At 37.6% G+C, this 267596-nt stretch overlaps 6 protein-coding genes, 1 long non-coding RNA gene and 1 other non-coding gene across 10 annotated transcripts; 7 read left to right on the top strand and 1 right to left on the bottom strand.

Annotated features, from left to right (window-relative positions):
* Positions 1-359: 359 nt before the first annotated feature.
* LOC139137325 (intermembrane lipid transfer protein VPS13D-like) lies at positions 360-127124 on the bottom strand. Its single transcript, XM_070705359.1, is given in 72 exon segments — positions 360-4387; positions 4674-4789; positions 11761-11933; positions 12584-12834; positions 15500-15706; positions 16627-16794; positions 18290-18536; positions 19647-19774; positions 24160-24312; positions 31260-31406; positions 32441-32581; positions 33956-34125; positions 36631-36700; positions 45076-45300; positions 46201-46303; positions 46758-46914; positions 47470-47542; positions 48110-48233; positions 48782-48957; positions 50644-50788; positions 56692-56820; positions 63153-63319; positions 64359-64541; positions 65775-65997; positions 67841-68054; positions 71587-71743; positions 72340-72477; positions 73531-73651; positions 74485-74686; positions 79170-79240; positions 80655-80854; positions 81226-81434; positions 82690-82846; positions 86086-86313; positions 86831-86929; positions 87499-87782; positions 88269-88484; positions 89731-89956; positions 90997-91157; positions 92318-92396; positions 93127-93677; positions 94590-94779; positions 95307-95493; positions 96217-96487; positions 96874-97057; positions 97563-99532; positions 100002-100152; positions 100967-101100; positions 101942-102118; positions 102683-102861; positions 103429-103594; positions 104904-105022; positions 106237-106376; positions 106929-107151; positions 109922-110102; positions 110577-110688; positions 110915-111004; positions 111467-111683; positions 112028-112197; positions 112785-112935; positions 112937-113150; positions 113640-113826; positions 114437-114538; positions 115293-115461; positions 116073-116314; positions 118100-118150; positions 118970-119095; positions 119698-119814; positions 122374-122460; positions 123796-123986; positions 124801-124878; positions 126742-127124. Coding segments are annotated over 72 exon segments (13761 nt in total). The 5' UTR covers positions 126839-127124; the 3' UTR covers positions 360-4288.
* A 237-nt stretch (positions 127125-127361) lies between these two features.
* On the top strand, positions 127362-134392 carry LOC139137324 (succinate dehydrogenase [ubiquinone] iron-sulfur subunit, mitochondrial-like). The gene is made up of 8 exons (XM_070705358.1): positions 127362-127479; positions 128330-128404; positions 129927-129985; positions 130719-130862; positions 131206-131278; positions 131715-131831; positions 132403-132627; positions 133439-134392. The coding sequence occupies exons 1-8, from the start codon at positions 127399-127401 to the stop codon at positions 133523-133525; spliced, it is 861 nt and encodes a 286-aa protein (XP_070561459.1). The 5' UTR covers positions 127362-127398; the 3' UTR covers positions 133526-134392.
* Positions 134393-164959: 30567 nt separating this feature from the next.
* On the top strand, positions 164960-181328 carry LOC139137326 (cationic amino acid transporter 4-like). The gene is made up of 4 exons (XM_070705360.1): positions 164960-165328; positions 176845-178755; positions 179678-179786; positions 180902-181328. Exons 2-4 carry the CDS (start codon positions 177139-177141, stop codon positions 181132-181134), a joined length of 1959 nt encoding a protein of 652 aa, XP_070561461.1. The 5' UTR covers positions 164960-165328; positions 176845-177138; the 3' UTR covers positions 181135-181328.
* A 9226-nt stretch (positions 181329-190554) lies between these two features.
* Positions 190555-196549, top strand: LOC139137327 (uncharacterized). 2 transcript variants are annotated; one of them, XR_011553368.1, is made up of 4 exons: positions 190555-190855; positions 191107-191647; positions 192314-192406; positions 195165-196549. It is a non-coding gene; the product is annotated as an uncharacterized lncRNA (long non-coding RNA). The 2 variants fall into 2 exon arrangements; XR_011553367.1 differs by having other exon boundaries at positions 190570-190855; positions 191505-191647.
* Positions 196550-197196: 647 nt separating this feature from the next.
* LOC139137328 (cationic amino acid transporter 4-like) lies at positions 197197-208919 on the top strand. 2 transcript variants are annotated; one of them, XM_070705361.1, is made up of 4 exons: positions 197197-197333; positions 198233-199896; positions 207480-207588; positions 208494-208919. In XM_070705361.1, the coding sequence occupies exons 2-4, from the start codon at positions 198343-198345 to the stop codon at positions 208739-208741; spliced, it is 1911 nt and encodes a 636-aa protein (XP_070561462.1). In that variant the 5' UTR covers positions 197197-197333; positions 198233-198342; the 3' UTR covers positions 208742-208919. The 2 variants fall into 2 exon arrangements, with proteins under 2 accessions (XP_070561462.1, XP_070561463.1); XM_070705362.1 differs by lacking the exons at positions 197197-197333; positions 198233-199896 and adding an exon at positions 203625-206092.
* A 16439-nt stretch (positions 208920-225358) lies between these two features.
* On the top strand, positions 225359-242120 carry LOC139137330 (high affinity cationic amino acid transporter 1-like). The gene is made up of 4 exons (XM_070705363.1): positions 225359-225875; positions 231003-231448; positions 239181-240471; positions 241723-242120. Exons 1-4 carry the CDS (start codon positions 225614-225616, stop codon positions 241950-241952), a joined length of 2229 nt encoding a protein of 742 aa, XP_070561464.1. The 5' UTR covers positions 225359-225613; the 3' UTR covers positions 241953-242120.
* On the top strand, positions 235105-235191 carry Trnar-ucu (transfer RNA arginine (anticodon UCU)). Its single transcript is given in 2 exon segments — positions 235105-235141; positions 235156-235191. It is a non-coding gene; the product is annotated as a tRNA-Arg (tRNA).
* Positions 242121-254824: 12704 nt separating the features above from the next.
* Positions 254825-264161, top strand: LOC139136209 (beta-galactoside alpha-2,6-sialyltransferase 2-like). The gene is made up of 4 exons (XM_070703949.1): positions 254825-255387; positions 259939-260153; positions 260695-260866; positions 263740-264161. The coding sequence occupies exons 1-4, from the start codon at positions 255090-255092 to the stop codon at positions 263982-263984; spliced, it is 930 nt and encodes a 309-aa protein (XP_070560050.1). The 5' UTR covers positions 254825-255089; the 3' UTR covers positions 263985-264161.
* The last annotated feature ends 3435 nt before the right edge of the window (positions 264162-267596 follow it).

Genomic DNA, 267596 nt, shown 5'->3' on the forward strand with positions numbered 1-267596 from the left:
TACAAAGGATGAGGTAAAAAATAATTCTACCTCATCAATCTTCTAGATCCCCCAAAATATCAAATGTTCCACCCCTTGGTATTGACCATGTTTACATAAAGCGCTACAATGGCCAGATGGCAGTATATGTTAAAATATGTGAACTATGTACAACCTTGGGGATTTTATAATCAATGCTATCAGTGCTATCATTTGAGTGTAAACAGCACTTAAATTAGTTACAGATAGTGAAATGCCTTCCACAGTAGGGGTGATTATGACATCTGGAATTATCCTGGATCAAAATTTCTTATCAATTCTTTTGTGTCTTACATGGAAAAGTTGCAAAAATTGGTCCACAACAAAACAATTACCCCAGCTTTGTTTTGTTGAACAAATTTCATTACTAATTGATACCAAATATGACAAAATATGTTCACAGCTTTCAACATTGTCTCACAACATATCCTGGGTTGGAATAGGTCATTTAAGGTCACAGACTGAGAAAATTATCTAAAATATACAAATTTGGGGGTTTCCCAACACTTTGAGTTGAGCAGAAGATTTATCTAAGAACATCCCTCAGGACTTTTACACCAAATTACAAAGCTATCAGACAAGTAGTTTTGAGAACATGTTTTCTTACTTGCCATGTGTGTGAATGAAATTCGCTTATGTGTAAGATGTTGTAAGAGTAATAGATTTTTATCAAATAATAGCAATAGACATAAGGTAGATCTTTTTTAAAGCCCCATCAGATGATTTAAAATCATAAGCTACTTCAGGAAAAATTAACAATGCAACATGCAAAGCTTATAGCCAGATTAGCCATATATTTTTGCATTTTACTAACCAAACATGTACCGTCAAATCTTCCAAGAGATGTTTAGGATTCCCATCACTGTGGCCGAATATAGCTGGGAAGTTGAAGATTATTAATTTATATTCGGCTACAGTAAATACAGGTGTAACACCTGAACTGAATTGACCAAATCAGTTGCCAAGGATGGAAATAGTGACAATACAAAGACAATGTGACTTAATGAAAATCCTAAACATCTCTTGGAAGATTTGACGGCATTTGTTTGGTTAGTAAAATGAAAATTATATACGGCTAATGGGGCTTTAAGCTTGCATGTTGCATTGTTCAATGCAATATAATCATTAAATTATTTACATATTCTGCTTTCCTACATAAGCCTGTTTTGAGAAAGTCATTTGCAGGGCAAGTAGATCAAGTTGTAATGACAATTCTCTTTTTTTCACTGTACATTCACAAAGAACTATTAAAACGTGGCTGCAACTATTAAAAGAGAACCTAATTATACGTAAGGTGTATGATGTTGTGTACTTCACTTCTGACTTGAGGAAAAGATGGATAAATTCAGTCTTCTAATCTGTGTTCAGAAATATGTCTTTATGGTCTAACCCATAAATGAATATTTCTTGATGTAACCTTTTTCGTATCATTCTTTTTTCCAATCCTGTAACCATTTATATATATGGACATGCTCATTGTCCGAAATAAAGAATTAATAATAATAATAATAATAAAAGATCGCTGTAAAACTTGTCCCAAATGCTACTTATTTGTACATATAAAGTAAAATGTGATATTCCTGGATATTTTAAAGAATAAAGATTGAATTGGAAAATATTTCAACGTATGTTGAGTTTGATTACACTATATCTTATCACAGCTCTACTGTACAAATACGTCAGCGTTATCAGAAGAAAATGTTCACATAATCGAACCCATATGTTAATGAAGGTCTGTGCTTGTGGATTTAAAATTTCACAGAACTGTGCCTTTGTCATCTTAAAAAATCTTACAAGGGTTTGACTTGTCTAACCAAACGGAACACAAAGTCTGAGGTAATACTATGAAAATTATCATGTCAAGTAAATTTCATGGTCTCTCAGACGTGGTACAGAAGGTCTCTAATGTGAATCAAAGAAATATCGCTTGGCAGTTTAGGTTCATGCATTGCTAGTCTAAACGTGACAAGAGTACCGGTATCATTTATCGGCTTTCAGATAACAACATTTTCCTTCAGAAAGTTCATCATGACATTACCTCGATTTTAATGCTGAATCATTTGTAAAAAAAATAACTGATCCAGAACAGTCTTTGAAATACCAGATCCTACCCCTTCAGAACTTTTGTTGTAACATTGTCAGCTTCTAGATACTTTTCTCACTCAGCTTTTAAGGATTGTTAAAAACAGAATTTTTTTCTAAAGTTTAATAAACGTTTGTCTGTTAGAAGGAAATTGACACAGGTATTTTGATCAATGCTGGTCAATAGATATCAAACGCTGTATGACATCATCTGCTCTGATATCAAGTACCTCATGATGTCATCAGCTCATAATATATTGATAAATCAACATGATAGTAATCTGTTAGAATTATTATAATGATTTACTGCAAGTCAATATGTGGCACATCAGTGGTACCAGAAGTCATCTGAAAAGCCAACACACAACAAGGACAATATGAGGTGTTACAGAATCATAACATTTGTAAACTGTTATTATAATTTGTATATCCGAAACTTTTTGATGACCTATCATCTCACCGATTCTATGTAGGCCATTTTCTATTTCCTGTATGTTAATTAAATCATAAAAGGCCATATGGTCAACAACTTTCTTAAAAATAACAAATAAAATAAACTTTTAGGGCAACAGTACATTCCTAATTCCTGGATGTATGGAAGTGTAACAATATATTTTTTTGTTTCATCTGGAACAATACTCCAAAATCAGCATGGAGCCATTGCCACATCTAGATCAGGATCAAAGATTTTTATGTTTTTTGAATTGTGAGACAAACATGCGGCAGACAGTAGAAGTTATATGATTCTGCCGAGTCACATGCAACAGATGTGTCTATTGTGCCTTCTTGCTTGACCAAAGCGGTAAGAATTGTGAAACATCTAGATCCTAAACTTTGAGTATTGTCTGGATGACGAATCTCTTCATGCAACAATCCATGCATGAGTGATACATACATTTGTTAACGCTAATGTTTAAATCTATCTCATGTACTCCAACAGGTGCAAACTCGATTCCTGGTCTATCAGCTTGTGGAGGGGACCTGGTGTACAGTTGATAAAAGGTCTGTAATACCACTTGCCAAAGGCTCTGGATCAGGTTAATATACAACTCTGTATCAAATAAATTACCATGATGCTGAAATATTCTCTTTGTAAATAAGATCCATGAGTTTGAAAACTTTTAAAACTATACATATTGACCTCCATGATTGTATCATGTACAATTTTCCTTTATTACCGCAACAAGAATTCTCTGTTTTGCATTCAGAAGGTAAAGTTACCACGTAACTCACAACTTTTGACTTGTGTTAAAGAGTAAATTTTCCACAATTTTTTTTGGTCTTTTAAGAAAAACGTTTGAATAGCCGATAGCAATTATTGCAATATTTACTAAAATTAACCAATGGAAGTGACAATTGTACAAAAAACGTTGTGCGAACTTCTACTTGAAAACCCTCACCTGCAGCCAGCTTTCATGTACATGCAAATGCTGTGAAGTGAATCTACTCGCATGCAGGGCATTATTACACTATAAACATTGATCATGTGATCACTGCAGAGCCAATCATGATATTGTCCGACTTCTGGACAGTCAATACTGCTCTCTGATGGCATGACTTTTTGGAAGTAATATTGTTTATTGTCTTTTTGGCTTGTTCATGTTAAGAGATGTTACCCATTAAACCATTGTGAATCACTATTTTGTATGTTTTGTTGACTTGACATCCCTCACAGTATTACACTCTATGAACACTTGATTCTTGGGTAGGAGGGCATTGTTCTTGTTCCTACGGCCAATGAATCATTTTTCTGATGTTCAAACTAAAGTGATATGATTATACTGTGAAGAATTGTATTAGACCCATCTCTTATGTGTTACTGTGGATTACATACATGTACATACACACATACATACACACACACACACACATACATACATACATACATACATACATACATACATGTACATACATACATACATACACACACACATACTGACATACATACATACATACATACACACACACACATACATACATACATACATACATACATACATACATACATACATACATACATCCATCCATCCATCCATCCATCCATCCATCCAAGCATGCAGGTATATCATGCATGCATACCTGCATGCATACATACATACAAACAGTCTGATATGCGTACAAACATACATAATGTCAGTCACTTATCCATTGCTTACAAATGTATTTAAATTGAATCTTAGTATTCTGCTTAGAGTTGAAGTTTCAGGTAGGTATCATCTTCAACATCAGTCAGAGCCTGGTTCAGTTCATCGTACTGGTTCTTTGCATAATTGATTAGCTGGGTCACCTGGGAGAAAATATAAACACAAACACAATTTTCTCACTTGTATATGTGTGTATGAGTTCATGTAAGGCAGACATTAGATCTTTAGATGGTTTGGTTTATTGTGAATAACAAATAAAACTGATGTTGCATCAACGTAGCCATTGGTTGTTGGTAAGAAGCTAGGAGTCTTCGACGGCTATTTGAAAAATATCAGCGACAGTAATCATTTTGGGAAACTTTCGAAGTTTGGTATTTTTAGAAGATTTTTTGAAGGACATCACTGAAGGATTAAAATGACATGACTGACCTTTTGAGCGATGGGCACTGAATCACAAACAACTTGAGGTCTTTTCACAGGATTTTCAGGCTGCAGTCCCATCTCTGTGTCCGCCCTCACTCTTAATTCAATATAATTTTTGTCATCTGAAATAAAAGAAAAATTAAATTGCTTATTACGCGTACTTCGTTCTCTAAAGCAGAAAGTTGTCTACAACAATTTACATTTTTATCAGTGGAATGAAGACCACACAAAGGTCTTTCTGATAACCACTTTTATCCATTGCTAACCAAAGTGTTGAAGTCACCATGACAACATCTCTATGTATTAGTAAAAATTCCTGAAAACACATGAAGGCCAGCAAGGTCCTATTTACATGGTTGCAAAAATAAAATCTTTAATGAAAGACATACTATTATAGAACCTGTCAATTATCAGAATTCCAGAGAAGGTGATAATTTTTACAATGCCAGAAGATTCCTGACTTGAGGCCCTTCAATGACAGATCATGAAATGACTACTGGTGTCTTATGGCATAAAGCATGTGTGATGAAAAATTACTGTTTGCCATTTTGTCATATTTTTATCAAGAAGACAACTGTTTCCATCTCATTGACAATTATCCATCAGACATAAAGTAGTGTCTAGTTATGCCTTAAATACATGAATGTTGATAAAGAAGTCAAGTAATTTTCAATGTTACAATCAAATGTGTGATTTTAGTTTTACATTTTTGAAAGGAAAGATTAAAATAGGTTTCATATTTTGGCTTCCCAAACATTCTTAACAGATAATGAACGGGTATGGTCTGGTCACCCAACATGATGTTCTGACTTGAAAATTGGTGCAATTTTCATTTTCGTTATGTTACTGTCAAAATCAAGATGTGAAGTCATAAATTTTGACACTCATCCTGCTGTAGGAAACTGTGTCCACGCCGTTTACCTTCACAAAGGAAGCATTAAATACACTGCTGAGGAAAATGGCATTATTGTCAATAAAAGCAGAGTTTGGAAAGATTTGTGAAAAAATGGGTGAGCCTTCATGGGACCTAGCATATTATAACTTTAGTGACATCAATTCCATATTATTATACTATTTTATGTATTCATCGCTTTGATAAAAGTTTGTGAGCAATATGTGATAGCAAGTGTGTATGTGCAGGTGCTTCGTGAACTCCACAGCGTGTGGAGGTATTGCAGTCAGAAAAATCGTAACCACTTTAGCTCTGTTACTGAGCCACTCTTTTTAAGGGTGGGGATTTAGTCGAGTGATTATACTGTGGTTTCAACAGGGTTAAAACTCACAACGTACGGTACCCAGTCACCTAGCGGAGCTGCCACAAACAAAACTGCTTGGCCAAATTCCCAATCACAAAAAGATTGGTTCAATAACCGAGCTAAGTTGTTACAATTTTTCTGGCTGTGACCCCTCCACACGCTGTAGAGTTCGTGAAGCACTCACCCCTACGCTCACTATCATACATCGCACACATACTTTATCGAAGTGAAGCAATGAATACATCGCTTAAACTGGGCGAAAGACAGCCTCGGGGACAATACCAGCTTGAGCGGACGTATAGAAATTTGCATAATTCAATAGGCTGCAGAGCCTCGTTCTGAATGTAAACAAGCAATATGTCGGAATACACGTCGTTCGAGCGACTTGGTCGTGAAAATGGGCTCGAAAGCTCACAAATATGATTATTTAATGCGAAATTGAACATGCTATGAGGTAATGTACACTTTTGAGAGTAATTTCATCGTATCTATGCATGATAGAAATAAATACTAATGATAATTGACAACTGAATTCGTACGTTGCAATGATGGTTTATACCTCTCAGCTGTGTGCTATTTTTAGACTGTGACCCGAAACACACTGATACAGGTCTTGAACAAAAATAATACTTTTGTGTCAAACCACTTGCTATTGAACAATGCTTGTGACAAGTTTCGTGAATTTCTGACAGTGCGCCTATATTTGCGGCATGATTTCATGATGCCATGTATGTATGCGCTGTTAGTGTTACCGTACAAGGCCGATCGTACAGCCCAGTGAACGCGTGTACAGCGTACAACGCTATGGCACTGAAACTCGCCTTTATGCTATCGGACTTCAGTCAACATTGACGAGTTGAAACATGGTAACTGAACAGTGATATACTACCCGTTACCAGTGAAAAGGAAAACTGTGACAAATATCGGTCACTCAAATCCACTCTTACAACGATATTATTATCTTGAAAGGCTGAGGGGTCAGTAAAATCAGGCGTGGGAATGTCCGACCACCACATCCTGCATCGACTCCAAACAGACAGACACTGACAGTTGACAATGACCGAATACAAGAGAAGTCGGCCAGTACAGTATGCACCCTATTAGAATATATGCTCCATATTAGTGTTTCTTTTTTTGAAGTCTCACTTAAGTTATATACGAAAGCGATCTAAATGTCATTCATAAGATGAGCGTAATGTTTGCAAACTTCACAGATCACAGTTCAACGCACGTATGATATACACACATTGGGTAAAGTTAAAGATGGCGGTGTATCGCGATCGTGGTAGCGAGTTTTGCAGTCTTCGTCATAGTTACACTTGAAGTTCGTTAAAAAGTCATAGGAGATGGCGAAGCAACTTAGTTAAGAGTCATCAAGCCATTAAAGGAATAGTCCACCCAAATAATAACCTGCCTTTAAAAGTTGAAGAAGATTATTTTTGTAACATTTATGATGAAAAGATGAAAAATGTGCTGTTTATTATCCTAGAAATTAATGTTTTATTAACTGATGTGTATGACGCCATTTTCGCGATATGGAAGCGCCACCTATCGGAATTCCTCAGAGAGGCTTAACTTTTGATGACGTAAAGTTTTCGTGTTTGGTTGAGGAAGTTAGGGGGTATCGCTAGGGGGTCTGGTCTACCGTACGTTTCTATTGAGCTACTGCCCCATAGATACACTTTGCCTTCAACCTATAACTTTGAACCGGAATTCAGCGACTCCGAACTCCAGGATTTCGAACTTGGTGTTTCCGACGAAAAGACGGACACATCGATAAATTCAGAAGTAAAAGAAGAGCACGTTGCTCCACCAGTTACCGAAGGAAGCTGTACAAGCATGGCTCTTTTGGTAGCTCACCATTACGTGGCCATGTTTGGAGCTGAACCACGGTCCCTCCACCGTGGCTGAACACATCTTCGATATCGCCTGGTGACGAAACGAACTCTAACTTACCCACAATGGTTGTACTTTTGGGTAGAACATTTTGATCAGCATTGCAAGCTAGCTGTTATCACTTGAAAAATACGATGTTGGATTTCAAACTCCCAAAGAGAACTGTATGACGACATTGCTCCGCATGTTTAGCCATTGCAACGCTGGTTTTAAAATACGATTAACTCTTTTTATAACAAAGAATGATTTGCGAAAATTGCCAATTCAAAGTGCTAGTTTTTCAGTTACATATAGAAAAAGAATGAACGAATGAGGAAAAAAATTCCAAGCACCGTTCCCCATGGGGAGGGAGGAGAGACAAAGCGGACGACCGGAAACGGCTCAGCCGTCTGACTCTAAATGGTGCGTCCCTCATCTAACAAGCAACATTTATACATACACACTTTCATATTCTCCGGGGCACTAAATTAAACTTCAAACACACTTTCATGTTCTAGGAGTACTAAATGAAATTTCAATTTATCCTTTCAACGTACAGTCATAAAACACACTAAAATTTTCCTGTTCTCACAACTCACATTGAACTTAAAACGTAAAATACCGGTAATTAGAAACCGCCATGGAAAGAGATCGCGAATCCGAGTAGCCGTTGCTGCTGTCAACTTGGTGCAGTCTTGGAAAAAAATAATTGAGGATGGTCAAAAGCTGAAAGCTACGACTTCACGACCAGTCATTGGGAAAACTTTTGGGAAAAATTCAATACTTTCCAGCAACGTCCGGGCGACAGGTCGTGGAGAGAAACGACCGAAAAAATAAACCTGAAAGCCACGACCTCGCGGCCGGTCTCGGAGAAAAATGTCGGAAAAATTCAACACTAAAGTTACAGCCACGACCTCGCAACTGGTCGTAGAGAAAAATTACAGAAAAAAGGAATGAAATAAACTACCTTTCCACAGATCGGGAGCGGGAAGATGGCAAAATTAAAAAGTCATGTACTATTATATAGCAATATGGAAAGAAACAGCTCTAAGAAAAAAATCTGAATCATGGTTACTCTACGCTACAAGAATAATGGTGTCTTAATAGCCTGACTGAGAAACGTAAAATATATTCGATCACACATATTGAGTATCTGATTCCGTTTTTTTCACTTTGGAACTTAAAGTTTTCAGGCTTTAGCTCAATGATGTTATTCTATGTGCTTGCTGAGGTTGAGTGGCGTGTTTGAATTACGATACGATGCACTCAAATCTTTGCGTAGTTACATGGAAATTTCTAGAAACCCCACAACAGAGAGCCTCGTTTTCACTACAATCCAACATGGTCGTACGGCCGGTCGTGCAGCGTGCTTATATGAAACGTTGGTTCATTTTGGACCATTTATTGAAATCCATGTGATAATATATTTGGGGAAAATCCCTTGTAATTCCGCTCTGGCAATGCAGTAACAAACTTCACTTACTGCTTCTTGTTTTTATTTACAATTTAGTCGCAAAATTGCTCATTATTTTTTTCGACGCCACAAAAATATGACTCGCCGTGGTATCGTAGAAACATTGAACTTACAGCATGGATGCCCGATAATAGAGTTTACTTTGACGTGCCTATTTTTTTCTAAAAGGAAGGAAAGACTTATGTCTGAAATTTTTCCGACATCAGTGAAAGTTGTCATATACGCATCTACTTCTTTCTCGAACTCTTTTGAACCTATTCTTGGCTCCAGATAACTCATTTCAACATATGGATCGTTTCCGTTGACTTGATGCGTGGATGCTGTAGTTGCGTTGATGTGGTTAAACATGCCCGAGCAAAAATACAACTTTCTAATTTCAACTGATCACGCAAACTTTATTATGTTTTAAATACCAATGCGATGTCATCAAAATAATAAGAATAATAAGTAAACTTGTTGTAAGAAAGATGATCTCAACAAACTCTCCAGCGGTTCAGAAAAATCATAAATATTTAAACCATGAACCTCTTTTCTTTTATATGAGAGTCTCTCCCACAATATATCACCCTTGGATATCCTCTTTTCACCAATGCATTTGCTTTCCAGTGTAAGTTTGTGGTACAGCATCATCTTGAAGTCTTTTCCTAATCCAAATTTGATTGTGGATCGTCAAACTGCCGACGAAGTCCTTCTCTTGGAAACGGCCTTTGCATACGTAAAAAACAGCACTGCACTTATAATTTTCAAAACTTATGTCAGTGGCAATCTTTACCGGCAATAATTTTTAGAGGCGGTGTTTTCACTTCGGGTTTCGAATCATTCAGAATGCCTTATCGAAATCTCGCCCACGATTATTGGTACATCCCTAATACTTACAGGCAGGCATAAGCTATTTATGAGACTCCCTAGATCAGACCCCCTAGCCAATGCACCAAAACACGAAAACTTTACGTCATCATCCGGGCATTTCTCCCGACATGCTTTGCGAGGGAGTAGACAATATGGCTGCGCACAGTCGGCTAAAAAGGTCTCCATATTGCCTGATTTTGATATTTATTTTCATAGATAACTTCAACAAATCACTGTTTCTGTGCAAAAAGTAATGATAAATGCTTTTATGACATACATAGAAATCTCTATGAGGCAGATTACATTTTGGGTGGACTATTCCTTGAATTTTACTGAAGAAATGGCATAATGTTTGCCTGAACTTTAATACGGTACGCGCGCGATCTGCAGAAACACGGAGGCAGACCGTACATGTTTTGCAGGGTGGACGTGGGAGCTCTTCGACTTTGAGTTGTTTTCTGAATGTTCGTAGTACCCGGTAGTATTAAACCGACAAAATAACAAAAACTATGGTAGTAAAAAGTTAAATTGTTTGGCATATTCAACTGTGAAGAGAATGCGTATGCAATCATATTGCTTTGTTGCGAGTGGCAGACTTCTCCTGGCCGAGTCCACTGCACTGGCCGAGTTGGTCGGCACCATCGGCGCTGGCGATGGCCGAGTTCGCAACTGCCCGACTTCGGTTACCCAATGGAATATTGGTAGCCAATGCCTACGAGGACTACCGCGAAATTGTAACCCAAGCATCAAATATAAATATAACATAAGTTGGATTGACAACAATAAAATATGTGATACTGTTGCAATCTCTGGGCCTAAACAATTTGTAAACGTGAGCAAGGCGTCAGCGGAGTGCAACACGTTCCTCACTCTAAGCGGCCATCTTGTCTTCTCTGATGGCGGGACGGTGTACAACCTACGAGGCCAAAGCAGTGATTTGCAGGGCATGAACAAGAATAAAACTAAGTTAGGGGGCTTAAATAATGATTAGACTGTCTAACTATGTAAAATTATTCACAAGAATCAGCTGTGCATGTAGTTGCGGCAGCCCAAAAGTAGGCCTATGTTTAGCGAGCCATAGATCGACAATACACACATAGCACCAAAAGTAGCCGTAGAAGTTGATAAAAATTCATAGGCACAAACTTAACTGCTTTATATGACCGTAGAAACGTCTCTGACGTCGTTTGTTGGAAAAAATGGGCTGAAATTGCCCCCCCCAAAAACAGGAAAAATCACACTAACGGTCAAGTAGAACAGCGCCCTCATCACTTCCATTTGAACGAAATTCTAATATAAATATGCAAATAGGGGTATCTCCGCTCAAGCTGATACTGTCCACCAGCAGAGCTATCAACCCACGGTAGAAAATATAGTGGTTTCAACAGGGTTGGAACTCACAGCATGCAGTACGCAGTCACCCAGAGGAGAAGCCACAGACAAAACCGCTCGGCCAAATCCCCAATCTTAAAAAGATTGGTTCAATAACTGAGCTAAGTTGGTACAATTTAATGCCTAAGCTGTGATGCGTTTGCTGGGTGACTTGCTGCCGTATGTTGTGAGTTTGAATCACGTCAAGAATTTACAGTATCAGTAAACTTTTGTACAAGCTACATGTATACATTGACAAGTCACATACCTTTGTTGATGTGCTGGGCTACATCACAGAATTCTGAATACTGTGTTTGTAACACCACAGTTCTGGCTTCATCGCCACCAAGAAAATAAACTCCTTTAGAGCTCACCAATGCAAAAAGTGTCCCACCTTTCTTGTTTGGTCCACCACTTCTTAGTTTTTCAAATGAGAAAAACCTAATTATGAGACAAAAACAAAGAAAGAGATAAGAAAGTTTGTGCAAAAGCATAAATCTTTCATTTTTGAGCTGGGTTACTACTTTAAAGGGATATAGTCGTCGAAACTGCACCTGTGCAAGTTTCTTGTTTACAAATAATGTATTTCATGCACGATGTCAAGATGCACCTCATCATCATAGCTGCAACATTTAAATTATACGATGATAAATTATGACAGACATGTTTTAACTGTCATCAATCACCATTGTGCCTTAAATACATTGTTGCCATGGGTCGTATGGGTCCCATACGACCTTTGAGCGCAGTTCTAACGACTATATCCCTTTAACCCTTTTCCTGCCAGACAGTAATAACTGTATCACTTCCCCATCAGCCAAGTCAGTAAAAAGTGGTATTGAGCCAAAACATGACGTATTTTCACCCACTTGGCTTGGTATGTTATAGCATCTTTTGTCCAAAAAAAATCAACTTTACAGTATTATGTTTTCAACAGCCTTCAAATGTACAGTATTATGTTAAAATACATCATATGGAATACGTTGTGTTTCATTAATTTTAACCATCTTGACCTGGTGGTGTAATATGGACTTGGCAGGAAAAGGGTTAAGTATAAAAATCTTATTTATGGGAACCTGCTGCTATGTTACCTCTCTGTTGGATCACCATCATTGAGTTGCAGTAACTTCTCTTGTCCGTCAGCAGATTGGGATGTGTATCGAATGAGCGTTCCCTCGGGACCAACACAGCAACGTGGCTTGCGTACTCGTCTCGGCTGATGTTGACTGGATTTGCTGGAATCCCGGACAGCGGCGGCAGTTCCCGAGGCAAAGTCCAACACCCCTGCTGCTGGTTTAGTAACTGTGCCAAGTACTCCCTTGCCAAGGCCTTTTATTAAACCCTGAAATCACAGCATTTTGAAAAAAAATAAGATAAGCTGCAATAGAGATTATAGCTTTATTGAAGCTTAAAATAAATCATTGTAAAAGACATAGTCCCCACTTCATTAATAGTTGCGCCAGTGGCTTACTGACTATGCATGTGCAGATTCATAATATACTATGCGAGTAACCGGAAGTGTAAAATAGCCCTTTCTTTAGACTTGGTTCAAGTCGGTGAATTTTTAAAAAAATAAAATCATTTATAATAGTTTCTCTTGTGTCTCTCCTATTTCGTACAAACCTATCCGGAATTTGGCAGCTCACGCCAGGTTTTCCCAGCGATTGAATGAACACGTTTGAGTCTGCGCAGTAGTGAGTTAGTTTCTGCCGGATTCACCGACTTGGACTTCTTGCAGAGTACAGGCGGTGAGACGGACTGTGTACACAGTGACGTAGAGCAAATACAAAATGATTGACAGCCCCCGCCGTTATTCTGGCCAATAAGAAGAGCGCATGCTAATAAACCTCTGCATGCATTAAAAAGTTTGTTGTCATCTCCGTGCAAAGCTAGACATCGAGTACGTTTTTAATATATCTGGGCGAATAATGGCATCAAGTTCGAACATCAACCGCGTTTTACAACTGATCGGTCGACCATCGCTAATCATGCGAGATTACCAAAGAAAGCTTGTTGAGAGTTACATTGAGGGAAAAGATGTGTTCGTCTGCGCACCAACCGGCAGCGGAAAATCACTGACATATGAAGTCGCCCCACATTGTTTTGATTTCCATCGCTTTGGGCACGTAAGAGAACAGGCTACAACTGTAAGGACGGTGTCTTTTTCCATCCTTGAATAACCGGCGACGATTTTCGCATTTTGCAACATGGGCCCCACAAACAACACAGATATTTTCACGCGTTTTCGGTGATACAACAGAGGTCGTGCTGACTTTTGTGGAAGTGATCGCACTCGACATTTTGTGAACAACGCCATGTGAGTTTTATGCACGTCTCGTTAGGGTCAATATTGGTACATGGTAACTCCTCCCAATGTGTAAAATTTAGTGATGTCATCTTATGAATAATATATGAGTAAAGAAAACGTCATCTCATGAATAATTTATAGCAACGCAGATCGTGCAAGAAAGCCAAGTCTGTGATTCCGGGTGAAACTCCGCTGTATAGCGTTCACTCCACTCATCGCGTTCACCGTACTCATTGCGTCCACTCACGCGCGCGTTTCACATGAAAGCAGAATACAAATCATTGCGTTCACTCCACTCAAACATTCACAAATCACAGACTTGAACCAAGTCTATACTTTCATGGGCACCGCCATGTTATTTTTGAGTACTCATAAATAAACAAATACGAAACGTGCAACTTATCATTTTATAACATGCCATTTATAAATTATATCTTTTATAATCGAGTTTGTGTTAATATCCACCTTGCCGCTGATACAAAATATCGTTAATATCCCGCATAAAAAATTGAAAATGGGAGAAAACGAAGGCATACGCAAAGAATGCTGGGATTGAATTTTAGAAAAGCGCCCCCTGTGTCAATAACTAGATTCAAAAATTGCCAGTTTTTAGACGGAATGCTCTAGTTTTCAGCTTGCAGTGGAAGGTGGGAAGTAAGGTTACCATTGCAATAATAATGATAGCACAATACGTCCCTTGTTTAACACAATAGGCTGTTATCATGGTAAGAATTGCCAATTTTTGTCCAACATTTTTACACATTACAGAAAATCTATACCTGCACTGCTGCAGGGTTTGACGTCGTGTACGTACGTGAACTGTTTTCATCAGAGGGAAAGTGGGCATAGATACACGTATATGAAGTAACAATTAATTGTATTTTATGATGAATCAATACAAATAACATTGCCAATCTTAACCCTGGCGCGACACCAAGGGCTGAGCCCTATATAATATTAAATTTTGAAACTATTGATGGCAATCATAGTGAAGTGGAATTGGTCAAAGGGTATCCAGAAAATGTCTAAGAAAGTACTGACCCGGTATTGATGTGCATGTGCACTGTTGATGTACTAAGTACGAATGGAGTAGGTACGGAAAAAGTCAGAAAAACTGGCCACTTGGCCGCCAGATTAGATTGTATCACAAAGAAATTTGACATGCATAAGTTATCCTTGTGCCTAGTTTGAATGAAATTGATCCAGACATGTGTGAGTAATGGCCTTGGACATGGCAAAATCAGGAAAAAATGGCTGCCTGGCAGCCATGTTGGATCATATTGCTGAAAATATTCAACTTTCGTATATATATGTCATGGTGTGCTGTCCTTGTGGCAAATTTGCAAAAAAACAGTAATTACATGTCTGTGTCAGGACTTGATCAAGATTTTATGTCTTGTTCCCACATTGTTGACGGTTCAACGCAAACCATTGTAATGTTCACTTCTCATTTATATTGATGACATATGACCCACTTTTGTTGACGCCTAAGTCCAGAACTTAATACTGTGGATACGTGTGAAAAAATGTCATTTGTTACAGTAACTTTGTAAAGAAATCGTTCGGGGACATTTTAATGTTTTTAACAGACATGGTTATCTCTGAGGTGGCCCTAAACTGTGATAGCTGGACATTTTAACCTTTACAGCATACAGACAGTCATCCACTCCAATTTGCTGCAGATAAAAATGAAACCTACCTCTACCCCATCTTGTGATGCTCCTTCATATGTCTGAGTAAAAACACTGGTCAGACCTCCCACAATACCAAATCCAAGGCCCTTCAGGCCTGCATAAAAGTGATCACGACTTCTTCCCCTGTGAGATGACCGGATGACCTCGCGTATCTCTTGATGTTTGCTGTCAAAAGCTATTGTTCCTATGCCATCGGACAGTGAGCCTGTTACCTTCGGAGTCAAAAGATGCAAAGTTTTAAAATTCAATTCTTGCAGAGTGAGAGAATAGTAAACTTCCGTTGCAAAATGGGTATCTTTGTTGCTTCGTTTGTAATTTTGGTTTAAAAAAAAATAACATGTGCATGTTAAAGGTATACTGTCACCTGTTCCAATTTTGCCACAGTTACCATGGAAAGAGAAAATCTAACCAATCACAGATTTTAAGTGGTTGGCGGCTTTTTAAAAACAGCGCCCTCACATGGGCGTTTTGAATACCAAGGAAAGGAATGCCCCTTTGACCATATATGGGCATATTTAGATTACAGGTGACTGTATACCTTCAAGTTGGACTGAAAATTCTGTTGCTTTAGGGCGCTCTCTACACTCGCCCTCTTGCGTAGAGTGCCCTCAAGTAACCGATCTTTCACTCTAATGTTAAGTATATAAGAACTATTTGCCAGAGATTGGCACTGGATAGAAAGTTTGGACATGACATATGATACACAGCTGACAATCTCTAAAATGTCCACTGCCATGAAAATGTGCACAGCATAGTCAACATAATGTCTATATGCATTTGAGTCCTTGTAGAAAGAATATGTTGTACTCCAATGGAACATTAGCACTGAATGTCTTCAAGTAACAAGTTTTACTCTCTGATTTATTCGTAATATGATGAGGTTTTGAAATTAGAAGGAAATTTAAAATGAAGTGAGAATTCTGAACTTTACTCACCCATTCTGTTACGATTGAATTTGCTATTATGTCTTATCATTGGTACTCTAAGTTGCTTGATGAAATACATGGGCAGGGAAAATTGCATGCAGTTTTTTTCTTTCATATGCTTTTCTGTTTAGACATGCAATAGCTAGAATAACTTTGGCTTGATTAATACTGGTAAGTAAGATTACACATTGGGAATCACTATGTACCTTCGCAGCAGAGTTTGATACACCATGGGTCACGTTCCCAACTAGCCCGACCACATCACCATGTTTGACGAGATCTGACACGCCACCAGCGACATCACTTAGTAATCCGACTGGGTTCCCCAGGAAGTCTACAGATCCTAAAATCTTTGCTGCCTGGCTTTTCAGTTCCTATGAAGAAATTATACATACAATGGACAACGAAATTCACAGTGCCATGAAATGTCTCATTCATCCCCTTCCTTATAAAAGGGACAAAGTTTTGTTGTACAGTAAGTTTCGGTATCAGAGGACGCGGAGTCCAATAACTTCAACGTAGAGTACAATAACTTCAGGTGTTATTGGATGCTATTTGACCTTTTAGTTGATAACACCTTTAGGTCGATACAGTGAAAAACAACAGTAGGGGTTTTACACTAGTGACAAAAAAAACGTCTAAAAATTCAGAACTTCACGAAGTCAATAATGGTAAGTCCAAAACCTGTGACTTTGAGTCAATTATGCTGCTGAAACACAATTTCTACCATGTGCATTGCGCTGTATGGGTTGAATTTTTGTTCAATGAGATTAGCAGAAACGCTGAAACATGTTCCTAGTCTGCTTGAAATCGTGTGATACAGTCTGCGATGGGCATCTTAAAAACGCTTCAGTTTCAACTCAAGACATAGAACTGCATGTACCTTTCAACACCAAACCCCATGTAATGCTGAACACTTTAACAATCATTATATTTTCTCAAAATGATCAATTTCAGGGCTCAAAATTAACTTTTTTCCCTGGTAGTCCACTTGGGCTACTATTTTCTGAAGTTGGTAGCCCAGTGACAATGGCTGGTAGCCCATGCATTTTGTAGTTTAGGGACATTTTTTCCCTTATAACCAGGCAAGAAAAGACCTATTTTTCAAGATTCTGCACAGTAAGTGAATTTTCTAGCCATCTGATGTCAATACTTGCACACGTTTAATACCCAAAGGAAACCGGTAAATATATGATATGGACAACAATGACACTTAAAAGTTTGGTGACCTATTGACAACCAGTTTCATACTCTGAGTTGTATGCAAATTTTAATGGTTGTCATGACAACAACTTTCTCTCAGCAGTGAGAGACACTGTAGCACAGCAGGGCTAAAATAGAGCATGGGCTTTCTGTGCAGGGGAGGAGACAATAATTTCAGTGTAACTGTGATTGATACATTATGATCAAAATGTAGTGAAAATGCATTTTCACTGGCCATCATTTCCTGTGCCTGTCATCCAAGCACATCTGTTCAGACATCGAAAACTTTTTCGCAAAATTCCACTGCACTGTCGCCTTTGTAATTTGCATAACAAAGTCACAGTCTGACCTTTCTGTGTCCAACTGGGTTTGACTGCATTCAACGTGTCCCACTGCAAAGTGAAGGATATCGCATGCCAAATGCTGACTAAATTTCAGGTCTCAGGCTTTGGTAGTCTGTGTGGGCTTCCTTTAATGGATTTTGGTAGCCCCAGGGAAAAGTTGGTAGTCTGTGGACGCGGGACTACCGCTAATTTTGAGCCCTGAATTTCCATAATTTCCCCACTAGGTTTTTCATAGGTCTCCTGGGTAACACATGCAATTTTCTGATAAAACAGAAAAAATTGTTTTCACTTATTATGTTGGCAAAACTCGGATTTTCCTTACCTCTGTATAATGTTTGATGATTTCACTGATCAGAAAGCTTCGCCTGTTGAATGGACGTATTCTGATGAAGTGGTCCACATCAACATAGGCATCTTCAAAGCCAACCAATGGAATGCCAAGCTTCGTTTTCAAAGTTTGTAATTCAGAGGGTAGCTTCCCTCTGAGCATGCTCAGTTTGATCTGTGTCTCGTGAAGTGTCAGATTTTCAAAATAGTATCTCTTTGCTTGTTTTTCAGCAGCGAGGGTCCTTTTAGAAAAAATCAAAGAGGCGGATTAAAACGAGACTTTAATATCAATTGATTCATGACTCGAAGAAAATTATACAACACTTTGAAAATTTTGAAATATTTGTTCAAGACCTGATTCTTGTGCAATGAACAGGGTTCATACACCAAAAATTGTTTAAAGGCACTGTTCACGATCCCTGGGATCGCCTTTGTTGTAGTCTGTAAGACTAAGAGGATTATGGAGGTGTGATAGCCTTTTGTTTTCCATTGAAATTTGAATCTGGTGGGTAAATTTTCTGATAAGACAAATCTGGTGCCAACACAGGTCTTTAACATTAACAGACTTTTTCAGCAGTGTTTCAAAGACTTTCTGAGGTCACATTTTCATTGGTGTGGTTATTCAGATACCTAATTTATCACCATTCAAAACTGTCTTTCACATTTTGCAAATGTGGCAAGCAACAGCACAAACCATGATTTTTGCACTGACAGCCAATCATCGGCTATCCAAGCATGAGGTCACTATGAGAAATATAGCCCCTTTAGGCTACACTTTTTTTTTTCCTTTTTCCTTTTCCTTTTTTTTCCTTTCACACAATGCGTTGTAGGTAGCAAGGAGTGTTAGTGTTGTTTCCCTTAGAGACAGACCCCCTAATTCTTAATAAAGAAAGAAAGGGACAAAGAACCACAGCAAAATCAAGAAACTTCCCTGTGCCTGGGAAAGCTAAAAAAGACACCAACTCAAATTGAAGAACAGGGTCAACACACCCAAAGTCACTTAAAATTCAAGGAAGTTCAAGGAAATTTTTAAGCAATTTTCAAAGACCCTATCAGGTAAAAAATACCATTTTCCAGATATCACTTCTACAATATAAAATTTTCACTTTAATATCATTTTTGATATCATGACTGATCATCTTGATATTTTTGAAAATTAGTTGTTTATCAATTTTCCCAGACTCTCCAAAACTCAATTTCATTTTCAATGACTTTGCCAGCACTTTCCTGGAGATTTTAAATTTATTGTCGTACAAGGACTTTTCTAAGACCTTCCAGGAGGTTTTGAAATTCAAAGCCTTTGAAGGACTTTCCAGGAGCGTACAGACCCAGGAGAAGAATATCAAGCATACTTTTGTTGACTTTCATCCATCTTTTCCATTTCAGCATCACTCTGCCCGTAACCAGCAAACTCCAGTAACTTGAAAAGTAGGAGTTCTTCAATGATCAGGGTCATTTTCTTGACAGTCAACATGCATTGCTGGAATAAAAAAATCATGATTATGCATGAGTTATGGGTGATGTTTTACGCATTGTGTGATGTGTTGTAGGTGAAATTAATCAGACAACTAACACATCAGTACACAGACCAGGAAGTTGTGGGTGGAATACATGAAAATAACCTTGAGAGAGATTTCTCATTTCTGAAGTGGTACTTATGTGTGACGTTTCCTGCAGAACTCAAGGAAGTAATTGATTTTGACACCTCTCTATTGAGATGTGATGTATGACGACAAATGGTGTGAAGGATTTGACCGCCACACCTGTTCATGTTCAAGAGCAGAGGAAGGTCACTGATGAGTCAAAAATGAGCAATAAATGCATATCTCAGTCGACAAGGGGGTCTCTGTTTAGCTGGTTGAAATATCATGTTTTCTCACCTCATGATATTTCATTCAAAAGGATTGACAGGTTGACAGTGTAATCCCACAGGGAACAGATGAAAGGACCCTGGGGTGGGGAGGAGGTTTTTTTTGTGCAACGGTTTACCTTATTTGATTTTATTAATTTTGACTGTGATATTTCAAATAAAGGTTTCAACTCCACACCGTCTGACTGCTTTATATATTACCGACAAGTCCTTATCTCCTCTCCAACTTGTGTATACACCACTGTAATTGCTCCGAAAAACATTGCCAACTTGCTAATCCGCTGTCCGTATCAGCGGATTAAGTGATTGAGTCAACACCACAGCCGTCACACACGTAGTAAAATAAGGAAAGGGTTGAAGATCTCAGACACATTGTTACAAAAAAACGCAAATGTGAGCAGATATAGAAGTCAATCGAAATTTAACGACTATCAAAAGCATCGCTATACCGATGAACTGTTACATGCCAAAGTACGCCGTCTAAAATGGTCACCTTGAGCCAGAAAACCAACCTACATTTTTGAGTCGGTCATGGTCCGATGTCGTCCGTAAGAGCGGAAGTCGGAAGTAGAACCTTTTGACCTCAAACCTGTTTATTTCCAATCCAGAAGTAAACATATTTCCCATGATGCGTTTGATGTTACATAATGTCAAAGTTAGTACATCATGCTCAAAATGAGCAAAAGTTTTATAAGATCACGCTACACGACTGGTTTTGATCAATCCTACAAAATCAAAACAAGGATTCAATTCCTTTTTGTCACAAAATGTTGCTAACGATGATTTGGAGAATATAACCAAAACTTCTGTAAATCCTGCACGGAAAGAGCTGAAGGGCGAGGTATCACGTTTCCTGCCTCTGCATCTACACAAACCTCCTTGGTCAATCGAGGTGGTAGCTTCAACAGCCACAGACAAGGAGAATTTTTCTCCTTGTAGCGAGGCTCAGACAGCATCAACCGAACCGAACACCGCTGCAGGCAGCTCAATATAGATTGATGTCATCGTGTATGCCAGTATTATACACTTTCCATTCAGATATTATTCGATGCCACCATCATCACCGTACATCTATAGCGTCTATCGTAAACGTAGCACACCGTCATCGACTGTGACTGACTCGTTTGCCCGGCCTCCCCGCTAATACATCAGCGACAATCCGTACCAATGAAGTTCTCACCTACAGGTACTCCAAAATAACCTCCACAATGTGCACATCGTATCAACAAAACATCTTGAATGGCAAGGAACACGATTAGACTTCCTAATATTAACCCCAGTTATTACCAGGGTTACGAATTTACTGACATTTTCTTGCCCGGCTTGTTTTAAAATGTTAGTGTGTTTTCACTTCCGCGTCCATGTGTAGCGTAAGTTATAGTATTTTCCCCAAAGACGGACAGCCCTCGCTTCACTTTCCGAGAACAAGATGGATAAAATTATCAACTTTTTATTCAGTTTTTTGTTTGTGTGCTGGTACTGCAAGCACGCCTTTTCAATGAAAACGATTTCATGGTATTTGATACATTGTCTGTGTATTCTGTCTGTAAAAACGTCAGCGGCTGCGTTTAGGTTGTTGCGCGGCACAACAGAGGGTCCACGCTGACTTTTATATATTTTCGCTGTATTGTTATGCACTTTCCACCAGTATCATTCCTCAAACACGCAACTCAACGACGACAGCACATAATCTGAATGAACTGAAAGGATGGACTTAGCTTTTTAAGTTCTAGGGTAGGAAAATGTAGTCAGGAACTTAATCTATGTCATTAATGTTGCTGTTCATCTTCAGGCCGTCCAGATCATGTATTTTAATTTTTTCTGAGCTGTCTCTCCACATGGCTGTTGTTAGTGACTTTTTAACTTTTCTACATTTTCTCTCCTGATCGGTCGGACAGTAGCCTAGTGGATTTCATCACAGACAAGCAGCTTCAATTTCCCTCCACGAGAATAGTTTAAGCGTCCACGGTCGTAGATTTCAGGCTTCCGATTTTTTCCCAATATTTTCTCTCCACAACCGATCGCACAAGGTCGTGGCTGTAAAGTGTTGAATTTTCACGACATTTTCTCAACGACCGTCACGGGACTTTCAGGTATTCGACTTCATTTTCTGTCCAGGTTGTGGCTGTAAAGTGTTGGATTTTTCCCGACTTTTTCTCAACGCTGGGTCGTGAGGTCGTGGTTTTTAGGTTTTGACCTTTTTCCCCGGTAATTTTTTTCAACGACCGGTCGTGGCTATAAAAGTGTTGAATTTTATAAGCCCGAAATTTCCCAATGATCGGTCATGAGGTTATGGCTTTCAGGTTTTTACTTTTTTTCCCGGTAATTTTTCTCCATGACCGATCGTGAGGTCGTGGCTGTAAGTGTAAAGTGTGGAATTTTTGCCAACATTTGTCTACACGACCGGTCGCGAGGTTGTTGCTTTCAGTAATTTCTCTCAATGGCCGGTCACTAGGGAGCTCCTTTACCGTTTATTTATGAATAATAAGTTGTGTACCTTCCTATTTATTTACGAATTCATGAATATTTTAAGCGTCCACTAGTTTTACGGACGACATCGTGACACTGTGTCTGTGATTTTCAACCCTTTCCTTATTTTAATGCGAGTGGGACGGCTGTGGTGTTGACTCAATCACTTAATCCGCTGATATGGACAGCGGATTAGCAAGTTGGCAATGTTTTCGGAGCAATTACAGTGGTGTATACACAAGTTGGAGAGGAGATAAGGACTTGTCGGTAATATATAAAGCTGTCAGACGGTGTGGAGTTGAACTCTTTATTTGAAATATCACAGTCAAAATTAATAAAATTACTTGTAGCAATAAAGAAAACAGTCAGACGGTGTGGAGTTGAACTCTTTATTTGAATATCACAGTCAAAATTAATAAAATCAAATAAGGTAAAGCGTTGAACAAAAAACCCTCCCTCCCCACCCCAGGGGACTGATTTCTTTCCCCTATGGTAATCCCAAACAATTTTTCAATCGCCATCGAGCGCAACTGTTTTTTTTTTAATGATAGGCAACATTTCTGTGCATTGACACATTGTATTTTGGACACTTCATTTTTTGAAAGAAATATTGGTAAAAAGTAACTCCACAAATGCTCAAAGTATGTGATTTTTTAAAGCTGTGTATTACCTGTGTTCAAAAACAATATTGTTCTGGTTGAAACAAAAATACGTCAAGCCCCACATGTGGTCATTAAACCTTCTCTGGGCGATGATTTGGGTTGCATGTAATAATTCAGAAAGCCTTAGGGTTTTGAAATTTACCTGTTAGTAAATTGTTAGTAATTTGTCAGAGGGCAAGTGCTAATAGGAGGATTGGTTTTCAAAACCAAGGGTTACATTGCATAATGGCCCGTAGCGACCACACAAGAGTATCTCGGTGTCTCATTTCTAGTTTTGGCGCTGTAAAATATTGAAAGAGTTCAACTATTTTTCCTTCATTTCATGTGATGTAGATCACGCTTCATCTGTGAAAAGCACGATACTGTGTACCAAACTGCTTGTGGAAGAGAATAAAACAACAAGCAAATATTTCTTACATGAACCTTTGTGCCTGCACTTTCAGCAGTATACTACTACGTGATGCAATTTGAATGTCATGGTTATAACAGCAAAAGCCTCTTTTTCGACATTGAATGAAAATTTTACTTTGAATAACAAATTTACTGAAAATCTTGTTTTGAATAATGAATGGGTCATCTGTAGCGGTCTCATAATTTGGTTGTCAGGTAGAAAGCACACTTAGTCTAATACAATACAATACTTATGTCTAAACTGTGATATGTAAGACTGTGATGTGGTTAGTTACATCCTCATATCGTATGCATGAGCTGAAAAAAGCTACACAACTCTTTATTCATGTCTTCTAGAAACTTTACTGTGCTACTTCACTTAGAAATAAAAATGTATCATAGTGTAAACAGTGTGTGGTGTAGACAACAGAATGAAAATAAATGCAGGACTCTTTGCGAAAACTGATGTCCTACCTGGTAGATTTCATATGTCGGTACTTTGCTGTGCAATTTGGAACCCCTGATATGCAAAGCTGGCTGTCGAAGCACACTCGTTTCTTCATCCGCTTTGTCAGATGTAACAAACAGTGTCGGTGAACGATGTGTGTACGTCAGCTGATTATCAACCTGTATTTAGATCACAAAATTTGGTTGGTTATTTATTCCACCAATAGCAGGGTCTTGTTTGTGTAACATGGCTAGTGTCAAAAACATCGTTTTAAGATCAAAATTGATACGAAAAGGAGATACATTGACTCTTTTTCTCTTTTTGATTAAAAGGCCCTTAAGGTGGTTGGAAAGGCTAGACCATCAGTTATAAATTTCAACAAAACTATTAAAATATAAAAGTAGTCAACATTCTCTGTGAAATAAACAAGTCATCGTTGATGACACAGTCCCCACTTGTTAATGGGTGCTTTGATTACAGGTCCTCAGAGAGGATAGAGTCCTCTTCATTAGGTCTGTGATAAAAATACTTTTGAATAAATTCGCTTGATACATGTCTGAGTTGTAGTTCAGGAGATGAAAAAATCGTAATAAAATGGCCACATGGTGGCCATATTGGATCGAATCACAAAACAAATCAATGTGCATATGTATGACATAGGTCAATGTCCTTGTACCAAGTTTGAATAAAATTGGTTGAGATATGCCTGAGTTATGGCTCTGTACATGAAAAAATCGTAACAAAATGGCCGCATGGCGGCCATATTGGATCGTATCACAAAACAAATTGATGTGTATAGCTATGACATTGGTCAATGTCCTTGTACCAACTTTGAATAAAATCTGTAGAAACATACCTGAGTTATGACTCTGTACATGAAAAATCGTAATAAAATGGCCGCCTGCTGGCGGCCATATTGGATCGTATCACAAAACAAATCAATGTGCATATGTATGACATAGGTCAATGTCCTTGTACCAATTTTGAATGAAATTGGTTGAGATATGCCTGAGTTATGGCTCTGTACATGAAACAATCGTAACAAAATGGCCGCACGGCGGCCATATTGGATCGTATCACAAAACAAATTGATGTGCATAGCTATGACATTGGTCAATATCCTTGTACCAACTTTGAATAAAATCTGTAGAAACATGCCTGAGTTATGGCTCTGTACATGAAAAAATCGTAATAAAATGGCCGCCTGGCAGCCATATTGGATCGTATCACAAAACAAATTGATGTGCATATGTATGACATAGGTCAATGTCCTTGTACCAATTTTGAATGAAATTGGTTGAGATATGCCTGAGTTATGGCTCTGTACATGAAAAATCGTAACAAAATGGCCGCACGGCGGCCATATTGGATCTTATCACAAAAGAATTGACGTGCATATCTATGACACTGGTCAATGTCCTTGTACCAACTTTGAATAAAATCAGTTGAACATGCCTGAATTATGGCTCTGTACATGAAAAAATCGTAATAAAATGGCCGCCTGGCAGCCATATTGGATCGTATCACAAAACAAATCGACGGTGCATCTGTATGACATATGAAGTAATCCTTGTACCAAGTTTGAATGAAATCGCTTCAGGCATCTCTGAGATATCTGCGTGAACGGACGGACGGACGGACGGACGGACGGACGGACGGACGGACGCACGCACGCACGGACATGACCAAACCTATAAGTCCCCCCGGACGGTGTCCGTGGGGACTAAAAAAACTAGACATTTGGGCACAAAGGCATTGCAGAGTTATAGCCTGTTAAAACTTCTGAAAAACTGACCAAATAAGAAGAAATTGGGGAGTCCTTAGTGTGTTAACTATGGTAGAGGTCCCCTAGCTTTTAATAAAATGTTTGAAAAGGGAAAGTCATTATTTGCTGTTTTTCAGGAAAGTTTGACAAGGCGGTGCGCTGGCATTCAGAGTGAGTGACTGCTATTGTAAATGCATTTTTAGATTCTTTGAGTGTCAAAGAGGTGTCAAAAGTGATTTTAACCAAAAAAACTGCTCTATGACTTCAAAAGAGGGGTGCAAATATGGCTTGTTTTCAACATTTTTGACAGAACAACAGTTTTCCTACATAATTGTATACCAATTTAATCCAACTTTGAAATGAGATGTGGACATGGAATTTTTACAGCCTATTTACAAGGTTACAGATAAGATTTGTACGGCACAATTTTCATGTATTTGAAGAACTTTTGAAAAATCACATTTTGAAATTTGAAAGAATTTTCAATAAGTTTTTGATATATAAACCAATGTAAAATCATAAAAACAAATTTTATTTACAAATCCTGCCGTATAAATCTAACAATAAATAGTGTCAACATATTTATATCTAATTTGGTAATATTAATACTATCCAATTATTATTAAATTCAAATATGTAAAAAAATATGAAAATTAAATTTTAATATTTACTGGTGTCATATTTCAAAATCATGGCTGCAAATATACAATTTTTATATTCTTTGGAGAAAATATTAACTAAGGGAGTTATCCTGAAAATTTGAACTAAATATCTTGATTCTAACACTTGAAATTTGACATTAACTCTGAGAAAAGAATTGGTGCAAAAATAGCCTTTCCAACCACCTTAAAATACTGGATGATAATGTAACAAGACCCTAAGACGATGCACACATTTACCACTGTAACTTTCTTATACAAAATATCTCGGCAGCCGACAAACCTCATGTTACTATGACACCTGAAAGTTTCACAGGATCTTTTATAGCGCCCTCAACAGTTGGAAACAGAAAGGATTCACACCCCTCAGAATCTACCTTAGAGTTTCAGAACAATAAAACGACGTATATTTTCTTTATCACCTTGAAACTGTATATGTTATTTGAAGGTAGAAGGCGCATCAAGGACAAATATTCAGATTCTCAAACTTTGACAATACTATTTTGGTCTACCACTTGAGGGGGCTCATTTTGAATAAAATTTTAACCTGCATCTTTTTTGAAAATTGAAAATTTAATTCTCCCCATTGAGTTAACATGGGTACAACGCCATTTTGAATTTCAAATATTGGGTGATTTGTTTCTCCAATACCAGATTTTGCACTGTGACCCCTGGTTTTGATTCTTGATTACTGAAGGGAATGGGTAAAAGTTTCCTTACGGAAAATTTGAGCAAGTTGAAGTCTTCCCATTTCGAGGCGCAAACTACATGTAGCTTAAGGTAATACATGCCTTCAAAGTGAAAGATTTCAACTTTTGCTGAAACTTTCTTAAAAAAACTTTCAGCCATTTTCTTACCACATCAAGAATAAAAATCAGGGGTCACTGAACAAAGTTTGGTACAAGAGAAACAAATTTTACCGATTTTTGAAATTCAAAATGGCTGCCATCCCTGTGTGAACTCAATGGGGAAAAATAAAATTTCTCATTTCTGAAAAATTTAAACCAAGTATACTTTTCTTACTCCATAATTTTTCAAATGAGCTCCAACAAATGGTAGGTCAAAGAAGAATTGTACAAATTTGAGAATCTGAGTATCTGTCTCCGAGGAGCATTATACCTTCAAACTGTCTGTATCAAGAATACTTGATCTTATGCAGAGTTACGAAGAGTAATAGAACATGAAAACAGTCTCGTTTTGATTTTTTAGTACTTTGTGCCCTGTGGGCACAAGGTACTAATGTGATGGCGCGGCCCAATACGGCCAACATAGTGGGCCGTATGCTGTGGACGCAGGTATCTCAGAAACGCTTCAGTAACTTTTTCTTAAATTTGGTCTGGTGGTCACTTGGGCATGTATCTCAAACGGTCTTTTTTCTTTTTTTGATTGAATCATTTTAAAGTCACTTTTTTAGCTTTTTTCTGAAAACCACTATTTTCACTTTTTCCTCAAAACCACTGATTTGATTATTGTGATGTTTGGCATGGGTGTTCGTATAGTTGAAATACCGTCAGAAATGTTCAAAATTGGTGATACATGCCTTACATTATTTTTAAACAATATTTTTATCCATTTTATTTATATTTACTTGATTTTGCCTCACTTTCGCTAAAGCTACCGTCTGCGCATGCGCACAACTGTAGGACAAAATCTGAGTTGAAGAATCGAAACGGACGCCATCTTGTTTCTCGGTATGGGCACATTTTTTACATTGTGAACGTTTCACTGTGTATTTCAACATGTTCTATAGTTATGAAGTTGACAGTGATGCACTTTTGCAGCTGTCGTGTATTTTTTGGTACGAAAGGCGCCTTTGATCGACTGAAGAATGATGGCCTCCGTAGACGATAACACCGGTACTGGCAGGCATATCAGTTCTACTGAGGAAGTAATCCACTGGCCCGTATAGGTCAGGGCTCACTTAGGGGAGAACCACTTGATTTCTGGGGGGGGGGTATGGAGGATTTCGAGGAAAAAATAAAAATTGTCACCAGGTGAAATAAAAGGAAAAAATTAAGCCTGTAATGGCTTGAGAAAAAAATATTCTCATAACAGACAGAAATAAAAAAGGAATTGTCACAATGCTGTTGAAATGAGCAAAATTTTGGAAACTTCATTCTCATGTATTCTTTGCTGGCATGCTGCCAAAGGCACGCAAATGTTTTTACCACAAGTAATTCTTATGTGTTTTTTTTCCAGCACTTATGATATAAGCATTCACTACTGTACACCTCGGTGCACTTGATGTTTTCCTTCCCTTTTCTGACCCAAGAAATCATGTTTCAGGATTTCTGTTGCAATATCTCAATGGTATAGGCAATATCTAGACGGACTATTTGACTTCTCTAAATCGTGAAAATTTAAAACACAAGATAGGAGTCAATAAACTAGTGTTAAAACCAATACATTATTCTCTCATATAAATATGTTAGAAAGATTACAAGTTGACAATGAAAATTGAGGAACAACAAATATAATGAAATACAATGTGTGAGCCTTGTTTCTCTGACCACAAAAGATAACATCTCCCCTGAGAACTTAAAAGGAATTGACTGTTTTAAAGAAAAGCAGGTATAGTACTGATCACAGATGATTTGCCAAAAAAGTGTTCTATAATTTAAAGTTGTATATATAATAGACTTTCCATTTTGTTTGTCATTTGTTGGAATGTAAAATGAATAAATAAAACATCCTGTGATATGTGAAACACTTGCTTAAATTTCAAAAATTGCACTGCTACTACTCCATTTGAAAAAAAAAATTGATGCAGGTCTGACTGTAGAAATAAAAAAATGCTGTCTCTCTAACAAAAAAAGTTCCCATACCCGCTTCCTGCATACCTCCCCCCCCGAAATCAAATGGGTCTCCCCTTAATATGCGCATGCACACATAACAAGCTAGCGTTGTTTTTCAAGGACTGCCATCATGTTTGTCGGTCAGTTGCGGATTTTGACGTTTTAAAGGTTTTAGCGTATATTTGATTGCTGTCATGTATTTTTTGGCACGAACCTCTCCTTCGATAGACTGAAGAATGATGGCCTCCGTACTCCCCAGTACCGGCGAATCCATTGCTTTTAATAGCGAGGCAATCCCACGGCGGCCCGTACTAATAGCTGGGTGAGAGCGAGGGAATGCTCTGTCCTTCTACCTCTGGCCTCCATGTCATAACAAACTAGCGTCTTTTTATGTTGATATACTGTCCTTTCGACACAGCGATAACTTTTAGTTTTCTGTTGCTTATTTTGGGTAATTTCGACAGTTGTGCATTGATTTTGACATCATCTTTTACTTAATAACCGTCGATGTCGGCAACTCTCTCGCTAGCCCTGCGTACGATGCTGTGTGTTAGGAACGCACACAGGGAATGCACTGCGTACACTGCGTACATACGCAGGGCTAGCGAGAGAGTTGCCGACATCGACGGTTATTTACGAAAAGTGAATAAAAGACTGGCATTTTTGGAAGCGATCGAGTAGCTGAGGTGGGCAGGGATACGACTTGGGCCCAAGAACGCTGAATTTCGGCAGTAATTTGGCTTTTTACGTCAAGTCCCAAAGTGGATTTGAAGTCACCGACCCTACGTACGGGTCTTTGCAGGGCTGTGGTGAGCAGGGGCGAATAGCTGTAGCGGAACACACAGCATCGTACGCAGGACTAAATCCGACATGGTAATTTGGCATGATCATCAGATCATACATGATCCGAGATTGCACTTTAGCAAGGTCACGATAACTAATGTTGTTTGTTTCACTGTCGTTTAATACCTATATTTCCACTAAAAGACCATTAGAATTTCCTCCTGGCTACTTTGAAATCGTGCACTGGCATGCATGTAGTTGTCAACATCACTATGCTTTAATGTACAGTAGACTCTCATACTATGAATATATCGACTGTCACTGCATGTGTGCAAATCACTCCATATCATATCAAAAATGTAGTATTGCGACGTTTGAGCTGCCAGAAGCCAGAATTTACAGTTTACGAGAAAGTTATCTTACATGTAAAACTCAGTTCTACTATGAACAAAATGCAAGCTATGTTGTATAACTATCGTGAATCGCATATATTTTGTACCTATCACCGTGTCAGAAAATCAGAAGGAAACAACCAGTCAGACAAACTGTGGTCAGGATGATACTGTCCAATTTTAAAATTTGTCTCTCGGCACACACCAGATACTCATGACTGTAAAACAACATTTCCATATAATTGTATATTCAGTTTTTATATTTAGTTTGCTTTTCACCATATTGTATGTCCTTCCCTGCACTACATATTCAAAATTAAATATTGTTTTTGGCCTAAAAATACTTGAGGGGTAAGCTTATTTAGTCTCATACATTAAAGATGCACTGTTGACCTACAGAGTCCAAACTTTTTATCATTGTATTGTAGATAGGTGTACACTCCAAATACTAAGTACAAGTGTGGTGAGTGTAACAAGCAAATGTTTTTTAGTCAATGGTTCATATCAAGGTTGTTGATACTTAGAATCCACACTTGAACTTATGCTGGACCGGTAACCAACCAGTTCAAATAACTTTCATTTATGTCAAAACAATTTGACTTTTTGCCAAATTTCACATTTATGGCAATTAATAAACAGTAAGGAGGTACAAAGGACGTCGGTGCCCCCGGGCCCCATGTTTTTTGTCTTGCCCTCTTGCTGGACAATTTCAGATATGTGATTGTCAAATACCTGGATGTCAAATATGCTGGCTACCAGACTGGTTTTGTCAAGAGTTCTTGTGAAATCCACATCGATATCTCGAAACGATGTGTACATCAATTCTTCTGGTGCTTTGTTGACGATGGAGATACCAAAGCCAGGCAGTTTGATGATTACCTGGTGAAATTGATTTAAACATGGAAAGAAAATGATCATAATTTATTACATTATGTTTGTGATCTGAACACACAAAGCTAAATATTGGCAACAAGGCTGGGGAGCGATACAGAAATATATTGCACCAAAGCGAGGGCGCTTTTTCCCATAGCTTTTTATTGGAATGTATATTGAGGTATATTATAAATACTAAGTAATGGAATTTTGGGCACGATAAAAAATTATGTACAGAGAGTCCATTCTGTTATGTTGACTGTTTCCAGGAGCCCTAAGCACACTGGCCTTTTATGGGTGCTTCTGCGTATTCTCTGTTGGACAGTTTCAAGAGACCCACTGGACGATTACCAGGATAGGTCTCGCAATTGGTACATAGTTGCGCAGGATGTCAGAAGCTTGTCCTTGACACGATCCATATGGGTGGAGGAAATCGGAAGAAAAATTGTCGAGATATAGCATGAAAATGATCTCTACCCGGCCCATTTCACATCAACGTCACAAATGTAAGAGATATAATAGTAACGTTATTATCAAAGTATGCCAGAATATGTGTTCAGACATTACAGCCACGCACTGCCCACCACTTTGTGTCAAAATATGCAAAATTATTGCATATATAACGAGCTCATTTTGACTTGAAGAGTATCAATGTATGACAGACTTAATGAATTGTTGAAGTCTTTCAGGGCCCAGAAGCCACAACTTTTGATAATTTTTTTCACTTTTTGTTTTGTATGTCAATTACAAGATCTTGTTCTCATCCATAAAGCATGTTAAAACACCTACTGTTTATATTCAGCCTGTCAATATAGTGTCCATAAAAGTCAAATGCGTTGATATTGCTTACATTTGAATTCTAGTCAACAATAACAATGACAGTGCAAATTACATATATACAGGCAGAGTTGAAAAGCTGAAAACAATGTACTTCAATGTACTAAGGAACTGTAGTACTCATTGAAAACAAAATAATTAGAAAACATTATCATAAATTACAGCTGCTTGCTCTTTTATTGAGCTTCAAGTTAGAACATTACCTGCAATTCTTTGTCAGTATTTTCTGATTCACCGTCATGGTAGCTGCTTGTTGATAATTGTCGTTGGCGGCGCTGTTCTCTTTCATTTGCTGTCATGAACTCCTCTACACCTTTCTCTTTCAGTTGCCTTTGCTGATATCGCTGTGGGCAGGAAAGATATACAGACGCTCTAAACCATGGTTTTAAAGATCATCATGGCAGAAGGCTACAGGTGTCAAAGCCCAAATAGGTGCCACTTTTTCAATATCTTCAGGATTTTTATTTCAAAGTACTGATTTTTCATGTTGTTCATCATAGTAAGAGAAATGAATGCTGAGTATAAAACATGAACACGTATTAAGGTTGTTTGCAAATGACATGTTTTCTCATTAATATGCAAAAGTAAATATTTGCCTGCACTTTTAGATTGAATTTTTGGAAATTACGCATGCAAGAATGACAGAAATTAGTCTGGTTCCCTGACCCATTTCCCCGGTAGAGGGCGTGGGGAAATATAGGGTCAGGTACCGGCTAATGTAAACATGGACGCTATTGGGTTAAAATAAAACAAGCTGTGATTGGATGAAAGTAACACTTGTAACTTTTCCTCATCTTTCTTGGGTTTCGCACTTTCAGGCTCACTTGACACCAACTTCTTGTTTGTACCACAAAGCCGTGGAGGTAGAAAGAAGACTTTCTACCTCCATGATTTAGCCACTGTGATTTAGCACACCTCTTAATACTTTTAGAACGTCGACATGATGCCTGGCATTTTTCACGAAATTCGGACACTATTCTATCCATCGAAATCAATCGTCGTTCACAGTTCCAACAAAGTTTGCTTTCAATTAGCTGTGATATCGCAGCATTACTTGTGGCGTGTATCGAACGTGCTCGGGTCATTGGGGTCACGCCACAGTCGGCGATGACCTCAATGACCCTAGCGCGTTCGATACACGCAACAAGTACTGCTGTGATATCACAGCCAGCCTTCAATCACCTCTATTTCCCCGTACTTCTGGATTAATCCTTTCAGTTTATGTTTCCCATCTCGTGTGCCAATGTTTTTGGTTCGGATACCAGTGTTCGAACATAATTCTGATCCAGTTGAATTTTGACCGGCGTTTTCATGGTAGCAGCCATATTTGTTGTAGCATGTTCTGTCAGGTGACTAACCTCCGCCATCTTGAACAAAATTCTGTTCAAGATGGCTACCCGGTACCTGACCCTATATTTCCCCACGCCCTCTACCGGGGAAATGGGTCAGGGAACCAGACTATGACAAAAATGCGACCCAGTAGACGATGGCTATAGTAGTCAGACGATGAAAAAGACATATTAATTGAAATCAAAATGGCCGCCATCCCTGTGTTATCTCTATGGGAAAAATACAATTCCTGAATTTAAAAAATAAAGCCAGTGAAAATCTGCACAGAGTTTTGCGACACAGCGTAATATGAAAATCAAACCAATACTGATTTCACTGCTGTTCAAATTACTGCTTTGAGCCATTGTGATGAAAACTGTTGTACAAACCTTTGATAAGTTTATATCTTCAATGGTCAGCACCCTAGTTGGTCCATCAGTTTCAACGTTAACAACCAGCACCCCAGATCCTGGGCGTAGTTTCTGTCTGTCGACATTCTGTTTTGGTGGAGGGTGGTCTCCGATCACTTGGTCCCCGGGCCCTAACACAGCGATGTTTCCTGAAATCACCGGATGAGAAGTTTTGAAGACAAATTTAAACCGCAGTTAGATTTCTTTGAATATGTTACCAGCAACTGATTTCAACATTAATACATGGTTGCATCAAACAATTTTCAGGAACAAAACCACCACTTTGTGTTGTAAATACAATCCAGTCAAAAATCAGTTTACTCTTATGTTTGCATTTTATTTTTTATCTTTTTTCAAACACAAACATATCAGTACATGTACATAATGTGAAAGAAAACAGTTTCTTTCATATAAATAAACAATTTTATATGAATAAATGACTCCATCAATCACTGATATCTGTTTTCTAGTCCAAAATATTAAAGGGCTGGTGAAGAGTAAAAATAAAATCGCTGAAAAGGTTGTTTTCACTCGTTAAATAATGCTTGGAAAGGCAAAAGCAAAAAATTTCCAGTAGGAAAATGGTTTAAGAGCGTATTTTAGTGGAAAAAAGTGCATTTTCCGAAGCTAAGTCACATTTTGGCGCGAAAAATCAAACCCGGATGTGTGACGTCAATAGGGGGGACAGCGTATCTGCATGATCTGTGGTTGCGTGTAACATGTGTAATACGATGGCGACTAGAGTAGTCGATTACCACGACCAGTGTCTATTCGTCCTCTCAGGACGAACAAATGTTAGCTAGATTTTGGACTGTACGCGGTAGCTGTAAGTCTCTAGCAAATTGTGTCAGTCGTACTGACAATATGCTCGCTTGTAGTCGTACTGTCCGTATTACGCTCTATGTTACTGTTTATGGTAGTCCTTCCTGGCTTCAGAGAGAACGCTCGCTCGCACTGCCCGTATTATCGTACTGTCGTCTCATGTCAGTCCTGACAAGACGATATAGACTATAGGCTACGCTGATAAAGGTTGAAACGGCTAGGCTGTCAGGGCCAAATAAATCGGGGTTGTGAAAATTTCCGGCCGAAACCTACTACGTGCCGAAACATCGAGAAACCGGTGGAAATGTGTATGATCTGTTGCTAGTGTTGTAGTGTGGTGTTTTCCGAATCCAATCATGTATACAGCCGAAAACTTTAAACCATTGACATAGCTTTGACATGAGATTTCAAAACCCTCAAATTTATGCCCGTATAAAACTTGGAAAATTGTTCTCCATAATCCTGTCTCAGTATTTCACTGTACATTTATATTCCCAGCAATCTGTAAATGTAGATTGACCGACTGTACTGTGTCCAAGGTCACGCCCTGCCACGCACAGTCAAACATTCTACCGCTCACGTTTTTAAATATGAATTTCTGATATTTTTCACAGATGAATTTCTTCTATAATTTGAGCTTAGTGTGTTGTAGTTGTAACTTGTACACTGAATTCGTCATCGAGTGTGAATGGCATGATCCCGGGCGTATGAGATCGTTTGCTGTGCAGTAAATATACGATGTTGCACAACACATGGTTTGGCCACATAGAAATGCTTGGAAAGCAAGCACAGAAGTCGTCGTTGTCTTTGGTTACCGAGAACTCGTGAGCACCAAAATAACCTCGCCAATCACTAGTTTTCTTAATAATCTTATAAATTAGGGCTTGCCTTCTGGAAAATCCGTGATTGTATTCCGTGTGATTGGCAAAACAATCGGCAAGTGTTTGTAATAAAGTACACTCGAGGCTACAGGGGTAAAATTAATCCGCTTTGCTTCCACAAACTTGGTCCATTTTCTGGCCAGATTTTCATCCTTCGGCCATTGAAACAATTTTGATTCTGAATGAGAACGATGCATAGAGACACAACGCTTAGCAGTTCTCTGTCCCTAGCCCGCCTTACAACTTTTCACGATGGATTTGGAGAATGCGTGCAAATTAAAGCACTGGCGTGAATAGCTAGCGTCAGCTATCGATGTCCTCGGATGACGTCATACCCGACATTTGCCGAAGATTACCGAAGATTTGTATCTTCGTATCCAAGGGCGTCGCTAGGGCCTTTATTTGGATTGGGAGGGCAGTTTTGAAAAATTCCAATGCTGATGTTTTTTTGACCATTAAGTCGTCAAAATGAACAAGCGATAAAATTTTCAGTTTTACTCTTCACCAGCCCTTTAAGGACAAATGGTGTACTACAGACTCAATACACCGTCAAGGTCATGTGATGGCAATACAAACAAATAAACATGTACAAACACATATGGAAATACAAGTATTTCTTTGGGCATTTGGTGCATGTGTGTGTGTGTTTTTACCATGGTCTAATTCAATTCAAGATTTAACGTAATCTATTGCAAAGCACTCATTGCGGCATACAGTTTGACTTATGACATAAGTTTACACAAATTATTACACGTTTTTAAACACAGCCAATGTCTTTTTAACTCAGAAATAATCTAAGTATACACTCATGCACCTGCTGAGATATGTTGTACCCTATTCACACTTTCTGTTTTATCAAATAACCATCCTATTCCTGGTAATTGAAATCATCTTCTATGGGCTACAGAAGCGTTGAACTGCTTTACTGGAAATTGAAGAGAACAAACTCACCTTCTTGCAAAATTCCATTGTGGGCTTGTACAAAAAGTTTCACAGACCCTGGTCCACAGTGTAAGCCTTCCTGTAAATGAATAAATCAAAAATACTGTCAAGGACAGTGTGCACATATTTGGTTTGAATTGGTCCATCAAGAAATATTTAAACCAGAAAAATAAGAATGAAACATGGGGCCCGGGGGCACCACGTCCTTTGTACCTCCTTACTGTTTATTATTTGCCATAAATGTGAAATTTGGCAAAAAGTCAAATTGTTTGGACATAATGAAAGTTATTTGAACTGGTTGGTTACTGCTCCAGCATAAGTTCAAGTGTGGATTCTAAGTACCGGTATCAACAACCTCGATATGTGTGAAAGTGAATTAAGAATAAGAGATGGGACTCAATAGGATCAACAATATCTAAAACAGGAAACGGTGAACTTATATAATACAGAAGGGGAGAAAATTTAGCCACAAACTATTGTAATATAATGGACAATGGTTAATCTAAACCAAATTACTTAAACTGGATTGTTGGCATTGATTACACATGTATTTATTGTCCATCAAATAGAAAATAAATTTGGGCCATTGACTAAAAAACATTTGCTTGTTACACTCACCACACTTGTATATAGTATTTGGAGTGTACACCTATCTACAATACAATGATAAAAAGTTTGGACTCTGTAGGTCAACAGACAGTGCATCTTTAATGTATGAGACTAAATAAGCTTACCCCTCAACTATGTATATGCCAAAAACAATATTTAATTTTGAATTGTGTAGTGCAGGGAAGGAAATCAATACGGTGAAAGCAAACTAAATATAAAAACTGAATATACAATTATATGGAAATGTTGTTTTACAGTCATGAGTATCTGGTGTGTGCCGAGAGACAAATATTAAAATAGGACAGTATCATCCTGACCACAGTTTGTCTGACTGGTTGTTTCCTTCTGGTTTTCTGACACGGTGATAGGTACAAAATATTATGCTATTCACGATAGTTTACATACAACATAGCTTGCATTTTGTTCACAGTAGAACTGAGTTTTACATGTAAGATAACTTTCTCGTAAACTGTAAATCTGGCTTCTGGCAGCTCAAACGTCCCAATACTACATTTTTTGATATGATATGGAGTGACTTGCACACATATGCAATATGCAGTAGACAGTCGATATATTCATTAAAGAGTCTACTACTTCAAGCATAGTGATGTTGACAACTACATGCATGCCAGTGCACGATTTCAAAGTAGCCAGGAGGAAATTCTAATGGTCTTTTAGTGGAAATATAGGTATTAATGACAGTGAAACAAACAACATTAGTTATCGTGACCTTGCTTAAGTGCAATCTGGGATCATGTATGATCTGATGATCATGTCAAATTACCATGTCGGATTATGCCGTGATTCTGAAGTGCGCGTACTTCCTTAGTAAATCGGTCAACATAAGCACACACTGTCTTTAGCGATCGAAGTCAACAATGATGTCAAAATCAATGCACAACTGTCGAAATTACCCAAAATAAGCAACAGAAACTAAAAGTTATCTCTGTGTCGAAAGGACAGTACATCAACAGAAAACGACGCTAGTTTGTTATGACATAGAGGTAGAAGGACAGGGTGTTCCCTCGCTCTCACCCAGCTATTAGTACGGGCCGCCAGTGGGATTGCCTCGCTAAAGCAATGGATTTGCCGGTACTGGGGAGTACCGAGGCCATCATTCTTCAGTCTATCGAAGGAGCGTTTCGTGCCAAAAAATACATGACAGCAACAAAAGTACCATCACTGTGAACTTCATATTTACAAAACTCATCAAATAAACTCTGAAAACTTTAAAACGTCAAAATTCGCACAAGACCGAGAAACAAGATGGCGTCGGTTTGATTTTTCAAAGTCCTTGCAAAACAACGCTAACTTGTTATATGCGCATGCGCATATTAAGGGGAGACCCATTTGATTTCGGGGAGGGGTATGCAGGAAGTGGGTATGGGAACTTTTTTTTTGTTCAGAGAGACAGCATTTTTTAATTTCTGCTGTCAGACCTGCATCAATTTTTTTTATCAAATGGAGTAGAAGTGCAATTTTTCAAATTTAAGCCAGTGTTTCACATATCACAGGATGGTTTTATATATTCATTTTACATTGAACAAACGAAAACAAAATGGAAAGTCTAGTATATGTACAACTTTAAATTATAGAACACGTTTTTGGCAAATCAACTGTGATCAGTACTATACCTGCTTTTCTTTAAAACAGTCAATTCCTTTTAAGTTCTCAGGGGAGATGTTATCTTTTGTGATCAGAGAAACAGGCTCATACATTGTATTTCATTATATTTGTTGTTCCTCAATTTTTCATTGTCAACTTGTAATCTTTCTAACATATTTATATTGAGAGAATAATGTATTGGTTTTAACACTAGTTTCTTGACTCCTGTCTTGTGTTCTAAATTTTCACAATTTACAGAAGTCAAATAGTCTCATCTAGATATTGCCTATACCATTGAGAATTGCAACAGAAATCCTGAAATATGATTTCTTGGGTCAGAAAAGGGAAGGAAAACATCGAGTGCACTGAGGTGTAAAGTAGTGAGTGAATGCTTATATCATAAGTGCTGGGAAAAAAACACATAAGAATTGCTTGTGGTAAAAACATTTGCACTGCCTATGGCAGCATGCCAGCAAAGAATACATGAGAATGAAGTTTCCAAAATTTTGCTTATTTCAACTGCATTGTGACAGTTCCTTTTTTATTTCTGTGTGTTATGAAAATTTTTTTTTCTCAAGCCATTACAGGCTTAATTTTTTTCTTTTATTTCACCTGGTGACAATTTTTTTTTCTCAAAATCCTCCATACCCCCCCCCCCCCCGAAATCAAATGGTTCTCCCCTAAGTGAGCCTCTGACCTATACGGGCCAGTGGATTTAATACTTCCTCAGTAGAACTGATATGCCTGCCGGTACCGGTGTTTATCGCCTACGGAGGCCATCATTCTTCAGTCGATCAAAGGCGCCTTTCGTACCAAAAAATACACGACAGCCGCAAAAGTGCATCACTGTCAACTTCATAACTATAGCACATATTGAAATACACAGTAAAAAGTTTACAACGTAAAAAATGTGCCAAGACCGAGAAACAAGATGGCGTCCGATTCAATTCTTCAACTCAGATTTTGTCCTACAGTTGTGCGCATGCGCAGACGGTAGCTTTAGCGAAAGTGAGTCAAATCAAGTAAATATAAAATAAAAATAGATAAAAATATTGTTTAAAAATAATACAAGGCATGTATCACCAAATTTTGAACATTTCTGACGGCATTTCAATTATACGAACACCCATGCCAAACATCACAATAATCAAATCAGTGGTTTTGAGGAAAAATTGAAAATAGTGGTTTTCACAAAAAAGCTAAAACAGTGACTTTAAAATGATTCAATCAAAAAAAGAAAAAAAATCGTTTGAGATACATGCCCAAGTGACCACCAGACCAAATTTCAGAAAAAGTTACTGAAGCGTTTCTGAGATACCTGCGTCCACAGCATACGGCCCACTATGTTGGCCATATTGGGCCGCGCAATCACATTAGTACCTTGTGCCCACAGGGCACAAAGTACTAACATGGGGCCCGGGGGCACCGACGTCCTTTGTACCTCCTTACTGTTTATTATTTGCCATAAATGTGAAATTTGGCAAAAAGTCAAATTGTTTGGACATAAATGAAAGTTATTTGAACTGGTTGGTTACTGCTCCAGCATAAGTTCAAGTGTGGATTCTAAGTATCAACAACCTTGATATGTATGAAAGTGAATTAAGAATAAGAGATGGGACTCAATAGGATCAACAATGTCTAAAACAGGAAACGGTGAACTTATATAATACAGAAGGGGAGAAAATTTAGCCACAAACTATTGTAATATAATGGACAATGGCTAATCTAAACCAAATTACTTAAACTGGATTGTTGGCATTGATTACACATGTATTTATTGTCCATCAAATAGAAAATAAATTTGGGCCATTGACTAAAAAACATTTGCTTGTTACACTCACCACACTTGTACTTAGTATTTGGAGTGTAGTACACCTATCTACAATACAATGATAAAAAGTTTGGACTCTGTAGGTCAACACTGCATCTCTAATGTATGAGACTAAATAAGCTTACCCCTCAACTATGTATATGCCAAAAACAATATTTAATTTTGAATTATGTGGTGCAGGGAAGGACATACAATATGGTGAAAAGCAAACTAAATATAAAAACTGAATATACAATTATATGGAAATGTTGTTTTACAGTCATGAGTATCTGGTGTGTGCCGAGAGACAAATATTAAAATTGGACAGTATCATCCTGACCACAGTTTGTCTGACTGGTTGGTTCCTTCTGATTTTCTGACACGGTGATAGGTACAAAAAATACCGCAATTATACGGTGTCGCTCAAATTTGATCGAAATGGTACATACCAGTATGGGTACCAAAGATCAACAATACATGTTGTTTCTATCTGTTCAGTGCAGGAAAATTCTCTACGTTGATGTTATGACAATGATTTCTGCACAGTACAACCAGAAAAACAACAAGAAATATTTAAACCAGAAAAACAAGCATGACAAAAGTAATTAAGGTCTGAAACTTTAGCAACATGCATAGCAGAAAGGCAGCTAGCCCCCCTTAGTTTGACCACAGACGGTCTTCCTCCCCTCTACTGACGGTCTTCCTCCCCTCTACTGCATATGGTTTGAGCAGGTCTGTTAATATGTAACAGTTCAATGACAATGACAGGAAATGACTCAAGTCAGTGGAGTAAGCCTGTTTCAAGCCTGTTTCAGAATTTCGCTTTTTCTTACCTCATTTGCACATTTTTGACACTTATGTGTTCATTTGACCAAATACTGAGACGGTAGCTTTGGCGGTATGGGAGCCTTTGTGTGTGACGGACATACATCTGCACATACCCACAAATATACAGACATAGACGCCACTTAGACTCATCATATAACCTCTTTTTGGTATTTATATATAAAACAAATATGAGCTAAAAATATTATGTTATTCACGATAGTTATACAACATAGCTTGCATTTGTTCACAGTAGAACTGAGTTTTACATGTAAGACTTTCTCATAAACTGTAAATTCTGGCTTCTGGCAGCTCAAACGTTGCAATACTATATTTTTTGATATGATATGGAGTGACTTGCACACATATGCAATATGCAGTGACAGTCGATATATTCATAGTAAGAGTCTACTACATTCAAGCACAGTGATGTTGACAACTACATGCATGCCAATGCATGATTTCAAAGTAGCCAGGAGGAAATTCTAATGGTCTTTTAGTGGAAATATAGGTATTAAACGACAGTGAAACAAACAACATTAGTTATCGTGACCTTGCTTAAGTGCAATCTGGGATCATGTATGATCTGATGATCATGTCAAATTACCATGTCGGATTATGCCGTGATTCTGAAGTGCGCGTAAATCGGTCAACATAAGCACACACTGTCTCTAGCGATCGAAGTCAACAATGATGTCAAAATCAATGCACAACTGTCGAAATTACCCAAAATAAGCAACAGAAAACTAAAAGTTATCGCTGTGTCGAAAGGACAGTACATCAACATAAAACGACGCTAGTTTGTTATGACATGGAGGTAGAAGGACAGAGCGTTCCCTCGCTCTCACCCAGCTATTAGTAGGGGCCGCCAGTGGGATTGCCTCGCTAAAGCAATGGATTTGCCGGTACTGGGGAGTACCGAGGCCATCATTCTTCAGTCTATCGAAGTAGCGTTTCGTGCCAAAAATACATGACAGCAACAAAAGTACCATCACTGTGAACTTCATATTTACAAAACATCATCAAAATAACTCTGAAAACTTTAAAACGTCTAAATTCGCACAAGACCAAGAAACAAGATTGTGTCAGTTTGATTTTTCAAAGTCCTTGCAAAACAACGCTAACTTGTTATATGCGCATGCGCATATTAAGGGGAGACCCATTTGATTTCCGGGAGGGGTACGCAGGAAGTGGGTATGGGAACTTTTTTTTTGTCAGAGAGACAGCATTTTTTTATTTCAACTGTCAGACCTGCATCAATTTTTTTTATCAAATGGAGTAGCAGTGCAATTTTTCAAATTTAAGCCAGTGTTTCACATATAACAGGATGGTTTTATATATTCATTTTACATTGAACAAATGAAAACAAAATGGAAAGTCTAGTATATGTACAACTTTAAATTATAGAACACGTTTTTGGCAAATCAACTGTGATCAGTACTATACCTGCTTTTCTTTAAAACAGTCAATTCCTTTTAAGTTCTCAGGGAGATGTTATCTTTTGTGGTCAGAGAAACAAGGCTCACACATTGTATTTCATTATATTTGTTGTTCCTCAATTTTTCATTGTCAACTTGTAATCTTTCTAACATATTCATATTGAGAGAATAATGTATTGGTTTTAACACTAGTTTATTGACTCCTGTCTTGTGTTTTAAATTTTCACAATTTACAGAAGTCAAATAGTCCCATCTAGATATTGCCTGTACCATTAGATATTGCCTGTACCATTGAGATATTGCAACAGAAACCTGAAATATGATTTCTTGGGTCAGAAAGGGAAGGAAAACATATAGTGCACTGAGGTGTAAAGTAGTGAGTGAATGCTTATATCATAAGTGCTGGAAAAAAAAACACATAAGAATTGCTTGTGGTGAAAACATTTGCGCTGCCTATGGCAGCATGCTAGCAAACAATACATGAGAATGAAGTTTCCAAAATTTTGCTTATTTCAACTGCATTGTGACAGTTCCTTTTTTATTTCTGTCTGTTATGAGAATTTTTTTTTCTCAAGCCATTACAGGCTTAATTTTTTTTCTTTTATTTCACCTGGTGACATTTTTTTTCCTCAAAATCCTCCATACCTCCCCCCCCAAAAAAAATCAAGTGGTTCTCCCCTAAGCGAGTGGATTACTTCCTCAGTAGAACTGATATGCCTGCCGGTACCGGTGTTTATCGCCTACGGAGGCCATCATTCTTCAGTCGATCAAAGGCGGCTTTCGTACCAAAAATACACGACAGCCGAAAAAGTGCATCACTGTCAACTTCATAACAATAGAACATATTGAAATACACAGTGAAACGTTCACAACGTAAAAAATGTGCCCACACCGAGAAACAAGATGGCGTCCGATTCGATTAGACTCAGATTTTGTCCTAAAGTTGTGCGCATGCGCAGACGATAGCTTTAACGAAAGCGAGTCAAAATAAGTAAATATAAAATAAAAATGGATAAAAATATTGTTTAAAAATAATACAAGACATGTATCACCAAATTTTGAACATTTCTGACGGCATTTCAACTATACGAACACCCATGCCAAACATCACAATAATCAAATCAGTGGTTTTGAGGAAAAATTGAAAATAGTGGTTTTCACAAAAAAGCTAAAAAAGTGACTTTAAAATGATTCAATCAAAAAAGAAAAAAGACCGTTTGAGATACATGCCCAAGTGACCACAAGACCAAATTTCAGAAAAAGTTACTGAAGCGTTTCTGAGATACCTGCGTCCACAGCATACGGCCCACTATGTTGGGCATATTGGGCCGCGCCATCACATTAGTACCTTGTGCCCACAGGGCACAAAGTACTAAAAAAGTAAATAAGGTCTGAAATTTTAGGTACTGGAGGTCAACTTTGGGAACAGGCTTAGCAGAGGAATGTTTCAACACAGTCGTTCATGGTTTCAGCAGGTCTGCCAATATGTATCAGTTCATGAACAATGACAGGAAATGACTCAAGGTCAGTGGAGTAGCCTGTTACAGTCACTGCCACCACTCCTACACATAATAAGTACACTGCATACAAATAGGTTAAAGGTCATAGAAGCTCTGCCTCAGATGTGTAGGCTGTTCCAGTTAATACCACCACTCCTGCACATTGCAGGATTTCCCCCTTTTCTTACCTCATTTGCATATTTTTGACACTGACATGTTCATTTGAACAATGTCACATCTCAACCCCTGGGTCTACCTGTAAACCAAATACTAAGATGGTAGGTGCAGTGGTTTGGGAGCTTTTGCATGACAAGTCTCGCCCAATGTTTTCAGTCTTTCATGCTACATCTGGATACCTAAAAATACGGCAGATCGTCCATGTAGCCGACAAACACGAAGTGTCTGTTACCGGCTACCAAAAACTATGAAAAATAGAAAAGAATGAGCTACAAAATCACTATCAGTTTTAAGTTGAAGGTAGAATAAGTCTGTGCCTTTGTAGAAAATACTATAAAAATAGTAGAAAGTGAGCAACCAGCTGAAAGTTAGTTGAGGAGACCTCTACCGCATATCATTTGCATCTCATTGTCGGCTACATGGACTGTGTGCAAAAAATACTCGTAGAGTACAAGGTTTGAAAATGAATAGAAAGTCCTGTTTTCCTTACTTCAGTAAAGAACCAAGTTTGATGTCTGCCCCGTCGTTCATCCGGCTTACTCAACGTAAGAGGGATGTATGAGCTGGCTGAAAATGAGATGTGATCACTGTCCAACACCAGACCATCTATGGAAGTACTGCTGGTTTTCCTTGGATCTCTCGGTGGGGAGGACCCTTCATGTCGTAGCAACCCGTTGCTTGTCATTCTCCACAGCTGTGATCGCTTACCTGGTGTCTGTTATCAAATGCACAATAGTTTTGTCATGGTGTGTATATAGTATTGTATCAATGTAAGGAGACTATACCTGCAGATTTCTATATTTAGCAGGTGTTGAAGAAAAAAAATCCTACACTCTTATGAAACCAGTACACAAGACCCAAGCCAGCTAAGAAAACACTAATACTGTGAAACTTGTTTGTCATCTTGAGTGAACATATTAAAGTGCCAATAGCTGTAACTTTTGAGAACTTTTTCAGTGTTCATTTTTAATGTCAACTACAGTTTCTTATTCAGCTAAAGCTGGTTGAACCACCCACTATTTAGCTTGTCAAAACAGTGTCTGTATACATGTAAAATGCACTGTCATTGTTAAGATTTGAATTCTGGTCCAAACCAGAATTGAGTTGTCAATAATAACAATGCAGTTTACATTGTCAGGCTGAATACTGTGTATCTCAACATGCTTTGGGGAGTAGAACAAGCAACTGTAGTAGACATTAAAACCAAAAAGTACTGAAAAAAATCGTTAACAGTTACAGCTGAGTGGAATACTCTCTCTCTCTGTTCCTTTCTCCACTGTTCAATAGCAGATTGCATGCAATTTCTATGTACATATCATGCCTAAAGTTTCATTTAACGCTTTGAGTGCCAAAGTCAACTTTTGTTGCCTTGATGGAATATATCTCCAACAACTTTTTTCAGAAGTCGACAATTTTTTTCAGATTTTTCCCAAAATTTTGGTCAAAAATTGTAGCAAATGAAAAGTGGCCATTTGGTCAAAACTACAAAAATAAAATACAGCAAATTCATGTAAATTGGTAAAAAGTTACTGTGAAATTTTGTTGGGAAAATTACAGCACTCAAAGCGTTAGTATGTTTCATTTTTCTAGTCACAAGCTGACTTTTGATTCTTACTTTTTTCTTCAGCACAACTTTGCCTTCACATACATCAAGTACCAGCTGTCTACACTCTGTTTCTGGGATGACGTCATGGTGATGTATACCTGCTTCCGGTGTCCTAGTAAAAATAATGTGGGTTGGCAAGTAAGTATATATAATTTTTTGTCTACTTTGTGGATCAATAAAAAGTGCCATATGAACATAACTTCATAACATTTGAATTATTATGGAAAAATTTGAGGTCAAATGTTGAAAGAGAATCCATATGTTGATATTATCATGATTAACTCATAGGAGCTTTATAAAAACTTCAAGTTCTACGTTTGATAATTTGTAGTAAATTTTCATACTTATGTACTTTGAAAACTTATTTTAAGCAAATCCGATTTTCTTTTTTTTCCACAGTTTGAAATTAATCAACTAATGTTGTAGCATGGATTTAACATGTTGATTTTAGAGATCTGACACTTGACGGTGCCCTTACACTCTTAAGAGGAGGGGTACTGGGAGCAGCCTCTGGTGACAGACTTTCGATTTTTTTGAGATGTATGAATAAACTAAACGCTACATACTTTGTAAATGTGTGCAGGAAGGCGATATAGATGAAGTTTTCATAGAAGAGTTTTTCTCCTTCTTCCGATTTGTTGATATGGTAGGAGCCTTGCGAGCCGCCTTGTACGGCAAGTGTTATGATGGGAGGTAGGATACTTTCATCCAAGGCATATGGCACTGAAACAGAGAAGCGATATGAACATGTGGGTTAGACGTAAAGAGGATTAACCCTTTGAGCGCCAAAGTCAATTTTTGTCGCCTATATTTAAATATACATTAGTCAACTTTTTTCTAAATTTTGCTAAAATTTTGATAAAAATCTGAAGCCAATAAAATGGGATGTTCATTTGGTCCAAAATTGTCAAAAAAATGACAGAAAAATTCACAAAATTGGTAAAATGTTGCACTCTATAATTTTGGTGGAAGGTGCCTTGCTTATAGGTAGAATGCACCTCGGGGGCAGATATTGGGAACCTCAAATTTTTCAACACTTTTCTGATTCTACCACTTGTGGGAGCTCATTTTGAAGCTCATGGAGTAAATAAAGTTTTCAACTCTTCTTTTTGTGAAATTGAAAATTAAATTTTTTCCTGTTGACTTAACACAGGGATTGCGGCCATTTTGATTTTCAAATATCAGTAAATTTAAAGCAATTTGCTCCTATTGTTCTTTTCGAGGACTTTCAAGGAGCGTATGGACCCTGCATATTAGCAAAAATAGTAATTACTTTACCTGATGTTTTTGGTTTTATGATAGTCCTTAGAGACATATCTGCAACAGCACTTTGATAGTACAGAATTGAAACCTGTGAAAATAATAATGATTTCATGTTCATATTTCATCAAAGCTGTAGCTGGTATTTGATGAAATCAGACTCACTTTTTTCAACTAATCTGTGGTATTGATTTGACCCTCATATCATGTCTGTCATTGATATGATTTCCGTGATAGAATTGATCTGACCTCATTCAATGATTTCACTGATGCGTAACAATAATTTGATCTTGACTGTGACACTGACTCCATCTGAGCAGTATGGGAGATTCACTGATTTCACTGAAGCAGAGCTGTGATTGACCTCAACAAAAGTCTGTGATTTGCATTTGAATCCATGATTTGATCTCTGTTATATTCATCATAGATTTCTTGCCTCCTTATATGGCTGTGTATGTTTAATTTATGAAAGACATGTCATGCTGTGTCTTGCTGTGTCTCTCTTCATCAAAGGCAATCATCAGTAACAGATATTACTTGCAGACTACACCCATTGAACACAGTCTACTCATGAGTGCACCCAAGAATACGGGACAACAGACTTTGTTTTTGGGACATTGTTGCAAGGAAGCGTCCTGGCAGCAACACTGCTTCTCACCTCTGATTTATTGACAATCCTGTATGGAGGTGGAAATTGGTCGGCGTCGGTGAATACAACAAAGTAAGTAGCTGACTTCATGGTAATCTCAACATTCAGTAGAATACAGGCTCCATTGCTTCCTCTGATGAAAATAAAAGACAAAAAGGAAACGTTCAGACTTCCCTTTTCACATCTTATCTAAGACAAACCATTGAAAATGAAAAGTTCACTACCTTTTTGTTTGTTTGTTTATATATCACACATTATCAGTACATTCACCCCAACAGAAAAGATGTTTCTGACTCAGTATATTTCCAATACTTTGTCCACAGTAAACATATTTTATGAGTGATTGTGCACCAGGAGAGGCATAACAAATTCAAAGTTGCAAAAACAAAAGCCGAAAAAATATCAATGATGGTGCTGGTGGATCGAGTTAGTTGACTCAAATTTCATGGGTTCTTTGAGCTTTGGTTATGGCATCTTCTGGCAATTGCCCAATGGGTCCCTTGAAGTGTACAAAAGCAGACGCTCAGAGGCACACACAGAATACGCTTAGGGTGCCTGGAAAGAGTCGATGTACCAGAACACCTGTTCTATATAGCTTTTTAGCGCATGCAAAAATCTATGTTCCAGATGGCAGATGTATCACATTAAATCACGACCATCATACAGTGGCAATTTATTTACCTCATATTAATGTGGAGTGACACTGTCTTGTCCGTTCTGAATCCCCCTGACCATTTACAGTCGGGAATATCCATGATTCTAACACACAACAACCTGTCCAAGTCATCTCTTGGCCAGTGGAAATAAACTGATGATCCTGGCAGGGCTGAGAGATACATCTTTTCATTGTCCGTTCCCTGGATGTGATTAAAAATAGCGTCAATGACACTTTGCTCACATTTAGTTAGATGTTGAAGGCCTACATGAGTGTACATATGATATTAAAGCCGCAATTTTCAATCCCAGGTTCTTGCATTAGTGGAGTTCTCCTCCCAGTCAAACACTTGGCCGGTACGATGTTTGATTTCTATAACATTAATTACACAAACTGATCTCAACCTTTTGTCACCTTCTGCTAATCCTGCAAACAGAGTTTATACAAGCATTTGATTGACAGTTCAAATCGCTATCGGTCATTGATTCCCCACCACCGACGCTAGAATTTCCTAAAAAATCGTCTTCCAGTCACGTTAGAATTTCAATATAACCACAGAGTTTGATCGGCAGCAGCTTTGCGCTGACCGCTTGGCAGTCTGTCTGGGTTTTTGCGGCTGGTAAAAACTAAAAAGTGGCATTTTCTACAGTGTGTGTCCGCGTGTTGCCTGTTTGGTGTCCCCTTACACAATGAACGCCGCCGCAATAGGTTCGCACCCTTTTAATGTCACATGCATTTGAACACATTTTGATGTACCGTCCATCAAATACCAAGGGGAAGTATGTAATGGTTGGCAACTTTTTGCAATGGACACATAGATAGACAACACCATGCAACCTGGTACATCAAAACTAGTGATACAATCTACCATACCCAAATACAGATGTCTTCTTGTAGTATTGTATTGCATGGAATTTATGTAAACAATATTTGGTAATTCATCAAGCAGTAATATTTAAGAAAACAAGTTATTATTGGCTTGGATGTCTTTGGTTGTGTTTCTTTACAAATCACAATCAACATGTACAAATTCTGACTGGCAGTTATTTAGATTTTCACCAAGTTTACACTTTGCTGCTCATTAGCATACTTAAACAGCGTGTTTCCAAAGATAGAATATAAAAGATTTTGTGTACCATTCAATAACTTGCTTTTAGAGGGCCAGTAGTTGTTACAATAACTTTTGATGATATTTTTAGTACTTTGTTTTGCATCTCAACACCAAGTTCTTGTTCTACTCCCAAAAGCATGTCGAAACACATACGTACTATTAGCTTGCCGACTCAGAGTCTATATATTAGGCCAAAAAAATAATTGTGCTCTTCCGAGAACATGGTTTTCAAAAATAGGGTTGGTAGGTTGGCCGGAATTTTTTTTTCCAAAATATTTTTATTTTTAAAATATGCATTTTTCTGGGGTTCAGGGCAGTCAAACACTGGCCACAACATTTCCAGAAAAATGTATCATACATATAAAAGGATAAAGAAACATAAAAGATATCCTCGTTCAAGCAAATATCAAATACCAAGTAATGAATGTGTGATTTTACTTTTTTTTCTTTTTTACTTCCGTGTTTACGTAGCTCTAAAAAGTTAAGGTCGGCAGATAAAAAATAGGGTAGGTCGTGTTATCGGAACAGCACAATTTTGTTTATTCTGCCTTATGTAAAATCATCTACATTTGAATTGTGCTCCGAACCAGAATTCACTTGTCAACAATAACAATGCACTTAACACTTGTACGGGCTGAGTTGACAATTTTAGCTATGCACTATCTACCTCAACATGCAGAATAGAACAAGAAACTGTAGTTGACACACATGACAAAATCTGTGAAAAAATTACCAAAAAATTACAGCTACTGGCCATTTCTAACGGTGTCTACTCACTTTTCTCTCTGCAAAGTATTTCTGGGAATACGCCAACTTGTGCCGCGTTCTGTTATCGAGCTGGTATCTGGGTACAAATGTAACCATCTGGGTATCAAAGTAACGTCCTAGGCCTTTCCTGATGTGAAATCCGATGTTATAAACCCTGCAAGAAAATTTACCAATACAAATGTCATATAGATCAGAATGTAGGATTTCTCACGACTGCACAATATCAACATACCAAGTGGAACAGTTTTGTTGGTTCTGAGAACACTGCAGGTAATATCTGCTTGGATTCCTGTGTTGATTTGGTTATTTTTCAAAATGTACATAGTTCGCCTTGGGGACAAATATGTAACCTCTCAAAATTTTACAATTCTTCTCTGGTCTACTGCTTGAGGGGGCTTGTTCTGCAGCTCTTTGACTTAGTAAATTTACGAAAATACAAAATTTAATTTCTTGCCATAGAGTTAACACAGGGATGGCGGCCATTTTGAATTTCAAATATCAGTAAATGTTAGGTAATTTGTTTCTCCAGTGCTAAAATTTGCATGGTGACCCAAAATCTTTATTCTTGCTTTATTTAAGAAATGGATAAAAGTTTCGTAGAGGAAAGTTTGAGTAAAAATTAAGTCTTTCAATTTCAAGGCACATACTATCCTAATATGAACAGAAACTGTAAAAATGTTCAATTTTATAAGTTTTGGAAAAATTAGTAGCATGCTAAAATATTTTATGTATAGATCAATGGCACGTTTATTACACTTCCCACTTGCAACTTTTCAAGCAGTTACCAAATAAATGAAAATTAAATGAATCTTTGCAAAAAAAAAATAGTGTCAATGACACTGTCCTCCCATTTTGCAGCGATACTAACTACTAGTACACATGACATTGCATTCTTACAGGTTGACTAAGAAAATTCCATTGCAAGTCCAAATTAATCTTATACCCCAGCAATATGAAATGCTCCATCTCATAATGACTTTTACACGTCTGACAGAAAACAACCCTAGGATCAAGACTATCATGTTTTACAGCAATCCAACTAATACTTTGGGAGAAAATGATTTTTTGACAAAAAATGGGAAAAATTGCCCCCAAAATACAAATATGAAAATTTCACCACAATTTGAACAAATCTGACAAAGGCCAACCCTAGGATCATACATACAAGTTTTCAAGGCAATGGGATGAGTGCTTTCAGAAAAGATTTTTTGACAAAAAAACGGGAAAATCGCCCAAAAAATACAACTTTCAAAATTTCACCACAATTTGAAGAAATGTAACTTAAGTCACTATAAAGAGCCTGCATACCAAGTTTCAACCAAATCTGGCCAGTGATTACAAAGTTTTAGCATTTTGCAGGATTTTCCTTTTTTTCCCCTTCCCCTTCGTTTCTTTCAACAAATTCACATCTCCACCCCTCGATGCACCTGTCCATCAAATACTAAGATGGTAGGTGCTGCGATTTAGGAGTTTTTAATGTCGACAGACATACATCCGCACATAATAACTAACATACATACATACATACATACAGACAGACCATAGACCCTCCAAAAAACGCAGGTCTATGAACAAACAGACAGACAGACAGACAAACAGATAGACATGCATACATGAATACATTTATTTTTACAGCTTTTAACCTCCAACAGCCGACCAACTTGTCAATATTAGCTTGATCAACTTGATACTACTGCTTATAATAATATAAATGAGAGTTAATTACATTCTAATTAAAGTAAACAAGATTTGCTTATCAACATTTACGTCATAAAAAACAGCATATCTGTCAGGTTATAAAGAATCTTCAGCTGGTTATCTTTATCAGTATTTCATCCTATTAACCAAGCACATTTTAACTTTCAAATTAACATTGCAAGTAAGTTCTGTTGAATAAGTTGAGCCTGTAGGTACTCAGAGAAAGCACACAGAAGAGACAAATGTTTGCAACTTAAGAAGTTCAAGGTCATCAAAAGCATTATAAGGAATCATGTAACACTTTCATTGCACTGTTTACACAGATTGCATAATTGTTATAAATAGCACATGAGGAATCTTACAGCCCAGCTTTACCATAAAAACCCTATCACTTTGACCACTCTTTAATTGATCACTCTATATTTTTTTCCTCAAAAAGTAATTTTATTTTATCCTTACCAAGTCAACCATAAATGGAAATTGGAACTTTCTCTATCTCTATTTATGTGACCAACCTATCATGACAAACTATTATGAGCAATTTCTTTTAGATAACATACAGAGCACAAAATATGATGGTTCAGAATATGTCAAAGTTGGGATTCAGGAAAGCTGCCTTTACATGTTTTAATCCTCCAAGATGGTAAGCATTTCACCATGAACTGTCAAAAAAGTTGAACTTTCTAATAATTCTACACTAAAATTATTTTGGCTTTGTTGATATCCTCATTAATTCAATTATTTAAAATCATATTAATTATTTTTTCTGGGTGAATTGATAGGGTTTATACAGTACAAGAGTTACATACAATGTAAGTCAAATTCAGTAAAATATCAATTACCGTCTAACATTGCATCATTCCTATAAATAGCACCTCAGCCTGGAACAGCACAATCATAATCTGCTCATTCACACAGGCAGTACTTGACTTTGAATGAATGACCTACTACATTTCACCTATGTACCAAATTTGAAAGCATGACAAAAAGTACCACAAAATTTGCAAATTTCAGCTTGAGTTCACAGAGTCATCTTCAGGTCACTCCTAGGAACCTGCACACCCAATTAGAAAGTAATGGCATACACAGTTTCAAAGAAGATTTTTTTAAACAAAAATGGCAAAAATTGCCCAAAAATACAAATTTGCAAATTGTGCCATAATTTTGATGAATTCTATTTTGAGTTTTCACAAGGTACCTGCATGCCAAATTTTAAAGCAATCCAACCATTGGTTTAAGAGGAAAAGATTTTTTACTAAAATGGCAAAAAAAGAAAAAAAATTCATCAAAAATAGAAAGCATCAAATATTGACATCAAATCTATATGTTTAAATGAGTTGGACCCAAGGTACGTAAAACCCAAATATGACAATGATCAGATGAGTAGTTCCTGAGTTATTGATTTTGACCATTTTCGCTTTTTTTTCTACCTCATTAGCATATCTATGGGACTAAAAAGTTCATTTTAACAACGGCACATCTACATCATATATGGCATCACTACACCAAAAATCAGCTCAATACGTGCAGCGGTTTTTGAGTTTTTGCGTTGGACGGACAGACATCCATACATACATACATACATACATACATACAGACAGACATCTCACATACAGACTTTTTTCAACCATATAACCTCCCAATTGCCATATATGTATGGCAAATGGGAGGTAAAAAGGGATTTTGAGGAAAATATGTAGTGTTATATGTGCAACGCCACCTTAAACTGAGCTCATGAAAATGGCCTTCATTCCCTGACTGTAAAAAGTTTGTATCTGACAATTTGATTTAATTTACTCTGAATATAAAGAGGCTTGCTACAGTAATTGTAAAATACATCATGAGGAGTCTGAAAAAAAATTTTTGCTTAGGAGGACAGTCAGCATTTCTGAATGGAGGCGTTTGTGGGGGAAGGAAGTTTCGGATGAGTTTTCTCAAACATGGTGGCACTCCCCTTTTGTCACTTGACTGGGTTTGGTTCTTTTTCAGCTTAACTTTGTGCAGAACTTTAACGAATCAGAAAAGGGTGGAAAAGTTTCCAAGCGATGGTTCTACCCCTGGCATGAACAGGAAGTGCCATGTTATACAGATTCAGTACACGAAAGAGATATGGAGATGGTGGTCCAGAAATACATATATTTCTATGCATGTTTGAGCTTGTAGTTTTGTTTGTCTTGTGGTCCATTTGAATTCTGGATTAAAGACAAAAGTAATACTGTGTAGCTGCTTGAGAAGCCAAACATAAAACACGTTTCGTTTCTGATTGTGAAGACCAAAAATTGAATTATGTCCTCCAGAAATAGATAATTGGGAGGCATAGCTTGAATGGCTCACAAACCATGAGATGAAAAGTTTTCTGAAACCCTATATCACAGACACAGAATGATAAGGCCAAAGTAATTAAATTCTTTGTTTTGCATCCCCACCCGCTTAGGTTTTTAAGGTTTTCATGAAAAACACACACAGTGTATTTAAATAGGAAATTTTAGGACATGACCGCTTAGCTTTTCTGAACTAAAATTTTGTTACAATTTTTTATTTGCTGCAATCAAATTACATTGTGTTAATTTTCTTGTGTATGTTTTTCAGCCGCTTAGACGCATACCTTTTCCCATTTAGAGTGGACGCAAAACAAAGAATTTAATTACTTTGGCCTAATTAGATTAGCGGAGAGTTTCCTCTCATTTATGTAGTGCAAGCCCTGAAAGTAAAAGACTAAAACTTTTGTTCAAACTTTCCTCAATGAAGCTTTCAACCATTTTCTTGACAAATCAGAGAATAAAATCACAGGTCACCCCAAAGTTTTGGTACAAGAGCAACAAATTACCTAATGTTTAACAATAATTGAAATTCAAAAAGTCCACTATCCCTGTGTTAACTCTACAGGGAAAAATTATTTTCTATTTAAAAAAACAAGGCAGTGATAATTTCACTTAATCGATGAGCTTCAAAATGAGCGCCCACTAGTGGCAGCCCCCCCCCCCCAAAACAAGTCATCGTTGATGACACAGTCCCCACTTATTAATGGGTATTTGATTACAGGTCCTCAAGAGAGGATAGAGTCCTCTTCATTAGGTCTGTGATAAAAATACTTTTGAATGAATTCGCTTGATACATGTCTGAGTTATGGTTCAGGACATGAAAAAATCGTAACAAAATGGCCGCACAGTGGCCATATTGGATCGCATCACAAAACAAATTGCTGTGCATAGCTATGACATTGGTCGATGTCCTTGTACCAACTTTGAATAAAATCGTTAAAACATGCGGATATGCCTGAGAAATGGCTCTGTACATGAAAAATCGTAATAAAATGGCTGCCTGGCGGCCATATTGGATCGTAGCACAAAACAAATTGACGTGCATATGTATGACATAGGTCAATGTCCTTGTACCAACTTTGAATAAAATCTGTTGAGATATGCCTGAGTTATGGCTCTGTACATGAAAAATCGTAATAAAATGGCCGCACAGCGGCCATTTTGGATCGTATCACAAAACAAATTGCCGTGCACAGCTATGACATTTGTCAATACATTGGTCAATGTCCTTGTAACAACTTTGAATAAAATCGGTTGAAACATGCCTCAGTAATGGCTCTGTACATGAAAAAATTGTAATAAAATGGCCGCCTGGCAGCCATATTGGATCGTATCACAAAACAAATTGACGTGCATATCTATGACATTGGTCAATGTCCTTGTACCAACTTTGAATAAAATCGGTTGGAACATGCCTGAGTTATGGCTCTGTACATGAAAAAATTGTAATAAAATGGCCGCCTGGCAGCCATATTGGATCGTATCACAAAACAAATCGACGTGCATATCTATGACATTGGTCAATGTCCTTGTACCAACTTTGAATAAAATCGGTTGGAAACATGCCTCAGTAATGGCTCTGTACATGAAAAAATTGTAATAAAATGGCCGCCTGGCAGCCATATTGGATCGTATCACAAAACAAATTGACGTGCATATCTATGACATTGGTCAATGTCCTTGTACCAACTTTGAATAAAATCGGTTGGAACATGCCTGAGTTATGGCTCTGTACATGAAAAAATTGTAATAAAATGGCCGCCTGGCAGCCATATTGGATCGTATCACAAAACAAATCGACGTGCATCTGTATGACATATGAAGTAATCCTTGTACCAAGTTTGAATGAAATCGTTCCAGGCATCTCTGAGATATCTGCGTGAACGGACGGACGCACGGACGGACGCACACACGGACGGACATGACCAAACCTATAAGTCCCCCCGGACGGTGTCCGTGGGGACTAAAAAATCGAGAGTCTGACTTTCTTTCGCTGAAGTACATTCTACCTAAAATCTTTAAAAATTTTGAGCTTTACCAGTCTGGTCTGCCTCCTCCCTGAAGAACGTGCAAAGATCTCACTCCAGTTCCACCTTCTAGTGAGAACTTGCTACAACCATTGGGTGTACCGTTTTGGTGAAGTTCTTTGCCAAGACGCATGGTGCATCTGTGGAAAAAAGTATAAAAAGCCTGTTATACAGACATGAAGAGGTCAACATAACATGGGGCCGGGGGCACCGACGTCCTTTGTACCTCTTACTGTTTATTAATTGCCATAAATGTGAAATTTGGCAAAAATCAAATTGTTTTGACATAAATGAAAGTTATTTGAACTGGTTGGTTACCGCTCCAGCATAAGTTCAAGTGTGGATTCTAAGTATCAACAACCTTGATATGAACCATTGACTAAAAAACATTTGCTTGTTACACTCACCACACTTGTACTTAGTATTTGGAGTGTACACCTATCTACAATACAATGATAAAAAGTTTGGACTCTGTAGGTCAACAGTGCATCTTTATGTATGAGACTAAATAAGCTTACCCCTCAAGTACCGGTATGTATAGGCCAAAAACAATATTTAATTTTGAATTATGTAGTGCAGGGAAGGACATACAATATGGTGAAAAGCAAACTAAATATAAAAACTGAATATACAATTATATGGAAATGTTGTTTTACAGTCATGAGTATCTGGTGTGTGCCGAGAGACAAATATTGAAATTGGACAGTATCGTCCTGACCACAGTTTGTCTGACTGGTTGTTTCCTTCTGATTTTCTGACACGGTGATAGGTACAAAATATTATGCTATTCACGATAGTTATACAACATAGCTTGCATTTGTTCACAGTAGAACTGAGTTTTACATGTAAGATAACTTTCTCGTAAACTGTAAATTCTGGCTTCTGGCAGCTCAAACGTCGCAATACTACATTTTTTGATATGATATGGAGTGATTTGCACACATGCAGTGACAGTCGATATATTCATAGTATGAGAGTCTTCTGTACATTAAAGCATAGTGATGTTGACAACTACATGCATGCCAGTGCACGATTTCAAAGTAGCCAGGAGGAAATTCTAATTGTCTTTTAGTGGAAATATAGGTATTAAACGACAGTGATACAAACAACATTAGTTATCGTGACCTTGCTAAAGTGCAATCTCGGATCATGTATGATCTGATGATCATGCCAAACTACCATGTCGGATTTAGCCCTGCGTACGATGCTGTGTGTTCCGCTACAGCTATTCGCCCCGCTCACCACAGCCCTGCAAAGACCCGTACGTAGGGTCGGTGACTTCAAATCCATTTTGGGACTTGACGTAAACATAGGGCCAAAGTCCCTGAAGCTACTATAGACATGGATACAAAATTAAGTATTTCCTGACTGTATGAAATTATCTCACTAAGGTCATCCTAGGGACTTGTAAACCAAATATTAAAGCTGTCTGACCAGCGGTTTTGAAAAAACAAGCGACCCAACAGTTGACAGAGCTCTGCTGTGTTATGTAGAGAATAACCTTTTGTGACACATGTATTGATGAAGAAGGTGGATATCTTTGATAGCTCATTTCAGGATGGCCCGACCAAAAATGGAAAAAAAATTCCTTAAAAATACAGATTTGCATATTTAATCACAATAAGTTCTGTTGAATAAGTTGAGCATGTAGGTAATCAGAGAAAGCACAAAGAAGAGACAAATGTTTGAAACTTAAGAAGTTCAAGGTCATCAAAAGCATTATAAGGAATCATGTAACACTTTCATTGCATTGTTTACACAGATTGCATAATTGCTATAAATAGCACATGAGGAATCTGACAGCCCAGCTTTACCATAAAAACCCTATCACTTTGACCACTCTTTTAATTGACCACTCTATTTTTTTCCTCAAAAAGTAATTTTATTTTATCCTTACCAAGTCAACCATAAATGCAGATTAGAACTTTCTCTTTCTCTATCTCTATAGACTATTTTGAGCAATTTCTTTTAGATAACATACAGGGCACAATAAATGACGGTTCAGAATATGTCAAAGTTGGGATTCAGGAAAGTTGCCTTTACATGTTTTAATCCTCCAAAATGGTAAGCATTTCACTATGAACTGTCAAAAAAAGTTGAACTTTCTGATAATTCTACACTAAAATTATTTTGGCTTTGATGATTTCCTAATTAATTCAATTATTTAAAATCATATTAATTATTTTCTTCTGGGTGAATTGATAGGGTTTATACAGTACGAGAATTACATACAATGTTAGTCAAATTTTGACCAAAAATGACAAAAAAATTCCTTAAAAATACACATTTGCATATTTCATCACAATTTGAACAAATCTAAGTTGGGTTACCCCTAGGGACCTGTATACCAAATAACAAAGGTGTCTGACCAGCGGTTATGAAGAAGAAGAATTTTTACCAAAAACACCTTTTTTGGCATTAATTTGCCTATTTTCAACAATATCAAAAAATAAAAAAAATAGTTTCTCAAAATCATATTTTTCATCTACACAACAAATATCAAATCAGTAAGTACTGCGGTTCTCAAGATATTTGAGTGGACGGACGCCTCACAAACATACATACATACATACATACATACATACATACAGACTGACGACGGACGCCGGACGGATACCCATCCCAATAGCTTCTATAGACTATAGTCTATAGTAGCTAAAAAACCAAATTACTGCCGAAATTCAGCGTTCTTGGGCCCAAGTCGTATCCCTGCCCACCTCAGCTACTCGATCGCTTCCAAAAATGCCAGTCTTTTATTCACTTTTCGTAAATAACCGTCGATGTCGGCAACTCTCTCGCTAGCCCTGCGTACGTACGCAGTGCATTCCCTGTGTGCGTTCCTAACACACAGCATCGTACGCGGGCTAGCGAGAGAGTTGCCGACATCGACGGTTATTAAGTCAAAAATGATGTCAAAATCAATGCACAACTGTCGAAATTACCCAAAATAAGCAACAGAAAACTAAAAGTTATCGCTGTGTCGAAAGGACAGTACATCAACATAAAGACGCAGGGCTAGCGAGAGAGTTGCCGACATCGACGGTTATTAAGTCAAAAATGATGTCAAAATCAATGCACAACTGTCGAAATTACCCAAAATAAGCAACAGAAAACTAAAAGATATCGCTGTGTCGAAAGGACAGTACATCAACATAAAAAGACGCTAGTTTGTTATGACATGGAGGCCGGAGGTAGAAGGACAGAGCATTCCCTCGCTCTCACCCAGCCGCGCCGGTGGGATTGGCCTCGCTATTAAAAGCAATGGATTCGCCGGTACTGGGGAGTACCGAGTACGGAGGCCATCATTCTTCAGTCTATCGAAGGAGCGTTTCGTGCCAAAAATACATGACAGCAATCAAATATACGCTAAAACCTCTAAAACGTCAAAATTCGCAACTGACCGAGAAACATGATGGTGTCGGTTTGATTTTTCAAAGTAAAAACAACGCTGACTTGTTTATGTGCGCATGCGCATATTAAGGGGAGATCCATTTGATTTCGGGGGGGGGGGTATGCAGGAAGTGGGTATGGGAACTTTTTTTTGTTAGAGAGACAGCATTTTTTTATTTCTACAGTCAGACCTGCATCATTTTTTTTTTCAAATGGAGTAGCAGTGCAATTTTTAAATTTAAGCCAGTGTTTCACATATCACAGGATGTTTTTATTTATTCATTTTACATTCCAACAAATGACAAACAAAATGGAAAGTCTATTATATATACAACTTTAAATTATAGAACACTTTTTTGGCAAATCAACTGTGATCAGTACAATACCTGCTTTTCTTTAAAACAGTCAATTCCTTTTAAGTTCTCAGGGGAGATGTTATCTTTTGTGGTCAGAGAAACAAGGCTCACACATTGTATTTCATTATATTTGTTGTTCCTCAATTTTTCATTGTCAACTTGTAATCTTTCTAACATATTTATATTGAGAGAATAATATATTGGTTTTAAAAGTAGTTTATTGACTCCTGTTCTGTGGTTTAAATTTTCACAATTTACAGAAGTCAAATAATCCCGTCTAGATATTGCCTATACCATTGAGATATTGAAATAGAAATCCTGAAACATGATTTCTTGGGCCAGAAAAGGGAAGGAAAACATCGAATGCACCGAGGTGTACAGTAGTGAATGCTTGTATCATAAGTGCTGGAAAAAAACACATAAGAATTACTTGTGGTAAAAACATTAGCGTGCCTTTGGCAATATGCCAGCAAAGAATACATGGGAATGAAGTTTCCAAAATTTTGCTCATTTCAACAGCATTGTGACAATTCCTTTTTTATTTCTGTCTGTTATGAGAATATTTTTTTCTCAAGCCATTACAGGCTTAATTTTTTCTTTTATTTCACCTGGTGACATTTTTTTTTCCTCGAAATCCTCCATACCCCCCCCCCGAAATCAAGTGGTTCTCCCCTAAGTGAGCCCCTGACCTATACGGGCCAGTGGATTACTTCCTCAGTAGAACTGATATGCCTGCCAGTATACCGGTGTTTATCGCCTACGGAGGCCATCATTCTTCAGTCGATCAAAGGCGCCTTTCATTCCAAAAATACACAACAGCTGCAAAAGTGCATCACTGTCGACTTCATAACTATAGAACAAATTGAAATACACAGTGAAACGTTCCAAACGAAAAAATGTGCCCACACCGAGAAACAAGATGGCGTCCGTTTCGATTCTTCAACTCAGATTTTGTCCTACAGTTGTGCGCATGCGCAGACGGTAGCTTTAGCGAAAGTGAGGCAAAATCAAGTAAATATAAAATAAAAATGGATAAAAATATTGTTTAAAAATAATTTAAGGCATGTATCAGCAAATTTTGAACATTTCTGACGGTATTTCAACTATACGAACACCCATGCCAAACATCACAATAATCAAATCAGTGGTTTTGAGGAAAAAGTGAAAATAGTGGTTTTCAGAAAAAAGCTAAAAAAGTGACTTAAAATGATTCAATCAAAAAAAGAAAAAAGACCGTTTGAGACACATGCCCAAGTGACCACCAGACCAAATTTCAGAAAAAGTTACTGAAGCGTTTCTGAGATATCTGCGTCCACAGCATACGGCCCACTATGTTGGCCGTATTGGGCCGCGCCATCACATTAGTACCTTGTGCCCACAGGGCACAAAGTACTAAAAAGGGCGTGAATCATTTTGTGTAACACTAAGTTTGCATTTTTACCTCTTTTAGAAATCCACTTTCTTATCCATGAACAGAAATACACTCTCTGCAAACTTTCTTTCAAGACTACCTACTGTCCAGCTATTCTGTTAAAGCTTTGATGCACATCTATTGGTTGGCAGTTTTTGTATCCAAACTTCCAACCAATCATGAGCCAGCTACTTTTCTATTAAAACATCTCTGACTGACTATTGGCCAGCTATTTTTCCATAAATACTTCCCCACTTTCCTATTGGCCGGCGATTTTTCCATAAAACTTTCTTCATCATTGATGAAAGATACACTGTCTGTGAAATAATTCCCTTCTCTGACCATCTGGGACCGAGAATTTGCCGTCTTTTTGAAAACAAATCTAAAGAGCAGCAGTGTTTATCGGAGAGTACCTGTTTGCCCAAATCCCTTATTTAAATAAAATCCCCCTTAAAATAAACACAAATGTGTGCCATGTATCCCCTCTACAATGAGATATTGAGATATTGATATTCACAGAGGGATACATAGAGGTATTCCATGATGACTGCTGCCTCTAATATAATATCATATTGTTGATTTATCTGCCTAGCCACAGTACAGTGACAGAACTAGTTTCAAGAAAGACATGTTACAGATTAAAGGCTTTTAACTTGAGTTTGCTTCCATATTAAACACTGTATTTGAACTTATATAAGCAAAGGGTGAATAATTTGAGTGGACTTTTTATGTAGAGCTTCTAAATTGATGAGATCAAACAACAGAAGACTGTTTTTTCATTAGAAATTTTGTCTGCACTTTAATCTTAATTTGCTTAAACCTTTGATCCTTTTAGCGCCAAAGTCTATTTTTGTCACCTTTAAAAAATATAGCACAATCAATTTTTTCTGATTTTTGCCAAAATTTTGATAAAAAACTGTACCTGATGAAATGTGATGTCCATCTGGTCCAAAATTATGAAAAGCCTTACAGAAAAGTTCACAAAAATTGGTAAAATATTGCATTAAAATTTTGGTCGGAAAAAATTACAGTAGTCAAAAGGGTTAAAACCTTAATTTCTATGTCAACTTCAAGTCACAATTTATCATTGCCACTTTATCAGAATCAGATCTCTCAAATTTTAAAGCAGATGGGGACATTCCCCTCTTGTGAGAGAAACCTGAAGAAAATGCTGCAGCAGGTAGGTAGAGGCAGGATGACATGTCCTCTGTATGAAGGTCAGTGACCATTGACAAAATAGAGATTAGTGATAGCTGCATGTGAAGAATGTCATCTAGAAAACTGGTTGAGACACCCGGAAAAATAATCAACTTACAAATATGATCGATCTTTCTCGAGGTAGCAAAACAAAAACGGGGCTAAACTCCTGGCCATTTCATATTCTTCTGACTGTCCGGCAGCTTCTGTACTGCCACCATCTTGACGGAAGATCAATGGAAGTCCAGACTTGTTAATCAGCCAGTATGGAGCTGACACTGATATCTGGTGGGAAAAGAAGTTGTGAGAAATCAAAGTCTGCACGTTGCAACCTCTAGGAAAATGTTGTTTCCAAGTAAGTAGGCAAGAATGTTCTTTGAGTACAAATTTTCAGCTACAATCTTAAGAGTCCTTTCTTTTCATTTTAAAAGTTTTAAAGAAAATCACGCTTTGATCTTCTTGATTTGTGAAAATCAAAAGATCAAAGTTCCAAAATACATTTAACACGGTAAATGGCAGCCATTTTGAATTTCAAATATTTCTACAGTAGGTTCTGAAATACAAAAATTTGCACTGTTACATTATCTTATTCTTGACTATAACACAGAACTGTAGATAACTTCCTTCAACAAAGTACAGCAAAAATTTGAAACTCATATGTTTACCAAGTATTCTGCTTAAACAGGAACTTTCCCTATAAAAGCAGGATTATCGTAAATCTATGCAAATGTAAAATAGCCATGCTACTGATCGAACGTGTCATGTTTGGTCCTAGAATCCCATAATTTTGCCATGTTTCAGGCGCCCATTGTCGTTGAATCTTGCATATGTCTGTCTGATTTTGTCACTATTCATGTTTTCAATGTGCACTACAGTTTCTTGTTCTACAACCTAAAGCATGTTTAGATACGCAGTATTCAGCTTGTCAACTCAGCCTGTACGAGTGTAGACTGCATTATTATTGTTTCATGTTGACAAGTGAATTCTAGTGTGGATCTAGAATTCAAATGTAAACCATAACAGTTCATTTTACATGTAAAGACTGCATTGACAAGCTAAATGGTCGGTGTTTCAACATGTTTCAGGGAACAGCACAAGAATTTACAACTAACATACAAAACAAATATAGTGACATAATGATCAAAAAGTCACAGATACTGGCCCTTTAATAGCCCTTTCACCAACATGGTTTGTCCCAGATCCATTGTTTTCAATGGTAAAGTTGGACCTGTATACAGGGAACTGGGGGTGAAAGGGTTAATAGACATGTGGGTACATACATGTAACGCCAAATTGACAGACAAATGAGGTCTTTGTCGTTTACCTTGAGTGATTTGCCAGCCCTTGGTTCAATTCTAAAATTGAGATACAGCTTCCTTCCTCGGCTGTCTTTTAATAAGAACGGCAGTTTGTATTCCCGGTAGAAGTTCTCAGGAATCATGACTTCGTCGCACTTGGGGTAGTTGTCCAGCTGAAAGCCAAACTCGGTGGCCTGACTTAGGTCAGCCTACAAAAGAAAAGGAAACAAAATGTTCCTGAACTATCATCTCAAATAAAATGTGGAAACATCTAAAATTATGGAAAGTGATGCTCATGGGAAACAAAAGATTAAGATTATTCAACACAAAGGTGGAGATATTCAGCTTATCTTAGGAGTGCAATGTCAAATTGTTCAGAAATAATTTCACCTCTGAAAGAGGTAAAATAGTAAAAGTACCAAAGTGTATGGATATAAAATTTGCAGTTTTGACAAGTCATCGCTGATGACACAGTTCCCACTCGCACCATTAATTGACATGAACATGCCCTCTACAATACAATGTCTGTGTGCCAAGTTTGAATGAAATCTGTTCAAGGAAAGTTGAGTCATGGTTCATAAACTTGAAAATATCGCATCAAAATGGTGGCCATATTGGATCGTATCGTGAAATAAAATGAGATGCATATACATGCTATAGTACTCTATCTATCTGTGTAACAACAATGAATGAAATTAGTTCAGGGATAGTTGAGTTATAGTTCAAAAACATGAAAAAATTTTCAACAAAATGGCCGCCCGGTGGCTATATTGGATCGTATCGCAAAATAAATTGATGTGCATATGTATGGCACAGTACTTTATCCTTGCACCCAGTTTGAAGAAAATCGACTTAGGGGTGACAGAGAAACGGCTGCTGACAGACGGATGGACAGGACCCAATCTGTAAGTTCCTGCCGGACTGCGTCCGCGGGGACTAAAAACCAGCTTGAAATAAGTATGTCCATAAGAAGACTGTTAAATACTGAATAACCAAGAGAAAGATATCACCACAGGCCAGTAGACCAGTTATATAATGAAAGTTTTATGGTCCATCTGTGATGATTGACAAAGTTGTGACTTTTAAGCACCTCCCACTGCCTTATGCTGATAGGCTATCTATGATGACTGACAGGGTTGTGACTATAGTAATTACAATGGCCAGAATTCAATATTTGTTACAATTCTTGCAAATCTATGATTAAATCAGTTTATTGTGATACGACTTTGACAGTGTTAAAGGTATACTGTCACCTATTCCAATTTTGCCACAGCTACCATGGAAAGAGAAAATCTAACCAATCACAGATTTTAAGTGGGTGGCCGCTTTTTCAAAACAGCACCCTCACATGGGCATTTTGAATACCAAGGAACACCCCTTTGACCATATACGGGCATATTTAGATTACAGGTGACTGTATACCTTTAATGTAGATTTAATACCTGATAGACTGGCTTATCCTTTCCTGGTTTGATCAATCCCCGTATATCTGTCCCTTTGATGTAGTAGCGTAAATCGTACGGCAGTAGATTGGTTATGACGACCGGTGGCAGTAGAATGATGGTGTGTCCTGCTAGCTGAGCTGAATCAACGCGGGGGCTATCTGAGCCCCGACGTCCAGGAATGTCGGCTGGGAATCCGTCTCGCCTGATGTTGGCACACAGTCTGTTTTGAGAGAAATGAACCAACAAACTTTGGGTTTACAGTTATTTTTCTTTTTTTTTTATATTTTATAATTTTTATTTCGTGAGAAATAAGTTTAAACAGCGATCAAAAAAAGGACGCTGATACATTTTCAGAGCAATAAGTACAGTTTCAGAGACAAAAAACTAAACCATGGCATTACAGTTGAGAAGAGACTTTCCCAAGTTACAGATGCTTTACATTATGTTTCAAAATTTTCCCACTTCAGTAAAGCTTCTCAATACAGTTATTCTTGGAAATATACATTTCAACTCTCTTCATGATTCGCACATTTGTTTTCACAATATTAAAGGATGGGATCCTATTCTTTACCTTGCAGTCGAAATAGTCTTCTTAGTGACAAGAATTAGGTGATTCAAAAGTGAGTTAAAAGATGCATCTCCTAAGAGAATTTGTTTGGTCGATCGATAGAGTAGGAGGTGCATCAAGTGCAGAGCCCCATAGGAACAGTTTATTTTTCTCATTCATGTTTCCTTCCACTTCCCTCTCCTCTGTGTCTTTCTAGATCATTCTCCCTCCCCTATAAACTTGCCTCACTCTCCCCATTCTTTCCCCTCGCAGCTCTGATGTGTTTCATTGTCTCTTTTCATGAAGGAGAAGGACCAACAAGTGTATGATCAAACTTGTATGGACTGAAATCTGGCGACACTGATGAGACCATTCAGGTTATCACATGTTTCCTGTTGAACTTTTGTGCATGAATGGATCGATTTCTGGTTTATCAAGGGTTTGGTTTGTAAAGGTTTTGTATTTGTGGGCAACGATGCAGTTGAACTTCGGTCCAAAGCACAATGCTAGTGATAAGTTGGGAGTCAAACACATTGAATCGCTAACATTTTGTCTTTATCAATCGAGGCACCATCATAAAAATACTGGAAACGAACCGTAGAATACTGCTCCGTGACAGACATTCAGGCCCTAAAATTTGTACAATACTCTTCTGGTTTGTGGCTTGTTGAGGTTAATTTTGAAGCTCATGAAGTAAATTATTTAAAATAAAGTTTTCATCCTCTTATTGTTTTGAAAATTTTCAAAAATTTATGTTTTTCAACATGTTGGTGGCAACCACTTTGAAATTCAAATATTGATAAATGTAATAGAACGTTTGTTTCTCTTGTACCAAATTTGTACTGTGGTACTTGACTCTTATTCATAATTTTGAAAGGGTACAATTGAAAGTTTCTTTGAGGAGAAGTTTGAATAAAAGTTGGAAGTTTTTCAATTTTGATGTGCCCACTACATGTGCCCCACACCATTTGTTATGTATTCCCTTCTATATTTTCTCTGTGTTTTTCATTTGTTTCCATTTTGATGTACAACAATGTGTCCTTGAACAGAAACAATAGTTCCAATTAGTTGGAAAATTATTTTTGTTGATGAAGACTGATGAAGACTGTGTGTGCACTGTCACAGGATTGGAAAGATGGCTTTCCTCAAATAATCTTGATTGATGCTATTCTACTGCTTTGATGAAGACTTGTCTGTACACAGTACACTGGCAAGAATGTTATTACTTCAAGTTAAATAGTTGGAAGCAGAGATTTGTTGAGCCTGAAAAAAATTACCCTTTTAATTCCGTTGTTGTGATGAAGACTGCTGGTGCACCGTCAAAACATTCACATAAAACTTTGTTAAGTTTGAAGTGTACTGAAGATGATTGAGTCAATATTACAAATGACTTGCCCAAATCATAATTACCCTTGCACCACCATACTATGGTTTATCCCAATTGTTATACATTGGTTGGTAGGAACTACACACAGGGAAATGGGGGTGACAGGGTAAACCATCCCATGAGTCTCACCTGAAGGTTCCATCTCTTTCACTGGAAGGTCTGAGACACTCCACTATGGAGCTGGATGAATCACCTGGTTTCGCTACTTTCCTCCAATGAATGGGAGTTTCGCAGTAGTCAACACCCCAGTTTTCACCTGGTCTGACGTACATATTCCAATGGGTGTTGTCCATCGGAATAGCTATACTCTCATTGAGTTTCAAGACTGGTAGATCCAGCGAGTCTGGAAAAAGAATAATTACCAATAGGTCGCATGCATAAACTGTTGTATTTCATTGGGTCATTATAAAAATATTACAACACCCAGCAATATTAGTGGGAATACAAAGACAAGCGACCTAGCGGCCAATATAGCTCCGCTGTGTTTATGTACAGAATAACTATTTTTGACACATGTTGATGAAGAAGGTGGAAATCTTTGATAACTCAATGCAGTGGCCAGAAAAAAGTGGCTAAAATTTTTTGACCAAAATGAGAAAAATTGCCCTAAAATTCAAAATTGCAGATGTCATCATTATTTCAATAAATATCATTTAGTTCATCTATGGAAACCTGTATACCAAATTTCAAAGCTATCAGATAAGTAGTTTTGGAAATACACATTTTTTGTCCAAAAATGGCAAAAATTGCCCAAAAATACAAAATTACAGATTTCATCAGAAATTCAAAATATATTACTTGCTTATCTGTAGAAACCTGTGTACCAAATTTCAAAGCTGTTAGACCAGTACTTTTTGAGAAACACATTTTTTGACCAAAAATGGCAAAAATTGCCCCAAAATTACAAAATTGCAGATTTCATATCATTATTTCCATACATATCATTTAGTTCATCTGTAGGAACCTGTATACTAAATTTCAAAGCTATCAGATGAGTAGTTTTGGAAATACACATTTTTTGACCAAAATGGCAAAAATTGCCCCAAAATACAAAATTACAGATTTCATCAGAAATTCAATATATATTACTTAGTTCGTCTATAGAAACCTGTATACCAAATTTCAAAACTATCAGACCAGTACTTTTTGAGAAATACATTTTTGACCAAAAATGGCAAAAATTGCCTTAAAAATGCAAATTTGCATATTTTCTGCACAATTTGAACAAATCTGAAATAGATCATCCCTAGGGACATATGTACCAAATATAAAAGCTATCTGACCAGTAGTTTTGAAGGAGAAGATTTTTAAAGATTTTTTTACCAAAAATGACAAAATTGCCTTACAAATACAAATATGCAAATTTCACCACCATTTTTACAAATCTGGTTTCAGTCACCCTAAGCAAACTGCATATCAAATTTCAAAGCAATCGGACAAGCGGTTTCAGAGAAGAAGATTTTTTTACCAAAAACACCAAAAAATGCCCCAAAAATACAAATATGCAAATTTCACCATGATTTGAACAAACTGAAGTGAGGTCACCCCAAGTGAACTGCATATAAAATTTCAAAGCAATTGGACTTGTGGTTTCAGAGGAGAAGGCAATTGTTGACGGACGACGACGGACGCCGGACGCCGGACGACGCCGGACGACGGACGCCGGACGACGACGGATAATCAACCTATTTGATAAGCTCCGCGTCGCTGACAGCGGAGCTAAAAAAGATCTTCATTGAACTGTGTGAGGGTTTACCAAAGTTTTAGGTATCAGGTGTTTTTTCTGTGGATGGTGAGATGTTCATAGTTATACACCAAGCCAAGAACACCAACTGTTAATCAGACTCATAGATCTGGTAGAGTAAACATGATCTCTCCAATTACAGTAACACTGTACGCCAATGGCGACCAATCCAAAGCTGGACAGGTGAGTTTGCTGCTGCAAGCATTGAACAGAGCCGTACACAAATGTTCCCTCATTAATATGCAAAAATAAATATTTGTCCACATTTTTGGATCCCACTTTTAGAAAGTATTCATTCAAGAATGATGAATATACAACTTATTAGGCCACTGCTAGTGTAACAATGAATATTAAAAGACATTTTCCTGCACTCAGATAATAATCTGTGACAACAGCAATGTATTCAACGCTGACAAAATTTGTCAGCATTTCTAACAACATTGTCCAATGTTGGATCACAGTCCCTCTATCCACCGGTCTGGAAACGCCTATTGTAAAAGGTGTCAATCACCAAGACCGCACAGCCGAACCGCGATACGAGGGCCAGTCACGTGATAATGCGTAGCTTGGGTTTGTCCTGCATGCCACAGTCCCCGATTGTGTGTACGCTTTTCTCGAATTTTCGCTGTTTTTGGCTCTATTAAGTGTTCTCTGCGTCTATCTACGACACGAAGACAGAAATTATCATATCCTGAAACCGGTGTGTGTTTTTCGTGATCCTTATCCCATCGTAAATGATGATAGTGTGCGATAATTTCTGGGGTTGACCGCTGCGAGTGTGTTGACGTACGTAGCACAAGCAACGGCTGGAATCACACCGGAAAATTTGTCGTCCATTTCTCTTGCAATGCTAGTAGTCAGTGTCTCCAAATATGATCTAAATATGTTTTCTGTGTAATATTCTGTGAAATCATGTCTGTTAACTGAACAGAATAGGAAAGACAACTGCAGAAATGCATGTAGATTTTAGTTGTGTGGTCGCACATTTTCCCATGCAGCGTCAATATGGCGAACTCTCGATACGTACGCTCGCTCAGGCACGGCTGGAAACACACCGGAAAATTTGTCGCCCATTCTCTCTTGCAATGCTAGTAGTCAGTGCCTCCAAATATGATCTAAATATGTTTTCTGTGTAATATTCTGTGAAATTATGTCTGTTAACTGAGCAGAATAGGAACGACAACTGCAGAAATGCACGTAGATTTTTTTCGCATATATATTTTCCCATGTGGCGTCAATGCATGGCCACAGTCCCTGTATCCACTAGAGGGACTGTGATATGGCGAACTCTCGATACGTACGCTCGCGCTCAGGCACAGTAAATACCTTTTACAAAATGCTATCATGTCAACACAATAACAAGTTTGGTAATGAACTACTCAGCTGTCGATGTTAATATTCAGCTGATTTTGCCTGTCTTCTTGATTTCGGGCAATAGTCCATGACACTTGCGAACAGTGCATGGCCATTTTGTTTTTCGATCGTGATCATAATGCAACCATAATGTGTGGTCCCTTTCAAGCTTTATCTAGAGGGGCAACGTTACCCATTTAATGAAAAAATAAATTGTTTAGTGTTTCTAAAGTGAACAAGTTGTAATGTTTTGTGATATTCTGAAAATAACAACCCACAAACGTCATGTTTTGAACGATCACATTGCGGCTGTCATAGGATCGTGGGTAGCGACATCGATATAGCGGCCAGTTGAACATTGTCAGTGTCCTTTGTTTAAGGTGTGAATCGTGTGTTGGTTCATATCACGGAGTGTCACAAAGAAACCAGCCACGTTTCCAGACCGGTGGATAGAGGGACTGTGGTTTGGACACGTGTAGGCTATACTTAGTAGCACCAATATAACTGTGAACAGCACTATTCCACACTGACCCATTCTACCATGAATCACCATCCAGTTGTTATCTGTTTATTGTTTCAAAACTATCATTGAGGAAGATCTTCTTTGAAGGTTTGAAATGATGAAAGTTTTTAAAGATAAAACTTGGTGTTAAACTTGATGCTTGCTTCTGTTTTGAAGTTCAAGCACATTCATTGGCTGAAAATTTTTATCTTGTAGGGGTGCATTTGAACTCTGATGAAATCTGGCCGTTGTGCTCTTTCCTCGTTCATTACTGACCTGAAGCCGTGTTGTTTGACGGATGTGTCAATCTGAGCTCCATGGGAACATGGACACGACTGACCACCATCAGAGATGATCGGACAGTCACTACTTTCCGGGCGCTGCCTTCCAGAGTGATATCAAACACGACCCTTGCTGGTAGCTTGTCTGAGTACTGCACAGAAAAAAAATGAAATCACACATTAAAGACAGCCCTTACTGGTGGCTTTGAGAACTGTGTATGATAATATGAAATAGAAAATATGAAATAAAGATGATATAAGATATTTGTCATAAAATTCGTCAAAAGACAAATCACAAGTTTTCAACAATATTATTCCTTTATTCTGTAACTTATTATTTCTGAAAGTTTGTTTCTTTAAGTGAAAATTGTTATCTTACACATTGTCTTTGCTATGTCCATTGTGATTACGATTATTCCTTTTAACACGATGTACACACATGAGCATAAATTTGTCCTAAGTAGCATACAATCTACTACCACAACTGTTGCTGCTACTGTCCCCAGAACTTCTTTTTAGATTTAAATCAGTGACATTGATTGGTATCTCTGACAAGCACGTGAAAACTTATTTGATGATGTCAGTTATATCATTGGGATGAACAAGATAAACCTCCCTTCGCAAAACACAAAGACTGGGAGATACACAGAAAGACAGACAGACAGACAGATAAAGACAGGTAAATCCTACAAGCCCTCACAGCAGAAACTTTCCCAGCAGTGGAGTCTCATGAGGGTGCTATACTCACCACACTGGACTTTTTCTTTGGTTTGGACGGTTCAAGAGATCTGAATACCATGCCTACTTTATCAACAGACACCGGGGATGTTTCTTTCCAGCCGTCTGGTCTCACCACAATCTGATGAACTATGATGTCGTGGGAGGTCTGAGGAGCAGAGATGAGTACAATAAAATGTATGAAAACTGCAACATTATTATCTGCATCAGTTGGATTTCGATTGGTTAAACTAAGCCAAATCACGAGTGAACAAAGAACTGTACCAAGCTGAGGTTCAGAATACAATATTGTTCATTATCCATCATCAAGGCAGCATACACCTCGAGGACAGATATGCAGATGCTTGGATTTTTACAATAATTTTCTGGTCTACCATTCATGTCAGATCGTTTTGAAACTCTTGGGGTAAATAAAAGTTTCAGCAGCCCATTGGGCTAACACAGGGATGGTGGCCATTTTTGAATTAAAATTGTTGGTATTAAAAGTTTGGTAATTTCTCTAGCACCAAAATTTCCTTGGTGTCCCAAAATATTTATTCTTGATTTTGAAAGAGAATGGTTGAAAGTTTTCAAGAACAAAGTTTGATTAAAAGTTTAAGTCTTTCAGTTTCAAAGTGCATACTATAATAAATGAAGCCAAATCACAAGTAAAAAATCAGCTGTGCCAAGCTGAGGCTCAAACATTGTTTTATTATCCAGCTTTTAAGTCAGATGATTTAACATATCATGATTTTTTACTGTTTTCTTTGCTGTGAATCAATATATTTTCTCAACCTGTAACCTGTAAGCAGTTTAAACTGCCCATGACCTATTTTTGCTGTTTATTGTGTTCGGGTAGTTCAATCACGGCTCAATTATTTGATTGTTGCTTTTTATTTGGGGGGGTGGAATTTGAGGTTGACCACAGTGAGTTTTGTTTTTCATGTGCATGTTTTGTCTCCAGTCCCTCAAAACGTGAGTGGCCAATGTCATTGTTCTTTTCAGTGTTTTGAAGCGTTGATATATGCATTTGAAACTTGAAACTGTTGTATTTACTTTGCTATTATACCTAAAATAATTGTGGAAATCTTCAAGATATCAGTAACTTGAATAAGACATAAGTGCCTGGTGTTGGATGTGGGATAGATTAACCGTCGCTAGAGGGCGCACTGCCATGTTCAACAGAATGCTGGAATCCTACACTGGGGAAAACTTGGCTCACCTTGTGTCTGATTTTCCCATGGCTTTCAAAGACAAATGGCATCTCTCCTCCAGGCGGGACTTCCATCCATTCACTTATCTTGTCTTGGCTTGTATTGGATGGCTGCAAATGTGAGATGGACCTGCATTTGTAGAAAATTTAAACATTTAAAACCTTTTGTATTTCATGCAGTACCATACATTATCTTCAAACACGATTTCGGTAACAAACGTTTCCACATTTATTCCACTTTCCTCCCTCCTCTATCCCCATGTTATCCATTCAATGGACGAGATTTAACAGAAAACACACCGAGCCCTTTTTTTGATGTTTCATAGAGACTTGGTATCCCATATACAAACTAGTTCATGTATACTATTTTCAATTTTTGTGAGTTGTAATACTCAACTGAATGCCATTCTTCAACATGGTTTAGCCTAACTTGTTTATTTACTCTGGTGAGTGTGGATGACTTTATTGGAAAACAGGGGTAACAGGATTGACCATATCACCCCTATTATCTGCAGTTGAGATGCAACATCACCGTAGAAAACAATTTATGAGTTTATACATGTATGTGTAAAAACTAAGGGATGAATGGATTGCCACCTTAGAGATAAACCTGCTATAGTTAACTCTACATCTAACATTAATTCTATATTTTGTGCCTTGCGAAACAAGCTGACTCAAAATGTCAATCTGGTTTTATTCTCACTTTTATTTCATTTTTATTTCACACCTTGTATAAAATCAAGAGTCCAAGCATAGAGATCAGGTTTCAGCCTATGCTTACAACCATGCACTCACCAGCGTATCTTGAACATGTTTTAAACACTTATCACTTAGTAAGCATACCGTAGAAAAATAGCGCTTGTACCACTGTAGCTCCTACACTTCTGCCCTTCAAATATGTAAAAATAGTGCTTATTACCCTGTAGCTCCCATTTTCTTTGGCTTCATGGGCTAACACTTTACCTTGTTGACAAACTGGTATCGGTAGCAAACTCCAGCTTACATCCAGTGTGGTTTCTGAGCGCGTAGGGTACGAACGGCTGCCTACGTTTCTGTTCTGAAGACAGACTTGTCATGTTGTAGTAATCTTCTGTCCACTGCTTCTTGGTGTTGCTATAGAGCTCCATCAGAGAACTGGTCAGGTTGAAATCTAAGCATTCCTGTGCTGTAATTGACATAAATGGAAAAAAACCACTAGATTACAGCAGCAGTAAAGTCATTGCACGGAAACTGTCTGGACAAAAGAAGTTTCATTTTCATGATCGATAACTGTACATAAACTATGCATAACACTCTACAAATTAATGAACTTTTCACCTTTTTGTAAGATCTGATGATGAAAATAAGGACAGGTTTGCCGGTGTTCTGCCCACGAATTTCTGATAGTGTAGCAATCTGCATAATTGTTATATTAATGAATTTCTGTTTTTTACCAAAATTATAGAGTAGTGGCCACTACGCTTCAATGGAGAACATTGTTTACTATCGATAAAAAGACGAATGACATATAGTTAGAGTACACTACATATGATCAACCAACTGTACGGTAACTGTCATTTGGATGTAACGGGTACTCAGTGTATACTCAGTGTATACAATCGAGGTAGACACCATGCTAAAATTCATCCATAAATCAAAGTGAGACTTGAGTGGACACCGTGGGTCATCAGTATGTATTAGGGAGATGGTGCAGTGGCAAAGAATGTGAAATTTTCAGAAGAGTTACTTTCAGAATGTGCTTAGGAATACAATTCAGAATAACATTCAGACACTCACTATGTGAGATAATATTCTGTATATTCCAGAAGAGTCCTTTCAGAATGTGTTTTAGAATACAATTCAGAATAATATTCAGACACTCACTATGAGAGATAATATTCTGTATATTCTAGAAGTAACAAGTCATTGACAATGACATAGTCCCCACTTGTAATAGGAGTATTAGTCTTGATGGGGCAGGGAAATGAGGTCATTAAGAAGTATCACTGGAGTGTATATGTTCAGATCTATGGACACATAGGTCTATGTCATTGTTCCCATTTTGAAACAAGAGGCATGTCTAAGTTATGGTTCTAAATCGGGAAAAAAGATCAGACCTCTAGCTGTATTGGCCTGCCAAGAAATACATATGTGCATAATAAATGAGGTACAAGATGTGACATCTTAAGGTCTACTATCCTATCAAAATTGAAGCGTAAAGAACTTGTGGTTACTGAGTTATGCATATATATGCATATTCAAGGTCAAAGGTCATCAAGGTCACGTGACATTTTGAAAAAAAAAACCATTGTATTGCTAATTAATCCATATGCCAAAATTCAGACCTCTAGCTCTATTGGCTTGCCCACAATTATGTATGGGCATAATTAACGAGGTAAAGCATGTGTTGTCATAAGGTCTCCCATCCTACTAAATATAAAGGACATAGCACTTGTGGTCACTTATTTATTGACATAATCGTGTATTTTAGGTAAAAGGTTATCGAGGTAACATGACATTTAGTCAAAAAATTTCTATCCTATAGTCTGTCCCTATATACTAAAAATCATACATTTACCTCTATTGGCTTGCTCAAAATTAGATATGCACATAATTAATGAGGTACAATATGTGGCGTCATAAGGTGTCCCATCATACCAAATATGAAGGGTGTAGCACTTGTGGTTCCTGAGTTATGGACAAATATGTATATTTGAGGTCAAAGGTAATTGAGGTCACGTGACATTTTGTCAAAAAAATAGCATTGCTAAGTTATCCGTACATACCAAAAATCAGACCTCTGGCTCTATTGGCTCGCTCAAAATTAGATATGCACATAATTAATGAGGAACAATATGTGGCGTCATAAGGTGTCCCATCATACCAAATATGAAGGGTGTAGCATTAGTGATTACTGAGTTATGGACAAATATGTATATTTGAGGTCAAAGGTCACCAACGTCACATGACATTTTGTCAAAAAAATTGTATTGCTAAGTTATCCATATATACCAAAAATCAGACCTCTAGCTCTATTGGCTTGCTCAAAATTAGATATGCACATAATTAATGAGGTACAATATGTGGCATCATAGGGTGTCCCATCATACCATATATGAAAGGTTTAGCACTTGTGGTTACCGAGTTATGGACAAATATGTATATTTGAGGTCAAAGGTCACGTGACATTTTGTCAAAGCGTCTGAGATATCTGCGTGAACGGATGGACTCACATGGATGGACTAACGGACTGACATGACCCAATCTATGAGCCCCCTGGACTTTATCTGTGGGGACTAAAAACTGTGTCACTGCATCCTTTTTGCAATATGAATACGATGAGAAACTAAATTTTTATTTTTCTTGGCCTTATACATGGGAGTCTATGGACTGCCTTATACATGGGAGTCTATGGACTGCCTTATACATGGGAGTCTATGGACTGCCTTATACATGGGAGTCTATGGACTGCCTTATACATGGGAGTCTATGGACTTCCTTATACATGGGAGTCTATGGACTGCCTTATACATGGGAGTCTATGGACTGCCTTAAAGCCCGGCTCGAAATGGACGGGATCAGGATTAGTGCCAAGTTTGGTGGGCGTTTTGGGGCATGGCTCTGCATAATGAGTCTGTTGGCAACGGTTGCGATCGTTCGCATTATCTGCGTAATCTGTTTGCTCTCAAATCACACTCAGGCTTGGGTACGTACAGCCTTCGTTTCCCGGTTCGTTTCAGTTATGCCATGGCAATACTCGAAAGAAAAAAGAAAGAAAGAAAAACTAGGAAGGAAAAGGAACACGTCAGGAAATTGTAGGAAATAGGTAAATGGCGACGTCATGACCGATCGCAAAAAATAAAGGAAATTCACGGAAGGGTCGAGACTTCCTTGAATCTCGTGTATCACGATATCTGTAATAGCGATCGCGGTCAGTTGCTCGATTGCTTGGCGGCGGGGTGATATCGAAAAATTATCACGAGTTATGTTTATTTTCGGAGCAATTGCAAGTTTTGCTCGAAACGTTTGTTAACCTTCGACTGGAATCAATGACAGACTGGGTTCCTCTCCGTCTTTCTTTCTACCTCCATGGTTATTAAAAGGAATTACATGTAAAGTCCAGCTTTTGACGAAATATTATAACGATGTAGCGCGGAATCAATGAGCTGTCCTCAGACACGCGTATCCTAAAGCGTTTACAAGATTGGTTGATGGCGCTTACTTGCTCATCTTGAACTGAAAGATTGAATGTTTCAACTGTTCAAATATCTTACAATTTTTGTTAAATTCTCATCACAGAAGTCCAAATGTAACTGGGATAATCGGTATGTCAAAACCTTACTTGTACCAGCCCTCCGAACACGACATGTCATTTCCACGTGTAAAAACACGTGTACATACGGCCGTTTTCGGGGCCAGCATATATATCCAAAACAACTGTTCAGTACCGTCACGTTCGGCCGTAGATTTGGAAGGGGGAAGTTGTTAAAACGGGGCTCTCTTCGACTGACAATAATTAAATTGATCATGGAGGCTACCGCCATGTTTTGATGGTTATTTTCGATGCCATTCTCAGTGCAAACTACGGACTCTGCTTACGCGCTTTTCGCTAGAAAACATCGTACTACGGGTAAGCTTACTGACTAGTCCTCTTGCTAAGTCACGTCTGAAAATGGTTCACTTTCGTGATGTCATTGCACCATAAACGCTAGCAAAAAAGTTTATGGCAACACAAAGTTTTCATCCTTCGCCCGCTGATATAACTCTAAGTTTACATATAGTTTGTTTACATCGTAATTGTTCTCGTATGCACAGCAAATGTTTGACCAGTTTACACCTCTGCGCGTCACCGAATGATTGACAATTGTTTGAATCACGGAACGACTGTCTCCTGAGGGCCATTCCCTTTGTTCAGAAAGCGATTTTTCCCCTAATCGTCGTAGTTTTAAAAAACTTTGTGAAACTTTGCAGATACCTGTATGGCCTAGGTGTTTATGAAACAGTCTATGTTCATGGTATGCCAATAATATATGTTTGAGAATCGTTTAGGCCGATTTTCACGGAGCGGTCTACCTAGCTATTGCCAGTTGTCACTCAAGCGCCATTATGAATTTTCAATAAGTTGGGGCCTTTTATACCCCGCACACCGTTTTAAACATGGGAGTCTATGGACTGCCTTATATATGGGAGTCTATGGAGGTGAAAACTAAAAAGTCCTCTAACACGGCCAAATTTGATCGCATTGTGAAACAAATCAACGTGCATCTGTATGAGGTAGAGTACTATCCTTTTACCAAGTTTGAACGAAATCGCTTCAGGCGTCTCTGAGATATCTGCGTGAACGAAAAAGTAATAAAATATGCAAATGAGCAATTAATTAATAAGCCACACCCACCAAAATCTAATCAGATCTAAGTCTCATCATGATAATACCAAATACCAAATTGCATGACATTGGACCTAAGGGTTCTTAAGTTATGAGTGGAACAAAATCTGTCTACGGACGGACGGACAGACGGACGGACAGACGGACGGACGGACGGATGGACAGACGGACACACACACAGACATTGTGGCGACATAGGACACCTTTGGTGCTTCGCACCACGGTGTCCAAAAACGGCTCAGTTTGAAAGATTTGACCTGGAGAATTATAGTAAAGTACTGACCATCAATATGAACAACTAGTCGCCGCGGGCTGTTTTCAACTGACGGTTGCTCTTTCCATTTGAGATTACATCTAGTAAGAGATGAGGTATGAGAGATGACACCATGAGTGAGACAATCAATCAATCAATCAATTAATCAATCAATCTACTAATCAACAAGAAATATATTTATGATTCCAATATTGGCAATTCAATTAGCATTGCAGTCGTGACATACATAATACAACAATCACAAAAAATAGCACTTTAAGAACACATGATATCAGAAAAAGGTAGTCAATTATAGAAAGGTATTGACAAATTTACTATGTAACATGTCCACGAATCAGTATCATTCAAGGTATAATCCGTCAATTTTGTAATTTTTAATCAGAAAAGAATTTCTCTCATCAAGTAGGAATAAATTTTGATCTCTGATTGTTTCTATTGAAATAACATCTCTCTGCTATTTGAAAAAGTAAACCTTCCGACACCTTTTAACTTAAGATAGATCACGCCTCGGGGACAGATATTTGGACTCTCAAACTTTCCAATTCTTTTCTGATCTACCACTTGTGGGGGTTCATTTTAAAGCTTTTGGTGTAAGAAAACTTTTCACTGGCTTAGTTTATTTCGAAATTCGAAAATTTTATTTTTCTCCATAGAGTTAACACAGGGATGGCGGCCATTTTGAATTTCAAATATCGGTAAATCTTGGGTTTAATAGTTGTTTCTCTAGTTACTGAAATTTGCACGGCGACCCTCGATTTTTATTCTTAATTTTGAAAGAGAATGATTGAAAGATTTCATGAGGAAAGTTTGAGCAAAAGTTTAAGTCTTTCACTTTTGAGGTGCAAACTACCTCCTTAAGTGCCACTCAAATCCTGAGATTCAAAATTGTTTAACCAGTTCACCCCAATAGTTCTTTTAACCGGTTCCATGATGCAGTGCGCGCCAGGGTATGCAAAGCGTACGTTACGCCCCCGTTACGCAGAGAACTTTTTAGTCGCAGGGTACGTTAATCATAGAACTCTAAGGCAGGGTACATCCTGACCTATATTTTTGTCGCTGATGGTTAGATTATACACTGGGCATTATTTGGCATTGAAAATTTGTGTCATTCTTCTATAACAATCCATTGTACAACACAAATCAGCATGTTTTCGCTGTTCAGAGCTTATATACGATGTTTGATAAAGTCACTGCAATGCATTGTGGGATAACCAGGAAAAGGTCTGTTCCCTGTACACAGGTCCATAATCACCTTTGATAACTATGGCTTTGGGCTACACCATAGTGATGAAAGGGGTAATCAAATTTCATTACACTATCATGAACGAAAGTGCTATTGACTTTGACAAGCACCAATTTGTATCATTGAGAGGAAGTGGCCTAGAGTTCTGTAAGTGTGCAGGCAATTTTGTCTCAACTTTTTATCTTTCTCTCAGACTAGTACATATTCAAGTATTGGATCTTTCTTGTCTCATAAAACCAAAAATCACTTACCTCCATGGCTCTAGGAATGGCTCCCAACCTGAAAAGTTCCTATTGTAGTATTCTCCGGACAGGCTGAAGTGGGCATGACCCTCTCTGTCATCGTGGAGTCTCTGCAGGAAATACGGATTGTTCAAGGACAGCTCTGCCAATGGAACATCGCAGTCTTTGCAGTCGTCAATTAAACAGATACAAACGCTGCTTGCACGCACCTGAAAGAGAATTTAGAATAAAATTTGATTTAAATTTTTGTCTTGTGATATTCCTAGCCATCAGCTCAAATGTGGAAATGGTGCCGGAATTCAAATGATCAAAATCCTATTGGTACACTTTCAAATGGTGGTAATCTTGCCTCTCATCAAAAAAGATCTACTCAACCCTTGACTACTTGGGGTGACAGAAATTTTCAGTGCCATAATTCTGGTGAGATCCTACACATGTTCATGGTATGTTTTGTACAGCAGCTTTACTTCATCATGGTGGTCAAGGGGTAAAACATTTGCAGCACTAATCATTTGCTTTCCAGTACAACAAATTAACAAGATGACAAAACTTTACCCGTTTGATTTTGCGATGACATTACCTCAATCCCAGAAAGAGAAAATCCGCTTTTTCCCTTCCCTTCTTCCGCATCATCTTGTTTCTTCGACAACTTTATCGTCCTGACCAGAGGAACAGCATTTTCAAGTAGCCAGGTCGCTGCCACGTCTAAACGATCATTGCATGTTTCTAAAGCTCTGATACAATCATTCTTAGCAAAACCAAGGTCTTCTAATATGGTAATGAATGACTCTGCAACATACAAGTTTTTTGCTACTGTTAAGGTAGAATGCGCCTCGGGGACAGATATTCAGACTCTCAAACTTTTACAATTCTTTTCTGATCTACTGCTTGTGGGAGTTCATTTTAAAGCTCTTGGTGTAAGAAAATTTCATCGTCTTAGCTTTTGAAAATCAAATTATTTATTTTTCTCCATAGAGTCTACACAGGGACAGCGGCCATTCTGAATTTCAAATATTGGTAAATCTTGGGTAATTTGTCTCTCTAGTACCAAAATTTGCACTGTTATCCCTGATTTTTATTCTTGACTTTGAAAGAGAATAGTTAAAATCTTGCTTGAGGAAAATTTGAGCAAAAGTTTAAGTCTTTCACTTTCGAGGTGCATACTACCTAAAGGACATACATGTAGCAGCATGCTTTGGGAACCCTGGTACCATTTCTAATGTCCCCTAATATGATCCCACTGACACCAAAGGAAACCCTAGACAGTAGCAGGAAAGTCCAGGTAATTTTACCAGGATACTGCCTGGATCAAAAGCTTCAAATATCTGTACATAATGAGAGATATCAAAGCTGTCTGTCCAGTGATTTGAAATATTTTCAGCAGGATTAGCTTATCTGAATGTTAATAAACTTTGAGATTCACTTGAAAACTTCCACAGTCCTGACTGAGGGAATAAAGACTGAAGGAACAACATTTTCCAATGAACTTTCAACTGCAACATCCAAACAATTGCTGCTTGTTCCATCAATCCACTACAACTTAAGGTAGTATGCCCCTCAAACTGAAAGACTATAACAACTTTTTGTCAAACTTTCCTTCATGAAAATATGCAACCATACTCTAACCAAATCAAGAATAAAATAAGGCGTCAGAGGGCAAATTTTGGTTCCAGCAAACCAAACATTACCTAACATTGACCAATATTTGAAAATGGCTGCCAAATATCTATGTGTTAACTCTATTGGACAAGATTAAATTTTAGATTTTCACAAAACGAAAGTTCCAACCTTAACCTTATGACTGCAATGAAATAAGTCAGTAGATGCCAATAGACAGAAGATAAGACTTATCTTTGAAGTTTGAGCAAGTTTAGTGAGTATTCAGGATATAAATTGTAACACAGGGATCGAAGCCCACAAAAAATGCTAAATTTCTATTTTAAATTTCAATTTGAGCATACTACCAGGCACTGCCCAATCACTTGCGGCTACACAGAATGTCAGGGTGTGTTTTTCAGTGACATCTCAACTGAATAAAACCTACCATCTTTTCCAGTATACGGCAGAGGTGACGCTGGCCGATGGAGTGAATCCTGCGATACAGCCTGAGTTGCTTGCTTGGGCAGTGAATTCATTATCGCCATGAACAACTTGATGTCATGGTACGACAGACGAATATTAAGTGTCTGCATCAGCTGTACCTGTATCAGATAGATAAGATTTAAGCAGCATAAAGTACCATTGAATTTGAAGTAAGATTAATTTATTTGCCTTTACAGTGAAGTTGTAGATAATGAAATGTTACAACTGTAGATTTGTTCTTTACAGTTTCATGGGAATAGCTTTAAGAGAACACCCCATATCCTCCCTACATAACCAAATGCTTGATTTATCTTACTGTAACACCATTGTGAATTCAAATTACAATGAAGTTAATCTTAAATCTAGTTACGCATCAAATAAGAACTTTTACTTTGCAACCATAAGAGTTTCAGCAATGAATATATCTCTTTGATAATATCATGCATCGCATCTGAAAGGCTATGTTGGCAATGAACCCTGTAATGTACTTGCATGCCTGTGTGAGCGACTCAGTAAATGTAGGAAGTTTAGTGATGAGACGTAAAGCAGCTGTTATGCAACGTGCATGGAAATTACATCTCTGCAGAGTATGCAAACTGCTGTCCAGACACTGTTATTTGATTTTAGTGATGTTCTGCAAACTTTACCTCTTTGACAGTGATATCAGTCTTTACTTGTCATTCGTCAAGTTTTGTCAAAAAAATTTGAATACACACCATAGTAAGAATTTAAAAGGTTTTCTTATGTGTGTATCTTCCATATTTTCAAAAATGTCCAAAGAAGGAGCATTTACTTTGTAAATACTGACATTAGGTAGATGAAGTGTGACCAAATTATGCAAATGACAAGGTAATTATACAGTGTATCTACTTGATTATACAATGTATCTAGATGGTTTTACAATGTTTCCAGATGCTGACAGTGTATCCAGATGCTGATACAATGTATCTACATTTCAAACCACACAAACTACTTAATATATATGGTATACCCATGTTATTATTGATGGACCCATCATTGGTGTACCTCTATTATGCAATATTAAACCAAGGACCTATAAGCACCAATTGTTTCTAAAACTGCAGACTATGGGTAGGTCACCTGAAGCTATTTTGTCATAAAATTATTCTGGTTCAAATCCGGCCAGTACAGGCTGTGCTACTGCATGAATAGGGACATGTTCAGCTAGGGAAGGGTGCCAGAGATTTTTCAAGAGAATACAGTCAGCTTGAAGAGACATGCAACTGAATCACCAAAAAGTCCTGAGTTTAATGCCATTAACCCTTTGAGTGCCGCAGTCGATTTTTGTTGCCTTTATACAATATAACACCAACAATTTCTTTCAGATCTACACAATTTTTTTCTAACTTATGCCAAAATTTTGGTCAAAAAGTGTAGGCCATGAAAATTTATGTCCATTTGGTCCAAAATCATGGACAAAATTATAGAAAAATTCATAAAAATTAGTAAAATGTTGCCCTGTTATTTTTTAAAGAAAAATTACAGTGCTCAAAGGGTTAAAGACTATGGTTGATATTGAGTTGTTGCATTGAAAGATATGATATATGGATATACAAAAGAAAATGCACAATTATCAATCATCGATCAAATGTAGTTAATATGAAAAAGTTTGAGATGACAAAAATTGGGAAAACGTTTAAAGAATTAGTTTCAGGGAAGGAGAGATTTCTCACCTTGAAAAATACAGAACCAGGATTCTGATTGGTGGGAAAATTAAAACCAACGAGAAGATAGGTGAGAAACAATCATGAGAGTGCCTCTCATGGGAAAATAAAAGTAAGAGAAACACAAAAATAGGTAAAGGATAGTACATGCCACAAAAGACATTGACACACAACTTGAATACAAGTGTATGTCAGTGATGCAGAAATTTCCCAGAATGCATAGCATATCAGGTTACTTCCTGTCCTGTAAAAAAGCCTGCAATTTATTTCAATTTTTGAGTTAGCACATTTTCTCAGTATTTGACTCAATATGGCTTGTTCTTTGTGAGAATATCAATAATCTGTGTAACTGCGTTTTGTGTGAAGATGCTTGACTGTTACATAGCTGAAGCTTCAACCTTGTAAAAAGGAAATCTTCACACATACAAGTATTCAGTATAAGGCCATGTTCTGGCTATGGAAGGGTGCTAATGATCTGCTACTTCTAGCTGTAAATTCATCTTGAAAAGACATCACTTTAACCCTTTTCCTGCCAGACAGTATCACTTCCCCATTAGTCAAGTCAGTAAAAAGCGGTATTCATCCAAAACATGACGTATTTTCACCCACTTGGCTTGGTATGTTATAGCATCTTTAGTCCAAAACAATCAAGTTTACAGTATTTATGTTTTCAACAGCCTTCAAATGTACAGTATTATGTTAAAATACACCATATGGAATATGTTGTGTTTCATTAATTTTAACCATCTTGACCTGATGGTGAAATATGGACTTGGCAGGAAAAGGGTTAAGGTAGAATGCGCCTTGGGACAGAATATTAGGACTCTAAATCTTTTACAATATTCTGTTGATCCACCACTTGTTGGGGCACATTTTGAAGCTCACTTTTATTTTCCCCTAACAGATAACACAGGGATTGCTGCCATTTTGAATGTCAAATATCTGTAAATATTGGGTAACTTCTTTCTCTTGTACCAAACTTTACATGGTTACACCTGATTTTTCTTGATTTTTAATGAAAATGCTTTATAGTTTGCTTGAGGAAAAGTTAGCAAAGTTTAATCGGTTCATTTCAGAGCTGCAAACTACCTTAACTAATCTGCTGTACAGTAGAAATGTTTGATGTTTCAAAGATAAAGAAGCACGAGAGTGATAACAGCTTGCCTTGAATGTACATCCGTATGAACACATGCTGCAAATGGCTATTTGGTGTTTGCATTTGACTAAGGTTGACATACCCTTACTAACGAAAATGCCAGTATCATACTATCATTTCAACAGTACATCACAATTCTCTATAAACCTGAAAAACTTACAGCAAACATTGCACAGTTGTGTATATCTATATCTGCCAAAGATGGCCGTATTTTCTATGATCATTTTCAATTAGTGAGCTAAAGTCAATGAGCCTTTAACTACCTTGCATATAATGGTTTCCGCAACTTTCATGCAATAACTAGTTTTCAGATGAAATTTTAATGCAGAGAACAAGCCAACTGCTTTTAGATTACTTTGGTATAGTTATGCATCTCTATAATGCTTTTATCCTCATTTGCCTACTTCCCATGCAGCGGTCGGAGCATTGCATTGAAAACAGGATCACTGTATCATGGTTTATCAAGACTTCCACAAAAACAGCAAATGGCGTCCAGAACCAGACAGGTTTGGCTTACCTCTAGGCTTGGTTCAGCATCAGCTACCGGAGTAGCGTCCAGCAGACCAGTAGATTTCTTGAAAGTGGGTGAGCTATTCAGCTCCATGCTGACAGTCACAGGGTCTATAATAGATAGTGCAGTCTCCTCTTCACTTGACAGGTTACATGAAAACACTTCCAGACTCTGGAGGCTGCAGGACATGGGTTTGTCAGTTCCTGATGGTCTGTATGTCATGACGGCTGTTGACTGTAAACACACATATAGACATGTTCTTTTAGTGTATGGCATAATAAAAGGGAGTTATAGCTATCGTGATATAATCAAAACATACTTTTGATACCCATTGCCATCACAGTTGTCTTCAGTTGTCTTGCTTTTAAATGTATTCGTCTCCAAGGACTGCTCCAGGTCTTGTGAATGAAATTGTATACACATGGAGGTACAAATATGCAAATCATGCAACTGTGTGTAGGAAAAATTCCCCTAGAAAGAATTTCAATTTCTGCAAGCAAAATGCTTCCCTGAATACGTAATAGCTTATTCTCAAAGCCATGGTTGAATAAACGGAGAATATTCTGTCTTGTGGAATCTACATGTACATTGTATCTATAGGACGTAACACTTTGTAACTCTGATGAGCACTTCCCCCAAACCCAACCTATATGCTACATTTATACACAAATATGCAATTCTGCAAGTACATGTGTTCTATTTGTTGCAACATTTGTTGATACATTGTTGCAAATTGCTACGTCATACTAACCTTCAGGATGACAGCATTTGTATCCCAGCATGCCATATTCTCAACGACCACAAACTCTGTTTCCGTGATGTTTAGCTTCATCTCGAATGGTTTATCCGGCTATAAGGAAAGAATGAAAACTTCCTATTCACTTAGTTCTGAGTTCATAATAATTCAGATATGGAAATTTCTATGAAAGACATGATATTGGCAGAATTTCACAAGCAGATGTTTCTGAGCATTTTGGAAGGGCAATTTCCATAGGTGTCTGCATATGACTGCAGAAGACGAATTAAAAAGCTTGATTCCTGATAACAATAAAACATCTATGAAATTGAATTGATAAAGTTCATGGGGCCAGAAAAACCCACTTAACCCTTTGCGCGCTGCAATTTTTCCCACCAAAATTATAGTGCGCAGCATTTTACCAATTTTGTGAATTTTTCTGTAATTGTTTTTGACAATTTTGGATCAAATGAACACAACATTTTATTGGCTTCAGATTTTTATCAAAATTTTAGCAAAAATTAGAAAAATTTGACTGCTGTATATTTTGATATACAGCAGTTTGGCAACAAAAACTGACTTTGGCGCTCAAAGGGTTAATATACTGTTTGCTAGTAGTGGCTACATTCTGCAATATATTCTAAATGTTGGTATTGTCTGAAACTTTTCACATATGCACATACCTCTTCTGGAACTGGGGCTCGCTTTGTGACAATGCCAGAGCTGACATTGACTGGTGAACTACAGCGACTTCCGGATGCTGATCCGGTACTGCTTCCACTCGGACTGACTTCCCTTCTGACGCCGGAAAGCTCCTTGGGACTCAGATCCACGGCAGCTTTGTCTTGTACCAAGTTTGGGAACATGTCCTTCTGATGCTGAGTTGGTTTGGAAGACTTTGGAGTTGTCTTGGTGCTGTCTTTGGGAACATTCAGCGTTACTGGTTGAAAATCATCTTCATCTTCACCTATGTTTGCAACATCAACACACCATTAGATATCTGAACTTATGCGAACTCTGTGAAACTTGTTTTATACTTAATAAATATTTTTGCATCAAATGCCATTAGACTTATGTGAACTCTGTGAAACTTGTTTCATATTAGATATCTGAACTTATGCGAACTCTGTGAAACTTGTTTTATACTTAATAAATATTTTTGCCTGATTTTGAAAATAAAGACGCTTATTAAACGTACAGATGCTAACAAGATGACATTAAACTGGTCCAATAATCATTTCCATTCAAGGTAATACATTACCAGGTCCATGGGACATTTGTGATTTACAAATTTAAGTTGGACCATCCTGAACCACTGATAGTTAGTGGTGGTACCAGGTGTCCAGATTGGGTAAGCGTACTTTCGTATTTTGCTAGTTCAGGATTTAAATCTAAGTTCTCTTATGCTTTCTTCAAATTTAAAACTCTACTTGAATGTTGCTATACATCATACCTTCTTTATCTTCCTTGTTTCCAAGGAAATCTTTGAGTGCCAACAGCCAATCAAAGATACCCATTACTCTCATGTTGTTCAGCAGAACGGTAAATCTTGAGAAGTCTGACGTTGATCTGTAGTGCAATTCCATCTGCAGGGACTGTGGATTGCTCTTGTGTTTGGTTGGACAAAGGATTTCAAGGAAGACATTGGGTTTGGAGTCTTCAGTCATATCTGGAAAATACAAGGGAATATATTGTGTCTCAAGTGACGGATCTTTCAGCCAAGCATGAGAGTGAACTTGTCACTGCAATAAACCTCTCAAAGAAGTATGTTTGAATCTGAATTATGAATAGTGACAAAAACGTAATTAACTGATCGTAACTTTAATACTTTCATGATTGCATGCCATGTAGATATTTTCAGTCGCATGCCATATTAAAAACCTTTCAAGTTGAGGGCAGTATTCTTACACTCAGAACTCTACAAAGCTTTATGTATGGATGGATGAAATGCTTTCCACTGAATATTTTCATATTTATTTGATAACTGAAAATTTAGGATAATAGCTAGCAACTTAATAACATGACGAAATATTTGTGAATATTGGAAACTTCTTATTAATGTATTCATTTTGTCAATAAAGCATTACGGTAGATGCAATCATCTGTTTTTGTTGCTCAGTTAATGAAGAGTTAAGTAGTCTGAGTCAGCTTGGTAATCTAAAAGTCAAGTTCAAATAATTAACCCTTTGAGCACCAACGTCAATTTTTGTCACCTTTGTAAAATGAAACTCAAATAATTTCTTTCACAATTTCTCAGAAATTATGATAAAAAACAAGCCAATATGATATCATGTCAATTTAGTCCAAATCGATTACAAAAATTACAGAAAATTATATAAAAATTTATAAAATGTTGCACTAAAATTTTGGAGGGAAAACTATGGCACTCAAAGGGTTAAAGGTACTCTAGTATGCACCTCAGAGACAAATATTCAGACTCTAAAACTTTACAAGATTTTTTTTGATCTGTCACTTGTGGGGGTTCATTTTGAAGTCATGTAAATAAAGTTTTCATTGGCTTAATTTTTTTTGAAACTAAAAAATTTAATTTTTCCTCATACAGAACAGGGATGGCGGCCATTTTGAATATCAAGTTCCAGTAAACGTTATGTTATTTGTTTCTTTAGTACCAAATCTTGCACAGTGACTCTTGATCTTCATTCTTGATTTTGAAAGGGCATGATTTAAAGTTCTCTTGAAGAAAGTTTGAGTCTTTTAATTCTGAGGTATGTACCACCTTAAAGAAGGAATATCAAGAAGGTCTGAAGACAGGCATATTTGTGTATGTAAATCTTATTATCGTGAGTACCAATATTATCTTTTCATAGCTTTGTAAACTTAACAACGGTCAGTGTTACAGTTAATTACAGGGAAAGACACTTAGGAAACTTGTAACTCTGATAAAAGCTACCCACCTCGGAAACGGGTGTCATGGGCCACGATAGCATGCGACACCAAGTCCACTGTCTTGGAGGAATCGGAGAAGTTCTCGAATGAAAACTTGGATTTGATGAAGTCTATCTTCGCTAGGGATGCTTCCGGAATGTTGGGTTGTTCATGGGATATCAGGAACTCCAGACTCACATTGTCCAACTCTATCGTCATGGAAATATTGGGCCACACTGTGCCACTTAAAATTGTCTGAAATTAAAAAAAATGAGTCTTTTAATCCTCTTCTCCCAAGTTGTATTCATTTCTGAATCTATGGTTTGTTTATGGAGCCTGGTAGAAAGACGATTAAACTGAACTGAGAATATGTATAATACGTTAAAACTTGAAATTTCATTTAAAGCTGTTCACAACAATTAAAAATTTCTTTAATAATTTCACCCTGATTGCCTGTTAGCAGACCCATAATCAACACTGATAACAGTGGGTTTGGGTGGGGAATGGGTTAAAGCTATTAAAGATGATTGACATTTTCCATCTACAACAGTCAGGTATCTGTCACAATAAGTTGTTCAATTATGGCCACTGATTGTGGTGCATTCACACAACAAAGATGGACATGTCCTTTCATTATGTAGACACATCCAATTAAGTACAAAGTCGAACTACATAAAAATTTGACATAATTCTCTTTGAAATACTCCCGAGAAATATTGCTCCTACACTTGAACTTTGACTTTCTTTCTGCAGTACGAACTGACTTTATTTCTTTTTAGTCGCTCACAAATTTAAAAGTATTAGTTTTTTAATAGCTGTGGGTGATTTTCCTACAGCCTGAAAGATCTATTCATAAATCACTTTCTATTTATGGTGAGTCTACTTTTCTTTATGATTAAAGCAATACCGAAATGTACCCCTCCTGGCCCAAAAGCAAAGCAAACTTTGTACAACATAATGTTTGAGGCAAAGCCAAGAACACTGTGGAGTGCAAAAAGCTTGCTTCAGTCTATTATGGGCTGTCAGGGGGTACATTATTGGTGTATTTTAGTTTTGGCAATGCCAGTGAATTGGTAGATGTAGATGTAAAAACAACTGGAATCATAATTCTTCAATTCTGGATAATCGGATACAGTATGAGTAATAATCTGGGGGATGACGTCACAAAATTCACTGATATTGACAAAGCTGTAATATAAAAAATAGTTCATACTATCAAGAGTTTGAACAGCATTGAGTTGATTATTATACCATCTGAATTGTGTATTGATGCATCAGTGCATTAAAGGGTCTACCTGTCCAACTGGCTCCTGACTGTAAGACGTTACTGGTTTCTCAAACTCTTCCAGTGGTTCTCCGAGATTCTTGTCCAGAAATCCACGGATCAGATTATACTGCATGATATCCATGGAACAGTGAACGGATGACAGCATTCCATTGATGCTAAAATTTGGCACTGCAAAACATGGACACATGGGAATTACAGCTCTACTTATTAACTTGCTGAAAATTCAATATCAATTCTTCTCATTTCTTATGATTAGCACGCATACTGTACACATAATGCCTCTTGGCTAATTACATTTAGTTTGAAACTCACTTCATATTCATGTCACTCATGTGATGCACACAAATCCTGGCCAATACTAAAAGTACCATAGAGAACTGACTAACAATTATTTCCCATATTTTGCATCACATTTAGTTTCCTCTCATGGCTACAGCTTGTGGTTTTCTTAATTTAAGGTAGAACGCACCTCGGGGACAGACATTCGGACTCTCAAACTTTTACAGTTATCTTCTGATATACCACATGTGGGGGTTCATTTTAAAGCTCTTGGTGAAAGAAAACTTTTCACCGGCTTAGTTTTTTGAAATTCGAAATTTTTTATTTTTCGCCATAGAGTTAACACAGGGATGGCGGCCATTTTGAATTTCTAATATCAGTAAATCTTGGGTTATTTGTTTCTCTAGTACCAAAATATGCACGGTGACCCCCTATTTTTATTCTTGATTTTGAAAGAGAATGATTGAAAGATTCCTTGAGGAAAGTTAGAGCAAAAGTTTAAGTCTTTCACTTTCGAGGTGCATTTTACCTTAAGGCAATATGCACCTTGAAAGTGAAAGACTTTAACTTTTGCTCAAACTTTCCTCAATGAAACTTTCGACAATTCTCTTACCAAGTCAAGAATAAAAATCAGGGGTCACCGTGCAAACATTGATACTAGAGAGACAAATTACTTGAAATTTCCCAATATTTGAAATTCAAAATGGCCACCATTCCTGTGTTAACTCTATGGGGGAAAAATAAATTTTCACTTTTTGAAAAACTAAGACGGTGAAAACTTTTCTTTCATCACGGGCTTCAAAATGAGCCCCCACAAGTGGTAGGTCAAAAGAGAATTGATTAAATTTGAAAGCCCGAATTTCTGTCCCCGAGGCGCATTCTACTTTAAATGAGCAGGTTGGCAATCACATACAGCTTTGCTTTATTGTATTCCAATCATTCAGCACAACTTCAATATATTTATGACAATGAAAACGATGACAGCAAAGTTAAATAGTGACTAGATTCTGTTACTACACAAATCTCTTATAATTTTAAAAGTGACTTACCGATGCGACTATAGTCAGCATTTAAGTTTCTTTCAACTTGTAGTTTGAGAATGCATTTCTCTTTCAGCAGTTTTCCACCCTGAAATACAGAAGGTCACTTTTAAAACAAATTGCTTGTATAATTACTTAATTTTCACCGGTTTTCTCACTTGATAGGTACACAGTCGAAGGCAAAGTTCAAATCCTTGACAAATTAAACAAAACGTATTTCTAATGACATAATATTCTTCATTACTTGGCAAGACTTTCAGAAATTTTGCTTCTATGACTAGCAAAGTTGGTACCTCATCAGTATCAATTTTAAGACCCAAAGAAAGAAAATTGCATATCCCGAGATCAAACCAAAAGCTGCAGGGGTAAACACAAGTATAAGCAACAAAGCTTGTCCCTTGTTTTGCAGGCAGCAATCAATGTCGCACACCGTATGCACAAAACTTACAATCGCCATTCGCTCTCCTGACAAAAAAAAATGTCAAATGAGGGTCACTTTGTAACTTTAACCCTTTTCCTGCCAGACAGTAATAACTGTATCACTTCCCCATCAGCTAAGTCAGTAAAAAGCGGTATTGAGCCAAAACATGACGTATTTTCACCCACTTGGCTTGGTATGTTGTAGCATCTTTTGTCCAAAAAAAATCAACTTTACAGTATTGTTTTCAACAGCCTTCAAATGTACAGTATTATGTTAAAATACATCACATGGAATATGTTGTGTTTCATAATTTTAACCATCTTGACCTGGTGGTGAAATATGGACTTGGCAGGAAAAGGGTTAAATGATGTGAAAGACAGCTGCCATGGAAACTCACCTTTCTCTGAACAATGCATGATGGGAAAACCATGACCGACTGCTGGACTTCCTTTGTTCTCTCCTTGGCTTCTGTCCTCTCCGCGGAATACAGATCCATATCTTCCAAATCAATGTGCATCACATCCAGAAGGCATCGGTGAGCCAGCGGACTCGGCGTGCCTTCTGAAGCACTGGAACTCACGTGCCACATACGGAAAGACGAATCCGTGGCTGAGGATGACGGGTCGGTTGTTGACAGGGAATGATATGGTATTTGGCTGCTTGACGACTGAGAACTGGATGAAGTCTGGACAGGCACTCCTGGTGAGGATAATGGTTCCTGAGTGTTTGAATCAGATCGTGTTTGGCTAGCTGTCTTAACTGCAGTCATATCTGTTACTGTAATATCCTGGCTTAGTCCACTCTCTGACTGTACGGATGTCGGTGACGGTTTGGGCTCTCCCAGTGTACCAAACGGACCTTCTTTCATTGTGTACACCACTCCCTCTGCAGACGACTCTCTTTTCTGATCAAAGCATTGCGCGCTGGAAGGAATTTCTGTAGGTACATCTGTGAAATAACCAAGGAAGAGTTTCAATTTTATCACACCAGAAAATATGATAATTGTTTTAGTTGTCCTCTGTGACACTGGATTTCTTTGTAGTCTTATGTGAATTTTCACTTAACTCAGAAAAAAGTCTTTCCAAGCACACTGTATAATCTGCACAGCATTAGTAAAATATCAGTTTTCATGTGAAAGATATTCCCTTCCTTGTTATTCTGACTAGTAACTCTTGACTGGGCAGTCAGCTCAACAGCACTATACAGAATGTTTCATAGATTTATTTTCCACCTCTTCTGAACGACAACATTTTCATATGAAACACCTCAACGGAGTGTCCTTCAACCTGTTCACCCCCAATTCCCAGTAAACAGGTCCACAGTCACCATCAATAACAATGGGTTTGGGCTAAACCATGATTGTGAAAGGGTTGACCGATAAGATTTCCCAATTCAATCTGGTGATTTCTTGAAATTTTCTTGAGTCAACTCTATACTAATACTTGTACAGTGGAACATTATATATTATAGCCAAAACAAGGACAGTATGTGCCCAAGGTTGGGTGTCCATTTGCTCGACGTTAGGAGACTATGTTTTTACCACATGCTGTTCTTGAATAGTTTTCACTTCAAGAACGATTTATATATTTAAATTACTGTTATGAGGTTTATCGATTTTTTATGCATAATCTTGTAAAAACTATTTCCTATTTGAAGTAAGAAACTTGATTATTTCAGTCCTTGAAGTGACAAATGATAACTATATGACCTGCTATGTCATCAACAAGTTAACATTGAATCCTATGGAACACGGGACATTCGATATATGAGGCATGTCATAATTTCTTTAGTCAGTGAGTAACTCTAGCGTCAATGTAACATCCAATTGGTTTAGAGAGCAAAAAAAATCAGTGTACACACCAATATCTTTAAGAATGACTGATTTAGTTCCCGGTTGTCCAGCATAGAGAAATTCATTTTTGACTGTCAGGTTACCAAGGTTGACAACTAACACTTCTGATGAGGATGAATTCTTTGGGAACAAGATGACAGGTGATGCGGCCTCTATGTCCAGAATTATTCTTGAAGCCGTCTTCCGAGAGTCTTTCATCTAAAGGAAAAAAATTGAAATCAAAGTTTTTGAATAAAAGAGGTGGTAATGGAGCATGTTACACATTAATGGGGTAGTAAAACTTTGTTTGTCAATTGTCAGTACATTTTGTAACTGACGGTGTCTATTTTGGAATCACCATTACAACCTTTAACTTTTAAGCCTAACTTGATCTGGATATAGACTCCTCAACACTGGAATCAAGACTTCGAGTGGACTTCTGTACCAATAAAACCACATGTAAAAATGTACATAGTACTACATGTGTATCTGGTATCCTGTGGACATGTTTATCAGCATGTATTTGTTTCAACACGACTTCTTCAGTATCGGTTTTCCACAGAACACTGCAGTAGTTAGACTCCTGTAAGACTCTTTAAAAACAACCAATACTTGCCACTGTTCCACACCACTGAGTGTTTTGTCCAGCGATGACACATTTACTGATTTAATAAAGCCTATGATATCCTGTCAGTGATCATAACACATTCCAGTGATATTCATGAGTTACATGAAAGCAAACTTACCTCTACATCTTTGCCTTTACTGATGGCCATCGTACTGCCCATGTGGTTATGCAGGTTGTTGAAATGTTCAAAGAAGGCAACGATTTCGCTCTGAAATCTGTGAGTGTGCACGTAACGCACTGACGACATTCTCAGCTTCACCTTCACGTCACATTCTCTGGCCAAGTAAATATCATCTTGCCCATACCTGTGTATTTAAAACATGGGGAAGTCAATTCCAAATTTGCTTTTTATCCAAATTCGTATAAACTATATTTATCATTTTAAGATGGACCGAGGAGCAACAAAGGCTGTTCTGAAAGCAGTCTCTTGCATATTCATGACTGGTTGGTTTTAAAATCAGCATATCTGGTCAGGGGAACTATTCATTACACAATTTTGTACAACCTTATCATTCCATGGCAAAGTTTGACTTCTATACCGGTACAGTGAGGAGGGGGGAGGGGGTGTTATGTGTGGATACAGAGTTACTTCAAAATCAGAATCAAAATATCTTGTGGAAGGTTGTATGCACCTTGCAATTGAAAGACTTTTCCTGTAACTTTCCTTGAGGAAATTTACACCATTTCCCTGTCCAAATCAAGAATCCTGGGTCACTATGCGTAATTTGGTACTCAGGAAACACATTATCCAATATTTCCTTACACTAGAAATTCAAAATGATGGCTGCCACCCTTGTGTTAACTCTATACAGAAAATAAGCCCGTGAAAACTTTATTTATTCCATGAGCTTCAAAATGAACTCCCACAAGAGGCAGACCAAAAACATGTTGTAAAAGTTTGAGAGTCTGAACATCTGGCCCTGTGAACATCTGCCCCTGAAGTGCAGTCTACTATGATTTGGAGGTCACAATACACAAATCAGACAGATAAAATTATATCACTAAAACAACATGAAGAACAGACTCACTTGAAGATATCAAATCCTAAAGCTTCCTCCCCAGTGGTTATAAATCTCTCCCTGTACAGCTTTCCATGTGGAGTCAAATCAGTCAGTGAGACGTGTCCCAGACTCCCTGCGATACTGGTGTTACCATCCACTAATTCCAGATGTGCCGACAGCTTGCCGACGCTGGCTCTGGCTAGTTCATAGTTTGCTTTGTTGAGCAACAGAGTCAGAGACTGTACTTTGATGTCAAATTCTGAATTCTTTTCCTCTTCCTCAGGTGCAGGACCAAGAACTATTGTATGGTTTGACAAATATGAAAATAATTCAATTCACCTTGTTCTCGAAATTTTCGTGGTACCGGTATGACAAATTAGTCATGCATACCGAACAATTGTAAGTCTGACCTACAAGCAACTCGTGATATTTTGATTAATCAAATTTGAATAGCAGATTTTCATTTCATTCAAATAAATGGACATACTTTTCTGCTGTTAAATTGTATTTTAAAACTAAAGAGTAGTCTAACCTAAAGCAAAATGCAGCTTGGTTCTACACAAATGCTAAAATGGAAAAAACAATAAACCTGTTCACTTTCAAAGAAGTAAATCCAACCGAATAATTTTTGTCAGAAAAACTTTTCAACTGGATGGTGTGAAGTCAACATTCACTACAACTTACATGGCTTGATGATTTCAACACTGCTGTCGCTAGAGGGCGCTCTTGCTGAAGACACACTGTCAACCGGTGTCGTGGTTTTGCCTTTTGGAGTGCCAATGTTGAGGAAAGTCAACAATACCACCCATGTCTGTAAGTTGACGGTGGTCTCCAGAGAATTGAAATCCACATCCACAAGTCGGTTGATCTTAAAGTTTGTAGAAAAAGAAGAAAGCTGTTACCCTGCTCAGAAAGGGCGTTGTCCACTTACAGACAGTTCATCATATCGCCTTCTATCTGCATGTCGTGGATTCACACATGTTCTTCCATTCCATAACACTAGATTTACGTCATTCTGGTGTTACAAGCGATATCATGTTGGTTCTTGATTGAAATTTAAATAATTTTTTATTTTTTTATTTATTTAAACTGTATTTAAAGAGGGTAAACATCCTTAACAGGAAATAATTGTTTCCACATGTCCCTGAAGTACATTAAAGTTAATAATTCCATGGAATCTATGAAAAGGAAGATCTAACAGTAAGACCTTTCATCCCTGTGCAATTTAGTATTTGAAGTCGAATTATTACTGTGGTGGAAAGTTATGAATATCAAATGGTTACTGCTTAAAAGAGTGTCAACTATGAGACAGCATAAAAGCCTCACAATAAAACATGTGTTTTCTAATTCCTTAGTTCACACTTCATACTTACCCCTCTGTAAGTTGTGTGGAATTCTGGGCTTTTCCGATCCACCAGCAGAACGTTGATGTGTACCAATGCATTGTGGGAAGACTCCTCAGTCAGGTCTTCCCTTGATTCCCTCACTGACGGGGGTGGTGTGGCTGGGTATGCGTCAGAGTCTCGGTTACTGTAAGTGGCCGACCTTGACCTTGGTGGTCCGTGCAGCGATGTCACTTTTCTGGTCTTGTGGTCGGGTTTTGACAGCAGGCTTGTTGGGAGGGACGACGCCGTGACGGGCAACCGTGTTGATGATACCTTTATCGGGCATGATGTCGAGAGATATGTATGGGATTCAAGAGGGGAAGGTTGGGATTGCTGGGCTGTGGAGACCATCAAAAATCGATGTTTTGAATCTTCGTGCTGAAGAAGATCTTCCATGATCAGGGATCCAAGGGCCACCTGGATGGAAGTAGTGTGAGGAGTGGCTTTCTCCATGTTGACTTGGAAATCTTTGAAGGCAAGCTCTACAAAACCCTGGTTGCCATCGCCGAAGTCATCGTGCAGGGTGACGTCAAGCACGGGTAGTGAGAAATCAGCTTGTATTTTCACCCGTGCATCTTGGGAAGGGCTCGGAAGGCCGTCGCTGCTTGGGGTGATGTCTTCCTCCTCAAACCTGACAGTTTTGCGGTCAGGGTCAAGGTCTTCAGATTGGAGAGACGACAAGCTTGGTGTCGCGGAAACAGGATTGATTGAAGCATCATCCCTGGCCAGGACAGTTCCTTCAACTGTGCCATCAAACGTCAAATTATCAAGCGTCTGGAGCACTTGCTCATACACACGTTTTGCCAGGACAACTTTGAGTGGGGTCACCACCTTGCCCGTGACCTTCAGGACATTTTGTGGCGGTTCATGCTCTTGCTCTTCGAAGTGTATATTTGTGGCTTCATCGTGGCTCAAGTTTTGCATGTCGGCCGGGATCTGATCAATTGTCAACTCAATGGTGGTGTTGTGCAGAATTGAATCCCCACACCTTGTAGTCATCATGTGCCACAGGAAATCCGAAGTGTGTTTCAGACCTACTGAATGCATCCATCGGTTGATGTAATCGTCGTTGATGGAGAAGACGTTGATGTTTCTGATCTCAACGTACATCCTCTCAATCTGTTCATTCAGAAACGCATCGCTTTCCGTACCCGTCCTCTGACCTGTATTATGGAGGTAGATTTTTCCGAGATGACCGACGAGGAGCTCAGAGCTGGTTGAAGTCCTGGGAAACGCGACCACTGGCGTCTGCATGACAATGTCAAGTTTCAGTTTGTTTTGAGTTGCATAATCGTCAACCGCGATCTCCCCGCCTTCCAAGCTCTCACTTAAAGACAGGGTGCTTTTCCGTATCGGAGAGTCAAGCACCGTAGCAAAGCCTGCAGGTCCAAGAGACGTCGTGAGGTAATCCTTCTTGGTGACAATCCCCTTGGCAACCTCAGTTGCCGCTTGCTTGATTGATGTTGCCAGTGACGATGTGTACATTTTGAAATCATTCGCGCAGGTCGACAACTCGGCGATAAACCTAGGAGAGTGGATATAGCACAGAGATGCCATGCGTAGTTTCAATTCTGTACCAGATGTCTCAGTAGATCGCGGGGACATCGAGGGAGTCCTCATGTCAGAGTCCATAAAGAACCCGGACTTGAATGTTGATTCCAACGGAGAGTTCGGCAGACTGGATGTCCTTGGTTTGTGAAATGACACGTAGAAGGCCTTGTTGGCCGAGTTGATGTCCACTTCTGTGGTACCGAACATTTCAGGCTCGAATGCAGTCCTGTACATTTCCTCAGGAACGTAATCCTGTTCTATGGTGCTCAGAAATGCATTGGGCTGATCAGGTTGCTGTAACTCGGGGTCGTGACCCACGCTGAACACTTTACTGTGACGACTGCCCTCTGGAGTAAGGTCAACAACTTGCAAACCACCAAGATGGCCCTCTACGCTGATCTCAGCTCCTGATGTTTGAAAGAAAAGACTCTATGACAGTGACATGACTTCATTAACTTTTATTTGTCACTGAATGTAAAATTGGCAATAGCAAGAGTCCACAAGTTGACCCTTTGAGTGCCAAAGTTGATTTTTATTGCATTTATACAATACAACACCAACAATTTCTTTCAGATCTAGACAATTTTTTTCAGATTTTTCCCAAAATTTTGGTCAAAAAGTGCAGCCTATAACAATTTATGTCTATTTGGTCCAAAATCATGGAAAAAATTACAGAAAAATTCATAAAATGTTGCCCTGATATTTTTTGGGGAAAAATTACAGTGCTCAAAGGATTAAAGTTACCATACGAGTAATTACAACCTTTCTCATGGATTAGTCAGATGAAAATGTAAAAACATGAAGCACCACATACTGGTGATTGGTGTTGCTACTTCAATTGTCACAGTTTTTGATACAATAGATTTTTATTCTCACCTAGGGATGCCTGGATATGGGCACCAGTCATCGTTGCCGTGCCGACTTTCCTGGCCTCCACTTTGCCATTCTTGCGAACTCCTCTCAGAAGCAGAACATTGAGCCGATGAAAGTCAGCTGTGACTTCAGTCCTCACTGTCTCTGATGCAATCTGCAATTGTGTAATAAATTGACTTTGGAAAGTTTGTATAATTTAAGTATAGTCCTGCCTTCTGTTCTATTTGATCTTGCTTAGGGGGTCAGTTTAGCGCCCTCTATGGACACCTCTCCACCTCAGCGTCTCTGTTTCTTCCGGCATTTTTGAGTCTGTTAGTTCACTTCCCACCTCTCCCTTCTACTTAGTTTACCATTTTTTACATGTATTAGGTGTTTTTTTATGCTATTTTCTTCTGGCTTTTACCATTTTATTGTTCTTTGCATGGTGTAGTGCTGTGATCCTTGTTAACAGTTTGTGGTTATAATAAAGCACTGCCTTTACGGCCAAACTTTTTTGTTTTTGCTATTATACTGTAAATAGATTTGATGAATTGATATCATATGAGACATTTTTTAATGCTCAGATTGTCACTGTGTACATTGTATACAGCGTTAGTTTTATAGAGTGGAAGGGAACTGTACACTGAATAGCTCTGACTCTGTTTTTGATGGATGTGTGACATAATACATGTTCTTGTTTGAGAACATTAGCACTAATTCGAAATGTAAAAAAAAATGTTCTCCTAAAAGTCTATACACAATATTTGGTCTTTAACATACAAAGTGATGAAGCAATATCAATTTTACACTTGGGATACACATTATCCGGAAATTATTTCAAAAAGATAAATTTAGTACACATTTAAAATTTAGTGAAATGGTACTGAGACACGGTCCGTGACTGACAATATCAAAAGATGTAATATATTTTCAAAATGGAATTACAAACATTCTATAGCCAAGATTTGCACATCAAATATCTTACAAACCTTGTTGATCTGGTCTGTTGATATGCTAAGATTGGTTTCTCTGTGTCTTGTTGCCATGGTTTTCTTCTTACTCTTGTTACTAGGTGACACTCTTTGAATGAATCCCAGCAACTCGACAATTGTCTCTTGATTTGCTGTACATAAAACAAAATTGACATGCATAAATACACATATAACTATTGCAAGATGGCAAAGATAAGTAAATTTGCCTATCCCTAGGTCATAGACTTGTATGGATAAACATGTTGATAGGTAGCAGTCTTGCACTTATATATATGTTGTTAAGTGGTAGATTTGCATAGATATATATATGTTGCTAAGTAGCAGACTTGCATGGCCATACATGCTGTTAAATGGTAGACTTTCATAGACATAGATTTTGCTAAGTAGCAGACTTGCTATATATATATATATATATATATATATATATATATATATATATATATATATATATATATATATATATATATATGTGTGTGTGTGTGTGTGTGTGTGTGTGTGTGTGGTGTGTGTGTGTGTGTATTGTTAAGTGGCCAACTTGCATTTATATATATGTTGCGAAGCAGCAGACATGCATGGATATAAATGTTGTTAAGTTGCTGACTTGCTTTTAATAATAGACTTTTGTTCAGTACTGGACTTGCACAGATATGAACATCATTAGGCAGTAGTATAACACAAACATACATTTTTGCTAAATTGCAAAATTGCACTGATACAAGGGTTGTTGAGTGTCAGACTTGTACAAATGTAAATCATTGAATATAAATACAGTATGAATATACATATTTCTGAGTAACATCTATGTTGCTTAGAAGTAGACTTGCATGGAAAGCACGGGTATATGTATGTATGTTTCTAGATTGTAGACTTGTATGATGTACATGTATGTGTTGTTAACGGCATTCTCCCATCAAAATAGATATTGTTTTACACAGCCAACAGGATGTTTGAAATGGCAAAATCCATCCTCACCTGTAATATCAAGGTTATTGAACTGCAACGATGCAATCTGCAGAGTTTCATTTTCTGCTCTTCCCATGGTAGGACAGTTTGGACTGATGGTCTCAAATTCAATACTTATCAACGCTTCAGAGTCCACGGACTCTACACTGAACTGTCTTGGAGGTCCCTTGGGTCCAGTACCAGAATCTGCAATCATAGATGTAGTATATGACATTTGATATTCAGTGAACAAAGAATAAGTGATAAGGGTGAAGATGTTAAACAAGTTGAAACTGTGTTTGTTTACTTGTTGACTACACCCCTTTCAGTTTATGTTGTCACACTAAAAACATCTTCTTTTCATTTTTGGGTATACAGTCAATTTCTCAATGACATATAATGTTCCTCAATCTTTCTATTATCCACATTTTACAAAGTGACAGCTCATTTTGTCAAGACAATCAGATGACTGTGATTTTAAACAGAAAGTAAGCTTCCTTTTTGGAACAAAATTTTTTTTTCAGACAGTTCCCACACAGCAGTTAGCAAAAGAAAGATAAAAGCTTTTCATTTTCTGAGGCTGTGTGTGTTGTCAAAAATGATTGAGTTAATGGTGAACACAGAGAAGACAAAATTCTGTGAAATCACAGTCCTTTTAAGCTGTGCTGCCAGTCTGGCACAAATGACCGAAACATCCTTCAACGGCCTGTCCATGGGTGATACAAACAACAACTACCCTACACGAGAAAATAAAAACAACAAGCACCCTACCTGATAATCCACTCTTTTTCAGCGACGTGAAGGCAGATTCAAAGGAAGACGGCATGTTGGTTGTACTGGAAGCAGTGTGTTCTGTTGGCGATCCTTGGGACTGAGGACTTGATGGTGAATGAGGTGACGTGGGTGAGGAGGGATCACTGTCAAGTATCTTACCACTCGGAACATCCATACTTTGGAAAGAAACATGAAACGGTGACGCATGAGTACATACCGGTACAGAGTGATATGATAAAATCTAGTTATGAGCTATGTGAAAGAATAAACAAAATACAAGAAAATATAAGACTGTGTGAATGACAGTTGCAATGGAGGTAACAATGGCATCTGTGTTGGAAGCTTGTCTATTAACTGAACTATGTAAGCAACTATGTTTTCTGTAACAGCTAAGCCACAACTGGATCTTGACAACATATATGAATATTTGGCAAAATTTTGCATGACAATTGAAATTCTACCTTTGCAGCTGAAATTTTGTTCTTTCATACACTGCAATAGTTTAATTTCACCCACAGCTATTGAGAAAGGATGCAATACAAGGCAAAACCCAACGGTTCTGTATTCTACTTTGAAAATGAATTTTATTTTCTTGTGATTCGGTCCTTATGCAACATCCTCAGGACTGTATACTTACCAGCTGAGTAATTATAATAATTTGTAAGCAACACAGTGACGGTCCTTAAGGTATTTGTCTGATGTAAGTTGTCTGATCCATTGTAAGTTCTTGTTTGGTGGCTTACCTAAGGTTTTTGTGTGATGCCAGCAAGAGTTCATAGCCATCACCAAACATTTGCAGCGCATCGACTAACAGCAAGCCATGCACAGTCAATGCCACTGACATATCATAGGGTCTCTTTGTGAGATTGGCCCTCACACCAGACACTTGTAACTCAGCTATGCTACGACCTGCAATGATATCAAATTATCACAATGTGAAAAATATCAACAATTATGAATCATTTTTATATAAACTTACTTACAGGCCCAGTATAGCTGTAACTATTGATGATTTTTTCCCCACTATTTTTGTTTTGTATGTCAATTGCAAGTTCTTGTTCTACACCCAAAAGCATGCTGAAACACCACCTATCTAGCTTGCCAACATAGTGTCTCCATATGTACAATACATTGTTATTGTTTACATTTGAATTCTAGTCCGGACAAGGATTCACTTCAACAATAACAGAGTAGTCAACATATCAACATGTTAAAATCATGACTGTTTAAAATGAATTTGATCAAAAAATGGAGTTTTAGTGTCAAGTGCTCATATTTACCTGGGAGATCACTTTATATTGATTGAAGATAAGCTTTATACTGATAACAGGCTAACAAGAAAGATTCTGTAAAAAGCTGATACTAGTAGAAACCCTTAAGGTAATATGCACCTCGAAAGTGAAAGACTTAAACTTTCGCTCTAACTTTCCTCAAGGAATCTTTCAATCATTCTCTTTCGAAATCAAGAATAAAAATAGGGGGTCACCGTGCAAATTTTGGTACTAGAGAAAGAAATAACCCAAGATTTACCGATATTAGACATTCAAAATGGCCGCCATCCCTGTGTTAACTCTATGGAGAAAAATAAAAATTTTCGAATTTCAAAAAAGTAAGCCGGTGAAAAGTTTTCTTTCACCAAGAGCTTTAAAATGAACCCCCACATGTGGTATATCAGAAGAGAACTGTAAAAGTTTGAGAGTCCGAATGTCGGTCCCCGAGGTGCGTTCTACCTTAAAGAGACATGTATTGTTTTGGAAACACATGTGCTCTGTACACTGTATGTTAGCAATTACGGCTAGTTTTCAATCGGGTTCGAACCCACAACATACGGCATCAGTCGCCTAGCGGAGAGGCAATAGAGAGAACCGCTCGGCTAAATCCCCACTCTCAAAAAGAGTGGTTCAATAGCCGGCTAAGTTGTTACATTTTTCTGACTGAGACCGCTCCACACGTTGTAGAGTTCGTGAAGCACTCACGCACGTACGCTCACTATCACACATCGCACACACAAACTTTATCGAAGCGAAGCAATGAATACATCGCTTTAACTGGGCGAACGATAAGCCTCGGGGACAATTCTGTCCACCAGCAGAGCTATCAACCCAGGGTAGAAAATACGGCTAGTTTTCAATCGGGTTCGAACCCACAACATATGGCATCAGTCGCCTAGCGGAAAGTATGTTAGCAAGGCTAGAGACCTTCTCAGGCAATCACTTACCCCGGCTCTGGAGTTCTAAGGACATTTGGTCCACTGAAAATTGCATTAGAAGTTGTCTACTTTCCATCATGACTTCCTTTCCTGTCTGATGCGTATCGGCAGATTCCAATTCCAGTAAGCTACAACAGAAAGCAAATGACATGATGAAAATAAGGCAGGGAATTGTTCCAAGTATGACAGAAATTCTACCATATTGCTACTAAATGAGCAACACTGCAATAGTAATCTTTATGGCCCTGATACAGGTTTTGCAGACCGAGGTTGTACGGCGGAAGGGCCCGAGCATGCGAGGGCCTGTACGCCGTACGACCGAGGTCCGCAAAACCCGTATCTGGGCCGTAAAGGTTTTATCATATACCTTATTGAACGGTTGTGATATGTTTCAGTATTTATCAATAAAATTTTGTTAAAGTTATGGGCGTAAATTAAAAATAATCATGAGCCACGCAACTTTGCGGATTAATATGTACGATGTTGTCATTTGTTCTGTTGTGGAACGCGTCGCGAGCTTGTTCTATGCGAACGCCAATGTCACTACAGAATGAGCACAGATGAGTAGTTGATCCTGCTCGTTAAAATACACTTTCTCAGCAAAACATTGAGAGGAGACTATCAAGCACTTGTTTTAAACCAATTTTGATCGGAATAAGATTCGAACTGTCTACAATTTGCTTCAAAACTACGAGCGAAGCGCATAGAAATGGGTTCGAATCTCGCGCTGACGTGCTTTCGAATGGAATGTACGTGGATAGCAACGCGCGTAGCAACGACAACGAAAAGTTCGAAAATGTGCGCACACTACCTTATTTGGGCAAAGTGTGCCTGGGCGTGATACGGCAACTTATTACACACCTGTAAGAGCGCCTACACCTGTAAGAGCGCCTTTTCCCATAGGTTACATGGGTATAATTGGCAAGGAAATATAGTGGACCTAAGATGACCAGATCACTTGTGTCCGGGCACTAGAAGGTAAATCTTGTTGTATGGTGGCGTGCGAGAAAACTACATGTATATGAAGGACAAAAAAACTTGAAGTGGAAAATCTGCATGGATTTGCTCACCCTTAGTGATTTATTAAACACGTCAAGCAAGGGTCATTTATCACAACTGTAGATTTTCAGGGACTTTTATTACAAATGCTAATGGGGGTATATGACAAAACTGTACACAGGACTGCAGAACTTCAGTTCAGGACTCCAAAATCTACATCGCTACTGAATTTTAGACAACGAAAAAGTGAGATTTGCTAACATTGTGTAGTGTATTACACACCTTGAGACAAAGTCACTTGTAATGGCTACAAGAAACTGTGAAAGACCACTTTGTCACTGACCTCTCATCACGCTCCTTGAAATACCGTTCTAAGTTGTCATCACTCAATTGTGATGTCATGTAGTCTTTCTTCGAGGAGGACAGTAAACCTTCATGCTTTGGATCTGAAAACATCTTGACACACTTCCTTAGAGCATAAATCTAAAATAAAAATATTAGAATGTGAGATATGAAATTTGTGCCTTACAATAATGCAAACTACATTAAAAACCCTGATGCATGATGGGATTCACTCTTGCTCAGTCATCTTTACTCAAATCACAAAAAATCAAAAGTCTAAAAAGATTGGTTGTGGGAAACCAATATGAGAAGCTAGCTTTTCTTGTTGATAAACTTGACTTTGTAGTGAAGGTTTAAATTTTTTCTTTATACCATTAATTCTTTGAATGCAAGAAGATGTCATCTTTGTGCATTAGCTTGGCTGTGTATATTCGCATGAGAAATGATGTATTTAATTCAGTAACCATTAACACATTAGCTTTTTGTGATTTCTGTACTGGTACCGTGATGACACAAATTTCTGGTATACACAATAAATTTTGGTCTTTAAGCAATTATGTATTCTTTCCATCCTCAGTACCCAAGGAGACATCAGAACAAATTACAACTGTCCATAATCAGATGAATAATATAACTTTCGTTTAATTTGAAAAAAAAAGTTTTATTAAAAAAAAAGAGAATTTTACTACATACCTTGTTTTCATTGACATGAAGTACAAGTTTTGGCAGTGTTCCAGACAAGGTGACACTGGGCCACTGAGGGTCTGTGGTGGGCACGATTCTCCGCTCTAACTGTACAGATATTGTAAACCTATCTACAACATGCATTGCACTAGTTCCCTTCACGTGAGCACTTTTCCAGTTATCCTTGGCTTTACCAACCAGAACTTGGAGATCAGACATATCCAAGGTGTACCTGAAATTGATAGTTAGAATGAGTAAAACCCGAAATTCAGAGACGGGTGGTACAAACAAAACCGTGTACACTAAGAAATATGCGTATCCTCATACATGTTCATACACATGCATCGCAATCACATTACCTTTTTGGCCTACTGTCTACACTGAGCTCTGCACATGCTTTTATTCTAGAGTAGCCCCATTGTTATTTGTTAATGTTTCATTCCAAGTCCTGCTGACGATAAATTACTCAACTCATAATTAAAAGTGAGAAGTATACTATGCTACAGCAATGTTGACTTGTAATGTAAGATCAGCTGAAACAAAGAATGGCTGAATAAACACAGGTCAGTCAGTAGACCTGCAACTGGACAATTTTTCCCATTTTCCCCATTAGACTTTTTGCACTGTGACAACTTCAAGTTGTATAAAAGTCAATACTAGACACTGAATATTAGCCCTTTGACCCCCATGGTTTGGTAAAACCCATTGTTATTGATGGTAAGTGTGGACAAGTTTACTTGAAATCAGGGGTGAACAGGTAGGGCATGATTTTTGTCAAGTCAGAAAGTCAAATTTCAGCAAGTTTTAAATAACAATAATTTATATATATTTTTTTGTAAAGTACTTGAAGTATATGTCCCGCATAAATTCTAAGTTAATTTTGCTTAAAATGAGCCATGCTATATGATTTTGCCACCCTACTTTATCAAATAAATGCATCACCCCAATGAAACGATGCGGTTAAATATTATAAAAATGCAATATGTTGTGCGACTTTGAAGTTAGCTGCCATTCGGGTCGTTTCGGAATTCGCGGGCATTGCCACCGGAAATGACGTAACTAATAGAACGTACGAGTGAGTGTGTTCACCTCGGCCATAACGAATGCTTACCGCTGTGGCTTCAACATGGTGAGAAGTTACGCCTTTGGTGGCTGAAGTAACTGCAGCCATTGTCAGTTTATTGCATTGTAGGATGCCGTATTAGCCGCATTTGCCAAAATTACAAGAAAGGGTCGGAAAAGAGGCATTCAGATAAGCGTTTTCTGCCATGCACATTTTCGAGTGCCGTGACTTCGCGTCGAATAAACACGGTTCGGAAGCCAGATGTACGGTAAGATAGACTGGAGTTACTACATCGATTATGTAATCGCAATGCCGTACCAGTACGGCCATTGTCACCAGAAAGCGTTCGCGTGTATCATCATCAACTGTGGACAAGAGCGAGAACAGCAACAAGACTGCGACAGGTTGCCCAAAACATGTCAAGGATGCGGGGGCCACGGAGAAGTATGGCCGTGTTTACATCCCCTAAGACTGATCGCCGATTCAGCTGCTTTACGAAAGTGATTGTAAATAAATAAATGAATACAAGTACTAGATCTCATGCACGGTGACTCTATAATTAGTAACGTTAGAAGATATCTAATTTTATATTCCTAAAAAGTTTACGTATTGATTGACTGACTCTTTGCGAGACTGAACGATAGGTTGTGTATAATACAGCACGGCGCTGCCAGTAACAGTGACACAACGTGTAGCAAAGAAGTTTATACTGTTGACGAAGCAGTCGCGTTGTCGTCATCTGTTCCCTTCTGCTCGACTAAGTCTCCCCTAAAATATTTTAGCTTCTTTGAGAATTTCGCAGTCATGAAACAATGAACACTGTGCTTTATATCGCTGACACTTAATCAAGAAAAAAACCTGCGGAAGCGTAGCTGATCACTCCGTCATAGAAATGGCCGGCTGAGCCGCCCGGCCTCGGGTGCCAGTGTGCCCGACATTTTAACTTCCCGAGAATTTGGCTGGACATGTCTTTACGGTCACATATTTTTAAAAGTGCCAATGTTCATGTGAGGTTTTATAACGCCAAACTGAAGATTTTGCGGCGAGAATACTACCTTTGGTGTTTATGCTAACATGACCCTCAGCCTGTTCCACTTCCAGCTGTTGATAGGAAAGATGTGTGTTATGAACGGTGGACAATTTTCAACTTGATCTCTACTACATTTATCTACAAGCGTCATGGCGTAATTCAAATTTTTATATACAGATTTTGAACGAGGCAATTTGTGTTGAGAAGTAATAATAAGGTGGGATGGCAACTCCAGACTTATATATATTTATATTTTGGTAGCTTGCGGTTGTGTGTACGGTAGTGCACTGGTGTGTTTGACTGTGGTCACGGTGGGCTTGTCACTGACGCGACGGTCAACAAGAGTTCCGCTCTTGTTCTCATTTAGGTTAAGGTTCCGACTGTTAAAATTTGCAGCCCTGTAAATTCTGAACAGCTTTGTCATATCTTCTGTGACGATAACATTCTCAGTTGCACTGCTTTCACTCATGAAATTATCACTATCTCCATAGTCAATGCACAAAGTCACCATCATCCGTTCTATTAGTGACATCACAGCTACTTGCGCCAAAACGGGGCGAGCTCGGCAATTTCCGGAAAATGTTGCCATGATTGAAATCGAAAAGTGCAACTTTTCCTGTGTTTTCGTCGAAATAACATAATACAACCGTCTAAAAACCGCTCAAATAAGCTTCAGTTTGTGTGTAAATGTTTGTTTTATTAATACCAATTCATTGACAACCAGAACTAGAGTATACGCCCAAGTCAAACGAAAAAGTCTCAAAATGTGGCAGGACTCACACTTTAAAGTATATTTGCATACTTTAGTTACTTCATTCATGCGGCAAAGACAGCACCTTCAATTCATGACTTTTGGGGTTGTTTTTAGAAGTGCCTTTATTGGCAGTGTGGATAGAAAGGAGGACTCACTTGTCGTAAAATTTCTCTCTCAGAGCTGATTCAGAGATGACATCACCAGACGAATCTAACTCTGTGATCTTTTCACTGGCAACGCCCGAAGTATCGGCCGATTTGTCAGTCTCTTTCAAGTTCAACTCTGCAAAGTCCATTTCAGTCGGTGGCGTAGATAACGGAGTTGCAAAGTCATCATCTGAAATGAAGAGCAGCTGTTGCTATGGTGATATGAACCTTGAAGATAAACATACTTTGAAAACATGTCTATGGCACATGAGAAAAATTCTTATGAACAGTGTGTGCCTTGAAAATAAAGGTTTTTTCAATTTTGCTTTCACACTCCCTATGTAAACTTTGAACTACAATAAAGAAATAAAACTTTGAGTCACGATGAAGTTCTTTGCATTGAACAAGGCTAACATTGACCTTAATTTCATATTGCAAGTTGCATCCACTATTCAAGAAACAATCGTTGATTTTTATGAAAATAAATGATACCCGCTTTTTCTCTTCAGTTTTCGGACTGTCCACAGAATCAGTGGTTTAGCACAGGTGGCATTTATGAAACATTCAATTTTTCTTATAAAATGTTTCTGCAAAGTGTAAGATGTGTAAGAAGTTACAGCAGCTGGCTGTTTAAGCAAGACTTGAAGTCTTTCTGACATCTTACCATCATCCAATGGATCCTCCTCTTCTTCATTATCTTCCTTCGTCATTTTCTTCTTCATCATTCCTTTGGCATTGGCATTGGCAAACTCAAGATGACCAAAGTCAAGTACAACCTACAAGGCACAGCAATAAAGAAACCACACAACTCAATGTATACACAGACATATGTATAACCCTGGGGTGTTCCAGGGGTTCCAAGTGGTGACCGAGAAATTGGTTTATTGGTTTATGTTATACAAGCTGCTGTGATGATGGTATGATCAGGTGTTGTATAAAAAAACATATTTTATTCACACAGACTGAGTACTGTACGGAGTATTATTTTTCTAAATAACTCACCAAAGTGGCGTCCTCTGCATGGAAATTATCCGGAACAATAATCTGAGGAGCTGATATGTCCATGTGGATATCCCATCTCTTGGTGAGACGCTGAAAATGATTGGAAAGCAGATGATAAGGTCTTTGTAATCGAATTGATAAATATTATTGTTTACAGGCAAAATGCAAATACTTACTTAGTATTTACAAGTATGATTTTCATGAGGTATAATCACTTTTATAGAGAAATATTGAATATTTTATGTTGTCCATGAAGACTATATATCAATGAGTAACATGGTCGAAAGCTTTCCTCGAAATAACTGCAAATGTTGTACAAGTCTAAGATAAGAGAATTCACAGCTTAATATTAGAGACTTTTCTGGACATCAACCTCGCATTTCCCTACGCAACATGTGGCCTTCACAAAGGATACTTGGAACAAGTTCTACAGAATTGTACAGGGAATATAATTCTGCAGCTGCAAATATTGTTATGACAGGCAAAACAAATTTTTCTGCAGCATCAATTGGGATTTTCATACATATTATTGCTAAAGCTGATATAACTTACAATTGTTTCCCCTTCCAACATTTGATCCCAGGCCTGGAGCAGTTCCGCCCTGGTCTGATTCTTCAACTCCTCGTATCTTATCCTGGCAGCCTTGGTAAGGTGCAGCTCTGATGGCCTGGAAGTCATGCCGGTCTGCTTGGAACTGAAGAACTCTGACACTCTCCTGATTGGCTTAGGGTTGTAGATCATGTACAGAGGCCGTGTCGTGATCTCTAACCTACAGAGGTCAAAGGTCAAAAAATGTTACCAACTAATCACTATTCAGTGTACTTGGTTTTATTGGAGTATCACAAAAGCAATAGTTTTGGACACAGTCAAAATGTCACCACAGTTCCAAAATTGGCTAATTATGTTCTTCAACCTGCATGGCTAGACACACTGACCCGTACATGTACATTGACAAACAACATTTTTACTGAATTGTTAACTTAATGGTGGATTTGGATTGAGAACTGAGGAGCCCTAGTCCTTGAAGAAGACACGCTTTTTTGAACTTCCTTGTGAGTTCAGAGACAGGCGAGTACAGAACTGCACACAAAGCTGAGCTTTTCTTCTACACACCTGTAATCTGCATGGCTGTGTGGTGGTCTCTTTTCATAGGTCATCACAAACAACGCTTTGTCTGACTTTGAATTTGACAGCATCTGACTGGCTCTCATGTACGATGTTCTTTCTGAAGTCTTGGCCAACATCCCTAGATACGGAGATCTCATCTGGGAGCTTGATTCATCCTGGAGAATGGTATCAGATAATATTGATTTCACTCTGATAAGTTTTGCACATTTTGCTTCTGTTTTTTATGGTGAAGGAAATCTTAACATATTTCGCTGTGCTTGAGTACATTTTCTGAAAGCCTGGATATCAGTGAATGCTGTGATGTGTATTTTGTAATCATTGTTCACATTAAGGTCACATGACAGCAAAATTTAAATAGCCCCTCAAAGGTTGTTGTTTTCCTTCCCCTGCACAAATGCTGCAGAATTTCTGGTTGAACTTTGCATGATCAAAAGCGGTTGTATAAATCTTGCAAAAAGTGTCTGCAATTTTTGTTTGATGTTCTGGATCTTTTTCTATAATGCAACAACTTTTCTGGCAAGGCTCTAAAACCTTTAAGAGTCTGTAAAAAAATTTAGCTACATAAAAGACATCTGAGACAAGTTTTTCAAGTTGATTATGTAATCAATCTTTGGTGTTAACTTGGACCGGGAAAATTTTCCAAAATTTGAACTTACATGACAAATTTATGGCTAGATGTTTCCGAACATTTCAATTTTCGAGACAAAATTACAGCTAAACTGTGACTGAAATTTGAACTTACCCCACCCTGTTGAGGTGCTGCTAACACACGGTATATTGACCCAACAGTTAGCAAATCTCTGAGGTAGAGGGCACCTAAACTGACATTGAACAACATTGACCTTGATCTTGGTCGTGACTCAAAGCTCATACTGACATCAGCAAATTCCAACTCCAAGATGCCAGACTTGGTCTGCTGTTGAGATTCCTGTGTGGGCGATCCACTTTCGTTTCGTTGAGTGGCTTGGCTTTCTCCGTTCAGTCTGAAACGTACCACTTTTCAATGAAAAGGTCAGCAGTGCAAAGACGCTGTCTCGCTTCATGAAGGTGTCATCATCCGAACTGTCACCCAGTGCATCAAGAAGTTCCTCCTCAAGCTCTCCTTTATCTAAAGATCATAAAATCCGTTGATAAATGTATAGTTGAGTGTAGTGAACAGTTCAGGTCTTTGGAATTTCATGTCATAACAGTGTGGAGTTAAAATAACTGATGAAACATTATTATATTTATTCTTTATTTGGTTAGAGTAGAGTTGGCAGTTTCCTTGATGAACTCTGAACAGAAAGTTTTTGAATCTTTTAGTTATGGAGCATGTACTAACTTAAATAAGAACCAATCATTGTCAAATGTAATATTTTTTCATGTCTGCATCATACATAGTGTTGAGATCAGATGTGAAATATCTGTACCAGAATGTGCACGAAACAAACTCACTGGGGTAACTACCTCAGATTAAAATTGCTTCAGTTGGCCTCAGTACAGCGGCAAACGTAATCAATTTTTTTTTCAAAATGAGTTGACAGACGGTAAAATTTATTTGTATTGCAAAATTTTGATCCTACCGGGAAGAAGGGGGGGGGGGGGGGGGGTTACTCACTGATTGCCGGCATGGAGTCAGAGGCTGTTACATTATCTCTTGCACCCCCACTGGTATCTGTTTCTGTGGTGGCTGTTGAATAAGAGTACCATCCTCCCCAGCCTGGAAACCATCGTTGTACAATTCCACCTTGGTATTGACCTTGTTGTTCCTGTGTCTGGTCACTTTCAACCTTCTCCTTCGCTGCCTGATTGGTGAAAATTACGAACAGAAAAGAAAATATTTCAGCACACATCTGAACAGTTCTCTCAATGCAAACTGCTGCACAAAGCAACACGGAAATATTTCATTTATTATTGATAATTACTGAATCTACTGATATTCTTGATTCAGCTTCCCATGTTCAATCAAGTTGAAAACAACTACGAAAGATGCAGATGTTTCTGGACTCTATAGCTGACGTCCATTTGTAGTGAGGATAACGCGAATCTTCTAGGAGTTCTAAAGCCAATTACAGGAACATTGACAACACTTGTTGACAACAAACAACTCATAGTACACATGCGTTTTTAAATTGGCATCGAAAACTATGCTATTTACTATGGAAAAAGTTCAAGTTCAGCAATTGAAGTAGAGCTTAGCAGTCAGTTTTCAAAAATTTCCACAAAACAAAGCATTTCAATTCATTTACACACAAGCATTTCAATTCATTCCCTCTTTCTTCCTAGAATATCAGAGATATTTCACTGTGGAATCATTTTCATAAACCAGTGTTTTGGGGAATACGGGTACGTAATTCAGTGATCATTGTCAAATATTTGTTCTTCCACATTTTCAATGAATGAGTTGATTCCTACCTCTGCCAATGCTTCCTGTTTTCTGACTCTCTCCATGGCAACCTCTCTCAGAATTCTGATTTCCTCAAAAGATAGTTCCTCTTCCATTTTCTCTTTGTGTTCCTGTGAAGACAATCAGAGATGAAAATACAATATTACCCTTGAAACATCAACACTCAGGACACTCTGTTCCCATTGAAGTCCCATTTGCTGTATCTTTTGCATTTTTTGATGAGATGGTTTGAAATCAAAAGCAAGTGATGAAAAGATGCTTACAAAAGAGTGCCACAGAACATTTTTCAAACATTGGCATGAGTGCACTACTTCGATTTCAATAATATAATAATAATAATTTTTGAGTTGTGACTTAAATATGGCCGCCACAAATATATGCACAAAAGCTTGAATTTAATCAACCAAATCAATCTCCAAGAATTGAAATAGAGACATTCTCGAAGACAATATGGCTTAATAATGGGAATCAAAAACATTTCTCCAAAGATTTGGTGGTATTTTTGAGTTTTGTAGTAAAATGCAAAAAGATAGAGCTAATGGAGCTTTAAATAGTGAACAAATGTTGAAATAAGGCAAGGAGGTGAAAAAAGTAACATTCTATGGATTACCTTGGTAAGACACTAGAAGTGGTCTACAATTTTATTTTTTTACGTAAGCAATAAGTTCTCTGATATTCATTTGAATGAAATGCCTGATTGGTTTGAATCTATCTAACTATAGCATGCACAGAATATATCATGGTTCAGATCAGACAGATTTTGCATTACTCTATTTTGAAATGATAAGGCTCCATATGACTACAATGAAATTGCTGACTTCAAAAACAAATACAATGTGAGACGTTACGATTAGAATTGCATACCATGGGTTGTCCTACAAGTGCTGGGTTTGTCAAATACTGTGAATATGCATCAACATACAGCACGTTGTCCTTGGCTCTCCTCAACACGTAAGACCAGCATTGCTTTCTGTTTCTTTCTTCTATGCCACTCAATATTGAACTGTACGCATATCGCCACCACTCCTGTTTGCTGTATCAACAAACACAAATGAAAAGTAGACATGAATCAAGCAGGCAACAATAAATGAGAGCTCTATCATGTGTTTAAATGAATAGAGATCAAGCATTAAAATGATATCAGTGTTTTCTCCAGGGTCCGCCATTGCGCAAATCCTCACCCATTAAAACAAAGTCCCCAAAAGACGCGCAGTATATGCCCCTACTATTAGATCTTGACATACACATGGCATTTGACAGTGGTATTCCACACCAGGTGAATGTTGTCTATGATGTAAGATCCTATAGTTCATTTACTATTTGTAGCCACAGTATAGCAGTACTTGCTAGGTTCCAATCTGCAGAAATATTACATAAGCTGAAGTAGAGTTTGACTTATATGAAATAAGCGTGAATGATTTGTGTAGGCTTCTAATATTTTCAATGCTTACTAGAAGGAAAAGAGCAATAAACTGGAGACTGTTTAATTAGATATTTAATCCATGCTACAACCTTATATAGCCTGAAAAAATCTTGATTACAAAACTTAAATCTCAGTGACTAATTAATGCCTTCACAGTATTCTAACACAGATGCAAAAGACTAGTGCCATCAATGAAAGTTCTTCCGCTGAAAAAGCAGTACCTTTCCCGAGGTTTACTCATCGGTCTCCATTTCCGGTACTTCCTTGCTCTGTCGTATCTCTCTGATTCCTTAATCATGGCCAGGATACCTCTGTACTGGCTCTCGGAGAGTGCCAATGGAATTTTCTTCAAGGCCAGGTCACAGGCAAGTCGTGGAGAGTTCCGAGAACGCAACGGCAGGGCTGATAAGTTTCTTTTAATCTTGGCTTGTGCACTGACTGGTTCTAAGATGTACTCGTGATCCTGAAACAAAAAATTTAGATTGTAGAAAAAGTCAGCAATTTGTTGACATTTTGTACTGGTAAATGTTCCTAAAAATTTTGAAAAATAGCCAAAAATGACGCATAATTACTGTATTTATAAATGTACCATGGTTTGTTTATTTCAAACATCTACCATAAAAAACCATATTAATTCAACCACTCTATAATATGCAGGGCTCGAAATTAACTTTTTTACCTGGTAGTCCACTTGGGCTACCATTTTCTGAAGTTGGTAGCCCGGTGACAATGGCTGGTAGTCCATGCATATTTTAGTTCAGGGATATCTTTTTTCGTTAACAGACAAGAAAAGGCTATTTTTCATGATTCTGCCCATGAAGTGAATTTTCTTGACATTTGATGTGAATACTTGCACACCTTTAAGGCGATACAGAAGGATTCAACTCGCGCGCGATTGTTAAGGCTGGCAGTGTTCCTAATGCGCACTATTGATTGCACGTGAAAATCATTAGTATAGTTTTCTACGCACTATCGCCTTCTGCTCTCGTACAAATGTTTAAAAGCTTTCAAGTCGGCCAACTTTCGATCTGTTGAAATGAATTTCGGCAGAATTGTAGACATCGCCCAGATAAATAAGGCTAAGCATGTGTTTAAGAAAATTCTCAATTTTTTGTGATGTGGTGAGAATAGGCTAGCAAATAGTACGAAATTACGGAGTAGACATTTGCTGTTTCAAAACATAGTGTTTGTTTCACAACTAACCTAATCCATGACCAGGACTGTGAAGGAGTCTGTTAAGTATCACTACGTAAAATTTCAGGGGATTTTGAGCAAATTTGGAGTAGCTGAATCTTTTCAAAAACATACTGTGCTAATCTACATGTGTCTGAGCTCACGCATTTCATGACCGACAACCATGCGTCTGTTCGAATTTGGTGTCGTTGTTTTGCATCTTCGGTCAATAAATGCACAAAAAGTCATATTTTCGTGGATTTAACAAATTTTCCTTAGCAACCGTTGCCTGCCTAGATACATGAATCCTTCGGTATCGCCTTAATTCCCAAGGAATAATCATGGATGTACAAAGTAGTGTACCAAAATATGTATACATCCATGGTTTGACTGCATTTAGCTTGTTCCAAAGTGACGGACCAGACATGGCATTCCGACTGAATTTTAGGTCCAAGGCTTTGGTAGTCCGTGTGGGCTACCATTTTATGGATTTTGGTAGTCCCAGAGAAAAGTTGGTAGTCTGTGGACGCGGGACTACCGCTAATTTCGAGCCCTGATATGACCACCCTATTTTTCTCTCAAAACGTAATTTTATTTTACCCTTATTAATTCGACCTCTACGGAAATTGGGACTTTCTCAATCTCTCATAATTCGACCAACAAATCAGGACAAGCTACTTTGAACATTTTATTTTTGATAAAATACATAGAACAATACAATGTACAGCACAGAATGTCTGAGTCAGGACTTCAGGAAAGTCACTTTTATATGTTTCAAGATTGTTATCACATCACTTATGAACTATCAAAAAAGTTGAAATCCCTAATAATTTAACCATCAAAATTATTTTGGCTTTGTTAATTTTCTAAAAGTTCAACTATTTAAAATCGTAATTATTTTTTTCTGGTCGAATTGATAGGCTTTTTACAGTAGCCTTTTAGCTGACACCATCATAGTTTATTAAAATGAAGAAACACCAATACTGGAGCAATGAATAACAACTGAACTTATCATTATCCAATGAAATTATTTTTTCATTGGTTTCAAGTCTTTGAAACTGTGTTTCAAACTTACCTGGAAGACATCTTTGCCCCTGGCTTTGAACATATTCCTTTGCAATGCATCCTGGTAGAAGAGGAAACAATATCTTATAGTTATATATTCTTGACACATAGTCATTGTAGTAATAATTGATTTCACAAATTTACAGAGTACAAAATGTAACTAAGTTTATTGTTTACTGAATCTGTTATGCCACAGTAGAGCTAAGTTACACCGCATTTGTCTGCAAGACATCTTAACATTGAAAACTTGATTTTTAAAGTTATACTATCACCTGTTCCAAGTTTGCCACAGTTACCATGGAAAGAGAAAATCTATCCAATCACAGATTTTAAGCGGGTGGCCACTTTTTAAAAACAGTGCCCTCACATGGGCATTTTGAATACCAACAAATGCCCCTTTGACCATATATGGGCATATTTGAGATTACAGGTGACTGTATACCTTTAAGGCAAAGTCCTAAGATCATTACACTCTAAATATGACAAAAATATCAAACTTTTTTAAGCTATCCTATTTGATTAAAAATTCTTTCGTCTTTAATATGTTACATAACAACTACAACAGACTGGAAATATTATCCCTCTCAATAACAGATTAGTTTAAAGTGGATCTTATAATCTTTTTTTATTAATTTTAAAATATAAGAAATATGATAGAATTATAAAGGATAGGATGCAGGGTTCTCCATGGGGGGTGAGCCACCCCTGTGTTTTTGGAGCACCCTATTCATATGTTAATAACAGTACAAAAGAATATATTTTGCATAACAAAATCATATGTAAATTAAACATTGTTATGTAAACAGGCCATCCCTTTATTTTTCTTAGCTGTGGAGAACACTGGGATATTTTATCAAAATTGAAGACATATGATACTCACAGCAAGCTGGGTCATTGGCAGGTCACCCACAAATTCACAGTTGACATCCCAGTACATGGCAAAGGCTTTCAGCTCAACTAGTTTCAACATCATATCAGCACTGTCACGACTCACAAACCTTGGCACCTGAAATAAATAACCGTTATCGGTGAAAATTCTTCTATACAATGCAAGATCCGAGGTACATGAACATTCCACATTGATTAAGGGTCATTAGCATAGAATTTTAATACCGAAACAATGCTCATTAATGTAATCTGCATATTTGAATATCATTATATCTCGCATCTTGCACTATAGAAATTCTTCCATACTGTGCCATGTATAACATATACATCCATATTTGGATTGAGTATGATGAAAAACAGATTAATGTCTTGAGAGTAGCTTACAATGAAACTTAACTTACGTAATGTAATCAAACACAGCATTAAGTGAAGGATGAAAATCACTTCATTTTGCTCTAAATGACTTCCTTTAGATAATTAATCAGAGTTCTCCACGAGGCGATTTTTAAGGGTGGGCCACCCCTCTGTTTTTTGAGCAATCTATTTATACATGTATGTTAATAACCATCCAAAAGAACACATTTTCACAACAATAGAATATGCAGATTATACATTGCTATGTAAATTGGCCGCCCTCTGTCTTTTCCAAGCTGTGGAGACTGCTGTTAATGTAGCAATATGGTTAATTAACTATTCCAGCGATTCAATGTCTATACTTACCCAGTCACTGTCAGTGCTTTGAGCTGATAATTCAGTTATCGTTATACCAAACACAAATGGCTGGTTAGGAATTGTTGTGGAGTCTTCATAACGAATGTGGACGTCTCTGATATTTAACTGGTGATAAAAAGGGGAAAAAAATACTTATAATTGGCTACAATCTGGCAATTTTTTACACCAGATGTACCAAAATGGCTACAAGTTTTCATGAAAATATAAATTTAAAGATATGATTTAGCAAACATGAACCTATCATAAACATTGCTGTTTGAATGTCTGATCAAAGCAGTACAACTGGATTCTAGGTTTATCTGGATTTAAGTGAAAGCATAAAACACCTGACATCATATGTGTTGTGCACATATGAAACTTGACAACTCCATCTTAAGTTACAGTACATTACTTGTAAAATATCAAGATAGGGCAATCTCATATACTTTAATAGACAATACAGGAACAATACATGCTTAAAAAAAATTTTCAAACTTTGAAATTTGCAATTTTAACAGACTTGAGTTGCTGACTTAGATTTCTTTTATTTTTGAACTCTCACTCCTATTGTACATGTATATTTCAATATGGCATCATCACTCTAACCCTTTCTTCCCCGTTTTCCAGTGTAGGGGTCCATTTTGCAATGCAGGACAACAGGTATGAACCAAATAGTTCTGTTGAATGGGTGTCATCTGAGCTTCCCATTCAATCAAATAATGTAATGTACACTGAATTATAATATTAATAGCAAGTTTCTGTAGATAGCGACAGACTAATTATGTATTTGCATTGAATTGAAGTGGCTGAAGCACATTTACATTAATATGACAATATCAGAAAAAGGAAACGACACTGTTTAACAGTATCATAAAGAATGATTTAAATTTACCCTAAATTTAACACGTACTGACGGGAGATTATTTTTTGTATTTATTCATTTATTTAATATTTCATAGCAAAGTGGTGCTTCAGCAAGAGAAAAGGATAATTTTTAATGAAAATTGTCGTTAATTGTCGCCCACTCTTTCACAATAATTAATTATCAGAGTCATAAGCACCATCTCATTAAATATAGGCTGATTTGAAATCTGATTGTTATCAATGCGATGGAAAATTCAAAATATCAGTGTTATACCATATATATACTCAATATTTGATTTTCAACATTCCTTAACATCCCTCCTGGAGGCTTTCAAGCATTCTGATATTATTGACAATTTCTATTGTATGTTGGATTTGTTACAATTTTGAATAATACTGTGAGCAATCATTGATATGGGTAAGAACCAATCCAATTTCCACATCAGTACCAATCATTGTAAATATACACTATTGAGGTATTATCTTGAAATAATGTAAATCCAGACTTGCTCAAAAGATATTTCTATTTTTTTTAAAGTATCATTTTTATTTATGGTTCCTGATTATGTGCGACATCTATGATTTGACAATGGAATAAAAGAGACGGAAGTAGGTTGGCACCAGTTGTTGCTTTCTGATTGTATGCGGTTGTAGACATGTTTCAGATCAAGAATTACGCCTGTGCAACAGCTGCTGTTGGCAATTCAAAGCCTACACCAACATTGGTGTGAATATTCAACGTATGCTGTAATATTTAATATACAGATTGGATTTAAAGGCTCTGATATTTTCCAATCACCAAAAAACTAATAAAATCAACCTTTGATGAGTGTAATCACATAAAAATTACAGTTTTCTGTTCTGAAAAGGACTTTGCAGACAAAGCGGACTATTTTTCTGTTATGTGATTTCTGCTTTACTAAATGCTAATTTCTGGGATGCACAACTTCTGTTTATATTGTGCTATTTTATAGGACAAATGTGTATTTACATTTTACTGACCAGGTAGATGAAACACGAGAGCTGAATGATGGGGGGGTGTGGGTGAAACTGGCTGAATAAACATAAAAAAGAGGCCATTGTATTGCACTCCTTCTTTTCATACTATAGAAACACTATTGGAAAGTCAATATAATTTATTGAAAAATGCAAAAGTTAGTGTATAACTGATATATCAGCCCTCAGTATGCTAGTTAAAAAAGAACTTTTTTCATCACAGAACCATGCTAAGTTGAGTATGAGATAATGACCCTACATAAATGCATGATAAGGCAAAAAAAAATAAATTGTGCTGTTCCTATAACACACCTTTCAAAAATAGGGTAGGTAGGTCGGTAGGAATTTTTTTTTCAAAAATATTTTTATTTTTGAATATGCATTTTTCTGGGGTTCAGGGCGGTCAAACACTGGCCACAACATTTCCAGAAATATGTATCAAACATATAAAAGGAAAAAAACATAAAAGACATCCTCATTCAAGCAAAAATCAAATGCTAAGTAACGAACGCGTGATTTTAAGGGTTTTTCTTTCTTTTTTGACTTCTGTGTTTAATAGCTCTAAAAAATTTAGGGTCTGCAGGTAAAAAGAAGGGTAGGTAAGATTATTGGAACAGCACAATTTTTTTTTGTTCCGCCTAAATGTCCAATTAATTTCAAGTTGCAAGTACCTTACCTGTACAGTTAGACTGCAGATATTTGACAAGATCAATGTGGCCTTAATGTTGGACCCAGAAACATCAAGAAAACGTTCAATACTAACATTTAACACTATTGTTCAGCTGAGAAAGGTGTCAATCTGCAGAGATGTAAAATTTCACTGACCTGAAGATTTTCTATGATATTTGTGACTAATGATGCGGAGTATGAATACCATGATGATGACGATCCTGTCTGGTCTTGCTTCTCAGTCTGAAAATTCAAAATATTCGACGACTTCAGAAAGTCAAATTAATCAGATGGTACTACATCACACGTAGTTCTTTGCTAATTCACATAGTTAAAACATATTTGCATCTGAAATGAAAAGTGCATGTTATTATGTGAGAAGCAAAAATTATATCAAATATATGTATTTTCCTCTTTTTATATTCATAAAGTAATGTCATAAAGTACAAATATTACACCAAGTACAATGCCAAGTTATACGAAGCCAGCCATGTTCACTATAGCGTTCAAATGCAGTAGCGTTTTCCTGTTTTCCAAACTATGGTTGCTGTTGCCGGCTCGCTGTTGCTAGGTTTCATCTGTTTCCCTTTGGAATGCAAATTCCACATATCACCGGTCTGTGGAATGCAAATTCCACATATCACCAGTCCGTGGATGATCTCCATTCAAGGAAACCAAATTTAAGAGATTTAAGGTTGTTGTGATTTTCTGAGCTGTTGGTAATTTCATGTTTACATTCATATATTACCATGGCGGCAAATGTTCTCAGTGTCAAAGGAACGATGCTTCATGCACTGTTGTTTCCTCATTCTAAAGTTACAAAGTTGTTTTCATGCTTTTGAGACTGCTCATTAAACTTTTTTCTCAAACTCCAGGGAAGATAAATTCAATTACTCCTTTTGCTGGTGCCATTATGTTGTTCTCTTCTCTTTTGAATTATTCTGTTATTTTAATAAAACTCCGGGACAACTTTAGTAATTAGTTCTTCCTTTCAAAGCCGAAAGTTTGAAACCTTTGAACAAACATATTTTAAAAGACACTTGAAATCATAATCAAGTATAAAAAAATCAAGGTTGACTCCCCAATACTTGGTTTCTGTGAACAAATTACTCAAAAATTTAATGGCTATAAATGGCCCATATACCCTTTGTAGCCTCTTTCAGGAATATTTTCAATTTTTTTAACAAGAATGAGAATGTTGGAAAATTCATCTACAGGTACAGTGTTACAAGGAATCCACAACAGCATTAGATCAGAATAGTATTACAAAACCATCAGGGTTCTCCACAAGGGGATTTTTAGGGGTGGGCATGTCCTACATTGTATGTTTTGAACTATTGATATGTTAACGGCCAAACAAAGTAATATATTTTGACAACAGAAATTTGCAAATTCTATACTGTTATATAAATTGCTAGCCCTCTGCTTTCAAAGCGCTTGAAGAACACTGACTGTGATAATCTAACTATGTGTCCCTGAGACACATATGACATTTACATCAAAATCATCTTTGCTGTTGTATTGGATATCACATGGTTGCTTGGCACATTTGTTGCCATGGTGACAACCCAAACTCACCCTCCATTTGGCCTCCAGGGCATCCAGTTGTTTTTTCTTCTTCTGTTGCTGCCTTTCCTTCTCTTTCTCCTCATTGTATTCTCCCTTGACGACGGGACCGGCTATCAGATACAGCTTATCGATCGATATTACCCATGGCTCACTGCGCAGTCTCCGCATAGGAATCTGCAGAGTTATCTTGCCCACAAAACCTGTAATGTTCAAGGACACATTTCAAGGATTTTATAATTTAACATTCTTTTACACAATTATGCTATTCATCACAGTTTCAGTTGCAAAGGAAGCCTTAGAAGGCATGAAAAGAATTTGTCCAGACATAACATCAGAAAAAAACTAACATAGTAAAACACTCATAATATTATCATATTGAATCTTGTGTTTTGAGCTCTGTGTTGATTAACAGTAACTTATGATATATTTTCTGTCATTTGAAATACATTCTCTAATTTCACTCCTAACATCATGTCAGAATGGCTTGTGCTCAGTTTGTCCATACATCCTTTATCAGTGTAAAATCTGATATAACTGTCGACAAATGAATTTTACTATGGACTATAATTTACTTGTAAACCATGACTTGTATATTGTATAAAAATGCTATATTTACAAAGCTAATACTTTATATTTCACCCAGTATGGGGAGAAGAAAAGAACAATTTCCTTGTTGTACAAAGAAACTGTATTAAAGCTTTTACAACAAGTTGCAGCTATTGGTCTTTCAGTTTAAAACATATGTATATTATTAGTCTATATCATAATTGAAATCCTAAGTGATGACAGCTGTGGTACTTTGTGACCATTATCCAACATCATAGATTTTATCTTTCTCACCATAATTTAATGCTACATTGGTGCATTTTTTAAGCAATACACAGTCCCTAATCACTTGTTATCCTGAAATGCCTTGTTTCAACTCTCTGACACAAGAAAGTAAAAATGCCATCCATCAAAAATTGACAATTGAACTCAAACACACTTGGAGGAGGAGGATGACTTGTTCAATACCTGCTTTGACTTCAACAGGTAAATCTAATCCTCTAAGAGCATCTTTCTTCAAGGGTAAATTCTCAAGTTCAACAGCACCTATGAGATATACAGAGGCACACATTAATAAGTCTTACATTTACAATAAAATGTAAAAAATATGGGCTACCAAGACAAAATCAAATAAAAAGACAAAAGTATGGAGCACTTAAATGACACTTTTTCTGCCATGCTGAATTGATGTTTTTTATTGGTCTGCCATTTATAATATGATATGATTAGTTTTAATGCTTTTATTATGAGGATACATATTATTTCTTCCTTTTTGTTAAATAAAGGTTGAATCATTTACATGTACTTACCACTACGCATATAAATGTTTTCAGTGATTTAAATCACTTGAAGCTAGCTAACGCCAAAACACTGTTTGCTATGGAAATCCTTCAGGAAAGGTTGGCAGGCAGAATTATGGTCAACCCTCTGAGTGCTGTAATGTTTCCCACCAAAATTTTAGTGGAACATTTTACTAATTTTCATGAAGTTTTCTGTAATATTTTTGATAATTTTGGATCAAATGGACATCACATTTCATTGGCTACAGTTTGTTATTAAAATTTTGGCATAAATTTAAAAAAAAATTAACTGGGGTTTATTTTATGAAGGTGACAAAAATTGACTTTGGCGGTCAAAGGGTTAAAGTTTGCATCCTTCTGATGCCTCTTCTTAACAGTAATTGCTGACATTTGCCACATATTACCAAGTTCAAATACACAGCAACTCTGCATTGGTTGACTTAATCAAAATGAAACCTGTATTTTCAACCTTTTTCTGAACCTCAAGCAATTTGCTTGTTAGTTTATTTCAAGCCATCAGATTTTCAACAAAAGTACATGTACGTCAGATATCAGAAACATGCTTTTATTTTTAGGTAACAGCCTATTTATATCTATAGCAAAAGTTACACTGTTGTTTTCATGTAATATGTTTGATAAAATTGCTTATAAAGGAAGTATACATTTGTATGTGTGTATGAATTATGTGTGTATAATATATCTCATCTATTAATCTACATGTATCTACCTTTCTTACATTTGTGTGTATATATATAATATATCTGTGTATGAATTGTGTGTATATCTCATTTATTTATCTACCTATCTTCCATATATCCATATATTAATGTGCGTGTGTGTGTGTATATATATATATATATATATATATAATACTATATATATATAGTATTATATAGATGAGTTATATACATTAATATATGAAAGATAGGTAGATAGATAAATAGATGAGATATATCTCATCTATATTACACTTTACAGAAATATGTGCACAGATACATACATGGATGCATACACACTTATTATATACAGAGATAGATGTATATAGATGTATAAATAGACAGATGGGTATACACATGCCCTCATACATCCAGTAATCCTTATGCGATATCACAGAAATAACATGTTAAATATTATATGTGCACATGTATCAGCCTTTGGCCAATCGATATTACTGATATCTTACCAGAGTTTTATCACAATATATTAAAATATTACCAAAAGTAATCTTCTTCAGTTCAATGTATATTGTGTGCACATCAACTTAAATTTGCATACGCAGGGTGCGTCATGTGGCAAAGTGACCCATTACACATTCCCGTACGTTCATTGTATTACAGAGAATTTGACGTAATCACTTCCAATTTTTGACCTTATATACTGATTTTATATAGATTCAAGAACAGTTGAAGGAATTGTTCATATTTTCCGCATATAAGTTACAAATAGTACACTGTGCACCGTGAGTGTCTGCTGCAAAACTAATTGCAGGCACAAAATCAAAGCAAGGTGGTGATAGCACTGGCACGGCCTTACTTGCTAGCTGCCAATGCTAGAGGAGGAACGAATGACGTGACGGGATTTTTATTTTTCAGGCAAGAAGCGAACTTACCTTGTAATAAACCGATGGAGAGCTGGTCTGTATTTAGATTTTCTAAATATTCCCCGACGTACGTGTTCAAAACCCAAGCAGCCAATCCCTCTAACATGATGAAATGTAATGACTAAATTTCGGTACACTGGCGGAATCCTGATGATATGATAGCGTGTACTGTGAGAAGCGGCAAGTTGTATTACTCTTCGTAGCACGGTTAAAATGTTTCCTTTGCGTAGTCTTTCGATTTAGAATTGTAGTCTACATATTGACAATTCTACAGAAATTCGCCTTGTCGATGAAATGACGTAGGTGGTTGAGCGACGGGTCAACGGCGAGAGTTGTTTGACCTTAATCCGCCATGTTGGTGATGCCTTGGGTCACTTCCCGGTCAATGTCCGATTTTGCCGATTTGCTCATTTCTAGGGAAACCATATGTGGCCGCCTTTTGAAACTTGTAGTTACAGTATCGCATGTTCCAATATGAATCATTATCAGAGTTTAAGGGATAGAAAAATAAGAAATTATTAATATATACCCTTGATGATATTTCTCATAAATACACAAAAGGATTGGACTACGAAATACGGTTTGATTAGGTAATTATTGGTCTTATTACGGCTGCTTAGGGGATCATAAATACTGTATTTAAGAGCATGCGCACACCGGTAAATCATGTTATACAAGAAAATGGCTGCTGCTCTTAGACAAACGGTTGCGCTGTCTTCGCGCTATCAAGCGCTAACAACTATACAGGTGAGTGACGGAAAAAACTTGACAACGAACATGTGTATGACAGATAAAAACACCTTCAAAGTACGCAATGTTTTGGAGCACAGTCAGCGTGAATCGTCTGTATTTATCGGTTAAATGCTCTCACCCAGTAAAGCCTAGCTAGGTCACCGTGTGGGTCGATCGTCGTCACGTACACTCTACATCTTATAAGTCACTCGGAGGTCACAGCGTACGAAGTGAAATTTATCATACAGAGGCTGAAATCATAAAATAAGGAAGTGTATAAAATGGTTTTGATGTACAGTGGTAAAGGTAACTGGTAGAAACTTCGAGAAAGTTTACCTGGTTGTGTGATATAACCAGCGCATCGGAGACCGTTAAAAATACGTTTGCTTTTACGCTGGCGTTTCGTAAGAAAGACTGCGACATACTGAATTACTTTGTGTGTCTCGCTTTGAATCAAATCCGTCGTAAACTATCCCTAGGCTGAAGTTCTTTTTGAGGCTTGTGATTCGATGTATCATCATATTCTTGCATCTTTGGAGAGGGAATTCACATTTCTCGTCAAAAGCTGTCACAAGCATTGCCAGTTCAGAGATTGTTTCAGTCAATGTCAACCGTTATACACTGGCAATGGTATTACCTGTATCTTCGTGTTTGTTTATCATGTGTAACTGTATGCGAATGACACTTAAAGACATATGTGTCAAAGTCTTGACAAGAGAAATTTGCACTATGGAAATTATCGCTAGCATTTCAATTGAAACCGAGGAATTTCCTTACATAATGGAAGTTGCGTACGCGTTGTATCTTGCGTAACTCAAAAGGTTAGACATTTGCATAACATTAATTATACATAACTGCTTTGTAGGTTGTGCGGACCGCACAGACTGCTGCCGCTGCTGCAACTGCTCCTAGAATTAAGAAGTTCAAAATATATAGATGGGTGAGTTTGTTAGTTTGTACATTTTCACCTGTATACACAAAATGTTTAATGGTTGGTGATAGACATACAGTTGTGTATTAACAAAAGTAATTAGACCTTTATTTTATCCTTGGTGCAGAAATGAAACACCTGAGAATGATCCAGAATGTGGTTTACTGCTGTTTCCATTCATACACCAGGGCTCGAAATTAGCGGTAGTCCCGCGTCCACTGACTACCAACTTTTCCCTTGGGCTACCAAAACCCATGAAATGGTAGCCCACACGGACTACCAAAGCCTGGGACATGAAATTACCTAGTGAGCGACATGATGTTGGTCGCTGTGAGATGACCTACGCTCATACATTCAACCCAGTTATGAAAATTAAAAGGCGACATGCAGTCGAATTTGTTAAGACAAACTTTCAATAAAATGTCATTATGTTAACTGATGTACTTGGATGACAGGCTCGGGAAACGATGGCCAAAGAAAATTTATTTTTATAGTTATTTAATCACAATGTATCAATCACAATTAAATACAAAATTATTCAAACTGCAAAGAAAAAGCTGTCAGGCCATCCACAAATTACGCTTTCCGAAGTGTACGAGATCATCCCATGATAGTGTACTATGGTGGAGAAATATAGTCAAAATTGCCACGAAAGTATTGGGAACATGACTCTACCAAGTTGTCATCCTGAAATTCATAGCAAGTCTATTATAGCCATGTTATATTTACATGTTTTGAGTGAAAAGCTGTTGCCATGCGAACATCAAAATTTGCTAATAAGCTCTGCGTATGTGTGAATAGGTCGTCAAACTTTGAGGCGTCACCCGGCGTTGTCCACTACACATGCTATGAACCGTTCTCCTAAGGCTATGATCTGCGGGTATTGATGTCAAATGACTAGAAAATTCACTTCCTGGATAGATTCATGAAAAATAAATCTTTCATTGTCTAGATATAAATAAAAAATCCTTTACAAAAAAATTCTTCATTCATGCATGGGCTACCAGACATTGTCACCGGGCTACCACTTCAGAAATGGTAGCCCAATGGGACTACCAGGGAAAAAAGTTAATTTCGAGCCCTGTACACGTGTATTGTGCAATTTTGATTGACATGTAATATCTTGATAGTGACATAACTAAATTCATAAACTCAGTGTTTATTGCAAAAAACTCATAGATAGTAGTAATTACAGACTGCTGTGTATGAGAATTTCTGCTGAAAAATCTTATTAATAGACTGTTAAGTTCATTACCATGTGTGCAGTCATTCTCAGAATATAAACTTTGCTTCAGTTTGTTAACCTTGCTTCTTTTATTGTGCATACACTTATACATGCCCGCTTTGGCACAGAGGGACGCCCAGGGTGACATTGCAGTCCAGTCCTTGGTACACAAAGTGAAATTTCTGTTTGTTTCAAATCATATTTTTGAAATTTACAATTTGATCACTCAAAGGAAATAATCTCTGTTTCACGAAAATGAGAACTTTGTGTATGAATAATTGTCATCTTCATCTTTCTTACACACAGGACCCTGACAGGCCAGGCGATAAGCCAAGAATGCAAGTTTATGAAGTTGATCTTAACAAGTATGTAACATTGTATTGAAGACCTTGGGTTGAATGTAACCCTTTTCCTGCCAAGTCCATATTTCACTACCAGGTCAAGATGGTTAAAATAAACGAAACACAACATATTCCATATGGTGTATTTTAACATAATACTGTACATTTGAAGGCTGTTGAAAACATAATACTGGAAAGTTGATTTTTTTTGGACAAAAGATACTATAACATACCAAGCCAAGTGGGTGAAAATACGTCATGTTTTGGCTCAATACTGCTTTTTACTGACTTGGCTGATGGGGAAGTGATACACTTATTACTGTCTGGCAGGAAAAGGGTTAAAGTTCACTGTCTGTACTGTAACAGTTAATAAGCCTTAGCAAACAAGATTGGGGTGAACCATGATGGTGAACCGGTTATTGCAAAGTGTACATTATTCGAAAAATCATAGACCCTGGAGCAAATCGTCTACCCTGGAGTGAGATTGAAAAATCAAGCAAAGTTAAAGCATCAAGCTTCTATTGAAAACATTTCTGAGTGAAAAGTATTGTATCTGTCTGTCTCAAGTATTTTTCAAATGTATCAACAACCTTGCGAGTGAGGCACACCAGAAACTTGAGTGAACAAGACTAGATGCAGAATGCAGTATAACTGTACACCTTGATACTACCCTACCCATAAGTTGCACACAAACAATTCTCAGACGTTTGTTTGATGGTCGATTTAAGTTTAAAATGTGATGAATATCTCATAACAGATGTGGTCCCATGGTGCTGGACGCGTTGATCAAGATCAAGAATGAAATAGACCCAACCTTGACCTTCAGAAGGTCCTGTCGTGAGGGAATCTGTGGCTCATGCGCCATGAACATTGGGGGTGTGAACACCCTGGCTTGTATCAGGTAATTTGCATCACTTTTTTTTCTTTCAACGATCTCATTAAAATGCGACTTGCTCATCCCAGGTGTATTCCTGTTTACCTTTGAATGATCATAGAAGAATACCTGTGTCTCTGGATAATATTTCTTTTAAAAAGTATGTACGCATCCCTTATGATTTGTAATCTGTGTTGAACACTATTGCTGCTGAACATTTTTACTGTTTTCTGTGTCTGCCTTCTCTTCTTTCTCAAAAAAAAATATCTTTCATAATTTCAATATTGCCGAATAACAAAATAATTTGTAAATTTTAGAAAGCTTATTCCAACAGCATCTGAAATATATTGTCTGTAATTTTATCTTTCAGCAAAATAGAACCAAGGAAGACAACTAAGATTTACCCTCTACCACACATGTACATTATCAAAGATCTCGTACCTGTAAGTACCTAGATTTCCATCAGTTAATTTGTTTTCCTGCAAAGGTTTTACGATGTAACTCAAATGACCGTTCAGAAACAGAGTGGCTGTTGATTGTGAAAGTAAAGGCCTGTATGAGGTCAATGAGTGTGTTCATTTTAAGCCAAATTCTGATCAAATGATCCAATGATGTTGTTCAGCTCATCAAAATTATCTCATCCTTGACTTTACAAATCTCAACGGTTACTCAAGCATAATTTGCCATTTGTCCTAATTTTTTTTGTAACGGCCTGTGTATAAATTTTTAATTTCGTCCATCTTATCACCGCAATTTAGCGTTTGTGTCCCGTACAGTAGCAACTTTCAAACAATGACGGGCAATAATATGACTACTCATTTTCGTAAAATGTACACACATATTGTTTGATACAACTTTTTGCCTTTTTTCCACACGTAGGATATGAGTAACTTCTATGCGCAATACAAGAACATTGAACCATACTTGAAGAAGAAAGAGACTGTAAACTATGGAGAGAAACAATACTTCCAGTCTGTAGAAGACAGAGCAAAACTTGTAAGTGAAATGCTATAGTCCTTTTCTGTGCAACAGCTTATATGTGTTTGTTCTTTTGATGTGTGAAAAAATTGTGAGATTTGCTACTTATGTGATACTTATGCAAGGGGAACTTTTCATTTTGGTAAATTTCTCATAATCTATAACATGAGACAGCCTGATTCATAAAACTGAATCTAAAACTGCAACGTACATGAATTTTCGCTGTTTTGATTGTTGTTTTAGGTAACTGATGCTGCCCACAGTGGTGCTAATCACAGTGATTAGCGCCACCATTGTACAGTCTTTTGTGATCTTTTGTTTTTGAACGAAAGCAAATTAATACAGTAAATTTCAAACATCACCTTCTGTTCATCTACGTGTTATTCTCTTTTACCCAATTAATTACCATCAACTTAAAACATCTGTAGAGTCATTAATAGTGGTTCGTTAAGGTAATATACCGTGAGTGGCAGTACCTTCCATGGATTTAAGATGTTGGGTGAATCAATGCATCAATGGTCGCGGATTGTATACAATGTCGGTATTTGGTCATAACACCCATTTTATTTATATGTATTTTTTTTGAAAGGATGGATTGTATGAGTGCATCTTGTGCGCATGCTGCAGTACATCATGTCCAAGCTACTGGTGGAATGGTGACAAATACCTGGGACCAGCCGTGCTGATGCAGGCGTACAGATGGATGATTGACAGCAGGGATGATTACCAGGTTGAACGTCTGGCCAAACTGCAAGATCCATTCTCCATCTACAGGTGTCACACCATCATGAACTGTACAAAGACTTGTCCAAAGGTAGGTCTAAGCATGCCTACATCTATGTATTTGTGCCTCCAATTATCTATACTGTGATGTAAAACTTACTGCTGAAGGCTCTCCTTTCAATTTTTACAAAATTGCATTTTTTCCAGTCACCTACATTGTAAAGTGAAACTTGGTATTTTAAGCACTACTTTTAATGGCATAAGCGTTTGTTTGCCTGGCCCATTTGTGAATGAGCGTTTTTGGTGTCCGTGTTCATCCCAAAAATTATTTCAAAGCCAAAAAATTATAAAGTGAATCTTGCACCTTTTCCAATTTTGACGAGAAAGTCTGTTTTGCAGAAGTTGGAGTGGAGCTGCTGTTTGTGAGCATAATCTTTGTAGCTTTTGTGTTATTTTAAAAGTCGTGTACATGAGTGTAGGGTAGAACTTTGAGACATGCTTACAGATTGGGTTGGCAAAACTACCCTGCAACGCTGCTCAGATGAAATAAAATTGGTACAAACTACAGCATCTGTCAGCATGCACGCATTCCCAGTGTTTTTGCTAACATTAGGCAAAGTTGGTAAATGACTTGAAATCCAGGTAACATTTCTGCTTTCGTCTAATCTGATTTTATTGATATATATTTTGTAAAAAGAAGATGGTTTTCTTTGTTAAATTATTCCTTTTATGCGGCATGTGAAAACAAAAAGCTGTTGTGTAGGCGTGTGTGTGTGAAATTGTGAAAAACTTCAGTGTTCACGGCAACTGGTTTCTTTAACAGTACACAAAAGTGCTACCTATGACTGTTGTGATGAAATACGATTTTGTAAATAGCCACTGCCTCTTTTTTTTGTCCACAGGGTTTGAATCCCGGCCGGGCCATCGCTGAAATCAAGAAGATGATGTCAGCGTACAAAAGTAAAAAAGCAGCAGCTGTTAGCGCGTGAATGTGAAAAAAACAGAATCAGTTGCAACTTCAGCATGCTAGACCGAAAAAAAAAACGTTTGAACATTTGAAAATGTTGGCACATGGTCGAAGCTACCCTGTACAGTCGTATTTTATTCTGCCTTTGTTTAGTGTACAATGTGTTTTAGAATTTATACTCCGTTAAGATCCAAGTGAAGCGATTCTCCAATGATGAGGAAATATTTGGCAAGGAAATTCATGTGAATTATTGAAGGACTTTTCAGTTTTGAAATGGATGCGTCAGAATGATCGTAACTCATGAATACTACCCAAGACATCAGTCGTCTACTTCAAGCATAGCATAAGGACAGGGTCTTTTTTTTCGTATGAAAGTATTAAGAATCTAATTTACATATTACAGACACGGATATAATCAAATCAAGCTATTCTATGATTTATTTAAGACTGTCCTGCACTCAGAAAAGAAAGATGAAAACATTCACTTAAAAATACAATGCAACAATTATTCACACTGAAAGTTAAGTACATGATTAAACAAGAAAAGCTGTTTTCCATTGCACAAAAAAAATCTTAAGTAATTAAGGAAGTGTAAGGGACTGATAAAAAAGCATTTAATGAAGCTCTGTTATGTATAGATCATAGGTAGGCTGTGGGCTGATTTCATATATGGCTAGAACCAGTTATCCATCAATTGTGAAAATATTGTGGACAAATTTACTGTATGTAGTCTTTTGAGCATCAAGGTTTAGGTGGCATTGCACAGTATTGACCATAGCTCATCCACACTCTGTTGGTAATGAATCATTTAATACTTGTGTGATCTTTTCTCCATTCAAAGCTCAATACATTTTGCAGAAATAAAAGCTTCTGTGTTGTTTCCTCGGTACTTGATGTGTGTGTGTGTTATATATGAAATAATGATTTATTCGGCACTGAACTAAATATCTGCCTATTACTCACATCTATGGAAGCCTAATTATTGTGGTATTCCTGTACATATATTTGCAACAATATTAATATTGATTGAAACAACAGCAACAACAGGTAAATGTTTTTCAATTTTACCAGCCAATAACAGCAATGAGATACAATGACAAGATTTCTAAGGTTCCTGTGAAAAAAAACTTCTACCCATTGAACGTGATTAGGTGGAATTGCCCAGCCTAGCTGCAATAATTGCAGCCCGTTGGGCCAGTGCAGTAACAGCGCCATTGCAACACAAAAAAGGGTTAAGGTATGGCCATTGCAGCTTTGCCCACCCTATGCAAACAGAGATTGAGCCACAGACTAATACTTGCTTGTTGAAGAGGACACACCTTGGAATAAATTAATCGGCTTAGAAGTCCGAAAATCAACCAAGTGATGAAATCCTGACAAATTCTCATCTGTTGGTTATCAACCCACTCACGTGGATATCCCCAGAACTCTCCGTTACGCGGCTTTAGGAATATTCACGAGCGGAGCGCCACCAAGTGGTAAAACCCTGGCCAAATTTCCATTCGTTTACAATCAATCCACTTGCATGGAAAAACGTGTAAACGTTCTCGTATATCAGTGATTTAACGTACCATAGAACTGATAATGATAATAAGTTAATGATGATAATTGTAAAAAATTTTACTCCTTCTCAGTGTTACACTCAACATCTCGTCGGTATATCTCCCTGATAGTGTCTCGGTTAGCTCGGTTTCAGCTTGATGAAATACCATGTTTTAGGTTTGTCATCACAGACTGGTTGGATGAGAGTGTGTTGTTGGCAGGACTGGTACTCTCACTTTGATGCAAGTAAATATGCATGACACAGTCTCTCTGTACTGTATATAACATGCCCTGCTCGTAGCTGTTGGTCCATAGCTGTGGTGTTTTCAGACGGGATTCCTGCCTTTTACGGGCTGGTTTTGACTTTTCGATTTTAACCCCGCCACCACAATCGTTAAAATCGTAAAAGTCAAAACCGGCCCGTAAAAGGCATGAATCCCGTCTCAAAACACCACAGCTATGGACCCACAGCTAGCCCTGGTCGTATCTATGAGGGGATATTCTTGATATTGAGGAGTAAAATGCTGCGCCACTGTGATTTTCGTATTGCTCAAATAAGGACGTTTGAGTGCAAGGCAAGAACCTTAATCCATGCACCACACCACCGTGTCTTATTTTGCTCAGCATTATATCCAAAGTTTAGTGTTATTACATATTGGGTTAGTATTACATATAGGGTTAAGTGTTATTACATATTGGGTTAGTATTACATATTGGGTTAAGTGTCATTACATATTGGGTGAGTATGCTCTTACCGTTAACATTTTGCGCTGCAGCTATACTGACATTTCTAAAACAGTCAACCTATTAGTGGTCGACCATGCCTAAGTGTTTTACGATACCTGGGGGAGTAAATATGTTTTTATTCATACCAATATATTGATGGCGCAAAAGCAGCTATCTGATTGGTCGAGATTTGAAAATACTCGTGCTATAGTGGCGATATAGCACGAGTGGAAAACGCGAGCTGACAACTGGAGAAATATTCGAATTCCTATTTTGATAGTTCACACCGGAATTTCAATATACTGATATGATACAAATGTCAGGTTATTTATTTCTCTAAGGCCGAACAAAAAAATGTGCCGTTCCGATAACCTGACCTACCCAATTTTAACCTGTCGACCCTAAACTTTTTAAAGCTACGTAAACACGGAAGTAAAAAAGAAGAAAGAAAAAATCCGTAAAATCACGCGTTCGTTACTTGGCATTTGATTTTTGCTTGAACGAGGATGTCTTTTATATTCATTTTTCCTTTTATATGTATGATACATTTTACTAGAAATGTGGTAAGTGTTTGACCGCCGTGAACCCCTAAAAATGTATATTTAAAAATAAAAATATTTTGGAAAAAAAATTCCTGCCGACCTACCTACCCTATCGGAACAGCACAGTTTTTTGGTCTGACCAAAACTTGCACGGTGACCCCTGGTTTTATTCTGGTTTTGAAAGAGAATGGTTGAAAGATACCTTGAGGAAAGTTGAGCAAAAGTTTAAGACTTTCACTTTCGAGGCGAATATTACCGCAAGTTGGGTCCCGGAAATGCCTTTGGTGATTCCATTACGGTATGTACTAACGTAATGGCGTACCGATTAGTAATATATGAGTCGGGCTAATTCTGTTGATTTAGTTTTAGTTTAGTTTCGACATTAGATTTTATTGACGAAATACACACTTAATTTCTTTTTATGCTTCATAGTTTGCCGCTTCGTTGTCTGTGCTTTGTGTCAAGATGATCATGAATGTAGTCACGGACAAAAATCTTTCATTGAATTTATTATGAGGGAGTTCAAACTTCAGGCAAAAGAAAGAGACAAAATTCTAAGCCCTTCTGTGCGCTCCAACATGTTAAGGCCTCTCTACTAACTTGTAGACTCAAGAAATATTTTGGAGGAGATTCTAACCAGTTACCAGTTGCGACTTCTTAACCCTTTCACCACCATGGTTTGTCCCAAATCCATTGTTTTCTATGGTAAAGTTGGACCTGTACACAGGGAACTGGGGTGAAAGGGTTAAACAAGGGACGAGTAAAACCGAACTCGTAAAAAAAACGAATGAAAAATATAGCTGCAAGCAGCAATGACCGGGTTTTCGACACAAATGGCAGCATTAGAGCAAAAGAAAAATAAGACCTGCACCTACCTAATGAATAATTGGCATATTTGTTAAAATGGTACTCAAAGTCATCCTTTCAACCTGGTAGTTTTGAATAAAACTTCTATCAAATACTTATGCCAGTGTACCAAAGATCAGACCTCTAGCTCTATTGGCTGGCTCAGAATTAGATATGCGCATAATTAATGAGGTACAGGATGTGGTGTCATAAGGTCTCCCATCATACCAAATATGAGTGTGTAGCACTTGTGGTTACTGAGTTATAGACATATACGTATATTCAAGGTCAAAGGTCATCGAGGTCACATGACATTTTGTCAAAAAAATTGTAATGCTAAGTTATCCCTATATACCAAAAATCAGACCCTAGCTCCATCGGCTGGCTCAGAATAAGATATGCGCATAATTAATGAGGTACAGGATGTGGTGTCATAAGGTCTCCCATCATACCAAATATGAAGGGTGTAGCACTTGGGTTACTTAGTTATGGCCATATACGTATATTTGAGGTCAAAGGTCATCGAGGTCACATGACATTTTGTCAAAAAATTGTATTGCTAAGTTATCCCTATATACCAAAAATCAGACCTCTAGCTCTATTGGCTGGCTCAGAATTAGATATGCGCATAATTAATGAGGTACAGGATGTGGTGTCATAAGGTCTCCCATCATACCAAATATGAAGGGTGTAGCACTTGTGGTTACTTAGTTATGGCCATATATGTATATTTGAGGTCAAAGGTCATCGGGGTCACATGACATTTTGTCAAAAAATTGTAATGCTAAGTTATTCCTATATACCAAAAATCAGACCTCTAGCTGTATTGGCTGGCTCAGAATTAGATATGCGCATAATTAATGAGGTCTGGTCACGTGACATATTTGCAATAGATTTCTATCCCATAGTAGTCCCTGTGTACCAAAATTGGGATCTCTAGCCCTATTGGTTAGCCTAGAATTAGATATGCGCATAATTAATGAGGTCTGGTCACGTGACATATTTGCAATAGATTTCTATCCCATAGTAGTCCCTGTGTACCAAAATTCGGATCTCTAGCCCTATTGGTTAGCCTAGAATTAGATATGCGCATAATTAATGAGGTTTGGTCATGTGACATATTTGCAATAGATTTCTATCCCATAGTAGTCCCTGTGTACCAAAATTCGGATCTCTAGCCCTATTGGTTAGCCTAGAATTAGATATGCGCATAATTAATGAGGTCTGGTCACGTGACATATTTGCAATAGATTTCTAACCCATAGTAGTCCCTGTGTACCAAAATTCGGATCTCTAGCCCTATTGGTTAGCCTAGAATTAGATATGCGCATAATTAATGAGGTCAAGGTCACGTGACCTGACCCAAAATATTTTGTTGAACATTAACAGCCAATGATCGTCTATGTCGAAAAAGAACCAGACTCCTAGCTCTATTGGCTAGCCTATAATGGGCATTTGTAAATCTATAGGGGAGGTCAAAGGTCACTGAAAAATATGAAAAATAATACTTTAAAAATCTTCTTCTCAAATCGGCAAGACCTGTTACCTTGATATTTGGCATGAAGGAGCAAGGCTATAAGGTCTAAAAGTGACTGGAGCAGAATTTTGATTTACCACCTTTTATGCAAATGAAGTCAATTTTAAAGTTTATTTCCAAAATGGCCACCAGGTCATGTGACCTATTGTCATGGTCATGTGACCAAAAAATTACTTTTGCTTAGTTGTACCTGTGTACCAAATATGAAGTCTCTAGGTGCAACGGTGTTCGCGTGGTAGTTGCAGAAGCGCGACAGAAGAAGAAGAAGAAGAAGAAGAAGAATAATAATAATAAATATAGCTGCAAGCAGCGATGACCGGGTTTCGACACAAGTAGCAGCATAAGGAGCAAAAGAAAAATTAGATTGTGCGCATAATTAATGAAGTACAGGATGCAGTGTCATTAGGTCTCCCATCATACCACATATGAAGTCTGTAGCACTTGTGGTTATCAAGTTGTGGACATATAGGTATATTTAAGGTCAAAGGTCATCGAGGTCACATGACATTTTGTCAAAAAAATTGTATTGCTAAGTTATCCCTATATACCAAAAATCAGACCTCTAGCTCTATTGGCTGGCTCAGAATTAGATATGCGCATAATTAATTAGGTACAGGATGTGGTGTCATAAGGTCTCCCATCATACCAAATATGAAAGGTGTAGCCCTTCTGGTTACTTAGTTATGGACATTTACTTATATTTAAGGTCAAAGGTCATCGAGGTCACATGATATTTTGTCAAAAAAATTGTATTGCTTAGTTATCCTTATATACCAAAAATCAGACCTCTAGCTCTATTGGCTGGCTCAGAATTAGATATGTGCATAATTAATGAGGTACAGGATGTGGTGTCATAAGGTCTCCCATCATACCAAATATGAAGGGTGTAGCACTTGGGGTTACTGAGTTATGGCCATATATGTATATTTGAGGTCAAAGGTCATCGGGGTCACATGACATTTTGTCGAAAAAATTGTATTGCTAAGTTAACCCTATATACCAAAAATCAGACCTCTAGCTCTATTGGCTGGCTCAGAATTAGATATGCGCATAATTAATGAGGTACAGGATGTGATGTCATTAGGTCTCCCATCATACCTAATATGAAGGGTGTAGCACTTGTGGTTACTTAGTTGTTGCCATATATGTATATTTGAGGTCAAAGGTCATCGAGGTCACATGACATTTTGTCCAAAAAAGTGTATTGCTAAGTTATCCCTATATACCAAAAATCAGACCTCTAGCTCTATTGGCTGGCTCAGAATTAGATATGTGCATAATTAATGAGGTACAGGATGTGGTGTCATAAGGTCTCCCATCATACCAAATATGAAGGGTGTAGCCCTTTGGGTTACTTAGTTATGGCCATATATGTATATTTGAGGTCAAAGGTCATCAAGGTCACATGACATTTTGTCAAAAAATTGTATTGCTAAGTTATCCCTATATACCAAAAATCAGACCTCTAGCTCTATTAGCTGACTCAGATTAGATATGCACATAATAAATGAGTTGCAGGAAGATGCCAAGGTCAAAGGTCAAGTGGAATCCCCAAAATTGTGGAGTGCAATTTGGTCCCCTACTGGCTATTGTCCAATAGACGCTGCCTGTCTTGGACTTTAACATAGGCAGAATAAGCCATTGCCATAGCTTAGCTGCATAGGTATAGGTGAGGTCAAAGGTCACTGAAAAATCAGAAAAATAATATTTTAAAAATCTTCTTCTCAAAATTGGCAAGACCTGTGACCTTGAAATTTGGCATGAAGGAGCAAGGCTATATGGTCTAAAAAGTGACTGAAGCAGAATTTTGATTTATCACTTGTTATGCAAATGAGCTCAATTTTAAAGTTTATTATCAAAATGGCCGAAAGGTCATGTGACCTTTTGTTATGGTCATGTGACCAAAAATTTACTTTCGCTTAGTTGTACCTGTGTACCAAATATGAAGTTTCTAGGTGCAACGGTGTTCGCGTGGTAGTTGCAAAAGCGCGACAGAAGAAGAAGAAGAAGAAGAAGAATAATAAATATAGCTGCAAGCAGCGATGACCGGGTTTCGACACAAGTAGCAGCATTAAGAGCAAAAGAAAAATTAGATTGTGCGCATAATTAATGAAGTACAGGATGCAGTGTCATTAGGTCTCCCATCATACCACATATGAAGTCTGTAGCACTTGTGGTTATCAAGTTGTGGACATATAGGTATATTTAAGGTCAAAGGTCATCGAGGTCACATGACATTTTGTCAAAAATTTTTTATTGCTAAGTTATCCCTATATACCAAAAATCAGACCTCTAGCTCTATTGGCTGGCTCAGAATTAGATATGCGCATAATTAATTAGGTACAGGATGTGGTGTCATAAGGTCTCCCATCATACCAAATATGAAGGGTGTACCACTTGTGGTTACTGAGTTATGGACATATACGTATATTCAAGGTCAAAGGTCATCGAGGTCACATGACATTTTGTCAAAAAAATTGTAATGCTAAGTTATCCCTATATACCAAAAATCAGACCTCTAGCTCTATTGGCTGGCTCAGAATTAGATATGCGCATAATTAATGAGGTCTGGTCACGTGACATATTTGCGATAGATTTGTATCCCATAGTAGTCCCTGTGTACCAAAATTTGGATCTCTAGCCCTATTGGTTAGCCTAGAATTAGATATGCGCATAATTAATGAGGTCTGATCACCAGACATATTTGCAATAGATTTACATCCCATAGTAGTCCCTATGTACCAAAATTGGGATCTCTAGCCCTATTGGTTAGCCTAGAATTAGATATGCGCATAATTAATGAGGTCTGGTCACGTGACATATTTGCAATAGATTTCTATCCCATAGTAGTCCCTGTGTACCAAAATTCGGATCTCTAGCCCTATTGGTTAGCCTAGAATTAGATATGCGCATAATTAATGAGGTCTGGTCACGTGACATATTTGCAATAGATTTCTATCCCATAGTAGTCCCTGTGTACCAAAATTCGGATCTCTAGACCTATTGGTTAGCCTAGAATTAGATATGCGCATAATTAATGAGGTCAAGGTCACGTGACCTGACCCAAAATATTTCGGTGAACATTAACAGCCAATGATCGTCTACGTCGAAAAAGAACCAGACTCCTAGCTCTATTGGCTAGCCTATAATGGGCATTTGTAAATCTATAGGGGAGGTCAGAGGTCACTGAAAAATATGAAAAATAATACTTTAAAAATCTTCTTCTCAAAATCGGCAAGACCTGTGACCTTGATTTTTGGCATGAAGGGGCCTAACCCTAAGGTCTACAAAAATTTAGGACAGAATTTTGATTGGTTAATTTTTATGCAAATGAGGTCAATTTTAAAGTTTATTTTCAAAATGGCCGAAAGGTCACGTGACCTTTTGTTATGGTCATGTGACCAAAAAATTACTTTTGCTGAGTTGTACCTGTGTACCAAATATGAAGTCTCTAGGTTCAACGGTGTTCGCGTGGTAGTTGCAAAAGAAAGGCGGAAGAAGAAGAAGAAGAAGAAGAAGAAGAAGAATAATAATAATAAATATAGCTGCAAGCAGCGATGACCGGGTTTCGACACAAAAGGCAGCATTAGAGCAAAAGAAAAATTAGATTGTGCGCATAATTAATGAAGTACAGGATGCAGTGTTATAAGGTCTCCAATCATACCACATATGAAGTCTGTAGCACTTGTGGTTACCAAGTTGTGGACATATAGGTATATTTAAGGTCAAAGGTCATCGAGGTCACACGACATTGTGTCAAAAAAATTGTATTGCTAAGTTATCCCTATATACCAAAAATCAGACCTCTAGCTCTATTGGCTGGCTCAGAATTACATATGCGCATAATTAATGAGGTACAGGATGTGATGTCATAAGGTCTCTCATCATACCAAATATGAAGGGTGTAGCACTTGTGGTTACTTAGTTATGGCCATATATGTATATCTGAGGTCAAAGGTCATCGGGGTCACATGACATTTTGTCAAAAAAATTGTATTGCCAAGTTGTCCCTATATACCAAAAATCAGACCTCTAGCTCTATTGGCTGGCTCAGAATTACATATGCGCATAATTAATGAGGTACAGGATGTGATGTCATAAGGTCTCTCATCATACCAAATATGAAGGGTGTAGCACTTGTGGTTACTGAGTTATGGCCATATATGTATATCTGAAGTCAAAGGTCATTGAGGTCACATGACATTTTGTCAAAAAATTGTATTGCTAAGTTATCCCTATATACCAAAAATCAGACCTCTAGCTCTATTGGCTGGCTCAGAATTAGATATGCGCATACTTAATGAGGTTTGGTCACATGACATATTTGCAATAGATTTCTATCCCATAGTAGTCCCTGTGTACCAAAATTTGGATCTCTAGCCCTATTGGTTAGCCTAGAATTAGATATGCGCATAATTAATGAGGTCTGGTCACGTGACATATTTGCAATAGATTTCTATCCCATAGTAGTCCCTATGTACCAAATTCGGATCTCTAGCCCTATTGGTTAGCCTAGAATTAGATATGTGCATAATTAATGAGGTCTGGTCACGTGACATATTTGCAATAGATTTCTATCCCATAGTAGTCCCTGTGTACCAAAATTCGGATCTCTAGCCCTATTGGTTAGCTTAAAATTAGATATGTGCATAATTAATGAGGTCTGGTCATGTGACATATTTGCAATATATTTCTATCCCATAGTAGTCCCTGTGTACCAAAATTCGGATCTCTAGCCCTATTGGTTAGCCTAGAATTAGATATGCGCATAATTATGAGGTCAAGGTCACATGACCTGACCCAAAATATTTTGGTGAACATTAACAGCCAATGATCGTCTATGTCGAAAAAGAACCAGACTCCTAGCTCTATTGGCTAGCCTATAATGGGCATTTGTAAATCTGTAGGGGAGGTCAAAGGTCACTGAAAAATATGAAAAATAATACTTTAAAAATCTTCTTCTCAAAATCGGCAAGACCTGTGACCTTGATATTTGGCATGAAGGGGCCTAACCCTATGGTCTACAAAAATTTAGGACAGAATTTTGATTGGTTAATTTTTATGCAATGAGGTCAATTTTAAAGTTTAAGTTTATTTTCAAAATGGCCGAAAGGTCACGTGACCTTTTGTTATGGTCATGTGACCAAAAAATTACTTTTGCTGAGTTGTACCTGTGTACCAAATATGAAGTCTCTAGGTGCAACAGTGTTCGCGTGGTAGTTGCAGAAGCGCGACAGAAGAAGAAGAAGAATAATAATAATAATAATAATAATAATAAAAAACATAACGATTACAATAGGGTTTCGCACCAATGGTGTCGAAACCCTAATAAAAAACAGAACGATTACAAGAGGGTTTCGCACCCATGGTGTCGAAACCCTAATAATAAAAAACAGAACGATTACAATAGGGTTTCGCACCCATGGTGTCGAAACCCTAAATATAGCTGCAAGCAGCGATGACCGGGTTTCGACACAAGTAGCAGCATTAAGAGCAAAAGAAAAATTAGATTGTGCGCATAATTAATGAAGTACAGGATGCAGTGTCATTAGGTCTCCCATCATACCACATATGAAGTCTGTAGCACTTGTGGTTATCAAGTTGTGGGCATATCGGTATATTTAAGGTCAAAGGAGATGGAGGTCACATGACATTTTGTCAAAAAATTTTTATTGCTAAGCTCTCCCTATATACCAAAAATCAGACCTCTAGCTCTCTTTGCTGGCTAAGAATTAGATATGCGCATAATTAATTAGGTACAGGATGTGGTGTCATAAAGTCTCCCATCATACCAAATATGAAGGGTCTAGCACTTGGGGTTACTTAGTTATGCCCATATATGTATATATAAGGTCAAAGGTCATGAAGGTCACATGACATTTTGTCAAAAAAATTGTACTGCTAAGTAATCCCTATATACCAAAAATCAGACATCTAGCTCTATTGGCTGGCTCAGAATTAGATATGCGCATAATTAATGAGGTACAGGATGTGATGTCATAAGGTCTCCCATTATACCAAATATGAAGGGTGTACCACTTGTGGTTACTGAGTTATGGACATATACGTATATTCAAGGTCAAAGGTCATCGAGGTCACATGACATTTTGTCAAAAAAATTGTATTGCTTAGTTATCCCTATATACCAAAAATCAGACCTCTAGCTCTATTGGCTGGCTCAGAATTAGATATGCGCATAATTAATGAGGTCTGGTCACGTGACATATTTGCAATAGATTTCTATCCCATAGTAGTCCCTGTGTACCAAAATTTGGATCTCTAGCCCTATTGGTTAGCCTAGAATTAGATATGCGCATAATTAATGAGGTCTGGTCACGTGACATATTCGCAATAGATTTCTATCCAATAGTAGTCCCTATATACCAAAATTCTGATCTCTAGCTCTATTGGTTAGCCTAGAATTAGATATGCGCATAATTAATGAGGTCTGGTCACGTGACATATTTGCAATAGATTTCTATCCCATAGTAGTCCCTGTGTACCAAAATTCGGATCTCTACCCTATTGGTTAGTCTAGAATTAGATATGCGCATAATTAATGAGGTCTGGTCACGTGACATAATTGCAATAGATTTCTATCCCATAGTAGTCCCTGTGTACCAAAATTTGGATCTCTAGCCCTATTGGTTAGCTTAGAATTAGATATGCGCATAATTAATGAGGTCTGGTCACGTGACATATTTGCAATAGATTTCTATCCCATAGTAGTCCCTGTGTACCAAAATTCGGATCTCTAGCCCTATTGGTTAGCCTAGAATTAGATATGCGCATAATTAATGAGGTCAAGGTCACGTGACCTGACCCAAATTTTTCGGTGAACATTAACAGCCAATGATCGTCTATGTCGAAAAAGAACCAGACTCCTAGCTCTATTGGCTAGCCTATAATGGGCATTTGTAAATCAATAGGGGAGGTCAAAGGTCACAGAAAAATATGAAAAATAATACTTTAAAAATCTTCTTCTCAAAATCGGCAAGAGCTGTGACCTTGATATTTGGCATGAAGGGGCCTAACCCTATGGTCTACAAAAATTTAGGACAGAATTTTGATTGTTAATTTTTATGCAAATGAGGTCAATTTTAAAGTTTATTTTCAAAATGGCCGAAAGGTCACGTGACCTTTTGTTATGGTCATGTGACAAAAAAATTACTTTTGCTGAGTTGTACCTGTGTACCAAATATGAAGTCTCTAGGTGCAGCGGTGTTTGCGTGGTAGGTGCAAAAGCGCGACAGAAGAAGAAGAAGAATAATAATAATAATAATAATAATAAATATAGCTGCAAGCAGCGATGACCGGGTTTCGACACAAGTAGCAGCATTAAGAGCAAAAGAAAATTAGATTGTGCGCATAATTAATGAAGTACAGGATGCAGTGTCATTAGGTCTCCCATCATACCACATATGAAGTCTGTAGCACTTGTGGTTATCAAGTTGTGGGCATATCGGTATATTTAAGGTCAAAGGAGATGGAGGTCACATGACATTTTGTCAAAAAATTTTTATTGCTAAGCTCTCCCTATATACCAAAAATCAGACCTCTAGCTCTCTTTGCTGGCTAAGAATTAGATATGCGCATAATTAATTAGGTACAGGATGTGGTGTCATAAAGTCTCCCATCATACCAAATATGAAGGGTCTAGCACTTGGGGTTACTTAGTTATGCCCATATATGTATATATAAGGTCAAAGGTCATGAAGGTCACATGACATTTTGTCAAAAAAATTGTACTGCTAAGTTATCCCTATATACCAAAAATCAGACATCTAGCTCTATTGGCTGGCTCAGAATTAGATATGCGCATAATTAATGAGGTACAGGATGTGATGTCATAAGGTCTCCCATTATACCAAATATGAAGGGTGTACCACTTGTGGTTACTGAGTTATGGACATATACGTATATTCAAGGTCAAAGGTCATCGAGGTCACATGACATTTTGTCAAAAAAATTGTATTGCTTAGTTATCCCTATATACCAAAAATCAGACCTCTAGCTCTATTGGCTGGCTCAGAATTAGATATGCGCATAATTAATGAGGTCTGGTCACGTGACATATTGCAATAGATTTCTATCCCATAGTAGTCCCTGTGTACCAAAATTTGGATCTCTAGCCCTATTGGTTAGCCTAGAATTAGATATGCGCATAATTAATGAGGTCTGGTCACGTGACATATTGGCAATAGATTTCTATCCCATAGTAGTCCCTATATACCAAAATTCTGATCTCTAGCTCTATTGGTTAGCCTAGAATTAGATATGCGCATAATTAATGAGGTCTGGTCACGTGACATATTTGCAATAGATTTCTATCCCATAGTAGTCCCTGTGTACCAAAATTCGGATCTCTAGCCCTATTGGTTAGTCTAGAATTAGATATGCGCATAATTAATGAGGTCTGGTCACGTGACATAATTGCAATAGATTTCTATCCCATAGTAGTCCCTGTGTACCAAAATTTGGATCTCTAGCCCTATTGGTTAGCTTAGAATTAGATATGCGCATAATTAATGAGGTCTGGTCACGTGACATATTTGCAATAGATTTCTATCCCATAGTAGTCCCTGTGTACCAAAATTCGGATCTCTAGCCCTATTGGTTAGCCTAGAATTAGATATGCGCATAATTAATGAGGTCAAGGTCACGTGACCTGACCCAAAATTTTTCGGTGAACATTAACAGCCAATGATCGTCTATGTCGAAAAAGAACCAGACTCCTAGCTCTATTGGCTAGCCTATAATGGGCATTTGTAAATCAATAGGGGAGGTCAAAGGTCACAGAAAAATATGAAAAATAATACTTTAAAAATCTTCTTCTCAAATCGGCAAGAGCTGTGACCTTGATATTTGGCATGAAGGGGCCTAACCCTATGGTCTACAAAAATTTAGGACAGAATTTTGATTGGTTAATTTTTATGCAAATGAGGTCAATTTTAAAGTTTATTTTCAAAATGGCCGAAAGGTCACGTGACCTTTTGTTATGGTCATGTGACAAAAAAATTACTTTTGCTGAGTTGTACCTGTGTACCAAATATGAAGTCTCTAGGTGCAACGGTGTTTGCGTGGTAGTTGCAAAAGCGCGACAGAAGAAGAAGAATAATAATAAATATAGCTGCAAGCAGCGATGACCGGGTTTCGACACAAGTAGCAGCATTAAGAGCAAAATAAAAATTAGATTGTTCGCATAATTAATGAAGTACAGGATGCAGTGTCATTAGGTCTCCCATCATACCACATATGAATTCTGTAGCACTTGTGGTTATCAAGTTGTGGACATATAGGTATATTTAAGGTCAAAGGTCATCGAGGTCACATGACATTTTGTCAAAAAAATTTTATTGCTAAGCTATCCCTATATACCAAAAATCAGACCTCTAGCCCTATTGGCTGGCTCAGAATTAGATATGCGCATAATTAATTAGGTACAGGATGTGGTGTCATAAGGTCTCCCATCATACCAAATATGAAGGGTGTAGCACTTGGGGTTACTTAGTTATGCCCATATATGTATATATAAGGTCAAAGGTCATGAAGGTCACATGACATTTTGTCAAAAAAATTGTACTACTAAGTTATCCCTATATACCAAAAATCAGACCTCTTGCTCTATTGGCTGGCTCAGAATTAGATATGCGCATAATTAATGAGGTACAGGATGTGATGTCATAAGGTCTCCCATCATACCAAATATGAAGGGTGTACCACTTGTGGTTAATGAGTTATGGACATATACGTATGTTCAAGGTCAAAGGTCATCGAGGTCACATGACATTTTGTCAAAAAAATTGTAATGCTAAGTTATCCCTATATACCAAAAATCAGACCTCTAGCTCTATTGGCTGGCTCAGAATTAGATATGCGCATAATTAATGAGTTCTGGTCACGTGACATATTTGCAATAGATTTCTATCCCATAGTAGTCCCTGTGTACCAAAATTCGGATCTCTAGCCCTATTGGTTAGCCTAGAATTAGATATGCGCATAATTAATGAGGTCTGGTCACGTGACATATTTGCAATAGATTTCTATCCCATAGTAGTCCCTATGTACCAAAATTTGGATCTCTAGCCCTATTGGTTAGCCTAGAATTAGATATGCACATAATTAATGAGGTCTGGTCACGTGACATATTTGCAATAGATTTCTATCCCATAGTAGTCCCTGTGTACCAAAATTCGGATCTCTAGCCCTATTGGTTAGCCTAGAATTAGATATGCGCATAATTAATGAGGTCTGGTCACGTGACAAATTAACAATAGATTTCTATCCCATAGTAGTCCCTGTGTACCAAAATTCGGATCTCTAGCCCTATTGGTTAGCCTAGAATTAGATATGCGCATAATTAATGAGGTCTGGTCACGTGACATATTTGCAATAGATTTCTATCCCATAGTAGTCCCTGTGTACCAAAATTTGGATCTCTAGCCCTATTGGATAGCCTAGAATTAGATATGCGCATAATTAATGAGGTCTGGTCACGTGACATATTTGCAATAGATTTCTATCCCATAGTTGTCCCTGTGTACCAAAATTCGGATCTCTAGCCCTATTGGTTAGCCTAGAATTAGATATGCGCATAATTAATGAGGTCAAGGTCACGTGACCTGACCCAAAATATTTCGGTGAACATTAACAGCCAATAATCGTCTATGTCGAAAAAGAACCAGACTCCTAGCTCTATTGGCTAGCCTATAATGGGCATTTGTAAATCTATAGGGGAGGTCAAAGGTCACTGAAAAATATGAAAAATAATACTTTAAAAATCTTCTTCTCAAAATTGGCAACACCTGTGACCTTGATATTTGGCATGAAGGAGCCTAACCCTATGGTCTACAAAAATTTAGGACAGAATTTTGATTGGTTAATTTTTATGCAAATGAGGTCAATTTTAAAGTTTATTTTCAAAATGGCCGAAAGGTCACGTGACCTTTTGTTATGGTCATGTGACAAAAAAATTACTTTTGCTGAGTTGTACCTGTGTACCAAATATGAAGTCTCTAGGTGCAACGGTGTTCGCGTGCTAGTTGCAGAAGTGCCACGGAAGAAGAAGAAGAAGAAGAATAAATATAGCTGCAAGCAGCGATGACCGGGTTTCGACACAAAAGGCAGCATTAGAGCAAAAGATAAATTAGATTGTGCGCATAATTAATGAAGTACAGGATGCAGTGTTATAAGGTCTCCAATCATACCGCATATGAAGTCTGTAGCACTTGTGGTTACCAAGTTGTGGACATATAGGTATATTTAAGGTCAAAGGTCATCGAGGTCACACGACATTGTGTCAAAAAAATTGTATTGCTAAGTTATCCCTATATACCAAAAATCAGACCTCTAGCTCTATTGGCTGGCTCAGAATTAGATATGTGCATAATTAATGAGGTATATGATGTGGTGTTATAAGGTCTCTCATCATACCAAATATGAAGGGTGTAGCACTTGTGGTTACTGAGTTATGGCCATATATGTATATCTGAGGTCAAAGGTCATCGGGGTCACATGACATTTTGTCAAAAAAATTGTATTGCCAAGTTGTCCCTATATACCAAAAATCAGACCTCTAGCTCTATTGGCTGGCTCAGAATTACATATGCGCATAATTAATGAGGTACATGATGTGATGTCATAAGGTCTCTCATCATACCAAATATGAAGGGTGTAGCACTTGTGGTTACTGAGTTATGGCCATATATGTATATCTGAAGTCAAAGGTCATTGAGGTCACATGACATTTTGTCAAAAAATTGTATTGCTAAGTTATCCCTATATACCAAAAATCAGACCTCTAGCTCTATTGGCTGGCTCAGAATTAGATATGCGCATACTTAATGAGGTTTGGTCACATGACATATTTGCAATAGATTTCTATCCCATAGTAGTCCCTGTGTACCAAAATTTGGATCTCTAGCCCTATTGGTTAGCCTAGAATTAGATATGCGCATAATTAATGAGGTCTGGTCACGTGACATATTTGCAATAGATTTCTATCCCATAGTAGTCCCTATGTACCAAAATTCGGATCTCTAGCCCTATTGGTTAGCCTAGAATTAGATATGTGCATAATTAATGAGGTCTGGTCACGTGACATATTTGCAATAGATTTCTATCCCATAGTAGTCCCTGTGTACCAAAATTCGGATCTCTAGCCCTATTGGTTAGCTTAAATTAGATATGTGCATAATTAATGAGGTCTGGTCATGTGACATATTTGCAATATATTTCTATCCCATAGTAGTCCCTGTGTACCAAAATTCGGATCTCTAGCCCTATTGGTTAGCCTAGAATTAGATATGCGCATAATTATGAGGTCAAGGTCACATGACCTGACCCAAAATATTTTGGTGAACATTAACAGCCAATGATCGTCTATGTCGAAAAAGAACCAGACTCCTAGCTCTATTGGCTAGCCTATAATGGGCATTTGTAAATCTGTAGGGGAGGTCAAAGGTCACTGAAAAATATGAAAAATAATACTTTAAAAATCTTCTTCTCAAAATCGGCAAGACCTGTGACCTTGATATTTGGCATGAAGGGGCCTAACCCTATGGTCTACAAAAATTTAGGACAGAATTTTGATTGGTTAATTTTTATGCAAATGAGGTCAATTTAAAGTTTATTTTCAAAATGGCCGAAAGGTCACGTGACCTTTTGTTATGGTCATGTGACAAAAAATTACTTTTGCTGAGTTGTACCTGTGTACCAAATATGAAGTCTCTAGGTGCAACGGTGTTCGCGTGGTAGTTGCAGAAGCGCGACAGAAGAAGAAGAAGAATAATAATAATAATAATAATAATAATAATAATAATAAAAAACATAACGATTACAATAGGGTTTCGCACCAATGGTGTCGAAACCCTAAAAAACAGAACGATTACAAGAGGGTTTCGCACCCATGGTGTCGAAACCCTAATAATAATAATAAATATAGCTGCAAGCAGCGATGACCGGGTTTCGACACAAGTAGCAGCATTAAGAGCAAAAGAAAAATTAGATTGTGCGCATAATTAATGAAGTACAGGATGCAGTGTCATTAGGTCTCCCATCATACCACATATGAAGTCTGTAGCACTTGTGGTTATCAAGTTGTGGGCATATCGGTATATTTAAGGTCAAAGGAGATGGAGGTCACATGACATTTTGTCAAAAAATTTTTATTGCTAAGCTCTCCCTATATACCAAAAATCAGACCTCTAGCTCTCTTTGCTGGCTAAGAATTAGATATGCGCATAATTAATTAGGTACAGGATGTGGTGTCATAAAGTCTCCCATCATACCAATATGAAGGGTCTAGCACTTGGGGTTACTTAGTTATGCCCATATATGTATATATAAGGTCAAAGGTCATGAAGGTCACATGACATTTTGTCAAAAAAATTGTACTGCTAAGTTATCCCTATATACCAAAAATCAGACCTCTAGCTCTATTGGCTGGCTCAGAATTAGATATGCGCATAATTAATGAGGTACAGGATGTGATGTCATAAGGTCTCCCATTATACCAAATATGAAGGGTGTACCACTTGTGGTTACTGAGTTATGGACATATACGTATATTCAAGGTCAAAGGTCATCGAGGTCACATGACATTTTGTCAAAAAAATTGTATTGCTAAGTTATCCCTATATACCAAAAATCAGACCTCTAGCTCTATTGGCTGGCTCAGAATTAGATATGCGCATAATTAATGAGGTCTGGTCACGTGACATATTTGCAATAGATTTCTATCCATAGTAGTCCCTGTGTACCAAAATTTGGATCTCTAGCCCTATTGGTTAGCCTAGAATTAGATATGCGCATAATTAATGAGGTCTGGTCACGTGACATATTCGCAATAGATTTCTATCCAATAGTAGTCCCTATATACCAAAATTCTGATCTCTAGCTTTATTGGTTAGCCTAGAATTAGATATGCGCATAATTAATGAGGTCTGGTCACGTGACATATTTGCAATAGATTTCTATCCCATAGTAGTCCCTGTGTACCAAAATTCGGATCTCTAGCCCTATTGGTTAGTCTAGAATTAGATATGCGCATAATTAATGAGGTCTGGTCACGTGACATAATTGCAATAGATTTCTATCCCATAGTAGTCCCTGTGTACCAAAATTTGGATCTCTAGCCCTATTGGTTAGCTTAGAATTAGATATGCGCATAATTAATGAGGTCTGGTCACGTGACATATTTGCAATAGATTTCTATCCCATAGTAGTCCCTGTGTACCAAAATTCGGATCTCTAGCCCTATTGGTTAGCCTAGAATTAGATATGCGCATAATTAATGAGGTCAAGGTCACGTGACCTGACCCAAAATTTTTCGGTGAACATTAACAGCCAATGATCGTCTATGTCGAAAAAGAACCAGACTCCTAGCTCTATTGGCTAGCCTATAATGGGCATTTGTAAATCAATAGGGGAGGTCAAAGGTCACAGAAAAATATGAAAAATAATACTTTAAAAATCTTCTTCTCAAATCGGCAAGAGCTGTGACCTTGATATTTGGCATGAAGGGGCCTAACCCTATGGTCTACAAAAATTTAGGACAGAATTTTGATTGGTTAATTTTTATGCAAATGAAGTCAATTTTAAAGTTTATTTTCAAAATGGCCGAAAGGTCACGTGACCTTTTGTTATGGTCATGTGACAAAAAAATTACTTTTGCTGAGTTGTACCTGTGTACCAAATATGAAGTCTCTAGGTGCAGCGGTGTTTGCGTGGTAGGTGCAAAAGCGCGACAGAAGAAGAAGAATAATAATAATAATAATAATAATAATAATAATAATAATAAAAAACATAACGATTACAATAGGGTTTCGCACCAATGGTGTCGAAACCCTAAATATAGCTGCAAGCAGCGATGACCGGGTTTCGACACAAATGGCAGCATTAGAGCAAAAGAAAAATTAGATCTGCACCTACCTAATGAATAATTGGCACATTTGTTAAAATGGTACTAAAAGTCATCCTTTCAACCTGGTAGTTTTGCATAAAACTTCTATCAAATACTTATGCCAGTGTACCAAATATCAGACCTCTAGCTCTATTAGCTGGCTCAGAATTAGATATGCACATAATTAATGAGGTACAGGAAGTGGTGTCATAAGGTGTCCATCATACCAAATATGAAGGGTCTAGCACTTGGGGTTACTTAGTTATGCCCATATATGTATATATAAGGTCAAAGGTCATGAAGGTCACATGCATGCATTTTGTCAAAAAAATTGTACTGCTAAGTTATCCCTATATACCAAAAATCAGACATCTAGCTCTATTGGCTGGCTCAGAATTAGATATGCGCATAATTAATGAGGTACAGGATGTGATGTCATAAGGTCTCCAATCATACCAAATATGAAGGGTGTACCACTTGTGGTTACTGAGTTATGGACATATACGTATATTCAAGGTCAAAGGTCATCGAGGTCACATGACATTTTGTCAAAAAAATTGTAATGCTAAGTTATCCCTATATACCAAAAATCAGACCTCTAGCTCTATTGGCTGGCTCAAAATTAGATATGCGCATAATTAATGAGGTCTGGTCACGTGACATATTTGCAATAGATTTCTATCCCATAGTAGTCCCTATGTACCAAAATTGGGATCTCTAGCCCTATTGCTTAGCCTAGAATTAGATATGCGCATAATTAATGAGGTCTGGTCACGTGACATATTTGCAATAGATTTCTATCCCATAGTAGTCCTATGTACCAAAATTGGGATCTCTAGCCCTATTGCTTAGCCTAGAATTAGATATGCGCATAATTAATGAGGTCTGGTCACATGACATATTTGCAATATATTTCTATCCCATAGTAGTCCCTGTGTACCAAAATTTGGATCTCTAGCCCTATTGGTTAGCCTAGAATTAGATATGCGCATAATTAATGAGGTCTGGTCACGTGACATAATTGCAATAGATTTCTATCCCATAGTAGTCCCTGTGTACCAAAATTCGGATCTCTAGCCCTATTGGTTAGCCTAGAATTAGATATGCGCATAATTAATGAGGTAAAGGTCACGTGACCTGACCCAAAATATTTCGGTGAACATTAACAGCCAATGATCGTCTATGTCGAAAAAGAACCAGACTCCTAGCTCTATTGGCTAGCCTGTAATGGGCATTTGTAAATCAATAGGGGAGGTCAAAGGTCACTGAAAAATATGAAAAATAATACTTTAAAAATCTTCTTCTCAAAATCGGCAAGACCTGTGACCTTGATATTTGGCATGAAGGTGCCTAACCCTATGGTCTACAAAAATATAGGACAGAATTTTGATTGGTTAATTTTTATGCAAATGAGGTCAATTTTAAAGTTTGTTTTCAAAATGGCCGAAAGGTCACGTGACCTTTTGTTATGGTCATGTGACAAAAAAATTACTTTTGCTGAGTTGTACCTGTGTACCAAATATGAAGTCTCTAGGTGCAGCGGTGTTCGCGTGGTAGGTGCAAAAGCGCGACAGAAGAAGAAGAATAATAATAATAATAATAATAATAATAATAATAATAATAAAAAACATAACGATTACAATAGGGTTTCGCACCCATGGTGTCGAAACCCTAAATATAGCTGCAAGCAGCGATGACCGGGTTTCGACACAAATGGCAGCATTAGAGCAAAAGATAAATTAGATCTGCACCTACCTAATGAATAATTGGCACATTTGTTAAATGGTACTAAAAGTCATCCTTTCAACCTGGTAGTTTTGCATAAAACTTCTATCAAATACTTATGCCAGTGTACCAAATATCAGACCTCTAGCTCTATTGGCTGGCTCAGAATTAGATATGCACATAATTAATTAGGTACAGGAAGTGGTGTCATAAGGTGTCCATCATACCAAATATGAAGGGTCTAGCACTTGGGGTTACTTAGTTATGCCCATATATGTATATATAAGGTCAAAGGTCATGAAGGTCACATGACATTTTGTCAAAAAAATTGTACTGCTAAGTTATCCCTATATACCAAAATCAGACATCTAGCTCTATTGGCTGGCTCAGAATTAGATATGCGCATAATTAATGAGGTACAGGATGTGATGTCATAAGGTCTCCAATCATACCAAATATGAAGGGTGTACCACTTGTGGTTACTGAGTTATGGACATATACGTATATTCAAGGTCAAAGGTCATCGAGGTCACATGACATTTTGTCAAAAAAATTGTAATGCTAAGTTATCCCTATATACCAAAATAAGACCTCTAGCTCTATTGGCTGGCTCAAAATTAGATATGCGCATAATTAATGAGGTCTGGTCACGTGACATATTTGCAATAGATTTCTATCCATAGTAGTCCCTATGTACCAAAATTGGGATCTCTAGCCCTATTGCTTAGCCTAGAATTAGATATGCGCATAATTAATGAGGTCTGGTCACGTGACATATTTGCAATAGATTTCTATCCCATAGTAGTCCCTATGTACCAAAATTGGGATCTCTAGCCCTATTGCTTAGCCTAGAATTAGATATGCGCATAATTAATGAGGTCTGGTCACATGACATATTTGCAATATATTTCTATCCCATAGTAGTCCCTGTGTACCAAAATTTGGATCTCTAGCCCTATTGGTTAGCCTAGAATTAGATATGCGCATAATTAATGAGGTCTGGTCACGTGACATAATTGCAATAGATTTCTATCCCATAGTAGTCCCTGTGTACCAAAATTCGGATCTCTAGCCCTATTGGTTAGCCTAGAATTAGATATGCGCATAATTAATGAGGTAAAGGTCACGTGACCTGACCCAAAATATTTCGGTGAACATTAACAGCCAATGATCGTCTATGTCGAAAAAGAACCAGACTCCTAGCTCTATTGGCTAGCCTATAATGGGCATTTGTAAATCAATAGGAGAGGTCAAAGGTCACTGAAAAATATGAAAAATAATACTTTAAAAATCTAAAATCTTCTTCTCAAAATCGGCAGGGCCTATGACCTTGAAATTTGGCATGAAGGAGCCCAATCCTATGGTCTACAAAAATATAGGACAGAATTTTGATTGGTTAATTTTTATGCAAATGAAGTCAATTTTAAAGTTTATTTTCAAAATGGCCGAAAGGTCACGTGACCTTTTGTTATGGTCATGTGACAAAAAAATTACTTTTGCTGAGTTGTACCTGTGTACCAAATATGAAGTCTCTGGGTGCAACGGTGTTTGCGTGGTAGTTGCAAAAGCGCGACAGAAGAAGAAGAAGAAGAAGAAGAATAATAATAATAATAATAATAATAAAAAACAGAACGATTACAAGAGGGTTTCGCACCCATGGTGTCGAAACCCTAATAATAATAATAAAAAACAGAACGATTACAAGAGGGTTTCGCACCAATGGTGTCGAAACCCTAATAATAATAATAATAAAAAACAGAACGATTACAAGAGGGTTTCGCACCCATGGTGTCGAAACCCTAAATATAGCTGCAAGCAGCGATGACCGGGTTTCGACACAAGTAGCAGCATTAAGAGCAAAAGAAAAATTAGATTGTGCGCATAATTAATGAAGTACAGGATGCAGTGTCATTAGTTCTCCCATCATACCACATATGAATTCTGTAGCACTTGTGGTTATCAAGTTGCGGACATATAGGTATATTTAAGGTCAAAGGTCATCGAGGTCACATGACATTTTGTCAAAAAATTTTATTGCTAAGCTATCCCTATATACCAAAAATCAGACCTCTAGCCCTATTGGCTGGCTCAGAATTAGATATGCGCATAATTAATTAGGTACAGGATGTGGTGTCATAAGGTCTCCCATCATACCAAATATGAAAGGTCTAGCACTTGGGGTTACTTAGTTATGCCCATATATATATATTATATATATATATATATATATATATATATATATATATATATATATATATATATATATATATATATATATATATATATATATATATATATATTATATATATATATATATATATATATATATATATATATATATAGGTCAAAGGTCATGAAGGTCACATGACATTTTGTCAAAAAAATTGTACTGCTAAGTTATCCCTATATACCAAAAATCAGACCTCTAGCTCTTTTGGCTGGCTCAGAATTAGATATGCGCATAATTAATGAGGTACAGGATGTGATGTCATAAGGTCTACCATCATACCAAATATGAAGGGTGTACCACTTTTGGTTACTGAGTTATGGACATATACGTATATTCAAGGTCAAAGGTCATCGAGGTCACATGACATTTTGTCAAAAAAATTGTAATGCTAAGTTATCCCTATATACCAAAAATCAGACCTCTAGCTCTATTGGCTGGCTCAGAATTAGATATGCGCATAATTAATGAGGTCTGGTCACGTGACATATTTGCAATAGATTTCTATCCCATAGTAGTCCCTGTGTACCAAAATTTGGATCTCTAGCCCTATTGGTTAGCCTAGAATTAGATATGCGCATAATTAATGAGGTCTGGTCACGTGACATATTTGCAATAGATTTCTATCCCATAGTAGTCCCTGTGTACCAAAATTTGGATCTCTAGCCCTATTGGTTAGCCTAGAATTAGATATGCGCATAATTAATGAGGTCTGGTCACGTGACATATTTGCAATAGATTTCTATCCCATAGTAGTCCCTGTGTACCAAAATTCGGATCTCTAGCCCTATTGGTTAGCCTAGAATTAGATATGCGCATAATTAATGAGGTCAAGGTCACGTGACCTGACCCAAAATATTTCGGTGAACATTAACAGCCAATGATCGTCTATGTCGAAAAAGAACCAGACTCTTAGCTCTATTGGCTAGCCTAAAATGGGCATTTGTAAATCTATAGGGGAGGTCAAAGGTCACTGAAAAATATGAAAAATAATACTTTAAAAATCTTCTTCTCAAAATCGGCAAGACCTGTTACCTTGATATTTGGCATGAAGGAGCAAGGCTATAAGGTCTAAAAAGTGACTGGAGCAGAATTTTGATTTACCACCTTTTATGCAAATGAAGTCAATTTTAAAGTTTATTTTCAAAATGGCCGCCAGGTCATGTGACCTATTGTTATGGTCATGTGACCAAAAAATTACTTTTGCTTAGTTGTACCTGTGTACCAAATATGAAGTCTCTAGGTGCAACGGTGTTTGCGTGGTAGTTGCAGAAGCGCGACAGAAGAAGAAGAATAATAATAATAATAATAATAATAATAATAATAATAATAAAAAACATAACGATTACAATAGGGTTTCGCACCCATGGTGTCGAAACCCTAATAATAATAATAAAAAACAGAACGATTACAAGAGGGTTTCGCACCAATGGTGTCGAAACCCTAATGAATGGAATAAATGAGTGAAAGAGAAAAAATTTGGCAGAGTCGAGTCGTCAAAGAAATATAATGGTTACAAAAACTAAATAATAGCACTAATTGTCTAACCTATTAAATTTAATTAGTTGTGAGTCCATAATAATGACATGATTAAAAATCAAAGTTTTACTGTTTTTGTACCAGGATTGGCTGAAGTGGAAATATTTTTAAAAAGTGACCCTCGACAAACCAAAGCTTTCCATTTATCGTATTTTATTTCATGTAATTCTTTTATTGAGCAAAAACGTCCATTTTGCCAGATGTGCATGCAAGGTAGTAGAGCCCGACCAGCGTACGTAGCGCCGTTAGTCACTGAGACTGAGCGGGGTACATGTAAGAGTACAGCTAGATATTTAGGCATAGCTTGACGTAAAAATATTTAAATATTTTTCCGTCAAAATATCCCGTCACAGACAGCTGCGTTTCCACAGTAATTCTTGGTAGCTTTCGACCCAAAATGTGCCAATCATTCGACAAATAGAACGTTGAATATTTCTATCTTGCCGGGTATTTTCGCTTTTGAAAGTTCATCTTTGTTATGAACTTACGCGACGGGGCGATCGAAACATCATCATTATCATTATTATCATTGAGTTTATTTGTCTATGTAAAGGGCCACTGCCCGTCATACAACACAAGTTACTACAAATAAATCTTGAACAAAGTATGGTCACGTGAGGCAAAGTCTAACAAGTATACAGCAAATGTGGAAAAGGGAAATTTACAGAGTCTTCAAATACTCACTTCTCATCAGTAAAGCTTTGTAAATGTATACAGACAATTTAAAAAGAGTATCAGAATTTCTTGTTGAAAATAAAGATGTGATTTTATCTCTAGTGGGGTTTTCGTTAATATTAACGGGGAGTAAATCCCTACGAAGTAATACATAGAGTGGACAATAGGCAATAAAGTAAATTTCATCCTCTCGGATGAATACATTTCGTTTTTCGCAAAAAGGACATTCTATTTTGTACATCTAGGTGGGTATGTCTTTCAGTTTCTATTATTAAACTATGATTGGAACAACGAAATTTTGACAGTGCGATTTTAAACTCAAGTGGAAAAGTACATTTAAGATACATCTGTGGTTCAAATTGGAATTTGAACAGGGAGTAAAATTTCATGCGGGGTGAATCATTAATTGCCGCATTCCATTCTTGCTTATAGCAATCTTTCAATCTTTGACAGAAAAAGGATAAAAATAACTCAGAGTTACCAACTTGTTGCTCAAACCAGACGTAGGCAAAGCCATATCTCATAAGCAAATGCTTAATCTTTGTCACCCAATTTGTTTTTCCCGCTTCATCTCGCTTTCGTAGCATCTCATAACAAGCTTTTGTCCATTTCTATGAGCTTCAACCAGTAAGATACACAACGTTTCATGTAAAGACAGGTAAGCGGGAATCTCCACATTCACCTAGAACAGCTTCATTATTTACATTGCTGCCAAGGCCAAGTAAAATCGACAAAATCTCAAGTGTACCTTTTCTATAGTAGGGGAATACTCAAAACCCCAGATTTCTGCACCATAACACAAAATTGGTGCCACACAGCTATCAAAAAGTTTGAATGCATTTTGAATTGACATACAACCTAGTTTTTTTAATGACAATTTGAATTTGTGTGAGGGCTTTTTTCGCTTTAGTAGACAACTCTGCTTTAGCGGGTGACCATGACAACCTAGACGATATTAGCATGCCAAGATAATTGTAATGCTTTACGCAGCTAATTTTCCTCCCCATATAGAACCATTTTTCATATTTCTTTAAAATACCACCATTCCTGAATACTATTATTTTTGTTTTGTCAAGATTCACCTTCATACACTATTGTTTACAAAATAACTCTAGCTGATTCAGTTTATGTTGTAAAGAAATTGGAAGATCGGCACTGTCTGTTACATCGTCAGAATACATAAGTAGTCCCAAATTAGGCAATTCTTCATTTACAAATATACCGTTCCTATCAGAAACATTCATGTACACGTACAATTCATTAATAAATAAGTTAAATAAAAGAGGACTTAACATGCAACCTTGACGAGTGCCGATTTTGCACTCAAAATAGTCTTTCAAACCCTCATTGCATAAAACACAAGATTGCAAGTTAGAATACATTGACTGCAGAACGTGTAAAATTTTACCATGCAGGCCATAAGATATCATCCTTTGCCACAAATAGTCATGTCGAACACAGTCAAAGGCTTTAGAGAAATCGACAAAAATACAATACATTCTACCTTTCCGGTTAGACAAATATTTAGATGCTAATGCTTGCAAAGAAAAAACATGATCAACAGTACAGTATCCTCTGCGAAAACCAGCTTGGGCTTCAGAGATTACATTCAAATCATCAGCCCACTTAACTAGACGGTTATTAAGAATTTTTGTAAATATTTTGCTGACAACAGACAAAAGAGAAATTCCCCTATAATTGTTTACATCATTCAAAGACCCTTTCTTGTGTAAAGGGTAAATTATTCCCTTACACCAGGATTCTGGGAAATTTCCCGAGGTAAGAATAGCATTGAAAATAGAAACTAAATACTGTGAAATAATATGTACACTACATTTAAACATTTCATTTACAAAACCATCAGGACCTGGTGACTTGTTTGTCTTTAATTTTCTAATAACACACTCAATTTCATCTATTCTAATAGGGGAGTTCACAGATAACGGCTCATTTTTGTTACAAGGATCACAAAATCTATCATGATTCGTCAATTCATTTTGTATGTGAGCATCAAAATGAGAATCACCTGGTTGCATATTTATGTCAAATAACTTCTGAAAATAATTATACCAGTCCATTGCTTTGATTTTACAAGCTTGAAATGTACTTTTTCCACCTCTGATACGTTTGACAGTTAACCAGAATTTACAAGAGTCGTTAAGGTTTGACAAAAGAGTAGTTTGCTGCTCCTTCTTGTGATTGTTATATTTCACTCTACAAAGATTTTTATGGCGGTTTCTAGCTAACACATATTTACTGCGAGCAGGTTCACTGTTTTACCTGCGAAAAGTATTTAGCAACTCAAATTTTTGTTTGCGAGAATCTTCGCATTCATTGTCCCACCAGCTTTCATTAGCATTTGAATACTCTTTTCTTTTGTTACCAGCTGTGTATTTCATATCAATGGCAGCACGGTCAAGTACATTATTTAACTCCTCTACAGCTTGGTCAACATCACCTATTTCGCTGGCAGTATACAAGTTTTGGAAAAGATAATTCGCATTGTCATCACTCAATTTATTTAAAAAATTTTCAGCTAGATCTGGCTTCCATTTATATTTAATCCATTCGGAATAAGAAGTTGTATCATCTGATTCAGTTAAGAAGATCTTCTCAGGCAAAGTAAAACTACAATAAATTGGAAAGTGGTCTGACACATCAGTAGTGTCAACTACATTATTGTGAACCAAAGGGAACAAATCGCTTTGAACGATGATATAATCCACCACACTCGCTCCATTCGCTGTGCAACAGGTGTAATTCCCTGAACTATCACCGTCAAAGCGGCCGTTTAGAATATGAATGTCGTAGTTACGACATAAATCAATAAGTGAACGACCAAAATTGTTGACTTGAGAATCCTGCGAGTTTCTTGGAGTGCAAAAATTATCTACATCATAGTCAACAGAAAGAAACAAATTACTTTCTCTATCTTCAACGTAAAATCTTCCAGTGCGCCAATTCTGGGGGCGTTAAGATCACCCATAAGAATTAAATTAAAATCCATGTTTGACGAATATAAATTAACAGATAATTTTCCAACACTTCTATTCCATTGACTTCTTCGTTGTTATTATAACTAGGTGATCCTTCTGGTGGCAAATAAACACAGCACAATACTATATCTTTGGTAAAATTGAAAGCTTCCTTGTCTAGAACAAAAAAATCGCATTCTTACATAGAAGGAATAAACGTTTAACAAATTTGCTCAATTCTTGAGTGACATATACCGAAATACCACCAGGAAAACGGCCAATTTACTGGCTCGTTCATTGAAAATAGAAAAACATAAGTGTGACGGTAAGAAGTCAGAGAACTCTTCCTCTGATCTCGCCCAAGTTTCACAAATACTAATAAAGGAAAACTGTGACAGAAAATTTTTAAGTTTTACATTATAACGATGTTGTTTCAAACCCCTGGCGTTCCATGATAGGAACGACATCTCTTTGGTTGTACAGTTTCCGGGGAATTTCGACTCTGGGCATGGCCACATCGTTATAAAGGAACAATAATGTTGGAGGTTTCATCATATTTAATTTTTTCTCTATTTATTACAAGTTTGTCATAGTTTAGATGTGCCCTCTTTCCTTCAGTTCGTGCTTGAGTCATGAAAGGAATCAATTTTCTTCTTGTTTCCCTGACACTAGGGGGAAATCTTCGCTGACTCGAAAAGTTGAACCTCGTAGTTTCTTTCTTCCCTGTTCAAGTACATTGAACGGTGTTTGTACGACAGAAACTTTGCTATAATTGGTCTTGATTCATTTGGATTAGTACGCACGTTCAATCGATGAGCTCTCTCTATTACCACTGAGTTTTCATCAATTGCATCATCAATTCCTAGTCGATCAACCATAAATTGGCGGACTGTCTTTTCGCAGTCTGACCATGTCTCATTGGCTTTTTCATCGAAACCGTAAAAGATTACATTGTTTCTTGATGTCTGAGAACGCAAATTTGTACAATCATTTTCAAGGTATTTCACTCTTTTACTGAGCTCTTCATTTTGTTCTTCTTTGAGTTGTTCAATGGTTTTGTTCACTCCAGATATATCACGTTTGATTTCCTTTATGTCCGATTGAATACTTTTCGAAATATCCATCATACTATCATCAGTCTTTTGACCTGCCGCCGCCGCGACTTCAGCTCACCTGTACTTGTCAGGGTTGATTGCTGTGTTCTGCGTGGACCTGGGTTCAACTCCACGTCTCCTGCTTGCTGCAGTAAACGAGTGACTAACGGACAAGGGGAACTTTTGTATTTTCCTACGAGAAACAGACATTTTTCATGAAAGTTCCAAGAAACTGACGAGATGGGTAAAACTCAAGTGCACTAGTTGTATAACATGCAGTCATTTCAAATCCGACAGGTGTTGAATTCCTCATGCCAATCGTTCTGCATTTAGATACATCAGCATCATCATCTTATCATCATCGCCACCACCATCATCATCGTCATCACCACCACCACCACCATCATCATCATCATCGTCATCATCATCATCATCATCATCATCATCATCATCACGACAATCATCATCATCATCACCACCACCACCACCACCACCACCACCACCACCATCATCATCACCATCAGCTGTGGATACACATCTGTAATTATGTCTTATTCCAAAACCTTATTTCCCCTTTCAGTGATTATATATTTTACGTTTCGTTTATTAAGTGTCCCTACACGCTCCGGGTAAATATTTTCATCTAAAATCACTTTGTCCCTGGCCCCAGTATTTGTCTATGCAACTCTTCAAACAAGGTAAAACTGCTGATGTTAACTCTTTTACCAGCAACATACTGATTGATTACAATGTTCATGTGCAGGCTGACTGCTTTGACGAGGAAAATAATTGGCAAATTGACATTGCTATTTGGAAGAGGGGAAAAAACTACGCTTTGTCAGGCTCCCTTTTGAAAAGCAAATCAGTTATTAAAGAGAAGGCTGACTTATTTTTGATCAAGGGGTGTCAGCATTTTAGTGCAAGCAATCAAGGAAGGGCCGGTATTTGCATGCGTTCTCTGTTGTCTTTGAAAAGAACAAGTCTCCGTCCAAGTTTAAATCGGTGCCGGCTGTTTTCCTCATGCGAGTGGAGTGGGCCCACAAGTTGGGGAGTCCTTGGTCGATGCAATACTTGCGCTGACTTGAGTGACATTGCTACAGACGACCTTTATTTTTTGAGCTACATCACGTTCCCTCCATGTTACCACCTGACTCGGTCAACATTGGCCTGTCTTTAGTACGTGTCAGCCGCTATTATTATTGAAATAGGGGAAACAATTATCGCGGACAAACGTCACAGGTACTTTGTGTACTCATCGCGTGTCCATGCGTGAGTACTGCGGCACCGTGACTCATGACCTCGGTTACATGTAAAGTCTACCCAGTACTAGGCGTCGGTCACTACGCGGCTGGACCCTTTCCGCGTTCCAGTCAGTCCAGTGCAGAACTGCCAGAAGAAAACAAAATGGCGCCTCTTCCGTCAAAACTTTGCCAAACTGGGCGCGGATTGAAAACCTTGCCGCGGTAACGATACGGATCGAGCTCTTGGCAACGCGGTGAGTGCTTCTTATCACATTTCTAATCACCGTCACATTGGATTCGGAACAGATGGTGGTTGTCGTTGACGACAAACTGTAATTATCGGCGAAGCACAGAAGGTCATAATGGCTGGAACCACAGAGGTACATACCGCCTCTATGTATAAACACATAGACAATATGTACACAGACCCAGAGCGCCTGTTGCTTGGAACAACTTTCCCGTCCTCGGCGACTCTTCTCACTTTTCCAAATTTGTGAAAACCTTCAAGCTTAGGCCGGAATTCTGTCTATTGCGCATTTACTAGACCGAATCGACTATGTCAACCCTTTGACACAAATTTATATAGATGTTTGAGTGCAGATCGTCCATGTAGCCGACACGAACACGAAGTGTCTGTTACCGGCTACAAAAAAGTATGAAAAATAGTAAAGAACGAGCTACAAAATCACTATCAGTTTTAAGTTGAAGGTAGAATAAGTCTGTGCTTTGTATAAAATACTATAAAAATAGTAGAAAGTGAGCAACCAGCTGAAAGTTAGTCGAGGAGACCTTTACCGCATATCATTTGCATCTCATTGTTTGAGTGCCCCGGAAATCGCTTTTGAACAACATTAATTAACAGATATTGAATCAATCAAACTATGATTTTAATTACATCATGGAACAAGGCGCAGAGACAGTCTTCATGCTTACATATTAACGCCCACCAACACTGTCCATTCTTATTTTTTTTGTATTTCACGTCCATATCTTGCCCTGACATTTTGCGTTTCAGCATTTACATGTAAAGTACTGTGTTACACGCAGAGGACGTAACATATGTTGCACATTTGATACCCCAGTTCCTGTAGGCCTATTCGATGAAACATGGTATAACGCGTGGATGCTGGTTTTTAAGCACTGCCTCAATCGCATTTCTAGACAGCGTAACGGTAAATACGTATTTTAGTCGGTCAGAGCGATGTGCTGGTTTATATAGAGTACTGATTCTGGTGCGTGCCACACCTACACGTTTTGCCGCGAATAATCGATACGACATGCAATAATTGAACTTTAAAATTTATTGTCTTGGTGTGTCGTGATCTCCATAATCACCCGTCGGGTTTAAGAGGCATCGCGTGCATATGAAATATTACATCCTACGTGTCTGGAGATACCCTATTACAATGTTTGTATTTCTGTTAAATGCAATACCACCACATGCGTGAACAGTCACAAAAAACGGCAATGTGCTTTTGAGAAGAAACAACATAAAATGTTTATTTTAAATGGCTATTCACACACACCATATGGAAGTGCAATAGCCACCGTCAATATAATGAGAAATGGCAATGATATGCCATTTTGAATTAATTGGAGGTGTGCTAGATATTTTAGCAAAATTAAATTTGGTTGCCCCTGGAATTGGGAGAAAAAAATTGTCCAATTAGTTATGTGGAGAACGTAAAGTATTCGCTTCATCTTTGACGAGACATCAGTTTTCCATGACCTGGGTTATCTATAGAGTTTCGAAGGAATTTTTCCTACGTGTGTTTTGTTTTTAGCAGCAAACACGCAGATGATCCCAGGAGGCAGACAAAAAAAGAATAAAGTGATGTCCAACAGCTCGGATATCATGTTCGTATCAGTTAATGTGAACATGCACAGACTCATATGCATCCGTTTTATCTTGATTGCTCAACCATAATCTGAAAACATAACGGAATTAAAAAATGGGTTTAGAACACGGGTACATGGCGGAACTATACTACTAATGGCTCTATACGCTTTCATAATTCCATAATTCAGCTTTTGTATTAAGGGGACATCAACAGTTTATAAATGAGCTTGTGCACCCATTCATGCATAAAATAGTATCAGTTAACTGACGATCTCGACGGACATTGTTACGTGATCTTTCTGTTAAAAACATGGGCCCAGAAACAAATTTTCCTGTTGCATTTTACAGCTGTCGTGTATTGCCTGATGGGTTGGGTATGCGGCTAACAATTATTTCAATTCTCTTGCCTCGGTATACGATAATTTGCTTGTAAGATCTATTAAAATAATTATTGGAAAGTTAATTGAATGTACAGCGTTATCTCTGTTTGATATTAATTTGTTATTTCCTGTGTGTCGCCCTGGAAACCAGGCAGTTTGGTGATGTTATCCGAGGAGTTCAATTTTATTTTTGATTTCGAGGACAGGAAATAGCCTGGCAGTATGATGAATTGCCGTCATGTTCTGGTACATTAACCCGCCAGCTGTGCATCACCGCTCTACCCATGTGATGCCTTTTATAGCCAGTTACTATTTTCTCATCGATCATGGAAGACTGGTGTATCTTTTCTTTATCATTTTTCAGTGTATTCCTCTTCTAACGTTTTCCACAGCGAATCACTGCAATTTTTCAACATGTCTGAAAGACGTTTAGGAAACACTTCCAACGTTAAGGTAGTATGCGCCTCGAAAGTGAAAGACTTAAACTTTTGCTCAAACGTTCCTTCAGGAATCTTTCAACATTCTCTTTCAAAATCAAGAATAAAAATCGAGGGTCACCGTGCATATTTTGGAACTAGAGAAATAAATAACCCAAGATTTACCGATATTTCAAATTCAAAATGGCCGCCATCCCTGTGTTCACTCTGTGGAGAAAAATAAAATTTTGAAGTTTTCGAAAAACTAAGCTGCTGAAAAGTTTTCTTACACCAAGAGCTTTAAAATGAACCCCCGCAAGTGGTAGATCAGAAAAGGATTGTAAAAGTTTGAGAGTCCGAATATCTGTCCCCGAGGCGCATTCTACCAAATGTATGCCACAGCATAAGCGTTTTTGAACACACCCAACCGAGCCAATGTCAAAATAGAATTGTGCACGTGTGTCACCTGAAACTCACAAAGGTCGGATGGGGATTTTCTTGAATATTTAAAATTTTAACTATTTCATTGAACAATGGCTTGCTTGGACCCGAAGAATCATTGGAAAAAATTTGACGTTGTATCTTTTGAAATGCTAAATAACTGAGATGTATGACCGTGGGTGTAAAATAGGAAAGGTCACCTGATGGTGTAATGTAGCTCCCGTTCTTTGATATCAAACTGAAGTATTATCGTTGGACCTGCAATTTTTCGCTTTAGGTGTCTTAACATGTTGCATACATGTTTGATATGCGACCTTGGATTACGCTTATAAAAGTGAATTTATATGACGTACTTTAAATACCAACGCCGAGTAGTCTATTAGTTGTGGAATGCACATCTCGATTAGTCCTACAAGAGGTTTACACACATCGTGGTGCATTGTAGAATATCACGTGAGATAAACGTCGACAGCTCATTGAGATTTAGTCTGAATGGTGTCTTTGTCGCTCGTGCTCTGTTCTTAATTTTGGCAGATTTGGGTCTTCATGACACGTTTCTGTAACATATAGATACCTTTTGTGAAGACAGCTCAGCTCCACAAATGAATGCACTCAAGCTACATAATCGCATGCATTAGTTTTCAACTATAAGCAACTTGCCAGTAGCTGTGGGTCCATAGCTGTGGTGTTTTCAGACGGGATTCGTGCCTTTTACGGGCTGGTTTTGACTTTTACGATTCTAACGCCGCCACCGTGCGGGGTTATATGTAAAATCGTAAAAGTAAAAAATTAGCCCGTAAAAGGCAGGAATGCTGTCTGAAAACACCACAGCTATGGACCCACAGCTACATTGCCAGGACCGTGCCGTGCAAAGCAAACGTGTTTCGTGCGCACATGACCGAACGGGCCGTCGTCTACGTTGGACATCCGTAAACGTCACCGTTATTTTGACTATACTTGGTAAATGTATACAATTTTTAAATGCTTGAGTGTACCTAATACTGCTATGCTATTTAGTTATGATACACCGAGCACTGTGACTACTAACTTGGCCTCTTGCAAGCGTCTTATAAGTTGAACAAAAACGTGGTGGTAACATGTTAACTCCGGATCCTGTATCTGAGGACAACACACCAACATACAACGTCCGAGATAGCCGTATAATCGTCATAGGTACGACGTGATCCATAAACCGGTGTCTGTATAATTTTATTGCAAGTAGCTATGAGGGACACAACGAAAGCCGTTTCGTGTGAACAGTTACCCGCCTTTTTCGAATTTCATTTCCCGCTCGGCTAAACTTTTATTTTTTGGTTGCACGCAATGTACATGTGCACACGCATGGAGGTTAAGATTGTTTTGTTTACGTGATGACCCTCCCTCACGTCACATGAAATAATTGTCCGCGTCCGTAAGCAACTGACGTCACATGTGAAAACAAAAGTTTCTTGGTGTTGTTGCACATATTTTATCGGATTACAACTTTTAACGATTATATATATATTATATATATATATATATATATATATATATATATATATATATATATATATATATATATTATATATATATATATATATATAATACTGAGAATCTAGGAACTTTTAGTTGTCACTCTACAGGCTGTTTCATGCGCTAAGCAATCATCAAATGCATTGAGCACTATACTTTGCCTGCATTGACAAGCAAACAATTTTCGTATATTTCGAATATATATATATAATATATATATATATATATATATATATATATATATATAACGCCCAAGTCCCGTTTTCTACTTGTTACCAATTTTACCGTATATATATATATATATATATATATATATATATATATATATATGTATATATATATATATATATATGTGTGTGTGTGTGTGTGTGTGTGTGTGTGTGTGTGTGTAATCACTGTATGTATTGTGTATGAGTGATTGTATGTATGTATGTATGTATGTATGTATGTATGTATGTATGTATGTATGTATGTATATATGTATGTATGTATGTATGTATGTATGTATGTATGTATGTATGTATGTATGTATGTATGTATGTACGAATGACTTTATCCATATATGTATGTATGTATATGTGTGTATGTGCACTCATAATGTTATGTAACTGAATGGTAGTATAATTTGTTTTTTACAATTCAGAACCTAAAACAAAAGCACACACTGTTTTGTAACAAAATATATTCTGGTCGTGTGCGCATGTGCATCAATCGCGCACCGCAGCTCCATTTTTATGTTTAAGTCCCCCCCCCCCCCAGTCTGTCGTCGGGAAGAGCAGAGAGATGAACACCAGAGGTGAGCTGAATGTCTCGACACGTATCCAAAATACCCAAAAGAAGGATGAAATATTTTCTTATAGAGGAAAGTCACAGAAAAAAATGGATAATTAGACCAGTGTACTTGTATACAGACATTTGATCATTACAGGCACATTCTAATTCTCACCAGTTAGCGATAATTATTTATGTTTATGTTAAATTTACTTTATACGGTGTGAATTCATTTCCCACACAGGCCGTTTGGAGTTGAATTATCATGAACAAGTATTATCGTGTTTTACACAGCAACATGAAATGAGAGTATTGTATATTTAATTAAGCAAATTGTTATGCTGTTGAAAAGAAATCAACGACCTGTTGCGATCGGTTTTGCCATTTTCATGCCCCGACATGTTTTGTGGATTACCGGCCTTTGTTGGCTAAATCAGATCAAATCCGAAATGAAAAATCTTTATCTTGTTTTATGAAATTTCGCTTCATTTGCTTGAATATGGGGGCAACACTTCATCGACAGCTGGCGGATCGGAAGGTCTTACACAGGTTTTAACAGGAAGTTTCTTTTAAAATGAAATGTTAAAGTGTGTAAATATTTAAATGACGAATGACTGTTAGTTTTACCAAAACACGTAGAACACGATCGGAACTAATTCGGGATAATTGGATCTACATATTTTCAAATTTCTCAAAAGTGTTAGGTGCCATATAGCTGAATGTTACAATATTACAAATTACTCATAAAAACAAGTATGTAACTTGAAAAGAAAAACAGATGAGATTACACTTGCAGATTAAATTAGTTTCAATCGTGTTGTAGTTAGGTCGTAAGGGGGGAGTATAAAGATAGTTGTAAGGAAGCCAGTCTTACGACATTCAACTTCTGGTGAGAATCATGAGAAAGCAGCTTTCACCTTGCAGCTTATCTCTCCAAGATTAGGTTTTCCCAGGAGAATTAGAAATCGCACAAATTTCTTGAAGAAAGCCGGTCTTTGCTCTTGCCCTCACGATATGACATGATCATCAGCTATCCAAACCTAATTATCCATCCCCCGCACCATATTTTCAAAAGACACATTAACACTTTCTGTCTAGTTCATACCTGCATTTTAGGATACCCCAGGTTTGTTCACGTGACCAGGTCCGTGACAAACATGGTGTTTTGTTAGCAAATTTAATTTTCACTTCACGAGGCAATAAATTAGCGACTACAGTTTACATTAGCGTCTGTTCATCAAATTTAGAAATATTTCTCAAAGCAACGATGTCCCTGTCCTCATAAGTCAACGAAAAATTTTAATTACCTATCTGACTCTGAAATAATTACACTAATGAAGGGAAAATGAGGAAGCGGGTCGTATTACAGTTTCTAATATTTCCTGTAGATTCTCATCAACTGTTGCTCAGGCTTAAGACACTTCATTCGTATTAACAAACAGTCTGAACACCGTTTGAGGGATATGTCGTTGCTAACATCCGTGGAAAATCTGTCATGGTGACGCCTGCAAATATGTGGAAAGTCGCCAATTATGGCACTAACAATCCTGGAAATCTTCAAGTATTATTTGTGGTATTCGTTGACTGAAAATATGACTTTGTTCGGTTGAAGTACGAGAGTAAGTTTGGTTGTGTTGAATTCACCGAGCGCTGAATTTTACTGCATACTCTGAACTTTGCTGACGTTTAGCTCCCATTGCATTATATATGGCACTATAGGTATTTGTAAAATGTGTCTCGTCTTTCTGTCTGTATATATGTCCGTCCACATCCAAAACTTCAAAACCACAGCGCTAACATCTCATTGTTTGGTGTTCATGTGCACCTAAGAGTCAATTTGGAAGATTATGACATGAGGGTGGATATGAAAATTTATTCAAACGAATGTGATGTTGTCAAAAATATGCAAATGAGATAAAAAAGGTGAAATCAGTCAAAAATGCTGAAACTTTAGAGCCCAGGCCGGATTTTTGTTAATATTTTGCCCATATGTACCTTCCATTTTGTATTTTTAGGAATATTTTTGTCAGTTTCGGGCAAAATAATTTTCTTCTTCAGAACTGCTTAATACACTGCAAGGTGCAACATGAAAGAAATGGTAATCCAAGTAGTAAGGCGGTTTGGAAAAAGCAAATATTTAATTCGCATTCGTCTCTACAGTAGAGATATTCTCCACAACATATTGAGTCTTTGTGTCCGTCTTTGATGAAGCTCAGATACTTTACCCTGTAAGAATTGTTCACCTGCACCAGGGGGACACTCTCCCTCCCTCCTTCCATCCGCGCCCTCCCTGAAAGTGTTAACACCTAGGAAATCACCGATGCAGAAATTGAAAAAAAATCTCAGCCACAATGGAAGGCCAGATACCAAGATGTCATTGTGGACAAGAAGTCACTGATATTATTTCAAAAATGGAGACCTGAACAGTATGAGCGATGCGTCGTACAACTCACGGCCTATCTCTCCAGGTTTATGCTATTATTATCGTTTACTTTATGTCAAAAATATCGTATATAGCCTTTGTATTGTTTATGACATGAGACGAAAGTACTTAAAATACTCCTTTTGTGTGTAGTCGCATCACTTACAATATGTGATCGTTAACACAGAAATTGAACAAAGCAATTTTATGACACTTGAAATTAAAGAGCTATTGGTGGCATAGAAAAGGCTCTTTAGCCCGCAGACCACTTCTTTACATATATCATAACAGCAAAACATACAAAAGAGCAGTAAACATTCATCCTGTAGGACCTACAGAAGACGAGTTGCACTACAAAAGCTGTTGTTTCGCAAAATGTATCGCCATACCCCGTATCTTTATATATTATGATGCGTCATGAAATACGGATATCCACCCAGAGATGCAACACAAAGAAATGCATGATAGAGTAACCACATTTATACCCTGAAATATCACATTTCGCACGCAATTTGTTTTACAAAAATAATCGACAGATATATCTTTAAAGGAGTGCTGTACCGGTTTTGCTTTCTTAAAAATGTTTATTCTTCATGTGCTTCCACATTACCCATGTGCCACTACAAGTATCACCTGCATAAAGGTAACCAATGGCAACATATTTCTTGCCATCGCAATTTTTACACTCCGAACTAGAACACAGCCGATACAGCAGTGTAACCCGCAGATATAGAAAACGCCAACAGGCAACAGAAGTTGATATTCTGAATAGCTTTGAATCATGGGATTGAGACATACCATGCGTTGTAAGGGTTGCAATTGACTCATGTGCATTTTTTAAGGAACTTTCATCAGTGAAATGCATTCTTGTTTCTGGGAAATCCCTAGTGTGTAATTTGCATCTAACACGGGCCTGCTTATATCACTAATCTTGTTGCCAGCAAGCACAAAGAGAACGCATGCACTGAATAGCTCGCATTCGAAGAACGAGCGACGGCCCTCTAGCGAGTAACCACTGCATGCACTGATACTGTGATCGAGAGGCCTTACAGTGCCCCTCCCCGCTAATAATGAACAGTTTCCTGTACACCAAATCACTACTTGTAACCATTACAAGGATCAAATTATTTCCGTTTGTCTTGAGTGGCTGTTTGTTGCTGACTGATGTTCAGATACGAATATTTGTGTCCAACCTGTTAAAGTAGCGGCAGAACTCTGGATCACGTGGTTAAAGGTATCTTTATCGTTCAGAATCTTTTCACTAGTGATTTTTACACGTATCGTAAATGACGTCTTTTTATGGGTAACTAATTTTTAGGAACTGGAAAAAAAATGTGCGGCGCTTTTATTGTGCCCTACTTCGTCATCGGGACTTTCAAGTCCATCTATTGTTGAACGACCTTCGAATTCTGAAAAAGAGGTCAGTCATTTAGATTCCTTAGTGTTTGTTCAGTTTTGTAGCCTTAATTTGGAGACATATGTTTCGAAAAGTCGTCAAGAGATATTGTTACCAGATAATATTACCGTCTGAGGTGATAGTATTTCCACGCACTGAAACTCAGTTTCGGGTGACAAGCCATAAATCTTTATTGTCGTTTACTAAAAAGTCTTAAGCAATATTTTATGTCCTTACTTGAGTGCCAATATTGGGAAATATTAACTCATTGATTAATTTGGAAAAATAATTACACGCATTAGCTATATCTTAATAGTGTGTGTCGTCACGTGTGCGCAGACTGGCGATTATTTCAAGACACCGGAACATAATCTGTCCATGAGACATATGTCAGTTTGTCGCGATTCCGATGTTTATCGTCTAGAAAAGACAGCCTGTGAAACCGCGAGATATCTCTGTGTCAGTTCCTTATCATATCATGCATCATGTTTTCAGATTATGCTTTGTAAATCAACACTTTATTGCGTGCTATCGAGTATGCCGTGAAGCCCATCGCTATCGTCGAATGCCACTCATATGTGCATTAGTGTAATATAAGCCATCACATGTCGTGTGGATTCATATCGTTGGAAGTGGCTGGCTATTCATATCGACCCGGCCAATTTGTTTTCCCTTGTCACAATGTTAGGAATGAAATTAATAATTAATTTAAATCGCATAAAATGTTGATCTTGCAAAAGTCCACATTGATATCAGTTTGCCTCAAAACTTATGAGCTACCTTCCAGATCATTATATATATATATATATATATATATATATATATATATATATATATATATATATATCGGGTGAATAAATTTGCACACGTCTACTGATCTGGTTGTATATTTTCTGTTAAAAACTATCTACTGTTGATTGACCAATCAGAGTGCTCAATTCAGGGTGTTTTTATCTACTCGTAAAGCCTTGGTCACCAAATTCCAGAAACGAATGACAGCGCCCGTAGTAAAGTACTGTCCAATCAAAAGTGACCATGTCGTATTCTGTAGGCATCTGGTACGTTTTAATATTCAAATTTGGTAACACAGCGGAAACCAGCTGCAACACAAAATCTGCTGTGCCCTAGGGCATTTATATAATGTGCCCTAGGGCATTTATAGGATGTTCCATTACACTGAAAGGCTATTTCACAAATAAAAGTTTTAATTCATATCCTAAACATGTTACATTGACAAAGGGGACAGTTGACGTAAACACATTGAAAACGAAAATATATCAGTTAGGGGCGATAGTTTTTAAGTCGGATAAAACCCTCGTACTGGGGCTCTTCTGGTACATAAAGTCCAATCCTACGATAAAATGTCTCGACGTGCGGCCTCGACATTTATTGTTGGGTTGGACTTTATATACCAGAAGAGCCCTCGTACTCGGGCTTTATCCTATACTTTATTCTATTGGTATTTTGACGCAACGTTTCGTCCTAAAAGTATATATATATATATATATATATATATATATATATATATATATATATATAATATATATATATATATATATATATATATAAACATATGGAACAAGATAATTCGAGATGCCATGGAAAATATTATAGAGTTATTCACAAAATACGGCCCTGTATGGACTCAGGCTCAGTGAGTGACGTATTGGACTCGCCTTCGGCTCGTCCAATACGTCACTCACTGAGCCCTCGTCCATACAGGGCCGTATTTTGTGAATAACCCTATTATTATACACCTCCCTCCATTAATCGTCCGTATAAACTAATTCTATGGTAATTTTGAGGGTGCGGCGCGCGCGATATGAGTGGAACGCGCGCGATTGTTGAAATAAAATTGCTACAAACCCCTGAAAATTGCGCGTCGCGCGTCTCCCGTATTCGGGACTCCGCGTACTATACAAAATACGGAAAGTTATTGGACGGTCAAACTCCCATAGGTTACGGCAGTAGGTGTATAATAATATCATTTACATAGATTCAGGCAGATTGCTCCGCTGTCGCCCGCTGATAATAATTTTTAATTTGTCCTTTAGAATATTTCATTCTTTATGAGTCAGCTTGGTATTATCTTAAAGGTAGAATGCACCTCGGGGACAGATATTCAGACTCTCAAACTTTTTTCATCTCTTTTGATCCACCATATTCAGATATGGGGAGGGGGGGGGGGCTCATTTTGAATGTCATGGAGTAACTTCAGTATTCACCGACTTATTTTTATGAAAATCGAAACTTGGCTTTTTTCCCATAGAGATGGCGGCCATTTTGAATTTCAAATATCGGTAAATTGAAGATAATTTGTTTCCGTGAAATCTAATTTGCACGGTGGCTCCAGATTTTCATTCTTGATTTTGAAGGAGGATAATTTAGGTTTCGTTTAGTAAAGTTCGATTTCGAGATGCTGTACTTCTTTAATCAATGAATGAACCAGAACTCTCACAGTCTGCTCACGTCTACATGGAAAGTAGCTGTTTGCTTTTAATTCGGATATATTTGATAAGTTTTTTTAAAATCGCAAGATTTGAGGTGTACATTGCATCTTGTTTAATTCTATATTTTGGGGTTTTCTTGCAGATCTCGCGAACTTTACTACGGAAGTAGGAAGCGGAGGAGGCTCGTTATGATATCTACGTAACCCGTAAATATTGACATCTGTCACCTTGGAAAAAATAGTTGTATGGTTCAGCGTAAGCACCAGGAAAGACACCCTTACGTAACTCGTGTTCAAAATCAGGGTACGAAATAGTAAATATTCTTTACTTTGCTTCCTAGCCTTGACCACCAGAAGAATTCAGTGCAGCATTTAGGACAGCTTCACATTGCACCCATCGTAACACTTTGTATAGGAAGATATATTCTAAGATCAGCATGGCGTTCTGTTTAGATTTCCTGAGTAAGATCAGCCGTTTGAAGACCTTCGAGACAGATCTCATGGAAACGTCGCTCAAGCGATGTCTGACCACGCTGGATTTGACTCTCCTCGGTATCGGGGGAATGGTTGGCGCCGGTCTTTACGTTCTCACCGGAACTGTTGCCAAGGACATGGCTGGTCCCGCGGTTATCATCTCGTTTCTTATCGCCGGATTTGCTTCGCTTCTCGCCGCTCTCTGCTACGCGGAGTTCGGTGCCAGGGTGCCCAAGACTGGCTCTGCCTACATATATACCTACGTTACGATGGGAGAAATGTGGGCGTTTTTGATCGGTTGGAACATTATACTAGAATATTTAGTTGGAGGGGCATCTGTCGCACGCGCATGGAGCGGTTACTTTGATGAACTGCTTGACAACAGAATTCGGAACTTTACATATGAACACATAACAGGAGGACCGTGGAATCAGCCTCCCTTCGCAAAATATCCCGACCTGTTTGCATTAGTGTTGATCACGATAGTGACAATCTTTGTTGCACTGGGGGCAAAGTTTTCAGCGAAATTTAATACAGTGTTCGCATCACTAAATCTCTGCGTTGTTCTCTTCGTTGTATGCGTTGGTTTATACTTCGCAGATATCAATAACTGGAAGTCGGAAGGCGGTTTCGCTCCGTATGGCTTCTCTGGGATCATGTCGGGCGCTGCCACGTGTTTCTTCGCCTACATCGGATTCGATGCCATAGCAACCTCTGGAGAGGAAGCGAAGAATCCGGCTCGAAGCATTCCCATCGCCGTTATTGTTGCACTGTGCGTGGCAAGTTTCGCGTACGTCGGCGTGTCTACGGCTCTGACGCTGATGGTGCCCTATCACTCTATAAAACCCGATGCAGCTCTGCCCGACGCCTTTCACCAGCATAACCTACCATGGGCCGAGTACATCGTCGGTGTGGGCGCCCTCTGCGGTATCACAACGTCACTCATGTCAAACATGTTCTCGCTGCCTCGTTGTATATACGCAATGGCAAGCGATGGGTTGCTCTTTTCGTTTTTAGCCAAGGTCAATGCCCGAACACAAGTGCCGGTCATTGCCACGGTCGTTTTTGGTATCTTCACCGGCGTATTAGCGGTCATTTTTGATCTAGAAGCTCTGGTCGAGTTTCTGTCAATCGGCACCCTCCTTGCATACACTATTGTAGCAGCAAGCGTCATCGTTCTCAGGTATCAAGCAAAAGCACTGACCGTCGCCGGTCCGACAGAAGGCGGTGACAGGGACGATTTTGCCGATGTTTCGGAAGATGGACCCGAAAAACAGAAAAGCAAGCACAGCGCACCGGGCCAAAATGCCAATTCCGGGGATTACGGAAAATTGAAGAAAAGATTTGAAAACCTACGATTTTTGGCGCAATTCACACCTGGGACAGTTGCAGCTTTTGCTACTCTCATGATGGGCATCTTCATGTTCGCCTTAGCCGCTGTTTTGGCATATGGAAGCTACGCAGTGACGTCAGCGGAACCCTGGGCCATCGTCCTCGTCATACTGTTCAGTTTCATGGTGATCACATCGTTCACCTTGATCATTCTACACAATCAAAATACAGCGAGTCTCACATTCAAGGTCAGTGCCACGTCGACGTGACGTGTTTCGTGTCCTAAATTTTGTTTTGCATTCATTTGCAAGTACTTGAAGGTACTGATCTGTAGCCCGGACCAGAATTCACTTGTCAACAGAGCAGTCTACGCAGGTGCAGGTTGAGTTGACAAGCTGAGTACTGTGTAACTCAATGTGCTTTTAGGAGACGAACAAGAACTTGCAGTTTGAAAACTGAACAAAGAGAGCGAAAATAATTACCAAAAGTTAAAGGGTCAGAAATGCGAACTTTTGATGATTTTATAATTATTTTTATTTTATATATCAATTGCAACTTCTTTTCCTACCCTCCAAAGAATGTTGAAATATCCACTATTTAGCTTGTCAACTTAGCGTCTATATGTGTAAAATGCACTGTTATTGTTTACATTTGAAATCTAGTCCAGACCAGAAGTCACTTTTCAACAATAACAGTGCAATTTACACATGTACGAGCTTAGTTGACAAAACTGAATACTGTGTATACCAACATACTGTGGGTAGTATAACAATGAATTATGGTTCACATTCAAAATTAACATGGTAAAATATTATCAAAAGTTAGCATTACTGTCCCTTTAAAGCTACTGCCTCTTTAATTTGAGATATGTGTTCCCGAAGATATCAGACTGTGAGTGCATATCGCCCCACAACGTAAATCCCTTTCGAATGATGATGCTGATTATGTAATAATAATCATCATCATCATCATCATCATCATCATCGTTATCACGAGCCAGCACCACCACCGTATCATCATCATTGTCGTCATCAACAACGTCGTCATCATCATCATATCATTACAATCATTATCATCGTCACTGTCATCATCATCATAATCATCTTCATGAAACTGCCATCCATCTACTTCTTGTTACTACGCAATGTAACATTTCTCTCGTCTCTGCAGGTGCCTTTGGTACCGTTCGTTCCCGCCTTGAGTATGTTCTGCAACGCTGTATTGATGATGAAACTTCAGTACATGACATGGATACGATTCGCCGTCTGGGTCACCGTCGGTAAGTATTTATCTGACGTAGGTGGCGCCGTGACTGATCCACAATAGATGAAAAACTCTTTACTTATTTTCATGGCCGCGATTAACCCATGTTGTTTGTTCTCCGTATTGTTGATCGAGGACAAGGCGTCATATCAATTGAATGTCTTTGAAGGAGATTGTCGTATCGATTACAAGAAAACAGTCATATGTTTGTAAACTCTTGATATAGAAACACGTGTACTCTAGTGTTTAAAAAGTATGATTATTAGCTAAGCATTGATCGCTCACGGAGAAAAGTAATACCTGTCGTTGTGTTAATGTGATGCCTTCCCTGTTTACATTTAATGTCTTATCACAAAGGTTGAAATGTGAAATAGGAAGGGATTTTCCTGATATTCTGATGGATACAATATAAAAAGTTGCTTTTTAAAAGAAGTTTATAAATAATCAATCAGGAGTCAACTTTAGGCAGTACGCCCCCCTCCCCAAAACGAAATACCCAAACGTTGTCTAAAACTTTGTCCACGGAAATTTGAAATCATTCTCTTCCAAAATCAAGAATAAAGAAACGTGGGTCATCGAGTTTACTTTAGAACTAGAGAAATATAAAACCTAAATATATCGAAATATGAAATTTCCAAGTGGCTGCTTCCTTTTTCGGTTTTCACAAAAACAAAACTGTGAAAACGTCATTTACTACTCAAGTTTTGAAATGAATTCACACAGGTAGGATGCCAGCAAAATATTGTGAAAATCAGTACCTCTCCGCGAAGCGCATTCTGCCGTAATTTTGTGACTTATTCCGCATAAAGGCGAGACACATGTATACAACATCCGCTCAGGTATTTTGGGTTTCGCTCATTTAGTTTTTGCTGAGTCATCACAGTTGAAATTCGATTATCAGAGGAAAAGAATACAAATATACTGCAGCACTGTTACACCTACTAATAAGTCAAGCAAATATACCGTTGAAAAGTTATTTTAGTATTTTTTCTTTTTAATCAAAGTTTAACGTTAAGTGACTCAGCAAAAAGTAAATCAGCGAAACTCAAAAAGACATAAGAGGGTTTCACACGTCTCATAACACCCATAATGTACATATCAAAATAACAACCTTCTTTCACTCTCGTTCAGGTATGATCTTGTACTTCACCTACGGAATACGACACAGCAAAGAGGCGCGCCGCTGGGATGCCGACAACAGACCGGAAGTCCACTATTTCGTCATGCCACAGGAAGTGATGTACACTATGCGAGGTTCGGTGGAGCTCCAGCAACCGCCAAACCGGGACAGTCACCATGGTGACGACACTAGCAGTGAAACAAGTGACACCCGTACGTTGCTGCCTTCTGGGGCAAAGGAATGACGTCATGCCATGATGACATTGGCAATTTTTCAAAGACATTTAGAATTTCCAATTCCTAAATCCAGACTCTGGGAAAAGAAAAAAATAACGTACATGTAGGAGGATCATATTTTATGACGGATGATATTTACAGGCTGTTTATTCGCTAACATGTGCCTTATGTGTACTCGTCATTATTACAAAGCCTACCTAAGTCTGTTTTTCAACGTTTATGGGGAAAGTCAGTGTCACCAGAATCACGTGTTAGGCCAGGTCAGTTATTCCGGTGGAAAACAGTATGTCTTACCCAAATCAGTTGACATGGAAACCACTATGAACAAATTAAGCGTTCGGCAATGTTCTCATTTAGGTTGTTTCCCGAGATGTGCTGGGATTTCCTCCGAAATTGTAGTTTTAGCTTCTAAGCACGTCAGAAACGCCCTCAGGCGTTGGTAATTTCTGATAAAGGTAGGATGTGGAACACGGAGGGACCGTGTATGGATGAAGGGACTTTGTGCGAGTCAATACATTCAATTTTTACCTTCTCGTGTCTATTTATAGACAGAGAAGGTATTAGAGTTGAAACCAATATGCTGCTGTCAAGAACTTCCGTCTGTCAAGACTTCCGTCTGTCAAGATCCGTTGGTCATGCCATTGTGATGGGTCATATCATAAACTGGTGGGGGTGTTCGTGGCTCAGGTTGAGGTGTGGGAGAACGATTTTGAGCTGTGACAAAAATCAAAAGGGACTTAGCGGCATAGCCACAGGTGTTAAGCCGTTCTCCAAGGTTTCTTAGTTGACTACAATCTATTACAGACTACTGAGCTTACGTTAGGGGTACTCACTTTGTGTTTGCTCACTCTGTGAGCGCTAGTGTTTGGTACTGAGTTGCGTGGATATCCCCTCATGGCCTCACGTGATCTGGGCCTGTTGCATAATCTGCAGAGATGATCATATGCCTCCGAGTCTGAAAACTGTCATTGTGTAAGCCTGTCGGCATTTTCCTTGCATTTTTTCTCATTTAATTTTGCAAAATATCGGCGAGTACCTCAATATTTCAAGATAACCCTTTCTTCCCAATCGTTTCCTGGAGTTTCAGAGTCATATGAACGAAAATGAGTGAAAGTTTTAGACAGGAAAATCGGACGTCGGCCATGTTCAATGTTTACAGTACAATCAGAAGTTTACGTGGAGGAATTAACCAACAAACACAGGAGTGTTTATGATGCCCGCCCTCTAGAGGCAGACCCTCCTACATGAAGTACCACATTTGATGCTTGTGTGGAAAGCTTGACCACACAATGGAGCATTTAAACTTTTAGAAAATGACAAACTGAATAAGAAGGTATTCAGAAAATGTCAAATACTGAGGAAAAATGCGCAAATATTCAAAAAACAGGTTATCTGATTGGTCAGCTATAAAAAACAATGGAAATGTTTATGATCAAAAGTTTTTGAGATGCGCACATTTTAACAAATACAGAAATTATTAACATTATAAATATAAGACCAAACTATTTTTTCAGGGATGGGACAGGTTGGAAATGAGGAGTGAGAGACAAAGGCACTCCTATTGCTGCATGTGGATGCAGCCACACCATTTCATTTACAGCATACTTATTCACTGTGTTGTGTTCAAGTTCCATATTGTACTGACTGTCATACAAGGATAACATAAGCAAATCAAATCAAATTAGAAAAGGATCAATGCTGTTGTGTGGATTTTGCTGAACATGGCTGATATTTCGCCCTATATATTTGGTATCAAGCAAAGGCATATTTTGATATCAAGTCAAAATTAACACTACATTGCTGACAATATATTTTACCGTTTCTGCATGAATTTTCTCTTTTAAATTATAGTATATTAGTACTTCAAACAGATTAACAGTTATCGTGATGTCACCCCATAATTTTACATCACAAAGACTGTAATTCTGCCAATTTTTTTTGTTTTTCAGTCATTTTATAAATTTTGCACTGCACAAGATGATTGAACAAATTGCAATGTTTGAATTTGTAAACTCAAAGAATAAAAATCCTTTGGTCACAAATTAAATTATTTTTTGAAAAGAAATTTACTCTTAAACACTTTTAGCATATATTCTTTACACGGTCATGTATTTCAAGGAAAATATGCCTATTAAAAACGTAATTTCTTCACTTTCAATTTTTTTTCAATACTATGACAATTATCAGCCATGAGGTTATACACACACAAGACCAGATAAGCGTTTTTCATCATTTCCACAGGACTCTTTGGAAAATCCATTAAAAACAGTTAAAAGTGACTGGAAATGATCACTTGGTATACATTTAATTTACAGATGCCAGGTTGTGTATTTCACATGCACTCAGGTCAGTAGGGAAGTGCGTCATTACTATTTTGGACTGTTAATTCTTATTTCTGAATTGTTTAACTTTTTTCCACATTGAACTATCTTTAGGCAGTTTATACTGTAGCTTAGAATTTTTTTGATTGATGTATTTAATCATCTTTTGGGTTCTTTGGGTCCATATCCCACCTCATGCCCCTACATCATCAACTATTTACCAACAACTCCATGCCAACAACCAATTACCTGACCTGGCCACACATTAGAGAAGGTACAGCGTCATTGACGGTATTTTTAATTTACCATTACGTGTATTATCTGAACACAGCATTTACCGTCTGACATGCGGACAACGCTGACTACTTCCAAACAGTAAACAAATCCTAGTTAGACATTTACGTGAAACTTAACTTCACAGTCTTCCAGTTGACTCACATACATACATACACATACACATACATAAAATCATAACCACACACACACACACACACACACACACACACACACACACACACACACACACACACACACACACACACACATATATATATATATATATATATATATATATATATATATATATATATATATATATATATATATATATATATATATATATATATAGTATACAGATGTCCTTGTGGGAAATTACAGTGCTCGATGCTAAAAGGAGAGCGTTACAAATAATAACAGAAATTACTTCAAGTACAAAGCAAAGATATCTCTTACTTAAGTTTCATGCATCCTACAATCTTGAGACAGATATTACTTCGTATAATTGAAGTAATTTGTGATATATATATACATACATACATACATACATATATATATATATATATATATATATATATATATATATATATATATATTATATATATATATATATATATATATATATCGAAGTATACAGATGTCCTCGTGGGAAATTACAGTGCTCAATGCAAAAGCAGAGCGTTATAAATAAACAGATTACTTCAAGTACAAAGTAATGAAATATATTACTTAAGTTTCATGCATCTTGCAATCCTCAGATAGAGGATCCTCTATCTGAGGATTGCAAGATGCATGAAACTTAAGTAATAGATTTCATTACTTTGTACTTGAAGTAATCTGTTTATATATATATGTATATATATATATATATATATATATATATATATATATATATATATATATATATATATATATATATATATATATATATATATATATATATATATATATATATATATTTTTTTTTTTAAGATGAACTGAAATAAATTTGGAAGGTGAGATATATGAAAGTGTACGTTGTCATTATTCGTGCAGTGCTTGAACGAAACCTAAGCTTGTATGTGTGAAATCGTAAGCAGTTCGGATCCTTCAACATTGAGGGCGTGCTTTCCAAGCAGTTCTAACGAGAAGACTGGGATAAGTGAATGGCATAAGTTGGAGGTACATTGTCTTTGTTTTTTGAAGGAGCCAGAAACTGTAGCTTTGGATGATTAGTTTTCACAATTTTTTGTTTTTAATGCAGTTCTTGTTTTAGTCCCTCCTCAAGTCACGTTTAAACGCCTTAAACTTGACAACTTAGCGCCTTTACGTGAAAAATGCAATTATTGTTTACGTTTAAATTCTAATCCGGACCAGTTGTCAACAATAACAATGCAGGCAACACAGGCACAAGCTGAATACTGTGTATCCCAATATTCTTTTGCGAGTAGAGCAAGAAATTGTTATTTACATCCATCATCATAAAAAAGTAGTAAAATATCATCAAAAGTTGAATAATAAACAGTTGAACCGGTAACGAAGCATTAAGACAGAAAGCTTCCGATGGCTAGCAGAGGTAGGGATGTTCCAATTAGACTCTTAAACTATGGAGAGTCCCGCTTGCCAATAGTGTTTTATTGAAGTGGCTAGAATCAGACCCGGAGATTGCTTCTCTCCAGTCTTTTAATATATGTGCTACTCTGTTTGTATACGGTGGTTTTCTTCTTCACCAGTGATAACGTAGACCTACCTGTATTTTTGTAGCCATAGCTACTGTCGAGGTAAAGGTAAGGAAACGGGGATTCAGGACGAGGATCGGGGATGATGTATCATTTTGTTGAGGGCCCAATTTCCACAGCAACAGCAAAAATAAAAGACCTGCCCTTTAAAAAAAAGATTGTGAAACTCACTGACTATGAAGAATACGATTGGAACTAATTTGGCATAATAGGATTTTCATATTTTTCAAGTTTCTTAAAATTGTTAGGTACCCTTAATAGCTGAATGTTTCAGTATCACAAATTACTCATAAAGACAAGTGTGTATAACTTAAGAGGAAAGTAGATGAGGTTACATTTGCAGATGATATCAACATTACTTCACCATCCAATTATCCCAAATTAGTTCCAATTGTGTTGAAGCGAAAAAAGTCGAATTTTGTATCCATGGTCCGATGGAATTATCCCGTAAAAATATCATCCGCATATTTGTGATCTATCGGCATGTGTAAGATAAGAGGTATGCTACGACTAGAAATCATAAAATGATGTTACATTGTTAATAAGTTTGACCGATCATACCAGGAAATCGTGTGATTTCAAGTTCTTCTCATGAAATATACTCAAATTGTCGTTTATTTCGATAGCTGTCTCGTGAGTGCTTATGTGTTAATCCTGTAAATAATGGTATATTTAAGCAATAAAGCACACCTAGCGACGGTATACCACGAGATTTTGACCAGTTCACGACATATATGCACGAGCGATAGCGAGTGCATATATGGAGTGAACTGGTCAAAATCGAGGGGTATAGCGTCGCTGGGCGTGATTTATTGCTATTATATCATAACAGTATATTGAAATTCTGGTGTTGAACGTCAAAAACGGATTTTTGCTCATTAGCGATATAGCACGGTTGGCACACGCGTGAGTTCTCGACGAGAGCAAAAAGCTATTTCGACGTTCCATGCCAGAATTTTAATATGCTGTTATGATAAAAGCAATAAATCACACCCAGCGACGGTTTACCACTCGATTTTGACTTCACATATGCACTCGCTATCGTTCGTGCATATATGTCGTGAACTGGTCAAAATCTCGTGGTATACTGTCAATGGGTGTGCTTTATTGCTTAAGTATAGCCCTTTCTTTCTTGTGCGAATACAATAGTATCATTTATGATCGTAAAGTTTTCTTGCAGTGTTCACCACAGCTTGGAAAACACAGTTGCTACCACTCAATGCAAGCAAACTGTCACTGATGCAACCAGTATGCATCAGTGACGGTAGGTTGCGAATGCCTGTGGCAATGTGCAGCGTCTTTAGGGCGCATTTTAATAACTCACTACTGAATGGGCCATCTCATATGCACCTCGCATCTTGCATTGTATACAACCACGTGTGTGGTATACAATGCAAGATGCGAGGTGCATAAAAATTGAATGTTGATAAAGAATCGTTAGCATAATATATTAATACCAAAACTATGATCTGCATAAATGAATACTAACCCACCTTGCATTTAGCACTATTCCTCCTTGAAAACATCCAATCAGCTACACAATCGCCTTAGTTCCAATGCCCTAAGTTGATGTGCATATTACAATCGTTCAATCAGCTGTCATCTTCTGAGCAGCTGCAAACACCCCACCACCAAGATGCATGACGGTACATGGATGAGAATACACTGTTACGTCACGTATGTTAACTCTGGTCAAGTTTCCACATGTTAATCCGTTTTAGACAGCAGCTGTCATTAACATTCACAATAAAGTGTGGTTACAAACCGCCTGTCTTTTATAGTAGTCTTCCATACCGATCAATTACAGCTTCTTATTGTTGCACATTTTAAAAATTATGTCTATTCGGGCCAAACATGCGCAGTTCACATACCGAGCAAGATTGAGTGGGCTTACGACCAACGCAGCTAAATTTCAGCTTTCAATTTCCATATGAGAGAGATACATCGCAATGAAAATCACATCGAGACTTGTTGATGCATCGCACACACTCTCACAATGTCCTGAACCATACTATTTACTCGTTTTTGTATCAGTGTATACAGAGTATAGGAATGCTTACCTCCCCATCAGGATGGAAGCAACACATGCATCCCCGCTACTGTCTGTGATTCAACATACTGGTGTGTTTGTGTCAGTTTACTTCTTCTCTACTCCAATATTTTAGGTAATTATTTTCGTTGAAAATTTATTCCGCAAAATATGTTGGAAAATTTGCTCACTTGTGGCTAATATATGATCCAATATCCGCCTCGTGGATGTATTTTTAATTATATCACACCAGTGTATACATATAGATAGCGCACACCAGTATATTGATGATGCAAGTAAAGTTGGTCAATTCTCCATCTGTTTGTGTTGGTCAATGGTCTTGATGTAGGTTTATTGTCATACAGCAGAGTGATTGAATTTGTTTTTAGGTTACCGATGTCTCCGACGACATTTTATACGAGCTATGAAACGTCACAGCGATCTTACATCTGGATTTATATTTGATAATCTTTCGATCGAATTTGTCACATTTGAAGGCCAGTTCGTCTGCCATCTAAGCTGCGAAGTGTATCAGTTTCGGTCAGGGTTACTTAATATAAAGCATGCTTAGGTACATGTTGTTTTCCTCAAGAATCGCCCTGCCCCGCTCGGTTTGTGTCGATCTTTATGGTAGTTGCCCGACAATCCTACCGGTATCTGTTTTGGCGATTTTGGAGGGATATAAATGGTGCATCACTTTGCTGCTTCACTTTGTGTATAAGCAAAGAGGGGCAGTTCACATGTCCATCCTCAGGGGTTGGGGCGGGGGTAAGGGTCTGGCCGGCTAAAGCGTTTCAAATTTGAAATGTTTCAGAAGCACTTAGGATCGTCAAACTTCAAGTATTGGACCTGGGCCGTTTCAGATGCTTTTTATGGCCTGTGTTTGAACGGCTCCCTTGGTTTTAAATTAGCACTGATGTTGAATTTTTTTCTCCTTCACTGTGTCATGTATTTGTCTTTTGGCAATCTAATGCGAAGTTTTATTACTATGTTGCGTGATACGAACCAGCGAGGGTATACCAATGGGCTCTGTTACACCTTGCTGGTGTGTTTGTTGTTGACTTTGTTAATCCGATCATAATCTTATGACAGTGTCCACCGATTAACTTACACTTGCTTGCTTTCTATGGCACATGAGATGATCAAACGAATGATAAAACCAAAGGGTATCGCGAGCAATATTCGCCTAGAAGTTGTGAACATGATCAATAAATGTCATGTATTCAGTAAATTATTTTTCATTATACATTATACTTACCCGTGTCTAGTGTGTGCCTATTACTTTACTCAAGCTATGTCTGTAAAGTATTTCAAAGAAAACAGTCCGTGTCTGTTAATTGCCCTCCCTATTCCCCTTCATTAATTTGTTCTGCCGATCACCGACGTGAGAGCTTGTCTTCTACCTTATGAGCTGCTAACGAGTTATTTGGTCAGGGCGATAAGCCCCTACATTGGTGATCGGCAGAACAAATTAATAAAGGGGATTAGGGTGGGCAATTAACAAATATGGACTGTTTTCTTTGAAATACTATACAGAGATAGGTATGGTAAAGCACGGGACCGTGGGTAAAGTAACGGGCACACACTAGACAGGGGTAAGGCTTGTATAATGAAAAAATGTTTACTTGAATACATTACATTTATTGATCATATTCATAACTTCTAGACGAATCTTGCTCGGGATACCCTGTGATAAAACAGCGTAAGATCATCAGAGGACAACCGAGCATGTGGCACTGTGTGTGAAGGAGAACAACTTCAACAAGAAATAGGATATTCAGAAAACCAGATCTATAAGACCAAGGCACTCTACATTGGTAGTACAGGGCTCGAAATTAGCGGTAGTCCCGCGTCCACAGACTACCAACTTTTCCCTTGGGCTACCAAAATCCATGAAATGGTAGCGCACACGGACTACCAAAGACCGGAACATAAAATTCAGTCAGTACTTGGCGTGCCATGTCGGGTCCGTCACTTTGGAATGAGCTAAATTGCAGTCAAATCCAGTTGGACACAATGACATGAATAAGGCCAGACTATGACTTTTGTTTTGCAAATTACAAAGACAACCATGCAGTGAAACTTTGCAACCAAGTTTCAACATAGACAGTAGAGGTTTCAATATCTAAACTGATGTACTTAAATGACAGGCACAGGAAATGACGGCCAATGAAAACACGTTTTCATTGCATTTTGATAATAATGTATCAATCACAGACAATATGCGTCCTCCCTACAGAAAGTCCATGGTCTACTTTTAAGCCCTGCTACAGTATGTCTAGTCGTGCTGAGCAGGTCGCGGTCGTTGTCATGACAACTGTCAAAATTTGCGTAAAACTCTGAGTGAAACGAGTTGTCAATAGGTCACCAAACTTTTGAGTATCACTGTTGTCCATTAGGCAAAAAAAAAAAAAAAAAAAAAAAAAGATCGTTTCCGGTCACCGCGTGCGTCATTTCAGAACATGGCTATTTTGAGGTTGCATATTCATCAGTACTCATCAGTACAGCTATCCTTGATATCCTTTGATATCCCTTGATATCCCTTGATATCCCTGTTTGCAAGTTCAAAAATGCTGAAAAAACGCAAGTATTATGCAGCCAGTGATAAAAGATTTAATTTGTTGCATCAATAGTGCCAACCCAGCATAATTAAGAATAAAAAGAGAGAAAAAAAGAAAACCACGAAGCCGCATCACTTTTGCTGAATGCTTAGGACCAGAAACATGGGGGGAGGGGGCTTTGTGCGTGTTTCCTTTGGGTATTACTAGTAGGTGTGCAAGTATTTACATCAAATGACAAGAAAATTCATTTCATGGAAAAGGTGCTTTTTCTTGTCTGGTTAATGAAAAACAATAACCCTAAACTAAAATATGCATGGGCTGCCAACCGTTGTCACTGGGCTACCAACTTCAGAAAATGGTAGCCCAATGGGACTACCAGGGAAAAAAGTTAATTTCGAGCCCTGTAGTATATGTGACAGTCACCAGTAGAAATCGAATATTATGTCACTTGTTCCAAACGGAGATAGAGCGCGCTGAACATTCGTATGCGTACGTACGCGTGTACTGTAAGTGAGCACATGTCTAGCAAGTGAGCACATGTCTGGGATGGTAGATGATCAAATACGCAAGTAGTCCTTCTTTCCGTTGTTGAGATAATTTCAAAAATGTCAAAAAATGTAGCACTAGTATGTTTTGAACGTTAATAAAAAATGGAAAGTAAAGGAGAAGTTCCGCATTGCACGTAGTTGAAACAAGCAGAGGTCGTAGTTCAGGTCATGTCATTATGTGCCCCGGAAGTTTTACAACATGTCAACCTTCAGTCACGGACCTCGAGTCATCGGATATGTACGGAATGGCATGGCCTTTTGGCATGGACTGAATAGGTACGTATATTTAATCAGTTAATAGTTATTTGCAACAGCCAACAATAAACTGAAAACAAGACCGGGTGAAATTCAGGTAGCCTTTGCTGAAACACGTTCTCGATTATCGAGTCGATATGTTCGATTCACGTAATTGATTTTGTAAAAGCTGAGCCACTTTCCAAGATCACTTGCCGTCAAACACATGTAATCATGTCTCTTACGGAACACAAATTTAATGAACACAAATTTAATATATTGTTGACTTCAAGGAAGAAAATGAGCGAGATTTGGCTGAGTTTTCGCATCATGGTCATACAGCTATCGAACCCACACGTCAAAGGAAGGTGACAGCAGTATTGAACAGTCCGACACACATTCGCTCGGCTCGGATTTTTTGTGTACATCATACATGTAATATGTGAAGACGTCCCAAATCATGTTTAAAACTGGTTGAAGGCTGCTATCGTTATGAATTATTTTTTCAGTATGTCGAGTACCTAGCTATGAAATTCATAACTTTGAAAATAGACCGATTTCACTTCATTTTGACGCCATGCCGACTCGGTGCGTGGCGCGCCCATTGACTACTCGCTTGGATGATTGACATTCGATGCGTGTCGACCCAATTTATTTTCGATAATTTGTATCACTATGTGTTTTCGTTTAGCTTTGTTTTCTTTCAGGTTAGATAATGGTTGCCACGGGATGATCCAGTCCGAGAGTATATAGACCAGTGGGCCTCTATTTGCAGTTTGTGTTGTCAAGATGATGTTGACGTGATTTAACAGACCCATCACTGCAGTCTATAACGTGAGTGTACTTGTCTGTGTTTGTACAGCTGATAATATTATTGGGGGCTAGAGTTTTGTTTCAACTAGTAGTACTTCTCATTATTCAGACTTAAAAAAAATCTGTTTGTATTGGCTACTGCCTTGGCATTCAGTTCATAAAGACAGCCTGGGTTTATTTGTATGTTGTTTGCAGTTAATTCATAAAAGTGACTTGATCAGAAAGTGAACTAAAATAATAGAAAGATTTTGAAACACTAAAAATGTAAAATCAATTATGTCACTGTTTGTTTTGATAACTGGCATGCAGATAAGTTCTGTTGTGGTAGAGCATGTGTTCAGATTTTCTATGGATGATGAAAATATTTTATTAGATTTTGGTCATGTTCCTTTTTTTACTGTCAGAAAACCTTGTTCAAAATTTCTACTTTATGAATTGATTGACTGCATTCTAGAACATTTATGCCCAGCTTGGACTTACAACAGTAATTTGATAGCTAGCTGAATTACTGTACAATTACCTCATCACTTTAGTTCAATCTTGACAGTTGTAGCATGCTAGCAGGCTACACCTACCTATTTTGCATAGAAAAATTCTCATCAAGATTTGATTGCAAAACCTTTGACTGTTCTTAAATCCTAAAAACTTATTGTTATTTACTAATCAATTTTCTTTTCATTCTTTCAGGTTTAAGTGCCATGTGTATAAATTGAAATTGATTATTCTGATGCCAACATAGTTTTCCATGGCTGCCTGAAATCCTTGCTGTCCACATTTAAAGTAAGTGTCGTTGTTGTATATAAATGTCATGTCACAAAGGTCTATACCAGAATTCGTACACCTGCATAAACCTATGGGAATAAGTGCCCTCACATCTGCAGTTTCTTCCACATCACACCTGGCATGTTGCTCATATTTGGATGTACAAGTACTGTTTTTAGCTCATATTTGGTTTTATATATAAATACCAAAAAGAGCTTAGATGATGAGTCGGTGGCATCTGTATGTCTGTATATTTGTGGGTATGTATGTGCGGATGTATTTCCGTCACACACAAAGGCTCCCATACCGCCAAAGCTACCGTCTCAGTATTTGGTGTACAGGTAGATGTAGGGGTTGAGATGTGAATTTGTTCAAATGAACACGTCAATGTCAAAAATGTGCAAATGAGGTAAGAAAAAGGGAAATCCTGCAAATATGCAGGAGTGGTGGCAGTGAACTGAATTAGCCCTCACATCTGAATAAGAGGATTTTGACCTTTAACCTATTTGTATGCAGGGTACCTATTATGTTTGGGAGTGGTAGCAGTAGCTGAAACAGCTAATTGGTCATTGCCTGTCATCGTTTATGAACTGTGACATATTAACAGATCTGCTGAAACCATGGATGTCTATTTTTGTACATCCATGGTTAATAGACATCCATGGTTGAAAGATTCTCTGCTATGCATGTTGCTAAAGTTGACCTTCAGTACCTAAAGTTTCAGACCTTTTTTACTTTTGTCATTCTTAATTTTCTGGTTTAAATATTTCTTGTTGTTTTTCTGGTTGTACTGTGCAGAAATTGTCATAACATCAACGTATAATTTTCCGCACTGAACAGATAGAAATAACACTTATTGTTGATCTTTAGTATGTACCAATTCGGATCAAATTTGAGTGACACCGTATAATTTCGGTATTGTTAATTTATTTAACAATGCTGAATCACATGCAGCCAAATCTATTTCAAAACACAGCGGGCACAGTCCTTGGATCACAGAAATTAATCAGAAAAGTTTATTGTGGTGATAACATTAATTAATCATCCAAATATGAAAGTGCAAGGATTAATGAGGAATTAAAAGCATATTACAATGTACCTGTATCTTCTTGAATTTTTAATATGATTTCAAATCAAACGTCACTCAAGCCAAAGTTCTTTCCAGTTTGGCCACAGAAAGTTTTCAAATATTGGTAAAGAACATACAATTTAGGTTTTTAACAATAAAATAATTTTTGGCTTGCAAGCCAAATATGACCGCCATCAGTGAGAACACATAATTATGCTCTTGAATTTGATAGACCAAGTCAATTGCTAAGGAATGATTAAGTAACATTTTAGATATAATATGACTTACTGACATTAATGCAAAACATATCGTCAAAAAATGGACGATGTATTTTGGCAAGAAAAGTACAAATTACAGAAAATTTCAAACAAAATGTAGTTGTATTTCTATCAGTTTGAAATGAGATTTGATGCAGAGCACACATTTTAGGTTAGTTTTGACACAGCGGACCATTTTCAGCCAATACTGTATTTCTAATATGAGCCACACTGAAACGGTAATGCTGCTATAAGAAAAGACCTTTGTACTTGCTATCTGCCATTATGCTGTGTACTTCTTCCATTTATGTCTATAGTAGTTTCAGTGACAATTGTCCCTTTTTAGGGTCTATGGATAGACCAAGTCTGTTGTCAATGAATGATAAAGTAGCATTTTAGATATACATGTGATAGGACAGGGAATGCAAAACATATCTTCAGTGGAGACAAATACTGAAAAATTTTGAACCTAAGTGCATGACAAGATACAGCTGGATATCGCTTACTCACTTATTAATAAGGTGTAATTAAGTTGTAATATTTTATTCCCAAATTTACCTTTTAGTCATAAACGTTGTATACATTTTAATCCCTAGGGATATTGACACAATTTTTTTTACTCAAACTATCCCAAACTTTTTGGGGCAATTTTTTACCTGTCACCTTAAACAACCTATAGTATATATGGACCATGAATGTGTTTTGAGACAGTATTGAAGATTGTGATCATAATGTAGTTGAATTTCCTGTCAGATGGTAATAAAATATGATGTAGAAAATATATTTCAAGTTATTTTTGACATAGCAGACCATTTTCAGCAAATATTTCCAATACGAGCCACACTGAAAAGGTTATGCTGCCAAAAGAACAGCCCTTTGCACTTGATATCTGGTGTTATACTGTGTATCTCCTGCACATATCTGTAGTGTTTAGTATTATCATAATTGTGAGTTAACATATCGGACCCGGAATGGCCTGCCATACCCCTTGGGCTCCAAAATACATATCAGGGCCATACATATTATTTGTGCTGTGTGTGTTAATCCAATTCATCTTTGGATCATGGTTCCAAACACAATGACAGGTGCAAGCACAGAACCTTTTACTTGACGTTTACACTTCAGCAGTGTAATTTCATTCAGGAGATTTGTGTGGTATTGAATGATGCCAGACATTTGGTAAACAGATTTATACACCTGGACAATACTTATATCTCATAGAGTCAAATTGGACACAATTCCAGATAAGCATTTCTGTAACAGGGTATCATCTAGTGATTGAAGCTTTCACTGTACATAATGTTTATTTGAAGAGATGTCAACTAACTGAACCAACACTAGCTAATGAACTGATCAACTTAGGCAGCTAATCATTGCATACTTTATTTGTCAGTTTGATATTTCCAATACAGCTGAAAAAAAATGATTTTATTTTGTTCTTATATTTCAGTATGTCACAAGAAGAATCCCAGTGCTCCAGCTACAAGAGTTCACAAGATTCAGACCATGTCTGTGTTCACTCCATAGATTGCAGAAAAATAGTTTCCATGGAAATGTAAATTATTATAGAGTTTCATTGAAAAGTTTATCCACTAGCATGGGATGTATACAGTGACTGTCTTCACATGTGGACTTGTGATAATATGAAGGCATTGGGCTTTTTGACATGAACCCATATCTGTATTCGCTCTATGGATACTGTTGCAGTAAAATAGTTTCCATGGAAATGTAAAATTGTTTCCATGGAAATGTAAAATTATAAGAGATAAGTTGTAAGTTTGTCCACTGATATGGGATGTATACAGTGACTGTCTTTTTCACATGTGGACTTGTGATAATGATATGAAAGCATTGGACATTTTGACCTGAACCCATGTCTGTATTCGCTTCACGGATGATGTTGCAGAAAATTGGTTTCCATGGAAATGTAAAATTGTCATGAAGCTCAGTTGAAAAATTTGTCCACTAGTCTCTAGTATAATAATAAAGCATTGTATGTTTTTAACCTGAACCCATGAGTGTGGTACATAATTATTTAATTTTCAAGGCTGTTTTTGCTGCAATGCCATATGTACTGTTGCGGAAAATTAGTTTCCATTTTGAAATCTCAAAGAAGTCTCTTAAGAATATAAGACCGGTAAAATTGAAAGTGTTGTCATTTCTCTAAATTGTTGAGTTTCAGATTCTTCTTTGAAAATATTATCAAAATGCGTAATAATACATGAGGTCATTGCGCTCGTTTGTTTAGATACAAGACCATGAATTTCAACATTTATGAGAAAAAATGCTGAGTGATCATTTTTTCACCCATGCTTTTTCTATGGACAAAATCATTCAATGCTGTTTATCTCAAGCTTAAGTGCGATGACCATGCAATTTTATTTTATCACTATTATTTATTTCTTGTGACTGACCTTTTCTGCAAATTTTCATGAAAATGACAATAGTGCAAGTTTATTAAACCAGCAATTCTAAATGTAATCCTGTGAGAAGGGGTACATTCCACACATGCTCAATGCTCGTACATCAATTCTTTTCTTATTCCCATTTGAAAATGGTTACCATGGAAACCAATTCTAAATAGAAATCCATCAATCTTAATTTTTTGTGTCAGTACAAGTAAAACATTCTTTGTGTTATAGTAACTCTATAACTGTAAATGCAACTGCCATTGCCAATCAATTTACATGTCTCTCAGTGCAGAATGTGTGGCTGAAGATGTACCGGTACTGTACAGTGTAGTGATGTGAATGTAAATGCTTCTGTATGGCTTTTTCAATGGCAAATTTTATGTGGAAGTTAATGGAATAAAACTCTGAAACTTTGCACAAACAATATTTGGTTAGTGTTCTTTCCATTTATGTTAAAAACTCTATTTTGATAAAAGTGACATAACATTTGATTTCTACTGGTGACTGTCACAATTATATCTTTATTGGCAGTATCATACTCCAAAGTATTAAAATAAAACAACAGCAACAAGAAACCTGTGCTGAGACCAAGACACCCCTTTCCCCGATCACCCCTGGGGACGTACATGTATAATGCCCCTATGGGTGCGAACAGCTTATTTATCACAGTTAGATGTATATTGTTGTCACTTCTGGGCATGCGCGTCTTTCTTGGCTATGAGAAATTATGATCCCGACAGTTTCAAACAGTCGACATATCGACAAACTCAAGTTACAGCGTGTCATGCATAAACAATGTGTTGTTGCCTTATATCCACCCTGATGTTTCTTTGGTACAATTGGATGTACAGTCAATCACTGTGTCCTTGTTATATTGTCATCACATAGCCACTGAGTGAAAGGTGATGCATAATTAGTCGAAGGCAACAATAGGCCTTTGTTCATTATGCGATGAATGGGATATTTTTATTGACGCAGTAAAATATACTGGTTTGTCGGGAACGACCTCGTCGCGACAAGCATTGTTGTCAATAATTGTGACAGAGATTGAGTTCAGATTGATGGACAACAAAAATACTTTAACTGGAGAGAGAGAGAGAGAGAGAGAGAGAGAGAGAGAGAGAGAGCACTGTCACTTTGGGCAACACCGATTTTTAATCATAGAAACACAAAACAGTGAAACCGAAATTGTCTTTACAAGATTCTAGGTAAGTTTATACAATGTATAAATAGTAAAACAGAAAGTAGTTCGATTTTAAGTTTCAGAATATCTGTTTCCATGGTGATATATAACTTACCTCCTCATAGGGCTGTGTTACCACAAACGAGTAATATACTCTAATCGATGACAAAAATAGCGCATAATAGTTATCTTTAGATGTATACATGCGTAATACAATGCATTTTAAATTTTTATCGCACTGGACTAAGAAGGGTAGCTATGTGAAATCTATGTAATGCGCATGTACGGTGTTCCGACGTCATTATATTTATCCTTTCGTTGACGGAACAAATAACATCATTACAGTCAAGATTTACAACTGGTAGGAGAAAGTGTGCACGTGTATTAATTTTGTTTGAACAAGATTTCGAGATTGGTTTTACAGACAATATTAACTAAATAATCGTAGACATACAGGAAACCCCCCTTGGGTAGAAATAGTTGCACCATCGTCCTACTGTTAAAAACAGTACGCTGTGAATGTGACTGTATGTTCTGAGATACTGTACCATGATTTTCGACGCTTGACATAAGTGCTGCTGGGGCGGTATACAGTGTGACCTGTAAAGCTGATCAAATGCGGGTATCGGAACGGTGGTGTTGGGTGTGAAAGATTTCTCCTGTTGACCACGGCCAGTTTTCCGCTCTTCTACCTTAAGTTTCGTGTTCACCTGCTATTCTTGCTTCATCAACCTTGCAGCGTCAAAATTGATCAGGCCTTTCATTTAAAACAAGAAGGAAGCCCTCTCATTCTAAAATGCCTTTACAAAATTGAATGGCAACATCGTGACTCCCAAATCATACCAGCCATAACGTTCTTTATTATGTAAATAGCTTGGTTTGTACATTAGAATGTATTTCTTTATGCTTTCATATTCTCTACAGGTTACAAACCCTCGTTGGCTTTACGATTCTGCGGGTTGTTATCTGTTCTAGTTTCCTCGTGACAACAACTCATTGAAAACGCGAGTCCAACACCACATGATATTTTAGCCATGGCTGCTCGATGTTGTAGTGATCAGCTCGTGTCCAAAATGGGTAGAGTGAAACACTTGCCGACGGATATAACAGAAACGCAGTTGAACCGCTGTCTGAATGTCGTGGAGCTAATATTTTTAGGACTGGGGTCGATGCTTGGATCGGGACTGTACATTTTGACCGGATCACTGGCACGGTTCACAGCGGGACCAGCGATCATCATTTCGTACCTAATCGCCGGCATATGCTCGGGTTTAGCAGCGCTATCCTACGCTGAATTCGGCGCCAGAGTTCCCAAGGCCGGATCAACTTATATCTTCGTGTACGTGACCATGGGAGAATTATTGGCGTTTCTGGTTGGCTGGGAATTGATCTTGGAATATTCAGTCGGAGCTGCCGCAATATCACGTTCATGGAGCGGTTACGTCGACACCTTGACAGGTCATAAAATAAGCCATTTCATATTGAAGTACATCACAGGGGGACCAATTGACGTCCCTTTTATCGCTGCGTATCCGGATTTCTTCGCCTTCCTTGTTGTGATCGTCGTAATGATAATTGTCGCCATCGGAGCAAAAGTATCTGCAAAATTTTATAGTGCATGCACCGCGGTGAATCTATGTATAATTGTATTCTTCGGTATTATGGGTTGCATATACGGGGATTTGGACAATTGGAAAGTTGGTGGTTTCGCGCCCTATGGGTTTTCAGGCATAATGGCCGCGGCAGCTCCATGTTTCTATGCCTACGTTGGATTCGATGCCATAACGACCACTGGGGAAGAAGCCAAGAACCCCACCAAAAATATACCACGTGCTCTTGTCGTAACACTCACCGTCGCGACATTCTGTTACCTGACCGTTTCTGCCTCGCTGACATTGATGGTACCTTTTTACGACATCGATCCCTCGGGCGCTCTCGCTGCTGCGTTTGCGTACCTCAACATACCCTGGGCAGAGTACATCACCGGTGCTGGGGCACTTCTTGGGATGACGTCATCACTGATGGCGTTTATGTTTGCCTTGCCCCGTTGCATATACGCGATGGCCAGTGACGGACTTCTCTGTCCCGTTTTCGCTCGCATCCACCATTGGACAAAAACTCCAGTCATTGCAACCATAGCATTTGGGCTTCTGACAAGTGTTTTTGCCATCATTTTCGACACCAATGCTTTGGTTAACTTCTTGGCCATCGGCACACTTCTTTCATACAGCATTGTGTCCCTGAGCGTGATAGTTATGAGATACAAGCCAGCGGCAGTTGGAAATATTTTAGTAGGCGGCGACTACGAGAAACTGATTGACCCTCAAGACTACGGAAAGTTGAAGAAAAGGTTTCGTTCGATAACGATTTTAGCATCTGCGGAACCTGGTAGGATACCGGCCATCGTCACCATCTTGATGGCATTATTTCTCTTCATATTTAGCATAATTGCAGTGAACTGCAGCGAAGCTATTCTCCAAAAGAAAGCCTGGGTGATAATCCTGTTGACGCTGTTTGCTGCCATGGTGGCGATGTCACTTCTTGTGATCTGCATGCATCAACAGAATATGTCAGCCCTGAATTTCAAGGTAAGTTGCTCAGTTATAAATACTGTGTAAGTTTAAGGTAGAATGTGCCTCGGGAACAGATATTCAGACTCCTAAATGTTTGAATGCTTTTGCCACCACTTGTGGAGGCTCATTTGAAAGCTCTTGGAGTAAGAAAAATTCTGCCCTTCTTAGTTTCTCGAAAAGCGAAACTTTTCTTTTTCCTCGTCGAGTTAACACAGGGATGGCGGCCATTTTGAATTTCAAATATCGGTTAATGTCAGGTAATTTGTTTCTCTAGAACCAAAGCTTGCACGGTGAGCCCTGCTTTTTAATTCCTGGTACATGGTGTGGTAAGAGTATGGTTAAAAGTTTCATTGAAGAAAGTTTGAGCAAAATTTAAGTCTTTTACTTTCGAGGCGCATATTACCTTAAACAGCCATGTTCAACATGATCAGCTATATGCCAATCTTTCAATACAAAAATGCGCCAGTTCATTGAACGTTTGAACTTGCTAAATGCGAAAACTTTGCAACGTTGAACATACAGATGCCTTTTTAAAAACGTAAGTGTTAAGCTTATTAAGAGGGCCAGTAGCTGGCTGTAACTTTTGATGTTTGTTTGTCACTTTTTTGTTTTATTGTCAAAAACTGTTTCTTGTTCTAAAATCCCCCTCCCAAGCATGTTGAGATACATAGTATTCAGCTTGTCACCTTAGCCTGTACATGTGTAGCATTGTTACTATTGAAATTCTCGCCTGGATTAGAATTCGAATATAAACAATGATACAGCATATTCCACGTACAGATAAATAAAAGTACTTGCCATTGCATATAAAACAAAAATTTTGGTAAAACCCATAAGCTATAGCTACTGGCCCATTAGCCTGTCCATCTACTTTCGTCAGACCATTGTAACTTTGACTTATGTTACATTTTAACATTGATAATTGAGTGAGGGTTACTTGCACTGTTGCAAAGTCTCTTATCCTCTTATGGCTTTCCTCAACTGACCTTAAAGTCAGTGCAGTGCCATGTGGGTTTATGGTCCTTCTTACTCAAAGTTGCTGTATGGCGCCGATTTTTCTTTGTTTGTTTGTGTTTCCTGCTTGGTTCATTTTATTTGAATCTGCTGGTTTTTTACTGTGTGGTAGGTGTTGCACTTAGCACAGTTTATTTTGTAGACGGCGTTTTTCATTGTCGAATTTTCTGGGTTTTTTTTTCACCTGGTACCTTAGTAATCTACTGAAAATTACTAGTAGTTTACATGCGAACGATCATAAACGAGGACGGCAGCAAAGGGGTAGATATCATCGTCCGGTCCGTACGGTTTGGTCAGGTCAGAAAACAGGAAAGCCGTAAAATGGTACTAATGTCTTTGGAAGACCGTAAAATGGTACTGTCTTGGTGTACATGCCATCAAAATTTGAAAAGCAAACAATGTAACAGTAGGGCAGGATTTAACGCTATCGACTGTACATGCGAAGTAAAGTGAAAGCATAAGTGTTATACCAACCGTTTATATTATTCCAGACCTATAAAGTCAATGAAAAGTCAATAATACCCAGAGTTCCTAGTTTTGTGCATAGTGACAGTCGCAAAGATCATGAATCATCCCAGCTTCCGGGCCTGTTTTATTTGCATATTATAAACGGTACTGCAACACAGTCACATAAACCATGCCCCTTTAAGAGTGGTTCAATAAACCATGATAGGTTTTGCTTATGACTGCATCACAATATGCCTCAATACACTTCTTTTGAGCTTTTGTAAATAACTTCCGCCAGCTTACACAGCCTGTATGAACATGCACACTTATGATGTGTGTCGACATTTTAGACAGTCGACCAGTTATTTTTTACGTAACTTGGGCAAGTTTTCAGCATTACAAAACAATTTTTTCTTACTGGGAAAAGTAAAATGCAATTTCATTCAAAGTAAAATCACCATGTCAATTTGATGAACTAGATCAGCCAGTTACGATGAGAAAAGATACAGTAGCCTTTGTTTGAATCCTTACGTTTTGGCAACGTTATTGCTCTAAAGCGTATTCGTGGTGTGAAAAAGAAGCCAGATACAATACCACAAGCAGGGAGTGGGAAGAAAATTGACCACAACACACACTATATTGCGCCAGCGATACAGACCGTGTCATATAATGTAAATATACTATAATCTAGGGTTTTGTAGCTCGCTATGATCAACTGAGTGTTACTGGAACATAAGCTTTCAAAGACGTCTCCCTCAGCAGATGCAAGGGTGGAATGAGCAGTGGTGTAAGACACTTACATCACTTCATTGTGCGGACCTGTCAGTTTTGACACCTGCAGTGATGCTTCGCTGGCTTGAACCTGGATTTGAAAAACTTGTGCGAAGACCATTGGCTGCTTGACTGAAAATGCAGACTGCTGTAAGGGATAGCTGTAACATTCTGTGGAAATATAAACAGTTATATGGTCTACAAAAACCATTGCAATTAACATGAATTTCTGCAATACATCACTGGGGGCGCTATTTTCATCTTCGGCTCAAATTACAAGCCTTCTGAGACCTGAAGGAGAAGGATGCGTCCTGAACGCATCCGTATGATGATATAATTTTTTTAATTTTTCTTTCTCTTCTTTTTAGTCAAATGACTGATTTTCGCTCGACGCATTCACCATTATATATATTAGTTTTATTTGCCAGTCTGTTTCAACTTGCATAAATTTATCTTTATAATAATATATATATATATATATATATATATATATATATATATATATATATATATATATATATATAATGACAAAAACTTGCCTACATAACAATTTAACCAGTACCCCAGCTGACATTGATCTAACATATTGCATTAGGATTTGTGCCGCTAAGTTTTTTATAATTGAAAAATTAGCTCAACACTACTGTGGTGGCCGATGGGAAATTAATTACAGGTCTTAAGCTAGTAAAAAAACTCGCATGTTACTCGTCTTTTCCTTTTTTAAAGTGCTCATGGTGAATCGTGTCAAATTATTCGAAAGGATCAGAAACAGCCTGTCTACCTATTGTGAATGTACCATTTGCGTCCTAGTTTGAGGGGTTAATGGGTTTAAATTAAAAGGCATGGTTTGAAGATACTATGTTTAGTTCATAGACACGAACTGTGTTACTGGTATGAGTATGAAAGGAACAATTACAGGGAGTTATTGTGAATAGAGCGTTTATTTTGCTTACTGTAATCTGAGATAAACATGTATAGCTTTCTAAACATAACGTGATAAATAACCTCATAACCTTATGAATGGAAATTTAACGATGATAATTTATGGGCCGTGACAAAGGGATAAACTAAATAAGGATACGGACGACAGCAAAGATCCTGGCCAAGTTAACAGCAGCATGCTACATACCAAATCATAATAATTAACGTTTAAAATGTCTTGCAAAGTATGTTTATCGCCACATGCTAGACTCTCGCCAGTCGCTTGTACTGCTTGGTCTCGCGTAGCTTCCGGTATTTATAGCTGGTACAAGCTCGGCACTCGACCTCGCGCCTTCGGCGCTCGATCGCCTACGTTGGATTGCTACCGCACTTAATAAAGTGACTCCGAACAAAAGAAGGCACGAGGACTGTCGGCTCGTGCCTTCGGCACTCGACCTCGCGCCTTCGGCGCTCGATCGCCTACGTTGGATTGCTACCGCACTTAATAAAGTGACTCCGAACAAAAGAAGGCACGAGGACTATCGACAGTCTACGCGTACGGCTCCTGTTACTCTTGCAGAAATTTATATTGTCAGTCAAATTTAAATTGATGAAATTCTTTATGCTTCTCGAAAGTGAAAGTCTTTACATTTGCTCAAACCTTCCTCGATGAAATTTTTGACCATTCTCTTTCAAAACCAATAATAAAAATCAGGTGTTACCGTGCAAAGTTACGAGAGTAAAAATCAGGGGCCACTGTGCAACGCTTGACACGAGAGAAACATTACCTAGCATGAACCGTTATTTGAAATTCAACATGGCCGCCATCCCTTGTTGACTAAATAGTAGGAAAATTCGATTTTCAAAAAACCGTTAAACGGTGAAAATTTGTCGTACTCCAAGAATTTTAAAATGAACCCCCAGTGTTAAATCAGAACGGAATTGTAACAATAATTTGAGATTCTGAATATCTCTCCCAAAGGCGCATTCTACTTTAAAATTTTCATCTAGTTTCCTTTTTGAAATTAATCGTCTACTCCTTGTTGCCTGTCAACTTCTACCTATTGAATGCTAAACTGCATCCTATACCTTTGATACGGTCAATAATGTTACATAAATGACCCTATTCCTTTGTACGTTGAAAGGATGATGGCGCCATTTACGATGATCACTCCCCGTCATATCATGCTTACATTGGAGTTCTAGAGTTTAGAGTACCATGCAAACGACTTATCATTTGCAGTCATTAGGACCGCACAAAAGTTACTCAGTTTAGTTAAACTACGCGAATTGGCGGCACAAAGTCATGAAAATTTTGATATGCTTCACATAGATTATCCAAGTCTCTCGAGATCTCGCGATACAATCTCGCCATGAAAGTCAATCGTCCAATGGTTATGCATATGAAGATCAACCTTATCCCGTCTGATGTATACCCTTCTATTTCACACAAGTTGGAACAAGCAAAGTCACGATAGCTCCTCTCAGATTGTAACTGTTTATTTTTAAAATGGCTTACGACGGTTTCCATCGTTTTGTCAACAAAATCAGTCGTGTTAAACGTCTAGACGCAAATATTTCGGATGGTCGGTTACATAGGTGTCTAAATGCCATCGAACTGTCATTTTTGGGACTCGGCACAATGCTTGGATCAGGCCTGTACGTGTTAACCGGAGTATTGGCGAAAGAGGTTGCTGGCCCCGCAGTCATCATCTCGTATCTCATCGCCGGTTTCTGCTCGATGTTTGCAGCGCTGTCGTATGCCGAGTTTGGCGCGAGAGTACCCAAGGCTGGGTCCACCTACGTTTTCGTCTACGTCACCGTCGGAGAAATTGTTGCATTTCTGATGGGTTGGGAGATGATCCTAGAATACCTGGTCGGAAGTGCCGCCATCGCACGGTCTTGGAGTGGTTACTTGAACACTCTCACAAACTACCGCATCAGTCAGTTTATACTGGAAAACATCACAGGAGGCCCATGGGATGTCCCCTTTCTGGCTGCATACCCGGATTTCTTCGCATTTATAGTAGTGATGATTGCCATGACTTTTGTTGCAATGGGAACCAAGCTCTCCGCGAACATCTTCTCCGCTTTCACTGTATTAAACTTGTGCATTATAGTATTCTTCACCATAATGGGTTGTATATACGGGGATTTGGACAATTGGAGAGTTGGTGGTTTCGCACCCTATGGGTTTTCCGGCATAATGGCCGCGGCAGCTCCATGTTTTTATGCCTACGTTGGATTCGATGCCATAACGACCACTGGGGAAGAAGCCAAGAACCCGGCCAAAACTGTACCACGTGCTCTTGGTGTAGCGCTCACAGTTGCCTCGATATCATATGTGGCAATGTCAGCGTCACTCACTTTAATTGTACCCTTTTACGATATCAACCCGGCTGGAGCCCTTCCGGCAGCTTTCGAGTACCTCAATCTCCCCTGGGCGGAGTATATCACCGGCGTAGGAGCGCTTCTCGGTATAACGGTAGAGCTGATGACGTTTATGTTTGCCTTGCCGCGTTGCATATACGCAATGGCCAGTGACGGACTTCTCTGCGCTGCATTCGCGCGCATCCACCCTTGGTCGAAAACCCCTCTCGTGGCGACCGTGGCGTTCGGACTTCTGACAGGCATTTTCGCCATCATTTTCGACCTTGCCGCGCTTGTGCAATTCTTGGCCATCGGTACACTGCTATCGTACAGCGTCGTTTCGCTGAGCGTGATAATTCTCAGGTACAGACCAGCCGCCATCGGAAATACTTTGGAAAACACGGACCACGACAGTTCGACTGATCCTCAAGATTACGGGAAATTGAAGAAAAGATACGCACGATTTGCGTTTCTTTCTTCAGAACCTGGTAAAGTACCAGCATATGCTGCACTAATAATGGCAATATCAATTTTCGTCTTCTGCATTGTCATCGTCAATGGTACTACTTTTATACTCGAATTACGGGCCTGGGTATTGGTGCTGGTCGTGTTGCTTGTCGTTATGGTTACCGCCTCACTCCTTGTGATCAGCATGCACCAACAGAACTGTACACCGCTCAATTTCAAGGTAGGCTTATTCTCTTTGAGATATGGACCAGGAGCTGATACAAACAACACGTTGTAACAGGTGAATGTCTACGTTATCGAGCGCGACAACCCGCATTCTCATAGTTCTCCGATCAAGATTTCTCATATATAAAAATGTTACTAGAGAAATTAGAAGTTTGTTTTGTGCTGTTAAGTGTCTTATTATAGCAAAACGGTTCCCATTGAAGCCACTTTATCCGACTGACCACTTCAATGGTTGCCAAACTAGCTATCTTACCGAAGTTTTACCCTTTACCCATCGCGGTTCGACCCAAAGCCACTTTAATCAATGCAAGTGTGGTCAGTTTACACAGGATTTTAGATAAACAGGTGTAAAACAACGTTGATAATTTTACAGAAATTCTTCTTACGTCGCCCTTTAACCTCCATTGATTATGGCATGTCTTCCCTATACTAGTTTGCTGACCTCTTCCAGTTTTCATTGGCAGTCTGTTACCCTCCATTTTGCTTTATCTTCATTTACTTTCTCTACGTCGCCTTGTTCATGTGTCCTCGTTAGTTGCACGTTCATGCAATCGATACAACCCTTTCCTTTAAACTGTTATCGTTAAATATATGTGACCCATTAATATGTTGTCGTGATACTAACGTAACAAAATTATCCCGTCTGTCATAGAAACCTACCCTGCTAAACATCAGAGACCATTTAATGAGCTTACTTTGTACCACCTTTCAAAACCTGTAATTATGTGACTGTCAACGTATTCTGAACAATAGTTTATGAAACATTGGAAGGTCACTAAAATGGATACTTTTCATTATTTTTTACTTTTATCGTTCAAACGCTTGTCTCAGTACACATTGGCCATTTCACAAGGGTCGTCAATAGCAGTTTCATGTTGCAAAAGTATTACCACCAGGACCGTAAACACTAAATTTGTTTGGTTACTTTAACTTGGGCTTTGTTGTGCTTGATACTTTTCTGTTATTTGTTAATTTACTTGTCAGTTATTGTGATTGTCTGACAATGATTTCAGTGTTTTTGCTACAATGTCGCTCCTTCCTGATCATTCTTTCAGTAGTTCTGTAACGATGTCGCTACGTTCTGATCATTATTTCAGTAGTTTTGTTACAGTGTCGCTATTTTCTGACAATTATCAGTTGTTTTGTTACAATGTCGCTATTTTCTGACAATTGGCAGTAGTTTTGTTACAATGTCGCTATTTTCTGGCAATTGGCAGTAGTTTTGTTACAATGTCGCTATTTTCTGACAATTATCAGTAGTTTTGTTACAATGTCGCTATTTTCTGACAATTATCAGTAGTTTTGTTACAATGTCGGTATGTCTTGCGATTATGTCGGTAGTGTAAGTTGATGACCTTGCCGTTGTTTCTCTGAATTTTTAGGTACCATGTGTCCCCTTCGTTCCAGCGCTGAGTGTTTTCTTCAATTTCATACTGATGGCAAACCTGTCAGGGGTAACGTGGATACGATTTGGTATTTGGGTTACTCTTGGTAAGTAAATCAATTCTTCCTGAGCACGACAAAGAAAAGAGCCATGTGCGTTTCAGAGACCAAACCTACCTTTTTTACATCCAGATACTACCACGCCCTTTTCCCACCTTTGAAAAACTTAGCGTCAATTTGTACTGTTTAGTCTGTTTTCTGTTGCTTATGTAAAACCGAGCAAAAGAAAATATATATAAACAAGTTAACAAATCAGTAAATATTTTTTCCTGAGCAATACATCGTAAAAAGACAGTTTAATTTATTTTTGCACGTATTTTTTTCGATATTATTGGAACGCATTCTGCATACTGATTCCACCGATTATTGTATAGCCCTGATGTATGCGTGTACAGACAATCATCGGCATGTTAATGTTGGATTTACATTTAACGTGTGACATGAATTTTGAGCGAAAGTATAGTTCGAATGAAGGTTAATAAACGCGACACTTCGCCTGTCGAGCAAAGTTGAATTTTTTGTTTGGTAAAGTTGACATGTGAAAGCGTATGGATGTTGCTAAGCACCCCTCCGGACAAGGGATGATGTCATCACGATTTAACCTCCAAATAACAAATACAATCGATTCCGAACTAGTCCTGCCAGCCATCCCTCTTAGACTTTATTTCGTACCGAACATGCTCGTAAACTACCACGACTCGTTGCCCCACCCTCCCTGTTCAACCCTCTTATATAGGATTTGGTCTTGTGACAGGTCTCGGAAAAAGGGAATATCGCCCCTCCATTGCATGCTAGGGGTTTCCAGGATACGGAGGGGGAAGGTGATATTCTCTTCTCGATACGTACTACGTTGTTGTCACCCTCTTGTTGTAGTTTTTGACCCAAACGGCAAAGGGTCGTAGGATTTACTAAAGGAATTTTAATGGCACATTTATTATTTTCCTAAATTACAGGAATGACTGTGTATTTCACTTATGGCATGCACCACAGTAAAGAAGGCCTGAGGCAGAGTTCCGAAGACGAAGTTGAATTGAATGAAACCGACGCGATCCTACCGGAATCTGCACAAGCATTCGAACTTAACCTTGAAGACAACGATCCCACTCAACAATCAAACAAACTGAAATATGGTAGTGACGATGTGGTTAGTAAGGACACCGCCAAAGGTGAACTTGACCAAGCAAATTCAGCCAATAATTAATTACTTCGTCAAACACACAGATATTTACATTTCTGGTCAAAATTGATATGGTTTTATTTTCTGTCATAATTAATGTTGATAATTCTCTCTCAGGTTTCAAAGTATTCAGTAATCGGAGTTCAATTGTAATACAGAGAGAAAACTTGTCTTTTAGTATATATATAAGTTATGCAGTTTATTTGTATATTGTCGGCTCATTATTTGATTTGATTTGTACAGCAGCTAAGATATGTGGATCCTAGTTTGTGGCATAGTATGATCGATTATGCACTATACCTGTCTTTGTGTCTGTTTGTCTGGCCGTCTCTGTACATGTATGTCTCCCTGTCTCTCCCAGTCCCTGTCTCTGTCTGTCTGTCTGTCTGTCTGTCTCTGTCTGTCTATCTATCTATCTATCTATCTATCTATCTATCTATCTATCTATCTATCTATCTATCTATCTATCTCTGTCTGTCTATCTATCTATCTATCTATTTATCTATCTATCTATCTGTCTGTCTGTCTGTCTGTCTGTCTATCTATCTATCTATCTATCTATCTATCTATCTATCTATCTATCTATCTATCTATCTATCTATCTATCCCTTCCTTCATTGCTGTGGAGTGCAGACAAAGTATGTTATGTTCGCTCAAGCTGTCAAAATGGGAGGATATCGATTACAACATAGTAAAGAGGCGACCTTGACCTTTCACAAGGAATGACAAAGACCGATGTGTACTGGTAATTGATGTTGCTCAATTATATTACCCGCGTAACATGCGCATATCTATAATTGGTAACAAATGAAAATTGTTGATATTGAAAACGTTATTTGCATACTGTAGCACGCATTGGTTCACAAATCTCGGAGTAAATTTGACCTTTACAATAACATACGTCTCTGGGAAGAACAGGGCACACTACTAGTGTTCGTACAGTGGTTGGAGCTCATATCACTCCGTGTACCGTGAACTGCAGTCTGTAGGGTTCATACAACGAACATAGTTAAGGAAGAATGCACTTCGAGGACAGATGTTCTCACTCAAACGTTTATAATTTTATTTTGGCCTACCACTTGTGGAGTCTCATTTTGCAGCTTGTGGTGGAGTAAATAAATAAAGTTTTCACTAGCTATGTTTAGTGAAAATCGGGAATCCCCCATACAGATAACACAGGAATGGTAGCCATTTTGAATTTCAAATATCGGTAAATATTGATTAATCTGTTTCTCAAAGACCAAAAGTTTCACAATGACTCCCCCCCCCCACCATTTTTATTCTTGATTTTGAAAGAGAAAGGTTGAAAGGTCGCTGGAGGAAAGTTTGAGGAAAAGTTAATCTTACATTTTCGAGGGGCCAACTTTATCACATGTAAAAGCAGCCTGCACATCTTGCCATGCCAGTATTTAATACAGTCGAAATTTAAGTCGCATTGTTGCGGGAAAAAACAAGGCAGTGATCCTGTATGCAAATTTAAAGTATTGGCAAAAAAGTCAAGACTATGAAATAGACATGACATATCATGACTTGACTCGCCTTTAAAGGTTGTTTGTCCTTTACGATGAATTATTAGTCACAGATAGGAGAGGGTTCGCCCCTATACTGTCCATTATTAAAGGTATACAGTCACCTGTAATCTAAATATGACCATATGTGGTCAAAGGGCGTTCCTTGGTGTTCAAAATGCGCATGTGAGGGCGCTGTTTTTAAAAAAGCGGGCACCCACTTAAAATCTGTGATTGGTTAGATTTTCTCTTTCCATGGTAACTGTGGCAAAATTGGAACAGGTGACAGCATACCTTTAAGCTTAAGCAAACGCCATGATGCTTCATATACTTGTTCGTTTCTTTAAAACCTAGTACTAGGGTAGTAACATGATCTATCACTGCAGCTTGATGTGCCAACTCTTGCTAGGATATTGCCGGGCAAAGTCTATCATGATGTTTATACCAAATACATTTTCCAGTGTCTGCGTGGTCCATTTGAGTAACGTGCAAATGGTGGCTAAAAACATGTTTCTCCCCTTTTTGTAACCGAACACGGCATGAGTCGATATCACAAAGTTTGAGTTGTCTGTAGCGTGAATCAAAAAATCATTGGCATACAAATTTGCATAGCATTGCATAAATTAGCATAAATTAACAACGACGTTCGATTTCGCGGTGACATCCGTTTGACCCCCACATCTTTTTCGTCATCTTTGGTTCTGGAAAGGGGGTCTAGGAATCAGAGGAATACGCTATTTTGAAGGTTTATACTTCTCAAAGTTTCCTAAGTCACAGGGCAGTAATCAGTGCTTATTCCAGCTAAAACAGCATGTCGTAAAAGTTTTCGTCGCTGATTAAATCTTTGGAGAATACAACAGGGTTCATAGTTCTTATACATGATTATCTGTACTCGTATCTATAAAAACTGACCCAGTGTGATGATTGCAAGGGGCCCGGCATCGATTTGCCGAAATTTCTCGTCACTTGTTATTAGGGACCAATCAGAGTAAGCCTGAAAACTTCTAAGACGGCTCATTGAAAAGACCTCTGCAAAATGTCGTCTGCAAGAAGTGCAGAGAAAGTTTGAAGATTTTCGAAAAGAAAAGCGATGAAGTAAAACATCGAACCCTATTGTGATTAAGATATCGATGGACTATAACGGGATATATATATTTCCACATAAACTGACTGTCACTTAACTTGTTCTACATGAGTTTCAATGATTTTAAAGCCCCTGTGGCTGCAACTCTTGAAATTTTTTGACCTGAAAAAAGCTTTCTATTTTCTCTGGTTTTCTTTAAATTCTACAAATTTAAGGATATAGTCTTTTACTACTGAAAAATTGGACAATTTAAATTTTAACCGTTATTTTGTTTTCCCGCCATTTTTAAAAATTGGTAATATTACAAAGAAAACGAAGTATATGATGTCCCAGTGGAAAACATTCAACACTTTGCATTATATTGGACTACTCTGGTGAATATTCCAATGCATATAGGCACAAGTCAACGTACAGTGTTTTTGCTTTATTTGCATGAGGGCGCCATTTTACGTTTGGGCATACGTTTATTATTTATCTTGCTCAAAATTGCACATGCAGTCCCAGTGGAGAGTTTATTATACTTGTATAAACACCCCTCAATGAGTACATTCCTTTTTTAGTTTTGGAAGTAAAATCACAAAATAATGCTAAAAGATACCGCTATTGGGCCTTTAAAGGAGGGTAGGGCGCACGGGTGCACGTCAACATATCTGCAATATTTACATTTTACGATTACGATTTAGATGTACATTATGACAAACGTGTTAATTTTTGCTAACCGCCGACGTACATTGGATACTGTGTTTAATTTGGTCATCGTAGGGGCCCATGCGACCTTTTGGCGCAGTTCCTACGACCCACTCCTTTTTAACAATCTATGATGAATTGCATGTCAGCCAAGTTTCACGGAAGATAATGGATTTGGTTCCTGGGGGTCGGGGACTGGATCGCTAGAATGGCTGGACCCCAACACGACGAAAAGAAGACACGGATGATATTGTTGTATAAGTAGCTGCTTTCATTCACTTGTCTGATCATCTAGAGTTTTAATGTCTTACCATTTACATTTCAATGATCGGGAATAGTATTTTAATATATAGTTTTGTGACTATCTGCTCATGACATTAAAGAGTGTCAATTATATATATTTTACCATAAAGGAAAAATTACTTTCAAATTTAGTTAATGTTTTCCTTTATTTCACTTCTTCGTTCACTTATTTGAAGTTATGGTCATATTAATAAACGTTTTGTAGTTTTGTTCATGTGCAAAGTTTTATACGCAAGGAATACTTTATGTAGCTTGCTGAATGAATAAACTTGGTATAACAAAAGTGTAGGGATTGTTCCACAATGCCATCAATTAACACTGCTCTTACCTTTGGCTCAAAAGAGACAATACTGAAGTTTATCGAATCAAACGGTTCATCGAATTTTAAACCTATTAGATCAAGTGACAGGATGTGAGCCAGAAATATTGCGCGTTGGGAGACTCGAAGGGTAGAGGTATCACATGCCAAACTAACAAATTTTCAGGAATAACAAAATATCAATGAGCTCCACAACTTTCCATTGCTAGATGTGAGAGAATTCAAATTTTCGAGTGTAGAAAAGTCTCGGAAAGCATGATAGTATATATACGCAATGCCTACTGTCCTCTCTCCGCTAGGCCGTTGAGGGCACATCAGTGTAGGGCGCGAGAACAGCATTCACAGCATTTGCGAGGAAAGAGGACTGGGGGAAGTGCTAGGGAAAGGGGTACTGTCCTAGAAAGGGAATACAAATATATACCACAGTTTTTGTCCCATGTAAACTTTTGGCAATAAAAGTGTTGATAAAATGTAGACTTTTGCCCCCCCCCCCCCCCGCCCACTTTTATGGCGTAACTCTGGGCCCCGGTTGTACGGACCCCTTTGAGACATCATATTGGCAATAGATGTATGTTAAGACATCAGCTTTATCTAGAGTTTAACAACTTGAAGGTTCTTTGTTTAATTACGAAATATGGACATTTCATAGCGACGAAATACTTATTTCTCAATACGGCTGTCTTTTGTCACCTCAAGACGTGGTCGTGATCCACAACGATTAGACCAGCGTCATTTTATACATCATCTAAGATTTCTTATTGACTGAAATACTTACTCATGAAACAAAACAAGAAAGAGCAAACAAACGAGCAAATGGATTAAAAGTGGGTGAAAAAAATAAATGTTTTGAAAATAATTAAAATACATTACAATAAATAAATAAGAAGAATGAGTTAAGTAACTTTGATCCGTTAGTGAAATATTCAGTGAGAATTAAAGTTAAACTTTATTCTATGAATGCTCGATAGCAGATATTGATCCGTTTGTGAAATATCCAGTGAGAATTAAAGTTAAACTTTATTCTATGAATGCTCGATAGCAGATATTGATCCGTTTGTGAAATATCCAGTGAGAATTAAAGTTAAACTTTATTCTATGAATGCTCGATAGCAGATATTGATCCGTTAGTGAAATATCCAGTGAGAATTAAAGTTAAACTTTATTCTATGAATGCTCGATAGCAGATATTGATCCGTTTGTGAAATATCCAGTGAGAATTAAAGTTAAACTTTATTCTATGAATGCTCGATAGCAGATATTGATCCGTTTGTGAAATATCCAGTGAGAATTAAAGTTAAACTTTATTCTATGAATGCTCGATAGCAGATATTGATCCGTTAGTGAAATATCCAGTGAGAATTAAAGTTAAACTTTATTCTATGAATGCTCGATAGCAGATATTGATCCGTTTGTGAAATATCCAGTGAGAATTAAAGTTAAACTTTATTCTATGAATGTCGATAGCAGATATTGATCCGTTTGTGAAATATCCAGTGAGAATTAAAGTTAAACTTTATTCTATGAATGCTCGATAGCAGATATTGATCCGTTTGTGAAATATCCAGTGAGAATTAAAGTTAAACTTTATTCTATGAATGCTCGATAGCAGATATTGATCCGTTAGTGAAATATCCAGTGAGAATTAAAGTTAAACTTTATTCTATGAATGCTCGATAGCAGATATTGATCCGTTTGTGAAATATCCAGTGAGAATTAAAGTTAAACTTTATTCTATGAATGCTCGATAGCAGATATTGATCCGTTTGTGAAATATCCAGTGAGAATTAAAGTTAAACTTTATTCTATGAATGCTCGATAGCAGATATTGATCCGTTAGTGAAATATCCAGTGAGAATTAAAGTTAAACTTTATTCTATGAATGCTCGATAGCAGATATTGATCCGTTTGTGAAATATCCATTGAGAATTAAAGTTAAACTTTATTCTATGAAGCTCGATAGCAGATATTGATCCGTTTGTGAAATATCCAGTGAGAATTAAAGTTAAACTTTATTCTATGAATGCTCGATAGCAGATATTGATCCGTTTGTGAAATATCCAGTGAGAATTAAAGTTAAACTTTATTCTATGAATGCTCGATAGCAGATATTGATCCGTTAGTGAAATATCCTGTGAGAATTAAAGTTGGACTTTATTCTATGAATGCTCGATAGCAGATATTGATCCGTTTGTGAAATATCCAGTGAGAATAAAGTTAAACTTTATTCTATGAATGCTCGATAGCAGATATTGATCCGTTTGTGAAATATCCAGTGAGAATTAAAGTTAAACTTTATTCTATGAATGCTCGATAGCAGATATTGATCCGTTAGTGAAATATCCTGTGAGAATTAAAGTTGGACTTCATTCTATGAATGCTCGATAGCAGATATTGATCCGTTAGTGAAATATCCTGTGAGAATTAAAGTTGGACTTCATTCTATGAATGCTCGATAGCAGATATTGATCCGTTAGTGAAATATCCAGTGAGAATTAAAGTTAAACTTTATTCTATGAATGCTCGATAGCAGATATTGATCCGTTTGTGAAATATCCAGTGAGAATTAAAGTTAAACTTTATTCTATGAATGCTCGATAGCAGATATTGATCCGTTAGTGAAATATCCTGTGAGAATTAAAGTTGGACTTTATTCTATGAATGCTCATTGGCAGATATTGATCCGTTAGTGAAATATCCTGTGAGAATTAAAGTTGGACTTCATTCTATGAATGCTCGATAGCAGATATATTCACCGTCATCATGAAACAAACAAATAAACAAAATCTACAAGTGATTTGACGTCTAAGCGTAATGACGTAAACATCTATACTTGACGACTGAGATTAAAACCAGATAACAAATCACCATAATTGTACTATGCGAAAGAATTCAAGGGTACAGCCTTTAAAAATCAGCCACAAAATCTTCAACTTTGATTCTCATCCTATAAAGACAGATCATATGCAGTGCCAGTGGAAGCAATACTATCTACGATAAGACCTGTAGACAGGTAGTATATGGTCCATTGAAGTGCGCCCTCTCTAGCCAAATCCTACCGAACATGTCAGTTCTCAGCTGTCAATTAGCATATTTGCTCGGAGAATATTTGAAGTATAGGCTTTAGCATTCAAATAACTCATTTCTTTGCCAAATAGATTGCAGACTGGAACTTGTGTTCACTTTTGAACAATAGATGTCAAAATCATCTGAATATCTTTGTTGTGTAGTATTGCTACATAGCTTATCATCAAGGAAACAATATATAATGTACTTGTACTTACAAACGATTTACAATCTAGTTATAAGTTAAGCAAAACAAAAAAAAAAAAAAACAGACTGCGCATGACAAAATATTATACGATTTACAACACGTTAAGGCGGTGCAAAGGCTATATTGCTTCTAAACTTTAATGACGAAAGTGTTCGCGTAATTATATCCTCTGCACCATATGGTACATCGCAGGCGTTTTTCTGGTCGTAAAAGTGTCCATAAAACAGCTTACAAAGTTTATACTTCAATTTACAATATTATGATCATAGATAATAAAACACCCACTGTGATCGTTTTGCTCCTTACGGAAAGCACAAAGCGGAATATATCCGTGTTTTTGTTATTCGGAGGACGAACAATGCGCAACACATTAGCCTGAACGTTTCGCGCCTCACAGCTAGATCATTGTGGATCAAATGTATAATTCCTATTATGACAATAGGAGGGAAACTGAAGCTCAATAACTATATTTCCCTAAATCTATACCCTGCGTAGATTACCATAACATTTTATGGATGATTTTGTTTTTATTATTCGCCAGGATATTTAATTCTCAAAATACTGGACACCACGTGTCTGCAAGCAGGCCTAATTTGTTGTTAATCTGATGTTATTAACGGAACAACAACTGAAACCACGATAATACTTTGTTCTGTTGAACAAATTTGCGTTTATTTTTCCTCCCTAACGCGAGTGAAAATGCCAGGCATCTGGATTAACAAACAATGCAGCCGAGTTGTGCGCATATGTCATGTTATTGTTGACAAATGAATTCTTGTTCTGACCAAATTCGGTTGTCAATAACATATATTAGTCTAAAGCAGGCCGCGCTGACCAGTTTAAACCCTAGGCATTTTGGCATGTCTTCGAGAGATTCAAACACAACAAAACATTGAATGTACATCAGAAGGCGAACGAGATGCACCAAAAATTATCTTCGTGGGCTTTTCAGCATTACTTGTTGTCTCAAGCAGCTACCAAGTTGTCAAAAATTTTGCATCATTTTGAAATAAAAGTACTGAACAAAGGCTTTTCGCCACTGCTTTCCCAAGAGACAGTGTTTTGACGAGTAAGAATTTCGATCAATGGCGTATAACTCTGCACAAAACATGAACACAAAGGAAGCTCAACAACAAACTGTCGCGGTTTCTAATGTGATACGAATCGAAGTTGGAGTTCAAATTCACGAAATTTGGATCGAATCTGAAATCTTTGCCCTGAGGACAGATTTTTGACTCGTCATATCTTAAGTTTCTAGTGACTAGCACCTGTAACTTTTGATGATTTTTTAAACACATTTTCCATTTAATGTCAAGTTACACTTCTTGTTCTACTTCTAAAAGCATTATGTGGAGATACACAGTATTCAGTTTGCCAACTCAGCCTTTAGGGTCCTGGTCACACCTTGGCGATTTAGCCAGCGTATGCCGACGTATCAAAATTCTCTAAAACGCTGGCTTACGCTGAACTACGATGTATTTTTCAATTTTGGGCTTATACATAGCGTATTCATAACGTAATCACAGGTTAAAAATACGTTTTGGTTACGCTAGACAATTATCTTGACGCATTTCGACTTATGAGTAACTCACAACTAACGTGTGAATGTGTGTCAACCAGCACATAACCTATGTACAACTTATGGCCCGTGTGTGTTGGACATAGGAGCCATACGCTGGCATATGTCGAAAAGTTTTGTGCATGCACATAAGCTTTTCGAAGACCTCACCGTATAGCGTGCTTCAGCGTGCTCTTAACTTATGCAAAACTTACCGATAACATATTCGACGTAAGTCCAGCGTATTCGCCAATTTTTTCATACGTTGGCGTACGCTGGCTAAATCGTGTGACAGGACCTTTACGTGTGCCAACTGTTTTGTTGACATGTGAATGCTATGAACTGGAATTCAAACGGAGTAGGAAAAGGACTTGCGATTGGCATAATAACAAAAATAGTGAATGAAATCGTAAAAAGTTACAGCTACTGGCCCTTGAAGGGCCATCTGGCCTGAAATTTGTCGAAAAAAACTTTCTTTTTATTTCATTTCTTCATTCGATTTTTCCCTTGGAGTTGTCACTGAACGGCAGCTGTATTGTAATTTTTCAATACAGGTCAATTTAAGGTAAGTCGCTTTTATAATTGAAAAAAACTAGGCAAATGGTGACCTCTTTGACCTCTGACTTATTCTACATGGCCTCGCTGAGTGTCTTGATAAAAAATGAGCAGAGGGTAAAAGTTCATCCTCGAAAATTTATCCTTGCATAATTTCAGAAACGACGTTTTTTTACCAATTAATAAACGGTGGGTAATAATTCAGGGCTCCTGCTAATAATTTTGGAGCATATTTGGTTTACCCATAGCAGAGAAATTGAAATGATCTTTTTTTAAAGACGATTTCTATCGTGTCGTTCCCGCTCGTTATCAGATGGTAATGCGTTCAGAATAGTCCCGATGGCGCATCAGGTGTTGTGTTCGGTATTGGTATCATACGTCGATGAAACTCCACACCGATGACTTGGATCGTTAATTATCGACAACTCTGTTTTTCTGGTGGTCCCTGGGAATCCGATAGGCAATCCAAAATGAAGCAATAGTTTCGCGCTCATCGTATTTCACGTGACTGCACGACATCTGCCAGACACACGACACAACGTCGCCGAAAACGGATACCATTACAAAGAGAGTTCGCTCTGTCACCACGATAAAAATCAGCGATAATAATTTTTGACAATGTGGTTGGTTGATTCTTCGCAATTTCATTGAATCCAAAATAGACTGGACTTTCAAATTCGAATTCAAAAGTCCGATGATCAAAACATACAGCCTCGGTGTGGCGAGGCAATTTTGTCAAAGTTTGCCGCCATCGTTTATGCTGTCAGTACAGTCAAAGAAATAAACAGTGCATTCTCATGGCAGTATATAGTACGCGCCACGCGTGCAGATTTTCTAACACCCAATTTTTTTTAACAATATACAGTAATGCTGGTTTTGTCTTGGTGTGGACTCTTTTTTAAGTCTATAGGTGACGAAAATTATCCCCGCTGAAGTTAGCACATGGAATGGCGACAATTTCAAATTTCAAATACATGTACCGTTAAATTTAATGTAATATTTTTGTCTCATCCAGAAAAGTGCACGATAATCCTTGATTGTCGTTCATGATGCTGAAGAATAGTTGACAGGTTCAATTTTTTAAGGAGTTTTGGCGCGAATTATAGTGAATGAATATCGTCGACGATGCGTTCTGATTTTTTTTTTTTTGAGATGAACACGAAAATCTACATTCGTATGTCTGTGACTACAGTTCTGCTGATCAGCATTGGGATTATATCCATATGTTACATGCACGTGACTTTTGCGAAAATTCAACAAACCGTCGCTTCAACTGTTGCCGTAATTTCTAAAATTAAAACATTTTATTTTTGGCGCCTGGAAAGGCAAGCATCCGACCCTCACGTCGCAGCTGTTGGATACAGCCTCTTTTCCATAATCGACCGCAATGGCATCATATGATTCGCTTTAAAGCCTACACAATTTATGAACAGAATGTGTGTCTTTCTTATCAATGATGTTCTGCTTGAATTATAATGAATAAACCCTTTTAGCGCCAAAGTCAACTTTTGTTACCTTAATAGCATACAAACACAGCAACTTTTTTCAGATCTAAACAATTTTTTCCAGGTTTTTACCAAAATTTTGGTCAAAAATTGTAGCAATCGAAAGGTTATGTCAATTTGATCAAAAATTACCGCAAAATTACAGAAGAATTCATAAAATCAGTAAAATATTACACTGAAATTTTGTTTGGGAAACTTACTCAAAGGGTTAACCATAGTTAAAATGAATGGACTGAAATAGCGAGACTTCGTAATGGGAATTTCAACGCATCATAATGACAATCAAATATTGTACATACATTGTTCTGCATATAGCTTTAACTTCGTACTGTTTGAGAATTCTTTTAAACTGTATTACAGCTATGAACTTGAACGAGTCGTCGACAAAACACCGTCAGCCCCGGTTACCGGTACGACAGACAAAGAAAGCGGTGACAATATGACGGAGGAGACGACCAGAATCATTCGAACACTGATTCCCTAGTAAACTGCATTCAAAACATATTACGGAATACAGCAAGGCTTTATGCGACACAATCACCAAGTATTTGATGGTCAGAGTGTTGACGTCAACTGGAAATCGGCTGTATTAGTAATTCTTCTTCAGAATGCTAATCTTCAGAAGGCAATTTGTTTTTCTTTACATCATTACACTAGAAAGGGCTAGGTTACAGAAGAAATAATTCATCGCGTAGAGCGATTAGCAGTTCCATACGTTGATCCTACCCTTGTATGCGTTTTAGATTGATCGCATATCCTAGCACAGATACAACGGCAAACGTTATCAATAACAAGTGAAAAATGAGCAGATCTCTACAACTGGATGTTATCGGATTGAAGCCTGATCTACTACAAGGCGATAAATGCCATGTCATATGCCCAGCGTGGCCGACAGACTTTTGCACACATACTTTTTACGAGAGCAAGTTATCCTAGATGACACAGTCCCAATATAGTCAAATTGTCTGTTTTGTTGGTTGATCAGATGAAAATGAGGCAATATTCATGTTTATGTTAACGCATGTTACATGCTTATTAAATGGCTGATTTAATAGAATATTGGATATACATCATATTAGTATATGCCAAAAAACCAAACGGATACGGATTCAGTATCGTTTATGGATTCTGGAAGTTTCATCGTCGAATTCAGAGAATTTCCCCTCCATATTGGCTCGTATCATGAAATATTTCTCATGCCTTTGTAAGTCATTGTGTATTTTCCATGTGCGAAGTTTCATAGAATTCAATCAGCAAGGCGTGTCAGAGTAATACGAATTGTCATGAAAAAAAATCATAACAAAATGCCCTTGTGACGACTATATTGTATCATATCCATAAATAATTTGTCGTGCATGTGTAAGTCACAGTGTATTGTCCTTGTGCCCCTTGTGCCAACTTTGGATGAAATCGGTCCAGACGTCCTGCATGATGATGAAGAAAATGGAAACACAATGGCCACCAGACGGCCATATTGGATTATATAACAAAATCAATCGACGTGCATGTGTATGCCAAAATATTTTACTCCCAATACCAAGCTTAAAGGAAATCGTCACTGGCATAATGTATCTAGATGGACGCGCGCACGCACGCACCTACGACACCTAATCTATAAATCCCCCCTCCCCGGACGATTAAATATGTGCACCAGTATGCCGTTAGGTACAAAGAACAAACCTATAACTTATAACTAATTGATTTTAGTCTTTTAGTTAGACCGACTGGCCAAGTGATATAATCACCACTGTGACACAACAAGTACTGTCTAGTTATTTATTTTTTACCCCACGTTGCAGTATAAATAACTCCCACTGGCACGAATCAATGGGACACAAACTAACCACTGAATATTTATTTCCATCATTCACAAGATTTATCCCATAGTACGATAAAAATAGCCGTCAGCAATCAAATTATATGTATCTACAATCCATTATTGGAACACGGTCATGGTTGACTGGTTTTCGTTTTCGGGTTGTAGAGTTGCGAGAGATCTGACTGATATTCCGGATTACATCTGTAACGTTGTAAGATCGCTTGTTATAAAAAGTCTATAATATTTGAATTATGTATTTCTGTTAAATCGATTTAAGGGAGGATCACTCGAGATTCAGATACGGACAAGCCAGGCTGTAGTTCACTGTGCGCTCCAGTGCCAAGAGATAACGATCTACATAATTGATTTAGATTTAATGAAGTGAACCGTCAGAATCAATTATAAATCAAGGGAGGACTTAGATAATCATTCTAGGTGAATTTATTTTTAATTTCGATAAAAAGAGAAAATCATAATGACAACTGTCTTTGCTGCGTGCATAAAACCATTAACGGAAGCGACACCCTGCCACGTTTCTACAACACTTGGCGTTCAGTAACAGTTCCCATGCTACTGTGACTTTCTGCCCTTTCATTTTTTAATCACTTTTTACGCACATATTCTATACCTTTGCCGGGAATCCTTTGTCTATTTACATGCCTGTAGATTCAATGAGTCATTTTTCAATATTCGTAAATTCGATTCCAATTTATCCACACGTCTATCCATCAAAACTGGTTAAAATCAGACGTAGAGATGTGTTCGGTCGTTGCCTTTAATTCATTACTATACACGTTGTTATGAGCTCCATCTCAAGTCACTTCAGTAGCTTCACTATCACATCTTCCTCAAGACATCTACTGAAATGTCAAACATTGCAAGCAAACTACATATTATCATAATAACAGTAATCATAGACCCTCGTTTCCTCGAGGATCTATGCAGCAATACATTAGTTTCTGAACATCCATATGTTGTCACAATTCAACCACACAACAACCTCCATCTTAATTCCTTCGTTCCCAGAACTAGCCGTCTTTGGAATTCACTCCTTGCACTTGTCTTCCCAAGCCCTCCTACAAGTTAGCAGCTAATCTCTATCTTTTGAATCAGATAAACTAATCCTTTGTGCTTGTATCTCCTTCGAGCCACGCTTCGTCTTTCGATGATTCAACCAGCCTTATTAATCTAATTTAGAAAAAGAACTGACATTGCTTGACTTGGACAAAACTTTAAAGTGAAAACAAAGGATAGTCACTGTCAATAAGACTTATAACGCGTGAACTACTGTGGGAAATGGGCACTGAGCTTTTAAAATATGCCGATCTTGTCTCGTGGGGATGAACTTAAAGAATTGATTCAGGCCAAACTATGGCCGTGAAATGTTAAGTGATGTCTATGAGCAATGAAAATAACGGTTGGAGTATCCAGTACGTTTTCACCAAAAACAGCATTTAACACATCGAATAGTTAAATTATGCTTACATTAATAAAAGTAGCATTTAATAAAGTCAATCTATTATAATCTTTTTCAATGACACGCATTATATAACCCTGAAAACTTTTCCAAAATGCAGGAACGGTATGGCCTCTACTCTTTGGAAACTCAAATTTTCAGCTTTGAGAGTGTAGAATGCACCTGAGATATTCAGATTCTCAATTTTTAATCAATATTAATACAGAAATAACGGGCGACGCGCTGAGGAAAGCCAAAAATTAACGGGCGAGGCTTGCCGAGCCCGTTAATTTGGCTTTCCTTAAGCCCGCGCCCACAAATAACGTTAATGGTCAGAGCGGAGTCTGTTATTTCCATAATATTATCAGCGATCGCCAAAAAACCGTCAAAATTTCCGAAAATTTCAGGAGCAAACGACAACTGGGCCCCAGAAACTTAGCATTACCCGACGCACTGTCACGCGCGCTGTAAAAAATTGGCAAATCCGGAGATGTTTTCCGAAAAAAAGTATCTCAACTTGACCGACAAGTGCTCCATTTTATTTTGTGATTGATTATGATTTACGTTTGAGATGTAAAGTTACGATACTTTGAGTTGTTAATCTTATTATTCATATTCACGGGCATGTAAACAAACCATTACTGTGTATTTGTGGTCAGTCACATGGTTCAGCTCGACCAATCAAAATGCGACGTGCAGCGCATGGTAATATAATATTAATTTGCTGGTCTGCTGCTGATATGAACCCACGTTCAAATCTTGTAGAGGAATTGAAAATTTAATGCCTTGTTTGTGTAAAAATAGACAATATGGTGTTTTTTCTCCATAGAGTTGGTATGGCGACTATTTTGATTCTCAAATATCGCTGAATTTAAAGTAACGCATTTTTCTGACACCACCAGTTGCTCGGAGTCTGTGATCGTATACTTTTATTTCCGATTCTGGAATATAGCGATTTAAAATTCCTCAAGGAAATTAAAGTTTAAATAAAATTTGAAATCTCTCAGTTTCGAGGCTCGTATTGCCTTACGTTATTGCTGCGGTTGCTATATTTAGGAAATCTATGAAATTTCAAATATGTAACGGTGGATTATCATCTTTTTGCATCATGTGTGATCGATATTAATATTTATATCAACACCGTTACATCACATCTCACTCAGCAAGCTGCTGCCGTTACCGGCAAAGGCTTTGAATATGGGCACCTCATTACACGTTGGATTAAGCATGGCTGAATTTTTTACCACTGAAAACAAAAATGTATGTTATCTTACCTTTTATAAATACAGCATGTCAGTAATATGCCAATTCTGAAAAGTGACGCAAAATGGCTTTACAGAATTATCGATCAGTTAAATTTGTTTTTAAAACAATAAATCTATAAAGAGATGCATATTGCTGTAGTCTGGATGGTTCACATTTCGCGATTTATATACCATTTCTGGCTAAAAAGGTTTTAGCCACTGACTTTGTCTGGGTGAATTACACTGCTTCCGTTATATTAAAGTACAATAAAGAAATAAAATCAATCAATCAATCGATCGATCGATCGATCGACCAATCAATCAATCAACCATCAGTCAATTAAAGAACTTGCTTTCTTATACTTTTACATTTCACGATGTCCTTGCACATTTCTTTGACATTGATCTACTCAAAGGCTGGGAGATATTGTATTGACTTCCAAAAACACAATTGGAACTAATTTTGGATAATTGGATCTTCATATAGTTCAAATTTCTAAAAAGTGTTTCGTGCCCTGTAGGTGAATGTTGCAATGTTACAAAATACGCATAATAACAAATGTTACTTAAGAAGAAAAGCAGATGAGCTTACATTTGTAGATTAAACCGACATCACTTCACCATCCAATTATCCCAAAATTAGTTACGACCGTGTTCAAAGCTTTCGGTTCTATTACAGTAATGCGCATTGTCACCCCTTCACTGTATACTCTGTCTGGCTTTTCGAGAGAAAAATGAAATAAAGGATTTAGATCACCTGGTATTCATTTACCATGTTCATCTTTGTCAGACAATCCTCTTTAAGCCAGCACATTTAATCGTCTGCGCCTACAAAATAATAACCTTGAAGATTAAACAGGACGTCGAAGTCAACTTGGAAGAGGCTGGGCTTTTCTCGGGTAAAAATTCACATCAGGGTGAAGACTGTGAGAAACTCTACTGGCATTAGATCGCTAAAACATTTCATATAATATAGCCAAAATATTTGCAATCTTAGAATGACGACATGAGAGGAATATAATATCCTTTTAATTTTAAAATGATTTGAACAAAAATTATATGCCCTTCCAATTACTTTGCTGATAGAGCTAAAATTGAAAAAAAAACACCCGAGGGCAAAATGTTTCCTGTTTATGTTACCGACCAAGCCTCGTCGACATTTCTATTTCAGTTGTAAAATACGAGCTTGTCTATCGTACCGAGTTATTTTTAAACGAAGAACAGTATGTGATGCGGTGAGGTTTTTTTTGCATCGCCTTACGTTGTGACATTTGTTTACGCTGCAATTTGCATATGTATAACGGATCCCACTGATCTGTATGCGGTAATCACACAGCCGTTGGTAGACCTATGCATTCAAGCGAAAAAAACGGTAGACGGTCTCAGTGAAAGTTTGATATCTGCTTTGTTCGAGATTTGGTTCTACCGTATACGGAGCAGAGTATGCTAGTGGCTGTGATGGCGCGTTGAAGTGCCTCGGGCAGTTACCAATTCTCGTTATTCCTCCCTGTCAACGAATAGAACGGCTGTCGCGGCGAAACATTTACCAGGTGCACACACAGAGAGCACGGGTGTACACATGTCAACATGGCCGTGGTGTCAGAGCTGTTCACCCGCCTGTCTGCGGCCATGTTCCGCACCAAGGGCGAGCTGGAGAGACTGACGGCGGAACCGGAGACTGCATCGTCATCGAAGACGAGTCTAAGCATGTTCGAGATGACGAAACTGGGCGTTGGAAACCACATTGGTATCGGGGTTTTCATCATCGTCGGCCAGGTAGCCAGTGGTATGGGTGGACCGTCTACTCTGATATCGCTGACTATCGCTGCTGTGGCCAGCTTACTAACGGGTGAGTGTTAATAGATGAATGCTTATTTTTACCGTGTTAGCTTGTGTGCAATTTCTGACGAGCTAATAGCAATGGAAACTGAGGTGTGCAAAAAGATATTGTGATGGCGAATGATGCGAAGACAATTTTATATCAGTCTGTTATCCAAACAATACCACCACCGCGAACTCGCACGGTACTTTTGTTTACATCTCTGCAGCAACGTGTAACCTCACCGAGCCACACTGCAGCAATAACCGAAGGTACACTTCGCTTTTGGTCATTAATTACAACAACTACGAACACCATGGTTATTAAATATTCAAATGGTTATTCCGTGGTATCTAGGATTAAAATCAAGCGACGCGTTCGAAATTGGTCTCTATCTGTGAGATATCGCGATGTTGAGCCACATCACTCATACACACACAAACGTAATGAATATAGCGTATTATGTGCATTTATGCCTGCCACTTGTAAACGGCTGCTGCGCCGATGGAGTGGTGTTCCACCGTAAACGACGACAAAATCCGATTATTTTAAATCGAGCCGTCCAATTAATCATGACCTCAACAAGATATCTCTTCTGGAAACGCTCTCTGCGAATTCCACTCGTTTTAACATGAATTTTTTATCATGAAAAATCGCACCGCGAATGTGATTACCATACCATATTGATACTATCGTCATCTCGTACGCGTGGTTTTTGTTATGCAAAGTAGTCACATGACACTGGTACGATATTTTTCCATTCAGCGTTGTTTCTATGTGGAACTACCCTCAACTATGATGATGTGGACTTTTACTTGTTTTTTTTAGTCGAGAGAGGCGTCTTAGTTTTATATCGCCTCAGGGAAACATATGTTCTTTCTTTGCTGTACATACTCATCCGGGTTACACAGCAGTAGATATACGTGTAGGCCCTATAGTCTGTGGTACATTGTGACTGAGTACGGCACCGCGTTCGTCGATCATAACAAGTGGATACTTGTTTCTATCGCTTATTCTCCCGATTAAACGAATGATTACTTTCGAAATGGGGTAATTACGGTCAAATTAATCTTAATTATCGACACTTGCTAAAAAAGCTTTTAAAATCTGCAACAACATATGTAGTAAAACACGTAATGTTTATTGATCGATCAGAAACCTGCGCCATGTAAATGGGATAAAACACGAATTTCAACAATTACAGCTTTTGCTGAATAAATCTCCACTTTGGAAATCCGTCTTTTTTTATTCTAATAAGGATAAAATTCCAATCTGATGATAATACTTTTTTCTGAAGAGCACTTTTTAAAATGTGATGTTTTGGAACTTGTCGCGAAAACGCTACGTGTCATGGATACGACGGAGATAGTGTTGCATTCGCAAGTCTCTTTGACATCCTATTATGATTGATAATTCCCTGTTTTCGTTATTTATATAAATTGTTCATTCGTGCCATTGCAAATAACTAAGAATATTTAATGTTTGTATCGTTTTCAACACCTGTTATGGCCAGTAAAAGCTCTTGTACATCTGTCACCGCCAACCTGTGCATATTAATTTACAACCTCCGCCATAAACACTTGTCATAAATTTTTCATTTTTTTATTCCGATCTGTTTGTCTTCTGCCTCCATGTCACAACCAAAGTTGGATAAAAGAAAATTTAACATGTAACCGTCTTTTCAATTATTGATCAAGCCCAAACGATCCGAAGAATTGAACGCAGCATTTCATAAATACGACAAAAACTGTGGTTAGTAGATTTTCAAAATGTAACAAGCATACAAGCAAGCAATCGGTAGAAATTAGGATAGCAGGGAGCAAGTTAGTAGCGTAGCAAGTTGACTCAGCGCGGCACCGTTTCTGGGAGAAGTTGACACAGGATGTGTCGTTCATCGTAGGAGGCGGAAGTAATGTGTAGGTTGCCCGGCGACGATACTTCCAAGATAACTACTTTGGTATAGTAGATTGTATCACTCATTTTTATATATTAAAGGCCGAGGACTCGATCCCGGGATTAAGTTTGTTGTAGTCTGTAAGGGGATAATGGAGTTGTCAGAACCTTTGTGTGTTCTCCATTGAAATCGTAATCTCATAAGTAAATTTCCTGGCAAAACAATCTGACACATGACACCAGGCCTTTAAAGAACCGTTATCTTGTACATATCGCGGAGTGACTGGAAAATATCAATATCGCAGCAGTTTTAGAAGTTTTTAAATACTTTGTCCAGTCATTTCAGTCGAAACATTTGGGGAGGACTGAGATAATGGGATAATGGGGGGGGGGGGGGGGGACTAAGATAATTTTTTTCTTGATTCCATTGATCTTTGTGACAAACGTTTTCCCGGAATAGGACAACACAGATGCATACAAATTTGCGTTTGATCGATACCAGTGCGGATATAGCAGGAAAAAGAAATGTTTACACTGAGGAAAGACAAATTTTTCATGTGTGCTGACATCTAATAGGGTCTGCCAAATTGTACGAATTGCATCTCAGTGTGGGTTATGCGAGGTGAGAAATATATAAATAAAGACAAAATAAAGATGGTTAATATTTCACTGACTTGTGTGGTATTTTTAGAAGAGATCACCAGGACTGTAGGTCCTTTAATAGTCCAGTGTGTGTTTGTTTTTGGTCGCTGCCAAAGCCGTTGATCGCTTAAACCAGTGGATGCTATTTACAAATCCCTATTGACATGGATATTCCGAGGCATGTGATTCTTATTTTGAATCCTTGTTTTGTACCGAGCATTTTTTCTTCGGTCTGCAATGACGTAGCGTAAAATTTTCGCTGTCAAATGTTATGAACGATGTTGAATAAGAAAGTTTTCTCACTACTCTGCTTTTTAGCGATATATAAATAATGTTAGCGTTCAACTCGAAACATGAATTTTGGTAGCTGTAACTTTCGAAGTATTTTCCATCATAGTGTACCCTTCTTAAGATGCAATTTTCATGTTCTAGTCCCAAAACCATGGCGCGGCAAGCCAGGGGCGCACTTGTCAACACAAGCTGTACGTGTGCGGTGTCCCTTGTCATCAAGTTGTTGAAAACTGTATTTTAGTCCAGACAGGAATTCACTTTGATTCTCTTCGAGTAGTTTATTACAATAAATGCAAATTACTAATTGCTTAGCCCGTACTTTGAGTTTCCGTGCAATGTTTGTTTCACACAGTATACCGATGTTTGAAGCTAAAATGACGTACACCTTTTACAAATTTTACAAAAACCCACCAACATTTTAATGCAACGTTTTACCAATTTTTATGAATCTTTCTGTAATTTTTTTTGATAAATTTGGACCAAACAGACATCACGTTTCATTATTTCAAAGGTCCACAACTCGCACTCGCTCTCTTCTATACGTTAAATCGTCATTTTTTTCTCTTGGATACTCCTTTCACTATCATATTCTTAACTCTTTGAGTGCTATAATGTTTCCCACCAAAATTTTAATGTAACATTTTACCAATTTTTATTGAATCTTTCTGTAATTTTTTGATAATTTTGGACCAAACAGACATCACATTTCATTGGCTACAGATTTTTATCAAAATTCTGAAAAAAATTGTCAGGGTATTGTTTATAAAAGTGACAAAAAATGACTTTGGCGCTCAAAGAGTTCCATAAATTTGATTGATAATTAAGTCAATGATCAAATTGATAATGGTCGCCGGATTAAGTGGTGATATTACAGAGGAGTATGGCCGGCTTTATGACGATGCCTCAGTTTTTGTTGTCATATGCGAATTGAACAATTTGTTTTCAAATTACTTTAAAAAGTTGTCTATTTGCATATATGATGGACGACGGGGAATACAAGGAATATCCGTCAAAAATATTACGGTCAAAGGAAATCTACCAATTAAAGTAAAGTTAGTACAGAATGTATAGTTACAGTGATATTAATGTGATTATCGCGAGAGAAGTTCTTAGGTTGGGAAAGAAAAAATGAAATATAAAACCACGTGGGGTAGAAAAAGGATTTAGTTCGCAAATTCTTCAATAACAATAAATTCAGTTTCGGTTGCAGTGTTTTATAAAGCAAGACTTTATATGTTATGATGTCTGTGTACTTTTCAGAAGTTTCAAAAACGCTCCACGTTACACTGCAATAGCGACAGTGAAAATTAAACCAACAATGACGTTGACACTAATATTTTATCGTGAACCCATGGCAACAGCACTGAGCTCTGATTGGTTGCGGCAATAACACGCATCCAAGAGCCATACAGACCTCATGTCGCCGAGCTTTAGGACTGACGTCATCGAGGTTACAGGCTATCACGGTCGTTGCTGACAAATTGTATAGAACAGCATTATTATCGCGTTGCTTAAAATCACTGGCCCAGCTTGTGTGTAGTATTAAGTTAACATCTGGCGGCCGGTCTACTTTCAAATTGTTAGGCCAAGGTCAACTGTGGTCTTGTACTCATTATCGATATTACCTCCTGAAAGTGGTGTTAGGTTTTTAACGCAATTGCAGTGAAATTCCCTTATCAATATATGTTATTCCAAGGCCGCGGTAAGAGAAAATTGAAAATATCTAAGGAAACATAATCTATACTACGCATGCGTTAAAAGCTCTGATGGTATATTTTATAGCGATGAAACAATTTGCTATATCTGTTTAAAATAAAAAAAAATCCCTGAGTAAAGAATTTGTTCATAGAGGAAAAATCTACAATTTTGTTGGAAAGGAACAGCGAAACCCATTAATAAAAATAAACGGTCATCAACTGAGATCCAAGCATACGGTATTGCCTCCCAGAGTTTACATTTGCCTGATTTCCATGGTGATTAATCACAAAATAGCGCCTGCGTTATTCGATTGATTTGTAAAAATTGCCCCCCCCCCCAATTTGAAATTTCTGATTTCATCACTTAATTTGAGATTTAAGAAAAATATGCCCATGGTTCAAGCAAAGAGTAAGTTTCCTTGGAAACAATCGGTGATCTTGTTGCTAAGCTGTTTTTCTCTTCTTCACTCTGCCCTCGGAAATGCATGTGTGTTTTTTCTGCTAAGACTACCAACGACTGCAATATTAGTTGTCAACGTTTTTGTCACTATAATCGATGACTTTGATATATTTTACGGTTGCGCAGGGAGCTCACGATCTAATACGAATTTATTGTTTCGTATCTCCTACCCAGGTTTGTGTTATGCAGAATTCTCAGCAAGGGTGCCACGGAAGTTGTCAACTGTGTACACCTATACCTACATCCTGGTTGGAGAACTTACTGCGTTTCTCGTCGGGTGGAGCCTCGTTTTGGTGTACACCGCCGCCTCAGCATTATGTGCCCGATCCATCAGCGCCACTCTGGACTACCTGATGGGAAATCCCGTTCGTCAAGGCATCGTCGGCGCCGTGGGGGGCATGCAGTATTTCGACACTTTTCCTGATTTCATGGCGTTTAGTCTCGTTCTCATAGCAACGCTGCTCACCATTGTGGGAGTGAAACATTCGGTACCATGCATGGATATTTGTACGGTTTTCAATTTCACCATCGTACTATTCACCATCGCCGTGGGGAGTTTCTATGCCACACCTGGAAACTGGAACCTTGGCGACGGTTACGCCCCCTACGGCGTAAGAGGGGTAAGAGTTCATATTCTCCTATTTATTCCAAAATAATCTTCTTGAATACACAGTTCACGATATCAAGTCTAATCTTTTAATTTATGTCTTGACATATTTGACCACATGACGAAACAACATTTTGTTTCCCAGCCCGACACGGAAGGTGGGGGGGGGGGGGGTGCAACTGTTGCTTCCAGAATTTTATTATCTCTGATTGCCTCACTCAGAATGTACCATCGATCTGCAAATGTCACTCACCATCTCTCTAGTAACAAACGATTTGAAAAGCCTTTGCAGTGATAGGCACCGCAGTTATGGCGAACCTCATACTGACTGTGACCGACAATTTGAACAATAATTGAAGATTCAAAGTCTGCCTAGGGGAACCAAGTCGAGCAAGACATGTTAGCGTAAAAGGTTGAATAGCACATGCGCAGATTTGCGATGTTAAGTCTTTCAAAAGTCCGTGACAAACCGCTTGTATAAATCTTCAACTTGAACTGCACTGACGAAAGGTCTAGCAATCTGAAGGTAGTGTGCGCCTCGAAAGTGAAAGACATAAACTTTTGCTCATACTTTCCTAAAGGAAAGTTTTAACCATTATCTTACCAATTTCCCAAATCCAGAATAAAAATCACGGATCACCCGTGCAAAGTTTGGTACTAGAGAAACAAATTACCCAATATTTACCGATATTTTGAAATCAAAATGACTGCCATCCTTGTCTTAACTCTATGAGGAAAAATAAAATTTTAAGTTTTCGAAAAACTAAGACAGTAATTTTTTTTCTCACTTGAATAGCTTTAAAATGAGCCGCCACAAGTGGTAGACCAGGAAAGAATTGTAAAAAATTGTTATATCTGCTCCCGAAGCGCAGCGCAATGTGCTCTTCCGCACGATTTTATATTATGTCACCCTTGTAAGGAATATCAGATAATAGCGAGAAATTAGTGAATCAGATAATGTAGATAGATCATCGATCGATTGATTTAGTGCTCGATAGGTGCTCGATAGGTGGACAGAGAGAAGACAGATATAGATAGCACATGGTTCAGTATATAGAAATAGGAAAGCTCATTTTGAAATACATAAATTTTGGCAGAAAATCTAGAGATAAAACGAAGCGAACCTTGCCTTATTTTTTGCCAAATTTTTGCAGTTTTCGTATTTTAACGCACCAATTATATTGACCCTTCAAAATATTCGCGCCTATTGCTGGTAAACTTATACTTACACTCATTCTTAGGTGTATGTGAGAGGTATCTTTATTTTCATTCCTTTATTGGACCCTATACATGATCCAATGCTCCACTGCTGATCGGTTCAACAGGCATATATAGTACCCTCGTCCTGAAGAAATTTCTGTGACAAATTTTTAAAATCAAAATCACACTTCCATCGATATTTGAGTGTGGCTTTGAAAATAAGTAGATAAAATTAACTTTTAAAAAGCTGTATTTTAGACAAATTGGAGAGAGAGAGAGAGAGAGAGAGAGAGAGAGAGAGAGAGAGAGAGAGAGAGAGAGAGAGAGAGAGAGAGAGAGAGACTGCCATGGTATTTGAAGTTCTCAGCTTAAATATGTGAATTTTGGTATAAAATTTGCTTCTCTAGTCAAATATGCCTATTGCATTGACATTTGATCTCAACGATGACAAAATGGAATTACCTGAAACATAGTATTGCAAAAATTTAAGGCTTCCAGTTACATGTAATATTCGATGCATGTAGATGCATAAAACCGTGTGTCACACGATAAAGAATGTTTTAATTGGCGCTCCATGATAATTTGAAGTACATTCAGAAATTTGTCGCAGAAGTCCTACTGCTTAGGTCAGGAATGCCTCGAGCTCGGTCGCCTTTCAGCTTAACAGCGATCCGCGGTTGACTCTCGCTCGTATGGTATGTGCACGCCCTTCATATCTCTTGTTTGATTGATTTTTGCATTTCACAGGTAGTACCCTGGATATATATCCCATAATTTTACTACTGCAGCTCTTTAAAATGTGTATAAAGGTTTGTCATCGCACGACACTGCTCGATAGGGTTGTTACTTGTAAGCCTCTTTTGAACCGCATCTCGCGGATCCTATAGAAGAAAAAACTGATAAACTAATTAAAAATATTGAAAGACTCAGTATCAATTTATGCCAGAAATCTTGACCTATATTTGACCCGATGGGACTCTCTGCCAACGTACACTGCAAAGCTTCAGTGTATGAAGAGAGAGTACGTTGGCAGAGGGTTCCAACGGGTCAAACAATGATAGTGTCCTTGTAGCGTTTCTTATGACATCTACATAACGTTTAAAACAACAACAACAACAACAACACAACAGTTATGTTCGTTGAACTGGTCAACAAAATGACAACGACAAGAATACGACTTATCAACGTAAACAACAATAAGAACAACAGCACAAATTATATGTTCGTTGAATTTTACTGGTCAACAACAATAATAACACGACTAATATAAACATAAACAACAACACAAACACCTACTATGGATACGCACGTCCGTCCTATATAGCCTCGTCCAGCTACAGCCCCTGTACAGCCACGGCGCGTATGTGTCGCGAGAGTAAGAGTACGTTCGGCAATCATTGGCGACATACACGTAGGGTGCCAGGCTAGGGTCTACGGTAGCTCTGCATGGCAGGGCTTAGTCTGGCAGAGACCCTGTGATTCGCGTTCTTCCCTGTTGGAACACGCGCGCGCCTTTCAGAGACGCGACGCGAATCCCAGGGTCTGGACGTTCTTGCAAGCGACCGGTCGGATTTCTGCCTGATCCGGGTACTTTATAGAACTCCACACATCCGTTAATCAAAACAAAAATGACAGGTAGCATAGCCAAATAAAATTAAAAATGAAAAATAAAAACATACCCGGTATATAGGTCTACCAGCTACTAGTATATATTCTCTCCGCCCAGTTAGATAGGTGTTTCTTTTGACGTCACTACCCTTATGAATATTCATATACTTGCAAGAACGGACAGTCGCTGTGTCTGGCAGCGCGTGCTCACAGCTAGCAGTGTTTAGCACAGCGTAGCCTTCGAATGCAGGCCCATCGTTGGCGCGAACAAAACAAGGCACAGCGACTGTGGAGAGTCTAGGCAGGGCCACAGTGGCAGGGCTGTGTGTTACCGTCGTTATACGGCCTCCTACCACAATGTGCTGGGAGGCCGTATAATGCACAGTTACGAGTGTAGTGATACATAGCGGCCGCCGCGTAGTATGCATAGATTCTATGCATACTACGCGGCGGCCGCTATGTATCACTACACTCGTAACCGTGGTATAATGCCGTTAACACACAGCCCTGCCATGCAGAGCTTGTACACGCACCACTACGGTATTCACAACACTGAACTTGCTGCGGATCCGTAGCCCTACCACTCCCTTTGTAGATTATGTTGGGGGAGTGGGGCCGCAGCAACACTGAACACGCACAACCCTGCAACCGACGCAGCGCTCCACAAAAGGAGGGATCGACCGTGCTTTTACCCACAATGCAGAGCGTTGGCATTTGAGTTTCGTAAAACACTAAAGTATTTACTATATTCGGAAGCAACAACAAACCCCAACTCAAAGTTTCGGTAGCATTATGACGGAGAGTTAATGTACGTGTGATGCAGCCTATTAAAATGCAATAAAACTCGTAATATATAACGGGGTCTCCGTGGCGCAATGGATAGCGCGTCGGACTTCTAGAGGATTGTATGATATTCGGAGGCTGTGGGTTCGAGTCCCACCGGAGACGCTACTATTTTTTTAAACAATCAATCGGCGAATTCGGACCATATTTTTTACTTTCTTCTACCTTATTTACGCTGTTAGTTTTAAAAAAACCGTTTTTATCATTTTCTGTGAGAAGCATGCTCCTTGGGGACTCAACGAGGAATACTACTGGAACACTATAGTCTGACTAAGATTCCCGGTGAAGATTCGTTCATAAGCTTTAATGTATCGTATTTCTGGCACATGCTAGTCGCAATAATTTCGTTTAAACTCCGAAGTTGAAATTTTTTGTAAAACAGTCGTTCCTATCCTCAGTGTATGATGTGCAACCAATTTTCATCGACGATATATGCTCGAGCGTGAACTTCACCAAATGCAATGGGGTTTTGACTTGCATGCGTGACGTCATCCTTTCAGTTCCAATTGTTATGCTAATTTAGAGATCGCCTCGCAATACATGGAATGGCAGCAGCTTGGCTTGCGTATTGATTCAACATCAGCCTCACCAAAACCACAGCCACTTCAAGCTGCTGGCGGATCTCGTGGGCTTCTTCACATTATACATTCTAGGGCTGTACAACTCAGGCAGTTCCCATGGTAGTACGCTCAAAATGGAACCGGTCCCCGGCGAGGAAGTGAATTCATGAAAAGAACTCAAAAATTTAGAACCAAGGGAAAGCGCGTCTGCCAGTGCATTTATTAGGCGTACCTCAGTAACTTGAAAAGTAGTACTACGGGCCGTCACCTTTTTTTAAATTTTGAAATGAGTCTTTTCGCCAAAGATTAGGGAGCCTTCAGTAATTACAGGGGGGGGGGGGGGCCGGGGGAATTTCTCGAACACCTGTACCGTAAAATGTGACCCTCCCCCCAATCCTCCTGTCTAAAATGTGACCCTCCCCCTTGTCCGACATTCTAAAACTTGACCTCCCCCCCCCACCACTGCGGTATTCTCCCCTGGAATAACTAAAACAGTATCAGCTAATTTACATAACAATTGGTTCAATTGTTATGTTAGGGACAAATTACAGAGGGGAGGGCTGGTGTTTTTAGAGGGACAGTCGCAATTTATCACGCAAGAATTTTTGAAGAGATATGGTATTTCATACATTTTAGGGAGGGTAACCATACTTTGTGCAACTATAAGAAGGCAAGATGTAGCTGATGTAGTGCTACATCCAAAAATATCAAATCATAATACAAGAAGTCTATCAGGCAAATTATTGACAATTTACCCACACAAAACATGCTATATCTGTATTTTATATATGTTTGATAATGTATTTAAATATACTTTGCTTGAATAGGGAAGTAAAATGAACATTTGTGTACAAGAAATTGATTTCTGAATTTCATCTAAAAAGTTGGTTCACTATCCATGGTGTTTATGGTGAAATTATGAAAAGTTTTTTCCAATACAATAATAGGTAAATCTTTGCATTTGTGTACTCTTAATTATTAATATTAATTGTCTTGATTAGGCTAGAGTGGTTACAAGTCCATGGTTGTGCAAGAAATTTGATTTTGGAATTTCCCCAAAATGTTGATTCACTATGTATAGGGGTCTATGATGAAACTATGAATAATTTTTTTTCAGTACAAAATTAGATAAATCTGTGCATTTATGTATGCTTGATTATTAAGATTATCGTTCTTGATTAGACTAGAGTGGTTACAAGTCCATGGTTGTGCAAGAAATTTGATTTTTGAATTTCACCAAAATGTCGATTCACTATGCATAGGGGTCTATAAGTGTGTGCGTATTTTGTTGGTGATTTCCTATTCAGGAAATATCACACGGACTATCAAAGTTTTGGCCATAATATCAGCTTCTGTCAAAAGTGACCCTCCCCCCAAGATAGGTTTATAAAAAGTGACCCTCCCCCTTGAACTGTTTTCTAAAAAGTGACCCTCCCCCCAATTCCCCCGGCCCACCCCCACCTGTAATTACTGAAGGCTCCCTTATTGCCAGTTCATCAGTGATTAAGGGTTTCGCATATGACGACTACCACTGCGCACGCAAACGAATTCCGACTTGTAGAGAACTTGGTTGGCTTACGGTGTAACATGAACCGTGGTTGTCTACGGTACCATCGCGCCAAGCTTGAGCTTACAGCAGCACACTTTTCATGTTAGGGGTACACCTTTCTAAGTTCTTGGAGGATGTAAAAAACGTTGGGACAGAGAATCCTTGGTTGTTGTGGCTGCAGTGCGCTCTTTAGCTGCAGCTGAGGCAGCATTTATACTTGGGGTGCATATTTCTTCCCTTGTGGCCTAGCTTTTAAGAGTCAGTAACTCTAACTTTGGATATGGGTTTTTCCACTATTTTTGTTTTTAATGTAACCATGATTCCTTGTTCTACTCCCCAAAGCATTTGATTTACACAGTATTCAGCCTGTCAACTCAGCCTGTACATGTGTAAACTGCTTTGTTATTGTTGGAAAGTGACTCCTGGCCGGGACTAGAATTCAAATGTAAACATTTTTCAACAAACATGATTGGAACTAATTTGGGATAATTGGATGGTGAAGTAATATCTGTTTAATCTGCAAATGTGAGCTCATCTGTTTTTCTTTTTAAATGATACACTTGTTTCTATGAGTACTTTGTAATATTGCAACATTCAGCTATAAGGCACCTAACATTTTTGAGAAATTTGAAAAATATGAAGATCCAATTATCCCAAATTAGCTCCAATCGTGTTTTTGGAAGTCAATACAATATCTCCCAGCCTTTGAGTAGATCAATGTCAAAGAAATGTGCAAGGACATCGTGAAATGTAAAAGTATTAGAAAGCATGTTCTTTAATTGACTGATGGTTGATTGATTGATTGGTCGATCGATCGATCGATCGATCGATTGATTGATTTTATTTCTTTATTGTACTTTAATATAACGGAAGCAGTGTAAATCACCCAGACGAAAGTCAGTGGCTAAAACCTTTTTAGCCAGAAATGGTATATAAATCGCGAAATGTGAACCATCCAGACTACAGCAATATGCATCACTTTATAGATTTATTGTTTTAACAACAAAATATCACTGATAATTCTGTAAAGTCATTTTTTGCGTCTCTTTTCAGAATTGGCATATTACTGACATGCATAAACCGTGGATCTTTTAACATGCATTTTGAAATAGAACAAGTACTTGCAATCGATATACAAAAAATAATCGTGAAAAATCATCAAAAGTTACCTCAAGTTACTGGTCCTTTACAGCTGAATCAGTTTATAATGCTTTCGTTCGGGCACTAGTATTTCTAGTATTTGTAAATACAGTATATAGTGTTGAACAAAACTTTCCCGTCTTATACGAACACTGTTTTTGCAATAGAGACTATTACTTGTGGTGTGGGTATCCCCTGATTTCAAGGTATATCTGACACACGCTGTCTCCCAATATATTTTTGACATTGCACGCTCGTTACAGACTTGTTAAAAGATACGATCCACAGCTCAGAATTCTGTGAATTTCAACCTTAGTTGCCAAAGTTCAACGCAAGTGTTTTAAGACTTTTCAAACGATGTATTACGGCCAAGTAGATGTAGGGTACCGGACTGACGATCGGAGGATTGTGAGCTCGAGACTTGGACACGGTTTTGAGCCAAGGCACTTTATTCCTCATTGCTTATCATTTCATTGGAGTTGTACATAGTGAGCAACTCATCCAGTGGTTGGGCTTTCGCCTGTTGGATGATGGAAGAAATAATTTTTAAAAAATAACAAAGATTATAGTAGATACTATTGCATATAACAAGATCAAGGCTGATCTGTTGGTGCCGAAGTGTACGTGATTGCCCGCGCCTTTGAACTTATCAAATAAATATTGCTTGGCCGCTACTCGACAAAACAGCTTTAAAGTTACACGTGGAAAAATTGCCTTCAAATAGAAAAATAATTTGGATCCATCCTGCCAGCTTTCCCAAATATCAAACACTCTATTAATAATTATGGGAAATTCTCTCCGTATTCAAGTCAACGCTTGTAATGCTTTATTCAATATTTTTACAGATTTTTACTGGTGCGGCTTGTTGTTTCTTCGCGTTCCTCGGCTTTGACATCATCGGTACAGCTGGAAAGAACAATGAACGACCTTCTCGGAACACTCCGTCTGCGATTTCCATAGTAACTGTGGTTTCGCTCGTCTCCTTCATCGGGATCGCTGTTGTCATAACGCTGATGGCGCCCTACACGGCAATCGACTCGGACGTGCCGATACCGAGCTCCTTCGCATACAAGAAAGTGCAATATGCTAAGATAATCGTCGGAGTTTCCGCCATCCTCACCATTTTCGTCTGCTTACTCGGAGCAGTGATGCCTTTGATAGGAATTTTCATAGCCATGGCACAAGACAGAATTATTTTCAAATTCCTTGGCGACACCTACGGCAACAGAGCTGTTCCCGTCAGTGCAATGATAGGGGCGGGAATTCTAGCCGGGGCGGCAGCACTTCTGTTCAGAATGAGGGACCTTGTCGAACTAATCGCTGTCGGAGTTTTACTTATTTACAGTATCGTTTGCGCATGCGTGATTGCCTTGCGATATCAACCAGAGTTCAAACTCGGGAAAGACGAGAATGACGAGGAAGATGTGCTTTTTGTGAAACCGGACGAAAAAGAAATTCACGGAAACAAAGAAAATGAGCAAAAGAAGAGGAATGGCTCATTGATTGAAGTCAATAGCAATGAAAAAGAGTACCCAAAGATGGCAAACGAAATAACAGAAAATCAAAGTGAGCCTGCAAATGAACAGGAAAATGAACAGCATGATGAAAATGAACATGGACACGAAAAAGAAAATGACGCCGCGAACGAGGATAAAAGTAAAGAGTCGGACGTCACGTCAATATCGTCCGACTCCGAGGATGAACCTGAAACTGATATCGATGCTATCGTTGAGGAGTACAAGGAGAAAATTCGCGTTGCATCATTGACTCACATCGAGGGTCCGTTCAGTGCACACAGGAAATACAATAAACCGACCGAACTTAGTGGCAAAATTGTCAGCTGGTCGACGGTTCTTCTGTTCCTGTGGTTACTTGCATTCGCTTTCGTCGTCAGTTTCTTTTTGGAGTATCTCCTCGCCAAGAACCCATGGGTTATCTTCAACGTCTGTTTGTTCGGTGTACTTTCCCTCCTGACGGTCATTGTCATAGCGAGGCGACCGGAGAACCGGGAGGAGATGTTGTTCAAAGTCCCTGTGATGCCATGGTTACCGACTCTGGCGCTGTTTGTCAACATCTATCTTCTCGTATCGTTACCTCACGAAGCATGGATCAGATTCATCGTCTGGATGTTTCTGGGTAAGGAAAATTAAGTCTCAGATTGGCAAAGTCCGCTGAAGTATGGATCTTTACGGTAGAATGCGCCCAAAGACAGACTCTCAAGTTTTCACAATTCTTTTCTGGTCCACCACTTGTCTGGGTCCACTTTTAAAGCTCTTGGAAGAAATAAAAAGTTCATATCTTAGTTTTTGTGGAAATCAAAAGTTTACATTTTCCCCTAAATTTGACACAGAGATTGCAGAAATTTTGAATTGCAAATATCGGCAAATTTTAAAGATAAAGTTGTATCTTTGTTAGCAAATTTGCACGGTGACCCCTGCTTATTATTCTTGATTTTGGCAAAGAATGGTTGAAACTTCCCTTTAGGAAGTTTAAGTCTTTCACTTTCGAGGCGCATACTACCTAAAGGTAGTATTTCACCTCGTAAGTGAAAGACTTAAACTTTTGCTCAAACTTCCCTCAAGGAATCTTTGAACCATTCTCTTTCAAAATCAAGAATAAAAATATGGGGCCACTGACAGTTCAGTTCTCTAGAGCCAAAATTTGCACAGGTGCAAATTTTGGTTCTAGAGAAACAAATTACACAAGATTTACTGAGATTTGAAATTCAAAATGGCCGCCATCCCTGTGTTAACTCTATAGAGAAATGTAAAATTTTCGAATTTCGAAAAACTAAGACGGTGAAAGTTTTTCTTTCTCCTTGGGCTTCAAAATGAACCTCCACAAGTGGTAGATCAGAAAAGAATTGAAACAGTTTGAGAGTCCAAATATCAGTCCCCGAGGCGCATTCTACCTGGAAGGACCAAGGCCTACTGCTGTGGCTTTGTTTACACTGTCGTTATTGTTGTGATTACATTCACGTATATTCATGCTTTTATTGCAAAAGTATATGTTTATATACAAGGTGAAATGTTAGCCTCGCAAACAACATACATTATATACGATTTTGAATATTTATTGTCGACAAACGAATTTTAGCCCGGGGACTACTATAAGTTGTCAACAGTTAGACATGACCTACGTACAGATTGTGTCGACGACTGTGAAAAAACAGGCATTTTCCCGTGTTTTAGAGAATAGAAAAAGAAGCCGTGTCTTCAAACACGTGACCGACAATAATGACCTATACGGGATGTGTTCGACCATTCTCAAACAGTTCACAACACGGAGCCGTACAGTGTTGCCCGTATTCACCGAAGTAAGGAGCATTTTATTCCTAAAAAGCATTTTTTAGATCTCTCATAGGAGTGTGATTTTTTTTCCTCTCAGGATTGTTGATTTATTTCATGTACGGAATCTGTCACAGCAGAGAAGCCATGAAGTACACGTACAGTTTACCGGAAGAGGAAGAAGAGCACATCCTGCTTCAGCCAATGCCGAGGTATGAAATAACGGCTGTACTGATGCCGACGCAGAACAAGAGGACGAGAAACAAGAGAATGCTTTCTGACGTCATCTATGAAGAAATAGAAGGAGAAAACAGTGACGTTAATCCATGAGGTAGTGTTACACACTGCGAGCTGTAGGGCAATCGATGAGTGGCACATCAGCACAGCGCCACCTAGTGGTAAATGTTGTAATGATGATACTGATGTCACAGGCGGTGATCAGATAGTTTGCATTAGATTGATAGCTTGTATTAAGGGAAACGGTATTATGGTGTGTAGGTGTAACCAGACAAAAAGCTTTTGTATGAGAAAAGTCAGAATTTGTTGCTTATAAAAAAAGCATGTAGTTACCGTGACGGTGACGTAAGCCTGCATTCCATTTATATGGGAGGCATCATGGGCCAGTGGCTAGAGCAGTGGACTCACGATCACAGGATGGTGAGTTCGAGCCCCGGCATGGCCATGGTGTTGTGTCCTTGAGCAAGGCACTTTATTCCTCATTGCTTTCTCCCACCCAGGAGTGATGGGTACCTTGTAGGACAGTGGTTGCAATGTGTGTGTTTAGCTCTGCTGCGCTTATTGGCTGCACATGTGAGCTGTAGTTTGCTCCCCAGGGAGTTGAGTCGTATCATATTAGGTCCAGTGACCAGGGGTAATAATAATTGTAAAGCGCCTTGAGCACATGTACTTGTGGATATGTGCGCTATATAAGAACCCATCATCATCATTATTATTATTATTATTATTATTATTATTATTATATCCGTATGTCAATGGTCATTTTTTCACAGTAATATAAATACACCGTCCAACTAAACAGTATTGCACTCAGATAGCTTGTTTATACATAACAGGTATATGTGGCAAAGGTGATATTTAGGCGACCCTTGCACGTTAGATCACGTGGTATGTTACGACGCATGCTAAAGAAATATTCTTAAGATCCACCTAAAAGCACAAGGTTGTGAGCTTGTCTGGAAAATTTGTCATCTTATTCAAGCAGTGTGAGGAGGGACTGTGCTTCAATCCAAGGCCCTGGAGACGGGACGTTGGGGGCGCCATTCTTACCCTTGCTGTTCGTTGTATAGAAATGGACAATGCAATGCGTCCATATAGCCTGGCGTTCACACATCAGCATTGTTTTCAAATGTCCGGGGTTGACAATCAAATTGACAGTACGGGGATCTTGTCCGTAGATGTAAACAGTAGAGTATGTCCGGCACTTGTTTATATACTGTCACTATGGATTGTCGTTATATAGCTGTATATAGCGTCTCGCATGACAGAGCGTCCATAGACCCTGTAGCTTTAAGCTCAAGAGTGTGGTTTTAAACTGTGTAATTGGTAATGAGGTAATAACGTTCACGAGTTAGGGCAGAGAGAAGGATAGTACCAGTATGTTCTTCAGAATCCAGGAGTCGCAAGCATCTTGCGCCAGTTTTGTACGTTGTAATTATGTAATTGTGAAACACTGGAAAGGTTAATGTGTTTCGCATGAATCAAGCCACCAACAAAATCGACGGAATTCAGCGCAGAGGACTTATACAAGGAGAATATCATAGCTTGTGGGAATTACAGGCCTGAAGGTGACCATAGCAAGGGAAATTGTAATTCAATGGTTCCTTTGTTTATATATATTGATATTTTTTTGGTTTTACTCTCATGTTGTTGTGTTGTCAATATTTTTCTCTCATGAGGTCGGATGAGCATGTGTGAAAACAGCGCACACAACAGCGAGTTTAGTGGTCAGCATCCTCTACGGCCAACCTTAGTTGGGGTAAGGCTCGTATCTTTTCGCTGTGCAGAAGTGTGTCTCATCTGCTTTTGACCTGCGTCCCTTCAGATGCTCTCACTAGGCAAAATGCTTGGTATACTACAGTATACACACATATACTGATTATGTACAGTTTTTAAATACATTAAATATACACGTAAGTATACATATAAAATGCATAATTATTGTACTCTTGTTCTGCAAAGATATGCATTACGTATACTCTTGTTCTGCATAGATATACATTACATATATCAAAATATTGATACATTCCATATACAAATATATACGTTACGTATACCACTATTGTGGTGTTCCATAGATGTCCATATACGTAAATATTCTGAATGTATATCAAGCATTTCGCCTGTCTGCACCATAAATACGATATAACAAGCGTTCCTTAAAGTAACAATAAGGCCAAAGTAATTAAATTCTTTGTTTTGCGTCCACTCAAAATGGGAAAAGGTACGCGCCTAGTAAGCGGCTGAGAAACATACGCAAGAAAATTAACACAATGTAATTTGATTGCAGCAAATAAAAAATTGTAACAAACTTTTTAGTTCAGAAAAGCTAAGCGGGTATGTCCTAAAATTTCCTATTCAAATACACTGTGTGTGTTATTCATGAAAACTTAAAAAACCTAAGCGGGCGGGGACGCAAAACAAAGAATTTCATTACTTTGGCCTAATGGCAGAACACCCAAAACAATGAAAACGTCCCGCGCTGAGTCTCCCCACTGGTGGCAGCATTACTTTCAATTCGACGGCGCCCGGAGTCCCGATTAGGTCTTGGTAGCCTGTCGTATCCTTCAACGTGATCTAAATGTTATAACATCGAAATTTGTAGATAACAATGCGATCATTAGTGCGCCCTCAGTTGGCCTTGCCATGTCGATTTGTATTCATTAAGCTTATATGGAATTAAAATGAAATAGTAGCATTGAGTATAATAGCAGTAAGAGTCTTCCGTCTTACTTGTGATCTTGTCTTCCGTCAATTTGCTAATAAACATACACTACACAGTGCCTTGATTTGTAAAGAATTTTCAGAGCCAAAATTAAAATATTTTCACGTAGTTTGTCTATTCTCGTTTCATTTCTGGATTCACATATGTAGACTGGTATTTGGTTAGTCTTATCCACCAGTGAAGTGTCCTTTGTATTTGCATTTCATTTGCAAGTGAATCAAAGATCAACGTAAGAATTTCTCAAGTTTGTGTAACAAAAAACTGAGACAAAAACAGTATCAGTGAAAACGGCAATAAGCAATTCCTCGTCTCTTCGTTTTTTCTTTGTGTCTGTCTGTCTGTCTGTCTGTCTGTCTGTCTCTCTGTCTCTCTCTCTGTCTCTCTCTCTGTGTCTCTCTCTCTCTCTCAGCAACTCCTCCATCTCTTGGATTCAAGAATTTTCTATACGTGTATACACCGACGTGAGATAATGTCAAAGCTCTGACCTATATTCAGCATTCACATTGATAAAAAGTCCACAAATTTCTAATGTTTTTATGAAGAAAGTGCGTTTACAGGGAAAGACAATTTTGCAAATAGTATTTTGCGTATATTTTGACACTCGAGTAGGTCTAGTGAGATTTAATATTTATAAGAATTCCGAATAGCATTGTTAGTTTAATAAATGATTATGTAACAGTCTACATTATTTTATGGTACAATTTGTGATTATTTGTGAATATACATTTCTTTGCTTTACCGCAAAATATGCAAACTTTAAGGTCATTTATATATATATATATGTATTTATATATATATATATATATATATATATATATATATATATATATATATATATATGTACAAGCATTATCATGGTCACCATGGCAACAACTACTCGGTAGTTTCTGTTCAGTATATGCATGAGAAATATGTTAAATTGAATTAAATCAAAGAGAAACACTGGAATATGTATCTATTATGATATAGGGTATAAAACAATTTTATGAATATAATGCATTATCTTAGTTTTATTGTTATTTTATATAATTCGTTTTTGCATACCGTGCTAGTGTTAATTTTTCACGAACTTGTTTCCATAGGCCTGCCAAAGAGATCTGTACTCAGTGATATGTTTACGTCTATATTGGGATCTCTAATAAAATTCTCATAAAGTTAAAGAAATGCATCTTAGTTGTTTTCATGTGTAACTGGCGGTATACAACATCTTATTCCTTACCAAATCAGTTTATTACTCGTTACTTATTTAACGACTTCTGGTCATGGAAACACTGGACTCGGATCATAAAAGTTCGATATCGCAATATGAGAATGTTGATGCAAAATGGTTTTCGTCTGCGCATAATAAGCCTATCAGCTTTGACTTGCGGCTGACTTGAAGCGTGTTTGCAAGGTCATATCTGATTGGTCGATTGTCACTATTCACAGCAACTTAGGGAGTTTATCTGCATTATTTAATTATAAGATTCTGCCGACCAAGTGGATACCCAAATCGCTGCAAGTCGGCCCTTGACTTGTAGATGGACGACGAATGCAGCAATAGCTAAGATTAGTCAGCGAACAATCTGTCATATTTATTAAGAGCACGCATTCTATATACTATACATTGCATACTATATACTCTACACTGCCAACTGAACGAAAGGAAATCCAGCAACTTCAACCTGAGAAGATTTTTAGCTTTATTTTGATAATTCTCAAACTTCATGTTGTATTCCGATAGTCAACTATGAAATGTCGTGAAAGGTAAAATGCTCTATGGCAACATATTTCTTCATCGGAACTCTTATTCTTTGGCTTAATTTACCCTAATGATTTTGTTATAAGAAAAAGTAAATTTATTTCTTTTCACCCTCCTCATCACATCAAGACATGTTCTTTTTTCCTTCTTCTGTGTGTTCAACAAAATCCGTACTAAAGTGTATCCAATCAAACAGCTCACACACAACCTAAACGATACATTCCATTATCGTATATATCGTATTGGTAAATTCAATGTGTTGATGTGCCGTCCCCAAACACACAAAACGCTAAACAGGAAGAAGAGGTATTTCAAAATTAGAGAAAAAGACCCAACCGCTCAAATTACAAACTGTGATCTCATCTAAGCCTGAAGTACATTCTCGGACTAAAAACCCGTTTTTCGAACTGGGCATAGGGGTGGGAGAGGGGTGGGGGGTTGTGAATAGCAATTGACTAACTGAAAGCTCGTTCCACGTGAACCACTCCATGTCGCGCCGTTCGGTGCGCAGTGTTCATGACAATAGTCCGTGGGCTGGAGGGGCCCACCGTGCACCCCCCCATAAACCTACTACATGGGTATTTTTTTGTTCTTTGGGATCTGCTGAACTAGAAAAAAGATGTTAACATTGGATATTTTGGGATGCACTACCTGTCTGCACTGGTTTTTGATTTGTATGTACCGCAAAAAATGGCGAAAAATGGGTAGGGGTAGGGGGTACTATATCCTCCCCTAAATCGAGTAAACTAGCATGAAATAGCACAAACCTTACATTTTTGGAAAGCTCAGATACTGCTCTTTCTGGGGAATACCAACTTTAGCAAAATTAATTTGTGTACATAGAATAGGACGACTTTAAAATGAATTTTTTTGACAATTTTGAAATTTTTTACCCAAAATACCATGCAACAATTGTGATTTACTTTTTATTAAGCAAAATTTTCACAACTTTTTGTGTTTAAATTATTTATTTCGCAAATTTAACAAGAAAAAAAGTGTTAACATCAGATATTTAACTATACACTACTTCTCTTGCGTCAAATTTGAATTGCGTGTATCTGTATGGGGTGTACAAAAGCTAGGGGTAGGGGTACAACATTCTTTCCTTGATGAAGTAAACTGGCTTGAAATGCCATATACCTTATAGTTTTAGAAAGCTTAGATACTGGTCTTTCTAAAATGCATAAGGTTTTAGTAAAAAAATATGACGTCATAGAATTGGATAACTTTAAATCGATTTTTTTCTGGTACTTCAGCAATTTTAATCGGAAGAAAATACGATAACTATTATTTCCTCCCAATGAAGCAAGTCAAACAGATTTATGGATGTTATTTACTAATTGCAATGTGCTGAAAAAGAAAATAAATGTCAAAATTGGGTATTTACAATGCATTATTGTCTCTACTCACTAAAATTGCAAGTTTTGCTACATTGGTATATCGTGAATGGGCATTTTATTGTTATGCAATGAACTAATGCACAGCCTAAAAAAGAAGACTTTAAAACGCACACACATAGTCATATTGCCATTTTCTCCTAAAGTTATAAGTAAATAGATTGTTGATGACTGTCTATTTTTATAATTTACTTTTTAAATATTTTTTTACAAAATAATTTTGATAAGACGTATTTGGAAAATCGTCTATGCCTCCTTGTCTTACTTATACACCAAGCATTACTAACAATCTATTAGGCCGCGGGCTAGAGGGGGCGTCTACGTGCACCCCCCACCCGCACAGGATAACAAACCTGTATTTTTCAGAAGCCTTGGGATCCCTAGAATAAGAAATAGGATTTTAACGGACAAAATATAGGGACTCAATAGCTGTTACGGTCATGTTTGGAAGGGTACCGCAAAATCACGATTTTGTGACCCACATGGATTTTTGTCAAATCTGTCTTCATGTACGTCATCTGCTGAGCTTACTGTTTAACATGACCTGATTTATAGGGTATCATTGGAAAGGTGATTTATTCTTCTTAAAAATGGTATATAGCAATATGTAATATCTTCTATAGTTTTCATGAAATAGGGCCATAATTTACCCCATACCCCAAAGTTTATGTCGCAAATTACTGTCAAAACTAATCTAAATTCTACCAATTATCTACCTAGACATAATACAAAGGGCAATGCTGTGTATTAACTTTGTGTTATTTGCTACAGGTACATGTTAGAAACCTGAAATAAACTTTTGACAGATTAAATATAGGGATCCTGTAGCTGTAACAGTCATATTTTGAAGGGTTCCGCAAAATCACATTATTACTGAATCACATTCGTTTTTGTTAAAACCTGTTAAAACCTGTCTTCTTGTAAGTCTTCTGCTGAGCTTATTTTGAACATAGAGAGGCATATGCGGTATCATTTGAAAGTTAATTTACTTTTCTTGAAAATGATTTATTGCAATATGCAATATCTTCTATAGTTTTCATGGAATGAGACCAAAACCTACCCCATACCCCAAAGTTTTATGTCGCAAGTTACAGTCAAAACTAATGTCAAATTCTACCAATTATTTTCCTAGACACTTTACAAAAGGCAATGCTTTGCATAAAATATATTTTATTTGGTACAGGGACATGTCAAAAATATGAGTTAGACTTTTAACAGACAAAATATTGGGATTGAGTGACTTTTACTTGCATGTTTTGAAGGGTAACGTGAAGTCAGAGTATTACTGACTCGCATATGTTTTTGTTAAATGTGTCATCTTGTAAGTCATCTGCTCAGCTTACTTTTACCACAACCTAGCTTATGGGCTGCCATTGGAAAGACAATTTATTTGGCTTTAAAATGACATATTGTAATATACAATATCTTCTAGAGTTTTCATGAAATAGGACCAAATCTTACCCCATACCCCAAAGTTTTATGTCGTAAATTACTGTCAAAACTAGCATTTAATTTTGAAAAATTCTATAAAAAAGACAAACTTTGTATGAAACCTATTTTATTTGTAACAGACACATTTCCAACTATGAAAGATACCATTAACAGGATAATTATTGCGATTTAATAGCTGTTAGCATCATGGTTTGAAGGATAGCAGGATATGTTGCTGAAACCCGTGAAATTTTATTAAACAGGTTTCCATGAAATTTATCTGCCAACCTTTATTTTATCAGTAAGCCAGATTGTAGGGTATCATTACAAAGATTTTATCACTCTTATTTTTAGCATATCGTAAAGTGCATTATCATCTTAAGTTGTAATGAAATAGCAAAAAACCTCATCACCCCAGCCCGTAGTTTGATTTGCAAACTACATCTGTTCTAAAACTTTGCAGTTTGCGAATTTGGGATATGGGGTAAGTTTTGGTTCTATTTCATGAAAACTATTGAAGATGTTACATATTACAATATGTCGGTCGCTTTCTGGCAAAAATTGTCTTTCCAATGATAGCCCATAAGATAGGTTAGAGTAAAAAGTAAGCTCAGCAGATGACTTAAAAGATGACACATTTAACAAAACACATACGGGTGGGCTTGACTGTGACTTTACGGTACCCTTCAAAACATGACAGCAGCAACCATTCAATCCCAGTATTTTGTCTGTTAAAGGTCTATCTCATATTTGTGACATGTCTCTGTAGCAAATAAAACAGATTTCATACAAATCATTGTCTTTTGTAATATGTCTAGGTAAAAGTTTGGTAGAATTTGAAATCAGTAGTGACAGTAATTTGCAATATAAACTTAGTGGTATGGGGTAAGTTTTGGTCTTATTTCCTGAACACTAAAGAAGATATTGTATATTACAATATGTTATATCATAGGAAAAAAAACCTTTTTAATGATACCCCAATAGTCAACTTATGTTAAAAAAATAAGCTCAGCAGATGACTTACAATAAGACAGGTTAAACAAAAACGTATGCGAGTTAGCAATACCATAATTTTGTGGTACCCTTCAAAATATTACTGTTACAGCTACAGCATCACAATATTTTTTCTGTTAAAAGTTCGTTTCAAGTTTCTAACATGAACCTGTAGCAAATAAACTAAATTTAATACAAATCATTGCCCTTTGTATTATGTCCCTGTAAATAGTTGGCAGAATTTGAGATTAGTTTTGACTGTAATTTGGTACATAAAAATTTGGGGTGTGGGGTAAGTTGTGGTCCCATTTCATGAAAATTGTAAAAGATATTGCATATTGCAATACATTATTTTAAAGAAGAGTAAATTAACTTCTAATGATGCCCAACTTGCTACGTTATAATAAAAATTAAGCTCAGTAGGCGACTTACAAAAGACAGGTTTAACGAAAATGTATGCGAGTTGGCAATATTGTGATTTTGCAATACCATTCAAAATATGACTGTTACAGCTACAGCATCCGGATATTTTTGTGTTAAAAGTTTATTTCGAGTTTCTAACATGTACCTGTATCAAATAAAACAATTTGATACAAAGCATTGCCTTTTGTATAATGTCTAGGTAAATAATTGGTAGAATTTAAGATTAGTTTTGACAGTAATTTACGACATAAAACTTTGGGGTATGGGGTAAGATTTGGTCCTATTTCATGAAAACTATAGAAGATATTGTATATTACAATATGTCATTTTAAAGCCAAATAAATTGTCTTTCTAATGGCAGCCCACATGTTAGGTTGTGGTAAAAGGTAAGCTCAGCAGATGACTTACAAGACGATACATTTAACAAAACATATGCGAGTCGGTAATACTCTGACTTCACGGTATACTTCAAAACATGCAAGTAACAGTCATTCAATCCCAATATTTTGTCTGTTAAAAGTCTAACTCATATTTTTGACATGTCCCTGTACCAAATAAAATATATTTTATACAAAGCATTGCCTTTTGTAAAGTGTCTAGGAAAATAATTGGTAGAATTTGACATTAGTTTTGACTGTAACTTGCGACATAAAACTTTGGGGTATGGGGTAGGTTTTGGTCTCATTCCATGAAAACTATAGAAGATATTGCATATTGCAATAAATCATTTTCAAGAAAAGTAAATTAACTTTCAAATGATACCGCATATGCCTCTTTATGTTCAAAATAAGCTCAGCAGAAAACTTACAAGAAGACAGGTTTAACAAAAACGAATGTGATTCAGTAATACTGTGATTTTGCGGAACCCTTCAAAATATGACTGTTACAGCTACAGGATCCCAATATTTTTTCTGTCAAAAGTTTATTTCAGGTTTCTAACATGTACCTGTAGCAAATAACACAAAGTTAATACACAGCATTGCCCTTTGTATTATGTCTAGGTAAATAATTGGTAGAATTTAGATTAGTTTTGACAGTAATTTGCGACATAAACTTTGGGGTATGGGGTAAATTATGGCCCTATTTCATGAAAACTATAGAAGATATTACATATTGCTATATACCATTTTTAAGAAGAATAAATCACCTTTCTAATGACACCCCATAAGTCAGGTCATGTTAAACAGTAAGCTCAGCAGATGACGTACATGAAGACAGATTTGACAAAAATCCATGTGGGTCACAAAATCGTGATTTTGCGGTACCCTTCAAAACATGACCGTAACAGCTATTGAGTCCCTATATTTTGTCCGTTAAAATCCTATTTCTTATTCTAGGGATCCCAAGGCTTCTGAAAAATACAGGTTTGTTATCCTGTGCGGTGGGGGGGGGGGAGGTGCACATAGACGCCCCCTCTAGCCCGCAGCCTAATAGATTGTTAGTAATGCTTGGTGTATAAGTAAGACAAGGAGGCATAGACAATTTTCCAAATACGTCTTATCAAAATTATTTTATAAAAAAATATTTAAAAAGTAAATTATAAAAATAGACAGTCATCAACAATTTATTTACTTTAAGGAGAAAATGGCAATATGACTGTGTGTGTGCGTTATAAAGTCTTCTTTTTAAGGCTGTGCATTATTTCATTGCATAACAATAAAATGCCCATTCACGATATACCAATGTAGCAAAACTTGCAATTTTAGTGAGTAGAGACAATAATGCATTGTAAATACCTAATTTTGACATTTATTTTCTTCTTCAGCACATTGCAATTAGTAAACAACATCCATCAATCATCAATCGTATTTTCTTCCGGTTAAAATTGCTGAATTACCAGAAAAAATCGATTTAAAGTTATCCAATTCTATGACGTCATATTTTTTTACTAAAACCTTATGCATTTTAGAAAGACCAGTATCTAAGCTTTCTAAAACTATAAGGTATATGGCATTTCAAGCCAGTTTACTTCATCAAGGAAAGAATGTTGTACCCCTACCCCTAGCTTTTACACACCCCATACAGATACACGCAATTCAAATTTGACGCAAGAGAAGTAGTGTATAGTTAAATATCTGATGTTAACACTTTTTTTCTTGTTTAATATGTCGGAATAAATAATTTAAACACAAAAAGTTGTGAAAATGATGCTTAATAAAAAGTAAATCACAATTGTTGCATGGTATTTTGGGTAAAAAATTTCAAAATTGTCAAAAAAACTCATTTTAAAGTCGTCCTATTCTATGTACACAAATTAATTTTGCTAAAGTTGGTATTCCCCAGAAAGAGCAGTATCTGAGCTTTCCAAAAATGTAAGGTTTGTGCTATTTCATGCTAGTTTACTCGATTTAGGGGAGGATATAGTACCCCCTACCCCTACCCATTTTTCGCCATTTTTTGCGGTACATACAAATCAAAAACCAGTGCAGACAGGTAGTGCATCCCAAAATATCCAATGTTAACATCTTTTTTCTAGTTCAGCAGATCCCAAAGAACAAAAAAATACCCATGTAGTAGGTTTATGGGGGGTGCACGGTGGGCCCCTCCAGCCCACGGACTACAAGAATACACACGAATCTTGCAGAGGATGTCTTTTTCAGCTAATAGAGACAATTGACTTTCATGCAAATTAAACTTCTGTCAAACAAATCACTCCCGGGGTCGATCCAATAGTCTGCTTTTCTTAACATCGTCACTCTGTGTAATTCAAGTTTGACTGTGAGCTAATAACCTACTCTGTACAACCACAGGGGAGCCAAGATAAACAAACAAAACAAAAATACAATAAAAAACGCAAAACAAACAAATAAATAAAGATAAGAGAAATCAATAAATTGAATAAGAATTGAAATAATTAACTGATCAATACATGCAATATTTTAACCCTTTGAGCGCTGTAATTTTCTCACGCCAAAATTTTAGTCTAAAGTTTTACCAATTTTATGAATTTTTCTGTAATTTTTCGATAATTTTTGACCAAATGGACATCACATTTCATTGGCTACACTTTTTTTCTCAAAATTTTGGCAAAAGTCTGAGAAAAATTGACTGGGGTTTATTTTATAAAGGGGACAAAAATAGACTTTGGCGCTCAAAGAGTTAAGATGCAACGTCAGCAGCACAACGAACTAAACTCCATGAGTAGTATTGTAGATGTTGAATCTGTAATATACATTGCATGTGTTGTTCAGTCAAATATTTCACTTCTTATTCAACTTGCTCGTGTATTTATTTGTTTATTGATTGTCTATATTTATTGACTTGTTTATTTGTCTATCATGGCTTCCCTGTGGTACTACTGAAGTAAAAAACTCAAAACTGAAGTCTTGGTTTAGATAGGCACTCAGTTTACAGATCGGTCCTGAACATGATTGGGAAATAGATTGCTTTGACAGAGCTTCAGTGTAGACAGGTTTTAACAAATATATAAATAGCACTTTTTAATCATAAGACCAACATGACCTTGCATCCTGGTATTTTTTGTTGACATTCATAAATAAACTTTTTCAAAAGACACAGTTTACTTGCGTAATAATGGTTTTACAGTACTCAAATGAGTGATTTGAGGACATAATGTAAGGTCATGGGAGTAGCCAATTGCCATACATCGCAAATAATCAAATGGAAGGTACAGTGTTTCTGATTTATATAATAAATCAATAAAATAAATACAGCCAAATATCTGCGTCTTGGAATATTGCTCTTCAGTCATTTTTTGAAACTGATGATACATGCTCATAATCATTGCTTCAGTGTACCTTTAAAGCCCCAATAGCTGCAAATCTGTAATAAATTAAACTGATCTCAGTTTTCTTTGAATAAGACCCATTAAAGACTGAAAAAGTGTGTAACTCTGTCATAAGTGTCGAAAGTGGCATGTAAATTCAAACGTTTTAACATCATTTTAGATTTCCCGCCATTCTGAAAAATTAATCATATGACAGAGAAAATAAAGATTACAACAACAAAATGTTGGCTATCGTGTGTCGTGCATTCAAGTAAATGGCATTATGCTTGTTTATTGTATGATCACGATGTGTGTACGTGCAGGAAATACTGTGTTTTTTTGTACTTTTCCGTGGGGGCGCCATTTTATGATTGCGGCCCCGTTTATTTTTTTATCTGTTAAAACGTACGTGTAGGCATGGTCTAAATCAGCCAGCAATATAGTCTGAGCACGATTTGCCCTGACTTGTTTGTACACACATTTGCACACGGCACAGCACGCACTTTAACTTAGGATCGAACAGGTGACTCCTCCGACGGCCACGTCAAGATATCAACACTTGGAGCGACTTTGCTTTTTGGCCTGCATTGGATTTATCTTGACATTCACTGTCATCATCCAAGGTCGTGACAAGATCGCCAGGTGCAGTACCAATGACAGACATGTTCCAATATCGGGCACATCTCTACCAGCACTATATGGTGAGAAAAGTCTTTCAGGCAAGGGCATTAGCCTGAATGCTCACAATGTGGTCGCGGACACGGAATCGATTTACAATGTATCAAACGCGGTAATGACGTCATACCTAGAGCAATACGAAAGTATGTTCAACAAAAACTTGTCAGACATTCCTCTGTTTCGAGAAAGATTAAGAGGACGGACAACCGCAGACGCTCTGGATGCTCTGTGTACGATGAAAACCAAGGCCTTCATCAAAATTCTTGACGGAAATACAGGTCCCATCAGAGAACTTGGACTCGCAAAATATTTCCAAAGTGACTCAAGTATTGGTGAAACACCTTTATACAAGTCATGTGCAATAGTGGGAAGCTCGACGTCAATGAAGAATTCTGACCTAGGAGTTGAAATAGGTAAGTAACGTGGCGCCTAAACTATCATGATCATTCTACATAACTTACAACACACTTCAATCTGCTCTGAACTTCTCGTAAATCCACGGTTGTGAAATGATTTATGTAAAGATTATGCAAGGCTACTATCAATGAGTCTTTGTTTCATTGGCTCTGTCATCGGTCGACGGCTCAATTCCCAACCGTAGTGAGTGAAGAGGCCACCAATGGCACTCTCCTGGTCGTAACTAACAAAGAGCACAAGTTTTCGACTCATGTTGTCGCCAGGCAAATCTCTCCTGAAATAACCAACCCTAAAACGAACGACGTTTGATATACACTTGTTGAGTTTATTTAGGCCATAGTCACCTGTGGTCGGTCTATTCCGCTCGGCGTCTATGCCCGTTACCTGTCATATACCGATACTTATGGTACAAAATGGCCGCCAAAGCTGTGTTTACTCTGTGTTTAAAAATTTCTTCGATTAAAATAATGAAAAAAATAAGACGGTAAAAAGATTTTTTACTCCATTTACTTCAAAATGAGCCCATGTAAGTGATAAATCAGAAATGTATTGTAAATATTTGAGAGTCCGAATATCTGTACCCAAGGCGTACTCTACCTAAGGTAATAGTCCGTGGGCTGGAGGGGCCCACCGCGCACCCCCCATAAACCTACTACATGGGTATTTTTTGTTCTTTGGGATCTACTGAACTAAAAAAAAGATGTTAACATTGGATATTTTGGGATGCACTACCTGTCTGCATTGGTTTTTGATTTGTATATACTGCAAAAGATGGCGAAAAATGGGTAGGGGTAGGGGGTACTATATCCTCCCCTAAATTGAGTAAACTAGCATGAAATAGCACAAACCTTACATTTTTGGAAAGTTCAGATACTGCTCTTTCTGAGGAACACCAACTTTAGCAAAATTAATTTTTGTACATACTAAGAATAGGACGACTTTAAAAATGAATTTTTTTGACAATTTAGTTGGCTTTAAAATGACATATTGTAATATACAATATCTTCATAGTTTTCATGAAATAGGACCAAAACTTACCCCATACCCCAAAGTTTTATGTCGTAAATTACTGTCAAAACTAATCTTAAATTCTACCAATTATTTACCTAGACATTATACAAAAGGCAATGCTTTGTATCAAATTTGTTTTATTTGATACAGGTACATGTTAGAAACTTGAAATAAACTTTTAACACAAAAATATCCGGATGCTGTAGCTGTAACAGTCATATTTTGAATGGTACTGCAAAATCACAGTATTGCCAACTCGCATACATTTTCGTTAAACCTGTCTTCTTGTAAGTCGCCTACTGAGCTTACTTTTTAACATAACGTGGCAAGTTGGGCATCATTAGAAAGTTAATTTACTCTTCTTTAAAATAATATATTGCAATATGCAATATCTTTTATAGTTTTCATGAAATAGGACCACAACTTACCCCATACCCCAAAGTTTTATGTTCCAAATGTCAAACTAATCTCAAATTCTGCCTACTATTTACCGGGATATAATACAAAGGGCGATGATTTGTATTAAATTTAGTTTATTTGCTGCAGATTCATGTTAGAAACTTGAAACGAACTTTTAACAGAAAAAATATTGTGATGCTGTAGCTGTAACAGTTATATTTTGAAGGGTACCACAAAATCACGGTATTGCCAACTCGCATACGTTTTTGTTAAATCTGTCTTATTGTAAATCATCTACTGAGCTTATTTTTTAACATAAGTCGGCTATTGGGGTATCATTAAAAAGGTTTTTTTCTTTGATATGACATATTGTAATATACAAAATCTTCTTTAGTGTTCAGGAAATAAGACCAAAACTTACCCCATACCCCTACGTTTATATTGCAAATTACTGTCACTACTGATTTCAAATTCTACCAAACTTTTACCTAGACATATTACAAAAGACAATGATTTGAAATCTGTTTTATTCGCTACAGAGACATGTCAAAAATATGAGATAGACTTTTAACAGACAAAATATTGGGATTGAATGGTTGTTGCTGTCATATTTTGAAGGGTACCGTAAAGTCACAGTCTTGCCCACTCGTATGTGTTTTTGTTAAATGTGTCATCTTGTAAGCCATCTGCTGAGCTTACTTTTTACTCTAAACTATCTTATTGGCTATCATTGGAAAGAAAATTTTTGCCTAAAAGCGACCGACATATTGTAATATGCAATATGTTCAATAGTTTTCATGAAATAAGACCAAAACTTACCCCATATCCCAAAATCGCAAACTGCAAAGTTTTAGAACAGATGTAGTTTGCAAATCATACTAAGGGCTGGGGTAAGTTTTTTGCTATTTCATTACAACTTAAGATGATAATGCACTTTATGATATGCTAAAAATAAGAGTGATAAAATCTTTGTAATGATACCCTACAATCTGGCTTACTGATAAATAAAGGTTGGCAGATAAATTTCATGGAAACCTGTTTAATAAAATTTCACGGGTTTCAGCAACATATCCTGCTATCCTTCAAACCGTGATGCTAACAGCTATCAAATCCCAATAATTATCCTGTTAATGGTATCTTCCATAGTTGGAAATGGCTCTGTAACAAATAAAATAGGTTTCATACAAAGTTTGTCTTTTTTACAGAATTTATCGAAATTAAATGCTAGTTTTGACAGTAATTTACGACATAAAACTTTGGGGTATGAGGTAAGGTTATGTCCTTTTTCATGAAAAACTATAGAAGACATTGTATATTACAATATGTCATTTTAAAGCCAACTAAATTGTCTTTCCAATGGCAGCCCATAAGCTAGGCTATGGTAAAAAGTAAGCTCAGCAGATGACTTACAAGACAACACATTTAACAAAAACATATGCGAGTCGGTAATACTCTGACTTTGACTGATTTTGCAGTACCCTTCAAAATATTACTGTTAAAGTTCACACAAAGTTCATACACAGCATTGCCCTTTGTATTATGTCTAGGTAAATAATTGGTAGAATTTAGATTAGTTTTAACAGTAATTTGCGACATAAACTTTGGGGTATTGGTAAATTATGGCCCTATTTCATGAAAACTATAGAAGATATCGCATATTGCTATATACCATTTTCAAGAAGAATAAATCACCTTTCTAATGATACCCCATAAGCCAGGTCATGTTAAACAATAAGCTCAGCAGATGACGTACATGAAGACAGGTTTGACAAAAATCCATGAGAGTCACAAAATCGTGATTCTGCGGTACCCTTCAAAACATGACCGTAACAGCTGTTGGGTCCCTATATTTTGTCTGTTAAAATCCTATTTCTTATTCTAGGGATCCCAAGGCTTCTGAAAAATACAGGTTTATTATCCTTTGGGGTGGGGGGGGGGAGGTGCACGTAGACGCCCCCTCTAGCCCACGGCCTACTAGATTTTTATGCTTGCTGTATAAGTAAGACAAGGAGGCATAGACAATTTTCCAAATACGTCTTATCAAAATTATATAAAAAAATATTTCAAAAGTAAATTATAAAAATAGACAGTCATCAACAATCTATTTACTTTAAGGAGAAAATAGCAATATGACCATGTGTGCGCGTTTTAAAGTCTTCTTTTTAAGGCTGTGCATTAGTTCATTGCATAACAATAAAATGCCCATTCATGATATACCAATGTAGCAAAACTTGCAATTTAGTGAGTAGAGACAATAATGCATTGTAAATACCCAATTTTGACATTTATTTTCTTCTTCAGCACATTGCAATTAGTAAATCTGTTTGATTTGCTTCATTGGGAGGTGAATCAATAGTTATCGTATTTTCTTCCGGTTAAAAATACTGGATTACACGAAAAATCGATTTAAAGTTATCTAATTCTATGACGTCATATTTTTTACTAAAACCTTATGCATCTTAGAAAGATCAGTATCTAAGCTTTCTAAAACTATAAGGTATATGGCATTTTCAGCCAGTTTACTTCATCAAGGAAAGAATGTTGTACCCTTACCCCTAGCTTTTGCACACCCCATACAGACACACGCTTTTCAAAATTGACTCCAGAGAAGTAGTGTGTAGTTAATTATCTGATGTTAACACTTTTTCTTGTTTAATATATCGGAATAAATAATTTAAACACAAAAAGTTGTGAAAATTTTGCTTAATAAAAAGTAAATCACAATTGTTACATGGTATTTTGGGTAAAAAATTTCAAAATTGTCAAAATTGTCAAAAAAATTCACTTTAAAATCGTCCTATTCTATGTACACAAATAAATTTTGCTAAAGTTGGTGTTCCTGAGAAAGAGCAGTATCTGAGCTTTCCAAAAACGTAAGGTTTAGTTTACTCAATTTAGGGGAGGATATAGTACCCCCTACCCCTACCCATTTTTCGCCATTTCTGCAGTACATACAAATCAAAAACCAGTGCAGACAGATAGTGCATCCCAAAATATTCAATGTTAACATCTTTTTCCTAGTTCAGCAGATCCCAAAGAACAAAAAATACCCATGTAGTAGGTTTATGGGGGGGGGGGGGTGCACGGTGGACCCCTCCAGCCCACGGACTATAACTTTGTTCAATGTTAACCCCTAGATTCACACAATGCTGTTGTAAGGTTCAACTTGGCCCCGTTGAGACGTTACGAACAAGACGTTGGAACCAAAACAACAGTATGGATCATCAACAATCAATACCTGGAGAAGACGGATTACACATACCGACTCAGAAAACATGCCAAAACATTAAAAGGCGCTAAGTTAGTGACATGGAAGGCAACCAGAGGAACGTACAATGGAAACATCTATCAGGTAACGTGTCCTTTACCAAGAAACTATATATGTCTAAAAATGATAGGCAAATCTGTGAAACCTGTGGTAAAATGTATGCATACAAAGTATTTGCATAGGTTTTGTGTATAAAATGTTCGGATCGGGTGTATTTGCGTAGATTTGACATGATGTTCCGTATGTATACATGACCTCGATGCCGTTTGCGAGGGCTGAACTTCGCCCGACGACATCTTTGTCAGTTTGGTAAAGGCCACTGAAAGAAAATTCTTTGTTTTCCGTCTTTTAGTTTTTGAAAAAAACCTACCAGCCAGCCAGGGGAAAAAACACAGACTAAAAACTCAAGTGTATTAACACAAGCTCAATTTTCATTTGGTTTCTTTTAGAAAAATAATATTTTTATTTGTAATAGTGTTAACATTGTATTTTTTCTTAATTTGCTCTGAAAACCTACCAGCACGAGGACGTCAAACAAAGAATTGTATTTAAAGCGCCTATAGCAACGAAAAGCTGATCAATTATGCGAAGCTCGACTTTATTGACGTTATATTTTTCCTTATAGTGGGTGAAACGAAGTAAGGCTTTTCTGACTGGATACATGAACTTGGTCGCTGATCACCCAAACCAGCACATTTACGTTGTCAACCCGGTTTCACTATGGCGTGGATGGGATGTTATCCAAGAGTTCTATGACAAACCCCTACCAAACCATATTCCCTCATCTGGATTCATCGGTGAGTTTCTACAAAATTCATAGGTCCCCCTTAAAGGGACAAAGTCGCTTTTTTGACCTTTTTATGATATCGAGAAAACATGGAATACTCAAACAAAGTAAGTGTACAAAATGACGACGGTATCAAAAATTACACCTTTGCTGAATACGTTAACAGATGATTCCGTTTAAGATAAAATGAATTTTTCACATTCCAGTTTGCTTTCCTATGACAAATAAACATTGCCAAAATGTAAGGGGATGCTATCCTTATCTACATGAAAGGCGCCGGCAATTACGATCCCATGTATCACAAAAGCACGCATGAGGTTGAACTTTATGTAACAGGGTATGTTTAGCCATGCATGGTGAAAGTTGTGCACGAATCTTGATTTTTTGGTACAGACTGTAAAATGTTTCTCTGAATGTTTTGATTTTGTCTCGCTGCAAGCAGAGATGAGGTTGTACGTACGTACGTACGTATGTACATATGTATGTATGTATGTACGCATGCGTGCATGCATGCATGCATGTATGTATGTATGTATGTATGTATGTATGTATGTATGTATGTATATATGTATGTATGTATGTATGTATGTATGTATGTATGTATGTATGTATGTATGTATGTATGTATGTTCGTATGCATACTAATATGTATGTGTGTGGCTCTAGGTGTAACTTTGCATATCTTTTTGATTTGCTCACGTGTTCACACACGTGAGCATATGTCGCAGCGATGTTTGTCTGTCTGTGTGTCTGTGTGTCTGTGGGTCTGTCTGTCTGTCTGTGTGCTCGATACCTTAAAAACGGCTCATCAGATCAGAATCAAATCTGGTACATAGATTCAGTTTGCAAATGGGAAGAACTGATTAGTTTTTGGCGGGTGTGGCTTGCTTACTTTTTGCTCATTTGCATAATTAATGATTTTAGAAAAAAATGGATATACATTGAGAATGACAGAACACAATCTGATGAGATTTGCTACAAATGTTGATCACATCAAAACGTATCAGCAATGAAAGATATTAAGGGTTGGCATGAAAGATAATTGCTAATTTGCATATTTCATGAACTTTCCTAATTAGGGATATATATCTGAATTGGCTAGATTCAAATTGACGAAACTTGGTATGTATATTAAAGATACTGTGAAATTAACATTATTGAAAGTCATTAAGCATTTTTACATAGGCCAATTCCTAATATGCATATTTAATGAACTTTCCTAATTAGGGATACATATCTGAATTGACTTGACAAAAGTTGATGAAACTTGCTACATGTATTGACGATACTATGATACAATATTCTTGAAAGTTATTAAGCATTTAATTTTACTTCGGCCATTTCCTAATTTGCATATTCAATGAACTTGAAATTAGGGATTTATATTTGAATTGACTTGACCAAAATAAATGAAACTGGCTTTGTACATTAAAGATACTATGATATAACATTATTGAAAGTCATTAAGCATTTTTTGCAGCCAATTTCTTATTTGCATATTTAATGAACTGTCCTAAGTAGTTATATATATCTGAATTGACTTGACCAAAGTTGATGAAACTTGCTATGTGCATTGAAGATACTATGATATAACATTATTGAAAGTCATTAATTAGTTTTACTTCAGCCAATTCCTTATTTGCATATGTAATGAACATTTCTAATTAGAGATTCATTTCTAATTAGAGATATATATCTGAATTGACTCGACCAAAGTTGATGAATTTGCTACATATATTTAAGATACTATAATACAACATTAATGAAAGTCGTTAAGCATTTTACTTCAGCCAATGTCTAATTTGCATATTTGATGAACTTCCTTAATTAGGGATATTTATCTGTATTGACTAGACCAAAGTTGACGAAACTTGCTATGTACATTAACGAGACTATGATATAACATTATTGAAAGTCATTAATTAGTTTTACTTCAGCCAATTCCTTATTTGCATATGTAATGAACATTTCTAATTAGAGATTCATTTCTAATTAGAGATATATATCTGAATTGACTCGACCAAAGTTGATGAATTTGCTACATATATTTAAGATACTATAATACAACATTAATGAAAGTCGTTAAGCATTTTACTTCAGCCAATGTCTAATTTGCATATTTGATGAACTTCCTTAATTAGGGATATTTATCTGTATTGACTAGACCAAAGTTGACGAAACTTGCTATGTACATTAACGAGACTATGATACAACATCATTGAAAGTCATTTAACATTTTTATTTCAGCCAATCCCTAATTTGTATATTTAATGAACTTTCCTAATTAGGGATATATCCTGGGATTTACTTGATCAAAGTTGGCAAAACATGCTATGTACATTGATGATTATACCAGGTTATAACAATATTTAAGTCATTTCGCATTTTCATGTCAGCTAATTTATAATTTGCTTATCTAATAAGTTTTCACAGTTCGGCATATATTGCTTGAAGAGCTTGACCAAAGGCAATATTACACGTGCTATATTAAGTGGTGATACAATGACAGTACTCAAAGAAATTAATTATTTTCATTTCACCTAATTACATCTAATTAAATATTTGAATACTTAACGACCTTTAGAATTGATCTGTGGTGAATATTGTTCATTATGTTGATCATAACACTGTCAATGAAGTTGCAAACATGTGGCAAAGGTTCAAATTTCCACATAAATGCAATATATAATGAAAAACGTGTACATTTTCAGTTCATGTGTGGTTTCTGTCTACTTCTCGGTCGATCCACTTCTCTCGGTCACAGTCCATCGGTGGATAGAGGAACTGTGTCTCGGTGTGTGCGTGCTTTTGTGTTTGTATGCGCGAACAGTCGCTCCATGCCTACATGAAATGTACATTCTATTTAATATGAACGTTCTTAAGGAGTGCAACTGATGCTACCTCTGTGCGAAGAAATCGATGTGTATGGTTACGTTCAACCAGGAAGGGAAGTCCATTCTTCATGTCATTACTTCGATATCACGTGTCCACCTCAGCCGAAAGAAACATGGCACCCACTAGATGCAGAGCGCCATCTTGTGTTGAAGATGAATAATGGAAGCGCAGTCTCGGTGCAGAAAATTGGTCGGGTAACGCTACCAGGTTTTTCTCGGATCGACTGTGTCTAATTAGGATATTTCAAGTTGCCTATCCAGTCGTGACAAAACATGATGGGAACAAGAGTTTTACTGTGGAATAACGAGGAATACGTAAACAAGTTTTCTGTTGAAACAGTTCCAAAGGAAATAACTATGTACACCATATGGTTTGATTTGATTTGATCTTTTTTGCACTTTAACCACTCACCTGTATATATATATATATATATATATATATATATATATATATATATATATATATATATATATATATATATATATATATATATATATATATATATATATATATATATATATATGTGTGTGTGTGTGTGTGTATATATGTATATATGCATATATATACATATATATATACAATAAATTACAATAAATATGAGAACACATCAAGTATGTTTGGTACCTATTACTCGAGTTTCACGCATACACGCGATCGTCAGATAGGTAGATTTTATTGTGTGAAATTTGCTTCAGGTGCTTACATATAAGTGTCAGGTTGGGTCAAACCATTTGGTGTTGTGGGTTGGATTGAAATTTGACAAGTAAAATTTGTTTTCGTGTCGGCACTTGGAGACCAACTCCGAACGCTTGTTTAAAAGGCTAGATTTATCTGCATTGATTATGAATAGCTTCTCTGTAAGGCAAAGGTTGCATTTCTTTGACACATTTGAGTAACTGCTTGCTTTTGATAGGATTGACCATGATATGTTAAATGGTTTGTCCTGAGATTTCAAGTGACAGACATACTTTGACAATTCTGTGCTGTTGGCGTATGCCTTAGGGACGATTCAGAATTTACTTCCAGGGGGGGGGGTGGAGGATTTTCAGGGGGGGGCCACCCATTTTTCCCAAGAAAATTTAGGGGGGGCCAGACAAAAATACCACAATCTTTTAGGGGGGGGCCAAGGAAAAAAAACATCAATTCAATATTTGCCCAGAATTTCTGATCTCTACAAAAGAGCACCGTAGACGCTACCTGGGTGACAGATAAACTCAACATGTTTAGTTAAACTCCTTTAGCTGCCAAATTCGGTAATATTCACAGTGGTTTGTTTTATGCATCTACTGCAGTATCTTGTTCTCCTCCCTGAAGCGTTATGAAATGTCCAGTATTTAGCGTGTCAATACAAACATACAATGAACAGTCAGGGTTGTTTTGTTGAAAAGAGATCTCAGATCAAGTCCAGACTAGAATTCATTTATCAACAATAACAATGGTCATTTATGTTCACACTGGTATGTTGCTAAATACAGCATTGGGTGTTCTATATAGTGATAGAATAACAAACAAATGCTGATACACAGAGATGAACATTGAACAAATGCTAAAAATTACAGCAAATGTCTTTTTAAGGTTGGGTTTACCTTGCAGCTTGTAAAGCAGTTGAAAGTTGCATGATAAAGAAGTGTTAATTTATGCAAATGTATGTAAATCACCTGATTTCTTGGCTTCTTTTGCCTCCCAATTTCAAAATTTCCAACGAATTTAACTCCACTCCGGCTGGGTCAAATTTTCTGAAATTTCACATTATGTTTTTAAATGCTATATAACACAACAACTATCAATTGGTTTTGTTTGGCAATAAAGCTCTTACATTTTTAATGAGGCATTTTGAATAAGAGGCATTTTAATTTTGCTGATCATGATTTTAATCAATTATTAGAGTGTCAGTCTTTAAACCCCTACAATTTTAAAATGAAGATGGATAATGCCAAGTAAAATAGTTGTTTTTTTCTACATGAATAGTATCCTTTCAAGTGAAATATTACATTTCAGAAAATACTGTCTAGTTTTCGACTTAAATTAATTTTTATCATTAATACAAAAATTGAGGTTTTTTATCCCAAATATACACCCACTTCATCCTTTGAGTAAACTACTGCTACTACTACTCTTCTTTTCTGCTCCTTTTTTCTATGTTTCATTCTCATCAATTTTACCCTTTCTAAATTTTTTAAATGTTCTACATAACTTTTTACAGTGCTTACATCTACTATAAACTTTTTTGAAAATAAATTTATGGCCGTCTCATCTTCAAGGTGCTTTTCAACGAATAGGTTTTAATGTTGAAAATAAAAATATTATGTATTACTGTCAAAAATATATGGTGAAAAATTTACAAAAGGGTTGATTTTCCAATAATCCTGTATGTGCATCCAGAAGATCATGTGGCACTGCACCAATGCTATGTTGTCGGATTGTTGAAATATTGTGTACACAAGAAATTTGCTGTAGTCCAAGAAGTGATCTCAGTGTGTATGAGGCTAGGAGAAATGTGGATAGGCTTACACATTGTGTATTGATGCTAATACTTTTGTGTCCCATTCATTCTGATATGTATAATCATAGACTCTCGAGAAAAACGTATAATCAAAGATTTCACAGTGGCGGCTGGCAGAAAAGGCAAAAAAAACAAATTAACATGTATTGCTTCGTGTCATCTGAAAACATGCGCATCATGACTATTCTAAAATTAAAGTTTGTTAAAAAAAATTTGAAATATGAATGCTCTGTCAATTTTGAAAAATACTGCTGACAAAATGTGAATTTTGACTTACACAGGGTTATCTGCATTTTAATATGAACATTGGATTGTGAATGGAATGAGCAGAATAACATGTGAATTCATGTTTTGGATAAGGTGTTTTGTTCAAGAAATGTTCTAAAATATTCCTCAGCATTGTTGCTTTCAGTGGCAGCAACTTAGTTTTATGACAACCAAATTAGAAAAAAAGAGAAAATTAAAAACAAGTTGGCTTTCACCAATTTTAATTCCTAATGTTTAAAACTTTCACCGTGAGTCTGCAAATATTCAGCATCATCAAATGAAAATGTATGCTGAACTTGTGCATGTACATGTACATCTCACTTTCCAGAAATATCTGGATATCTGCAAATGAGATGTACCATTAAACTTCAAGATATATATCACTTTGCCAATTATCTGCTCCTCTGATTTTCTGTTCACCATTTCTAACTGACATCTTTGCTTGTCTTTGTGTGCATGATATGTATCAGTGAGACATAACGAAAAAAGTATTCATATTCAGTAATTAACTTTTCTTCAGAAATTTACAACCAGATATGTTTATTGCTACCCTTTCCAAAAGTGTGCCACTTGCAGTCCCTGCAAATCATTCTTTTTATAGTCACATAACCCTGAAATGACTTGTTATATCATCGATTAATGTCCACTAGGCCCTACAGTTCCTGCAACTTGTCAGACTAGATATGTCTATAATGTACCGTATAAGCATGCATGTATATATTAGGGGGGGCCATGGAAAAAAACAGGAAAGATGAGGGGGGGGGGGGGCCATAGATTTTTTCTATAATTTACTAGGGGGGGCCATGGAAAAAAATCACCGAGAAAATAGAAAATCCTCCACCCTCCCCCTGGAAGTAAATTCTGAATCGTCCCTTACTTCGGAAAGATTGGACATGATTTGCATAGCGTGTTTTAAATGTGTTGTCAGTTAGACCGATGTAATGTTTCGCCTCATTGGCATCGCTTGTAACAGTAGCTTTATAGATTATAGATTTAGACTGGCAAGCCCCCTGGAGTGGGCAATTGGTCTTGATGCGGCACTTACATACGTCAGTGAGTTTTCTATCATTGCGCT

This window comes from Ptychodera flava, chromosome 7 (assembly GCF_041260155.1).
Source record: "Ptychodera flava strain L36383 chromosome 7, AS_Pfla_20210202, whole genome shotgun sequence".
Lineage (NCBI taxonomy): Eukaryota > Metazoa > Hemichordata > Enteropneusta > Ptychoderidae > Ptychodera > Ptychodera flava.

Bases quoted from the DNA above. Each gene is read 5' to 3' on its own strand.
- LOC139137324 (XM_070705358.1), top strand. From the start codon at position 127,399: ATGTTATACAAGAAAATGGCTGCTGCTCTTAGACAAACGGTTGCGCTG. The intron at 129,986-130,718 runs GTATGTAACATT...ATCTCATAACAG, and splicing joins TATGAAGTTGATCTTAACAA to ATGTGGTCCCATGGTGCTGG. The intron at 132,628-133,438 runs GTAGGTCTAAGC...TTTTGTCCACAG, and splicing joins GTACAAAGACTTGTCCAAAG to GGTTTGAATCCCGGCCGGGC.
- LOC139137326 (XM_070705360.1), top strand. From the start codon at position 177,139: ATGGCGTTCTGTTTAGATTTCCTGAGTAAGATCAGCCGTTTGAAGACC. The intron at 178,756-179,677 runs GTCAGTGCCACG...TCGTCTCTGCAG, and splicing joins CAGCGAGTCTCACATTCAAG to GTGCCTTTGGTACCGTTCGT. The intron at 179,787-180,901 runs GTAAGTATTTAT...ACTCTCGTTCAG, and splicing joins CGCCGTCTGGGTCACCGTCG to GTATGATCTTGTACTTCACC.
- LOC139137328 (XM_070705361.1), top strand. From the start codon at position 198,343: ATGGCTGCTCGATGTTGTAGTGATCAGCTCGTGTCCAAAATGGGTAGA. The intron at 199,897-207,479 runs GTAAGTTGCTCA...CTGAATTTTTAG, and splicing joins TGTCAGCCCTGAATTTCAAG to GTACCATGTGTCCCCTTCGT. The intron at 207,589-208,493 runs GTAAGTAAATCA...CCTAAATTACAG, and splicing joins TGGTATTTGGGTTACTCTTG to GAATGACTGTGTATTTCACT.
- LOC139137330 (XM_070705363.1), top strand. From the start codon at position 225,614: ATGGCCGTGGTGTCAGAGCTGTTCACCCGCCTGTCTGCGGCCATGTTC. The intron at 225,876-231,002 runs GTGAGTGTTAAT...TCTCCTACCCAG, and splicing joins TGTGGCCAGCTTACTAACGG to GTTTGTGTTATGCAGAATTC. The intron at 231,449-239,180 runs GTAAGAGTTCAT...ATATTTTTACAG, and splicing joins CCCCCTACGGCGTAAGAGGG to ATTTTTACTGGTGCGGCTTG.
- LOC139136209 (XM_070703949.1), top strand. From the start codon at position 255,090: ATGACGTCATACCTAGAGCAATACGAAAGTATGTTCAACAAAAACTTG. The intron at 260,154-260,694 runs GTAACGTGTCCT...TTTTCCTTATAG, and splicing joins ACAATGGAAACATCTATCAG to TGGGTGAAACGAAGTAAGGC. The intron at 260,867-263,739 runs GTGAGTTTCTAC...AACGTTCTTAAG, and splicing joins TCCCTCATCTGGATTCATCG to GAGTGCAACTGATGCTACCT.